The 252,900-nt window shown below is 41.0% G+C and overlaps 14 protein-coding genes and 1 non-coding gene across 20 annotated transcripts; 9 read left to right on the top strand and 6 right to left on the bottom strand.

Annotated features, from left to right (window-relative positions):
- Window positions 1–18,370: 18,370 nt before the first annotated feature.
- vgll2a (vestigial-like family member 2a) lies at window positions 18,371–24,968 on the top strand. The gene is made up of 4 exons (XM_041064626.1): window positions 18,371–18,549; window positions 20,470–20,716; window positions 23,060–23,554; window positions 24,201–24,968. Exons 1-4 carry the CDS (start codon window positions 18,472–18,474, stop codon window positions 24,242–24,244), a joined length of 864 nt encoding a protein of 287 aa, XP_040920560.1. The 5' UTR covers window positions 18,371–18,471; the 3' UTR covers window positions 24,245–24,968.
- Window positions 24,969–42,903: 17,935 nt separating this feature from the next.
- On the top strand, window positions 42,904–54,065 carry plg (plasminogen). Of its 2 annotated transcripts, XM_041064378.1 has the most exons (19): window positions 42,904–43,031; window positions 45,603–45,738; window positions 45,854–45,960; window positions 46,322–46,436; window positions 46,527–46,666; window positions 47,041–47,161; window positions 47,267–47,385; window positions 47,745–47,907; window positions 48,070–48,191; window positions 48,547–48,706; window positions 49,744–49,916; window positions 50,027–50,175; window positions 50,331–50,424; window positions 51,192–51,306; window positions 51,753–51,827; window positions 51,922–52,062; window positions 52,372–52,478; window positions 53,289–53,434; window positions 53,629–54,065. In XM_041064378.1, exons 1-19 carry the CDS (start codon window positions 42,983–42,985, stop codon window positions 53,788–53,790), a joined length of 2,394 nt encoding a protein of 797 aa, XP_040920312.1. In that variant the 5' UTR covers window positions 42,904–42,982; the 3' UTR covers window positions 53,791–54,065. The 2 variants fall into 2 exon arrangements, with proteins under 2 accessions (XP_040920312.1, XP_040920313.1); XM_041064379.1 differs by lacking the exons at window positions 53,289–53,434; window positions 53,629–54,065 and adding an exon at window positions 52,532–52,866 and having other exon boundaries at window positions 52,372–52,500.
- Window positions 52,970–58,674, bottom strand: LOC121199568 (solute carrier family 22 member 2-like). 2 transcript variants are annotated; one of them, XM_041064381.1, is made up of 13 exons: window positions 58,106–58,674; window positions 57,775–57,822; window positions 57,467–57,570; window positions 57,093–57,247; window positions 56,256–56,424; window positions 56,014–56,128; window positions 55,798–55,904; window positions 55,498–55,712; window positions 55,193–55,301; window positions 55,002–55,114; window positions 54,815–54,914; window positions 54,172–54,279; window positions 52,970–53,327 (listed from the first exon to the last, which is right to left on the bottom strand). In XM_041064381.1, the coding sequence occupies exons 1-12, from the start codon at window positions 58,457–58,459 to the stop codon at window positions 54,192–54,194; spliced, it is 1,677 nt and encodes a 558-aa protein (XP_040920315.1). In that variant the 5' UTR covers window positions 58,460–58,674; the 3' UTR covers window positions 52,970–53,327; window positions 54,172–54,191. The 2 variants fall into 2 exon arrangements, with proteins under 2 accessions (XP_040920315.1, XP_040920314.1); XM_041064380.1 differs by having other exon boundaries at window positions 54,176–54,279; window positions 58,106–58,673.
- A 1,271-nt stretch (window positions 58,675–59,945) lies between these two features.
- Window positions 59,946–63,958, bottom strand: LOC121199569 (solute carrier family 22 member 2-like). The gene is made up of 11 exons (XM_041064382.1): window positions 63,557–63,958; window positions 63,007–63,110; window positions 62,720–62,874; window positions 62,419–62,587; window positions 62,126–62,240; window positions 61,845–61,945; window positions 61,540–61,754; window positions 61,294–61,402; window positions 61,008–61,120; window positions 60,347–60,446; window positions 59,946–60,211 (listed from the first exon to the last, which is right to left on the bottom strand). The coding sequence occupies exons 1-11, from the start codon at window positions 63,956–63,958 to the stop codon at window positions 60,118–60,120; spliced, it is 1,677 nt and encodes a 558-aa protein (XP_040920316.1). The 3' UTR covers window positions 59,946–60,117.
- A 761-nt stretch (window positions 63,959–64,719) lies between these two features.
- Window positions 64,720–95,232, bottom strand: igf2r (insulin-like growth factor 2 receptor). 2 transcript variants are annotated; one of them, XM_041064042.1, is made up of 51 exons: window positions 95,030–95,232; window positions 93,347–93,486; window positions 89,957–90,075; window positions 88,278–88,376; window positions 87,753–87,885; window positions 87,546–87,657; window positions 87,200–87,308; window positions 86,883–87,042; window positions 85,716–85,905; window positions 85,505–85,608; window positions 85,133–85,297; window positions 84,862–85,005; window positions 84,505–84,660; window positions 84,197–84,334; window positions 83,648–83,795; window positions 83,150–83,318; window positions 82,815–82,930; window positions 82,520–82,673; window positions 82,195–82,371; window positions 82,002–82,097; window positions 81,776–81,877; window positions 81,404–81,566; window positions 80,900–81,076; window positions 80,595–80,741; window positions 80,098–80,276; window positions 79,765–79,852; window positions 79,437–79,646; window positions 79,194–79,324; window positions 78,824–78,927; window positions 77,935–78,068; window positions 77,519–77,715; window positions 77,261–77,387; window positions 76,928–77,059; window positions 76,111–76,270; window positions 75,454–75,562; window positions 74,491–74,572; window positions 74,200–74,333; window positions 73,776–73,925; window positions 73,503–73,661; window positions 73,131–73,341; window positions 72,743–72,895; window positions 72,070–72,304; window positions 71,641–71,777; window positions 71,187–71,304; window positions 70,473–70,619; window positions 70,183–70,367; window positions 69,881–70,067; window positions 69,619–69,765; window positions 69,454–69,523; window positions 68,751–69,035; window positions 64,720–68,498 (listed from the first exon to the last, which is right to left on the bottom strand). In XM_041064042.1, the coding sequence occupies exons 1-51, from the start codon at window positions 95,167–95,169 to the stop codon at window positions 68,340–68,342; spliced, it is 7,488 nt and encodes a 2,495-aa protein (XP_040919976.1). In that variant the 5' UTR covers window positions 95,170–95,232; the 3' UTR covers window positions 64,720–68,339. The 2 variants fall into 2 exon arrangements, with proteins under 2 accessions (XP_040919976.1, XP_040919977.1); XM_041064043.1 differs by lacking the exon at window positions 72,743–72,895.
- A 1,321-nt stretch (window positions 95,233–96,553) lies between these two features.
- Window positions 96,554–99,611, top strand: LOC121199765 (high choriolytic enzyme 1-like). Its single transcript, XM_041064698.1, has 12 exons — window positions 96,554–96,669; window positions 96,748–96,798; window positions 96,879–96,935; window positions 97,047–97,097; window positions 97,177–97,236; window positions 97,337–97,383; window positions 97,630–97,699; window positions 97,794–97,908; window positions 98,126–98,298; window positions 98,964–99,045; window positions 99,231–99,352; window positions 99,553–99,611. Exons 1-12 carry the CDS (start codon window positions 96,636–96,638, stop codon window positions 99,573–99,575), a joined length of 885 nt encoding a protein of 294 aa, XP_040920632.1. The 5' UTR covers window positions 96,554–96,635; the 3' UTR covers window positions 99,576–99,611.
- Window positions 99,612–100,862: 1,251 nt separating this feature from the next.
- ttll2 (tubulin tyrosine ligase-like family, member 2) lies at window positions 100,863–103,187 on the top strand. Its single transcript, XM_041064629.1, has 4 exons — window positions 100,863–101,084; window positions 101,242–102,420; window positions 102,511–102,614; window positions 102,825–103,187. The coding sequence occupies exons 1-4, from the start codon at window positions 100,863–100,865 to the stop codon at window positions 103,156–103,158; spliced, it is 1,839 nt and encodes a 612-aa protein (XP_040920563.1). The 3' UTR covers window positions 103,159–103,187.
- Window positions 103,188–113,852: 10,665 nt separating this feature from the next.
- Window positions 113,853–117,756, top strand: LOC121199704 (12-(S)-hydroxy-5,8,10,14-eicosatetraenoic acid receptor-like). The gene is made up of 2 exons (XM_041064602.1): window positions 113,853–114,664; window positions 115,543–117,756. Exons 1-2 carry the CDS (start codon window positions 114,122–114,124, stop codon window positions 116,002–116,004), a joined length of 1,005 nt encoding a protein of 334 aa, XP_040920536.1. The 5' UTR covers window positions 113,853–114,121; the 3' UTR covers window positions 116,005–117,756.
- A 4,812-nt stretch (window positions 117,757–122,568) lies between these two features.
- On the top strand, window positions 122,569–126,638 carry LOC121199703 (12-(S)-hydroxy-5,8,10,14-eicosatetraenoic acid receptor-like). The gene is made up of 3 exons (XM_041064601.1): window positions 122,569–123,019; window positions 123,988–124,393; window positions 124,686–126,638. The coding sequence occupies exons 1-3, from the start codon at window positions 122,868–122,870 to the stop codon at window positions 125,151–125,153; spliced, it is 1,026 nt and encodes a 341-aa protein (XP_040920535.1). The 5' UTR covers window positions 122,569–122,867; the 3' UTR covers window positions 125,154–126,638.
- Window positions 126,639–131,807: 5,169 nt separating this feature from the next.
- Window positions 131,808–159,032, bottom strand: msra (methionine sulfoxide reductase A). The gene is made up of 6 exons (XM_041063673.1): window positions 158,819–159,032; window positions 145,983–146,051; window positions 145,340–145,459; window positions 142,283–142,387; window positions 141,310–141,416; window positions 131,808–132,821 (listed from the first exon to the last, which is right to left on the bottom strand). The coding sequence occupies exons 1-6, from the start codon at window positions 158,952–158,954 to the stop codon at window positions 132,651–132,653; spliced, it is 708 nt and encodes a 235-aa protein (XP_040919607.1). The 5' UTR covers window positions 158,955–159,032; the 3' UTR covers window positions 131,808–132,650.
- A 9,039-nt stretch (window positions 159,033–168,071) lies between these two features.
- On the bottom strand, window positions 168,072–198,782 carry ift172 (intraflagellar transport 172). The gene is made up of 48 exons (XM_041064925.1): window positions 198,659–198,782; window positions 197,690–197,833; window positions 197,119–197,231; window positions 196,986–197,025; window positions 196,637–196,702; window positions 196,451–196,530; window positions 196,201–196,288; window positions 195,798–196,012; window positions 195,398–195,521; window positions 195,088–195,183; window positions 194,123–194,284; window positions 193,697–193,750; window positions 193,348–193,451; window positions 192,597–192,682; window positions 191,799–191,911; window positions 188,691–188,858; window positions 187,681–187,817; window positions 186,705–186,812; window positions 185,762–185,834; window positions 185,202–185,294; window positions 184,736–184,813; window positions 184,261–184,509; window positions 183,253–183,331; window positions 182,953–183,073; window positions 182,251–182,395; window positions 180,257–180,346; window positions 179,862–179,959; window positions 179,421–179,556; window positions 178,065–178,181; window positions 177,476–177,615; window positions 176,923–177,016; window positions 176,673–176,737; window positions 176,332–176,512; window positions 176,024–176,133; window positions 174,537–174,666; window positions 172,832–172,930; window positions 172,544–172,653; window positions 172,189–172,252; window positions 171,785–171,871; window positions 171,307–171,423; window positions 170,992–171,102; window positions 170,685–170,804; window positions 170,265–170,360; window positions 169,899–169,958; window positions 169,689–169,787; window positions 169,368–169,521; window positions 168,672–168,763; window positions 168,072–168,530 (listed from the first exon to the last, which is right to left on the bottom strand). Exons 1-48 carry the CDS (start codon window positions 198,695–198,697, stop codon window positions 168,441–168,443), a joined length of 5,235 nt encoding a protein of 1,744 aa, XP_040920859.1. The 5' UTR covers window positions 198,698–198,782; the 3' UTR covers window positions 168,072–168,440.
- A 456-nt stretch (window positions 198,783–199,238) lies between these two features.
- On the bottom strand, window positions 199,239–199,310 carry trnaa-ugc. Its single transcript has one exon. It is a non-coding gene; the product is annotated as a tRNA-Ala (tRNA).
- Window positions 199,311–200,054: 744 nt separating this feature from the next.
- On the top strand, window positions 200,055–217,460 carry cad (carbamoyl-phosphate synthetase 2, aspartate transcarbamylase, and dihydroorotase). 2 transcript variants are annotated; one of them, XM_041064344.1, is made up of 44 exons: window positions 200,055–200,437; window positions 201,201–201,340; window positions 201,503–201,632; window positions 201,946–202,088; window positions 202,273–202,414; window positions 202,735–202,906; window positions 203,705–203,890; window positions 204,012–204,121; window positions 204,439–204,581; window positions 204,760–204,891; window positions 205,030–205,263; window positions 205,366–205,587; window positions 205,834–206,022; window positions 206,186–206,310; window positions 206,505–206,638; window positions 206,936–207,048; window positions 207,288–207,452; window positions 207,539–207,624; window positions 207,863–208,109; window positions 208,425–208,523; window positions 208,698–208,922; window positions 209,055–209,237; window positions 209,369–209,587; window positions 209,846–210,013; window positions 210,126–210,308; window positions 210,599–210,703; window positions 210,815–211,060; window positions 211,209–211,290; window positions 211,795–211,961; window positions 212,081–212,245; window positions 212,438–212,569; window positions 212,743–212,944; window positions 213,045–213,235; window positions 213,362–213,502; window positions 213,751–213,840; window positions 213,977–214,118; window positions 214,386–214,579; window positions 214,695–214,769; window positions 214,937–215,149; window positions 215,267–215,392; window positions 215,526–215,681; window positions 215,839–215,940; window positions 216,072–216,166; window positions 216,520–217,460. In XM_041064344.1, exons 1-44 carry the CDS (start codon window positions 200,347–200,349, stop codon window positions 216,617–216,619), a joined length of 6,705 nt encoding a protein of 2,234 aa, XP_040920278.1. In that variant the 5' UTR covers window positions 200,055–200,346; the 3' UTR covers window positions 216,620–217,460. The 2 variants fall into 2 exon arrangements, with proteins under 2 accessions (XP_040920278.1, XP_040920277.1); XM_041064343.1 differs by having other exon boundaries at window positions 213,751–213,849.
- An 847-nt stretch (window positions 217,461–218,307) lies between these two features.
- dnajc5ga (DnaJ (Hsp40) homolog, subfamily C, member 5 gamma a) lies at window positions 218,308–233,489 on the top strand. Of its 2 annotated transcripts, none has more exons than XM_041064334.1 (7): window positions 218,308–218,489; window positions 225,330–225,457; window positions 226,058–226,271; window positions 226,753–226,909; window positions 227,893–228,077; window positions 228,912–228,951; window positions 229,240–233,489. In XM_041064334.1, exons 2-5 carry the CDS (start codon window positions 225,339–225,341, stop codon window positions 228,072–228,074), a joined length of 672 nt encoding a protein of 223 aa, XP_040920268.1. In that variant the 5' UTR covers window positions 218,308–218,489; window positions 225,330–225,338; the 3' UTR covers window positions 228,075–228,077; window positions 228,912–228,951; window positions 229,240–233,489. The 2 variants fall into 2 exon arrangements, with proteins under 2 accessions (XP_040920268.1, XP_040920269.1); XM_041064335.1 differs by having other exon boundaries at window positions 228,912–228,955.
- A 1,733-nt stretch (window positions 233,490–235,222) lies between these two features.
- Window positions 235,223–243,823, top strand: trim54 (tripartite motif containing 54). Its single transcript, XM_041065142.1, has 8 exons — window positions 235,223–235,705; window positions 235,851–236,029; window positions 238,207–238,381; window positions 240,235–240,330; window positions 240,831–241,064; window positions 241,609–241,631; window positions 242,685–242,809; window positions 243,348–243,823. Exons 1-8 carry the CDS (start codon window positions 235,514–235,516, stop codon window positions 243,395–243,397), a joined length of 1,074 nt encoding a protein of 357 aa, XP_040921076.1. The 5' UTR covers window positions 235,223–235,513; the 3' UTR covers window positions 243,398–243,823.
- Window positions 243,824–252,900: the final 9,077 nt, after the last annotated feature.

Here is a 252,900-nt window from a genome sequence, read left to right as displayed (position 1 = left end):
TTCACTTCAATAGCTGCTTCATCACATCAAAGTTGAATTTAATTTCCGAGTTTAAATTGTGGGAGCGCTCTGCTTTTCAGCGGCCGTCTCTGATTTCTCGGTTGTTTTGCAGCCTTGTAATTAATTTCTTTTTCTTTCTTTCTTTCTTTCTTTTTTTTTTTTTTTTTTTTTTTAACTTTTTACAAGCGTCTTTCCCATTCATTCTAAAGTGTCTATTTAGTGTATGAATGTTTTCTTTAACCTTTATGTTGTGTTCCGGTCACATTTTAGCGATTTAAGAGTTTTATCTCTGAAAAGTGTAGTTCATTTGATCAGACTGACTTAAGACTCCTTGACTTTGTCCACAAAGAGGATTTCAACACACAGAATAAATTGTATTTATTTGCATGCAGTTTTGTGTGTTTTATTCAACTTTTGTTCACTCTTGGTGTTTAGAAATGAATGGGGGAGACAATTAGTGTAAAAAACTGAGCTCAGGTACATCTTCTTTTGTCAGATGGACACGCATGCACGCACGCATGCACGCACGCGCACACACACACACACACACACACACACACACACACACACACACACACACACACAACACCCCTTGGTCTCCCTGGTAACCACTACAGGAACCTTTGGCCAATAGAGTCTCCCTCCTATGGGAGAGAGGCTCCTTCTCTCCCGGCAAAACAACGTGCCAAATTTGAAAATTGTGAATCGTCAGTTTCGAATGATTCTCTGTGGCGACCCACTGACGGGGAACAGCTGAAACAACATTCAAAATAATCTGGAAATTATGTTTTTAAGAGCTGGAATTCAAAATGTATAAGCTCAGATCAGTGAGCCTTACAGGCCATAAATAAGAAATACAAGTTCAAAACTTGTAATGTTCACATGAACTTAAGTTGATAAAAAATCTAACATAACAAGAAGTGATAATTTGTGTATTCTTACAGTTTATGATGAATCTTAATGGAACGGTCATTTTTGACCGGGAACACAAAATTGTTTAACAAGAAATGAACACAACATGAGGGTTACGGCATAAAGCAAAGCTGCTATTGATAAAACGCTCCACATACAATACTGAATTGAATAGAAGTGTTTTCCTTTGCATTTAGAAGTGGTCTTTTAACTTAAAACAGGTTAAACATCATGTCATGCAGACACACAGCTCAGAAAAGGAGAAGCAATATAATAATGCATCGGTCTGACCCTCACTTAATGCCATTTCTAACATGAATAGATGGCTTATTGCTTCATTCTCTCACATGGCACAGAAAGCACATGAATGCCACCTCGAGGTAAACAAGCCTGTCTGTGACAGTAAGAAATAAAAGTTACAGAAAGAGAGAAAAGAAACTATTCTTTAATCACAATATGCCATCAACACCCCGTGTATTCAGCCCTTAAAAAACATCCAAGGTAAAAGCCCTGGCTATTCTTTGTGGACTTAATTGCGTCTTTTATTCAGTGGTCTGAATGAAACCGGGAAGTCTTCGCTACTGTATATGTGCCATAATTTTGCTCTTTCAGTATAGTTGTTGGTCAGAAAGTGTCTTGGTGTCTCTGACTTCTATAAAATGTGATATGTAACAGACTCACTATCAACTGTACCATATATACTTCATAATTCAGGCCAATTATGCACTGTGACTCTGGCGTTACTTAGGGGTAAATGACAATCCTGCAGTAGATACTGGGAGCTATGGTTAGCAGAGTTCATCGGCACCACCACAGCACGAGATGGAGGTATAGTACACAATCAGGCCGTACTGTGCTTAAATCATATTCTCCTGAGTAAGTACAGCTTGTCCTTCACTTCATCATAAAAGCGATGGGAAAGTCCGCCTTGTTTCATTAATGAATAGGAAACCACTGCTGTGCATCGCCAGCAGCAATCGCAGCGAGCATGAGGTCTGCCGTGGAGATGACCTTGCTTAAGGTGTGGTACTGAAAAGGAGAAGAGTCTTCACCCTTAACAAGCTCCACTGCCGTTAGAAACATATAGGAGGAAGCACAAGCTGCACAAACGCTGCTCTTGCATTCTCCATGTTACTCTGGTCCTCGATGCGTAGTCGCATCTTTCTGCTTCGGTGCAAACTACAGCACAGTCGCTTTATGGCAATGACTGTGGATTACAACTGACCGTCCACAGCTTTAGGTCAAACCTGTGCTCAGTGTGTGAAACTGAGGACGTAGTTGAAAACTTAAACCATTTAGAAGCGAACAGTCTATCACCTTCACGTCATTATTTCAATGCAATAAATCGCAACATACTGTTTGGTATGTGTGGTGAGATCAGCATTGTTTTAGCCTCAAACGCAGCTTTTTTTAAGGCAGAATTCATGTTGACAGTTTAACCTCACAGCGGATTTTGTAGTAAAAATTGGCCCCAAACTGTTACACCTCACACGACGATCTGCCGCGACACGGATGCTGTTTTTGTTTCTTCATCTTGTTCTGAAAAACATACAGTGCTGTACAGTTTGTCCTCCCCATTTACCTGCAATAATGCTTCCTCTAACGAATCAAATGAGTGGAATTTTAAATCCGTCAAATCAAAAGAAAAACCATTCATGTTCTGTACATCTCAACCTTGATGTGTACATGAGGCATAAGCACTCACTAACCTTTTAACAGCCGTTTTTTTTACACCGTTCATACTTATCACAGAAACTTTCAAGTTCACACATTCATTTTTCTCTCTGAATTCTGCCTCTTCTAAAGTCTCTTCTCTGCTCGAGAAGATGTCTGTCCTTTTCATGAGCTTTTATACGCTGATGCCATTCATGCAGCTGGAGTCAGAGTGCTTTGGTCTTTCCTTAAATGGGATGAGCGATGGATTACACTTTACACACACACACACACGCACACACACGCACGCACATCACCGCTGCTTTCATACTTTTGAAATCAACACCTGAATGTGTGATGGTGTTTCTAAAGTTTTTGGTAATGAGCAGCAAAAAGGAGAACGTGACAGAAACTTGAATTCAGCACAAACATACACACACTCATTCACTCTGTATTAGTCGTGTGTTATCAATCACGAATAATTCACAGGTCAAAATAATTCCATTTGTTTTGATTAGTGAAACATGTCAACATTAGCAAAAGGAAACGGCAGCTTCTAACTTCACTTACATTTTTATCCCTGCCCATTTTTTTTTCACATGACTACTTCCTAAGCCTCTGATTGCTGGGGCACAAGAGCACAAGGGCAGAAAATGAAGAGAAACCGTGCTTCGCAAAAAATATAGAAGCATGATGCTGTGGAGGCAACAGGCATGTTGACAAGGCCAAGGTCTGAAAATTCTCCTTTAAACACAATCCATCAAGCCGCAAGTAACTGAAGGACTGATGTGACACTTCCCCTATAAAGTGCTATGATCATATGACTGCAAGAATGAAAAATGAAAGAGAATTCACTTACATGAATATTCAGTCCAAGGGCACAGAGAGTCCTGCTGTTGGCTGGACTTTCACACGGATGGCAGACAATCCTTTTGGTGAAACCTTCTCTCTTGAACCTTGAGCAAATTGTTTCCATGTCTTAATGCATCGGAAATACATTTCAGCCTGCCCTTCTCATGGACATTGAACTGGGAGACTGGTGATGGGAAAATTATAAAAATGTACACACATACTCACCAAGGGGGAATAGTGATGTATAATTCCTGTTATTTGTCCTTGAGTAAGCATCAGCCATGTTTTCCTCCAGTCTCTGAGGAGAGGACACTTGTTGCCAGCCACTTAAGAGGAAGAAGCCTCGTCTTTGAGTTGCACTCAATAAATATCTGAAAACCACCAACTACAGCTGAGGAGAGAAAAAATAATATTAGAAATTCATTCTGCTGATTTTAGTCACTATTTCATACCTTTTTGTAGAAAAAAGACATTATATTTACATATATATTATATATTTTAACACATAACAACATCCTAATTCCATAAGTATTCTAAAGTTTTCTTCCAAAAAAGCTCAAATTTCTTTGACCTCCATAATTGCATCCCTTCTTCCAAATTGTCCCTCTTGTCTGACGTCCTTGAGAAGTTTATTTCATTTATGAATTTCACCTTCTTTTGGAAAAATTCAAGGATCACCACAGCTGTGGGACTGCTTCACTCAAGGTGACTAATGACCCTCCTGATTGCTGTGAACAGAAGGGACAGCTTGATCTTAATTTTGATGAAACCCTCACGATCTTTGGCAGCACGAACCACATCGTTAGAGGAGAATGGTCAGACAGGTTGGAGCTGACAGAAGGGCCACGGTAACCAAACTAACCAGCAGAAGACCATGTCGGGTTCCTCATGGACCTCAGTGGCACATCTGCTGTACTACTGCAGCAGATGTGCCACTGAGGTCCATGAGGAACTCGGTGGCACATCTGCTGTACTACTGTGGGGAATGTTTTCATCTAACTTTAGGCACTTTGAAAACTTCGGGTGATAAAAGTTTAGAGAACGGATGGCACTGATGTTGCTCCTTCCTGGAGGATAAATTCAATGTTCGATACCTACAGGGGATTTGTTGATTAAAAATAAAAAGATAAATGATGGCTGACGTTATTTTAAGTACAAAACCTGTAAAGCAAATTAATAAATTCCAGGTTGGATATTTTACTATTATAACAGATACTGTGAACTTAACTCACGCAGAATGAAGAGTCTTATTTATGTTGCAGACCTGCCCGAACCATGACCATGTTTTTGGTACTTGTAATTACGACGTGACAGAATCGTGTTGTATATTGTTAATTGCTTATGTTTTTCTTGCATCACTGAAAGTTGTGTTTTATGTTTTGAATCTAACACCATCCTCAGATCATCACTGTCAGTTTCAGTCCGGTAAGATGATTGTTTCAGGACAGGAAAAACTCAGCTCTACTCTGAGATGCTTGGTTTAATGCCAGGCCAGGTCTAAAAGTCCACTTGGTGTGTGTGTGTTTGTGTTTGTTATGCATGCCTGTGAGTCTGCCTGCCTACCTGTCTGTCTGAGGTTGAATAAAGGAGTATTCTGTATTTCCGTATTGTCGTCTCCCTCCTCTCCTTCTTCCCTGACCTTCTATTGTGAGTTGCTTGGAGACTGACAGAAAAGAAGCGCTGTCCAACCCTTTATGTGTTTCCCTCTCTCCCCTCCGTCCATCCGTCCCCATGTTTTCCTCCGTTTCTCAGCCCCTTTACCCCCTCATGTCTGTTTGTCTTTGTTTCTGTCTTTCCCTTCAGATATCAAACATGCTCTCACTGTCCTCTAGTATTCACAGCACTGAGTGATCCTCCCATACAATGCTGGATGTGTCTGAGTAATAGGGTGTGCACACAAACACACTCACAGACACACACACACCCTTTATTCACAGCTTTTCATTGCCCCCACTCTCCAATTCACACAGTGCGAGACATTGGCCTTGGGATGGATGTGTGTTATACCCTCCTTGCCCTGTAAAACATTTGATTTCTATCGGCCTGCCTCTGTGTGTGTGTGTGTGTGTGTGTGTGTGTGTGTGTGTGTCTGTGTGTGTGTGTGTGTGTGTGCGAGTGTCCACATGTGTTTATGAACATGCAACAATCGCTCAAATTGAGTCTATACAACTAAAAATTGAATTGATCAACCCCCGAGCTGAGTGGCCGTCACTATTTGTATACCAATACGAGCACCAGCTATAGCGCAATTTGATTGATTCCCATTTGTCTGTTGTGTGTTTTGCACCTGTGTTGCTGGGAATGAATGGGAGGAATATGTCACAGAGTGATCTTTCTCCTCTTAACAAGCCAATTTATCAGGTGGCTCCTAGGTTCTGGGTGAACGTGGGTCTTTTCATTACCCAGCCTCACCCTCTTTTCCTCTCCCTCTTTATCTGCCAATTCAAAGAAAACATTCAACAGGGGGGAAAAAAAAAAAACTCCCTTATCATAAAGAAAAACGGAGTAAATGACAAGAAAGGCAACGCTCCTTTTCTTCGCAGCTGGACAATGAAAAGAGGGTGAAGATGATTCTTCTTAATTAAGGAGCGGGGGAGATATAGCTAACAAGACGGTTCTAATTAAGAGCATCCTGCAAGGTGAGGAGGTGATGCTGAGAGGCGAGACACGGGAGTTACACAAAACAAAAACGCTTTCAGTTTCGCATCCAACACCGCAGAAAGGAGCAAAACTGAAATGTGAGAAATGTCCATCAAATGCTTTGCTTTTGGTTTGCATAATTACCGGTTTTATGCTGTTTGAATGGTCTGGATGACTTCTTAGCGACAGCTTCCAAAGCTGGACTCCGGGGTGATGGAATATATTTCCCCACCAAGTGTTGAGCCCGTTTCTTCTCCCGCCGAGCCCCAGAGCCTGACACCTGGTAACAAGAATGTGGCTGCCGCTCCTTCCGCCTTTATGCTCGAGACCCATTCGGCTAATCAACGGCAGGTTACATGGAGCGGTATGAAAGCCAGAAAAGACAGGGGCGGGCTGAGGGGATGTAGAGCAGGACGGATAATTAAAATTAAATGTGCTGTAATCAGACATCCACAAAACGAGCATCCTAATTAGCCTGTTTGGTTCCGGTATTCACAATGGACTTATCTCGTTTTCCCTCGTTACAGTTTACACAGCAATTTTAACAAAGTTATCAAGTGTTTCACACGATATCAACAAAGTCAGATACAAGGATCCTAACACAAAGACATGGAAACAAAACATAAAAACTCACTCAGGTAAAGTGAAGTGCTAAGCTTTAGATCACTGCCAGCAAGTTAGTTTTCAAACATTAAATTTGACTTCTTAGTGAATGAGAACAGCTGACTGAGTCGGCCGTTGAGCTCCTCTCTGTTTCCCCGTGAACCCTCACATGACCTCGGGCCTCTCTCACACACAACACACACAACACACACAAACACACACGAATACACAAAACAAGTCTCCTCCATCTTCCACTTCCTTGGTTCTCCCATGTTCCTCTGCTGCCCTACTAAGGTTTCAGTCCTGCATCTAACTTAGGTCACTCTCTCTCTCTCTCTCTCTCTGTCACACACACACACACACACACACACACACACACACACACACACATGCACACTGCCAGGTTTCAGGGCCATTTCTAACTTTAACTCTTACATGAGATGAGGGGAACCACATGACTCGTGATTCATGAGGACGCTCATAGAGCTGTCACACTGGAGGCAGGTGTCTCTCTCTCTCTGTCACACACACACACACACACACACACACACACACACACACACACACACACACACACACACACACACACACACACACGTACAAATAGAGAAAACGGGGGTCTGACCTCATCCCTAAACATTGCAAGATGGTGGCTGGATGGCAGGCAGAAGAGTCTTGTTGCCAGTCACAGGACCTGAGCTGACACACACACACACACACACACACACACACACACACACACACACACACACACACACACAGTGCTGCATCTTATCATCACACCTTTCACTGCCACAGAAACACTGTGGTCCAGGAAGACTCTCTTTGACAGTCAGCTAATTGATGAAACAGAAGCGATGTGACCTCCATTACACACATGAAAACCTGTACATTTGCTGTTCTTGACACCTGGAAAAAGAACTCGAGCAGCAACTGTTTGCAAAACTTAACAAGCAATGTTGTAGCTTGTAGACAAAATTTATGGAAAAGTGAAAGTGCACCAGGCAAAACAAATAAAACAAAATAATAAAGAGAAATGAACAAACAAAAGATTAAAAAACGTTCACTGTAAATGTTGTGCTCTAATTTTGCAAGTAGTTTGCAGCCAGAGCTTCAGAGGGATCATGTCTCTGTGTTTAGTTAAAGGGATTATGTGGTTGAGGAGATTATTTATAAACTGTTGGTCTTGATGAGCTGGAGGTGGGGTTACATAAACGAACGAGGCTGTTGGTAATAATAGAAGGAGCGGTGGAGATCCTGTAGCCCTGAGTCCCCCCAGCAAAAAGAAAGTCCCTGAAAGACATTTCATGTTTGTAGTTTATTTCATTCTACTTTCATAGATTTTGATTGGTTCTTCATTATGTTTTTGGTCATTTGTACACTTGGTCTATGGGTGGGCATAGTAAAGATCAGAGACACCAGCATATTAGGTTTCTTATTGTGAGCATGTTAATGTGTTGGCACGAGAATTTAACAGTTAATCTTACACATTTAAAAAAATCGGTTTAATATAAGAATGATTTCATTTGTTAAAGAGGCTGAAACTTCACAACTAGAGTCAGTGAATGTGACAGGGCAGCAAAAGAAAAAGAAAGAAAAAAGGATAGAGCAAAAACAAATAAGCATAAAAGAGAAAATGAAATATCACGATCAAATAAAATAAGATGTAACTGTGAGGTTTTAGAAATCTTTTCAGCAGTTAGATTTCATGCATGTTATATGTCGGTATGTGTGGGAACTTTTGGACATGGATGGATGAATGAGGGGGGATATTTCCACAGTCGAACTGATCTGGAACAAGTAAGCACAGAGGATTCAGCGTCTCATATTCTCATGCACAAATGAACTTTGACAAGCCGTGAATTCCTCCCCGAGCTACGAGACCAGGATTCCTCGTTTACAGACAGCGCTGTTCACTTTTTATTGAGACACCAACGGAGGATTTGTGTCAGGAATCCGTGTCATGCGGGACACAATCCGACGAATGTGGCACAATTTTAACACCGGTAACCTCATACAGGAGCTGCTGCTAAGGTTTCTGGGCTGAACGTCCAGCCGTCTCCACGCTCGTCTACATTCTGTTACACACAGTTTACACCAACTGCTGTTAAGTCAATGTTAAGCTGTTATCATGTTATATGAACATGATAAATGTAACTGTGAGAGGTCTGAGGGAGAAGCAGCAAACATGAACAAGTACAGTCCTCAGCTTTGTTAGTTACTTGGATGCATGGCACTTCAACAATTATCACAAAACAATGTTTTCAATTAACACAAATGAAAGGAAATAATTTTATTTATTTATTTCAAGTTACTGCTGCAACAATCAATCGTGTCACTGCTTCTTAATCAAAGAGTTCTGCCTCTCACTTACTGTAAACCTTCCTGAATCTGCTCCAGTCTCATCTCGCCTACTGCTTGATCTGTGTATTTTATTTATTTTATTTTTAAAATTAAAATGCAAACAACAACAACAACATGCAAAACAACTCGTACATATTTTGGGTCAGTTTGAAATATTGTCTCGAGTTGTCTGACAAAGCCAGAAATGTTTCTGTTGCAGCCAACATTAGCTGATAATTCACCTTATATGAATTTGTCACGGAAACATTCTTTCCAATTTTCTAGCTTACCAGCGTGTTTTGATGTTTCTGAAGCTGATGGAAAGAGAAATGCAGCTCATATTTTTCTGATTTTTTTTTTAACATTTTACTTAAATTGCTGTCGGATAGAAACACAGCTCTCTAACCCTGTGATCAGTCTGATAACAGTGAAAGCTGCGAGAGCTCGCCGGCGTAAGCACGAAGATTCTCGAGATTCCCTGCAGCATAGCAGCCATGCTTCGAGGTGCTTCTGCAGCTTGTTAAGAGGGGATGCCAGGCATCAGCCCGTGTATATTTTCATTTAGTCTGAATGCTTGGCACACTGGGGTGGTAAACGGAGAGGCAAGGTGGGCATAGATGGCATAGTTACTTTGCACTTGTATGTGATGAAAGAAAACATTCATTAACAGATCTAATTTACATTGCTCAAAGAGGCAGCGAGGGGAGAGCGTGGCTGGGGCCAAGGATCTGTGATTAACACCAACACACACACACACACAATCACACAAGCAGGTACCACAGCCTTTCTTGTACTGCAGTTTAAACTGTACAGTTGGTAAATAGTAGCTTCAGTTATTGTTTATGTCTGTATAAGTCTGAAAAATGGTTAGTGCCATATCTCTGCTTTTATGTTTATTACAGCGACAGAAAATGTATCGTTCAACTTGTCGACTGCTGCTAACTATTGCAAGAAACATGTACAAACACAAAAAATACAGAATTTTATTTAATATTTAATCTGTGTGAACTACAAAGATCAGCTTTGCCATGCGCACGTTGTGTACCCCCCCCCCCCCCCCCCCCCATTCCATGTGTTTGTACACTTGTGTGTGCGTTTGTTCACTGAGCACCTCTTTTCCAAGTATGGTCACTATGAAGCAGAGCTGTCGCTTAGGGGCCTTTGGAGGAAATTAATGAGCGACAGCCAAGGGCAAAAAAGAGGAGACAGCTGGGCCTGTCAGCACCCAGAACAGGAGCAGCAGCACCCAGGGCCCCGCCAAGGAGGCAAGGGAGCAGAGTGTGAGGAGAGAGGACCCTCAGCATGAGGAGATAATGGGTGGGGAGTTGTACTGATGAGGTACATGGGCGAAAGGTCATTTTAACATGAAGTGAGCTGTGCTGATGCGTGGAATAAAAAAATGTACTAATTTTAAATCGTAGAGTACACCAGAAAATACACCATGAAGACAGAAAAATTCAAGTTTAGGGTATTAATGTAAACACTTTAAAAACAAAAACATTAATTCAACATGATGGAACAAAATTAAAGGGAAAATATTGAACAAACCAATCAGTCTGTGACAATGAGTCTTTGAACTGAATTGAACAAAACAATTGGACTCAGCTCAGTGATTTGTAATCATGAGGCCGGGGATCAACCCTTAAAGGGGCAGTGTGTAAAAACTGGCCAGCTGTTGAATTCATATTCCAAAGAAATCGGGGGCAGCATCTTACCTCAAAGTTGGGGCGTCCACCCCTGTCGTCAGCAGAAAGGAAAGGTGCTCTTTGGTCCACTGCAGCAACTCACTATCGCCTCTAGAGGTACGAAGTGGTATTACAAGACGGAACGGGATGGGGCTAACTGGTTAGCGTGCTAACTGCAACACGATATCTGCAACACAAAACATGAACATCTTTTACACAACGTCAGAACTGTTCTTTCTTCATATACCGTTGAGTAATTACAGTTAATCAATGAAACTAAAATACTTAATTATTGCCCCTTTCACCGCCTAAGCCAAATGAGCCAAACCTTTGCAGCTACATAGCAGATCTGTGATTATCTCAGCACTGTAAACACACTGAGCGTTGTTTGTGTTCTCCAGATGATATGGGCTGCTGTTTTTAGCTGCTTTCAGTCTATTTTCTCTTGGTATGGCACAATGTACATGATATAATCATCACCAAGCATTTTGTTGAACTGGTATTGTACGTTTCATATTGAGGTTATGACAACAGACCAAGTCCAAGCAGAATAACTTCATAACTCTTTACAGTTTTTTTTTTTTTTTTTTACACTGACATTGATGTACTCATTAGTGAATACATAATTTTCTCCATTAGTAGTTGGTAGTTAAAGCCATAATGCATCCTATACCTGGATTGGCCTTTTATGCAATGCGTGTGCAATCATCTAAAACTCCTGTCTTTTCATGTGAATGTCATCATAGCCTTGTGTCAGAGAGTCCTTTTTCATGGGCTGGTAATGGTTTCTATGAAGGCATTCACAATGAAAAGCTGTTTTCCTCTTTATGACACAGTAAGTGTTTTTAAAGTTTTGTTTAACGTTAACTGCACTGAGTTTTAAAGACATAAAGAGGAGAGCAAGGCACGAATGTTAATGCTAAAAGGACAAGGAGAAACAAAGAAAAGAAAGGAAGGGAAGAATCAGGCAGAGAAAGAAAGACACTCTTCAGTTATGATCCATTTAGTCATGTCTATCTGGTTCTGTGTTACCGCTAATGGCTTTGCACAGAGAGGGCGTTGAAATAAGCAGCAAGTGACGAGAGTGGTTGTGAGAGCAAGGACATCCATGGTCTACCTGGGTCACAAGTTTTAAAAGAATTTTCAAGAATTTAGTCTCAAGATTGATGGAAACTTTTTCACTTATTTGCTCCAGCGTATTATTATTCATATTTTCATATTTTGGGGTGGTGGGCTCTGGTGCTTTTAAAAGAAGAGTAAGCGATTCTAAAGAAAGAACTTTACTCCAAAAAGACATGTAAACAGACTTTGATGTGTAAAACTGGTGGAGCTCCCATTAAGAATACTTTAAACTAATATTTTGTGCATTTGGAACCAAAACACTGACACTAAAACACTGATTGCTCCCCAAAATTTGCAGATAGCGAGTGATTTTTAAAAAAATTAACTAATCATATTTTATTAACTTGATCAGTAAAAGCAAAAGCCTGATGTGTTTGAAGTTTTACGTAGAAGGGGGATCTCTATGTTCCAGGTCCCTGGGATGCTAAAATACCATTCACTGAACTTGCCTTAAATATATATTCACCCAGTGGATTTCTATCCCCCTGACAAACTCTCACAAAAAGTCTGATCCCGTCAACAAGCAGTCCCTGAACCTTCAAGGTTTCCTGTTAGAAGGTCATTGTATAAGTTATTCTTTCAAAACCACCATATAATGAATAAAGAAAAAATAAAATAAATGGATATTCAGACACTCTTTCAAAACATTGCCCTTGCTATACCTGGTGTAATAATAAATTTTAATGAATTCAAAATTAAATGCTTATAAATTGTGAAAAGGTGAAAAAAGATGTTACCCATTGATTCTGTCCAGCCTTTTGTGTGTTCCCGAAATGAAAAATAGACTCTTTGTAAGATTTTTGTCAGTGTTTTATTTTGTTTAATTTTAATCAACGTAAAATTTAAATCCATTTTGACTAAATGGATTTAAACTAAATATGCACATCTGGGGAGCTGATTAAAAGGTTTTTTGGATGTTTGTGTCTTTCTTTGATATGAAGTGAAATGACATTTTCTGACATGAAATGCCAAATGTGAAAAAGGAAAAAGAGAAAGGGGAGAGGAGGAGAGGAGAACATTTTTACTCAAGCTCATGTTCTGCTCTTTCTCTTCCTCCTCCTCTCCTCTTGATTTATCCATACATTCGCTTTTTCATTCTTATATTCCTCCCTTCAAAATGCGATCAAAATGTTGTACAGTGAACACTTTAAGATGGAGGGTTCCACTGAGACGGAATTAGTGAAGGACATCAATAAGTCTGTTTCGTGTGCTTTTCTTTCATTTATCATCATGGCGATAACCTCTGCCAATTCAGGGTCAACTGCTGTATTGTCTTCTTTCAGCCTAACTCACTGACTGAATTAGAATGATTTCTACTTATAATGTAAAGATATGCAGAGAGGGAGACGTTTAAAAGCAGTTTTATGCCATTTTGAAGTGGAAAAAAAGCGATTTGGTGTCTTAGGATTGCTGCGTTATAGGAGAAGTATTGAAACAGAGTTGCACCGGAGACACAGCCAGTACAAACTGTAAACTCATGTTGGTTGTTATTTTCCAATAAATCCTGTGCTCTGGATGTCAGGCGTGTCCAAAGAGCTGACAGGTTGGATGAATGGAGTGGTGTAACTAGAGGAACTAGGGGTGCATACACACACACCTTCATTGTTTGGTGATGTAAGTGACAGGTGTTAATTGTGCGAGTGCTGGACGGTTCAGACTCAGATGTTAAATTATGGCAGACGGATGAAAATTGTGGCACATTTACATTAAAAAGATAAAGATAATCATGTCATATAATGAGCACAGCCTCACTGTGACAGTTAATTTAATTGTTTGATCAATACAGACCATTTAGGAAATCCTTTATGGAGAAATTACAATCGGATTCAAAAAGAGGTCTGAATATAGTAATATTAGGATAAAAAATAAAAATAGAGTATATTGTCCTCAAAATATTGGTTGTCTGAAGCCTTAAAGGAAAAAAAAATGAGTTACTGGGTTTTAAAAAGATGTTGGCCTTCAAAAACTGCAAAGATAAGATGAACAGATAAACAGGATATTGAATTAGTATTTTTTATTTTTTTATATATCTCACATATTCTGTAAACTTGTCCTCACAATGAGTAGGCTTCTAACCCTGGGAGTTATTCTGTGAGCTGCGGTAGGTTGACAGAATCTCCTTTGAACCTAAACTTTATGCTCATATTAAGACTTTTTTTCTTGCCCTAAGTTGCCCTAATAAAAACATTTTGACTAACAGAATGTTTTTTGTTGGCTTGTGGTATCGCACACAGGTTTCTCTGCTCACTCTTTGTAGTTGATAGAACAATAAAACATTGACGTGTGCTGCTTTTTTAACTTAACTTAAAAGTTGAATTCTGACTTGAATGATTGCTACTCATGGGTTTTTGCTTTCAGAATTTAAAAATGAATGTCTGTGTTACTACGTTAGCATTTTCCCACTGACTGAAAATATGTGTGTATTTTAGAGTGTGCATGTGTGTGACTAATAATTAATAATTAACATTTAAAAAACTACATACTGTAACACCAACACAGAGCATCATGCACTCACACATATATACAAATAATACATATTGTGAGTGCATACAAACACATGACAACAGGTACGACACACACGCGAGTGCTGTCCTTGGTGAGACACTGGCAGACTAGTGGTAAATGGAGGGTCATGGTCGGGTCTTCCTCATCATGCGGCCGAACAAAACCAGCACACTCCTCCACCATTAAGGAAACGCAAGCGTGGAAGGATGAATGAGGTTGAGCCGCGACACACTTGTAACAACCGCACACACCTGCTCAGCCTCTGCGACATGTGTACCTACAGTATCCACGGTGGATTTATGTACAAACAATTCAAGCTCAATGAACCAATTTAAGTTTATCCTCAACACTGATATGAGCATTTTTAGATATTAGATATTATACTGTAAAGAGCTGAATATAGTATAAGAGAGTATAAGAGCTGAAACAGTCAGCTGAGAAAATTAACTGGAAACGACTTCAACAAAGTAAATTATTAAGCTAAAAAATAATAGTAAAAAATATATAATAAATAAATAAAAGTTCTTTCATTCAAGATTCTCCAAAATAAACAGCTGCTGCTTTTCTCTTTGTGAAATAATAAAATACACCATGAAGGCTGTTACTGGTGTAGTTTCTTAAGGTGGAACTAGTTTTAATTACTTATACACTATATATGTTTCTGTAGTGTAGCGCAGTGGTTCCCAAACTAGGGGTGGGGGCCCCTCCTAAGTTTTATCTTTGTATTTTCTCCATCTAATACAGAGAGAGGGGTCCAGGTCAAACCCATGGGGGGTGGGGTGGGGTTCGGGGAGTTGGGGAGCGATGAGAAATTTTAATGATAAAATTCAAAACAAAAGTCAAATTCACAGAAGCTCTTCCTTTCTAGTGTTGAGGGAAATGAAACAGTCTTCCTTTGGGTAGACACAACACGAGGATCAGCCACAAGCATGTGGCTCTGGGTGTGTGTGTGTGCGTGAACATCCATCTTTGTGAGGACCAGTTTGAGTTATAGACCTAATGGAGTGAGGACATTGCGGCCGGTCCTCACTTTCTCACCTTCAAAGGACTGTTTGAGGGTTAAGACTTGGTTTTAGGGTCCAGGTTGGAATCAGGTTTGGGTTAGGGTTAGGGTTAGGCATTTGGTTGTGGTGGTTGAGTTTAGGGTGAGGGGCTAGGGGATGCATTATGTCAAGGAGAGTCCTCACAAAGACAGACATGTATGTGTGTATGTGTGCATGCGTGTGTGTGTTTGCACATTTGTTATAGCTTCCAATCCCAGGCACAGCAGAGTCAGTTTTCAACTCAAACTTGAGCTGCTAATTGTGCGCTAAAGAGCATTAATGTTTGAGTGTGTGAGCGTGTGTGTGTGTGTCTTTCAAAGCTTAAACTTGTCCATGGCAGGCAGGGCATGCTTGCAATCATGTATGGTATGTCCACAGCCACTGAGGTTAATTTGAGTGTAAGAAGTGTTTCTAATTTGAACCATAAAAACACTATACTTAGGAGTTAAATGATTTTGGTTTGTTCTGTCGTGGCCTCACTCGCAGCTTACATCTGTTCCACTACCACCTGCAAGAGTGTTTTTTTTTTCTTTCATCAGTCTTTCTGGAAAGCAGAAACATGTTGCTGGGGGTTTCTGTCCAAACTGAACTGTAAATCTGTATCTACCACTGCACCAGAAACTAAAAACTCAGCCACAATTCATATCTGAAACTGTGCTTAAATTTTTCGCCTCACTTGGTATTTTGTTTGGCTTCAAATTAAAGTCATGTGTCAAGCTCTGACCTGATAAAATCCTGGAAGAATATGAAATTCGTGAGATGGAGAGCAACAACAACAACAACAAAATAAATAAATAAAGCTTTAAAAGGAAAATGAAAGAAAATGTTCCAATTCCTTGTAATCGTACTGGTCAGCATTCAGACCTGAAGGACTTACAATGTGCTTTGAAGTCTTGTTACTTGACTTGGACTGTCCTCCTAAAGCAGCTCTCAATTGAAACTTTCTGAAACCTTCTCTTCTAGGGTTTTTTTTTTTTTTCGTGCTGTTGGGAAATAATTTCATATGAAGAGCATCGAACATGCGATTCTTCCCGTAACCTTCTCTCAAAATCCATCAAACCCGTGAGTGACAGCAGAGAGGATGCCAAACATTTCTGAGTGAAAATTCCTCATTGAACGTTAGGGGGGGCCCGACTGATGGTTGAAAACTGCCTGAGAGATGATCTGAGCCGCTCTACAATGGGAGATATTTTGGGGTTTTAATAGCTTCTCTGCGCCACTTGTGGTGGGAACAGGTGTACTGGTTTGTTGGAGGGGACGGGTGGGGGTCAGCCAGAAGGACACAGAAGTACCAGAATTACAAATATAAGTACAACAGGTTTTTAGTATGAGGATAAAAAAATCCATGGTGATAACATAATTGTTATATTAATAAGCAAACACCCCTTTTACTTGACAGAGCATGTGTTGCTCTCCTACTGCAGTTTCGCGCAGTTACTCAACATTTTACTCATTAAAAGTTAACGTGGTCGCTCATGTTGCTCAGTGCAGGCAAACATCATATCTGAGTTAATTAAAATAACATGTATGAGCTCAAAAGCCTGGAAATGATAGACGGCCGTAATAAATGGATCACTGCGGCATCGTGAACTTTAATGTTTTCTCTTCTGCTTCTCACAAACTAACACATCGCGGGGGTATTTTGATGCCATTAAAAATGTGACAGATTATTAAAAGGATCATTTTGCATGAGAAATAAGCAAATTTTGCTCAGTCGCAGTCGGAGTTCATAACGATCTGTCAGCTGGGGACTTCATTTTAAGAGATCAAAGGTTCGTGTAAACAACTCAGCCTAAATAAATTGGTGCAACTTACTAGAAACTTCCCAGTGGTGTTTTTTTTTTTTCCGTTCGAGTTGGGAAACCCAGGTGCGGCACTGCTGCTATGGACCAGTGCATCACAAGGTGAAAAAGTTTGGCAGCCGAATGGCAAACACATTTGTTGCCTTAATCTTTAAAAACCTCGGGATAGAAAACACAAATTGAGCTGGCAAAATAAAATGCAATTAAACCAGGAAGATGGGTTAATATATACTGTAAATCAGTTTATAGTCTTAGCACATTATTGTATAATTTGGACAAAGTCACTGGTTATAATTTAGTGTATTTGAGATCATTACTTATCTTAGTTGAGGTTAGAATAAAGCTTGGAAACAACACGCACGTGTGAAAGAAAAGAAATAAAATGCATTTAAAACTTTACTTAACTCGTTCTTCTACTGTAGCTTACAAACTGTTGGTTGAGTCGCTGGTGACCCCTGACCTCTCGCCACAGCACCAAACTGGAAGCAAACTATTCAACCTTTGACCTCCAGAGTTTGGGAGGCCACTGAGGGATTGTGAGAATTCATAGCATCACATTCCACTCATTGGTCGGTTTGATTTGTTTGCTCGTTCAATTAGCAGCAAGTGGCAGCAGTTACATTCTGCGCTGTGGGTTTAAACACTGAGGAAAATTCAGCCGTGCACGTTCTGATTTACAGCCACAGTAAACAATACACAATACAGTGATGATCACGAACTACACACACACTAACTGTAAGGTACTAAATTTCAAATCACTTGTTAAATTTCTGCATAACTCTGTGTCTCTTTACAGAGGACTGTTAGCTACGCTCACTGATGACGTTATGATTTTCTTCTTAATGATCTTGTATCTGTGGGTATTGGGTTGATCTGTAAATATTAAAAATATGAGCTTTTGTTTAATCAGAATATTAAAAAAAAAAAAAAAAAAGTCAAATGTGTGTGAAGATACTAAATCTACCACTGATCCAGAATCTGGCTTCTGAGCTTCTGTCATTTTAATGTTTCCAGTGATTTATAAGTACATTAAGGCAGAGGTGGAGCTCGGACTTTGATTGGTGAGAGGGAGGCGTCAGGCCTGGTGTGCGGTGGGGGCGGGGGCGGGGGTGAAGGGAGGAGGAGGCAGGAGGTTGGAGGGGGTTCCCTCCACTGCGCCCGGACGCAGTCCAGTGCGTAAAGAGCGCAGAGCAGCGCAGCAGAGGGACTCTCCAACAGTGTGTCCTCCGCGGCCGGGATTACTGTTTCCTCTCCGTCTGAACAGACCTGCTCTCTCAATGAAGCTTGGTTCTTCTCCGTGATTTCTTCGCCATGAGCTGCTTGGATGTGATGTACCAAGTGTTTGGTCCTCAGCCTTATTTCAGCTCCTACAGCCCCTATCACCACCAGGTATGGATCATACGTGCTTCATAAGCTGTTTTTAACCAGACCACACATTACGTATCTCTGCACTACATACTATATTTATATAGTATATATATATATTAAACAGTTTCAATGTACAAAAAACTTTAATATTTAGGCTTTAAAGTCCTTAGAATCGAACAAAACTTTCCAGTGCAGGAGATTAAACAGCTACTATAGTCCATACAGCTAATAGATATGTATAATATATGTAATTATTTAACTAAAGCTCTTAACACTACTTTGTATCCGGTATATTACCTAAAAATATGTTAAACAATCAGCTGATCAACTTGAAGCCCTCAGAAACGCGCGGCTTGGACAGTGCGTGCGCGCTACGCTGATCCAGTGCGTAAAGATTTTCACATAAAGCGAGTGTCCAACTTTCTTTTGGTCGCCAGTTCACTTTGTTTGCACTTGTATCGATGATAATATAACTTAATTTCTTCAGGTTAAATAAGAGTCTTCGACTTTAGAAGGTCGTAAACAGATCGTTTGTCCACTGCCTTAAGTTTAATTTTAGAAAAGGACATATTTATTATTGCTTTCAGGAAACATATCGCATTCAGTTTTATCCAAGTGGAAACTGATGGATTTCATGTATCATCTAGTTCAACTGGCCTAATTTGTTTTGTAGACTTAATGTGAAGCTGATTTATGTTTTCTGTATATTTAGAGTCAGACTCCTGGTTTATGTTTATGACTAGTCGAACAAAATCAATGATCAATTCACCTAAAGTTTAATTTCCTTCTTTATTTTTTTACAATGTCGAACTAAGAATATAGCTTTTTATTATAGTTTTACATTTTAACTGTTTCTCATACTGTTATATTGTTATATTTTTTCCAGTATAATAATCCCATTAATTGCAAACATTAAACAGTCATAGACCTTTTAATTTCACGTTTTAATGTCACTTCTGTGTGCGTGTTGGCGGATTTCATGCGTGTGAGTGTGAGCAGCTGGAGAGCAGCAGGTATATGTGAGGCCTTTGCAGACCTGTTAAAGGGCTTTTTTCACTCTCTTAAAACCTCTCAGTCAACATCCAGGCATATTTCACATAGTGCCAAAACTCACTTAACAGCCTGAGGATCAGCCAGAGTCTACTCATGTTATACACAATAATATAATAATATGTATTTTCAGTGTTAACTAGCAAGATTTTTTAAAATTAATTATTTTGTATGGCTTATTAAATACATTTGTAATATTATAATAAGTTTTTTAAGTTCTACACCTTAATGTGCCTTAAATCCATTTTATATATATAAAGTATTAGCATAACACTCTGGACTTTTGACTGACTGCTACATATTTATGGTTAAAAATTGACCACGGTTCTCTACATGTTCTCTACATGTATCTGTGTAATGCAATTTATGTAGTGACATTTAAAAGGAACATAAACTATAACATGTAGTTGTTTATCATTAATATTCTATTATTAAACAAAGCATTATTTTTTAGTATTATACTGTTGTCCATAATGTTGGAATAATTTTGCTTTCAGACACATTCCTCTTTTTAGTCCTATTTCTACACATCAGTAATCACATTGGAAGAGATTGATCAATAAAGTTTTGAGAAGAAATACACTTTATCAAGAATAAATCACATTGTCACAATCATTTCATGAGAAGAGGTCAGATATATTTTATTCCAACTTTATGGGCAGTGTGATTTGTCTGTCTCCCGTTAAGACACCTGTTGTGTCCTGAAAAGAAAAATGCAGTCTAATTTTTATCAGCGTTAGAGGTCAGAGGTCACACACAGAAATCCAAGCAAACGCCTAAAGTGAACGCATCTATGAAAAATAACTGTTTCACAACAGCCAACTAGATCCTCCTTTTTCCAGTTTCCTATGTTGTGCACGCACAGTGTAAATCTGTATATCCTCCCTATAGAAACTGGCCTTGTATTCCAAAATGCAAGATCCCCAGGACAGCGGCAGCCGGCTTGGCCCCCCGGGGCCCCCGGCGATAAAAGAAGAGGACAAGGAGCTGCCGCCGGGCGCCGAGTACCTGAGCTCCCGCTGCGTCCTCTTCACTTACTTCCAGGGCGACATCAGCGCCGTGGTGGACGAACACTTCAGCCGAGCGCTCAGCCAGACGACTGCATACCCTGCCTCGAGCAGCCACAAGGCCGTAAGAGGTGTGTGTGTCTTTATGTGTGTGTGTCTGTCAGTGTGGTAATGCCTCACTGACAGGCATCATAAGATGCTTCATTTCTCCAGTGAAACCCAGGGAATGTGTGAAACGTACCTTAAATTTGGTTCCTGTCGTTGTGTGTTTTGTGTCTTTTTCCGGTTTTTGATGTTGGTGGACTGAGGCTGTCCGTGGCCACCATCACTGCCCAGGATTCAGCGACTTTGTCTCGGTCTCTCAAAAGATTTATGCCCGGTGACAAATATTTTCATGGAAAAAGGAGAAGTTTGTTAGTTTCAACAACTGGCGACGGTTGTGTTTTCTAACTTAAGTCAAAAGGAGGAACCTGAAAATTAACCTTGGAATACTGGTAAAAAAAAAATGTGGAAATTTAACAAAAATTTATCAGAATATAGCGTCAAGTGTTTCCCATAGAGAACAACTCTGCAAATAGGTGAACGATAAACTTGTTTTCTTAATACGTCGACTATATTGGCAGAAGCATAACTGTCTGTTAATGCTTGTATGTCAGCTGAAACATTTCTGGTCTCTGTTCCTCTGTCACGGCTGGAGAATAGTGTTTTATGACTTTTAGCTCTTCTTTATTTTTGTGCTTTATTTTTTAGCAGCCACGTCAACAGAAAAAAGAGTGGACGTGTGTTTTGTTTCACTCTCAGCTGGCAGCTTCCCTGCTGACCTTGTGTTTTGTTTTGTTTTTTTGATGGAAATATAAAATCAAAAACTAAATCGTGAGTTGGTTCAAATAAATCACATCAAAAATGTGACGGCGCTCAGAAAGCAACATGTCGCTGTGAGGACGTTTGAAAGTACAGTAGGATAAAGATATTTCACACAATTAAAGATTAAAGAGGTGTTAACTATTTTTTCATACATAATTTTTGGGTTAATTTTATGCAGCCATCGTTTAGTGTCCCGCATATTTTTAGCAGCGCGGGTGAAAAATTGAAATTCAAAGCACAGTTAACAGTATTTCCCAGGATTTTTTTTTTCTTATTTCTTTTAGTGACTGCATCTCTCACAAACATCTCACGCGGTTCATGTGGATTTCGGTTTAGAGTCACATTAACTGGTTAATCTTTATTATTGATCTGTGAGCTGTAGAAATAACACTGATCAAAACAATGCTGACATTAAGCTGTATCCCCATCGATGTTCAAACTTAGTTAAAAAAAAAAAATCATTGGAGGATTTTTGTAATGTCCTTTTTTTTTCTCCAGTCTTTCAGTAAATTAAATGTTAATCACTAATCATTAGTTAACAGTCGGGTCTGCTTTTTATTTTATCTCCTTTCATGGTCATTTCTAAACTCCACCACCTTTGAGTAATCTGACAACTGTTGAATCCAGCCAGAATTAAAAAAAAAAAAATCATTTTTTTTTTTACTGCTTCATTAAAAATGACCACACATTTTTTGCAGTGCTTTACAGAACTATAGGTCAATAACTGCTTTATTAGGATTTAAAGTGGAGTTTAAAAACCAAATTTTGGAATAAAAAGCTCTTTCCTTAAGCCAATCAAGCATTACTCGGCACAGCATGTACAGCATGCAGCCTAGATGCGTCTAAAACATGACTTTATATATATGAAAATGATTTTACTAGCTATTAATCTGCTGATTATTTATTCAGTTAGTCAAGTACTTGTTTTGTCAGAAAATTGTATGAAACGCTCGTCTCGGTTTTCCAGATCATCAAGGTGATGTCTTCAAATTGTTTGTTTTTTTTTCATTTCAAGTCAAAACTGCAAATATTTGCTTTGTAAAGGGATTACGTAATTACATAATAATTGCATATTCGTTCTAATTAGTTCTGTAAAATTACACATAAATAAGACACATTTAAAGGACCCGTGTGTAGGATTCAGTGACATCTAGTGGTGAGGCTGGAGAATGCAACCAACTGAACACCCCTCCCCTCACCCCTCCCTTTCCAAGCTTGTAGGAGAACCTACGGTGGCCTTCAGCTAACATAAAAAAGGCAAAAAGCCCGCGGTGTAGATGTGACAGGCTCATTCCAAGCCAAAGAAAACGCAACGATTCTTAGTTTCAGGTGATTATACACTGATGAAAACATAATTATGAACATTAAATTCAATATCTGCCTTAAATCCCACACAATGGTCTTTAAACAGTTAAAAAAAAAAGCTTGAAAGCCTAGGTTGACCTTGACGAGAATTTCTTTTTAAAGTCAAGAATGAAACTTCAACTCAAGTTTTAAACTCGAACGTGCAATGATCAGTTACTTAAGATTATTTTAATAACTAGTTAGTATATAGGGAAAATAAACAAACTTCTTTCATGAAACAAACCTGTGGATGTCTCTCTTCTCAGATGGATCATTCCCCATGAGCCAGCGAAGTTTCCCTCCTTCTTTCTGGAACAGCTCCTACCAGCCGTCGGTCTCCTCCACCCTGGGCAGCGCTCTGTCAGCTCCCCACACAGAGCTCTCCTTCCCTGGGGACCCATACTCCTCCGCCTCCCTGCACAGTCACCTCCACCAGCCCAGCCCTGAGGCCTGGCACCCATCCCACCACCACCACCATCACCACCACCCTTACTCACTAGGGGGCGCCATAAGCACCCAGGGCTCAGCATACCCGCGTCCGGGGGTTCACGAGATGTACGGCACAGCTTTTGACCCGCGCTACGGCTCATTGTTGGTGCCGTCAGTGAGGCCTCACCATCGGCTGACGTCCAGCAGCTCGGTACCGGGACCCAGCGCCTCACCCTGTGACCTCAGGGGGAAGGGGGAGTCGGGGACGGGGTCGACCTGGAGCGGCGCCTTCACTGGAGCTGGAGCAGAAATTGGACTCAACATGGACACAGGTGGAGTAGATTTTATTTCTAAAGCCTAAAATCACAAAGTGTATAAATGTGGGAGGGGACTGTGTTGGAAAATAAATGTGGCTCCCTCTACCTTAGACTACGAATTTATCAATCACTCCTCGTATGCCCCGTTTGATAGTAACTTTGCAAAACACCTGAGACTTTCCTGCTTGTTTGGCCTGACGTTGAACGCAGGCACCACCTGTCAAAACGCTCAGTCATTCAAAGAGCGAATAGATAAATGAGCTGTTGCTGTATTTGGCTGGAATGAAAAAGTTCTTTCTCTGTAACTCAGAGCGTCTAATTTAAATGAAAATCACCATTATTCATTCAGCATGGCCGCGTGACAAAGCAACAGCTTCAGTCTGAGAAGCAGAACTGAATAATGGATCTATTTCCCTGCCTCAGATCAGCTTACCACAAGTGGTTTGAACCAACAAACTGACTGTCAATCAGCACCTTAACACCAGCTGTCAACTTCCTTTTCTCTTGCAGTCTTGCTTTCATCCCCTCTCTGCCTCGGGCGATTCTTCTGCTTTTATCAACAAGACATTTGTGCTTTTTTTTCTAATCTTTCTATTCTTGCCTCTTCCTCCACTGCCTTTTCTTTTCTTTTCTTTTCCTCCTATCTGTCCTCCTCTCTCAGGTCTACAGGCACAGGATAAGAGCAAGGATTTGTATTGGTTTTAGAGACTCCTGAAACTCTCCCCCACTTCTCTCCTACTTCAGCTGTAGCCTCTTTTCCTCCGGTCCTGCTCTGCTATGTTGCTCTGCTGCTGTTGTGGGATGACTGACAGAGACACTGACGGCAGTTTTGTGCTGTAACGGCTTCTGGTCTACTTGCAGCTCTGTGTTATGGTGGACTGTGCAGCAGCAGCAGCGCAGCCCTGCTGAGCTGAACGCCGACAGTGTGGATACAAAGCGAGCGCGGAAACAAAAGTGGACTCGCAGAGAGGAGCGAGAGAATTTGATCTTGACGGATGTGGACAAAGACGAGACTCTTTGTGCTACTGTAACAGGCAGGGACAACATTCCTAAACTGGAAAAAGTCTGGGGACAGACGGACAGAGACACATGTGTTGTCAAACTCCAAAGACAAGCGCTTGAAGGACTTGGCAGGACTTGCCTCGCTGGGACAACTGGGCTGCAGACACTGGGAGTGTGTTATGGCTGGAGGAAAGGCCATGTTGGTGTTGAGGAGGCCACAGAGCAAAAATTTGGCAGACGGCGAAGGCAGGAGTCGCCCAAACACTTTGGTTTACATGGAGCATTGGTTCAGTGTCATCCCAGATTTGTCATTATGTTATGGCACAGTGAAAATTAAACAGATGTGCGTGGTTATCAAATGACGTCAAAAGATATTCACGTCACAGTTTCACAAAGTGTTTCAAACAGCAGCTACAAACAAATCTGGCTGTGTCCCAACTCTATATGATACAAACTCTAAGTTTTCAGCATTTTAAAATAAAAAAAAAATCTGACTCAGAAAAGTCCACATGCATACTAAATCCAACTGATTCATGACTGTGCAGTTGCCCCACAATGCAACGCACAAATGAAGCAGAGGAGTTGCTGACAGCTGCAAAAAAAATAAATTTAAAAAATGAAAATACACTGATGAGACAGCTCCAGGAAGATGTTAGAAAACACAAAATACTGTTCAGTCTTTGCTTCACTGCGCTGCACCACGACCAAGCCACAGCTTGACCAACGTCCACCGAAGCACACACTGCTTCAGTTCCTGTTCAGGTAAATTCACAGTGCACTACCATACCCTGTACTATTAATATGTACTGGGACACAGTTGTTGCCTCAGTAAGTTGCTACACTGAACATACAACACACATACAATATAACTGGTGTTTCGATTAAAGGATTAATCCACTGTGTTGGAGATCTTAGCTGTGAGCTGTGAGTGCTGGGCAGAAAATGAACAGACGATTCTGATAATCTAGTTTCTAATATTTTTTTAGTTAGCTAATTTGTTTAGTTAGCTCCAAAACAAATTAATTAATGTGGAGGCTTCTGTGACTCAGACTTCCTGAGCAGCCTGGCAGCAGTGCAGAGAGATTCCCTTCTACGGTTTCTGAGCAAGCCTCGCCCTCCTAACCAATCAGAGAAAGCCAAAGGCAGGGGCGGGAACTCACTGCTGTCAATCAATAAGCAAACACACCTCTGGTTTACTAATCCTCTCACACTGAGGCTTCAACATCGCATTAGCTCCTGGAAAACACTGGTTAGCAAGCAGCTCTGGGCAGAGTTACAAAAAACAAACAAACAAACAAACCAAAAAAGTTTACTGCGAAACACTGACACCTGTTTTTGTCGCACTCCTCAGTCATATTACACAAAGATAACTGGTGTCACAGGTGGTGGAGAGATGAGGACAGACGTAAGCGTCAGTGTCAGTCAGTGTAAAACTGCTCAGTGAGCCAAACTGGGTGAGCGGAGCCTTAAACCTGCCGCTGATACGAGGACGCTTCACCCACCTCCTCAGCACCATGATGCTAACTGGATCAACCATCACTATATTTAACCTGCAGAGTGAACCGGACTGTGCTAATCCTCTTTGTTCTGGACATTTATGAAACATTTTATGGTGAAAGCAGCAAAAAGAAAAAAAAAAAGACTCCATGACTCTGCCAATGGCTGCAGAGAAAAAGAGAAGGGGGGGGGGGGTGTCCCTCTGATGAATGAGGAGAACGACGGCTATTTGAAGCCACTTGACTCTTTCTCGCCTGCTCCCCTGCAGCTGTCATCGACAACTGCTCTTCAGCTCACACACACACTCACACACTCCCCCTGTGCAGTGTTTGAGCCAGGCCTATGAACTTAATAAAAGGGAGCATTTAGTGTGAGCTGGATCCTGCCCTGCTGGGACAACTGGTGTGATATAAGTGAAGGAAGCAGAGGACACACACGCTCACGCACACACACACACACACCTGTCAAATAGTAATTTGTTAGTATGTATGTATGCACAGGCATGTGTCTATTTCTATACTTACAAGGACCAAATTTTCCTGTCAACAGGAAGAAAATTCAGCGCTCAACTTCACTAAGTGGATACTGCATTTGAGGATTTGGAAAAGTGCTGGGATCACATCTAGATCAGTATTAAAACTTAACATTCGTCTTAAATGATAATGCTGGCATTATCTTATATTAAAAGTTATCTTCTGTCTCTATGTGTTCGACCTCCACTGTCACATGATAATGAACATGGTCTGCTTCGTTTATTCTGAAAACAACTAAGTTTTCTAACAGTGGAGAGCCACTCTGTTATGGAGTCCTCCAAAACATGAGGTTCAGTCAGAGACATCTGCGTCAATAAACTGAACATTTAAGGCAAATGGTTAAACATGGCAGGAATGGAGAGGAGTACGACACATGCAGTACGGTGGAGGAAGCTGCTGCAAAAAATAATATAATTTATATAATACTGTTATAACACTATGGATCTTTTGTGTGTTTGCAATATTTTCTGGATGAGTTAAATACATAGAGACAATTTCATTTTTTAAAAAAATGAATACTAATATAATAATAATAAATTAAGAAGTTAGGGTTTAAACAGTAGGAAACCAGTATAGCCAGTGATGGTCCTTTTAAGTATAGTAAATAATCCTTCGAGTGTGTGTGTTTGTGTGTGTGAACCAGCTCCCTACGTGACTGATGCTGCAGCCGATAATGTAAAACTGTGATTTCAACTATTCTGTCATCTGTTTTCATTTCTTCCAGGTACATACTGTAAATCAGCAGCCACAGCATGCAGCAGTGTTGTATGTGAATATATTAATATATTGCCTAAAGTCTTGTCTCTGTTGATCTCGCTCCGGTGTAAAGTCTTTGTATGTATTTGCTGTATGCCTGTAAGTAAAAAGTAACAGCACTGTCGGGCTCAGAGGTGACTTGGCTCATTTTCTGGAAGCAGCTGTTGAAAAAAGGGGAAATCTGAATCCATGAAGTGCAAGAAAAAAGGTCACGACGTGACGTTACTACTGAGTAAATAAAGTACTGTTTGGTGGTGGCTATGCTACGCTCCCATTACACTCACAATTTGATTTCTGTTGGGACGTCATTCTTCCAACTTCTGTGTTCTCATGTGCTTTAAAGTAGGACTATGGAAACAACACAGAGAAGACAAAGAAGATGTGTTGTATTTTACTGCCCAGAGCGTTTAAACAGCATGTTAGCTGTTTCCAGCACTTGCGTGACAATGAAGAGCAAAGGAAACCGATCAGGTGAGCCAGGACGTGATTAGCTGAAAGGTCAAATTAGGGTTACTACAAAAAAATCTATGTGCAGGACGTTAATTTGCACCATCAATCGAAACGTTCTTACCATTAATCAAATATTTACGTTTATGTTTCTTCGCGTATGAAGTTGACAACTCAACGAGTCATGTACCAAAATGAACTTTCTGAGTTGTTGCAACTTGAGGGCCCATTCACGTGAATTTACTTTTTGTAGTGTTTTGCAACACCACATGACTTCACAAGTCCTCCAACCTACGCCACCGTACAGGTCACATGCGATCCATAGGAGCCGACCAGTTCCACGGTGCAAATGCAAAACTACACATTAAATAAACTGCAGCATATGACAACAACTGAGGATAATTCAACACAGTGGGAGGCCCAAGGAAATCAAAATAACAACACAAACACATGTCAGAGGTGATAAAATGAAAGGAAATATTCAAGCTCTGTTGTCACTATATCAACAAATCTTTCACGCGCTGAAACAAGAGACCCGACCTGCAGTCACACCGTGTGGGAAATGTCACAGTTGAATCTGTTCAAATTAACATCAGGTGTTGTGAGAAACTAAAACACCTGCTGAAAGGGAAACGGTTTCCTGATCTGATGGGTTTTCACTGGTTTTAAATGTATTTTGTAATTATAACATTTGGGCTCTCATTAGGTGTAGTTGTTTTTTTTTAGAAATCTCTTGTTACCATGTTTTTGTCGTTTTTGTGTCTGATTTGACACAGACCCTGTTTCAGGGAGCACACAGCACACGCTACAGTGGACGGATGGGGACAAAAAAGGAATTTTATACTAAAAAGACTTGTTGGCACCTGACTATTGTTTTAAGACAGTTGAAAAATTGTGACCCTGTCCTTTGGCATTAATAGATACAAAGAATGGGGAGACACAAGCTCCACAGGGAGATGGAAGAAAACCACAAAGTCAAACAAAAGATGGGCAATTTCAGCCATATGTCCCGTTTCTCGGAGGCTCCATGGCGTGTGTGTGAATTTGTTTCAGCTGAGAGAGAGAAAACTGTAGATTAATATCAGCTTCTGACTGGAGGGACGACACAAAAGAAGGGTGGAGAGGTGCTGTGTCTCTCTGTTGCTGTCAGCACTCAAAAATACACCCTGTCCTGTATTTTCCTGTATTTTATTTATTTATTCTATTTTCTATCTTTCTGCTCTCTGGAGTGATTTTCAAAAAAACAAACAAAAAAAAAAGATAAACAAAATGAAACGACAAATGCCTCTTTTCACAAAGAGTTAATTCAGCTCTCTGGCAGAATGGGAAGGTATGAAGCTGTGCTAATTGTGTGAAACACAGGGCTAAGGTTAAGGACAAGAGCCGCTCTTTAATCAAAGCACAGAGGGGAAAGGAATTGTATTGATTCATCACTTTATTTCACTAAATTGTTAACACAGCTATACCAGGATCGCACAGTTGAAGCACTGGTCTTTGTTTAGAGGGTTTTCTAGGAATGATTTGATTTTCAGTCTGTGACCAAACCAATAGAGCTGATGTATTAGTGGGTCCAAAGGGATGGAGATCAGAATTTAATATTTTTCTTCTTGATTTTTTTGTTTTAGTTTTATTTTTTATTTGAGAACTAAAATAAATTGCTAAACATTTGTATCCCATGCATTTTCACACACAAAAGAAATATACCCCGATTTTTTTCGCTCAGTCCTTTTTTTTGTAATTTTGATCAACAAATGACTGAACTTTCCCACATTAATAAAAAGTTCTTGCTTTAAACCAAAAGCTGAATATTTGAGTTTCTTCTCTTATTAATTTTATTTTACATTAAAACTAATCAACCTTTTTTTTTTTTACTGAAAGAGCTGCTCAAAGAAAATGAAACGCACTGATTTCCTCAAGTCATTTTGTGTGTTTTCATTACACATTTGTTGCTTCAGTTCACATCACACCATTTCTCTACAGACTAACCAAAACTTTGTTATATTACATGTGAAAAGTTTAAGTTGCGTAGACATGCCGTGAAATGTCCCTAAAAGTGGCCTGTAGTTTAAACACAATCCCAAGATAACACGTTCATGTGAGCTGCCTGAGGCACGCAGCTCCCACTAACCTTTACCAAGGAAATGGATATTAGTCAAAGAGCAGATTATAAACGAATTTCCAAGAAATAACTGCATTTTTACCTTTATGAAAGAGTTAACACACCGTGATCTTTGCTATGCTGAAGTGTATAAAAACATTATCTCAGGTTAAAAGGAAAATGGTCTTTTTTAGTTATATTTTCCTTGTCTTTTTCATATCTCGAGTACACGGTACCACAAGAGAGCGAAGAGAGAAGTGCTGCTTATTAAACAACTTCTAGGCTTGTTGCTTTTATTTAACTCTCATTTGCCCCATTGTTCTTTTTGATTTCATATCTATTTGACGACCTGCTATTTGCTGTTGAAGTGACGCAGCTCCTGCACAGGGTCAACAGATTCATTTCATCTCCTCACAATCCCACTCATCTCTCTGGACCCGTCTGCCCCTCTAAAGTCTTCGTAGCCCGCTGAGGAATGTGAAGCCTGTTAATTCCTCTGAGCTCCAGTGCAACTTGCTACCGCATTTACTGCACATTAACGACACACTCATTCCCAACAAGTCAAATAAACTGAGTGGCTGGCAGCCACACACACTCACACACACACACACACACACACGAGCCACATGCGTTTTTCAGAAGAGGATCATTTCACTTTATTGTTCTGCTTTATATTGCTTGGTTTGCAGGCTGATTTGCCATTGTATGTAACATGTAACACGTTTTCAGTCTAAAAGCTCAAATAGAAATTTTGATTTATTTATTTATTTTTCAAACCTCAAAATCTTCGTCACCAAACCTGTTTTTGTCAGTCTCGTACGTTTTGTTCTCCCAGTTTTAATCGCGCTCTCTGCTCACACCATCGGTGCTCACCCTCAGCGTAAACACGAAACTCCCATTGATTTCATCCGCTAAAAATTCCAGAAACGTTTATTCAAGATGACGGCATCCTCAACAACGATGGCATCGAGAGAAAGACAGTTTTACTTGGTCCAAATCTCGGACGAACGGAAACAAGGGAGAAAAAAAGAATGTGGCCTTGCAGATAGCTGAAGTGATGCAGATGAGTCATCAAGTATGTTTCAGTCATCCATAAAAACTGACAGGTTTACGACTCTGACCTTTGACCTAACCCCTTCATGATAGTAGGCCTATTATAATTGTTTGAAAATCGAATGAATGAGTTGTTGCTTGTGCGTTTATACACGAAAAGTACTGAATGAATGAATGAATAAAAGGGTTGTACTTTGACAAAAGCTTTAATATATAAAATCTTGCCCCGACACAGTGCACTCTCTCTAAAAACCACTGAAACAGTGTTGGCTCAAGATGCTTACAAGGTACGAGAAGGAGTAAGGAAAAAAAAGTGGGAAAAAAATATTCCCAGGAATAAAAAATTGGAAAGGCCCCCCTGATCTGCAAGAGCCAAGATAAGTCTGATTTCCACATCATGGAGCTGTAAAAAGACCAACCCTGCAGTTCTTTTTTTTTTTTTAGCTCATTGTTTTGGTTTTACGCCACATTTACTGTATGTATGTGTCTCACCAGTCTCATCAGCCGTGTTTTCAGCAGCAGCTCGCAGATGTTTTCAGCCCAAACTCTTCTCTTCTCGTCCTAAAACCAGCGGCTCGATGCAACAAGTTGGGGCGTGTCTGTGGAGCGCACAGGGAGGGAAAGTCAACACAAACATCGAATCACAACACTCATCACAAAATTCTTCTGGTGTTCATGCATCATCACAGGCTGCTCATACATGTGCAGTATGTATTAGAGGATTGAAGGGTTTGTTAATTTGTTTGTTTGCAGGTTAAAATCAACCAATGAGCATAAAAAAACACCAATGAAAAGTCACGTACAGGCAGAGGAAAAAACTAAAAGGCTCGTTCAGTGCCTCCAAACAAGCTTAAACAATATTCTGAGTGTGAATGTGTGAGAGAGAGACGTTAAACAAGTTATTTTTTAATGATTTAAAAAAAAGGCTGGAGTCCACTGACATTTCTTCATCTCACTAAAACCAAAACCAGTTTTCAAAGTGACTGTTAATGGAAATTTTTGGTGTTACTCCCACTGCACTTTAATTTCTTTCGCTACTATTTCTACAAATTTTTAATTATTAAAAAAAAAAAAATGAAGAATGAATCTTGCAGTTTATATTGCCAACTCAATGCAGCCACTTTATCTCACAGCAAGTCTGGAATGTGCCCGACATTAATTTTTATCTCAGCGTAACAACATAAAATGTTTAACATTTCTTCAAGGTACAAGAAAAACATCCATTTCTACTTTTCACTCTCAGTGTATATACCTCTGTCCCTCTTGCCCTCCATCCTTCAGCCTATGATCTCTGTAGCTAGAGCAGATCAGAGCTAAGTGAGGCTATCAGGTTTCTCCTCCCCTGACAACTGTTTACAGGAGAGATGGAGCGGAACAGCCCTTTAACAATGCAGAGTGAATCCTCCTGCTCTGTTCTGCAGCATTCCCCGCATTTCTACCACGGTTTGCTACAGTTCCTGTGGCAAGAAGAAAGACACAAGGGAAAGAGGGAAAGAATGACCAACATTTTGCTGCAGACAGCTCACGGGAAGAGGGAGGAAGAGAGGATGACACACTGAGGGAGAAAATAAGAAGCATTTACATCATGAAACCTTTGGCAATCTCAAGAAATAACTTCACACTTGCCTTGAAATTCCAGGTTAAAAGAAATATTAGTAAATATTAGTTTTTTATTAGGTGAAACTGCGGTTGCAGCTTATGTGTCATGTTGCAGTTGTAAAGCTGGACAGACACTATCATTTTTTTGTAATATTGTATGTTGCTTTAACTTGTACTACGGACACTTTAATCAGCAGCTGTCTGCACACATACTTGAGTATTTCCATTTTCTACTACTTTGTGCTTCAGTTTTTTTCTACTTTTTACCCCAATACATTTATTGAATGAATTTAGTCACTAGTTACTTTGCGGATTCAGATTAATGATACAAAATATAATCAGCAAATAAATTATGATGCAGTATTATAGGTTAAGATGAGGCTTTGCACACAAAACAGTTCGAGCATTTTAGGTAAAACACTCACCCAGTTTCCACAAAGAAATTTCAAAACGACTATGAGCAGCTTTAATCCAGAAATATTGGTATCAGCCTCAAAAATACTGTATCACTCCATCACCGGCATTCATATGTTTTGATTGTGTGCATGTTGGAATGCCATTATGGAGAAAAACGAAACCAAATGTCAGTGACATTCACTTCTGTCTGTCCGTCTTTCTTTAGTCTCAGAATGTAAGATGACAGCACAGACGCTTTGGGCCAAACCTTGCATCAACAAACCCAGTGACAGGCTGCATTAAAAAATCATTAAAATAGTTGATCTGCTTGTCAGAACCCGCAGAGAACCATCCAAATGTTTGCTGCGTTTAAGTGGAGGTACAGAGTCGGGTGGAAACACAGCTGTGGTTCTTGTTATCCAGGCCTTCACTGCCAGAGCTGTCAGCTGTGGGGTAAAACAAATCCTGGGTCTGAACGCACACTGACTGACTTTTATTGAGCTTTGTTTACCTCCCACATACTTTATTTCCACTGATTTCAACTGGAGGCGAAGTGGAAACTGTAACAGTGTGTACAGATTTCACAAATGGTAAAAGTTCCTTATGTGCCACGCTAGTTTGATTTCACACGGTTTTTAAATGTACTGACTTACATGGCAGAGGTTGAGGCAGAGGTACTGTGGTGGTTGTTTTCTATTATTGTGGCATGAAAATTTTCAAAAATGCTCCTTTTCTATGACTCTTGACATCACACAGCAGACTGACCTGAGATGAGGGGGAGAAAGGAGTGAAGAGGACGAGTGTGAATGCATGAAGAGACCTGATTCTGCTGGGTCTTCACAGTCAGTCACAGGTCGTCCTCCTGAATCTGTAGATGAAAGAAAAATTCACCACTTCTGTTCCCAAAAATAAGTCAACAAGTGACTTACTAAATTCTCAAAAGTGTCACTTCAGCTGCACCCTAAACCCTCAGAGCACTTCACCTGTCACTGCTCCCCGTGCCACCGCTCAGTGCTGCAACAGGACAGGCCAGTTTCAGACGGCGTGCCATGAACGTTCCAGGATCTCGACCTCTGACTGTGAAAGACTCAAAATTAAATCCTACACAGTGTCGATCACTTGTTCTTGCTTTATATGAAACGTTTGTTTCTCAGACTTCATCAAGAAAAATGTATAGAGGCAAACGGCACTGCTACAACTGCAAAACGCACCAATCAGAAGGTGACGGCTGTACCTCCCAGCATCCATATCAATTAATGTCGCTCACCTCTAGCTAGCGTAAACAAAACCCCACATGTATGTCAACAAGGTCCAAGATGGCACTTTGTTTTTTTTACCTATGGTGTCTTTATTCATAATCTCCAAAACAAGCCAAATACAGAAGCCCGTCAGTTTTGGTGCAACAATGAAGTTTACCAAATAGATAAATAAAGGTTAAGAAGGTTACTCCTTAATAAATGCTGGGCAGTAGCAAAACAGACCAGCACTGAAAGTATTTTCCAAGTTCATCTCAAAATAAAAGCAGCCAGCCTGTTGTCTCCCAGCTCAGCTGTCTGTGTATTTCTCAGAGGCAGTGAAAGCTCGGCCTCTGCTGCGCCTGAACCGCTGCCAACATTACATTGACAAGTCTTATCTGGGACGATAGATGGATCCCATCAATTGCTATGATTTTATTTTTAAGAAGACAGACGCCTGCCAGGTTATTTTCTGAGAGGAGAGGATATAACACAAACACGGATACAAGCCAAACTGTTGAGTCCACTGCTGCTCTAAGGAATGTGTGTGTGTGCATGTGTGTGTATGTGTGAGTGCGTGTGTGTGAGGAGGATCTACAGAGTCTTCTACAATACTCGGATTAAGTATCACCTCTTTCAAATGTCAACAGCAGCTCACACACACACACACACACACACACACACACACACACACTTGAACAGAGAGCTCTCCATGTCTCGGCCTGGACCTCCGGACTACTGGGAGGTAACACTAAACAAACACAGACTTACCTGGACAGGTAACCTGAGAGGAGATCCACCTTGACCCCCCCCCCCCCCCTCCCTCCATAACCCTCCACCCTCACCACCACCCCATTTCCTGCCTGAGTCCCACAAGCATTAGCAAGCACCACTGGGCCTCAGGGTGTGTGTATGTGTTGTTAATGGAGCTGAGGACCAAACAGGTAGGGAATAGGAGGAGAGGGAAAGGAGGGAAAGAAGAGGGGATGAAGAGTGATTGGTGAGGTGTGAAGACGAGCAAATCTGGTTGGACAGGTGATCTATGGCCACAGTGAAAAGAAAAGAAAAAAACAGGTTAGTAAAAGAAGGAGTTTGAAAGGATTTTTAACTCAGATGGGGGCAGCAGTAGCCTAAAGGTTAGAGATCAGAGGATCAACGGTTCAAATCCTGCAAATCCCACAAACTGCAAAGAATGTTTGAGGTAGGAATTAAAGAAAACTTTAATCTTTAAAGAAATTACAGCTGTGGAAGTTCTAGCTTTTTAAAGAGCATTAGTTTAGGTTTCAATGTAAAAATCTATAGTAAATAACGTAGTAAATAATAAAACTAATGAAAGACCTTAAATCTCAACTAGTAGGAAAGTAGAAAAATCCCAGGTGAAACAATAAAACGAATGAAGGCTGAATTCCATTTAGCTGCTTCAGGTTCAGGGTCCCGTCGTGCTTTGAGGAGACGTTCCTAAACCAGCTCAGCCCAGTTCTGGTTACCTGCTACAAATCACCAACCTTGTGTCTTCAGTTATATATAACTGAGAAGGTCAAATTCAGCACAGTCCAGTTAACAGTCCATCAACTCCTACATACAGATTTTAAGCTGAGATGACAGCAAAACACACCTCAGTGTGTAAACTCAGTGTTGCGTATGGGATCTTTTTTAGTTAGTAAAAACTTTGTGTGGCTCCTCTTTGCATATTTCTCGAATTTTATTTTGTGTATATTCTATCAGTCCCACCCAGGTCTGCAACAGAGACACAATCACATGCATCTATTTTGCATTTAATTGAAAAATTCAGCAGAGATTCCAGGATTTTTGGTGATCCGTTAGAGAAGAACATTACATGGTGTTCTTTACATTTCCCCTCATCATTTACTTTGCTAATACACTCAAAACAAAAATTGGTCTCTTTAATATTAGGTAGGAGCTCTTTTAAGCCACAAAGGTTCTCCTTGGCATGTGGGGTGAAAGGACAGCGGCACAGTAAGAGCAACATGACAGAATTTACATTCACCAAAAACAGTGAAGCTGGGGATAATGCCAGATGGCCACCACCATTTCACCATTTCACACACATCACTGGAGTGGTCAGCATTATTTCCAGGAACAACAGGCAGCTGTTTTCAACTGAAAAAGCTCAAAAAAAAAAAAAAAAAAAAAAAAAAAAGAAATCCACTGTACTCTCTACCTGCTCTGCACCAAACAGCAGACACACACAGTCAGAGACCAGCTGGTGAACACAGTGGAGCCTTTAGCAGCTAAAGAGTCAGGAGTTCCATCAGGAGTCGGTGAAGACTAAAACAAAGCTACAAACAGAGTGAATGTTGAATTTACATTCACCAGAAACATGACGTAACTTCTGGCTATTCAAATAAGCAACTGTCGACTTAAAAAGTTATGTCAATATTGTGTTCACAGCTTGTTTTTGCTGCCCTCGAGTGGTCACAAAACACTTATAATTCACAAGTCCCCAAATTAAACAGCCAGATGTGTTGTTTAATCCCTCTAGAACAACACATGGAAGCATTTCCTGATCTGACGTCCCTGTTTTATAATGTCACAGCACCATTGTTAAGGTTTGGTTTGGCTTAGGCACGAAAAACAACAAAAACATGTGACCTTTGTCACCATGGTTACAACAATAAACACACGGTTAAGGTTTGGGAATGATCATGGTCATGTCAAAACAACACTGACTGCTACTTTGAAACAGGAAACAAGGAAACATGTCAGTCTGTATTTGGAAAAGAAAGATTTTAAATCTCATCCTGAATGTAAAATAGTGATTATTTAAATTTAAGTAACCAGTAGCTACAGCTGTCAGAGAGAGATATGATAATAATACAGTTTTTCTCTAAAAATGTAGTGGATGAGTTGAATAGAATATTATAAATGTAAAAGTCTGACAAATTGGAAATAAAGTAGTGAGTAAACCAGTTGTACTAAACACTAATGTGTTTAATTACCAGGTCTACAGAGAATCACAGGATCTTAAATAACTATATAAATACATACAAATCTGAAAGTGCACAGCTGATGCTTTTATCATTTGAGACCTTATGACAGTTATTTGCCACGTGAGTGTGAACACAGCACGCCAAGCTCACTCTGCCTCCATCAACCCAAACCTGAAGCCTGGAGTCGCGCGTTGAGCTCCGGCCTCTGAGCCTCTGCATGTGGACTGTGGGAGAACAGGTGGACATAGTTTCTGTCAAACACAGAGAGATTGATGGAGTGGGTTAGAGCACTGGCCGGGGGTATTCTCTTACAGTAATGGCAGAGACAGAGACAGCTGGCCTCGGTACATTGGACTCTGTGTGTGCATGTGTGCATATTTGTGCGGCTCGGTATATGTGCTCGTCTATATGGAGATGCGTTGTGTTCGTCCTGAAACAACAGAATATCTGAAACCATGAGGAGAGGGTGAGGCAGCTGAGTGAACTGAGGAATTACTGAACGTTTGTTTATCCTTTTCAACATTTCAGTACATATTAGGGACAGTCAGGAAAAAAGAACAAACAAAGTATTTCACTTTCTGTATGTTCAGCCAACAGCAGTGTCACACTGTTAGATTTCAGAGATTGAATCAATGCCTCAGACAGTTTTTCTTGGGGAGGGGTTTGACTGTGGGGGGGTGTTTTCTTCCTGCACTCTCAAAGAATGTGAACTTTGAGTTTGGCGACCTCTTGAGCCCCTTGGTGGTAACATTTTACATTAGCTGTCAGTCAAATAAATGACTACATAAAACAATAAATCAATAAATACACGAGGAAACCGAACAACTCAATATATTAAAATAAAAAAGCTGCATTGGATACATTGGACTCACAGTTGTTTAGTGAGGTAGTCCAGGATCCATCCCTGTGGGTTGATAGGTGAACTATAGCAGGTCCATTGTTGGGCTCACGAAGGGGCAGAGACGAACGGGGATCGGCCTCCTCAGGGTCTTCATCAGGTGTGGTGTCAGTGCCACCAGCCTCTGGCTGTTGAGGCCCTCGGGGTGTGGAGACTTTGGCGCTGGGACCAGGATGTTTTCCTCTTCCCGGCTTCAGACTCAGGGGTGAACCTGTGGGTCCACAAAATTTTAGAAGATTTTAGAATAGACTTATTTTGTGATTTAATTTGGAGTCCTCACATTTCTTTGAATCTTATCCTCTCCAAACAGTGCAGACATTTCTGTTTTACGCACTGACATGGAAATGGTGCCAATTTCCCAAATCTCAGGGGAAGATTGAGCAAAAAAAGCATCATGTGATGTGTTTGTTGCTGTTTTCTTGTCTGAATTTGACTCTTTTCATAAAGTCTTTTTGAAGTGCAGCAGTATAAAACCTTGGTGAACATTGATTTAAACTGATTTCGTCCCTTTTGAAAATCCAGGCATTTTAAAGTGAAAACTGAAAATCATAAGCTTTGGCTGTAATTTTGTCAGATGTCTGTTTTCTCCCTTTGCAACAGTTTCTTAAACCTTCTAAGGCAGCGAAACAGAAAGAGTCTTGTTTCTCTGGCACGGCAGTCAACACTGACAACCTCCAACCTGGACAAGGAGGTTTCTGTAACAAGTACTCATCCAAAGAGGAAATATTTTCATTTTCAGTCAAGAGGACTAAGGGGTGCCCCTCTTATCTGATAATAACAAGGGTTTGACACAATGATGCTAACTTGTTTAGCATTTTTATCCATTCATTTCACTTTTTAAACCAGCAGACAAAGCAGTGAAACCATGAACCAGATGTGGGACGAGCAGGGTCGAAAGCACAGGGATTTTTTTTTTTTCACGTCCATGTGCAACAGTAGTAAAATCCATGGGGAGCCTACACAAAGCATAAAATACCTGTACGGTGTGTAGTTTGAGAGGAGTATGTTTAATCACACATCCTCCAAAACCACAGTGCTGCACAATGGTCCAGTCAAGGGCAAGTCACTTAAGCAATGCTTTAATCAAAGGAAAAATGCACTCAATTTTAGGAACAATGTTTTTTTTTTTTTTTTTTTAAAGAAGAAAAAAAGTGTTGCACAGTTTCTCACAGTCACCTCTAATATACCGTCTTTCTGTGTCCATCTGCTGGGACCTTCTGTCCAACGTGGCTGTAATTGAAAACACACAAAGGAATGGCATTTTGAAGGAGCAATAAATGAGGCTTTTCTTGTCCATAATACAAAATGACCATGATATGTTTCTGGGGCTTGATCGGGTGGTTAGTCAGGAGAAAAGCTCAGACTCCTTACACAGCCGGGTGGCTCAGGTGGGCAAGCCGACAATAAATAAAAACAAAATATTATCATTATTATTATTTCATTGGACTTGTTTAAGCTCATTTCTAAGAATATTAGAAAGCTGCAAGCAAATCAAACAAGAAGCAGATTAAGAAGCACATTTGTCAGTTTGATATGCAGCATCAACTGCTCTTTATTGTTGATTATTGTGCTGTCTTCTGTAAGCACATTTCTTTATACCACAAATGTGTCCGCAAATTTCCCCCTTTTGTTTTCCTGTATTTTTAAGCTGTGGTGAAGGCAGAGACTTGAAACCTGATTTTCCTGGAGTTTCCTTTTCTTATTTTTTCAGTTACAGTTAAGACTTATTGTTATCTCAAAGGGCATTTGGTGGCCTTGATGTCAAGTTGTTTTTTTTGTTTTTTTTTTTAATAATTTCAAGGTCTTTTTTTCACATCACCCTTTCCCTCCGTTTAGTTTTTAACTATTATTTACCTGCTTTCCACTGTGTTTTAGCAACATGTCCTGTCAATAAAACATTTTGAAAAAAAAAATTGGTGTCAAGTAATCTGTCTTTTCTGTGTCTGCCAACGAGCAGGACAGAGGAGGAAAAAATCAGAGCAAAGGCAAAACGGTTCTCAAGCTTCTGATGAATAATACAGTTTTTATAATGAGGTCACCAGTTAATCTTTTCCATCTGCAGTCTGTATTACTACAACCAATAATACACTGAGAGGACATTGAGTTTTTGCTTGACCTCTCTTTAAAAAGGACTGTGTGTGTGTGTGTGTGTGTGTGTGTGTGTGTGTAAAGTCCAAACCTGCACACAAGCCAACACAGAAGCAGCAGTCCCAGAAGATAAGAGCAAAGAAAAAGGAAGAGAAACACAAAAGACGTTTAAACACATTAGAAAAGCATCCGGCTGTAACATACTGTGTGCGACAGGAATTATTATCATTATTATTTTTTTTTTGGTCACACAAAGAAAAATGACACGAAACCCTGAGTGATGCAGCTGCAGAAAGCAGCCATTCTTCCCTTTTTAAGCAGAATGGGACATTTCTGAATTGAGGTCTGTCAGTGGGATATTGATTGAGCAGCAAACCTTGGACGCCACAGAGCCTACACCTCTCACTCGCCATCTCTGTGTGAAGTATTGTTGTGCTCCCACTTTACGGAGGCGACTGACCTTCAACTTGCAAGAACACAAAACAAAACCAATTCACTTAGTCTCTCAGTGAAACAATAAGATGTGTTATTATAGCTGGAAATCCATCTGCTGTTCACAAGGAAACGGTAAAACTATTTCTTTAAAAACATATTTTAAGCTGAAGAGTCCATAAAAAGTCCATTTGAATGACTTTATGTTTAAAATGGTTGAATCTGAGTTTAAAGACCATTTTGAAATAAATCTATATCTGTAGGCCATGAGACAGATTCCACACAGTCAATAGGGTCAGTTTTCTGTCATATTTTGCTTTAGTCACATTGAAGCCACTCCACTGCTTTTATCAAAACAGTGGATCAAATGACTGTGTGTGTGTGTGCATAATGTAACAGGTATCACTTGTTGAAAATGATCACCTGATGCTGCAGCTCCCCTCAGCTCTACAGAACTTTTATGGACTTTCAGCTCGTTGTTTTAAAGTGATTTCAAACACAAAACAAACACAATCATGCAAACAGTTTGTATTTCTTAACACAATGCATGTGCATCCTTGAGGTCTGACAAACATATCAAGTGCATTTCCTTCCTCCTTGTAAGCCACAAAACCACGACGTCGCAGGATAAAAGTGATCACTCAGAACAGCTTTATATTGATTTGCAGTGACCCGTCCCTCAGAGCCCCCGGATCCCCTCACTGTAGGGGTCAAGCATTCAGGCCTGATGGCCTGTCATCACTGTGGCCCCCTGAACAGTTTATAGTAATTGTGGATATCACCATCAAAAGCTCTGCTATGCTTCCCATCTTTGACAATACCTTACCGACTTCACCAGTGCGTCCACTGTCTTCTTCCCAGCGTTAACTCAGGTGAAGATGGAGAGGTGATGGAAGATTTTTCCTGAAGGTTGGTGATCAACAGCGCCCTCTGCAAACCATTATTAGGGATTACACAGGCTCTCATTTGTTCAGTTTTATTCAGTGGAACTAAACTGTGACAGCACCCTGGTTAATGTACTGTTGAAAAAAAGACAAAACATAAGGTGATTAACCATAAACATATGTGAAAGAACATACATACAGTGTAAAAGCAGAAATACTGTGGTCTAAAAATACTCCATTACAAGAAAAAGTCATGAATTCAAAATGGTACTTAAATACAGAAGTCAGCAAAAGTAAACTTTAGACTTTATGTACTACTGGGTGGCTTAGATTATTAACTATAAATATCAAATACATGGAGTAAAAGTATAATATTTCCCTCTGAAATGTAATCATGTAGAAATATCATACAATGCCAATATATGGAAGTAAGTCAAAACTGCACTTTGCACTTGAGTAAATAAACTTACTGCACTACGTCTGCAACTAATAATTATTTTTCATTATCGATGAATCTGTTGATTATTTCCCAACTAAACCGATTATCAGAGGTGGTGTCTTCAGATGTCTTGTGTTGTCTGAACAACAGTCAAAGACTGGGATTAAGGACAATGAAAGGAGGTAAATCCTCACATCTGAGAAGCTGGAACGAAGTAATGTTTGGCATTTCTGCTTGAATGATTAATCAATTATCCAAATAGTGATGAATGTGGTGATTAATTTAGAGGAGAGGGCAGTGCAAGGTGGGGGATAATAGTCCCAGTTTAAGTCCCCTGTGTGGAGGGGATCTTTAAATTCTTACACTGGTCTCTAAATGTATTTTACTTTTTTTAAGTGGAGCACTCTGTAATTTTCATACAGTAGAAAGCCCAGAGCACAACAAGTGTCTAGATTGTCTTCATTCATTAACAGTTGTACATGATTACAACTCTGTGAACAAATAACATGTTTCACAACAGTCTAAAGTAGGATATTTTGTAATCATGTGTTTGCAGTTGAGGACATGGGTACCTTTTAGCTGAAGATTAACCATATATATTGATCTCATTTGATCTAGATCACATAGTGTTTTCCAGTAGAATGAAAATCGGGTCTGTAATGAATTACACACTACGACCATTAAGGATGCTCCTCTTTGACTTCTGCTATAATTAACAGGAGTATGGACGTACAAAGATTCAGCATGTCGATAAGAAAACACAAAAGGTCACATGATATCCAAAAAGGGCCCTCGCTCATGAGCAGTCAATCTACAGTAGCTGCAGAAAACCAACAGACCAGCTAAAGAAGTCTGTGGGTCAGTACATGTACAGAAGAATATAAATGAGATATTCAACACATAAGAGAAAGGATGACATGCACTGATACTACGATGCAACACTTTGTGTCCCACAATCTCCCATAAACAAGGATTTTGACCTGTTGCTCTTCTGCTGTCCTTGTCCAGCCAATGATTGACTAATGAGTGAGCTGTCCTATTTGTCCTCCCAACACACCCAAAGGAGCCCAATAATATAACAGAAGGTACCTCCGTGACTTTGCTGACTATGAGCTGTTAGTATAGGAGCCTCACCATGGACCTGTACAAAGCAGCTTTCCTCCTGGGAGCCCTGATCTGCACTGGTAAGACATAATGTCATCTTTGAATGAAAATTATGAACAGGTCTGTAATTATATCATTTCCACATAAGAAATTATGATGAGACAGTGATTTACTTCACTGTGAAAACAAGAGACAAGTCTGCATGCACCTAAAAACATTAACATGCATTGTATGTCACATCTGAATGGTCTTAAATTGCTTTTCCTCAAATTGGCACTTTGATGAATATGAGCTTGGAGGAATGTAATATCATACAATGTAATGTTGAAACAAAAAGGGATAACATAACTACATAGTTTCACTGAACCTCCCGCGTGGCTGAGAGTGTGTGTATGTGTTGGGGTTAAAATCTTACCTCTGAAACCTAACTTGCTTAGTCAGAATAAAATTTCACAGTTTAACATCATCTCTGAATATGTCAGTTGTGGTGTTCCACAGGGTTCAATCTTGGATCCTGCAGTATTTTTTGTGTGTGTTGCATATATGCCTTCACTTGACAACAACAACAACAATAGCATTTGACCCTTGAGGTACCCAGGACTTGATTGTAGCAAATAAAGACAAATAGTTGTTAATGGACACAAAAAATCTTATTTTTCTGCAACACTGAATTTGATCCAACTCAGTTGGAGCAGCACCCGATACCTCACCCATTTCCTCAGTGTTTCTAATAAAATGCCATGATCGATCACATCAAAGGCAACACTCAAATAAAGCAGTACAAGAATGGAACAGGTGGCAGTGTCAAAGGTCATTCATGGCTTTGGGACAGGCCGTTTCTCTGATGTGATGGTGACTGAAACCAGACCAAGGTTTGAAAAAGGCTGTTTTCTTACACAGCAGCACAGAGTTGTTTAGCCATGATCTTTAAGAACCATCTGGGATGCAGGCCAGGGAGAGGGAGCAGTCAAAGAGCAACCAGGGCCCAACTGTTTCAGTTACCACCAAGTAAAAGACTGGCAAGGGTATTGGATGGGTCCTCAGTGTGTATGAGGTGAACTCACTACAGAGAACAATCTTATCATAACCAGGCTGATGAGAAGTTATAGTACCCTGATAAAAAGCCACAATTTGATTTCGAGGGAAAGTAAAACAGAAGTACAAAGACAAGTTATGAACTGAGCTTAAAAATCAGCATCTCAAAAGGAGAATACACACTAAGCTGCCCCCACACCCACTACTCCTAAAATAATAATAACAGAGGAGAAGAAACAGCTCAGTGAGCCGACTGCTGTCACTGGGATGTAACCAAGACTCCAGGTTTGCCGATAAAATTAAGCCATTTAAAATAACATTTACACAGGAGAGAGGCCTCATGTTACACAGTGCCATTCTTAGTCTGAGCTGCTGAGTGTCCGAATCTTTACCAGATTATTCATGTTTTTATGTGCATCCGCGTTCAGTTCAACAGATCTATGAGAAATAATCACAGAACTGTTAATATCATCATTACTTGATACACAATTTTCTCTAGTTATGAAGCTGAATGGAAGTGGCCTGTCATGTCTCAGTCTCTGTGCTGGATGAAGTCTAATATTGTTCAGTTGGTCTGACATCAAATCTTAAGGGAATGGTTAAACATTTCTGAAATGTACTGAAGACCTGGAGTAAGATTCTAGAGTCAGAAGACTGATATCACTCTAGGAGATGGTTAGCTTAGCTTAGCATGAGGACTGGAAAGCAAGGAGAACCAGCTAGCCTGCTGTCCTTCAGGTTTTATATCACTTAAACAAATGAGATGCGCCATCTGAATTAGAACATTAGAGGTGCTGGAAGCAAGTATGTGTTTTTCCCAAAATGTCGTTTCATCCAAGTCAGCTCCAACAACATAACCTCCGATTTCTCCTTCAGCTCATCACAAACTTCTTCCAACTTCCGTGCCGGTTTGAACAGGCGTAAGGTGAAATACTCTAACACAATCCAAAGTCCACGACCCACAGACTGATGAACCTCAGAGCACAGACACTGTAACAGTTCAGGGCTGAAATCCCCGGCTTCCTGGCACACTATCGCTTCACTTAGATTAGGTGACACACTTCTGTCACGCGAAATTCAGTATTTAAAGAAACAGTTTCTGATTCTAGCGCCTCTGTCCAACTGTGATTTTAAATATCGTAAAGACTATAAAACTAATTCATTTTAATCAGTAGCTATTAAACTTTAAATTACAGAAGGAAAATCAACAGTTAATATCAACATGTTATTTTCTCTCTTCTATATGTGCTTCCTGGAAATATAATAGTTTTTGTTCTCTATTATGTTGAGACTTTCCACTCAGAACTGTGTAACCTTCCATTACTAGACCGAAATACTTTCTTTTACACATTTTTATCCTGTGTTAATGATTCTGATGTATGTTGAGGGGAGGATTTTCATTTAAACAATTCAATGTTTATTTTACAATTTTATAAGAAAGAACTGAGTTCTTGTTTTTTGTAAACATTTATTTTGTTGTGCTTCTCACATAAAAACCATCAAGCCTGAAATCAGGTTTGAGCTTGGATAACATTCCTTCATGCTGTGAACGATAATTTATTTTTGATTTCATTTGAATTTTGGTGATGAAATGATTTTTATGACTCTGATTCCAGTGAGTGGTAAGGACGTGGACGGCTACGTCAGAACTCAAGGGGTGTGGCTCCTCCCGCGGAACAGGCGAACTTATTCGGTACAAACTGTGGATGAGTGCGCCACCAAATGTAACACTGAAACAATGTTCTTATGCAGGCAAGTTCACACTTTTAAAATACATATTTCTGTTTTACATTTACACTTACATCACAATTTAACTTTTACACTGAAGGCTCAGCATCCCAAACTGACACTGGCTGTGTTTCCACAGGTCATTTATGTACACTGAAAAGGATCAAGAGTGTTGGACTGCAGCAGCCAACTCTAAAACAGAGACGATCCTGCGCAGAATCAGCACAGTTTTATATGAAAAACAAGGCAAGTCCCTTTGACTTGCCTTCAATTGTGACTCCTATTGAAAGGTCTACATACTGCTCCAGTTTACAATTTTACTTTTTTCATTACACTGTAGTTAATGTTTAGCCTATGTTGCATGATCAGTGGTGTTTGGACTGAGTCTGCAAACACAGTAGAGAGGGACGGCAAGTTAAACACTACTGCTCAGATTTTGGGGTTGAATCAACACTTCAGTGGAATCAGAGAATTGTCTGGTAAATCTGATAACCATACACAATCAACAAGCAGTCCACTTAATTAGCAGGCAGAGTTAACTGAGTGATCAAACATGCAATATTGACAGTGTCCTATATTGCATACTGGATTTTTCTGTCTTGTATAGAATACCTCCTGGAGTGTGTAAATGGAATAGGAACCGATTACAGAGGAACAAAGTCCACAACAAAATCAGGAAAGACATGTCAGAGATGGGATGCAAATTTCCCACACAGACCAAAGTACGTATTCACAAGTTATCTTATTTTACATCACACTGTATGCCTTTATATCTTTTCATATGATTTTCATCAATCTGTCTGTCGGGACAGTATCAGACCGCAGACCCACCCCCAAGCAGACCTGGAGTTCAACTTTTGCAGAAACCCTGATGGAGACTCAGGGGGAGTCTGGTGTTACACCACAGATGCCAACACCCGCTGGGAGCACTGCAATGTGTCCTCCTGCTCTGGTAAGATTCATGTTTTCTGTGTGTGTCTGTTAGTAATAATGCTAAGACTCATACATACGAAAAATCTCAGGATGATGAGGAGAATCACTTTTTGATTTTCGAGATTTCTTTTATCTTTTTGCCCTAAGCCCTGAGGTTTTTGGGGGAGTTTTGGGAGGAACCTGCTGCTGAGGGCCTATAAATACATCTAAATACGTAAATACGTAGGTGGACAAAATTGCAAGAGCACCAGACAATATAATGAAATCCAATCCTGCAATAATTCAAACTCCATAGTAACGTTTGTAAGATGGTGTTATGTTAGAGGCTCTATTTTCTTGTGTTGTTGTAAATGTGGGTACATAAATAAATGTCTGTCGCTTGTTCCCTTGCAGATGAGTGTATACACTGCAGTGGTGAGGACTACAGAGGAAAAACATCCATTACTGAGAATGGTTTCACCTGCCAACGCTGGGACTCCCAGAAACCTCACAACCACGGCTACAACCCCAGCGCGTAAGACCACATTTATAAATGAACCATACAAAGGATTTCACAGGATTCAATACATTAAACAGATTTTCTAGAAGTTGAAAGAATTCTATTTAATGCTTCCTCTAGCCTTCCAGAGAAGTACCTCGAAGAAAACTACTGCAGAAACCCTGATGGAGACCCCCGACCTTGGTGCTTTACCACTAACCCATCCAAACGATGGGACTTCTGCTCCATTCCCCGCTGCAGTAAGTCCTTTACTTAGTCTGTTTCATTGCTGTGAAATCAGCAACAGCACACCAGACTTGACTCAATCAACTGATCAACTTGACTTAATCAACTGATCTCAGTCTTCAGACAGTTGATTGGTCAAACTGTGTGCTCTTGATTGGTTGCAACAAACACTTGCAGCCAAACGGCCCTTTGTGGAACAGTTTGGACACCTCTGTATTAATCGATTAGTCAAAACAACAGTGTGTGGAATTATTAATGATGAAAATAATCACAAAACTACAAGAAACTTTGTTCAGAAAAAAATAACCGACATACTGTTGACATGTTCTCATTGTGAATTCTACAACTGAGCCATCTCATCCTCTGTCCTCAGCATCTGAGCCTCCCACCATCATCCCAGAGCTGACCTGCGCCACTGGTGAAGGCGGAGCGTACCGAGGCACGGTTGCCGTGACAGAGTCTGGCAAAACCTGCCAGAGCTGGTCGTCTCAGACGCCTCACAAACACAACCGCACCCCAGAGAACTACCCCTGCAAGTAAGAGCTCCTGTACCAGGGACAAACAGGTGGTCCAAACAAAGCAAATAAACAAAGAAGTGCAAATGAAAAAAATAACTCTTACAGGGAACCAGACACATAAACCCAAGCAAACACGGTATGTTCTATCTTTGTTTGTGTTACTGCGTATTTATCTGTCAGAGGCCTCGATAACAACTACTGTCGTAACCCCGACAACGAGAGGATGCCCTGGTGTTACACCACTGAATCTGAAACTCGCTGGGAGTACTGCAAGGTGCCAAGATGTGGGGATTCCAATGATGGTGACGTACACTTTAAAAAAAACATACACTAAATTGAGACAATTTAGAAAAACTGAGCAAAACGTATTACAGATGTAAGCTAAGATGATTTATGTATTTGGTGTTTCCTTCGAAAAGTACTGGACAAAACAGTGATTAATGGAAGTAAATGAGTTGAGGAAAATACAGTTTCTTACATGTTATAATAATGTTAATGACAATAATGATGGAGATTACACTGAAAGACAGGAAAATACATCGCTGAGAGACCTAATTTTGAAAAAAATGACTTACTGAACTCTAAATCTATCTCTTATTCCTGCTTCATGTGGAAATGCATCAGTGAATTAGCTTATGTTATTGTCTCTTGTAGCAGATGATGCAGTGATCCCCCCAGAGGAGGAGGACTGTTTTGAGGGGGATGGGACCAGTTACCGTGGCATAACATCAGAGACCATCAGCGGGAAGAAATGTCAATTCTGGAGTTCAATGAGTCCACACAGACATTCAAAAACACCAGAGAACTTCCCCACAGCGTGAGCATCAACTACTGTCCACAGTTACAGTCCATATTTAAAAATGCAGATTTAATTTTTCAAATTCAAGCTGACAGAACATCTGATAATAGCACAACCGCCATATTGGCTAACGACTGCATGTATATCTGTGCAGACGAAGGCAATGGTATTTGCAGTATTGTTCATAACAAACAAACTTCAAATCCCGGGGTTGCTGGACCCCTCGATTTCATCCTAGCCACACAAGGCTAACTCAAACACTCCACGGAATTTGACACAGGCAATATGGCGGCCTAGAATATGGCGGTTCTTACTCACCTCATCGTTGTGACGACACGCAGCTATCATGTAGCTCTCATCCGACTGTGTGGCGATGTTAACTCTTCCAAAAGGCCTTCTCCGAGAGATAACATAATAATAATAGTGCATGTCGGCGACACCAGTGGTTGTCCAGGCGGTGTTTCCGTGCGGGTGAATCAGCAGGCAGGGCTAGCAGAACAGCGCGTCAGCTACTTCGCAACCTGCTAGCCACGTTTTCCGCTCGTACCAGCTCGGTGAAAATCCGCGGCTGTAGGTTTTCCCCGCCTTTGCAGACACCTGCTTGATATTTAAATTTGGCCTGGGTGGTCCTAATTCTTTGACAGCCCATTTATCTTGATTGCTCCGACAACAGAGTTGTAATTCCCGCAATGACACGACGGAGTTGCTCCGTTGAATTGCAATGTTAGCCATGTCGATCTTGAACGTGAACGCGACGCGTATGCGCACGTGACTTCATCAGTGCGTATGACGAAAGCACGTTGGCGCACGTTGGTCTACAGTTTGAAAAAAAAAAATTAACGTGTAAGTCTATGAGAGCGCCTGGGGCGATCTGATTGGACAATGATATTCAGGCTGCTGATTGGACAATGATACTCAGACTTGGAATGGCAAAGTAAACTCTTGTGTTTTTCGTGTGGGTCAAGGAGGGCGGAGCCCTACCGCCCACTGTTAGCCAGCCGGCCCCGGTCATGCGTAGCTGCCGTCCTGACGTCCCAGATCTTCTCTTTCAACAGGGACCTCAGGAGGAATCTGTGCAGGAACCCTGACGGAGACCGAGCTCCCTGGTGTTACACTACAGACCCCACCGTCCGCTGGGAGTACTGCAACCTGGAAAAATGCCGCACCAGCACTTCAGATTCAGGAGGATCACCTACCCAACAGCCTGTACCCCAGACCCCAGTAGAGGGTGGGAAATCAGCTTTTTAAATGTGTGTTTGTCATATTACCAGATTGCTTGTTGTTGTTTTTTTTAATCCTTTATTCACCTCCTCGTTTCTCGTTGTGTTGGTGTGCTAGACTGTAAGGTTGGAAATGGACAAACTTACCGGGGCCCAACCTCCATCACCGCTCTGGGTGTGACCTGCCAGGCCTGGAGTGCTCAGAGTCCTCACACACACAGCAGCTTCACCCCACAAACTCACCCCACCAGCGGCCTGGAGGGCAATGTAAGTGTGTTCCTTTGGGATCTATTTTGACTTGTAGACTTTCAGAGTGTGGACATTTTGATCTTGATGTAATAAAAGAAATAAATGTTAAAAGCTGGCGGAGTTGTCATTTTATTCTCCAGTTCACTGATTCTCTCGTTGTATGTCACTGTCAGAACTGCAGAAACCCAGATAACGATGTGAACGGACCATGGTGCTACACTACCGACAAGAGCAAGAAATGGGACTACTGTCAGATCCCTGACTGTGGTATGTGAACACTGTGTGTGCACTGCTCATTACAATTCATTCTTTAACTTTTTAACCACTCTTACTGCATCTCAAATCTGTCCAATGTGAAATGTCTTAGTCACAGCACACAGAGATTTAATTACAGCTAGGCCTTATGGCTGTCCTAGCTACTAACAGGCCATCGCATACCCTAAATGCCTTGGTTGCCAAGCAACAAGAAAAAGATGTTGGTCTTACCTGAGCCCCAGTGAACTCACAAAAGCTTCAGCACTCGTTCTGCTCATTTCACGTCCGGCTCAACTGTGTGGTCGGGCCGGCCCCGCTCAGGTCCACTGCTCCTGCCAACAACCTCAGACTGAACTCTGTTGGTTTCAGTTTGTTTAGGTTAATAAACACATGCAGACAGAAATTAAACTAAGACACTGACCAACTCACTATTTACTGACATTTTTAACACAAAATAATAACCATATTTGGGATGAGGATCATTATTCATTGTCCATCACAGTCTGAACAAAAAAGTTGGTCTCTGCATTAACCTGCAGACTGCAAATCTCTCATGTGTCTTATTTTGTAAAACCTGCCTTCTTGAAGCTTGGCAACCAATCAGAAATGAAAGCCTGTGATCATGACATTTCACTGATAGTCAATAGAATCTCACTGGGTTTTGGGTCATATATATCGGGCATACACTTGTTAACTAATTCAATTTCAAACAAATTCAGTGTTTTTTTTTTTTCCTCTCACTTCACTTGTGAGAATTCATGACCGAACTTTCTTTGTAGCTGGACTGAACTGTGGGACGCCAGTTATCAAACCAAAGCGTTGTTTTGGTCGCATTGTTGGAGGCTGCGTGTCTAAAGCTCACTCGTGGCCCTGGCAAGTCAGTCTCCGGACTAAGTGAGTGCAGCAACACTAAACTAAATGATGTGAAGGTTAAAGTGATATTTGGGTTCAAAAACATTTACCACTGTTCTGACAGTATTTTCAAAATCCTCATCTGGATGAAATATAATCTCTGAACTACATGATTAAAAAAAGAACATTATCATTATCATTAACATTATTATTATATTCAGAACATTTTGAAACTTTGCAGATTAATTATCTTTTAAAGAAACTGATGGTTATTCCTCTGTAACCTGGATGTAAGCTAATCAGTGAGAGGCCGAAGCTGGGGCTAAAAATATCCAGTATTTTGGTTATGGTGTGGTATTCAGAAAGGGTTTATCTGTGAATTCTTACTTTTGAAATGAATATCTGACGCTAAAAAAGGTCATATTATCTCAGCTGGAGGGTTTATTCTGCACTGCTTATTTACATTTCTGTCTGTCTCTTTCTAACAGTACAGGAGTCCATTTCTGTGGAGCAACTCTGATTAACCCTCAGTGGGTCCTCACTGCTGCACACTGCCTGGAGAGGTCAGACAGGCTATCAAAAACAAGACCAAATCCTGCAATTACACAGCCACCAGATATCTAGTGTGTATGTTCATAAATGTTGTGTGCTGTACAGATCCAGGCGGCCCTCAGCCTACAAAGTTCTCCTGGGGATCCACACAGAGAGAGCCAACGAGCTGTCGAAACAGGAGAGGGATCTGGATAAACTGGTGCTGGGACCCAACGGAGCCGACATCGCTCTGCTCAAACTGCAGAGGTGAGAACTGGACTGACCGTCCAACCACCACTACTAATACAAGTTCAAATACTAAAACAGTGGTTCTCTAAGTACAACTATCACTCCTGTATTGCTTCTGCAGATACAGCACTAATGCTGACATTCACATCATAGCTTAGCAACTGTAATTAGGCAGTTTTAGGACATCAGTTTGAGATTTGTATTTGTCATTATGTTTGATGTTTTAAAGCTTAAAGTATTAATCAGTATATAAAATAATCAGTATTAGTAGAAGCCCTTCCACTGCCAACTAATATTCCTATGTGTGTATAATTTGTGTGTTTTCAGACCTGCAATAATAAATGACAAAGTCCTGCCAGTTTGTCTGCCAGAGAAGGACTATATTGTTCCCAGTGGAACAGAGTGTTATGTTACAGGATGGGGAGAAACTCAAGGTAAAGTACGTCATGTGTATGTATGTGTATGTGTTTGCGTTTACTCTTGTGCGGCGATCTTTGTGGGGACCAGTGTGAGTTTAAACTGTGGCGGGGAGGTCATTTTAGGAAAGTGAGAACATTTAGAATGATCCTCACTCAGAAAATGAAAAGCTTTATGTTAGTGAGGTCCTTACTTTGCGTAAAAATTAATCTGCCATGTTTAGAATATAATGAATTTTATTGCTAAAAGTCTGAAAGAAAACTTATTTGTTCCGCTGCTATGATAGAACAACAAAACCAAAATCAAGTTTAAAACATCAAATTAATCTTTAAATCGTTCAACAGATTTTTTGAGGCAAAAACTGGTATCAACGTAGTGGACTATGAAGTTCCAAAGGTCAGGAAAACCAGAAATTATTGATTCTTTCATCCTAATAATCAGTAGTGAGCCCATATTTAAGATAAAATTTACATAATTCATCACATTTTTTTATTTTTAAATTAAAGAGTTAAATAAAAGAACAGCAACCTAAAAATCAGGGAGTGCACATTTAAACGAGATCTTTAGAAGTTAAATATCCCTCAGTGTAACAGAATATTTAATACACACTAACAGACTGGATCTAATACAGTGAATGTGTAGAGTTGGTAAAAACATCTTTATTCCAGTAAAATAACACAACTGAATAGTTCTCTGAATTGTCCAAACTGTGATACAACGCCTCTCACGGTTTCCCAGTTGAGGGGAATCCTGTAATGACAATGACGTGTGAATGATGATGATGAGGAGGATGGATGGGTGGATAACTGCAGGAAGGTGTGTTGCAGGTACGGGAGGTGATGGCACCCTGAAGGAAGCTGGTTTCCCTGTGATCGAGAACAAGATCTGTAATCGTCCGTCCTATCTGAACGGCAGAGTCAGAGACCACGAGATGTGTGCTGGAAACATTGAGGGAGGAACAGACAGCTGCCAGGTACTGACACTCAAAATCTATGGAAACTGGAGGAAATTTTTTATAAAACTACAGCGTTGTGCATTCAGTAATAGAAGTAAAAACGTTCTTTAATGGTGCTTTGGCAGCAGTTGAACTGAAAACCACCTAATGCACTGAATGTGTGAGTTGTAAGTTGTAAAATACATTCTGCTGCTGTACATGTCTCCCTGCAGGGTGACAGCGGTGGTCCTCTGGTGTGCTATTCTCAGAATGGGTATGTCCTGCAAGGTGTGACGTCCTGGGGCTTAGGCTGCGCCCAGGCCATGAAACCCGGCGTCTACGCTCGTGTCTCTAAGTTTATCGACTGGATCGAGAGAACCATTGCAACCGGTTAAAAACTCCCCACACTGAACTAACAGCTTCAAATGTGACAAGTCGCACAGAAAGTTGTTCATTTTGCTTTTGGAAGATACTTTAACATGTATATACTGTTTTGCTCCATTGTGATTACTTAAATTTGTCGTCTGGAAATTTCTGATGTTAACATTATGTGTCTCTGTCCCTGAGGTACAGTTAGGCACATTAGAACACAATGAGCAGAGCATAGTCCTGGTTTTAGGATGCAAAGGTGTGTTTCCTGTGAGAGCTGAAAAATAAAACTTTATACAAAGGGCATGTGGAAGTCACTCTCTATAAAATGCATTTTTTTTAAAAACCTACTTCCTTGTTGTAAAGAAAAGAGTCAACATATTGTGTCATAAGTAAAATCTACCTACTCACACATGCATGCTCACAATCACACGCTCGTTGTTTCCTTGTTGCTTGTCAGGTCTGATTTTAAAAGCTTCTTCGTTTGTTGGTTCTCCAGTGGATTCTCCTTTTTCCTGGAGGCAGAAACAAATATATGGTGTTAATAGCAAACAGAAAACACGTCCTGCATTAATTCCTGTAGATAACATTTTGATTTAAATCTTGAGATATATGTAGATGACATGTAATGTGTACTGTTACTCCAGAACTTAGCATCAGTTATTTACCTATAATTTATTGCTAGAATATGTTTTGCCAAATAGTATTATCACCTTATTTAATGTGTTGCTATAAAATATAAGTAAATAAAATTATTTTCACCTTGACTAAACCATAATATAATGGTTGTCTACATGTTAACACATCATTAATAATAATCCAATAATATAATACACATAATAATCTATCTCTCTGAAAGAGGCCAGTCTGCTTTAAAAGTATTTTGCTGATAAAAAAAAATAGACTTTTACTTTTTTTTTGTATTGTGGCTTCACTGTAAATAAAAATAAATGAAACATCTGAAAACTTTGTCCACCACTGATGAGTAACAATGAGAATAAATAATACTGTGTGATGAATTTCATTCAGCTTTTTGGAGGAATATCTCACCTGTTAGGAAATTCGATCTCATCAATAGTCTCAGGGAGAGGAACTCCTCTGGTTTCAGGCAGCAACAGCACCAAACCTCCAGCTATGAGAGCAACCGCCCCTGAATGAAACACAATGTGAGGATTTAAAACACTGAATCCGTTATAGATACATCTCAGTGCTACTACAAAATAAAAGCTTCACTCGCCGAAGATGATGAGCGGCAGCTCCTGCCAGATGACGGCCAGCCTGTAGAGCAGGAACGGAGATACGATGCCGCCAACATCGCACAGAGTCGAACAAACTGACACTCCCAGGTTCCTGTATTCAGTTAAAAACTGTGAATAGCATTTACAAACACTCTGTGTATTTCAGTAGAGATGTTCAAGCTGACCGCACCTGACAAACGTTGGGTAGAGCTCAGTGTTAACAAACACCACCATCTCAAAGGCCATGGTGATCCCCAGCCGACCGATGCAGGCCACCACCGTCTTAAACCAGAACATACCTGAGGCCCAGAGATAAAGGCACATTAACAGGACAGTGTGCATATTTAGAAAATCTACAGTCTAGATTCTCTATTCATGAAACAGAGCATTTGGGCCTAAATGTAGACATACATTTCGTCAGAGGGACATAATTAGTTACAATCATTTGCTGAACTTTGTTAGTGGGATTTTCTCAGAATAACGAGTTCTTCTCACTGTCAGGAATGAAGGCCGTGATTAAGCAGGAGGCTCCAGCTATGATGTTGGCGGTGGCGAAGGGAAGACGTCGGCCAATGCGTTCGATGGTGAAGAGGATGAGGAAGGCAGCGGGGAACTCCACCAGGCCGGAGATGAAGAAGTCGATGTAGACGTTTCCTCCTGCGATCCCCACCCGCATGATGAGGCCCTGATACACCACAGCACTGGTGAACCTGCAGAGGTATAGGAGGACTCAGTATCTACGACACTTGGACTTCAGTTTGGCCCACGCATCAGTTGATCTTTAGTGAGTTTCACCAGTTGAACATGAGTATCAAAGTGTGTTTCCTCATATTTGGAGTTCTGATCAGGTCCAGCAAAGAGGCGGAGGGGGAGTCGCCCCCATCATCATCAGCAGTCAGTGTCTGAAAGCAGAAACCATGACCCAGTTGGGGATTGTGACGGTAACTTAGAGACTGATTTCAACACGTTTCCTTTCAGCAGGCGATGATGTCAACTGTTGAATCAATCTACCTCAAAGTTCGTGGTGAGTTTCATCTTGTTCTCCTTGGCCATAGCCTGAGTGATCTCCAGAGCTTTGGCGGAATTTTTCTGGGAGATGAGCCATCTCGGAGATTCTGGGATGAACCTGGCAAACAAAACCACACAGACATTTTTCTTTTTACAAACACAAAAATCTCATTGGCCAGCTGCTATTCACCAACACATCTGCTGGTATCTGAGGTGTTTCTTGGTGCAAAGCATCACCATCTCACCAGTAGTAGGACAGGAAGAGGACGTAGGGTACGGTGAAGGTGACCTGCAGCCAGCGCCAGTCGGTGATGAAGTAGGCGAGCAGAGGGAGGATGAGGACACCGACACTGAAGATCATCTGGTACAGTATGCCCACTGTTCGTCTGTACTCCACTCCAACAATCTCTGTCACTGAGAGGAAAATATTTTAACCAAGTGTGATTCACTAGAACAAAATGAACCTGCAAGAAGGACATTAAAAAAAAAATCTATATTACCTTAACTGAACTCTATCAATGGCTAGCAGGAATTCCACCAACACAAGTCAAACATTAATTTCACACTTTCTCAACTGCATCTCATACAAATCGTGCAGCTCTTTTGCGTGACCAGTTTTGTTACTGTATATGTGATATTTGTACCATTCTGTGAAATGTTCACTGCCAACGTTTTTCAGTTGCTTATTCAGGCATTATCCGTGCACATGCACAAACTGGAGTTTGGTTAATAAATGGCTAAGGTTGGGCAGTTAAGTGGTGAGACCACAGTAATGTGTTGGAAATGTTACAGATCTGATTGTTACTTGGTCAGCCATGTTTTTAGGAAACAGCAAACAATAAAGCTGCAATTCACACGAAAATGGCAAATCAGTCCTGTGTAAAACAGTCAAGGACTGGACAGCTTTGTGCAACAGATGAATTTCAATGACTCTGAAATCTAATTAGTTCATGTTGAAGTCAGTCTTTGTGTAACGGACCTTTGGAGTGTTTGCACCAAAGCAGAGCACAAAGTTTTACGCTCCGTAGATCCTGAATATTTAATTAGTAAGACACAGAAGAAGAAAATCAAGTCATCATTACTCAGCACATAGCAGGCCATCCAGCCTCCTTTGACTCCAAAGCCCAAGAGGGTCCTGAACACCAGGATGGTGATGTAGTTTGGAGCCACAGCCACCACAATCCCTGAGATCACATTCAGGATGTTGGACATCAGGAAACTCATCTTCCTGCCAAACCTGCAGACACAAAGAAAACATGCATCAAGACGGGAGACAAGAGGTCTGAGGCAAACTGACCGTCGATGACCAAAGTTCTCTCTCTGTAAAATACAGATACCACTGATGAAGGTGTAACTGGCTAAGGGTCGGGTTATTGTCAGATACAACAAGTCTGCATGATGACAACCGTGGCAGAAATCAAGATGAGGCTGGTTATAAACGAGTGTAAGACCCCACCTGTCAGCGAGGTAGCCAAAAGCGAAGCTGCCAGCGAGGAAGCCCACGTTGAGAGTGGACTGGAACATGTCCACCAACCATCCATCTGAACACACCAGGTCAAACTTAGAGCAAAGGGAAAAAAGGTCACATGTCTACATACAGAATAACTTCATGTTTGTACAGTGAAATATTCCTGTACTTAATGTTACTGTGGTTCCAGTTCAGAAGATGTGGGACAGTGATTTGACAGCTGAGCAGCACTGAGAACATTTCGTGGATTATGTTGTTGCAGTGAGTGAACAAATGCATCAAATTTCTCTTCTCACCTCTGTGACAAAGGACTTCCTCCCTTCATACTCATACTCCCAGGCATCCTTAAAGACCAGAACAAGCACTGCATTTAATACAGATGGTAACAGCACAAATCTGCTCATCAAAACACATCAGACTTAAGAAGGATTCCTCCTAACGACACCTAAAGCTCCTTCGCTGACAGACACACGTCCATATCTACAGAGCATACACTCACAATGTTGTCTCTGTCTCTACATCTACCCAGTGTTTGAATTTTGTGGCTTTAGAAGCTGTCAGCTAGATTTCTGTGAATTCAGCTCCAAAACCAAATGATCCAACAACAAACAGTGTCAGAGGTCTCACCTTGCATGTGGAGACTGGGACTCCACTGAGGTCCAGGTCCTGTGTGTCACAGGTGAGTCCTGTTCTGTTCCAGTCCACGTCGTACTGCTCACAGCTGCTCTGCTGCAGGACTCCAGAGCTGTTGACCAGAGGCACCGTCAGCCTGCGACTGTCTGCCAGGCTCCAGCCGCACGCCTGCCTCCTCTCCACCACCGCAGAGTCCCGGCACCAGTGATCCGGGGTGAAACCCTGGAAGACGATGCCGACGTACACACCTGAAAAAAGCACTGACAGCAGACAGAGCAGGGCGAAGATACGCTTCTGACAGCGGCCAAAAGTCCCAGCCTCCTCCAGGAGGTCATCAAAGGTCGTCATTACCGCTGTGATCCAAGACTCAAATCTCTGTGTCTGAGGTTTTACACTTTGGATGAAGTTTTGTTTTCAGTACATCATAGTCCGGAGGAAAAGGCCAGTGGTCTGCTGTAGAGATTCTGACAGACTTCACTAACCGGGGTGATCTTTGAGCTGAAGTCCAAAAAAACCCGTTAAAAACAGTGGAAACAACATGTTACTGTTTAATGAAGTTAAACAGAGACGGCATAAGAATTGTGCAATCACTGAATGAACCTGACCTGAGCAAAACAAATTCTCTAAGCATGCTTAAAGGGGGCTACCAAGGTTACATAACATAATTTATAAATAATCACAGTGTCTAAGGTCAAAGATGTCTTTGAATGTCACTCGGTGAACTGCTCTCTGGGTAAACTTCTCAGAGAATCTCTGCCCTTTATGCCACCCAGTGGCTGTGTCGCAAACAGCACCACGGTTAAACAGCAAATCACCAGGATTGTCTCTCTTTTTTCCCACAAACATAAACAGAAATCAGAATAACATGCAATAAATGTTAGAGTCACACAGGAGGGTTAAATGAATTTAAAGTTGTTAAGGACAAGTTAACTATACATTAAACAGTGGATAGCTAACAGTTGTAGTCACGCAGTAAACACAGGCCATCTTCCCAGGGTTTTTACAGTTCTCCTATTATATATCTGTGTTTGTTTGTTTGTTTGTTTGTTTGTTTGTTTGTTTGTTTGTTTGTTTGTTTGTTTGTTTGTTTGTTTGTTTGTTTGTTTGTTTGCACAAATTACAACAAAAATTAATGTGCAGGGAGAGATGTAGATCCTTGACCCTCAGGTGGATGGGGAAAAAAAAGATTATCAAACAGAGATTTTAAGAGGAAGAGTTCTGTGAGTTAGGACTTCATCTGACTGAAAAGTGACCTCTGCTTCCAGGATGTTCATGCTCTGTGACTGAAACTGTGAATTAGTTTTAAAATAAGACCTGAAATGATCTGGCAGATTTTCCACCTTGTTCTGTATCAAGCACACATGTGGGAAACGTGAATGTATTCATAATAGAATAAAAGAAGTTCAGTTTCCTGAAACAAAGGAACCGATGGGGTGAAGGGATGTGAGCTGATGGGAGGGTGAAGATCGTCTTCATTTTAAAATGCTCTGGTTGAAATTACAATCCTTAAAATGTGAATGAAATCATCAGGACAGTGGGTGCAGGCCTCAAACCAGCTCCTTTTACAATGACTCGTCTTGTGTGCAGGATGAAAGTATTTTTGACGAGCGGTTACAAAATTAAAACAGCGTCAGTTTTCTTGGTTGCACTGTAAATACAGCAGCTTGACAAGTAGCCACACATGCTGTTACCACAGTAACCAGGCCTGTTCGGGGAAACACCTTTTAAATGTCTGTTTCTTTATGAAAACACTTTGAGTCTCTTTAGGTTGTGTTAAAGGAAAACTCTTTAATAATTTAATAATGTAGTTCTATAATATTTCTTACAATAATATAATTCTAACTCCTGGTGGCACATCGGCTCCATTTATGGTTTTAATAAAAATACACACATTTTAAAATCTCCCCCAACATCAACATCACTAAGGCTTAACAAAGAAACATCACTGCAGATTCTTTCACTGTTAAACAACATAAATAAATACTTTAAATACTCTGAGAGAGAGGTTACACAGTTGCTGTGTCTTTGTTGGTCGATACGTCCTTGTTGGGCAACAAGTTGTCCAACTGCTGATTCTTCAGTGCAGCTTTCTCCTTCACTCTGAACACAAGAAACAACAACATTTTGAACAGAAAGTACAAACTTATACCTAAACATTATGGTAATTGCATCCAGAGTCTGTATGGAGCCTTTTAAAAGTCTTTGCTGAGTGGACTGTGCTCAGTGGAGTCTCACCTGTCGGGAAACTCGATGTCATCGATGGTGTCGGGCAGCGGCACACCTCTGGTCTCAGGGAGCAGCAGCACCAAACCACCAGCCAGGAAAGCCAGAGACCCTGCACAGCACACAGTACGACACCTAACTAAACACTGCTGCAGCCCAGACGCACCCCTTTGTGCAAATCGTATTACCTGATGGCAATGGCCTGTCTCGGCAGGATAATGTGCCCTGTCTGTTCAGGATTGGTTTGAGGAACATGACAAAACTTAAAGGACCTGCTGCTAACTCCTCAGTGCCTGATAACACAGAGCAGAGCCCTGAGGTCTTGTAGAGTCAATGCCCAAATCAAAAATAAATAAATAGTGTATGTGTGTGTGGTAGTGGCAGCTGATAGAAGAGGCCAAACTGCATGAAGTCCAAACGGGATCGATCAGCAGCTCAAAAACTGCCTCATACTTTGACACAGTTCCTTATATCAGAAAAATTTTCGAAGTTATGAGCTAGTCAAGGACATTCATTACAAAGAACCAGTGAGTAAAAGAGAGTAAAAGTATCTGTATCTGATCTTACACATTAGGGACGAACATCTTTCTTTTCCCAGAATAAACGCGTAGCATCTTGTGACTGTTTATTTCCGACATGTGTTCTCGCTCCATAATAATAATATAAAACCCACCGAAGATGATGAGCGGCAGCTCCAGCCAGATGACAGCCAGTCTGTAGAGCAGGAACGGAGCCACGATGCCTCCAACATCACACAAGGTTGAACAAACCGAAACTCCCAGGTTCCTACAGACACAAGAACAAAAGGCTGAGTTTCTATCTCAAGGCGATAACATACAGGATGCACATACAGTGACACTCATTTTTCATTGTGAACAAACTGAAATAACAATAAATAGATGATTTATGGATAAAATGACACCAGCGCCCGTACTGATGGTCCTCAGATCAGATTTTACCTGACAAACGTTGGGTAGAGCTCAGTGTTAACAAACACCACCATCTCAAAGGCCATGGTGATCCCCAGCCGACCGATGCAGGCCACCACTGTCTTAAACCAGAACATACCTGCAAGAAGAGAAAGAGAAACGTCATTTTAAAATTAAAACGACTTTCAGTTTACTAGGACGCTGCAATCTGATGATATCTGACTGGGTTTCCTCATCACTTTCTATGTGTTTGTCATAATCTCCCCTCGTACTCACTGTCAGGAATGAAGGCCGTGATGAAGCAGGAGGCTCCGGCGACGATGTTGGCGGAGGCGAAGGGAAGACGTCGGCCGATACGTTCAATCGTGAAGAGGATGAGGAAAGCGGCGGGGAACTCCACCAGGCCGGAGATGAGGAAGTCGATGTAGACGTTTCCTCCCAGAATTCCCAGCCTCATGATCAAACCCTGGTAGACCACAGCACTGGTGAACCTGGAGGAGGCAGCGGTGGTTTTATTTCGTTTGTTAGAGCTTGGAAATTGTTTCTGTATCAAAAAACTGTTTTTCTATCTGAAAACTCACCAGTTGTAGCTGAGGATGAAAGTGTGCTTTCTCATTTTCGGAGTTCTGATCAGGTCCAAGAAGGAGGCCGTACAGGAGTCAGCGTTCTCATCTGTCAGAGTCTGCAGGATCAAATATACATTTTTGAGTGATACCTCTAATTAAAACTTGTTTCAGCGTATTTTCACATAGACAGATCAGAAGATTAGAAGATTTTACAAACAACTGCTTCAGCCGATTCAATGTTATGGTAGGATGTGTAATTATATAAGAACAGAGTAAATCACTTCAACAGGAGCTACCTCGATGTTTTTGGACAGAGTCTTCTTGTTTTCTTTGGCCATGTCCTCAGTGACCTTTACAGCTTTGGACTTTTTGTTCTGAGAGAGAAGCCATCGTGGAGATTCAGGAATGAACCTGCGAGTACAAAACATTCATGAGGAAACAACAACAAACTTGATCTTGCACAGGCAAATAAATGCACAACTTTTTTTTTCTTGTGTGTCATTAAAGGTGACCGGGGCCGCTCCCCCTCAGCTGCAGAGCTCACTGCCTGAGGAGCTAAGAGAAGCAAACTCAGAATGGCATGTCTCACCAGTAGTAGGACAGGAAGAGGATGTAGGGGACGGTGATGACGACCTGCAGCCAGCGCCAGTCTGTGATGAAGTAGGCGAGCAGAGGGAGGAGGAGGATCCCGACACTGAAGAACATCTGGTAAATGACTCCCACCGTACGCCTGTACTCCACTCCCACGATCTCTGTGACTGAGAAGGAAGAAGAAGAAGAAAGGTTTCACATTTTAAATGATGTTCCAGATGTTTTTGTTGGAGTGACAGCTGTGACAGATGTAAGTGAGACGGCGAGATGAAAGCTGTGAGGTTAAATGTCGCTCTTACTCAGCACGTATCCAGCCACCCAGCCTCCTTTTACTCCAAACCCGTAAAGCGTTCTGAAAACCAGTAAAGACACATAGTTTGGAGCCACGGCCACCAGGATCCCTGCGATCCCATTCAACAGGTTGGACATCAAGAAGCTCATTTTCCTGCCAAACCTGGAGGAAGACACACAAACAAAGACGACCAGTGACAACAACAGTCATTCGTCTGTATCCTGTCAAAATTAAACCTGGAAGAAAATTCAGTGCCTTCGAATTAAACAGTTCCCTCCTCAATCACAGACTCACCTGTCGGCCAGGTAACCAATAGCGATGCTCCCAACCAGGAATCCCACGTTGAGAGTGGCCTGGTACATGTCCACCAGCCACCCATCTGAACACACCAGGTCAAACTGGGACGACGCACACAAACACACAAGGTCAGTGACAACAAGCATTCGCTGCTGGTGTTTTTAGGAAATACTTCTCCCAGTTTGATGGGAAGAGTGACACCATTCTCATGCCTGTGCATGAAGTACAAAGTGTGGGTTGATTAGTTTAGCTTAGCATAAAGCCTGGAAGCAGGGAGAAACAACTGGCCTGAGTATGTCCAAAGATTTAAAATAAAAAAAAATGCCTGCACATTTAAAAAAAAAAAACAAAAAAAACAAAAGTTCCTTTAAAGTAACAGATTACATTTGTGGTATGTAGGATTGCATTGTCTTTTTCTTTTATTTTTTGCTACAGTCATATAAATCCTGTACAAAGTGGCTTTAAAATTTAAATTGTCCTTCAGTGTGGATCATTTTATACACAGAGATAGATGTGAATTTGTCAAAAACACCCTGTTGCTTCTTACCTCAGTGACAAAGGACCGTCTTCCCTCGTAGTCATACTCCCAGCCCTCTTTGCAGGTGGTTGTGGGAGTTTTGCTGAGGTCCAGGTCCTGTGTGTCACAGGTGAGTCCTGTGCTGTTCCAGTCCACGTCGTACTGCTCACAGCTGCTCTGCTGCAGGACTCCAGAGCTGTTGACCAGAGGCACCGTCAGCCTGCGGCTGTCTGCCGGGCTCCAGCCGCACGCCTGCCTCCTCTCCACCACCGCAGAGTCCCGGCACCAGTGATCCGGGGTGAAACCCTGGAAGACGATGCCGACGTACACACCGGCCCAGGGCATGGACACCATGCACAGCAGGGCGAAGATACGCTTCTGACAGCGGCCGAACTTCCCAGCTTCTTCCAAGATGTCGTCAAAAGTGGTCATGGTTGCAGAGGTGTTGATTTCTTTTCACTAAACTGCAAAAAAAAATAACCCTGACTAATTTCTATCGCAGTGCCAAAGCGTGTGAGTGACCACTGAAGTGAAGTCCTTTGGGTTTTTAACAGGACGATCAGGAGCAAAGGTCCAGAGAAAGACGTCGTCGCTGTACCTGCAGTGCAGCGGAGCATTAAAACATGTTTGCCATCACTTTTTCAGACGTCACACTGGGTGTCATTTGAACCTGACATGGTCTACCAGGGGTTCATTAACATAACACACACACTAACACATGGACCTGCTTATGCAGACTGTCTCTGCATCTCATGCACATGTGAACATGGTCAGCAATGCTGTCAATCAGTTAACATTCTGTTAGACTTGTTTCTGCCGTGGAGCTACGAGTGAAGCCCTCAAACAGTGGGGGGACTTTACTGGAAGGAGAGCCACCATCACTGGTTTATTAAGTTACTGCCATTGTGGAGTTGGCTGGGGCTACAGAGGGGGATCAAAAATGATCCGGTGCTCATGCTCCACCTTCTCTTTGAAAGTCCTTGCCTTGTCGGAGGAATCAGCCAGTGTGAGTCAACCAGCTGGATACATGCACAAGTCAAGTTTAGATTCATTTGCTGTTGCACAAATTTTTTTGCTTTTAAGTCTCATGTCGAAGTCAAATCTCAATTCTTCCTTTCTTCCATTTTCTTTCATTTTTTTAAAATTTCTGTCTTACCAGTAACAGAATATGTGATTAAACCACAACAGTAATAAACAGCGTATCTCTTATTTATTCAAATAATGCAATATTTTTTACATCAATGTTTTCTTTAAATAGGAAAACAGGCAAAGAGCTGAAAAACATATCAGACAACGTACACTAAGTAAAACAGAATAATGATCTCCCATAGTACCGAATCATAACAGAAAAATTCTTGTGCTTTTTTTAAGTCACTGAATTCTCCCAGCTTGTTTGTCGGCTTCTGAAGTTAATCTCACACCCAAAACGCTTCTCTGCTCGAGTGACGATTAAAAAAAAAAAAAGCACAAGAACGTCCATTCATTTCTTCATGGGAAAGAGAAGCTTCAGTACAGTAACATGCAGATGAGCCACACAAACTTTGGTGCTAAATACAGCAGAAACAGACTCAATGCAACGATGGGAAAGGACTTCACATACTGAACGGTACCATCTGCTTCTCTGTAGTGAGGAGTGCTACTACTTCTCCTCAGGAGAGATGAGTCACAAAGTGCCAAACACAGGTAGATGCTTTTATTCCAGTTCAAACCTCCAATCAGGTCAAGACTGTGAAGTAAAGAGATTTACCGACCACCACACGACGACCACAGCTGAGGTTCTTTTTCAAAACTCCACCTGCTGAATAAACGAAAATCGGTCAAGTCTGCAAGCGCCAGTGATGGACCGCTGACATTTCACCGCAGCTCATCTGTGACTGCAGTTATTTTACTCTGTGCTATCGCCTCCTTCTCTGTGCTCTCAAATCAACTTTCACTTTGGGTAAAACACGTCACAGTATCAGATCAGTAGCTCCATCACACGGTTTCTCTACTAAGATCTTCAGTCATTCACAGGTAACATGATGAATGAGATTTTAGAAGAAGAAGAAAACAAAGCTAAAATCCTTGCTGACGTTCGATTTGTGATCTCAGAGACGATGAAAAACAAGTCACTGAATACCTGAAGCAGAGGGACCAGAATATGATGATGTTTCGTATTTGATTTCACTTTTATGGCACAACCCAACCAATCCGTATAAAATACTGATGTTTACATTGCAAATCCCAGTTGAAGAATTTTTTTTTTTGTCGTTTTGTCTGTGTTTTGGACAAGTGGCATCTTACAAAAACCTGTTTTAACAAATTTGTGTACAAAGCTTTAGAAATACCCTGAATGGTGAACCTTCTCTGTTGATTGGTAACGAGATTTTAGCAATGACCTCACGTCTGTTAATAACTTTAGTTTCTGTGGACTGAATACTGAGGAAACGCAGGAGTGAACTGACCCTCACTACCCTTCGTACCGTAGACCATGTGATCACCATGTAATAAACACACAGAGTCTGTGTAAGTGCGTCATTTTTTGTGATAGTAAATGTCAGTCTGTGGATTGACGGGTGCTCTCCCCAGGTTGTACATTCATCATAATTATATTTAAGCGGTTTTACCAGTCTCTGGATTGTTTACTTCCTTTTGTTTGACATCTAAAATGAGATATTTCATCAGAAGTGCAGCTTCATCAGAGAACAAATGAACCAAATCGCCTAAAAATAAGAACAAGTGTTTACTGACAGTAAAAGACGAATGACACCTCGGCCACTTTTTTAATTAACTGATGGACGATTTAGGCTAGAAAACGTCAGTAAATAGTGAAAAATGCCAAACACAGTCTCCCAGAGATCAGCGTGATGTTTTCTAATTGTTGGTTTTGATCCAAAGTCTGAACATGTTTAATTTACAATGATATTTAACACAGAAAAGCACCAAATCCTCCCATTTAAGAATCTGAAAACACAGAACTTTGGCATTTTTGCTGCTAAATTACCATTAATTATCAAAATGAGTCAGCTCCTTTTCTCTGGATTTTTCTGATCGATGTTGATAGAAAACAGTTGAAAATGTTACCTTGAACTACGGCCACTTTTCCACTATTACTACATTTTGTAGTCTAAACAGATAATTGAGTCACTGAAAAAAATAATCAATAATCAAATGAAACACCACAATTTAGAACAACTGCTTTGGTGCAGATAAATGCAAACAAGCTGCAAGTGGGACAGCACCTTAATACTCTGTGTAGGTTTACTCATCGCTCTCACGTGGGAACACTGCAGTCAGTCTGATTTCATCTTAGAAAGAAATGAAATCACTAACTTTACCTGAACAGCTGCGCCGTGGCTCTTCTGCCACTACTCACATCCTTTTTGACACTAATATGTTAAATGCAAGTCGACTGCCTGGACTCCTGATATATTTATAATTCATTTCTTTCTTTTGTCTTATCGTCACATGCATTTGGCTAAAAAGGGCTTTTTTTTTCAGCTCTACAAAAACTTGGCTTTACTGAGTTACTTTTGACACAGCAGCTTCCACCATCACAGACCCGAAGTCTTTACTGTACAAGAGCGTGCAAGCGGAAGAAAATTCCCAAACTTCTATACATTAGTGCCGACGGTGGCTGAAGAAATATGGCTTTAGCGGGAGGGGGGACTTCAAAACCAGCACAAGCTAAACTAACATCTCGGGTTTCACTTTCAACCTCTGCCGTCGCAGACCGTCCATTCACACTTAAGGCCATCTCTATTTCCACACAGAACAGAGATACGTACAGATAATCAGCTCAGACAACCATTTAAATAATCATAAAAACAAATGTGTGAGCAATTCACCGGTGAAGACAACAAACAAACAAACAAACAAACAAAATGTCCATATTATAGAACATTATCATCTATGTACAATGTCTCTGATCAAAACAAGACAAAAATCAGTCTGTCTCTGGACATGATTCATTGATGAATATGCTAGGTAAAATTCATCATCAGGAAGGCATCGTGCTTTCTTTTCGAGGGGAAAGAAAGAGCAAAGATCTGCTTTCATAACAACTGTAAACAGCAAGAAAAGGTGGGCGTCATCATTCCCTTTAGAAACAACACAAGCCGACACCATCACCGCCCACGTCCCGGGAACTGAACCAGTATCCTCTTATTTCCTTTGATAGCTATTGATTTTGGCCAAAAACCTGCTTAACTGTTTCGCTGTTGAGCTATTTCACTGTACATTTCACCACAGTTTTCTAATAGAGTCCTAATGGGCCAATGGACGTTAAAAACCAAAGCATGAATCAACCCCAAAACTAGTTTCAAATGCACGTTCGCTCAGTCTGCAATGAAATGCATCAATTTCAGTTAATCAATGCTACAATAAAGTGCTAAAGCAATGGCACAGCATCATTTCAAAACACTACATGAAAAGATCGATTTCATTTAGCTGAGTCAGAGAATACACTGAGAGAGAAGGATGTTGCTCCGTGTCCCCGGGGTTCATTTCTAAAGTCTCAACTGGCCTGTTATTATTTCAATTCAGAATTATAAAAGAAAACATGAGAGAAGACTTTAAATAATCATTAATCAATAAATAAGATACCGTGTGCTAACATCGACAGTGTGTAGACAGTGGACTGGATAGAGTCTGAGGCCAAGTAAAGGTGCAGTTCAACCAAAAAAAAAAAAAAAAAAAAAATCCCCAAAAAAAGGTTTCTGCCGTCAGTATGTTGGTGGTATTTCACTGGTGTTGTTGCTATTATGGAGACATTCACTGAGAGAGAAGAGTTCAGATTGGATGGAGGAGGGGGAGTGGGAGGGAGGAAGTGACATCACACCCTGAGGAGGTCCTCGTCACTGTCATCCTCGTCCAGTTTCCTATTGGCTGCCGTGTTATTACCGTGGTTAAGGCCTGAAGAGCGAGGTTTGCTGCTCTTCCTCTTCCGGTCTGACTCGTCTAGGAGGCCGACCAGGTCCTCGTCGCTCTCCTCCTGAAACGAAAAACTTCTGTGAGGTTTCTGAGCAAAGATGTCTCGAGCTGATCCTGAAGATCTTTCATTCACATCCTATCAGTAATTTAAGTTCATCAACTGTTGTTACTTAACAGTTCTGACTCAGGACCTTAAGGGTTTGGATCAAGTAGCTTGTGAAAAACAAGGTGAGTCAAATTAACAAGGCTGCAAGAGTATTTTTAAATGAGTAAGACGCAGTAACACCTGGACTGATGTGGAGGCAACACTCACCTGTAGGAAGGCACTGCGATGAGCCGCAGAGTGTCTCGACAGTCCGGACGATTTCACCACCTGCACCCCCGGGACGCTCAGCACCTCGTCCTCGCTGTCGTCTTCCTGGTCGTCCAGCGTGAACGAGCGCAGACCGTCTGTATTGACAGGCTTGGTCGTGATGTGACCGTTGCCATGGTTACTCCTGCCCCGGTGGGACGACAAGGAAGAGGATGTGGGAGGGGCTTCGAGCTCCTCCATCAGCCACTCCATCTCCTCCTCGCCCCCTTCTTCGTCCATGTTGACCTGAACATTTAAAGGCGAGTTAGTGCAAAGTTTTGTTCTTTAAAAATTATTCGGTTATCCTCATCAAAGAGCTGTGTACAGTCAGGCCGCCATAATTCAGATTTTGGATCCGGAGATGGAGACGATCTTTGAGCCACCTGTAATTATGTGACTGTAGCAGCTTGTGGCTGTACCTTAGATATTTTTTAAGAAAGCATGAAAACCAAACACCTGGGTTTCAGTCTGTAAATTGTGTGAATGAAGTGACAAAAAAGTAAGAGAAGAGGGATCTAAATACCCCACTGAATCAGATGCAGCATCCTTTAAAAGCACAATTTCAAATTGAAGTGCCCAGCTGGAAATGCTTACCTCAAACACACTGGAATCTGAAGCAGCTTTCATTCATTGGAGGATTCAGTCATTCATTCGATCAACCTACCTTGGAATATTTATAGGAGACCTGGTTTCCTCTCCTGCAGCAGCCAGCAACCTTCTGGATCACAAGTTCCCTGGAAAGAGACAAAAACAAGGAAAACAATAATGTCAGGTGAAAAAAACAAACAAAAACAAAACACATCCAGCCAAACGATGCCTGTGGCCTCACCTTCTCTCTCTCTTGTGGAGCAAAAATCCCAGCAGACAGACAGACAGACCCACCAACAGGAGGCTGAGCACCACTCCCGCCGCCTGGCTCCGCCTGGAAAGAGCTGAAGCGTCGCTGCTGTCGTCGTATGACTGTGTATCAACAGTTCTGCAGGACAATTTAGAAAGAAGCCTTACACAGATTTGCCAAGATTTCTGTCTGGAGTAAAAAGTAAATTATAGTTTTATGTCTTGTACAATTAAGTGCAAAGGTGTTTACTCACGTCAGACCACACACAGCGTTTGTGTGCCACACAAACAGATACTGGCATCCGTCCGTCTCCAGCACGAACTCTGGGATGCCGACACCTGCCGAGGGGTTACAGTGGAACGTGATGGTGGAAGACACGGTTTTGGTTTTCTCTCGGCCACACTCTGACTCAGAGGGCACCGACACTTCCAGGTTTCCTCCTGATGGAAAAGCAGAGAGGATGTTGACATGGCCTTAGTGATCATTTTCAGCTGTGACTGAATGACTCTGTTCACAAATAAAGACAACGGAAACGGGGGCCAGCAAATGAATTACCTCTGATGTAGTACGTGGCTTTGCTGGAGAAACCAATCTTGCGTCTGTAGGATCCGTTGAGCTTCACCTGGCAGATGTTGGCACCGAGGCAGCTGGGCAGGGAGTTGTTGGTGATGCCCGACAGCTGGATGTGATAGATGTAGCGGTCACCGTTGGGCCGGATGTCTCCAGATGCCTGATGGTGGCTAAGTGAATGAATGTGGGCAAAAAGAAGAAAATTGAAATTCATCTGATTGAAGTAAATATAATTTCTGATTCTGATCACAGTCCAGAATTTCCCCCCTCCTTACCTGAAGTAGAGCACTCCCAGGCTGAGGCTGACTCCAGTGTCAGGAACCTGTATCGTCCCGTTCACCAGCTCCACCTCGCGCTGCTTCACCACACACGCCAACCGAGTCTCCCAGCCAATCACAAACTCGCATGATGCCTCATCAACACTGCTCACACAGACACATCCACAGATAGAGAGGAGATACTGTTAGGAGAGCTGCTCAATGCACATTTAAGAAAGCCATTTGTAAGATTTTAATTTAACTAACATATTTAAAACCAAAAAACATGTTTACTTCCCTCTAAAGTAAACATTTAGTGGGAAGTTAAAGCAAATGATATTGTGGTAGTGAAGTACATAAACTTAAAAATATAAATTTTCTAGAAACTAACAAGGAAAGCTGGAAAAAAGACAATTTAACACTTCGGTATAAAGCATTTATATTCAAAGCAGACAAGCTCATGGCTGTGAACACGTTTAAGTCAGCTGAGAAAAAAGAAATGTTCTGCAAAGCACCTCAAACAAAAGAGAAAGTTTAACTTTAAAGACAAACACAGAGTTCTGTCATTAACTGGCAGCTGGAAATGCTGAACCAAAGAGTAAATGAATGTTACTGCAGAATGTGGTTTATTGTCTATTACAGCATCATGTGTCGTAAAGATACAAAAACCACAGATGAAAATCTTTAAATCTGTGAAAAAATTCACTTCACTGGTGTGTGTGTGTGTGTTACCTGATGAGCGCTGGGCGTCCAACAGTGGAGCCACAGCTCAGCTGAATCACAGTCTTCGCCTTCACTCCATTACCACAGACAGCATCTCCTTCCGAATACCTGACAGAGATCTTTCCATCTGCAGAGACATGAAAAAAGTTTGAGACATGATGATCAATTTTTCTAATGCACAAAAAAAAACACACTATCCAATATTCATCTATTATTGATTTTTTATTTGATTCTGTCCCTCAAAGCTTCCACTGCTTTCAGTCAATTTTAGGTGGTAAGTTAAAATATCCAGTGAAAGATCCAATTCCGAAAAAAAATGTTTTATCAATATCTGCTGTTAAATTCTTGTAAGAATGAACGTGAACTTAAGTACCAAACATTGACCTTGAGATATCACTACTGGCCCTTAAACAGTTCTACTGAGCATCAGTCGTACTGAAGTGTATTTGACTTGACTACCCACCAGTGTAGCTCATTTTCTGAGTGTAAACTTGTCCCAGGGTCTGAGTCTGTCCTGCTGCTGAGCGTCGACACACAGTTGCTCCTTCTGGACAACCTGGCAATCCACCGTGGATACCCTGACACAGGTTGATGAAATACCTGAAGACAGATAAACAGGAAAGGGGGTCATTTATGAACAAACTGAGCCAGGAAATCAAAGCTCAAGGGCTTTAGATGAAAACACTGTGAATTAAGAGTATTTCTAATTCGCAGTGCTTCGCTGATAAACTTCATTTATTACATTTCTAGCTCGATTTTTCTCTTTTTGGACTAAGGATAAAAGAAAAAGAAAAAGAAAAAACATGTATCGATGAATATGAAAATAAATCTATGATTAGAAGAAGGAGTTACACTGTAAATGGTACCTAACCATAACTAAACCCAGACTTACGAATCTCCTTTGTGGCTAAACTTCCACGGCTCAGTGAGGGAGGACAGGGTTCGAAGGTCGAAGGTCTTATGCTGGCTGACCAGCTTACACTCCATCTTCCTTGGGGGACAAACAGCACTGGTCTTCCACTGGAAAGTGGCTGAACAATCTGCCGTCTCTGAGAGCAGCTGTGGAGAACCATGGCCTGCAGACTGGTTGCAGGTAAACATTATGGAGGACTGACGTTTACCAGTGGCTGGAGAGGAGAGAGCAAAGCCAGAGTGAAGTGACGGGTGAGGTAATAAACAAAGCATTTTGAACATCAAGAAGAAATCAAGGAACCGCAATCATACAAATGAAATAACAAATCACCATTTACTTAATTTCTCCCTTTTTTGTGATTAAGCAGGATAAGTGTGTCACTGCATTTTTCCATAAGTCCCTGAATGCACCATCAACATTTTAATCTAACCAGCTTAACACCCTAAAGGTCAAATCATTTTTTGGTTCCCGCGCTCACAGCTCATAGACGTACTGTACGGGACGGGAACCAGTGAACTGGTGAAGATCCAGGAGGGTTGGAAGGTTTAAACAAAGTTTTGGTGGCATAATTGCACACTGGTGCTTTGAAATAGTGACATGAATGACCATTTTTCCCTGTCTTCAACTTTCCTGCTTAAAAAAAACCTGTCACCTGCACTGCAGAAGCCCCACTTCCTGTCCGTGTCATAGTTGGCGGTGGTGGCACACCACTTTCTGCCGTCTGTCCTTTCGTCTGTGGTGCACTCTGTGTACGACCTCTTCATGAGAATGAAGGGGAACACACATACCTCACCCTCGCCTGTCACTAGAACACACAAACACATAAACTACTCGTTCAGTTGCTTTCCAGTTGCTTGTTTTGATGTTTAATTTTGGAACTCAGGGTTTTACTGTTTAGTTTTATGTCGTATGTCTTTTGTTTTGTCTTTTAACATTGTGGGACCCTGTTGGAAATAAGTGTTTTCACTTTAAAATCTCATCCCTTGGAGATTGTAAGCCTTTTGAGGGGGTGGTAAATAAGGTAAGTACAGCAGACTTACCTGGCGGGCAGGGATCTCCCCCACCGTACTGCATCAGTACGGCCTGCTCTTCATGTCTGAAGTCCATTGTCATGGCGCTCCTGATGCCAAACGATGCAGCGAACTTGTCTGAAGCCGAACCAGACACCCGGCAAACTGTACTGTTCTTACAGGCCGGCTCTGCCACTGAGCCGCAGACATTGATGTGGTAGGTGCCGGAGGGTCCTGGCACCTAACATACAAAGACGTAACTTTACCACAATTCTTAACTGGTAGCCAGAGCTGCAGTCTAATACCTGGATTTGCTATGTTCTCTGACGACGGGAATATCCAGGTGTACCTCTAATCAAAGAGAGTTCAAAATCACTGGGATGCAATCTTGGTGGAGCTCACCTGGACTTCACCAGTAAGGGCCGAAAGGTCAAAGGTAAACTGGAGCTGGGAGTCAGTGAGCCGGCAGCCGCTGGTGTTGGTGGCATCTGAACAGACCACAGGTGTCGCCCACTCAAACAAATACACACATCCCTGCAGCCCCAGCATTTGTGGAGAGCCCTGGATACAGACACACAGGTTACCCGTTTGTTCAAAAATAAATCCTCAAAGATGCACAGTACCAGCGCATGTGCAAATATTGTCATCATCAAGGACATAGATGTGTGGACTGACCAGCTCCAGGCCTCTCTGACAGGTAAAGATAATCGTTGAACTGTAGTTCTGTGCAGGGTCAGCGACGCACTTGGTGGAGCTGGAATAGGTGATGAACACCTTCCCTGTTGCACTGTTGATCTCAGGACCATTGGTAGTGTGTCCAATGTCCTTTAAGAGACAGAAGAGAGTTAAAGAGAGAGGGTGTTAGAGACAGGATCAAAAAAACAAGCTCATCACCAGGAAAGAAAAAAGGAACAGACTATTTCAACAGTATTTTCAACCCCGCTTCTTCTTCCTCCATGATTTGCCTCCAGTTTTTAACTACACCTCTGGTTTTCTTTACAAGGCATCAAACTACACGGAACTGAGGTAAAAATAAATGGTCCTTTATCTACCCTGTCTGAAAACAGTGCAAAGGACAGCATTGGTCAGTGTATCTCACCACTGGTGGTCCATTATCAGGGTCCAAACAGACGGCAGCTCCAGGGGGACAGGTGACCCCGGGGATAGGGTTCAGAGGCAGACAGACGTTAATGTAGAAGTCTGGAGACCCATCACTTTGGTCCACTGCCTCATCTGCAAGGACGATATTGGGGAAGAGAAACAGAAACATATGCATGTTGTACAACACTTGCTCTGTGTTATTTTGAGAATGCATTTAGAGTTCCATCACTGCGAGCAAAAATTATCCGACGTATGAATTCTGCGTGTCGGTGGTCAGATGTTCACTCACCTGTTGCTGTGTAGTATCCACTGACATGAATCAGAGGAGTCAGGTCTATGGTAGCAGAGCCATTCCGGACTGAACATTTTACCTGAAAGATTAAAGGAAACAGGAATTAAAGAAGCAGGCTGTGGGTCAGAACACAAGGAAAAAGAATAAATTTTAGGCTTCAGAAAGCCAAACCCAAAGCAAAAGAACACAACCATTCTGAACTGCAGTGTTATTACTCTTTTATTGGCTATACAACGGCTGTCCAAAGTTTCCTTCCAATATTTGGTTTTCTAAATGCACCTGAGTTTAAAGAATTATTTTGGATATTGCAGGATGACCACCACTTCGCCCGACCAGTTCTCTGCTAAGGTGCCGGAATTGTTTTGGAACAAGTGTGTCAGAGACCATCCCACGCCTCTGCTGCAACACAAGTGTAATACTGCATTCCTGTCTCCTTTGATCATCCTTGAGAAATCTCTCAAAGTTGATTATAGTCCACCTGCAAACTACACTCAGCTGAAATTCAATTTGCTCTGTGAAATGGCTTATTAAGTGCTAATTTGTGAAGGAATGCAGCACATTTTCCACCTGAATATGTGGAAATAACTTCTTAATATAAAAACTGACCCTCTTTACAGTATCCTATTATTTCTGCAAAAAGCCAATATATCCACAACTAAGGGGCTGATAATAGTGTGTATGACAGTGTTTAGATGTTATGGTATGGTTTGTGATGTTGACCAGTTAGTTGAACTGCTATACAATATATCACGGCACACACAGGTTTTGTGTAATTCATAACAAACCATACACTTAATTTAATTTACTCATGACAACACATTCCTTTTCAGTTATTTTTTAACTATGTTGGATGGGTAAACCCTCTCTAGCCAAGATTCTTCAAAATACTTTATGAAGCAGACATTCTGAGAGTCACTGTACTCTGACTTATCGCACTGACAAACACACAAACACACTTACAGGCTGCTCACAGACCAGGGGTGTGTGGAAAGAGAAGAAGTGTGTGCAGGTTTCAGCATCTGAGTCAATGAGGACTGGCTCTGGGGGGGCGGAGCCCATGTTAGGCGGCCTACAGAAACACAAGGTAAATAATAATAATATTTCAGTCTCTCCCATAACAAATACATTACAGGACACAAACAGGCTGACAGCTCAAACACCTGCCAACAGATTTACGTTTTCCTCTTAAAAAAGTAAACATACTGAAGCTCAAAGAAAAAGTTTTTGGCTGATTTCTCCCAATTGCCTTGAAAACTTCTGCCAAAATACACTTGGTTTCCAGTTTATTAGGTACACCAAGCTAAAACTAATGCAGTCAAATATATATCTATCTATGCACTGTTTCAGTGACTTGGATTATTCTGTTATTCTGCTATATAAGTTTTCAGTCATCTCCACCTGAACGGTGTGGTTGTGGTTCACTACACTGCACTGTCATAGGCCATTAAGTATAAGGGCTTGGATTTTTTAAGATATTAAAGAGAAATACAAATACTTCATCTTAAAAAAGGTAACATAAGTTTATAAGTAGCTGCAGAAGAAAACAGAAATAAAAACCGTGATGACAAAATGACCAAAGCTAACTAGAAACGAGGGCAGAGGCTGAGGGGGAAGCACCTGCAGATAAAGTGGATGATGGTGCTGTGTTTGAGGTCGGGGTTTGCCGGGCAGGGACTTCCTCCTTCATACGTCAGCTCCACAACATGATCCTTGTATGCAAGTTTCCTGCTCACCTGACCACCGCTCACCGCTGTGCTGGCGTCCTTAATACACACAGCTAAAACACAACACGCATGTTAGAGAATGCCAAACTTTATGGTACATTTCTGATCTGCTGCTACGTTTTAACATTTTAATTAACTGTACGGCACATGCATCCCATAGCTGTCTGTTACTATGTACTCTGATGCAATTCCAGATGTGGATAAAACATTTATATACATTTATATACAAATTCAGACCTATTGTACAACTTTGGCTGAGATATGTGCTCTCTCAGTACTTTGCAGTTTATTGTGTAATATCTACTACACCCTGGTAAAACAGCAGTCAGTAATTTGAGAAGTATGGTATTTCAGGTCTGTCATTATGTTCCCTTTGGTGCTGTGTGTTGCGGTTGACAAACAGCGGTGACGCATGTCCTCAGTGTTACATAAACCACCCAAACGTATGAGCAAGATGAAACAGTAACCAGAAGAGAACTGAAGGAATTCTTAGTCAATCCATCCTCGTGTTAGAAAGTCTGATCTGTTCCAAAATAAATCACAGCCTTTGGTTTCTGCAAAGATTCTCTCGTAAGGAAAGAGACTCTGAATATAACTTCACCTAGTTCTGTTTAAAGAAAAGAATGCAGGTAATGTAGGTGTTAATGTGGTGTATATCCTAAAAAAATAAAGACCTGAAAGACGCTCTGTCACCGGGTGGATGCACATACCGCTTTCAGGGTTGCAACCAGTGTTGGCCACGCTTCCACAGATGTTTATGCGGAACATCTTCCTGTGCTCCTGATGATCGTAGACAGTGTAACCACCTTCCTTTGACAGGGTGTTCAAATCAAACAAATGACCTGAGGGAGAAAAGTTCAACATGAGACACCTTCGGAGGTCCCATTTTGTAGAAATATTAAAACTCCAGTACATCCTTAACCACTAACTCAAATACTGAAGAGATTTTTCCAGTTTTTACTGTCACCTGTCAACAAAACATATTAGTATGCAGGTATAACAGGTATGTGTATATTCATTGTGTATAGAACAGGCTGTCTGACCTGTAGCTGGGTTGGTGACCATGCAGTTGTCGTGTTGAGTGCTGTTCAGAGGGCAGGCAGCAGCTGTTAACCACAGGAAGGTGTAGACACAATCCTCAAGGGCAGAGATCAGAGTAGGCCGGGAGTCCTGGATGGGCGACAGGAACATGCTTGTGATTGATCGTCTGACAGACATCAGGCTCAAATTCAGACTACAAGAGTATGTATGTATCTGTCCAACCCCAACATATTCTGTGTAGTGCACAGTGTATTCCTCACCACTCTGTCTTTGTCACACTTGAAGCGGATGATGCTGCTCTTGTTGCGTTTTCCATCGGGACAGCCGTGGCCGCTGGTGTACTGCAGCTTCAGGATATTTCCATCCAGCGTAGGACCAGACTCCACCTGACCCAGACTCGCATATTCATCTCCGGACTTCAGACAGGACGCCGCACTGGAGGGACACTTCCACGAACCTATTACAAGAGGAGCAGCGGATTCATTTTCACGAATGTCATTTTCATTGTAATTTCTATAGAAGTGACGGGCAGTGAAAGGGACTAAATCAGGATGACCAAAATAAATAAAGATAAAGCAGACTAACCAGGGCCCACGGAAAAATCCTATTAGATCCCACAGTATTACTGTGTGCTTTACTGAATAAAGAACACAAGAGAATAATTCTGCACACTGACCTTGCTGCTGAACCAGCGACCTGCAGACATTAATGTAGAATCGTTTCTGGGTGTCCACAGTAGAAGGCTCCACCTCCCAGTTCCAAGAGTCCAGAGCCAGAGGGGAGAGGTCGTACGAGTGGCCCTGATCGTCACTGAGGACAGAACAGATGAGCACAGGGTGAAAATTCTGTTTTTTTCTGAACAGCTATTAACTGTTCCTGTTTTAATGTTGGTCATTACATTGTCGTTGCTGTCTGATCAGATACAGATATTTTCAGTTTCATTTTAATGCAACCGTGTGTTGAATTTCCAGCAGTGGATCATACTGTAACTGTGAAGCTTAATGCCGACAAAGCAAACTAAAAAATACTGATTTATAAGTACCTGTCCTGATTGTGTCTGCAATGACTCAAGGAGATGAGAAGGAATTCAAATCAATTCTAGGAAACATTTATTTCCTCAGATTATTTTTGACAGATCAAACTTTCTTTGTTCCTGTTTTTCTTTCTCTAGCAGATGGATCCTTGAAAACTTCCTTATTAAATATTGACTGACACTCAGGAGAATCTGTGGCTTCCACTTATAACAGCTATTTTCAGAAATACATTAAAAGTAGGATAAAATACTGGCAAATGGTGCAGGTCTGCTGCATGTAAAAAGAAACCTATTATAGCGTAAAAAGCGTAATTCACTCGTAATTAACCAATAAATCGGTCACATAGAAAATGAAGTTTAATTACACCAAAGACAGATTTTTACCCCATTATTGCCACAAGTGTTTATAATAAATGAATTACTGTTACGAAAAGAAGAAAAAGGAGAGAACGAGAAAAAGGAGAAAGAAAGGAAGAATACACAAGATGGAGCAAGAGGAAGGAGCAGGAGGAGGATGGAGGAGGATTGTTACTTGTAGGAGCAGCTGGTGGTTTTGACTGGGATGCAGGCCAGAGCGGTGGGCCAGTTGAACATGTAGGTGCAGTCTGGAGTCTCCTTGATAAACTGTGGTGCTCCCTTAACAAATGAAGCGACAAAACACACACAACAAGTCAACATCACTAAAAAGCTGTTGACCGCCTGTTACCTGACCCGGGTCACATTCTGTCTTAGTGGAAACAAACAACAAAATGATGCCTTTTCCAGCACATTACGCCGCATACAAATTTCTTATGAGGTCTCAGTCATAGACCAAGCTTCCTCAAAAATTTATAGCAGAGTCATTTATATCAGTAGCAGTGGGATCAGCTGATTTTCTGTCTTTGTGTGTGTGTAAAACTTACAGGATGCCTGTCAGGGTCGCAGGAGAAGTAAATCTCTGTTGACCTGTTGTATACTTTATGACAGGTCTCTCCGTTGGTGTAGTTCAGGATGATCTGGTCTCCCACATAGCTAAGAAACTGGTTTGCCATTCCTGAATGCATTCACACATGTGAAAACACACACATACACACAAAAGGGATAAACACAAGAACAATGGCACAAATACTGAATAAAAAAATCTGAATATGCATCGATTTCCGTACCTGCGATCTTGTGGTTGTTTCCGTCCACCTGGCAGGATGAGACCAGCCCGAGGCCTGTGTCTTTGTGGGTGCAGACGTCTCTCTGGAGCCCCCCGCAGACCGACAGGTGGTAGATGTACTTACCAACCCTGCTCGGGTAATCTCTTCCCTTCAGAGAGCTCAGGTTGAACTCGTAGCCACTCTTGGGGTCATGAACCCGACAGTCATCACCTGGGAGGACAAGTTTGGACAGTGACCAACCAGGCACCATATTGCCAGTACTGTCCTTAACTGCTCACAGATTTATTGTACAAATGATCCAGTGGCTGCTGTTTTAACATGTTTTTACCTTGAGACTTCCTGACTGGGCAGGCCTCCGATGTCCTCCAGATGAAGACATACTCACAACCATCTTTACGGTCAAACATGGGCGAGCCCTAGAAATTCAGACACAGAAGTCTGAGCTCATCATCTCAGCAAATGTGCAAGTAATTCTATGTCTCTTCTAATATGTCTGTGTGATTTTGGGTGATTTTCAGTGTTGCCTCATGATGCACAGCGTATTTGGTGCATGGATTTGATGGTAGAATGATTTCGCTGAGGCACATGGACTTAATTTATTCCTGATAACACTGGGTAATAGCTGGGAGAGGCTGGTCACAGTGGGAGCTCTGTCACTCACTGGGCTGTCGTCACACTGTAAGATGATGCGTGTTGAATAGCGGGATGTGGAATCACACTGGTCTCCGTTCTGATACATGATGCTGATGGAGCCGCCCTCCGCCACCTGCGGCGCGGACTGGACGTATCCCAGGTTGTAACTCTTCCCATCAATCACACCACAGGCACCCAAAGGACCCACTGTAGAGAAGAACATAACATGAATGAGTACAGGCAGTGACAGGGAAGATGTAATGTTTCTGACAATTTACTTTGTACTACTATGATTTAACACATTAATTTTAACTAAGAAATATTAAAGTTAGGTCTGGGGTTTATGAATGTATCTGAAATCACACAAAATCAAACTGCTGATCAGTGCAGCAGTAAACTGTTCCACTTTTCTGCTTTACATTAGCTTAAACTCAAGAGCTGCAGTCAAAAGGGGCTGCAACTAACAGATACTTTCACCATCTCTTAATTTCCTGAGTGCAGAGAAACATGGATGAGCATACTGACCTGGACAGTTGGGCACAGGGGGGAGGGGTTCGCAGATATTGATGTAAAACTTGTGAGATTTGTCTGTATTCGTATCTATGGCAATCCAGGGGCTGTCATCGCCGTTCCGGATGAGGTGACTCAGGTCATACTTATTTCCATGGGTGTCTAGAGGAATAGAAAGAGACATTTACACACTCGAGAAAAAGCAGAGGTGCATAAGGGGCCTTGTGATAGGCGTTTGTGTGTTGTGCTTGCTGATGATCTGCAGACACTACAATACTTCAACATACATCTGAGCTTTGTGTGTGAGTGTGTGTCCATACCACTAAACTTGCAGTCAACTGGAGCAGGGATGCAGGCCAGAGCAGTGGAGAACTCAAAGAGGACATCATGGACCACATGGCTGGGCAGAGAGCTCAACTCCTCTCGCAGCAGTTTTAATGAGCCAGGGTGAGAGTTTGGATCACACACGAAATTAATGGTAAAGGTGTCCCGAGTCGCTGCCGAAGAGGAAAATTTAAATGAAAAGATGGAATTGCATGTAAATGTACACAAAATCAAAGTTCACCTGGAGAGTTTGATCTTACTGTGTGTATTTGGTCTCTTCAACAAAAACAAGAAATTTAACTTCTGTTTATTTTTCTGCAGTGAAAAAATTGCACTCAATGTTACATCAATCTTACATATGTATGATTCTTCAAAACAAATCTTTGTAGCACTGAGCATGTTTCAGAGATCTTTAACTCCTGCTCCTACATGATTTGACTGCACTTATTTTAAATCCCTTTGGATGAAATGGTCTCCCAAATGAATCTCATGTAAAATACCTGTGGGATCATCCAAAGGTCCCTTATATATCAGTTTGAGCAGGCCATCAGAGGAGTACTGGAGGGTCTTCTCCACCCCCACTGGACTGATGGGGCGCCCTCCTTCCAGCTCACAGCCAGCCATGCCATCTCCACATTGTGCCACCTCTGAGCAGATATTCACCTGCAGGGTGGTAAATAGTCATTTAAAAACTTTGGACAGACGCAACAAAAAGCTAAAAAAAAAAAAGCAAGCTTTTCCAGACTGTAACTGCCTGCAGAGCATTGCTGCTAAACTGTAGTGTTCAGTGTTTTGTAAGTTCAAGCTCTAAATTTATAGCTGCATTTTGAGGACATGATTTACAGCTGGCAGAGTACTGTCACGTGTCTTACCAGGAAGTCCTTCCCATTCCCATTTGTCCTGTATCCAGTCTTGGAAGCCAAAAGCTGAAGGTTCAACTCAAAGCCAGTGTTGGGGTCCACAACAGAGCAGCTCTGAGACACAAGGATATCATGACAGAAAAAAAAATATTTTCAATGCTTTAAATTATTCCAGCCATTTTGAAATAAATTAAATGTCAGAGGAGATAGGAGTACGTTGTCATGTTGGTTAACTCACATTGTTCTTGGTGGTTCTGATGGCACAGGCTGCCTTGGTCTCCCACATGAAGTTGGCAGTACAGTTCTGGTACATGAGGAACCGTGGGCCCGCAGACTGCACAGAGGGGGCACACGAAAAACACCCATCAGACACCTGTAAAATGTGTGAACAAGCTGCACTCCACTTTACTGTCTGAGCTCTGTTCACTTACCAAGGCTCTTCTGGAGCAGACCAGGTGGATGCGCGTTGTATATGTGAGCTTCTGGCCGTCGGACATGCAGACAGAGCCGTCTGTGAACTCCAGCAGCAGCCGGTCCCGTTCCTCAATGATGGGCCCTCGCTTGGAAATACCCATGTTACTGACTGATACAACTTCCTTCGGAGAGCCCTGAGGACAGAGGGCAGGAAATACACATTAAATTTCACATCAGAGACCACTACTACTCTGAATTTACTGGCAGAGGGCTGTCACTAAAATGTTTTATAAAAAGCACTGGGTAAAGTAGACAAAAGGAGGAGGTCCAGTTGTTACAGACCTGCTCAGATATGTACGTCATCTGGCAGACAGACGCGTGACGGTCGCAGTGTGGCACAGGGCTGATAGGCCGACATATGTTGATGTAGTACTTCTTCTTGTTCATGCTGTCAGACAAATCCATAACCTCCCAGTTTCTACTGGAGCGAGACAGGCTGGAAACAAAATGATGAAGAGTGGATGAGGAGGAGAGCAGGGTGGATACAATAACTTCCTGTCTTCTTGTTTTGGCTTTCTCCTTCTCTCAGTTTTGTGAATATTTAGACAAGCGTGTGGCACATGTAGCCATGCATTACCTGGATAAGTCGTACTGCTCGAGAGTGTTGGGATCTGTCACCAAACACTCATGGGGCCTTTCGGGACATGCGTAGGATGTATACCAGCGAAAGTTATACGTATACTTGTCTTCAACCTGGATTGATATAATTAAGACAAGATTTAAATTTACACATCAGCCATGAATGCGTTCATTTACAGCTCGCAGACACTGAGGCTTATAAAGACCATGTAAAACCTTCAAAAGTGCAGATGTGTGTTGTAAAAATGGGAATAAATTCACTATACAGTATCCAGAACATGCAGAGACGCAGTTTAAACAATGGAAGTAGGAAAGAGGAAGGGAGGGGTTTACTTGGAATTCTGGTTTTCCAGCTCCAGCTTCTGGGTCACAAAGGAAGGAGATGAGCGTGGATCTGTGGGTGTGTTCTTTGTTGTTGTACTGGGAGCCGTTACTGTAGGTCAGCTGGATCAGACCGTCGTAGTAAGACAGACGAGAGTTTGCTTCCCCAAGACTCCAAGAACTAAAGAGGAAACACAGATGAAAAAAATATATAATAAGGCTGAAGTTTTTACTGTATTTTCTACAGTATACATCAGATTTGAGGTGCTGCTCTCGGTTCAGCTTTCCAATCTTCTGAGATGCTTGGAACAACCTACCTGACAAAATTGTGTTCAAGTGTACCAAGGAGAACATGTTCTGTTTTAATAGGGAACTTATAATAAACTTATAATAAAAAATATGCATATACATATACATATATATATATATATGTGGTAGTGCTTAATTGCAGAAATTTGTGAGATTTGAGAAGTTTGTGTGTCCCCTTGCATGCCCATGGCTCCTTCTTACTTCTTTTCGACCTGGCACGCTCCGGGCTTTTCAGGACAGTATGTGGTTTCGACAGGACCACAAACATTGATGTAGTAGTCATAGCTTCCACTGGTCAGGTTGTAGAAGCCTCCGTCTTTGTAGAGAGGCGACAGGTCGAAAGAGAATCCTGTAGAACAAAACGGAACAAGTAGCCTCTTTAAGGTGATATAAAGGTGACAACCCACAGAGGCTGAAAATGTGTGGAACTCCCCACCAGGGGGAAGAGTTGAGGAGGTCTCTTGGATGAGTGTGCTCAGTTGACTTAAGTTTCTAAAAGGGTAATACATTTTTTTAAAACAGGAATTATAGATTTGATCACACAGTACGGTTTCCTTGAAAACTGAACATTCTGTAAGTTTTTATCCACCACATGTAAACTCTGCCTGAGAGCAGAGCACAAGGAGTTGGATTTGACCTTGAACCTACTTGAATCTTTCTCATCTCTCCTTCTCTACTGTGTTTTTCTTTAAAATACAATTAGAAACCATGTTGATCACACTTGTGAATCTGTGTGTGTGTGTGTCGTACCAGCCTGAGAGTCCTGCACCTTGCAGTCGTCTCCCTGTGTTTTCGAGAGGACGCAGGCGGCAGCAGTGTACCACTCCAGCTCATACACACATCCATCAGACAAAATGCTGCGAAGGACGGGAGCGCTCTCAAGATCTCCTGCACATAAAGGACGAGAAGGAAAGAGCGGCAGGACACAGTGATTCAAATGTCTAAACATCACAACCGAACAGAAACTAGGGAGGAAAATACAAAGTGGGACAGAATAAAATAATAAAATATTAAAGAGAAATGTATTTGATGACTATTTGTCTCTGTGTTCAACCCACCTGGTTTGCACTTGAGGGTCACGATAGTTTGGATCCTTGTTTTTTTATTCATGCAGAAACTTCCCTCAGTATACACCAGTTTGATGTCATTTCCAACTTTTGCCTTCTGGGGAGATGAGAGGAAGCTGCCCAGGCTGATGACCCCACGATCCTTATCTGAAGCAGAACAGACAGACAATATGAATAAACTACACTGCTCAGGTTCACTGAAATAAAGAATCATCTCATCCATTGCAAAGCTGTGGCTCTTTAATATGTTTTTAATAGCTGATAAATGTGATTGAGGGCCAGAGGGCCGAAACTACGCCCAAAAATGTTTTTCCAAACTCTTCCAGACATCCTTCTGAAGATTCTTACCCACAGCACAGATGGAGGCATTCACCGGGCAGCCAGCGGCGCCTCCTCTCTGGATGACTTTGTGACAGACATTCAGGTAGAAACGTGAGTCCGGCTTTGGAGAGTTGGCATCCACCACCTCCCAGTTCCCACTGACATCTGCCCCTGAAGCGACACAGAGGAAGGTGATTTTTCAGCAACAAATGTTTGGTACAGACGGACAATGCAGACAAAGAGTGAGAGAACTCCTCAGACAGCATTCAGCTCCATATCCAGATACATTTAAACTCACCAGGGTATCTCGTCAGGGGTGAAAGGTCATAGTGTTTGTTGCCATCTCTGACCCGACACAGCAGATCCTCCTTCTCCTTGACGCAGGCGAAGGCTGTCTCCCAATCAAAGTAATAAGTGCAGTCCGTCTCTCCCGCGAAAACTGGATTCCCTCGGCCCCCGTTGGCTGCAGAAAACAAGGCAAACAACAGGAAGATGATTAAGGTTGAAGTTATGACACGATTCAACTACTAATGGTGAAAAACACAAGATGTTGCACATTATAACACTGCCTGAAGAGTTTAACTCTATCTCCCTTCTCCTTGCACCTTGGAAGTAATTATAATGTTATGTTGTTATAACTTAATATTGACTGTGTGGTGATGAATCTCACATGCATTCTTGTTGCACTCAAAGTTGATGATAGTCATTCTCTGGAAGCCGGTGGAGCATCTGTCGCCATCTGGGTAGATCAGAGTCAGATCTCCATCTGAATAACTGCAGGGGAGAAAAACACGAGGTGAGAAGGTGACAGATTTAAGAAACCTTCATTTATTTCATCGGTGGCTCAAAGTTAAAGATGTTGCGAACAATGCAATCGTTACCGTAAAGTCTGGTTCTGACTTCTTCCAGCCACTTTCTTCACGTCGCTGTTCTTCTTCACTTGGCAGGACGATATAAACGGGTAGTCGCCACATTCATTGTTGAGGATCTGCCCGCACACGCTCAGGTAGTAGACGTAGCTTTCAGCCCCGTCGCTGGACTCAGAATGTGCATAGTACGGATGGTCTGAAGCTGCACACAATAACACAACATAGCACTGGAGGGTTAATATATTCTGGTCTTTTCATTCAGAGTGAGCGAACAGTGCTAATTTAAAGGGTTAATTTAACATTTTGGGTGGTCTGTGACTTATGATGCTACAGCTACAGTACATCTAGTTAGGCTGTAACCTGTGGCATACACCATTCCATGCACGTGCTGTGCAGACTTTTCTATTATTAACAATAAGCTGACAAAATCAGGAAGGTCAGTATAGTTTACTCATGAAGTTACTTCCTCTAACGGGGATAAAAAATAGCAGCACCATGAGCGAATCATTTTTGGAGGTTAAATATGTAACTGTGGATAATACCATGGAAGATTTGAGTTTTATTGAAATAAATAAATAAAAAAAAACACTTTTAATCTCAGTCTCTGTAGGTTAATGTACCAGTACTTGGCCAGTTGTGTTTTGTGCCAACAGAAAGAAGAAACACCTTTCAAGTTCTCCTGTAAGAGCCAGTTTGAGGAATGAGGACGTGTTTACAAAGTGACAGCAGGCTGACTGCTGCTCATTTCCTCATTGGATTTTATTAAGCTATAAAAACATGAGCTTACAGCACAGATCTCACATTCAAATCCTTCCCCCTCCTCTCCCTCTGCACTGCTCTTGACTGTATTCTTTGAGAACAGCAGGTTTCTGCCTACGATGAGAAATGTCACCAGGGCAACAGTCACATTAAACTCTATGAAAACTTAATAAATAAATCAGACATTCACCTCTCTTGAAACTGTCTTGTGCTGCAGTTCAACCTTTCTGCTGAATGTTTTGATCGTCAGGGGCACTTACAGTAACAGCAGCAGTAACAGCATGCTGCCATTTTTTGCCTGCTAAAAAAAGGGGATACTGGGATACTAGGTTGGGAGGGGGTCTCATGAAACTGTCTCATAGCTTGGACCTGGCTCATGGAGGGGCAGAGATCCCAGTTTTACAGGAAAAAGAAACTTACAGCTCAAGGCGAGAGGTGTCAGGTCTATGGAGATGTCATGCTGTTCACTGGTCAGTTTGCAGGTATGACTCTCCAGATAGTCTCTGTGACACGCGTACTCCGTCACCCACTCCACCTCGTAACGACAGTTCGACTCTGCTGTCATCTTAGGAGGACTGCCCTGTGAAACCAAAAATCACTTTTAGTCAAAGGAGGAATGAGACACATTTTTGCAAGTGCAGCAGTTTAGCATGAAGACTAGGTTAAAATAAAACAAGTAGATGTAACAAAGCTTTCTGTGTATATGCAGACTGTATACATGAGGGTGTGTAACCTACCGAATGTCTGCTCGATGGACAGGTCAAAGTGATGGTGACGGCAGGATTGTGTCCCTTACAGATTTCTGGAGGAGATGAACCGGCGCTCAGTTCATAGTGTAACCTCAGACTTGAGAGGAGAGAAGACAAGAAGAAAAGTGAAAACCACTGAAATAAGTAAAAGATTTCTTCTTCTAAAACATAGTATTTCAAACATGTCACCAAATGGGATCTGTGGACATTTTGACAAACATTCATGAATTTCTTAAATCAAAGCACCCGATGCCTCACAGATCTGTGGCGGCCGTTTGCAGACAGCAGTTTCACACACACTGAACAGGAGACTCAGCACACATTTACAAGGTACCTGTCGCTGTCCACCAGCTCCAGCGGGCTGGTAGGAGAGCCCATGTTATAGGAGCCATGACTGGTGACCAGACAAGCTGCAGAGCCCTCCGGACAGGATTTGTCTGGATGGTCTGAAAGAGGACGAGATATGACGTGACACAATTGTTCAGCAGTTATTCACTTATTCATCTATCCATTCATCTCTCTCCCTGCCTCAGGTACTCACTGAGACTACGGCAGATGTTGATGTAGAAGTCGATGCTGTCGTCGCCGTCGTCCACCAGATAGCCATTGTTCACTTTGATCAGCGGGTTGAGGTCGTGCTTCTTACCGTCTGAGTCAAACACGTAGCAGGGCACCTGGACACACAGCAGCTAGGTTCATACTGAAGTACTGACATCTTACTCTAACAATATGTCAGTATTGTAATATGTCACAAAAAATGGAGAATGAATCACACATTCATTCATTTCACACATTATTTTAATTAATTCCATATTAAGCTCACAATAACTGGAACATCATGACAGCACATGTCCCCTACACATTAATAAATACATGTCTTAAACTCTATATTCCTACAAGAGCGGGAGGAAAACTTCTTATTTCCACTTAAACACCTACCTGGCTTAATCATCTCTCATATTTCACACCATCACCTTCACAGATACCACAACAGTTTCACTCTTTCTTAGACACAAACCCCTCTGGTCGGTGACTCAGACTCCAAATCAGATGTTCCACCACATACCTCTTTGTGTGGCTTGAATTTATCTTTCTTGCAAGCGGTGTAGGTCCTCCACTCAAAGTAATGCACACACTGAGACACAGCGACAAACTCCGGAGTCCCCTGGAGCGTGCACACAGACACACACAGACACACACGCACACACACACGCACACGCACACACACACACAGGAACATGAGTAAGACCGGTAGTTTCATGTTGATAAGCTTCACCAACACTTCATCGCACTGTGAAATAAGCAGCTCTGGTTTGGAGAGAAACGAGACTGAAGAACAAAGACACAAAAAAAAAAGCTGCAGGGCAAAAACCATTTGACAAACAGAAAACTAAAGTGCCAGTGTTTCAGTTATAGAGTGTAGAGTTCACTGTTTTTATCCAAAGAGAGTAAACCTTTAACACACTGTATCTATTACATGTGAACGCTCAGGGGAATTCTGAGTCAGCTTCTCTATAAATGTTTGACTTTCCAGTTATTCTGCACATTCACAGCTGAGTGCTGCCCAGCACAACCACAGCCTGCTGCCGCCGGAGACGCTAAGGGTTCAGTGCTTGATCGAGGGCTTCGCCTGCTGAGAAAGGGCTGAGTGTTTTTCATTCGCGCTTTTCGTCCGAATCAGCAAGTTTTTACGGTCACAGGCCAACTTCTTTTACTTTGAGTGTTTTTTTTTTGTGATTTTTACAAGCAAACTTCTGCTACACTGATTTACACTAGGAATAACTATTTACCAGTGACACAGTTCTGCTGAGTTTAACTTCATTTGAGCCTCCTCACTTCTTCTCCTCCTCAACATCATTCAGATTCAGATTCAAGATTCAGAGAAGTTTACTGTCATTTACTTTTACGTCCAGGTATGTGTAAGGAACGAGATTTCGTTGCACCAGCTCGGAAAGATCACAGTAGTTTAGCGGTATGGAAAGAAAAACACAATAAGGTACAGAAAAAAAAATCATACGTTTTGGAAAAGTTTCATAAAAGCAACTTTCAGTTCTCCACATCAGACTTTGTCAAATGAAAATCTAGCGCGGATCAACTTTTGCTGAAACAGGAAATGACATGTTAATGTCAACCCACCGCTCAGCTAACTCAGAAACCACAGTCACATGAACTCAAAGGAGAAGGAATATACATATAGCAGGTGACTGTCATTGTCCTACATTATTTCCACTGACATGTTCACTTCCTTTCACTGCTGCTGAGAACAGACAGGATCCAGCAGACAAACATCATTTTAAGTTTGCTTCAGTGAAACAGAATTGCTAATTGTGACTTTCATTTATTAAAATTTGAGTCAAATGAAAGCTCAAAAATGCTGGGACGGGTTTAATCTCTGTTTCAGTGCCAAAACATCAGCTAGGTCTATTTAATTTCTTTGAGTCAGAACATGCTGAACACAAAAACAATACAAAGACTAAAAACAGGAAAGCACAGTGATGTTTCCTCAATATTACACAACAGTTGAAGTGCACAGTCATGGTGGAACTTTATGTTTGAGTAAAGTTTATCGTTTTGCACCTGTCCAGCATGTTCACAGTGTCAGTTACGATGTGCAGTAAACGGCATATAGAGCACAGCTCTAAGCATCCGGAGTTCCATTGATGAAACCTGATTGCTAGGCCATGTTCACCACAGACCACCAGGTTTCTGAAAAACAACATTTCATGAGCTGCTTGTGAGTCTCACCATGGTTTTCCCACACTGAAAGCTGATGCTGGTCTGTATGTTGCTGTCGCTTCCTGGACATTTTTCTGTGCTGTTGTAATCCAGCACTGTCTCGGAGAGCCTCTGCAGGGACAGCTCACCTGCACGTTCACACACACACACACACACACACACACACACACACACACACACACACACACACACACACACACACACACACACACACACAGAAACTCAGAGTCAATTAAACACAATTAACACTTTTTCAAGGCCTTTTGAAATACTGAATTAAATAAAGATATTTTACAATTATCACATACAATAAAAGGGTGAAAAGACAGAGAAGTGACATTTGAATTGCCAGGTGCTTTACCACTCATGGATAATCATACACATATTATATAGAGCCCCAGAAACAAACACACCCAGGCTCTCATTCTCAGACTTCTTACTGTATTACTGTATGTTACTGTAGCAGACAGTCTGGCAGAATAATAACTTAACGTCTCCTGACCCACTGCCCCGTAAACTCACAAACACACAAGATAAACCTCTGTACCATAATAACCTGACCCTGCTGTCAGTACAGAGAACTCATTCATCATTAGACACGGACAGCAGTGGGAAACGTCTTGCATGAAGACTCTGACTTGATTTAAGTCTCAGGGAGTTAAATAAACTCACAGTAGGTCGGCCAGATGAAACGCTGTGAGAGTAACTGGCTTCTGTAAGTGTACAAAAAGTAAAACTGTGAAGGGCTAACATAATAAGCAAGTTAAAGTAAATAAGTAAGTAAAAGCACATAAAGTGTCCTTGTGTTTTTGTTTTCGTTTTGTTTGCATTTTAGTTTCTCAGTTCAATTTAAAATATTACACGGAAGCATATAATTTTCCATTTCCTTTGTGAATCTTTTACTTTGATTCTTCTATAAAAGGCAGTTTAAGAGAAACGTGCATGAGTGCTGGGTGTGTGACTATGAGTGTGTGTGCTCTCTGCTCCCTCTGATATGGCAGGACTCCTATCACGACGGGACCATAAAGGAATGTTAGTGAACAACACTGTGACCTACTAACACCAAAAACACAACTGCTGTTGGCAGCGCTGTCTGTATCTTAACACTGTTCTTATGAAGCACTGTTCATGTCCCAGCTAGCCTCTAACACTGTTTGTCCGGCAGGTAGTGTCACAGGGTACAAACCTTTCACGGTCCCTTTTCAGTTCTATAGTGAGTGTTTTTTATCCAAAGAGTTTGATCTGAGGAAGCACAAGAGACATGAACATCAAAGTGTGAGGTTTCTCAGCAGAGCCAAGCAGAGAGCGTGGATAAAGCATTGAGCAGGAGAGGAGGGTGAGCAGAGCATGAGATTTGTGTCTATTTGTGTTTGTGACTTTTCTGCTTGATGATGTGTTCCTGGGTCATGTGATAAGTCAGCAAGTATGATTAAACTCTGACTCGTCTGGTCACGCCGCTTGTTGTTTGTCATCGTTTGCTTCTTTCACTTTCTATATGTGATCTTCCTCTGGAGAAGTAACTGAAATCTAAAGACGAAATCCTCAGAAAAAAAAGAAAAAAAAAGAAAAACAAGCTGGACATATTCCCCACCTCCAACATGAGTCTGCAATACTCGGTCCAGAACCTTTAGTGAGACACAGCTCTTTGTCACAGTCAGAAATCTGAGTCAGATGACACCCTCTGGCTGAGAGCTACCAAACACCAAACTGTCACCGGGGGAAGGTCACGGCCTCAGACCGTGGGACAAGTTGCTGTTGTGGGACTTGGAAATAACTCTGACAGGCGGCCTGTCTTCTTCAGAGAGGTCATGGACAAAATCAAAGACAGTGGCGTAACGTTCATCAATCTTAAAATTCCTCCTAATTAAAATGTTCTACATACAGCACAACAATAGTATATTGTTTTGTCTGCAGAGCTGCATTTTGGTTGATGTTTCCTGGTGTAAACGGCTGAATTACAGTAAAAAGGAATCAGAGGGACAATGAATAGAGAAGCTGAGACACATCAGGCCTTCTAGGACAGAGATGTGGATCTTGCTGACACACAGCACCAGCAGGAGATTCAGCCTCATCAGCACAGAGATCAGATCTGCTAATGTACCAATAAAGTGCTGAAAGACTGATCTATGCAGCAGAACTTCTCTTGGATTTTCAGAAAACCTCTCAGTGAACACATCGGCCACTGGACTTCTGGAGTTGTGCATGTTCGATGCTGCTTTTCAATCACGATTCCAAAGTAATGAGACTTTTCATCCTAAGACATACGGAAGGGATGTGGCTACAGTAACTCTCCTCTCAGCAGCTCATGTGAACTGTTTAAATCATGTGCAGCACAAAACGGAAAATTAATCCATTCATTTATGACTTTCTGTAAAAATAAATAACATTGTCTGATGAAAAAAGTTGTAAGAAAATTAAACATTAAAGTACTGTACATAACAAAAAGCACTAAAAACAAATAAAATAGAAAGAGGGGGATATATTTTATTTGAGCAGGAAGGAAAAAATTATGATCACATGTCAAACTACAGCATTTATCAATTTAAAATGCTCATGAGCACAGTCCTGCTCCCAACATTAAGCCCGTTAATTCACAGCTAATTTCATGCTTCACACAGAAACAGACTGGGTGGAGAATGCAAAGCCAAAGCAACCTCTGTGTGTACCAACGCTGTATAAACACAATCGCCTTGGGATGTAAATTATTTCCAGCAGTGTCACTAAAGAGCCATTAAATGTTCTATTGTGTGGTTGTCATAAGACACAAGGGGACACATTGGACTCAAAGAGCACCAACAATGCATCAGGATCACATGCACCTTGCTTCTCTGTGGGCTGGGTGCCACAGATGTCCAAAGGACATGTGGACCTGCTCTGAACACCCTGCTCCCCAGCAAAGAAAAATCCTTTATCCTGTACAATACTTCTGGATACAAGGCTACAACAGACATTATTTTATCTCCTGGTGGGGACAAAGGTGACTCTTTCAAAACCGCATTTTAATCTGAAATCTGCAACTTCACACAGGCTGTCGTGTGGAGCGACAAGTGGCAACAAATATGTCCAAAGTACTGTGAGTTATCTTTTCCTGGCAAACAGGCTGCTGAGGGCCTCAGCCAACGCCTGAACAACAGAACAGGTAACAGCGCTGGTAGCTATGAGCTAGCCTCTCGTTAAGACTCCCACACAGAGACTAATGATTACTACACACACTACTCACATGTTTTAGTCTGCATTCCTGCAAAGCCAGAACCTGAACCAGAACTTTTATTCTCACACTGTGCAGGTCATGAACATAAGCATCAAACTGTCTGACCATGACACCTGGCTGATAAAAGTGCATGATACAACTGCAAAACCTTTACTGTGTCCCAGTGTGCAGCGGTGGACTGTACTCACCGACAGACTGTCTGGTGGCGGTGGTGAGGTTCTGAGCGCAGACGGCGGTGCTGGGGCCACAGCTGGTTGATGGTGATGACTCGCAGAGCTTCAATGTGTAGCTCACTTTGTTATCCTGATCTATAGCTTCCCATTTATAACTGCAACACAAGGAAAAAAGAAGCGAAGGAATAAGATGGAGTATGTGGCCAGTTCACAAAAAGGTAACAATGCATTAACATTTGAGACTCGTTTTTTAATGTCGGTTTGCTGCAGGGGTTGCACTTAATACTCTTCACCTCAAGTAAGTGATGTGAATATTACTTCACTGCCTATATGCCATTTACAGTTACACCTGCCAAAAGTTTGAAATAGTTCTGTTTATAGACAATCTCCTTACATGAACAAGGAAATAACACGGTTACTTACAGGCTTACACAACAGGCCGAGTTACCTTCTATCATTTTTGCCTTATTACTGTGTCAATATTTGAACAGCAGCTGCCTAAACAGAGCTTGGTAAAGGAGGACAACTCTGTATTTAACCAGCAGCTTGTAATGAAATGTTACCTGTGATCTGGGACGTAAGAAGTACTCACATCCAGGAAAAGTACTAATATCACACTGTAAAAGTCCTGCGTTAAACATGTTACTTAACTAAATGTGAATATAGTCAGAAACACTTACTTTAAATATTAACAGGGAAAGCACTCAATGCTGAAAAGTGATCCCCGTGACTGATTAGTATTGAGATCTAATAAAACCAAATAGTGTAACAGTCACAGAGGGCTACTAAATAAAAATGAGTACTTATGCAATAATGCACATCTTCTTCACAGCATCATTTTACTGATGTAGTTGTTTAAAGTTAATCTATAATAACGCATTGTGATTTACAAGCTCTTCATACTGTGCGTTTTATATAAAAAAGTCTTGATTTGTACCGTAACTAGTGACTAAAGCTGTCAAGTAAAAGCTCAAGATTTCCTTCTGAAATGTTGAAGTAAGTATCACAAAACGGAAATGCTCAGGTAAAGTACATGTACCTCAAATTTGTGCTTAAGCAGAGAACAGGAGTGAGCGTATTTAGCTACCTCCCACACACTCGTACGACTTATGTCAAGACTGCAATACCAGGATCCCTTTCAAAAACATGTGATTTAACGTAGCTAACAGTTAGCGTTAGCTGTTACATGACAAGTAACGTTTCCAAATAACGTTAGCCGTTAGCTAGGCTACACTTTAGCTTGATAAAATCAGAATTAACCGTTAACTCGTTTGGTTTGAGACCATTTGAATGAGTTTTGGAGCTCATGCATACATTGACTGCGGCTGATTAAAACTTATCAAGCATCGCAAGCAGCGTTTTTTTAAAGACGAGCAACGTGTTTTTAATCATCGATATGCTAGCTTGATAACACCGTTGATAACGGTAGTTTCACGAACAGTAAACCAAATCTAAAAGTTGATATTGTAACTGAAACAAAGAGCCGAATGATTGCTTATGAGCCTAATTTAAAAGGAGCCCCTCATATAATGTCAAGGGTTGTTTTATACCAGGTGTCTGGCAACAAGCAATAAATAATCCACTGATTTTCCTCTAAAATCAAGTTCAATTTAGCTGATAAAATGCATGATATGCTGTGATCTCTAACGTCTGTTGTGTTCGTAGCGGCAGTGTTTGTATCGGAGGTGTGTTTGTTACCTGCAGAGGTCCTGGTACCAGAGCCTGCTGCTGCTGTCCTCCTGCGCTCCGGATCGGACCGGCAAACATCCCAGACACGCCACGAACCAAAGGACCAGCTTCAGAGGGGCACAACGGCTAGATTTATACCGGAACAACATGTTTGCTGCGGCGGGTACTGTCTGCGGAGCCAAACTAAGACGACATGATACAGCAGAGTGTCTGCTCCGGACCAAATCAATAGGAAGTGACTGAACCACATGACAGGACATCACATGACGGTGACTGACGCTGCGTTCATGGCCCGTGGGGAAAATTTACTTTAACCGCTGAGACATGAGACATAGGGAACTTTATTTGTCACTGTAGGTATTCGACGAAATCTAATACCACCTAGATTCTGTCGGTCACAAACTAAAAGAATAGTTATGCTGCGTTTCTAGCTACATTTTATGTATTACTGCGTGTTCAGTGGTACCTGAACGCAGCATTCTTTATGACACATACGGTCTATGAACACATCACTGAGCACTGTGAGTTTGAGCCCCGAGTTTTGTCTTACAGAGCGATCCTGTTCTAATTCTGCCTCATTTACCGGTAACCCTTCAGCTCATGTGTCTCTAACCTTAACCATCTAAAACATTCACTGGTACAGACTTTGCTGAGATGTAGTCTGACAGACAGCTGCAGCTGTGCCTGAAAGTTTAATCTCAGGACACAAACTCACTGATCTTCGATTGAGAGCCTTCAATTGTTTTGGTGTACCCTCTAGTGGCCATGTCGGGAGCCACAAAACCCCCCATTCATCACTTAGTGAATGAAAAGCAGACTGCTCATTCATTGAGGACCAGCTGCCCAAACAATGCTCACTTTTCAGGTATTTTCCCCGATTTTATTCTCAGCTGCTGAAAATGTTTTTATCTTCTATTTATTCAGGAACCTGAACCGATTTTCTTCTATAACGTCCTTGTTTTCATTCACCTCCAAAATTCACACTCAAAAAGCTCAAGAGTTTTAACCAGACAAGGGAGGAAATGAGTGTGATGGGGTGATAACGCTGTCAGTGTTATCACCACAGGCCACCAGAACGACCCCGGCCAGAGCAGTTCTTCAGCATGGGGAAAACGTATGGCTCTCGCTGTATGTCACACCATTCTGTAAATGTCTGTATCTCAATACAACAACAGCAAAGTATTAAACTGTCAGAATGTGTGAGACGCTTCTAAGGATCAAAAACCAGGCTGGGCTCAAAATGTTTTCAAGAGTTTTAAACTATTAAATAGGCTCCATTGCACAGTTGCTCACATAAAAACAGAGAGAAAAATATAACTCTCCTGTTATAGAATTTAACCTAATGGCTGCAAACAACAATTCACTATGAATGGATATTTTATACACGCATTATCTTTTAAAAGTCTTCAGACTCCATAGCATAACCCATAGCTGAGAAATCTTCTGTTGTGCCCTCTACAGGTCAGACTGAAGCTGAAAGGTCATAATTAGTGTGAAGTGATCACACCTGTTGAGATGCCTGATGGTAATCGGCTCATCTGATCTCTGTCAGAAAGCCAACAGAGGTTTAGGTTCACAGCTCCTCTCATTCTTAGAAACTGTGCCGTATTGCACTATGTGGCTTCTGGTCTTCATCTGCGTTTCGACAGGTACAGACTGAAGCATTTACACAACCGGTATTCACCTAAATACATGATGATGATAATTTACTCACTGTTTTCATGTAGCCGGTGCTGTCCCCATAAAGCCATCCCAGGATGCTACTACTCCTGCCACAGGTTAGTGCTCTTTGGGGGTTTTTTAATTATCTGCTACAACATAAAGAATAATTTATGATGGTTTCCCTTAATTTCCACAGGTAACGTTACAGTTATTTCTGATGTGCTGCAGTCAGCCTCTACAGAATCTCTAAAAGGTGGATGTTTAGTATATTTTATAAATGCTCAATAAGCATTTTAATAAATGTAAAATCAGAGTTATTATTCAAACTTGAGTGACTGTTATTGGATATCTTTCTCTCTCACAGCTGGTGACATTCCTTTAAATGACACCCACAATGTGACCAGTCCTGCTCCAGGTTGGTGCTCATTGGTTTTTAAGACTTCTTGATTTTTTTTTGTTTGAAATTATATAATTAAAAGTTTATATTTCTGTAGGTGTGACTGTCTCCATCATGCTTGATCCACCACAGAGAGTCAGTGCAGAAACCTTAGAAGGTAAAATTCAATTTCACACGCATACATATACAAAACTAATGGTTTTCATAAATACAGTGTACAGTGACTTTGTTTTTATCCCACACTTTGACTATTATAGAGCTTCAAGAAGACATGATTGTCCAGGAGGGAGATATTTTGGTTACGGTAAGATGGAGAACTTCTTGTCCACAAGATTCAGTTTCACCTGGGAATTTTAAGATTGAAAGACACAAGAAATATCTTCAACAAAAGGGGAAGCACACTTAACATACACTGTATAATTTTATGTGACCTCAGTTGTGACAGAAAGACTAAAATGACAGGAAGTTTAAATTGCTAATACAGTTTTAGTCTGGAATAGTTCAGATCATGATAATGATCCTTAAATGTTCGGCTGCCTAAAACTTCCAGGAGGACAGGAATGCTGTGGAGACCCTGTGGCCAGATGCCATCGTACCTTATACCATCAGTGCTGAATTAGGTGGGTGGTTGTGGTTTTAACAATCTCTAATAATGTACAACCACTGAATTACGCTGTAGATGGTAAAACGGTTTCTATGTTTTCGCTCTAACAGCTGATCGAGTATCAAACATCTACACTGCCTTCAGAATGATTTCAGATGTCACATGTATTCGCTTCCAACAACACACCACAGAGCTGAACTACCTGAAGTTCCAGAACGGCAAAGGGTGAGAAATGTGTTATGTGGAATATAATGGGGACATTGTTTAGGGAAAGGTGTCGAAGTTGAAAATCCAATCTCCATTTATTTGGGGAGGAGGCAGAAATCTCAGACGTCTCAAAACCTGGGCGAATAAACTAAAACTGACTGCATGGTTTAACATCAGGCAGGAGAAAAAACCAACTGGATTTTTACTTTTATTTTTATTTTTTGGGGCTTTCTAGATGTGCGTCCTTTGTTGGTTGTCGAGGAGGAGCCCAAACCTTGTACTATGCTCGGTCATGTAGTGTGGGGAACCTTTGCCATGAGATCATCCACGCACTGGGATTACATCATGAACACACCCGCAAGGACCGGGATCAATACATCACTGTGCAGTGGCAGAACATTATGCCAGGTAAACACGACAGCTGACATCTTTCTCTGAGAGGGGCACAGAAGTACTCAGCACACTCAGTCACACATTATGTTGTTCGGTTAAAGGCATCTGCTTAAAGCTAAAAACAAAAAAAGGTACTTTATAGAGATTAGCGCAATCTCTCTTGCTTTGCCCTCTACAGATCTTTATTCTGTTGGTGTCACATATGTTAAAGATCAAACATTAAACTAAAAGGACCAAAGGACAAAGGATGAAGCACTACAATGAAAAAGGACGACCTTTATTCAGATAACAGAATAGCATGTGATCTGGGTGAACAAACAGAGTATACAAAGCTGAAGTGAGACAGGAACTTCCAGGCTCTGTTCCAGAAGGAAGAAAACCTCAATTCAAAATCCCACTGACATTTATAACAATTCTAATAACTAAAAAGCAGCAGAGATTACAACTACGTGTCTACTAACAACATAAATGTTGTTTAACTTTTTTAAAATCGCAAAGTGCTGTAGGGGATGCTGATTTTCTTAGAATATAGAGTGCACATCAGAAAGACGCTTCCTCCTCCCCCAGAAAGACAGATGAAATAAATGCAGTGTTGTATGTCGTATGGCACATTTGGACACAGCTACTGTATATTGAATTTGCCTGTATAATTAAATAATCTAGAACATTTCTGATCACAGGGAGACAAAAGAACTTCAACAAGAAACGTGGGAACACTCTGAACCTGCCATATGACCTGAACTCTATAATGCACTATGGGCAGTAAGTCCTATCCCATCCTCATTTCTTCAGACTTACAGATTATCATTGCTTAGTTTAAAAGTTCTGTCCATTCATTATTTATATTAGAGTCAAATTATTTTGTCCTTCGTGACTTATCCTGGGTAGATTGATTTATAACTGCTTAATTTATTAATTATGAGAGTATTACATTTTTTTGGTTGCAGGTATTTTTTCAGTCAGGATGGAAGTCCGACTGTGCTGTCCAAGCAGGGCAAAGTGCAGATGGGTCAGAGGACACATCTCAGTCAGCTGGACATACAGAGACTGAACAGACTCTACCACTGTGGTAACAACCTCTTAACAAGACTGTTGGTTATCTGCAGGTTTCATTTAACTCCAGTTTAAATAATAATAATAATAATAATAATTTTAAAAAAGCAGATAACTATATAATTCATCTTAAATGCTCTAAATATGCATGAACTGTAGAGTCAGTTCAAGCAGACAAAGCATTTCAACCATACCAAGATATTTTTCTTCTTTCAGATGAGCGGGCGAAAACGCTGTGAGCGGGTTTGCTGCTGGTTTTCCTGCATTTACCATGGAGTTCAATAAATTAAAAAAAATCAATCTTTATTCTTTTTTTTTTTTTTTTTAAAGTCTACCTGCCTACGTACACCAAATGAAACCCTATAGCTGAAAGGTCTGCAAGAGTTTAAATGTACTGCTGAGCAGGGATTGGAGCAATGGGGCTGTAGGATTGTTAATCCCCACACATCCGTCACCCATGTTGTTGCATCAGGAGGAAGACGAGGATAAAATGAATGAGATCTCACCCACATTTCTTTGGAAAATGTAAACAAAGGCTGTTCCAGCTGAAATCCAAACACACGTCTTACTTAACCGTCCCTCATACACACATCCTAAAGTGTGTCCAGTCTACAAGGAGCTGGATTTCTGCATGTTGTCAACAACATAAATGCTCAGTGGTCACTTAATGAAAACAATCGAATGAAAACCAACACCACTGTAAATTAAAAAGTGGCCACTGAGTTTATCTTAACCCAAGCAGATAATATCCAAAGTTAAATATAAAGACCTTTTTGTGCATTACATTTCTCAGTGTATTAAATGACTGGGGTAGTTTATTATCTCTATGATAACAGCAGGCAACAACAAAACTATTCTAACAATAGGTATTAATCTAACAACCATTGTCTGGTACAAAAACCTGTCCCACGGAGTAACTACACTATGTCCCTGTTTGTGTGGGAGTCTGGTTTTGTCTGTAGGAGGAGCCAAGAGAACAGACTGTCAACACTACACTGTATGCAAGGTGAGCTGAAAGGAGAGACACCCACTGTGCCATGTACCCTTCATTTACCTGACAGAAGAAAATAAGACAATTAGATTATGTGCATTCAGCATTTAAAGGTAAGAAATTACTTTTCTTCCAACATTTGTGTAGCTATTATTCTCATTCATTAGATAAATATGAAATGTGAAGGCTTACATTTTATGGGATTGTATATATCCCATTTCAGTGGAAAAGCCTCTGAAATAACATTTAAACCATCTAATATATTTTTTCTATTCATTGTGAAAGAACATTTTAATATACATTATTTCTTGCATTACCTGCATTTGGACATTATATTATAAATTTCTCATGGAGATGTCTGTGTTTGCATCTTTACTTTCTGTGCCACTGTTTTAAAGTGACCAAATATGATGATTATCTAGAAAGTTTGGCTTTGTCCTGCTGAATGTTCTTGTATATTAGAGACAACTTATTCAAATATTTCACTCCCCACCTCCACCTGTAATGTTAATCGCATTCACATGGACAATGCAGCATGACTGCATCCCTGGTATTCAGACTACATGACAGAGGTCCAGAGCTGGTGAGGGAGGTTCTTCTGGAGCGAGGATGGGAGGAATATGACGAAGAAGAACGGGAGGAGGAGGACTGGAACCTCTACTGGCGCGGCTCTGCATTTCGCAACTCCGAATATCACAACCTGTTGCCATGGCAGCGCCTCAACCACCATCCCAAAACTGTTGGCATCACGCGCAAGGTGATGGTCTGATTTGTTATGATTTGTTATTGAGTTAATCTAAATCAATGTACTGGAATAATCCTGGTTTGGGAACTTAATCTGAAGTTTCCAAACAGAAACCAGCTAGAGTTAAGATGTTCACGCTCTAAAAGAATGATCTGCATTTCTTTGGAAGGACTGCTTGGCCCGCAACCTGAGGAGAATGAGAGCCACATGTGGTTCGTCTCTCTACGACTTCAGTCCCACCGCTTTCATACTCCCCAATGACTACACCCGCTTTCTGGCTGAATACAACAAACTGCGTCTGACCAGAGGACCGTCGGTCTACTGGATATGTAAGCCTGTGGATCTCTCCAGAGGCAGGGGGATCTTCATCTTCACGGATATTAAGCATTTGGTCTACGACTGTTCTGTTATCGTGCAGAGGTACATCAGCAACCCTCTGCTGATCTCTGGCTACAAGTTTGACCTGAGGATCTACGTGTGCGTTAAGAGCTTTCACCCACTGACCGTTTACATTCATCAGGAAGGACTGGTGCGTTTCGCCACTGAGAAGTACAACCTGTCATCTCTGCAGAACCTGTACGCTCACCTCACCAACACCAGCATCAATAAGTTCGGTCCTTTCTACAAAACCGAAAAAGAGAGAGTGGGCCAAGGATGCAAGTGGACCATGAGCAAGTTCAGGCATTTTCTCCACAGCCAAGATATCAACGAGCTTCTGTTGTGGCAGAGAATCAACAATATCGTCACTCTGACCCTGCTCACCATCGCTCCCTCGGTCCCCTCCTGTCCAAACTGTGTGGAACTGTTTGGTTTCGATATCCTTATTGACTTCAGGTTTAAACCCTGGCTGCTGGAGGTGAACTACAGCCCAGCGTTGACTCTGGACTGCCAGGCTGATATTACTGTGAAGAAAGGACTAATCGGTGATCTGATTGATTTGATGAACTACTCATCGATTGACAGTTTCAGAGAGAGAGCTTATCAGAAACATAAGCACAAGCGGCCTTGTTTCCATGGTAACCAGCCCTCACCTGTGCTCACGAAGTTTAAAGAAACCAAATTTCAGAAGGAAACAAGTGGCACCCAGCCCTCACAATCTCAGGCGCTCCCTCTGCTAAAAACTCTTCGCCAGCCTAAAAAGATGAACCAAAGACGATCCAGACAACAAGCGCCTGTCGCTGACAAACGAAGACACCTTCCCCCTGTTGACCTAAGCAGGATATATGCAACCAGGGGCAGAATAATTAACACCACAGCTACTAAAACCCACACCGACGAGACCCTAAACCTGATACTCGGCCCACATTCAAGGACAAATGTGTCAGTGGTAAACAGACAGACTTGTCCAGCTTTTGCACCGTGGCTGATGGACAACAAGAGTCTTCACGTGTCTGAGGTTACAAACCATGACGACACTGAAACAGAAGCTGAGATGGAGCTCTCAGGAGAGACAGACGTTTCCTCTAAGACACCTGATATCCGACAGAAGGGGCTGGGATTCAGACGTTCTGCTGTGTCCTGGAGGCTCCCTGACATTCACAGGTATACATTTATTATCACATCACTCTTGCTTTCAGAGGCAGCTTTTAATTTCTCTTGACCTAAATATTGTTTTCGGAAGTTTGAACAAAGACAAAGTTTTGGGTTTTATACAAAAATAAAATAAATAAATAGTGGTTTTAGATTTTAGCACTGCTTTCAAAAGCTCCAACCATTCACATCGTTCACACAGATATTGTGTCTGATTCACAGTGGGAGTCGCCGGACAGTAAAGGCTCCTTTGGAGGGAACCACCGCACTGAACGGACAACATATCCCCCCACTCAGAGTTGGAGACTTCATTCGCACATTCCCATTTAACAAAGCCACGCTGAATGCCTCACAGAACGAACTGGATGTGAAGAGCGTCACACAGGAGCTTCACAGGCTGACTGGTCGGCTGGCTGCAGCCCAGTCAGACAAGACAAACCGGAGGACAGTAGAAGAAGAGTTGAAGATGGATACAGAGGGCGAGGAAGATTTTGATTCACTGTTCTGGGGACCAAAGGATCCTCCACTGCTTAGTCAATGCTTCAAGCCAACATAGAGCATTATAGAATACGACATTTTTATTAAAATGAGACATTTTGAGACATTTAATTCACTTTAGTTCGTTTTTCATTTGAGGCTCAACAGTGCTGCTCTGAGTCCATCAGATAACTCATTAAGATGAAGGAAAAGTGCTGACACATTATCTTGATTGAGAGAAATATTGGTGTGAGACAAACAGTGTACTTGATTGTTGATCTGTGATTATGTTGGTGGATTTCCAGATTACTATTTAAAACATTACTGAAAAGTTTCCTCCTATCACTACATCCCTAAACACACACACACACACACACACACACACACACACACACACACACACACACACACACACACACACACACACACACACACACACACACACACACACACACACACTCACTCACTCATTTAGACTGTGCGACAGTGACTCTGTTCTTTTCCCTGATGTGTACTCTGCCTGATGCATACTTGGTTTCCTGTCGTCCGCTGGGGTAGATGGTCTTAACTGTCCCATCAGGATACTCTCTCCTCTTATACTGGGAAGTGTGGATTTCTCTTTGACCGTTGGGGAAATCTACCACCTTCTCACCGGACCTGGAAGAGACGAGGATCCAGTGCAAAAGGCCAATCAAAAAATGAACCAACAGATCATTACCTTAATCAGCACTTTTCAGTAATTTATTACCTAACTCCATGAATCTGTTCAGGAATCTCAGATCTTAGGTCAGTGTCTGTCCTCTAACTGGTGTACTAATATAGCTTATTTATGAGGATACCTGTTAGCTGCCACATTAATGACAGCTAGTCTTCCTATGTCCTGCCGGCTTTCTGACCCTGAAGCTAACCCTGAAATGAAGTAGCGGCTTCGGTCTTACGGTGAAAGGTGAACGATGGTGCCGTCGTTGAAGATTGTCCTCTCGCTGCCATCAGGCTCCAAATACTTGATGGTCTGGTCTGGAAATAAGATCTCTCTCGTCCCCCCTGGGTGTCGCTTCTCTGTTTACAGAAGGAGACATATTATGAAAGAAATATTATACCGTGAGCTGTAGTCATCTACTGTTCTGTATACAGGTCTGTGCATATTTTCCATTTTCTGTGAGAGATGTGAGCCAGCAGCTACTCGCTCTTTATCTGCTACATGTTCTACTGTGTTTGGTGCTGAGCAGGTGGTGTACTGTGGGTTTTAGGGGTTTTCCAGTTAAAGATTTGCCTGCTGCAGCTGAAAACGATGCTGTAAGAGCAGTGAGAGTGAATCAAAACAATGAAGATGTGGCTCAGACCGATAAACAATGAGATGAAACTCACTGTAAAGCTCCGTGAAGCTGAGGGAAGCTGCAGATTCAGCTGATAGTTCTATGTTTATCACTACGAGCAACACCTTTCACAATGTCACACCATTTTCATGTAAAAAAAACAAAACAAAAAAACATTGATAACAGATGCTTTCAAGATGAGCAACATGTTGTATAAAATATAAAACTAAAACCATAACAGCCCCCTGACAGATGTAGCTTTGTCATCCAGGCATCTCTTACCAATCTGGTTGTTGGGGAAGTGAAAGATCTCCAGACCACTCGGGTAGGTGGTATGTGTCGTCTGTGAACTGGCATAATAATACACCTGTAACACACACACACACACAAACATTACACACGTGATTGTGGTGAACCATGAACACAAAGCATGAACACTGATGGAAACAAAAAAGGTGTGATTTATTATTAAAGCCCAACGACTACACTTTAAAAAGTATATAAAGGTAACGGCAGCCTCAGAACTCACCACTTTCCCATCTTCCAGAATATGTTTGACGTCTCCATTGAAGAATGTGACTGTTTTTGTCTGATCAGTAGAAATTACTCTCCTTGTCCTGTTAGTGAAAGTTACCAGGTTGCACCTCTTCGACCGATGTCGCTCCATCTGGGCAGAAAAAGAAATCTTCATCATTTTTTTTGAAGTTTTGTAAACCTGCACTATTCTTTTCCTACTGCTATAGAGATCTATTTATTTTGTATTTCTTTGGTTGGTTTTATAGAGCTGCTACAACACGTTTTTTTTGTTTGACATAATTAAAGTACATAACTATATATTTATTTACCTAAAGCTTTTGGTGATTTAGACTCATTTCTAGAAGCCACTTTAGGCAGCTGTGCTGCAGTTGCTGTGTTTTTCTGAATTATTTTAAGGACACAATCACATCTTTGATTACAGTTGAAACGGCTTATATACTTGAATTTTAGTTTAAGTTTAATTTGTTTTTACCTGTTGTATTGATGAGTGGCTGTTTAAATTGGGATGGTAAAATCAGGTTTGTGACAGAACTGGCACAAGGAGCATATCGACTTGCACTGCATAAACATGTAATGAGGTCAGTCAGTGCTTTGACACCATCCTTTGTCCGTCTTCATAAATTATTGCCGAGGTGCTTAAAGACCACTTAACAGTGTATTATATACTTGAATAATTTGATACCAACAAGATTTAAACTGCAGACACAAAGGTGAACTCTAGAACTTCTGTACAATAGAAACAAGCATTACGTGTTGTAAAGTGGAAAAAACATTAACAGTGTAAACTGTAACGTGATATACATTTAGAATCAATCGGTATAAGAGCAGCTTATTTTAGTGTTTCATCTGTGTTTTTAGTGCAGGTTATCAGAGAGGATCTAACAGCAACAACACAATTAATGCTTATTGTTGCTGATGTAACTTCTCATCCTTCACTGGCTGCGGAACTGAAGGCCAGTGGAGGGCAGCGTTGCTTCGTTTATTTCTGCCACGTACAGCAGGTCAAACCAGTTGTACTACTCAAGTGCTTAAAAACAGTCAGTCGATACCACAAAGACCATAAAGAGTGAACTGTGTGACTGTGCACATCCACACACGACTTCTCCATATGATGCAAAAAAAAAAACACAGCTTGCCATTATCTTTGTTTCCAAATTTCAGACCGGCAAACATTAAAAATTATTTAGCCTTAATATGAGTAAAGAAAAAAGTAAGAGAAGGATAAGAATATAAAAAGGTTCTTGCATGAGGTCTAATGTGTCAGTGTGCTCACACACAGGCATTAACTCTACTTTCATTAAACTATATTGAAAGGGAGAACAATTCAGGGTAAAATAAAACAAAAACATCGCTGACAAATTATCAGCGAAACATGGGAGATGAGGATCTGTTTACAGGATTCGTTTGATTTGTGACTGGAAAAGAAAGGCATACTGTATATCATACCTCTGTCTGTCCCTCCTCGGACACAGAGCGTGTTGGTGTGGTGCATCGGCCCAGCAGCAGGCAGCACTGTGGTGTAACTGTGAGCTTCCTCCTCAGCTCAGAGTTTTCTCGCATCAGTGCCTCGAGCTGGCGTCGAACTACAGACCAATCACTCTCTTTCTGTTTAAGCAGCTGCTGAAGGTCCTCCATCTGCTGCCTGAGGGCCTGCACGCACACACACACACACACACACACACACACACACACACACACACACACACACACACACACACACACACACACACACACACACACATAACACACATAACACACATGTAAGCCTGTTCAAAAACACCTAACTCTGTATGTGACTCATCTGGTGAACTGAAGGAGTGGGAGTATATTTGTAAATGTTTGCACAGATTTACGCCATTATGTGTTTAACCACTCAGTGTCACACCTGATGACATGAGTCCACGTCAGAAAAACAGGAAATGGTTTCAGGCTAATTTCAGTCAAAACAAAAGCAACGGCTATGGTGTGTTATCCGCAAATTATCCAGGCTCTGATAACTATTTATTTAAACAATTTTTATTATGAAGAAATCAAGATTAAAGCCTGACTCCACCTTTTCACACAAACCTGTAATATCACAACATTAGCAGTCTACTGACAGCAGCTGTTGCTTTTTAAAACTGTCATACCTAGACAGACAGTAAAGGTGCTATGGTTGTATAGCAAATATACTTCAGATATGGTGAAACCTTTTCTCATTTTGCTGGGGGCTGCTTGGAAACTCTGCGAGCACCCTGCAACTGCATAGAGTCCTTTGAAAATCACTGACACCCACAGATTCATGTTCACTACAGAAACACTGTCAAGTGCTGCGCTGGTATGTTAAGCCTGTGTCTTTCAAATAAGAGCTGCTTTACCACGCCTCCCGTCATTAAATTTCAAAGCAGCAATGCTAATCGTTTCCAGTATGACAAGTCGATGAATGAAGCAGAGAAAAACAAGCAGAAACTTGTCCTGGTCTGTTCAAGAAAACACAAAGTCATTAACAGGTATCTCGTAGAACAACTGCCAGAATGTGAATCATCAAAATTCAATTTTCAGAAAATTCCCAGAAAATTTGAGCAGTTATTCAAAGTTCATTCAAACAATGTTTTTATGATCCAGGTAAAATCAGCTTTAGTTGGATAATCACAGGTCATTTCACAGCAGCACTCTGCTTCACATTCATGAAACCCTATAAAACAACTACACAATCTGTTGTCATCCCGTGGAGGTAGGTGCACAGTCACGTTTCACATTTGCCTCAGACTCTTAAAAAGTCTGTAGTGGTCTCTGAAAGCATTGCTGAAGGACTGGTACTAAAAAGCTTGTTATCTGCTGAATTCCAGTGGCAACACAACACTGGTGGTACCAGTTCTGCAGCATACACACTGCAGGAGTGGGAGGTATTCATGGCTCAAGGGAAAACTGAAAGGAGCTTTTCAGAAATGCAGGATAGTAAATTATTATTCAGGCATGGCTCTAACACAGACAAGTGTTACACAGCAGTTCACCACCACGGTGTCTGTGAGGAGCTATCAAATGTGCGTAAACAGCTTGGTCGGGGAGGTGGTGTTGTGAAACAGGCCCATGATGTCATGAGAAACACTGAAGCAGTTTGTTCAGCAATATATTGCTTCATAACAGCTGCCAAACAAAGATTTTTGCAGCTTAAAGGTTATACGGGTATTGTTTTATCTTTTTCGTATTGTCAACAAATGCCTTGGAAACAGGATTTTAACCTGCTAACAAGTACTGTGTGTGATGCCACAGCCTGATATGGCTCATAGCTCTGTGCCAACAAACGCTGTTGCTTTGGCTTCCTTCACTGTGATTTGATAACAGGGGCGGCCCACACTGAATGGACCTGACTCTGTTTTAACTGAAGTTGGTATCAAGTCCAGACATTGTTCTACTTGTAATGCGTCGGCTCGGACACAAATCCACATCTACCTGGACTTTCCTGGATTCCACTTTGTGCAAACCACGTTGACTCCACGTGGTCCGGCCCTCGTCTCTGTCACAGAGGAAGTTCCCTCCTTTGTAGCCTCTCTCCACTCTTTCCCTGCATACAAACAAAAAAATAAATTTAAAAAAATACAGCAAATATTAGAAATAATAAAAACAAGGCTGAGAGTCTACAGCCAAGCTAAAAGCTCTGTCAGGCTGCACTCACAGCAGCGCTTTGAGTTAAATGCTAATGCTAGCATGGTAACATGCTCACAATCACAAACAGCTGATTTTTAGCACATATAATGTTTCCCGGGTTCACCATTGTGGTTTAGTGTGTTACCATGCCAACATTTGCTTATCTGCACTACACACAATGCGCTTGGCTGATACTACGGCACTTCAGGGGTAAAAAAGATAAGAATCCTTGACTAGCGTTACGCTAAGTTGATAACATTACACCACCTACTTCCTTGCAAATGCAGTGCTGCTAACATTTAGCACAAGATATGCTGAAAAAAAACAATTTTGCATGCTATCAGAACACCACAAGGTTGTTTACCTGTGAAATCCCCACGATGTTTGTGATGTTTTTGTTTTATCTGAACCATCACGTTCGATTTCTGGTTTCAGGAAGTTTCTCTTTGACTTTTTCTGACTCCCTGAACATGAAAAAATCAAAAAGGAGACTTTTAAGAAGCAGCCACATGGTGCATCACACAGCTTCACTGATCCCAAACCTTGTGTTAAGACCTGACCAGCTGCTGCATAAAGTGGGAGTTACAATCAGATCGTCAATTTCAGGAACTTCAAAACACATAATTTTGGACACAGCCCGTCATCAGACAAAAAACTCTGCAAAACCCTGAAATATTAACATAATAATGAACTGTGCTTTTCAAAGCAAAGTTACAAATTGTCGTGCTGTGTCGTAAAATAGTACATAAAATGTTGTGTTCAGCCTTCAAAATCAATGTCAGTCAAACTCTAGTGCCCTTGTGTATTGTGCAGTCTTGGTACGTGTTTTATGTATTTTTAACAATTTCTGCAAGAGTCTGCAGGTTTTCATTGTACACAAACACTACATCTGCTGATTTCACTGATTAAAACAAAAAAAAAAATAGAAATAAGGAAATCAGTGAAATCAGTTCTGCGTGTTTTGGAAAACAGGATGGCTCAGCGTGCAGCATGGTTTCCCGTCCTGGCCTGCTTCACCTCTCTCACATTTCTGCCTCCCGCTTTGCTTATTACCTCTGTCAGATGTCCTTCTGGGCTCTGAGCAGTTCAGATGTTCCTCGTCCCTCCTTGCTTACATGTTAAAAACACCATTAGACTTACCATGAGTCCTACTATCGATGTACAGCCTGGAGGAAGAGGATTGTTGCTGAGGCACTGGCCCAGATCCATGTCTCTGGTCTTGCTTCAGTTTCAGTTTCCCCGAGAACATCCATCCGTCCTCAGCCTCACTGGGATCGTCGCTGGCATAATCATCCTCTGACAGGTTTAAATGGGATTCCTGAGGGCTGAGGCAGGGAGGAAGGGATGGGAGTTTGGGAAACTGGTGACACAGGGAGTGTGGGTTATCTTCATCCTCGCTGCTACTACCTCTGCTGCTTCTTGTAGTGGAATGCATGGGAAATGTACTGTGTTTCAGAGCTGCTGAAGCGTGACTTGTGTTATTTAGTGAACTAAGACAAAATGTTGTTGTTCCTGAAGCTTGTTTTTGACCTTTGACCCAGTGCAAGGCTGCGCTGCTTCCTGGTCTTGACTCTCTGCACTGGCAGAGCTGAAAATGTGTTTTTGTTTCATCACAGACTGTGGATAGAGTTTCTGTGTTTGGGCTTGAGACTCTCTCTATGTGGTCGTTCTCTGTCTTAAAACTAACAATAACTTCCTGGTTTCTCCAGGCCCGAGGGGAAACGCTGTTCTCTCTCACAGGGGGGCAAATGTTGAAATGTTGCACTAAATTTGATTCATCCACAGCGTTAGGATGTTTGGCCGTCCAGACATGTGTGTCACTCTGCTGCAAGGATGGTTCCCATCGATCCTCTGAGGTGGAACCACATGAGCTCACTGGCATTTTTCTGTGAGGTGCTGTGAGTTCAGTCGGACCTTTCACCTTGTCCTCATCAACAGCTTTTCCTACAGTTTCACCTCTGTTTTCCATTTCTTGGTGCTTCACCCTTTTCTCACTGAATGACTTGCTAACAGAGGCTGTCAGCTCGGAGAGTGATTGATTAATTCTGCACTCTGTCTCTCTTGAATGAGGGTTATCACTGTTCTCTTTTTCTTCCAAATGGGATTTCTCTCTGGACTCGTTGGCTCTGTATTCATTCTCTTGTGACTGAAATTTTAAGTTTCCATTTCCTTCTGCGGGCATATGCTTTTCAGTGATCTCTTTTATTTGGAGTTGTGAGAAAGGCAGAGTGTCAGATTGGGTCAGGAGAGTTTGTTCTTGGCCGTGGACCTTGGAAAAGTCCTCGGCCTGAGCCCGGCTCTCTGCTCGAGTCTTTCTCTGGGATGTCTGAGGATTATATAAACCAGAGCAAAAGTCTTGTATAGTCCCAAACTTTTGGCTGTGCTTAGATCGAAAGGTCAGAGACTGGAAGGTTTCAAGCTGCGTTGCTTCATCTTTAAAGACCATAGATGGGGCAGACGAGCACCTCTGAATGCTAGAGGTCAGCTTACTGCTGGGCTGCTGCTGGCTGAGGGAAGCCCCGCTCTGGAGCTCCTGCTGCTCAGTGACCTTCAAATTATTTCTGTTCATCCTGGAAATACCGTCACTCTCCCGCAAGAAGTAACGTCTTTCCTTTGACCTCACTGACCCAGAATTGTTCTGAGGGTTTGAGCAACAACAATACATGTTAACTTTAACAGAATGACATTTTAGTCTATATGTTATGAACAACAAGAGAAAAGATTAACTTATTCAGGAAAAAGTCTAGATTTCTTTTCTGCCTCACAGGTTCTATCACATTCAGCAGACTAAAAGAATCTAGTACGTGCCTAATAGGCCAATTGTCCAACAGTGTTTACGTGTACATATCTATACATATCATATCTATATATATCCACACATATACCTTCAGCTGCTTCGGCTCAGAGATTTCATACGCTTTCAGCTGCTCTTCCACAAGCTCTCCGAAAGTCTCGCTCGTCATCGTAGCAGATCTGGTCCGCCTTGGTGCCAGACAGAACATAAGAAGAAAATCAATTATATTTACAAACCAAATAACCAAATAATATCAAAGTAGATGAGTTACAAGTTATAAAATAAGCAATAAGCAAAGCATTGGCCATGCAGTTCCACCATAGAATAATCTCAGAGGTACATGTAGGCTGGCTGTCTGAGTACCTGTCCTCGGGGTTAGCTGGCAGGATGTTCCTCACTTCAGAGGGACTTACTGGGTCCTGGTCTCCATCTCTATGTACAGTCTGGTCAGTTTCTGTGACGGTAGTAAAGTGTCTCTGCTTTGCTGCATCGGTTTTGAATCCTGATGGTAACAGTTTACAAAACAGTGCAGAACAACATGAGGAAAAACAAGTGAGGAACAAATCAGGAACAACCTGATAATTAATGAATATCAGGTTAACTGATCAGAATAACAACCACTTTTTTCATGACTCCTTCCTGATTAATTCTGACTTGTATGCCCCTGACTTAAAGTGGCACATCACGCTGTGACGAATGAATGAATGAACCAACGGTTAGTACTTTAAGCTGCTCATCAGCTGGTTTAGAGTTAATCAAGAATGACTCATTCAAAAAGGGGATGTTATTCTGATTCAGATATTTGTGAATGAATCATTAACTAATGATTCATTAATTCGGTGTGAACCAGTCTGTGCTCTACAAACTCATCGACAGGGTTCAGCAAGTTCACACAGAACGGCCTTTAATACCATTTTCTCTGTAAAGTATGAAATATATCAGTGGGATGGTAAGACATAAGACAAACCAGCAGATGTCTATTATGTCTAAAATATGTAGATTCAGATGTATTGAGGATTTAACAACAATATACAGTACATAACGCAGACAGGAGGTGAAGGGAAGCTTCACTGTGAGCTGCAACCTGGAGGCCAAAGCATGTGACTGAATGACGGCCAAACATCTCAGCCTCCTGTGAGATATGTATAGATGAAAGAGAGAAAACTCTACACCACTGTGAGCTATAGCAGGAGGAACAGCTTTACAGTAAGTGTTACCGGAGTCACAGGTTGGCTTGACCGTCTGAGAACAGTAGTTTGATTGTTAATCTGTCTGACAGGCTGCAAATGTCACTTTTGCTCTGAACTCTTGCAATAAACAATCCATGTTCCATCAAGTTTGTAATCATAGCTATCGTGCTTTTGCATAAATCATGTGCTTCTGACTCATTTGGTGTGGTGTGTTGTTTGTTTACACTTTGTCATAAGTCATATTTATGATCCAGGTAACTGAAGTTATGATTTGCAGTAGGTATGGACGACCAGCAGTGAAGACTGCTTTTTAATCCACTGCTAATTTTACTGAGTAACCCAACATACAATCAAACCATTGTCTGAGGAGGGAGCAGAGGACAGCAAAGGGAGGTCAAAGGTCAGTTTAATAAAGTGAGGAGGGGTGACAAACAAGTCTTCTTGCGTAAAGCTGACTTTTAACTTAACCATGAAGCGTTTCTGGAAAGAGGTCATGAAAGGTCTCTCCCTGTCTCTGAAACGTGTCCCAGGAAAAACTCTGAATTTTGAAGAGTTGTCTGGGCTTGTCGCTGGAGAAAGACTTCGAGGCATGCAGAGTTCGAGGCATGCAGAGGTGGAGTGTGAGGCCTCGGGGCTAACCCCCTCTCCTCCTTTCGTAGAGAAATCCTGCTCCCTTAGGACTCAGCATTCCACACAACTTATTTTACTTTTCCTTACATAGTAGAAAACATCGACACAACACTGTGTCCATCTCCTCGTCCCCGCATATAAATCTATCACCAATTCCCAGGGATCCACATCTGTGTACTCTAAGGAGAGTTTATATCTGAATTTCCCTTTGCAGCATTTTTAGCTAAGTGACTCTGAGCCAGGGAGCTGGGAGCTGAGACACTCGCAGGCTGTCATTCATGAGAAACTGTAAGCCACGCAGTAACTTCTGGGATTTACTGAACCCTCACGATAGTAAAACAGCTCACTCTCACTCACTCTGTCACAAGTCACATCAGTTTGTGCTATCAGTACAGTTTGTGCTACCTAAAGATTTTCTAGTTTTATCATCAAAAATAATCTCTGAGCCTCAGTAGTTATTTAAAGGTTGAAATAAAGTAAACCAGTCTTAGTTTTCTTCACAAACTTGATTATTTGTATTTTAAATGCTGCAGGCTGGTCTCGATCCCTTCTAAGCTCCAGTAGTCTCACTGTGAAAAAGCAGCTGGTGACTCACCTCCTCAGGCAATAAGGAGGAGCTATGAGTGCAAGGCTGGACAGCCTCTTGCCTTTGCTTTGCACACTGGGAGAATTACTTCCAGACCTGGTGCTGACTCTCACACAACAGGACATGAAACTCCAATGACTCAGAAATCACATCCACGAGGACTGAATGAAGAAATCACAAACTTAAAAGTGGATTAAAACTCCTGAGACGCTGAGGAAAACTTGTTTGGAGGGTTTTTTGTTTGTTTGTTTGTTTTTGCAGAGTGAGACTTTATGTGTGAAGTGAATTCCTTTCAAGAACACTTCGTTCCATGCATATAGGGCTTCTTCCACTTTCCCTGTCAACTGTATTCGACTGTTAAAATGGCAAACACCAGTGCATCTGTTTACCAACTCATTGAAGACTGTGAAGCCACGCACAAGGGACTGTATAAATTCTATGCAGCTGTCATGATCGTGATTTTCATCTTGGCTTTGCCTCTGAATGCATCTGTCCTCCACCTCTTTATATTCAAGCTGAAGTTCTGGAAATCAAACACCAATAATGTTTTTCTTTTCAACCTGGTGTTGGCTGACATTCTCCTGCTCTTCTGTTTGCCCATAAAGGCACATAACTTCATCCAGGGAGAGAGGAGGAGTGGGAACGACACAGTCTGCAAAGCTATGCTCTTCATGTTGTTTTTAAACCGAGGAGCCAGCATCGCCTTCCTAACAGTGACTTCTATCGATCGATACTTTAACGTAGTGCACCCTGGTCGAAAGAATCTTCTGAGAGCTCTTAAGAAATCTCCTCACATCTCGATCCTCATCTGGCTGCTTCTTCTGCCTCTCACCATTCCCACCATGCTCAAGAACTTTGACTGCTGCAACAGCCACAAAAGCGAGAAAGACGATACCCTGATAAAGGTAAGGTCTAAATACTGAACGTTCACACTGTGTCAGCCGTTGTTATAAACGTGTCTTTCAAATGTCGTTTATTAGTCTTAGATTTTCAGCATCAGTCCCAAAACACTGGCACTGTGCAGGAGATGAGAGAAACAGGAAGAAAAGACAAAGTGCCTGATGATGCCTAATGCTTCCTTTGGATTTTATTGCGTAATGGCCTGTTCATGACAGTTGTTTTTTAACTTAAAACTTTTTCGTAACTTAAACTCCTGCGTGAGCAAGTTCCTCTGCCACCGATTAAGTAATAAACTGGATTATTCTCATTTACGCAACGCACAGTTCACACAAAATACACAGAATCATTTATACGTGATGGAGGGAACGAGAGAGGCCTAATCAGAAACAAAGAATGTGGATCCATGGTGTTCTCCCAGAGAGAACAGAGTACAGGGGGTTATCTCATCCACTTAGCCTGCTTCCAGAACTATTTTTGTACTGACAGAACACAACATTGCTTAAGTTGCGACATGTTAAATCTGGATCTAGAAGCTACTGGACTAAACTACCAAACAACAGAACAATACTAATCTAATAATATCTCATATTAATGAGTCTGTCACAGGAACATTTTTCAGGTTGATTCTTTAAATATATTTGGTTGCTAACACTTCTGTACTTTAACTCAAGTAAGAGTTTGAATGCAGGACTTTTCTTTGTAATGGAGAGTTTTTTTCATTGTGTATTGATATTTAAAGGATCAGGTCTCTTCCACCATGGCCTCATGCTGTCATTTTGTATAGTGGTTATACTGTTGACCATGACTATCTCCATATACAATTTTTACAAGCCTTTGTTTTTGATGTTTATGGAAATTAAGCTGATACATTTTCTGATTTAAGGATGTGGTTGACAGTTTGAGAGAGGCGGTCTTCTTTAGTCAGATCGTCATCCCCTTTGTCATCCTGGTCTACTGCACGGTGCGCATCGTCAACCGGCTCAGGAAAAAAACTATCGGGGATAAGACCAAGCTGAGGAGAGCGGTTGTTCTGGTGACCACCGTCATGGTGGTCTTCTCCCTCTGCTTCCTCCCCTGCACCATAGCCAGGATGGTTCTGCTGATCGTCCGGATCCAGGAGCTGGGAGAAATACACCAGGATAAAGCTGCTGTGGCCTTTGACGGCCTCATGGTCCTCTCCTACATGGACTGTCTACTGGATCCCCTGGTCTACTGCTTCTGTAGCACCAAGTTTAAAGCAATTTATCTCTCCAATTATTTCCCGTTCTTAGTGAAAGAAACTCCAGTGCCGGTGGACAGCTCAACAGGAAACGCAACGCACCCAACACGCAATACAGTCATTTGAAGTTCATGGAAAGCAGAGGACGGATGGCTGCTGGACAGGGTCTTGTTTTTCAGTGTGGTGACACAGAAACCCAAAAGGACCTGAGACTGACAGTGTGTCCCCACAATGTACAATGCACAGTGTATGAACTCTGAAGGTAAAGTGCGCCATGAAGACAAGACAAGACATACAGTAACTATTTAAATTTCTATTTTCTTATGATTCTTAAATAAACACAAAAGTACAAAATAGGAGGGACTGTTATGGTTCCACCAAAGAATGTCTTGTAGATATGTATGTAATACTGACTCAACAGGCGAAAGAATCTCATTATTGTCTAGAATATATTAATATTGGTGGATTTTATTTAGAGAAACAAGTTTTTTTTTGTTTTTTGTTTTTTTTTAAGAGGTATGCCTCACAGTGAAAGTATTCACATCTGTTTTTCTGTTTGGCTTGGACAGTGGAATAAGTAGTTATGACCATGAAAAATTCCTTTCAAGCATCAAGAATCTTATCTGTCAACTTGTACCAATCTCACACAGCCTTTATCTGAGCTTCCACAGTCAAACAAGCATTATAGGTTCAACGGCTTCAATTAAGGGTCAGAACATATAACCCCAACACCCAAAAATGTGTTTAAATCTTGTCACATAAATTTACTCTGATGCTGTGGTGAGAAACACTGAACCAAGATGCCTGAAAGGAAAAAAAGCTTTTCTAGAAATCATAAATAGTTTTCACAAGCATGAATTCTCCTCCTTGGTGAGGAGAATCAAATGTGTGCATGCAACTGACCTCAAAATAGATGCATATGAGGCCACTGGCATTACATAAGGGTTCATTCTAAAGGCCCATACACGAAGCTGGTCATTAATGTTGATTTAATACTGAATTGTAGAACTGTTTATACTGTATATACAGAGAGATGGGTATTTTCATTCTGTACATTTTTCCTGAGTGTTTCTGGGATAATTTCTTGTAAATTCATTTAAAATAAAATTAACTTTTCCTCATTATGTTGAGAAGCCCCTTCACACACCACTGATGAAGATTTAAAGATCTGTATTACTGTGGCAGCATAATTAAAAACAAGACCAATGCCGACCTTTGACCTCAGATCACACACATACAAACAGAATTGTACACAAGCAGCCAACATGTGACAATGTGATAAACAATATTTGGCTCCGCAAATGTCACATCTGCACAACTGACAATGTGCTAGTGTACGAAAACACTGCAAATATTTACCAAGTAAAGACACGGGCACAGACCCTGAGTCAGATAAACTGTGATCTTCAATAAGTCAGTGTCAGACTTTACAAGCAAACACGACTGTAACACCCTGCAATGGTTTGTGTCACTTTGTTTACTCTGTAGATTTAGATTTATCTATAAATGCATCAATCTGCCCAATTACAAGGAAGACAGGGTCTGTTTTCACAGGCTCCAATGTCTCATTTATTGTTACAGACTGTAAACGTGCATTAACACAGGAAGCAAACGTAGAAGCATTTCCACCATCTACAAAGTGAGTGTCAGTATATTCAGTAATTAGTCATTTGGGATTAAGGTGTTTTGTTGGCTCAAACACATCCACACTCATGAGTTAAGACAAGTCGTCCTGGCATGAACGCAGCAGTGTTGCAGCTGTGTCAGCCAAATGTTGTCATCTGTTTAGTTGAAAATTGATTGTCTTTTTTTTTTAATGTGTTTTTACTACTGCTGAAATGTGTGAATGTATAAATATGTGGTTCTCGCTGAGTACACTTCTGCTGACTGATCCTTGCTTGTAATTCATTTGAGGAAGTTATACTGAATCCTGAGTGATTCATTTAACGGCCTGAACTCTGATTAATACATTTCAGGATTGGCATCTAACAGCCTCTGCTGAGCAGAAGGGTGACACAAACATTCCCATGGACTTCATGAGTCAACATCCATTTACACAATACAGTAGCATGTGTCCTGAGACCTAACGATGGTACATTTCAACCTGCTTGCTCAAAAAATGCCACATAAGCTAATGATTAAGCTTATGATTAAACTTAAGCTAATGATTAAGCTTATGTTGCATTTTACATATTACAAAAGATATAAATGAATAATCTGGTGTAATGATTTCAGTTGAAAAACGTCAGCTGTGGTTGATGCAGTGATGCAGAGTCATATAACTGTATTTATTTACCAGCAGAGTTTCTTAGTGAATTTAAAGCAGCATGCAAATGCAAAAACCTTTCGAACAGGGTCAATGTAAAACCACTGCTGGTCGTTACAAATCAGAATTTACATTTATTATGAAACTGTCACTATTTTAAAGCACCAATGTAGAGAGTTTTTATGTGATTATAATTTACAAATAACCTTTCTACACAACAGGGCTCGACATGTCAGTACGAAATCTGGCTCGGATAAGATCAGTTGTTCTGCCTGCGTATGTGGAGGAGTACTGTTGATATGGAGTTTGGAGGCTGGTTCTTACCCAGGCAGGGACATGTGGGAGCAGGATGATCCTCAGGCCTCCTGTGATCTGATGGAGGAGATGGCACGAGGAAAACTGGGAGCTGTGGGGCCGAAGAAGATGGAAAGACGAGACAAGGATGAGAAAGAGACGAAGCATATGAGGGGAAAAAGAAGATATAATAAGGGAATGCAGCAAGGGTTCAAGGAGAAAGTAGAGTGAGGCAGTTTTACTGTTTTGAATCTGTTAACAGGTCATGTTTTGCCATCACTGCAACATACAGTTCTCAACCTTTTTTGGATGTGGGGACCATTTAACAAAGACTGGTCTCGCGGACTGGGTGGGGGATGATCCTTAGAAGACAAGCTTTAGGTCATAAAAAGTTATCTGTGTAGAATAATACTTTCTGAAGTGTTTCCAAACAACTTGGTTTGTTCTGTAAGATCAGATATAACTTTACTGATCCGCCCCAAGGGGAAATTTAATTTGACAGGGCAGCACACGGGAATGTAGACCTCAACATCAGTGAGACAAATGTCCATAAATATACATCGAAAATAAGTAAAAAATAAAATAAAATAAAATAGGCATAACATACAATGAAACTGATCTGTGTGTACATACCTGTGCAATGTTCCTTTGTACATATGTCTGCAATGTTCTTATGTACATACATGTGCAATGCTCTTGTGTACATACATGTGCAATGTCTGTGTGTTGTGCAACATCTGTGGTGGTGACCGTTTAACTGTGCGTGGCGTGTGGTTGTCAGTCCCAGTCAGTGGAGGTGTCTGATGGCTGAAGGAACAAACAGCCGCCGCAGAGCTCTGAGGCCCGTGGCTGGATGAGCCTGTTAAACATGCCCCATCCACAGAGAGGGTGAGAGGGGTCGCCAGCACACCACTGTCCTCTACAGACTGTCTGCTATGTCCTTTCCTGTTGACAGCCTCAGTGTTGTCTCACAGTCCAGTTTACCATTGAGTTGCACCCCTTGAAACTTCCACCATCTCCACTCGCCCCCCCCGCCCTCTTATAATGAAAAGGGGGGTTCTCAACTAGGTCTCTGAGTTCAGATCAAATACTCAAAGGAGGCACTTTACGTACTTTCTCAGAGCTCATCTCTGTCAGGGTCGGCGACAGGCCAGCACACAGAAAGGACACACAGGAAGGAAACATCAAACCTTCAAGAGAGATGGAGATAAAGAGGAGAGAGACAAGATTAGATTTTCAAATGAGATGTTCAGTTTCTAAAAACTAGTGTGACTGAGAGGAGGCAAAACCACGGCCCAAAACCAATTTCTTGGTATTTCCACACATGCTGACTACAAAAAATTTCAAAGACACGCCTCCCTCAGTACCTTACTCTATGTGCGGACAAAGCAAACAACTGACTGTGTATTATTGTATAAAAAGGTACTTGAGAATAAGCAAGACGTCTGCGCTGTAACACAGTTTCTTACTACTAAGATTTGAGCCATGAAAAAAAGTTGTGCAGGAAATCCCAAACGCATGTGAGCACAGCTCAACCACTGACCACTGCGTGTTATGCTGCTAGATAATGCAAGATAATGCAAGACATGCAAGACACACATATGTATAACATATTCTCTCTCTTAAATACCAACCTGCTCTCAACCACTGAGTCCACTCATTTCTCTAGTGGGTCTAGACACGCTTTGCTCAGAGTAGAGTGTAATATTGTGAAAACCACTGAAAGCATTTTCCATCCTGCTGCTGCTGATAATAGGATATTTTCTGACTTCACCACACGTCACAATATCGCAAATATATGCAAACATCACATGAAGATTGACTGATTAAACAGATCCTGTCAGTTTTCTTTTTATAGCTCGACATGATAAATTCAGAATTTTTCTCAAAGGGCTTAATAATCTGTACAGCTAACGACACCCTCTGTCCATACTGAGAATAATACAAGGCTACGTCACTCTGCTATTTTCCATTTCTGAAATACAGGTGAAAACAGTTTCTTACAGAGGACAGACACATACAATATAATACTATATAATACAACAGCCTTGTTATAAATTTAAGGAGAAATACACATGAAGGACACTGATTAAACGTTTAAGGCCATGGTTTGTGAGCTGCAGTATGGGACTGTATTATGTTTTAAGATTAAAACTTAAACTGACATGCCCATCTTTGTCTTTCCGTACGTCTTTTCATTTCTCACAGATCGCTGCTTTTTTTGACACACGGTTTTAAGCAGTACTGAAAGCTGTTAGTGTTTTTCTAAAGCAAATGGACCCACCAAAGAAAACATGTCTTCTTAGTCTTCTCACAGCAAGGCGTTGCTATTTTTACTTTCTGCATGGCAAGTGGTTTGCCCTCAACCTCAATGTGCTGTTTTTTTTTTCTTCCAGGTTACTTATCTATTCTGTGCATCTGTTTTTATACTTCCTTTTACCAACATCGGTGTTGATGAATAGAATATATAGAGATAACTTAATGATTTAGAAAATTGAAGAGTATTGTTTTTGTTGTTTTTTTTTTTTAAATAGGGTTTCAGGATGACATGACAAGCGTTTGGAATCATACTTACATTTTAAAGAGGAACTATACTGCAGAAAAGCAATGCTGTGACGGTGGTGATGCATTCAAAGACGTCCATGTCAGTAAACACACTACACTTACCATGTTTAGACATGTTTTGTTGCAGAAGTAACGTGGGATCTCTCTCTTGTGCAACATTACATCACGTCTGGGACAGAGCATGACAAAGCCGTAACATTTGTCAGCCGAACAGTCAACTCTCCTGTAAGTGCATGGCCCTTACAGGAATTTGATGCCAAAGCTCATTAGTGTGTGGCTTGTTACTGTTTGTCAGTGAAAACTGCTGCAGAGACCAGGAGGAAGAAGAGTCTGGGCTACTTTAACCTTTTTCACGCGCTGTCCATCCTGTGGGACACTTTAGCCTTGGTCGAGCCGCTTTAGGTGTGTTTTGGTCTGTATCTGACTCAGTCTTCACACAAACTTGACAAATTCTACATTGTTTGAAAGCTCTAAGTCTCTTGATTCTATCTGTGCAAAGCATTTTGGGATCTCCATATCACTGACACAGAATAGGTTCAGACTTGTGGCTTTCACTCATGTCCTAACACTCATTTCTACCATGTCTGTGACTCTGTAACTTTGGTTTGGTATCTCTTTTACTCATTCTCCCAACTTCCTGGCTGTAAAATTGATGGTTACCTTTCAAAAGAGGCCAAGGTTGTGAGTGTATTGTACCACTTCGGGTTACAAGCAAATATTTTAAAACAAGCCCTTTGTAATGCCAGAGCCTCAGATTATCTAACTATCCAACTATAAATGGAGGAATCTCTGTTTGTATTTTGATTTTCTCAGCAACTGCTCAGCCTATAAACCTATTCAAACTTCATGGAAGTGACACTGAGGACCCCCCCCAAAAAAAGGGCAGTGCAGCACCCGGCCGATTTACAGCACGCACACGCGTGGAAGTCCTGTCCACCATGTTTGAAAGAGGATGTAACTGAGAAAAATGTCTTCAGTTATAACATCATTCTACCATTATTACAACTGCTGGGTGTGGAAAAACAATACTATTCCCCAGAACAACCAAAGAAATGCTTCAGGCAAGTTTAACCAAATCTCATGTGGCATGGATAGAGTCACATATTCCCTGCTGACCAATGTTTGGGGTTAAATGTATCATTTGATGAATCACAATCAAAGACTTGATATTCAAATTTCTTTAGAAGTCACATTTTCCAGTCCTCTGGTTCATCATAACCAACCGTAACGCTAGACATGTGCAGGCATGATGGTTTCCTATAGACAGCCACCTGAGGAATTTCACAACCATTACCCCATTCTGCAGGAAAACACCTTGAAAAGCCAGTTTCTAGTTACCACTCTGTGTGTAATACAGAGAGAAGGCACATCATCTTCCCTTATATCAGGATCATTATCTGTGGTTTCAAATTCCCATGAAACTTGTTGCATTAGAAAGAAAAACTAAAATGCACATTTCCCCGACTGTGCTGTGCAGTCAGATAATCCCCTCTCTTTAAACCACACCTCCAGCTGACTATAAATTCCTCCTCTCTGAAAGATCAGTTGAAGCCTCACACCAAAAACAGACAGCGAGACAGGATGTTCTCTACTTTTATATTCTATGGTTTGTTTTTTTCAGCGTATGCAATGTGTTTACAGTGCATGTTTCCTCACTATGTTTTGGCAAGACAGAGCATGAGTTTTGACAGCGCCTGTGAGAGCTCCTGATCACAGTCAGAAGGGGAACCGGTGCCTGAGGGGAGGAGATTCTGGGCAAGACACAGCTACAAACACCTTCAAGACTAAGGATTTAACTTTTTGATACCTGCCTGCCTGGGACATCTCCTACTGCAGTGGAAGTAGCACAGTTTATTCTGCAGTTATGTCCAGCATAAACCCAGTGCCTCAAAATTTAAGCGACCACTGCAAAGTACCCAATAATCTGACATATAATGTGCTCTCCTGGGTGATGGTCGCAGAGTTTGTGCTGGGTCTGCCTCTCAACCTGTCGGTCCTCTACATCTTCATCTTCAGGTATGAGAAAACATAATCTCTGTATCGCTGCCTATATCGCTTTCCTATGTTCAGAATGTACATGTAAAATGGCATGATCAGCAAGAAGTCAGCAGATGCTGTTTGCATGACTCATCACCTGGGTGGTATTTCCCAGCGTTTAGCCTGATTCGAACCTGAATGTCACAAAAAAGTCTACGAGTCACTTTTGCAATGGCACAGAAAAGTCCAGCTACTGCTGCTACTGTTTTCTATAACCCGGTTCCACACATCTTCAGTCAGCAAACGAAAAACGACGACGAAAAACTATGCAGAGAATTTCATTTAAATTCTACCACAGTAGTTTTTCTGAGGGAAGAAATCCAAGTAGATGCATGTTCACTCCAGTGAGCAGAAAAAGAGGTCGGCTGTGTGAACATCCTGTTTGGATTCTCGTCTCTTAGTAGCAAAGTTGAAAAATCTGTTTATTAACAGTACATGTCTGCAGTGACTGGTTTTATATTGCTAATGTGAAACACAGCGCTGAAGTCATCTTTAAAAACTTGTAAGTGCGCCATTTAAACTTTTGATTTGTAATCCTGTGGCAATGCTGAATATTCCATGCAAATTTAGGATGCTACACCAACAAATGTGGAGCGTACTGTGCTGTGGGTAAAGAGTATCTCAGCAGGCACACACCAGTCAGCGAGCAGAGCCAGCGTTTTCTTTGGCATATACAGTGTAGAAAGAAAAGCGGTCGTATTTACGAAATCCTTAAACATCTAAATGTCATATTACCACACGAACACATGCATCAGTTTGTTGACAGAGAGCTGGGTCATCCTGACTCAAACATGAGGCAGAGTGCATCAGTTTGATGAATTTCCTCAGTACAGGTGTGGAGAGATTCTGCAGATGTTTAGTTAAAATGCAAAGATAGGATCAGTATCATAGAATAAACTTTGTAGCAGTGAAACAAATAACTGTTCTGTGAATTACTTCCTCTTCAGATTCAAGTTCTGGAAGAACAAATGTATCTTCCTCTTCAATATTGTGGTTGCTGATTTCTTGCTGGTGGCCTGTCTTCCTGCCAAAGCTTACCACTACCAGCACGGCCTGAGGCGCAGCACGGACCGTGTGACGTGTAAGACATTGCTCTTCATGTTGTTTCTCAACCGAGGAGCTAGTATTGCCTTCCTCATCACCCTGTCCCTCGATCGCTACTTCAACGTCGTCCATCTTGGAAGGAGAAATTTTGTCAAAGTGCTGAAGAAATCTCCCCAGATTTCCATCATCATCTGGCTCCTCCTGCTGCCCCTCACCATCCCCACTATGGTCCAGACCTTCGAGTGCTGCAACAGCCACGGCCGAATGAATGAGACGTATTTTCACGATGTGACAGACACCTTCAGAGAGGTATTTGTTTTCCTTTAGTTTGAAGTTTGCATTACAATAGCTGTAAAAAAAACTGAATCGTTTTCAACAGGTAATAAGAACTAGATTTATTTACACAAGGCTGACAGTCATTACCTCCCTGTGGTTAATCTGACTTCCCTAGTTTCCTAACTAACAGTTTCCAAGGCAGCATAAACAAATTAACCAGGGGGGTGTAGATCGGGGTATAGATTGTAAACTCTATCGACACATGAAGGCAACTGTAGGGTATGGGTCACTGATCATACTTATAATGACTTTTTCTTTCTTTTAGATCGTCTTCTTCAGCCAGATCATCATCCCCTTCTTCATCCTTGTCTATTGCTCGGTACGCATCATCAACCGGCTGAGGAAGAAAACGGTCGGGGAAAAGACCAAACTGAGGAGAGCTGTGTGGGTGGTCATGTCTGTTGTTGTTGTCTTCTCCGTGTGCTTCCTACCCTGCACGATAGCCCGAGCGGTGCTGCTGGGGGTCAGGCTGATAGAGTGGCAGAAGGCCGAGGACATAGTGGTTCAGGTCTACGACAGCCTCATGGTTTTGTCGTACATTGACTGCCTGCTGGACCCGCTGGTATACTGCTTCTGTACCTCAGGGTTTAAAGATGCTTACGTATCCACCTTCTGTCCCACATTTCTTCAGAAGAGACTTTTAAGTCCTGACTTTGGCATGAGAACCGGACCAACAATCACAACTACAACTTCTGGAGTGAGAAACATTTCTTTGCCGTTGGCAGAGAAATGATTTGTTTCTCTTGAACTGTAATTAAAACGATCTACAAAGGAACATCAGAATTCCACCTCAGCCTCCACCCACACAGATGTTTTCCGCTTCTGTGGCAGGTTAGACTGGAAGAGTTTGGCAGAGCAATGCTCATCATTCATGGTCATCGAATACCCTTTACTGGAAGGCTGAAAGCACACCAGATGCAGTGAGGGTGCCCAACATCACAGGCTTAGTTGTCTGTCTGTCATCAGTCAAAATGCAGCACACGCCTATAAGAAGGTTTCTTAAAAGGGTTTTTACATAGTATACTAGTACTGCTCTTGACAATATTCGTCATTGTAATCCTCCATTATAGGACAGATCAAAGTTTTTAGTAACCTTCTATTGGAGCTTTTCAAGAGACTTTACTTTCTGCACTTATTTTTTTCTTTCTGAAATTCAATAAGAAATACAGTTGTTCTCTCCCTTCTGCCACCAGGAGGCAGAAAAACAGAAAACAACAAGTAGTCAGGTAAGAAGTCAGAGAGATGTCATTCAAGCTTTGTCTGTACATGTACATACAGTCCTGTGAAGAGGGTTGATAAACCAAAATAACAGCAAACACAAGTGTAGGTGTGCAGGGAATTAAGGTGAAGTAACGGGCTCATGTACTGGATTGAGATCCTGTCTGACTGGTTTCACACTCATATGGCTTCAGATTATGTGAATTAAAATCATTTACAAGAATATAAGACAATGTGTTAGATGTAAATGTACTGTTTAAATGGCACAATTAAAATAGCACAATTTAAATATATATTTTTATATTATTATTTACTTGAATGTATTGAGGTATTTTAACTTATTAGGATTTATTCCAAAGCAGGTGTAAAGGAGCTGAGAGGTTATGGCATTTACTTTGGGACTGCATATTACTGCATATGATACAAAGTACTCCAGCAGAGCACGGAAAAGTCCAACATACTGTTTGGAAAGTTGTTAAAGGCTGCTGTACTGTACATGTACCCTGGCAGTGTTTGCAGAGCTCTCATTCATCCCTCAGGAAACTCAGTTTCTCTGTATGTTAAGCATCATGTTCATGTTCATCAGTACCTCACAGTCTGATATGTCCCCAGTGCTTGTTTACCTTCTGGGCAACATATTTCAAGCTCCACCAAATTTTCTGGCATTACTCAACTTTGTGTATTTACAGCTCAGTGTATCCCAAAATGTCTTTATGCTGTTGCATTTTCACTGCCAGTCTGCGCGTCTTGTAATCTCCTTTATAATCAAAGTAAAATATGTTAAAATTATGTTAAAACAAATACTATAAAAATGTCAAAGCCGAGAAAATGACAGAAACTTTGAAGGCATTTTAAACTGTGTAAATGTTTTTTGTGATGTTGATTATCGAAACTGAATTATCTGTATAACATCGAGTTGTCGGCTGAAGATCTTTGTGTACTGCTGCTGTAAACACACAGAATACAGGTGACAGAGTTAATACAACTGCACTGAACTACACTGCATGTCCTCGAGAGTGTTGTCTTTTCTCAGCAAAACATTATCACAAGATGGAGACACCTTTTATATACACACTGAGAGAAACCACCTTCCTCTTTTTCTGATGGTGTAGCATTACCTCAAACAAGTACAAACAGCAATGCCTCCATATCCCTGCTGTATCCTCTTACATCATGACTACATCTAAACATTGACATTGCCGATCTGCCTCTCCGGGCTCCGTTTTCCACCCCTTTGCAGGAAGGTGATACAGTTTGCTCAGGTTGTGAATGTGCACTCTGTTACTGGCAACGGCTCCAGTCACACTTAGAACAGGTCAAGTACAACTGAAGCAGCACGTTCCCATTAATTTTAACACTGATCATTTGAGCGTATGAAGCCTTTGCTCTTTGCAGATGTTGGCAGGGTGTCACAGCAGCAGAGCTGACGGTGGCTGTCAAGTTGAGGCTGGTAACCTCAGATATGACAACAACCACAACCACAACAGATAAAAGAATTATGAAAACAAAGAAAAACAAGCACTGAACGCCAGTGTTGCTGCTGTCTTTGCAGATTGGCCGTTGGGTGATAACGGCTTCATGTCTCAGCTTCAGACTGAACACAGTCTTATGGAATTTAGCTCATCAAGATAAATGACAAGTGAATTTGACTCTTGACAAATTCCCTGGAAGGAGAGAGCCCTCCTGGTTTGTCAACATTTTTACTTTCACTATAGGCACCTACCAAACTGAATCTGCTCTGTACTCTTAAAAAGGCTTAATTCCAGAGGGACTTCTGAACTGGATGTAATAACAGGAGACTGACCTGGTCCCAGGAGTGTCAGCAGTCTGCTCTGCTCCTGTAAAACTTTGTGGATCTGCTCAATCTGCTGTTGAACCAGGTCACATGGCTGATCTGGATCCTGCAGAGAAACAGACAGACTTGAGAAATCTGACCCTCAGAAGAAAACAGAACACGTTCCAAAGACTGTCAGGCACTTAAAGATGCTTCACACGAGATGCTGTAATCTGATGTTCTACTGCCCTCTAGTGGCAGGAACAAGAACTAAAGTCAAAGTTAATGACAGATTACATGGAATAGTATTGTACAAAGTAAATCCTTGCATTATTTTGGCATAAAGTTCTCTGTCACATTATTAAGCAAAGATAAAATTCCACCGTGCGATCCTGAGATCCTCTGCTGGTATTTTGTATACCCCATAAAAAATAAATTACAGAAAAATAATACTTACGTGTTGCATGATTTGATTTATGGTCCGAGAGGAATCAGCATCCATGTTGGCGGCAGCTTGTTTGGACTGTCCAACGGGGACAGCATCATCAGGGCTCGGGAGAGAGGACATGTGAGAGTGAGTCTTGTCCAACACTGGCTCTCCCTGAAAGGTCAGCAGGCCCAGTTTGTCCCCCTGGTCGTGGGTGGGTGAGACAGATGCTGGAGTGAAATTATAAAACAAAATGATCAGTTGTGCGGAACAATGAAGGTTTTTTTAATCAGTTTTGCAAGTTGCCAGGTTTCTTAAACGAAACTAAGAGGACCATTGTCTTCTTCCTGCTCCTCACTGCCATTGAAAGCAACGTCCTCAGATGTCTTAATTTGAGAGACCAACAATCCAAAACCCAAATATATTCAGTTTCCTAATATGTAAAACAAAGAAAGGCATCAGGGCATCAAGCCTCACATTTCTGAAGCTTGGCATTTTTCCTTCTAAAATGCCTAAAAGGGCTGTTCTAGTATCCAAATAGTTGTCATTAATTTTTTTGTAAACTGAGTAATTAATTAATCAACTAACGTGATTATTGACCAGTGATTTGAATATAGCCTATAGGTTGCAAAAATGCAAAAGTCACACATGAAAAACTCATGATACTTATTTCAAAACTCCCACTTCCACCTCAAGCTCAACGGCCACCAAACTACATTAAAAAATCTGGAAATTTAGTGTACAACCTGCATCAGAAGGGTTGAAACTGAAATTATGAGCCCTACTTAAAACTAAAAACTGAAAACTAAAACTTAAACTGTTTCAGACGAATAACGAACACACCTGTAGTTTCTTCCCCCGGGAGAGTTGAAATCTCCGGAGACTTTTTAATCAGTATATTACTAAAACTGAGGTTAGTTACCTTGGTTCAAGCTGAGCTGAGTTACAGTTGAGGGAAGTTTACTGTTGCTACAGTTACACATCGTCTCCGTAACAACATCTGTTTTCCGTCTCAATTAATCAACTAAACGCAGAAAAGTCTCCGTAAAAACAAAGATTCCACATATATTTAAGTGAAAGTCGATGTGGGACTGAAACAAACATTAGAACAAACATTACCTGCGACTCAGGACAGGTGTAACGTGGTGAGAATACTTCCGGCGAGACCCTTCAAAATAAATTGTCAGCAAAGCTTTCTAATTTGGAAAAAAAGTTTTTTTGTTTTTTTGTTCCACCAGGAAAAATTGAAACATTATAATAAAATTAATACAATATATAAAAAAAACTATGAATCGGTTGATATCTTTTAATAGTTTATAATGTATAATTTTTAAAATAAACAATTGAAATAAATGAGCAACAGGGCAGATGTACAAAAGTCTGCCTTTTGTCTTCACAGCCTGACTCAGCCACAGAGAAACATGATTAAATTATTATTACTCAGATTTCACTTTGAGGTTGTAGCTGCAGTTTTTGATTTTAATTTCCAAACTTTTTTTTTTTTTTTTTCAATTATGGCTCTGTAGTCCAAAGGTCACATGTCTGCATTTTGTTGAGGGTGGTGACTTTAGGTCTTGATGGATTAATGTAATAATTTCATGGCAACGCAGTATTGTGTGCAGTATTGTCACCAGTGGTGTATTAGTCTGTGTTACTGGGACATGCCACAGGATGGCAGCATAATCAAGCTGTTTAACCTGATACAGCACAGATGGAGGAACAGGCCTGAACCTTGTGTTATATGAAGGTGAATATTAAAGAACTGATGGTGTTTGTATAAAACTAAATACAGTAATGATGTGACCTCTGCCAGTCCTGTATGTGCAGTATGAGATTAGAACACAGCAGATTTTAATAAAGACTTTTTTTCCAAAAAGTGTTTCCTCATCATAAACGACTCCTCCCTGTACAGTCCCGTTAACCAGTAACACATTCTGATGAAACGTTTTTGTCTCATTGGATTAACCTTCAGAATATTCAGAATCACTCGCTGGCCAAACATTTGCCAGATTCTTCGGTAGCATTAAAGACTCGTGGCAGGATTTGTCCCCTCGACAGGCTGAATTCTGGGAGCAGCTTCATTTCTCGCCCACACCTCATCACAAAAAGTTTCCATTGTAGACCAGGACTGGGTATGGTTTAAAATTTTCCATTTCAGCGTCAGTACAATACCCGAGTGTTGGTAACTGATTCCAAAACAACACTTTGATACCTCACTTTGACGAATGCAAACACATTTTTATTCAAAACCCTTCTTATCTTTTAATGAAAGAAGTTCAACCTCTGCAATGTTAAATGTCTTAGCATAAGAAATTTCCCTGAATAAAACGATCTGAAATTGGAGCTATCACATAAAAGAAAAAGTAAACAAGATTAAAATTGAACAAACTACACATAATGCCAGGTTTCAGAATCTGACACAATATACACATTTTGACTGGTACCAAAAAAACACTGATGTTCAGTAGTGATTGTTCTGTTCTGTTAGTGGAAATAGTTTATGTGAAAGCTGCTTCATTGGCTGAAAAAATAAATATTAAGCAGGGCCCAAAAAAATGTCTCATCCTTGAGGAAGCTTTGACCTCACAGTATTTCAAATCAAGACTGAAATTGGTTAAATGTTAAACCCTGAATGAAATGAATCTTGACAGGCACACATCATCAGTGTTATTTCCCAGATTTATTATCACTTCTCATATTTCTACAGATCATTATCTGAATATTCTTCATTAAATAAAAAGTACTGAGTCGTATCTCAGAGTTAAGACAAGTATCATCAGTTTCAGATTCTGAGAAGTGATTGCTGTCTATGGAAAGATGTAGATGTTAACTGATTATATGTTAGACATTCTGATCAGGAGCAACACAAAAATGAAAGAAACACGTATGAAATTCTTTCCCGGTTGTGTTTTCGTGCTTCACCGTCTAAATTCTGAGGCTTTTTCTCCAAAACAAGAATTTAAAGGTGCAAACATGAACAGATATTTTTGAGGATTTTACATCAAATGAAAACTGACAAATTTAAATGTATTAAATATTTGCAAAAAATCAGCCATCATCAGCTCCATTTAAAAACAAAGTGGCCAGATTTGGCTTCCGAAACCCCGGTTGAGCCGTGGTCCTGCAGCCTGCATCATGGAGGTGATCCAACACAGCAGAGATCCAAAGTGGCGCTCTGCCATTTCCAAAGAGACTGATCTCCTTCTCTTGCTTTTTCTCTGCTCTATGATGGCGATGCCAAGCTTTGGAGGACCTGGCACCAAGCACGGTCTCCTCCCGCTGGTGTGTGTGTTTGCATGCTGTACCATCAAAACACACATATACTGTACAAACACACACGCATGCAGATTAGCAGAGATGACAGATGAGTCACGGAGTGGAACATCGCTTCAGGCAAAGACCAGAGGAACGAGGTCATCCAAAATCCTGTCCTGAAACACAACACACCATAACAAAAGAGCAAACACAAACATGAAGATGTTTTTTTTTCATCATAAAATCTCCAGTTCACCCGGTCCGTCACAAACTCAGAGAGAGAAAATAATAAAGATAATACAAAATTTAAATCATGCGCTCACTTCTTCATACCCCTGCATTTATATGGACCTTTGCAGACCTGCTGTTCTCCACCTGCCCACCAGATGGCCTCATGTTTCCCCACCTTCCCCAGTCACCTGACTCCTCCACACCCACCCGTCTCATTTCCTATTCCCTTATCAACCCACAGTGTCTTTAACAGCCTTTTTCCAGGTCTTCATGCTTCGTGGGCTCGTGTTTAACATCCAACCGGTTTATCTTCCTGATTCTCGTTCCCCATGTTTTTCCTCCTGCTGTCTGAACCTGCCTGTGCTCTGTGCACACACACCACCTTCTCCATCTCTCACAGGGGTTTTACACTGTATGAAATGAACAGTCACTGTACTGTAAGTTAGGAATCAGGAATCAGAGAAGACACTGTTTACTTCTGATTTCACCAACTTTTAATATGTTTCATTCCTCAACGGATTTTGAAAAAGCAAACAGCATCAGTTTCAGAGCAACCCTTTCTTAAATAATCATGATTTATGAAGCCACCTGAGCTAAAACACTTTATTTTCATCTGCAGCTGAAAGCCAGCGAAATAAGGACTACAACACACTGTCTGTCAGAACTAAATTTAATGCTTTCTTAAATAAATCTTGTGCTGAGACTGTGTGGGAGCTGACTATTTTTTTTTTCACTAGATTTCATTCTCTTCATTTTATGCATCTGTCTCACAGGAGTGCATTAGCTTATACAGAGTTTCATGTATCTAACATATGAAACTGTACCACATCTGCCCAGGCTGTGAAGTGCTGCATCACTGTTACAATACAGTCTATATACATACATGTTCAGGCACTGGTATGATTACCAGTTGCAGAGAGATGAGAGGACTGACAGCTTGTATCAGCCTCTAAACTGCAGTTTATGTTGTGTTTCACTGGGTCACATCAGGCTGGAGGAGTGTGTCCTTACTGCAGCACAGTCATCACATTTCTGAACAAAAATCAGTGTGTCCTGACCAAAAGTAGTTATTTTCAGGAAGATTCAGCAGGAAAACGTGGTCCTAAGACTGAGGAATATTAGCATTATCAAGTCCACAGGTGTGAGGCAGTTTACATATTACACTCATGCACCTTAATACATCATTAAAGGTACAAAAACCTGATATGATCATATTTAAAAACCAAAGCTTTTTGCATCCGTAAGCATTTTAAATCTTAAAAATCTCTCCACCATAACATCCTCACTCAACAGATTAGACGTGGTTCTTGGTTGTTGTTGGCCATCTAAGACTTCGGCTTGATTCCTATTGGGCAGGAGACTCCTGTCCCGCCCAGGCCGCAGTATCCGTCAGGGTTCTTGCTCAGGTACTGCTGGTGGTAATCCTCAGCGTAATAGAACGGCTTGGCTTCTGTTATTTCTGTTGTTATTGGACCAAAACCTTCCTCCGTTAGAACCTGGAAGAAGCAGCGACAAAGATGCAGATAATTTATGGATTTACGTGGATATAAACAAAATCAGAGTGTATGATGGGAAGTGAAGTTCTGTTTGGTCTCTACAGTGCTGAGGTGTTGCTCTCTGAGTTGCCCTTTAGTTTTGGATTGTAGGTGAAAATAAATGCAGATATCCTGGTTTTGTTTCGATAGCTTTATTTTCTTAAATGCATTTGTTTGCTGCATCAAATCAACTTCACCACAAGAATCGTTTGACATTCAGCTGAACTGCTAATTAGCATCTTAGAAAAAAGAAGAAATAGGTTTAATGTGTTTATGCAAAGCATGTGTGTAGCTCCCGGCAGGACGGTAACTCCAAAAACAGACAATACACACACACACACGCACACACACACACACACACACACACACACATACACACACACACACATTCACAGCAGAATCAGTTGGTGATGGCACCTTCTCCTCCTTGTGATAAAAATTACTCTACCAGATGGCGTGTGGGTAAAATTAAAAGACAAAGAGAAATGGCGAGCGCTCGCTTATGAAACTTTCATTCCTGATGGAAGAGTGTTGCTGTGATTTTCAGCTTGTGTGTGCATGCATGTGTACAGCAAAGCATCTTATTTGATCATGTCATGGAGGGTGGAGGTTTGACATTTACATGCTTTGCCTTTTATCTGCAAAGCTGCTGTTCTTCCTCCTCACACGACAGCTACAAATACTCCTTCTGCACTGAAAGGGATCCAAACCCAAAGCCTCTGAAGTGACTACACCACAGTGTTTGGTGATTATACTTTTAGTCAATTTTAGAAGTCGTATATATGTTAAAAGTATTTTCAGGTATTCAAATATCATGATGAATGCAATTTTTAAAATAGTTTAGGGGTTCATAAACACTAACAGATACACATTGAGTCAAACTAAATAATAAATGAAATAATATTTGGTGTCAAATCCTTCACAGCCAATGACTGCCTGAAGTCTGTGACCCACATTCATCACCACACGCTTTGCTTGTTGTGGAGTCTCTCTGCCTTAAGTCTGGTCCTCAGCAGGTGGACTGCAGCTCAGTCGGGCTGAGATCAGGTGACTGACTTGCCCAGTCGAGGATATTTCACCTCTTCATCCCTGAAAAGCTCTCTGGATTCTTTGGTTGTATTTTTTGGGATTGTTGTCCTGCTGAACCGTGAAACGTTGTTTGGTGAGTTTTGGTGCATTTGGCTGAATCTGAGCACAGACTTCTCCTGTAGATAGACCTCCTTTGCTTTTTTCTCTAGACTTTTTTCTTTTCTGTTTTGACAGAAGTAGATTTTTGTTTCATCAGTTCATGCAACTTTTTTTCCAGAACTCTGCCGGTTTCTTTTTGTATGTTAGTGTGAACTTTGGTTTTTGAGGATTAACAGGGGTTTGAATCTCCTGCTGAAGCCTCTTGAGGTTCTTGTCATGAAGTCTTCTCCTGATCGTTGGCAAGGAAACATGTCCGCCTACATCCTGGAGAGGCTTCTTGACCTGCAGTGAAGTCAAAGCGGTTTCTCACAATGCAAATGATTTTCCGCTCATCGACAACACTTGTGCTCCTCAGTCCAACCAGGTCTTCTGCCATTTTCTAGTTTTCCTCTGAGCACCAGCTTTTTTTATGTGATGTACCAAACTGCTGATTCTGGATTCAAACCAACAACTTTTGACATCTCTCTGGCAGATTCTTGCTTTTTTTTAAAGCCTCGTTATCTTTTTCACCTGCATGGCCACCTCTTTAACTCCGCTCTTCAGTCAGCTCTGAGCCACCTGTGATCTCTTGTGTGCATGAACTGACATTACAACAACACACAGCTGCCCCCAAGAAACATTTTGCAGACAACTGTCTCGTTACTTTTGAGCCCTTTCAGTTTGGGCGCTGTGTGTTTAAAGGGCTTTATTCTTCACACAGTCGACGTAAACCTACTCGAACTAAACAGACTTGGCACTTTAACATAGCATCTATTATTTTATTTTAAATTGAATATTGCTATTGCAACTGTCCAAGAACCTAGTCTGGACTGAGTCAGACATCATCAGTGTTTCTTAATGGCCCACGTTATCTGATACTGTGGCTGCTGTTTTTGATCCGGCCGTAATGATGATACTGTCGATACCGTTCCACATTTATTTGATTAAAAATTTAATGCGTATGCTTCATTGACTGGCTGAGTATTCAGGTTAAGCATTTAATAACTGGGTGCTTCATTTAAGTTTGAGTACTCAACTGCAAAAAAATCACGTACTATAATTCACAGCTTAATTATATGTTCCATATCCTGTGATTATGCGGCTTATGGGGCTGTTTCGACGTGATAATTCACAGAAATGTTTTATACACAGATCTAATAAGAATGCACATGAACGCCTGAGTGGCCTCATCGCTGTCGAAATTCTTTACGATGATGAATAAAACCGTTTCAGATTAATCAAAAACAGTGAAGCAACATTATCTTGATAATAATAATATATGTATAATATATAATAATATTTAAATAGTGTCAGTTATTATAATTTTTTTACCAATTATTATTTTTATATTATAGTGAAATATAGTGACACGTCCGGCATAGATCTGATCAGGTGATTCTAAATACATAATCAATCAAACTGCATCATATCCATCATATCACAGGGTGAATGACAGCGACTGGACCCCATACATCATCTAACCACAGGTGTCACCAGTGTTTACTTCTCTGGACACATCCATCATCCCTCCCTCCACCTGTTCATTAGCCAGAGAGCCAGAGGTCGTGCAGGCCTCAGGGAGCCGGCCTGGACCTGAGGCCCCAGCGGGGAGCCCCTCCTCTGGGATGAAGGGGGACTCTACAGGCCGCACAGCCTTAACAAAATGTGATTTTCAAAGCTGGTAAAAGCTTTGCTTAGATGTTTGGATTGAAGCTCCAACATTCGGAGCTGATTTCATGATCGTTCTGGCTTTCTAAAAATTCCATCTGTTGGTATTTAACTCTCCTTACTTTTACTCTTCTGTTGGATTAAATTCTGTGTTGTTCTTCATATGGAGACATAATGTTCATACTTAACTTTACAAGTAAAGTTGAACACTGTATGATAGTTGACAACTATACAAATCTATACATTTGGCACAAAAAAAGGCAGGGACAGTAAAGCACAACAGCGTAAAGGTAGATGTAAGTATGGGAAAAAGTGTGATGGCATCATTGTGCAGAGACGTTTAATGTGAAATGGAACAAACTGGAACGAATTCCTGGGGGAAATACTCACAAGATCTCGGTTTCTTTTTAATACAAACACAATCAGACCTAAAAAGCTCTGCTGCTGGGTAATTTCACACATTGCTTCCTCTAATAGTTAGTGAGAGGTAATTGTTAGAAAACCATTTTAACTTCATTTACGTCAGCACAGTGAAGTTGTTAAAGAAGATGTCAGCAGACAAACCCAGAGGATCTGTGATGCTTTTACAGCAGAAAATACCAAAGAGACGAGAGAGACAAAAGATCTAACGCTGGCGAGTTCAGCTTCTAATGGACAGAGTGTTTGCTCCCTGCTGTTTGATTCATCAGTTCCTGTGAAGATTTCCCACCATGACTGTACTGACACCACAATTTAATTTGAGTACGTAGTGTGGAGGTTCAGCACAGCAGTTAGTCAGAATGGGATTTTCTTTTCTGTTGCAGTTGCACTTTGGATTTTTACATACAGATGACAGGTTTATTTATGCGGCAACTTTCAAAGACAAAGAAATGAAGAAAGAGAGAAAAACAGAAAAAAGAGAAGATAAAATGACTTAAAATAGAACTAAATCAAATAAAGCAAAAATAGTACAAGGCAAAGACATAAAGCGATACTAAAGTACAGAAATAAACAGCCGATAAAAACCAAGGTTTTTAGCTTTTAAAACAGTTTAGAGTCTGAGAAGACCTCAGCTGTTCTGGAAGTTTAGTCCACACACGTGGACTGTAGGAATTTAAGGCTGGTTCACTGTATATTAACCTTCTGAGCAGACATTACACTTTAAACCATTAAACCATTGTAAATCATTTAACACTTTAGAAAACAAGGGAGAATATATTAAAATTAACACATAAGTTGCCCATGCTGTGATATGAGGACTTGACTAAGTTGCTTTCTTACCCTATGTGCAGATATTTGCAGCCAAAGATGCATTAAAAAAAGGAGTTTTGTGAAACTGTGAGTCACACAGGCTCATAGAGAAACTGAAACTCATGTCCAACAGCAAGCTGACTGCTTGATCCAACTTTTATCAGGAGACTTGTTCGTACCAGAGAAAAATAAACACGTAACCATAGAAAGAAACATCCACACGAAAGTCTCCGTGTGACTTAATCTGACTAATCTTGTTAAGTATGTCCAAGCCTTAAAACTAGTGTTCTGACAGAGCTGCAGCTGTCTAATCACATCTTTTGGGAGACTATGGTGGCAGACTACGAAACTCTTGTTTGCAGTGTAAATTCTAAAGGAATATTCCACAGAATTTAAAAAAAAATCCCCAAAAATGTCTCAAACTTCTGTTGCAGCACAATCTATTTATCAACGTCTTTGCCACCTATTACCTACACAACTCTGAACGCAGGTATAATATACTTAATAGTGATTAATTAGCACAATGATGATAGTTTGATACGTTTTATTGTAGATTACACTTGAGGAGTGGTTTGACAAAATTTCTAGAGATGTTTTGATGTGTTATTTCTCTGGGTCGCCACTGACAACCACTGTAACGGCTGTGAATCAGCTATAAGTTAGAAATATGAGCACTGGCTTCAATCCAACTCTACCTGTCATACCCAAAATGGCTGCATTCTCCATTACACTGGTCTGATGGCATCCCCAAACGCCCGCCCTGCCTTTTCACTGTTTCAGTGCGTTTGTTTGGGCTGGTCCTTCTGCTGTGTTAGCAACCCGCTATAAATGCATAATTCACGTCCATTAATTTGCATGTCAGAGAAGTAGATTGCTCATTTGGAATGCAAATACCTTGACTGCTCTGGTAAAGCAGGGAAACGTGAACAACACTGATAAGCACCCACGAGACAGAGAGAGAGAGAGGGAGGAAAAAATGGAATGGAAAAAAAGGTGAAGCTGGCACGTGAAAAGCGCTAGAGAGGGATTTCATAGACTAAGAGGAACGGGAAAGAAAAGAAAAAAGGAAAGGAAAGCAGCTGTTTGGTGTTTAGGAGTAGATATATGAGTGTTCATGAAAAGAAAATGCAGCCAGAGAGGTGCATCGAGAGAAAGCGATGCCAGAACAATGAGCACACACTGCTTTAGCACCCATGCTTGCACCCACTGAGCAAGCACACATTATTACATAAAGCAAGCATACAAGCACACACACAAGCACAGACACAGACACACACACACACACACACACACACACACACACTATTACCACTTCCACCTGCCATTTTAGACGCAGTGCACACCCTAATGATGGGTAGGAGGCAAGAGAAGAAAAGGGAGGCTCCTTTCATGCTGCAGACAACTGCCAGCCGCCTGCAAGGTAATTATCTGCAGTGCTGTTGTACCTTGCACACACACACACACACACACACACACACACACACACACACACACACACACACACACACATACACACCAAATTCCCCAATCACTCTCTGTGTGAACAATACAATCAAGCCAGGCGGCGAAGCGAACATAGTCAATACCCTGACACCAAATTAACCACAGTATTCTCTCTTCTTCACCTTCCCATCGCTTTATATCGCCTCTCCTCACCTTAACTTCCTCTCTCTCCTCTTCCGTCTGAATTTCTCTTCTTCCTCTCTTACATTTACATTTTTTATGTTTGGTGTATGAAACGTGGCTGGAAAGGGGAGAGAAGACTCTGAGGATCAGAGTGGATATTAATAAGAATTCAGGAAGTGTCTGGTCGGCATGTCTTGGGAAAATCCTCTGTGCTGTGATGCATTTTACATTTTCAGCTTGTTTGGAAAGAACAGGAGGAAGTGGGCAGTTAGCATGAGCGGCTATAGCCACTGTGGATGCAGAGACAAAGGAATGAAAGCCACCTACGAAAGCTTCATCAACGAGAGAGACTCCACCCAAGATTTTTGGGAGCATAAAATCATTAATATTTCAAAGATGGGACAGTACAAATACAAGTAAAGTCTATGAAGTGAATGCAGGGAAGTGAAGCGTCTACTCTCAACATGGAAAGAAAAAAAAACACTGAATTATTGAAATTTTCTCGTCGTCTCTGGCACGGAAACGCTCTTATTTGTGTAAAACTTAAGATACAGAGGACCTCAGACCAAATATAAAGTTAAAAACATTTTTAAAAAAGTGAGTCAAAACATAATGTGAACAAACCCCAACAGTCAGTGTATGTATATGAGTGTGTGTGTGTTTGTTGGAGTGTGTGTGTTAGTTTTGCAACTAAAGCGATTTTTGTGGAGGACAGATTTAAGGCCCAGATGGTTTGGCATGGACTGTGTTTGCTATAGGCCAACTGCTCACACACACACACACACACACACACACACACACACACACACACACACACACACACACACACACACAGATGGGAGAGGGTGGGGGAGGCAATCTGGTGAGAAAAAAAAAAAAACGAGAGAGGAAACAAAACCTAGAGAGATTTTGATGAAGAGATGTGGTGGTTCGATGTTCGATGAGGAGAACTGATCCATCTACTCGTCTGTCTGTGGGATAACAACCACAATTTAAAGACAGATAGAGATTGTGAGCATCTGTCCATCTATGACTGTTATGGATAAAAGCTTCTGGCCATAACTAATTAAACACACACACACACACACACACACACATACAGAGATGTGTCTCTGTGTGCATGTGAAGTGTAAAGTTATACACACAGAAAACAATGAAACATGGGGGTCGTTCCCAAACCTCCAGCCTGCGCTTCCTGAGCTAGCTCATGGTGGATTCTGAGGTCTGCTTTGGATCAGTGTAGTACAAACCAGTCTCACTGTCTTGTCTGACTGCAGGACATTTGCATCCAGAATTAGCTGATATTCAGTGGAATCCATTCGTCCCACTGTCTGTGCAACGTGTCCTGTGTCAAACCCAGAGCAGAATATTTCCAGCTCCATGTTTAAGGTGCTGCTTCCATCAACTGCTGCTCCTCCTTCTCTCCAAACACACCTTTGATGATTGTGGTCAAAGAGCTGCAATTTAGCTTCATCTGTCCGCAGCAGTTGTTTTCCAAAACAACCCGGGCTGATCCAGATGTTGCTTTACAGACTTCGGACACTGACTTGACCCCGCTGTGGAACAGTGCACCACCGCTCCTGTGTCGTGTTTGCAGTCATAAGGTTTGGCTTCACCTTTCTGCCCAGTTTTATCTGAAAGTTTTCTTCCTGATCTTGTTTTAACTTCCACAAATCCCATTAACTGCCATCTCTTAACGACATCTCGGACAGTGGAAATTTCAAGCTCGAAGCGCTCTGATATCTTTTTATTGCCTCCCCTGCTTTGTAGGCAACAATTAGCTGAGTGTTACTACAAAGTTTGAAGAGTCAGAAAGTTTATCAGCTCTGGAAACGTCCTCAGCTGACAACTCCTAATGACAAATCCTAACAAGTCAATGAAGGTCGAACGAGTTCATAAAGTTAATAAAGAGAGTTTATAAGCACACGTATCCAAATGTCTTAAGCCAATGAAACCAAATTTAACAGTGCATTAACATGAAGGGCAGCTCATATTCAAAGCTGTCCCCACCTTCATTCTCCACCTCTCAGTTTGTCTGCTACACCTTACACATAAAAAGCCAGGGCATAACTAAAACCATTAGGCCGATCCTGTGCTCTACAGTTGCACATCCACTAAAGTGCTTGAACCAAGGAACCAGGATTTTACTCAACAGACTCTAAGAGACAAATCCTGCTGAGAGAAACAAGGTCTTACAAAGAAAAGGAGGGATGAACCAGGGGAAGAAATGGAGAGAAAGGGGACTAATGAAGTCCAGACTACACTAGAACAGAATAGAAAAGAAAAGAAAAGAATAGAATAGAGTAACCTCTTCCTCGTCAGTTTCCATGGCAACAAGCCCTGTTGGTGGGATGGTGGTGCAGAAGTCTCAGCAGGAGAGACTTCGAGAGAGGGAGTGTGTGGACATCTTTTGTGAGAGTGTGTTCACTTTAGAAAAGCATATGGGTCTATACGGCAAACGACACACACACACACACACACACACACACACACACACACACACACACACACACACACACACACACACACACAGATCCATTATGTTTGAGTTTTCATCTGCTGCCGCCAAAAGACTGTCTGAGAGAGACTGAAAGAAATAAAGATGTGCAGCAGAGGGGGATGCTGGGAAATGGGGCCAGAGAGAGAAGAAAGGACGGTGAAGGAAAGAAGAGACCAACTAAAGGAGACATGGAGAGAGAGGTGGATGGACGATGAAAGAGTGATGATGAAAAGCTGAGGGACTGATGGACATGTGTACCTTCTGATATTGATCTCTGGACGCCAAAGCTTCCTCAAGCTGCTGCTTTGTGTAGGCGTAGATGGCAGAGCGGTATGTGGTCCCAACATCGTTCCCCTGACGCATCCCTGAACACACACACACACACACACACACACACACACACAAATAAAAAGTGAATATCAAGATTTGAGGATTTGAGCTGACATGAGGTGCCTTCATCCTGGCAGAGAGAACACCACATCATCTGAAAACAACAGCTGCCAGCATTTCCAAAAATATGACTCGTCTGTCTTGGCAGAGCCGAACGTCGTCTTTTTTTTTTTTACTGCGATCTGATCATTTCATCACGTATCTTTTCATCATTTCTGTGTCAGCTCGTCAGCCCGTCAACCACAACATTTTTGTTGGCTCAAAGGTTTTAGCCACGCTGGTGTGTGTGGCTCTGGGGACGGCTGTGTGCGTCGGTCGATCTGTCAATCTGTCAATCACACGCTTTGGTCAGAAGTAAAATATTTTCGGTACAGATATTTATGATCCCCAGAGGACAAATACTAATGACTTTGTGATTTTTTTTTTTTTTACCTGTCTGGATTTAGAAAAGTGCAGGTGATGAACTTTTATTGACCCTGGCTTTTATATTAAAACATGCATCTGTGCTACATTAGCTAAAAACTTTTTCTGGTGCCACCATTAGGCTGAGCTTTACATGTTGTGCCCACTAGTGATAAAGAACAACCACATGTTCTCTTCACTTTTTCTGATCCAACAAGTTTGTTTCCAGGTGTGTGGTGAGCATTGCAGCCTCACTGCCTGCACAACAACAGAACATTTATTTAGAGATTTCCCTCTCGGGTGTTGTAAGGAAACATACTGTGTGAGATGAGGTGAAACACTGATGATTCATTATGCTGCAGCAAAATTTTGAAAAAAAATCTAAATTAAAAAACAAACGTTCCTGTAGTTCTGAGTGTGGCTGTGGGTGAGTCGGTACCTTGAGTCGGGTTGTGGCTTTCCCAGAAAACTTTGAGCAGGTTGGGGAAGCTGATCTGGTCCGGATAGAAGACAACTCTCACCACCTCAGTGTGGCCTGTCCTACCTGCAAAATACACCTGTGAGTTCATGTGTCAGAATCACAGAGAAAGACCACAGCGTCAGTCTTACCAACGTCACTTGTATCACTAATGTTTGAGGTCCTTCCCCTTCACAGCTTGTAAACATTTTACTGTTAGAAATATTTTTATTTAACCTTTAAGTAAAGATACAATATGTGAGATTTTCACTGCCCCATTTCTGCAGGCTGAATTCATGGCCATGTCTTTGAAAATAGACTCAGCTCAAGGTCCACATACTTGCTTCGTTCAGACCATTGACCAAAGACACAGTCTCGTTTGTTAAGCTGTTGTGGACTTAGATGTTCAAACTTCCTGTCCAACAGCTCCAATGGTTGAACGCTGCAGAAGAAGTAAGTGAACCTTGAGTTCACATGTGAACTGCCAAGCTCAAAATACTTGGAAGTATTTTGGAATATTTTGGAATCAGTCAAAATGAAAACAGCAAAAAAACCCAGCCCTGTCCTTAAAAAGCCCGTATCATTCCAAGGCTAATTTTAATGTTCGACGATAACAAACGATGACTCCTGCAGACAGACAGACAGATAGCAGCTGGTGTTGGTAATGAGTATGACCCATTACGCTGCACCTCATCTTCCTCCCGTCTCTCCTTCTACTTCCACTCCTCTCTCTCTCTCTCTCTCTCTCTCTCTCACACTCTCTGTCTTATTACTTTTTTAATATCAGGAGTTATGGATTCCTATGGTAGATATTGGCGAACAAAGACAAAGCAGAGGTCGATATTAAATTAATGCCTCACCAGGCGGATCTCACAGGAATAAATTCATCTTGGACAGGATGACAACTTAAGTCGTGGTTGAAACCAGGATAGAAAATAAAGCTGCAGAGAGCTTCTGTTCACTTAATGTACATTTAACCCCCAAATTACCTTACATTCTCATTATGTCACTATTTTAACATGAACAGCTGAGTGTGACACACTGAGAGCAAAGACTGACTTCAAAACGAGCTGTAAGCTCAACATAAACCGTTTATCACTGCATAAAGTTGTTATGGCATTTCATGGATTGTGTTGTGTTGCACAGCCGGAAGATGTATGTAAATGTCAGCAAGAATTACAATGACCTTATTTACCATCGTTAATTTAATCCTGTCCAACACTAAAGACTGATATTTTCTTTGTAAAGTTTCCTTTTTCCTTATTTTTGATGATCCAGTCATCCATGGTTAGTTGCCACTAATAAATTGTTGGAAGAGTTTTGTTGGATGTTTGAATGTGCGCCCTACACCAGATGTTCTGTGAGCCAACACAAGCACCAGTGTTGTAGTTTTTTCAGCTATTAACGGTAAAAACAAACAGATATTCCTGTGAGTGGAAGAAGACGGCTTTGAAAAGACATAATGATGAACACAGTGAGTGAGAGGAACACTGAAGATGAGGAAAATAATGAATACTGTTGTTTTTAAACCCAGTAATACAGGTTAAGTTTCTTTTTATTTTTCAAAAATAAAACACATGCAAATTTTATGCCCACATTTTGAACCCGCATTGAACCGAGTGTAAATATTTAACCAACGATGAATATTCAGATCAGTCTCTTGTTTCTGTCTCTCCTGAAGATGTGAAGGTGTGAGGAGCACTTAATTTAGCCAAGCGCCCTCTTTCAATAATCTGCCAAGATACCGTGCTAATTAAAAAAAACACACATCCATGAGTTCAAACCGGGTTCAGATCTGGTTCCTGTTACAAATGTTTGTTTTAGAAACAGTGAGAGCAGAGAAGTTAGTGAAAGTTAGTTAAAGACACCTTCTTTTCATCAGACTGGGGACAAAGTCTCACCGGTAAACACAAACAAAAGTGAAAAAGTGAAATGACGGGCAAACGTGTGTTAAAACAATTCCCATTCACAGGACATTCAGAATGCATACGTGTTAGACAGTATACATATTACAAAGCGTATGCAGGTATGCAAATGTGACAGGGGGCTGTAAAGTGTGATGTGTGTCCACGGCTGAGCAGAGAAGTGATGAGAAACTGTCCTGGATTTCTGCAGCGCGTAGGAATAAGAGTCCAGGACTGTTTGCGTAACGTACTCCACCATGACTCCAAACACCAGCTGACAAATTGACCTGTGAGTTCTGTGAACTGTTCCTCCTCTGCTGCATAACACAAAAATCACGCACTCAGCCTGTGTTCTCCAGCATTTCAAACGTATTTATGAGCTATTTTACAGAGATTCACCAAAACAGAGAGAGTGGAAGAGAAATGCAAGAGAACTGGCTCAATGCACGCTCCATGGATGAAGATACAGCAAGAGTGAGTTTTTTTAATCAATATCTATCCATCTAGAATATTTTTCAACTAATCAGTTAATCATTTAGCCTATAAATGAGTTTATACATGAAAATCACAAGAGTTAGAATAAACTCCATAAACAGCTTCAGTAGTAGATCCATATTTTCCTCTAATAAAACTCTGAAAACCCTCCTGCTGTCTTCAGCACTTGTGTTTGAGTGTATGTATGCCTTCACTGTGTGTGCACCTGCACACACAGTGAAGGCAGCAGATACCTGAAAAAACAATTAATCAAGTAAACTTTTCATAATGTCTGACAGATATTTGTTTTCACTGTGTTCGGAGGAATAGAACTAAGTTAGAAAGTGAGAGAGACAGGTGGTGATGCAGGTCTAATGATGGATTCATTACCAGCTGGCTGGAGGAATCACTGGGAGGTCTGGACACGCATCACACGGAAATACACAAAAACACACACACACAGACACACACATAAATACATTCTGCTCAGAGTGGTCAGGCATGAATAGCAGCCTAATCCATGCCCCGGTATAATAAGGCCTGAGGGAAAATGATTCACTCTTCTGTTTATGTGTCTTGTTTTTCACATCTATTGACTTTCTGCTGACAACACACTGCCAGGTACACTATGTGTGAGTGTGTATCAGTATGCAGAGGCTACCTGTGCAAACCTCGTGGTAGGTGGGGTTAGGTGTATATCCTCCAGAGTAGCCCACCTGGGTGGAATAAACCCCCTTTTGTCTCCAGAACTTCCTCTCTGCTCCCCAGAAACAGCCCATGCCTGTGATGAACAACAGAACATCAGCCTGTAACACCCAAAACATTTTAACAGACAACAAGACAGAAAAGATCAGAACCTCTTTACTTCAGATTAAGATAACCTACACATTCATCTGTATATAAGAGTTCATATTACAGGCTGTGTCCATTTAAATCTACCAAACCCTCACACCCTCTCTGACCCTGAACTAACGTTCCTTTAAAGCGTCTTTGACTCCTCCCGTTGCCCATCGAACAGAGCAGATACTCGGCTGCTTAGCCAGGCCTTCTGTCCATTATAAATGTTTGCTTTTGAGAATGCAATCTGGTACAAGCTGCCCTTTTGATTAACTCAAAAACAAAATGCAGGCATTGTTGCCTGAGTCACTCGTTAGTCACTGTCCTCCTAGGACACAGTTGCACAGACATTAAGACATCTTACCCGTTCAAGCAATTTGAAAATGAACAACTGAATAAAAATGTTGTTAGCATAATCTCTATGCAATGTCAAATGTGTTACATACACTAAATTACAAGACACTTACCAAACATGACCATCTCTGTCCCCTCTGGAAAAGGTGGAACAGTCCTGTTCCCGTTCACATCGTGTTTGGCTGCAGGAGAACGTGAGAAAGAAAAAGAGATTTTGAACATTAAGATTCAGAATCAAACGGAGTCTGTAGAAGCTTCTTCCACCTCTCAAAGATATCAGCTTCGCTTTTACTGATTACTACACACAAATCTCTTTTCTGCTGCTGCTATAAGGTGATAGCAAGCTAAGACTAAGAACGGGTCATTGTCTTTTCAAATAACTGTTTAAATTGTATAAAAGATCAGTTTTCCTCCAGAATCACAGACCTGTCAGAGTATGAAAGCCTCTGAAACATCATTATGAACATTCAGGAAGTAAATTCTCTCTCCGTACTCCACTCTATTGAAACCCACACTGATTAATATAGGTAACAGCTCCATCATGATGGTAAAGCGAGTTTCACAGAGGTAAAATTCTGCCACAGCGCAAAGGAACAATGTCCAAACAGCTGATAAACCACCATCATCTGGGAGAACAGTATTTTTAAACAAACACTGGATTTTTATTGATCCTGCACCACCAACAAAAACCCAAACTTCAGCACTGAATTCACATTTGAGGTATACACACACACACACACACACACACACACACACACACACACACACACACACACACACACAGTGACCCACTTAAACAGTAGTGAGCAGCTCTGCATAATTTCATAGCAGCTGCATTCACTCCAATCAGCACAGAGCCAGAGGTGCATGAGGACCATTTGAGGCCACCCAGCCACCTGGCTGAGCTAACACGCATCAGCGTTAGCATGCTGGAAGCTTTGTGTATGAATGCGTGTGTGTGTGTGTGCGTGCGTGTCTGTGTGTGCGAGCGCGTGTGTGTGTGTGTGTGTGTGTGCAGATGGCTTGCTGTACAATGCTGTGGGGGAGGGAGATGGATTAAAATAAATGGAATGGGGTAGAGGAGAACAAGGATGAACCCAACATCTGGATCTTCCCTCTTCACATCCTCCCCCATCTTTACACACACACACACACACACACACACACACACACACACACACACACACACACACACACAGACAATCTTCATGCATGGTAGCATAACTGTCATGAGGGCAAGCATGCCTATAGACAATAGCAGCCAGATGGATAGAGCCAACCAATCAGCAGCACTCCAAACCCACAAACACACACAAGCATCAAAAATGTATTAGTTATCATCCGTTTGAATTTTACATTTTCTACTCAAGATGATTTCAACTTGGAAAACAAACATAAAATACGCACACATCATTTGAACCTCTGCGAGTCCTTCCTGTTTGTCTGATCACATGAGCAGCCTTACACCCCGCAGCGAGTGTCAGGTCGACTCTCTGACAGACTTCAGAGACACATCCTCATCTTCCTCTGTATTCTGAGGGAGGAAGGTTTGATTGGGTGCTGGGGAGGAAATGACTGCAGCTCCTCACCTTCAGTCCCTTTACAGTCCCGTTAATTTACCCTCCATCATACAGCATCGCTATTGTTGGCACTGTCAGACTGTGCACAGTACTAGCTGTGGGTCCAGCTCACTGCACTGAAAAAGGAAGACACATCCCATCGGTTTGGATAAAAAGAAATATTATAAATATCAGCATTCTCTTTGTATCATGGTTTGTGATGAATGTGTGAGGAAGGCTGTCTAAATCTGATTGATTGACCATGACGTCAACATGATGTCGTTAATTTCAACTCATTTATACGACACCTTGTGCTTTTTCATGTCATGTAGACAACCTGGAATTCACGGGTGAATTTAAATCTGCTGAAAATCAGCACAAACTAAGGTTTGCTCCAAAAAGCATCAGCCTTCAACGACCTGTATATCTCCATGTTTTTAAAATGAAAATTTAAGATCGACCATCGTAACACCGGTACAAATACTCTGCCGCCTCCTCCTCCCCCCCCTCCTCTCACATTATATTCTGTGTGTGTTAGTAATGTCTGCCTTCAGGGATAAGTGAAGGCATGTTCATTACTGGCTACACACATACAGACACACACACACACACACAGTCAGAGAGATAAACAATTTAAATGTAAATGTCAGTGGGGAAAGACAATAAGTCCAGACAGAATACTAATGAGTGTAACAGCTCTGTGTGTGTGTGTGTGAGAGAGAGAGTGTGTGTGTGTGTGTGAGAGAGAGAGTGTGTGTGCGTGTACATGGAGAACAAGATAAAAAATAAAAGGTGGCAGCAGAAGATGCAAATCAGCTGCCTGTCGTCTGTTTCCCACTGAAACATACACACTTTTCTTAGATAATGACGGTTGATATCACTGTAAAGGCCCCACTGTAAGAATCGCTACCAGGCCTTTTTCCTCCTGCATCCTTTGTCCATACATTTTCTGCTAATTTTGTGTTACGTTGGTCAGACCAGCAACTTCAAAATGAAATAAATAAAGTATAAAATGAAAAATGGTAAAATACAACATGAGGCTAAAACAAGGGATAAATCATTTCAACACATGAAAGCGAGAAATAGAAAATGAATACCTCAACGGCATTCATTAATATTCTGCAGTTATCTTTATCACACACACACCACAAACACGCACACAAACACACATTCTGTATATACAGCGGCATTTTTCTGGAGAGTAATTATTTCAAGCGGCGCTCCTTTGAAATGCCTGTTCTCTAGTCGCCTTTATCTCACTGGGAACGATAACAACGCTTCTTGTTGATTAACTGAATTCATATTCTTGTGTGGGGTCGAATGCAACTCTGTGTGTGGGTGTGTGTGTGTGTGTGTGAAACTCAAGACTATGGGTTTATTGTAGCTTCACAGCATTGTTTAACCTTGCATTAGTTCTCTAAGCAGAATAAAGTCACAGAAACGCTCAGGGAGTGCAGCTGAAAGTAAAAAGTATCAGGCTGCACAACAGGAACTTCTACTGAAACACTACATGTTACCGACACTCAGACTTCAGGAGGACGGTTTCATCAGACCCCCACACGGTAAATGCGGTTGCTTAAATAGAGGAAGATTTTTTTTTTCTTTCCATAAGCAAAACGATGTTTATCTCAACTGCAAAAGCTAATGCCTGACTGTTTATGATGAAAACTAATTTTCTTTTATTTGGCAGTAAAGAGCAGTGAAAAAGGTTAGAAAGCACTTCAGGACACTTCACATCAAACAGCGAGCCACTTCATTTTAGGTACACTGTGTAGTGTGTGTGTGTGTGTGTGTGTGTGTGTGTGTGTGTGTGTGTGTGTGTGTGTGTGTGTGTGTGTGTGTGTGTGTGTGTGTGTGTGTGACTAACCAGCCTGCCTCCCAGTCTCTTCCCCAGCTCCCTAAATCCTGTCACAATAATAAGCCTGATCACAGAACAGGCCTTTATCCATGGCGACATCTGTGGCGCATGCACGCACACTAACACACACGCACACTAACACACACACACACACACACACTAACACACACACTCCATTAGTGCTGCTCTATTTCAGCTCAGGCCTACATGTGTGTGAAGGCAGGCAGAACTGCTGCAGAATCAGCCAATCAGCACTCGGCGTGCTCTCTGTTTTATCTTCATGTCCTTTCATCACATCCTCCACCACTTTTTAATTTTCTGTAGCGAGACCACAGAAACAACACAGAAAGTGAGAAAACACACTCGATGAAGACAGAACAAACGGGTCAGCACCACTGCTGTGAAATGACATTACGCTGCGTCATTACACCGATTCTGATTCTGTGCGTCCTAAAGATTTATATCAGCCTAAAGGAAGAGGTGAGAGGTTCACCGCGTTTCTGCTTATCCACGATAAAGCAGAAAGCAGCTTTACGTCACCCTGCACACACAGCTCACTGTGAACAAAGTGCTGAGTCAGGCTCCTGCGTCACAGCTTTAAGGCCTGGAGCTGTTTCATCTATTTTTACTTAAACTATCATGTTTACAACAAGAACAAAGTCCAAGAAGAAGAAACTGAAGATGAAGAAATTAAAAAGGAGAAACTAAATAATATTTACAAAAAACATACACAGTCATGTATATACACAGATATATGTATAAATATTAGAGCCAGAATGGCGACAAAATATTTCCTGTTTGTCTGTTTGCTTCTTAAATATGAGGGTGTGATGCTTTGGTCTGAGGGAAATTATGTGGGGGATCGTTTTATAAACGAAACGACTAATTAGCAGATTAATCAATAAATATTATCAGTGATATATAAAAGAAATCCGGCTAAGAATCTATTTTTACCATCTGTGTCAACAATATTTGTGATTTTCTAAGTCTGTTCTTCTTACTGAATATTAGAGGCCAGCAGACCAGACCAGGGCCTCACAGCGCTGCCCAGGCCAGGAGAGGTGCTACAACCTGGGCCGAATGTACAGGGCTCCCCCTTCTCTTCCCCCTGGAGCTCCAGACCTGACAGTGATAAATGAACACTGCAGCTAATGTCTGGCTAGGGGAAGATTGGAGAGTCTACACACACACACACACACACACACACACACACACACACACACACACACACACACACACACACACACACACACACACACACACACACACAGAAAAGATTGCCTCAACTGCACTGCAATTAAATCTACAAAGTAACCTCCCCCCACCCTCGCCTCCTCCTCCTCCTCTGTCTCTCTCTCTGATTGCCTGGTTTCTTCATCTTCCTCTTGCTCCCCCTTTCTTATCAGCCTCCCTTTACATCTCCCTCCTCCACCCATGTCTCTCTTTCCATTTATTTCTCCCTGCTACAGTATCTCTCTCTCCCTCGATCTGAGCCTCTCAATCAGCTGCTCTGATTGCCATCGTCATTTTTATTACTGCCCATCATTACAACCATCAGCGTTATCCTTATTGTTCTGCTGCCGACAGCCTCGTGTGCTGGTCTCACAACACGCAGGACGTCTCAAGGAAGCCGTGTACTTGCTGCAGAATCACAAATGTGCAGGATATCATAAAAAAACACAGGCTTCACATGTCACAGATAAGGCTGTTGTGGAAGAGGTGCTTAGGTGCGATAGACAAAAATTTAGAAACAACAAACTACAGCCTAAAAGATGATGACGAGCAGACATGAAAATATAAGATCAGCTTGTCAGCATGTAGTGATCAAACTCAATGATTCACGTGAAAACTTCTGAACTTCAAACCACTGAAGCTCTGATTGTGACTGACAGAGCAACGTGCCAAAAACGATAGAAACTGAAAAGGTTTTCTGTTTCCTGACTTTGTAACGTTCTTCTTTAATGCAGAGTTGCATCCACTGTAGGTTTGACAGCTGTTAATTCCTGTTCTTTCCTCAATGTTCCTCGGCACAGAAACACAGGAGTCTCTCAGATAATGTGACAATACAATAGGTTCATGCTACAGTTTCCAACTTTAATTATTTCAACTTAGAACTCATGTTTTGTTTTCTAAACATATATTTTCGAGTCCAATTGTTTGTCTTTTTTACTGATGATTCAAACCGAATTTCGTGTCCATCTGAGTCTCTGAGTGCTGCAGGTATGAGTCACCTAAACTCGTCTATGCAGAAGATGAACAGAACTTTTACTTCAATGACCCTTGACACCACAGAGAACTCCTCCTTTGCAACTCGAGAGCAAAACAGACATAAAACACAGTCACTGTTATGTCTCAATCCTGACATGTCTCATCTCACCATCAGTGCTGTGTGAAATAGCAGATCTGGTCTTTTTTTACTGAGATTAATGTTTTATTTCAGAAAAATATAATTTTTTTATGTCAGTGGAGGCAGTCTTTATTTCGGGCAAGGGGATGGTGAGAAATCCTGATTTGGGGTTTCTATTTTTCTGGTCAACAAAGTGCATTTTGCCACATACTGTATAATGATACTGAATTATATGTTTCCTGCTTTGTTCTCCTTCTCTTCATCTTCTCTGAACCTTTAAAACTCTTGATTGACAGCTATGTGTGTGGTTAGAGTGGTTGTGGGGGTTAATAAGTGACCACAGTGTGTGTGTGTGTGTGGGGGGGGTTCCCTGAGGGTCTGACTCGATCAGTCACTCAGAGCCATTAGTAGTGAGACAGCGTGTGGTCTGGAGGGAGGGGGGCAGGAAATAGTACTTAATGCACTTTGCACTTAAAAAGATGGTGGACTGATTGGACCCTTTCAAACATGGAATCTGTAAAATTGCTGCGTACATCTGTATGTTAAAGTAATGGCTCTCTGGCTTTCACACATACTGTATGTCTTTATGGAAAACGCTGACAGTTGAGTAGAGCTGTAATGCTTCTGAGATATCTGGCATCTGGAACACGAGATTAGGCTGTAAATCATGTTTAATATACAAGGCCAGAGACTGTTTACGGCAACGTGTGCACAGGCTTTTATTAACATCAATACATTTATGATATGTTGAGCAGAGAGCTCTTCATCATACTGTGAAACATTATTATCTCTTCCCTTGTAAAAAAACAAATGGCTCCTGTATTTAATACTTAAAACTGTGGCTACATTTTGTGGAGTAAAAGCTTCTAGTCTGCGCTTTAGCATGGATGTGTTTAGTCGTGAAAGGCCACGTAATTTACATGGAAGTAAACCTGGTTCAGAACAGCAGAATCAATTCAGCAAAGAGGAAACGGAGAGGGAGAGAAACCAAAAGACAAATTTAAAAGAAAACTTAAAGTGAGACAGCAAATTGGCCACAAACTGTAATTAATAATCAGAACTTGGCTGGTGACTGTCATCTACCTCTTATTTAAAAAAAAAAAGACTGCAGAAAACCCATTTTGAATCCGGATACAAATAATTTTGGACTAAAATGGCCAAGTAAATGTCACTATGTGCAGATTTTAACGTGTTTCCAAAGCTGCACGAATCTCATTAATCTTCTTTCCCCTCATTAATCATGAAAATGTGAAAATTAATCAGAAAATGTGTGTTAGCAAACAGCCATTTACAACCAGCAGAAACAGAGACATGAACGTTTACTCAGAGCTGTTCATCTGTCCATGTGATGAATTTACAGAGGTGACTTCGGACTTAGGTATCAGTCAAATCTCTATCTGCTGTACAGCACCTCCTCACTACACAGTTAGCCTCTTCTGTTTCAGTTTCCCTCCATCTTTTCACCTCTGTCCTCGTCTGTCACATTCACTCCGTCACTTTGCCGTCAAGGTCATCAGACCACTGTGTAAACAACAAAGAGCCCCGCTGATGGAATCGCACGCATTCATTCATTCATTCACTGGCATCCCTCCGTGTTGTCGTGGTAACAGCTATGACAAAGGCTGATGGATAGAGGAGTGCCAGTTTGAACCTGATAACCTTGCACAGTTATTTCACTTGTACAGGAGACGGACGGACAGACGCGACCGTACAACGTCAGCCTCACCTGGATTCACCTGATCTGTGAATCCAGGACACTACATAGCCAAAAATATGTGGACGCAAGAATATTATAACATTATGCAACTGACTGATCTAAAAAAGTGATCTAATGTTTTTCCTCTAGTGTTTACAAGAGTAAAACAAAAGACCTTTTTATGAAAAATAGGATTGATATTACTCAACATCAATAGGCCACTTTTGTACATGTTAGGTGCAACTTCTTTGTTACAGGCATTGTCAATGTTTTACCCAAATGGTTTGTATCTGTTTAAATGAGAAAGAGAAAAGTTTCTGGTGTACTAGACAAGGCTGCAGCTGTTATTATCTCCGTATTACTTTATGAATGTACTGATTATCTAATCAATCAATCCATTAATCCTTTAGCTGTCACAAACAATGCAATCCCTGCAATAAGCGACGTCTTTAGATTGCTTATTTTGTCAGAGCAGTCAAAACACACAGATGTTCAATTTGAAGATGCAATAATGATAGAGAAAAAGCAGAACATCATCACATCACATCACCAGAAGCTGTAGGAAGCAAATGTTTGATTTTTGAAAAGCTCATGTTTTTTTTTCCACCGCTAGATCAGTTATCTCTCACTGTAACGCGCTCCCACTTTCTCTCTGCTTCTGAGAAGCAAAAACAAGAACAACAAACAAGCAAAAACGAGAAATTAGCATGTCTATGTAAAATCATCACCACTGTTACTTTTTTACCAGCTAAAGCTAAGTTGAGATTTTAACTTGGACTGCAGCTGGAGCTGCCGCGGGCTGGCCAAAGGTTCTTGGCTTCAGCTGAGAGGCTGCCTCCAGCTCACAGCGCGTGGTGCCAAGAAACAACTTTTTGTTTTTTAAATAAATTTTATGCCTTGAAATCGGATCCTTATTAGCATATCATCTCTCTGGATATTTATGTCAACCTCGAAGCTTCTCTAAAAAATATTTTCTGTCAAAATTGCATGTTCTCCAAACGGCAAGCTGCAATAATAATGATTTACACCTACAAGTACACCTGCTAATTAAAAGACTTGCACACACCAGCTGCTGGATGTCTGAACACATCTGCATTAAGCTGCGATGAGGATGACATTAACTTCTTCATTAGTTCTTTGTTTTCATCTTTTTCCATCTGTGAGCAGGAGGGAAGGGTGGACGTTTAGAGGGTGGAGTGAGATATTGGGACAGCTGCAAGTAGAAATGTCCAGGTAACATCAGAGGACAAGTAAAAATCATAATCATGTTGCAAACTAATGTTACTGAGGATGAGTAAAGAGAGACCAAGCATTACTCTTGTTACTGTTACTGTTGTTGCATCTTGATAGATCACCAATCAGCCCAACTTACAATATAAATTCTGTTTTGTGTTTCATTGCTGAATTATATTAAAAAAAAAAAAAAAAAAAAAAATCTTTGCAGGCCATTAATGTTCAGACAGACAGGTTCAGACAGTCTGGGAATGTGAAGGTGAAGGAACAAAATAGTGGTTGAAAAAAGATCAGCTGACTATTAAGTTGGAAGAAAATTAATTGGAAACTATTTTTGATAACAGATTCGTCGTTTCCAATGTTTTTCAAATGAAAATGCCAAACAAGGCTGCAGCTTTACCAATGTATCTGACTTTTTTCTCTGTCATACTGTGACAGTTACCTGAATATCGTCTGACTTTTGAATGTTTGTTGGACAAAACAAGCTATTTGAAGAACTCTGACTCTGGCGACTTGAGAAAAGCATCAGCTAACTGAACCAGTAACTGCACTAATGACCGAAAGCTTTTTTTTCTTATGATTCATTTTCAAAAAATGCCTGTGCATGACTTATTTCACTACTCGTGTGTCCAATATCCAGATTGCTGACAAAGTTACATGACATCTTAAAGGTGTGCGTTTCTTGCTTGGAGCGGGTGGCGGTGGTGATAACCGTCGCTTGCCAAGAGCTTCAGCCATCGTTGCGTTTACACGACGTGAGGTTAGAAGTTAGAATACGCCCTCTGGGCAGCACTACTTCTTCATCCTCTCATGTCGGACTGAGGGCAGACCGGACGATACAGTGACTCACTGTCGCAAAGTGGTATTACGACGCAGGACAGGCAGGCCGGAGCTAGCTGGTTAGCATGCTAATTTCAGTTGAAGAAAAGAAGCAATAGAGAAGAGCAGAAGCAAAACAAGAGCTCGGATCAGCACTGCTTTCCACATCTCTTGGTGAGTAAAGGAATGAAGTTTGATGCTGAGCTCCAGATCTTTCTTTTAGACGGTTGTATGTATATATCTGTGAGAATGGACTTAATGTTCTTTAAAGTAGCAAGTTAATCAAAATCATATTTGAGTTATGTATCTGTCTCTTTGGACATCATATGGGCTGGAACCTTGAACTCATTATTTATGATCCTACTATCTATGATTTACAATCGAAAGCTCCACAACAGTTACTAAATCACTGTGGTGAGATTATTTAGATGAACTGCTTTTTCCAAGGCCATAAATAAACTGAAATCCTAAACTTTTGAGCAAACAAAGACAAGAAGCTCTTTAACTGCTCACAAAAACTGAAATTCAAACATCTACAGTTCCACAACAGCAGGGCAAACTCCATCTACTGATGAAGATGATGTGATAGGGTTAAAAGCTCCAGAACTAAATGGACCTTTGAGGTGAGACTGTTTTGTTATTGTCTAACCTTAACCCAAGTTCTGTCTCCACAGTCAAGAATTCACTTTTGAGTCCTGTCTATCAAAGGTCACAGTTCAAAAGCAACCAAGTCAACTGCATAAAGATATTACAGAAGTCAGAAAATGTGAAAAGCCACACTTTCTGTCTTTTGTTTAGGCGTCTGGCCCGGCTTGGCCTGCTCTGAATCCTGTAGACCAATTTCCAGGAACACCAAATCCTCAGATTAACGAGAAACATACCCGACTTCTCTTTTCGTTTCATCTTGTATGAGAACATTTCGCACTTAAATTGATATTTTGCCAAGACACTTAAACACAAATGTTCTGTATGTTTCAAAGCCCAAGAAGCATTCATACACAGACCTCTTGCTTGGTGCATGGTTGGCCTTCCTCTGGCTACTGGTGGACTCACTGAAGTCAAACATCCCTCCTCGTCCAGTTCAGAGATGTTGTTCAGCTCTCCAAAAATGACAAATACCCCACTCTCTTCTCTGTTATCATTAAAATTGCAGGTCAGCCTATGAGATTGTGGTCACTTTACAATTAGTCTCCGAAATCTGGTCGGGTCCAAACGCTCCGATGCGGAATTTCATTTAAAATCGCTCGTTTTGTTTTTTTGATTCCCATTTCCCTTACAAAAGCAGAGTTTTCAGTCCGTTGGAAGTACTTTTCTCTCTCGTATTTTCGGAGGCGAGGCAGAGCCCGTCCCCATCCACCACCACCACCATGCCTGGACATTTCTTGATTTCCTCTGGCGCTGCAGCCCTGAGCCAGACAGACAAAGGAGGGGAAGCCCTGCCAAGTCTCTCCACTCCAGGCATGGCTGTTCCCTCTCCTCTCTGCTCCCTCGCTCTTTCTTCGTCTCTCTCGATTGTGGTAGCGTTCCCGAGAAGCTTTGGCGATCCTCCAGCATGTCTGCCACTCTGTCTGAACCCTTGCATCCATCCCGATCGTCCTTTTCGCAGTGGACCCCCGCCCTCCTAACCCCTCCACTCCCACATCCTCCTTCCCCCAGTCCAACCCACTCCACTCCAGCTAAAATATTAAAAATATTTAGGGTAAATCAATCAAACTAAATCTAAAAGGGTCGTTTAAAAATCACTCAAGCATTTTATTCTGTAAACTCTGCTAACTACAATTTCTCTCTGTCTCTTTAACACTCAAATACCACTGAGTCAGTATCCCCAACACTGTCTTCACCACACAACCTTTACACTTTCTACTCATTTTAGTCACCTTTCTCTTTAAAATGTTAAAGGGCAGTGAGTGCGTGTGTGTGTGCCTGAGTGTTTCAGTGTTGGGTCTTTTGCTCAGTGCCAGTGCAGATCTATTCATCATGTGCCAAGACTCAGCGCCCTCACTTGTTGTGAAGAGGGTCCAGGTTGGTGCCAACTGCCCTGACTGCCAACTTAGGGCTGCTTTCAGTCTGTTTATGCACACAGAAAACTCTCACATACATATACACTCTGTTATCTCAGTCACTTGCATGTTTAGAGCGACAATTATCTTTCACAATAAATAAACAAATCAACAGATGCATGGATTATTAAAAGTCAATACTGATATTTATGAATTAAAGTATCAAATCCTGTGATCTATGAGACCAGATTAAAGAGAAAAGGACTCAAGATTTTATCAGACTTGTCCCATCCAGCAAACTGCCTTTTTAACTCTTTGTCCTCTCACAAAAGACTGAGGAGCAATAGGACTAAAACAACCAGATACCAGACCAGCACATATCCCAGTGCTGTCCACCTTCTTAACACCTTAGAACTTGTACTTTAGACCAGTTTATTTTGATTTTATTATTTTTATAATTTATTATTTTGTTGTGGACTGGTATTAGTATTTTAGTATCCTAGTTATCTAATAATGCTTTGAATTTGCACTTCTTTTATTAGGTTTTATAGATTGTTGTGGACTGGTACTATTATTTTAGTATCGTAGTTATCTTATAATACTTTTGAGCTTGCACTTGTTTTATTAGGTTTTATAGATATGTTCTTCTGTCATTGTTACTTATGCTGCTACTAATGTCAGTGACTGTGTGAGTGTTTATTGTTTATGACTGCAAGAATGTTTTCTAATTGCACTGACCTCACTGAACTTTGTTTTTCTCAGTTTGCAGTGACCCTCTTCACTGTGACACATGTTACACAAATTAGCCCTAGCTGTGCAAAAAAAAAAACGTACTATAGGGCATACTGGGATATTTATACAACAGATATTACTTTTGAAAAACTGTATGAATGTAACTGGTTCACCACAGCAATACCAATACAAATCTGAAACACGTTTTCTATAAATAATTTGAACCCTGCAATATGTTTCCCCTCAGATCTGTGCTGAGAGATGCCTCATTGTGTCTTTACGGCTAAGTGTGATGTTTATCTGATTATGAAATTCACTTTTTACTTTGCAGACTTTTCATTTGTGGTGAATTTGGGGGGTGGTAGTATGGAATCAGCAGATGCTTAAGTTGAGGTAAAAGTTTGTTCTCGCTCTTGTACCAGCAACAGGCTGATATAGTTTGTTGTTTTTGAATTTATGTCTGTATTTTTTCAGGTTTGAGGAAGCACACTGACATGATCCTAACAGCAGGTGCAAACGGCTAAATGAACATTTATTTTGTACTTAATAACTGAGGCTTTTCCTGCCGTGTGAGGAAGGAAACGCCGCAAACGTTAAGCACAGATGACCAGCAGACTGCGTTTCGAGTCACTCTCTGTTGTCATAAAGTTATAAGTTGCTATAGACGCTAGCATGCTAAAGCTAACCGGGCTCAGTGAGTCTTACCGGACACTTTGATGCTGTCAGTCCGCCCAGGCAACGCTGTCTCCGGAGTCGGCATCTGGGCTTTAGAAGCCATGTCTCCCATCCTACTGTTTACAAAATGACGCCAAATCAGACGAAGTCTGGAGGAGGAGACCATTGAACCCACAGAGGCACCAACACACTCCCACAGCACACTGAGGGCTAGCTAGGCTAGCTTAGCTACATAAGAGCGACATTACCTAACGTAAACATCGGGCTTGTGTAATGTCAGGGTACGCACGTTACACAACAGTGACGATACATAAAACGAAATGCCTTAATATATACTATTTACTCTTTAAACATAAAATGAGGCGTTTATCTGCAGAGAACACGTCTGAATTTCTGCACAAATGATGACTCTTGGTTCTAATTCGTTAGAGAAATTCCAGACGTCTGTTTTATTCGTTCTTCCACTATTTAATTGACATCAGGTGTTCGCCGAATTTACCAGATTACCTCTTTAATTCTCCACAATGATGATGTGTACACTTTGAAAATATTGGCTGTCACCAATAAGCAAAATAATACCACACTGTTAAAGTTTTCAATGGAGTTCGGCATTGTTGTAGCAATGGTGCTGCAGGAAATACTGCAGCACTATGCAAAAGTTTTAAGAACCAGAGTGGTTTGCATTGTCATTTCATTTAAAAAACAAAGTCTGAACACATCCAGTAATTTGGTAAATAGTTGACGCATCAAAACACTCAAAATATTGAATATGGCAGACAGATTGACAAATAAAGTGGTGTGGACTGAATACACACAGCAAAATGACGGAAATGGATGGGAAAAACCCAAACTTGTGAGCAGTCATGTCCTAACTCATGAATTTGTCAACATGTTTGAAGCAATCACCAGCTTCTTCCCATTTCTCTTTTTCATGGTAAAGTTTGCTTTTAGGGCCTTTTAGATGTCTACACACAGATATTATGATATACAGATATATACTGTGATTACCAGTCTCCACCTCTGAGATAGTGATAAAGCTTGTGTGCGGTTGGCTGAAACAAACGAGGCTCTATAAGATGGAAGCCACTGATTATTTCATGGTCTGTGCAGTGAAATGAGTCCATTAGTCTACTGGTTCCCAGTATGCTGGATGGGGGGTGAGGGTACAGCGAGACAGATGACAAGCCATATGGAAGCACCCAGGAGGAACGCTGCTCATGTTGGAAAAATATTCATTTTTCTGTCTGATTGTTGCTGTACGAAGGTGAGAATCATCGATTATTTAGCAGGCGTGCACAATTTTACATTCCACCACAGAAGAAGAGTGTTATGGGTGTAGTCACATTTGAAATGCTTTTGGATAGTACCTTTATTTTATGGTTTTCTCAGGGAGTGAAATGCACCCAGTGATGTAAACACAAAGGAGACTCACCTTTACCCCTCATCACAAAACCCAACCACAGAGACAAGAGACAATCTAAAACCAGTTAAATAGCAATCAGCTGGCCATTAAGAAAACCTCACTGAGATTTTTGCCAACCTAAAATGTTTAAACAGGGTTTTGGTGGGTTTTTAATCTCCGCTGCAGCACTCCCTTCAGACCTAGACCACAAAATGGAGTAATGTCTAAAATGCTGATTGGATAATGTGTTTACTTACAACAAGAAACCAAAGGTGTGAGACACTGTTTTCCACAATATGAATTTCAAATGTGTTTTGACGTGAAAACTGGGGGATAAATCGCTCCAGAATGTGTTTAGCCTAGCATAGCAAGAAGACACAAACAGTGGGGCACAGTTAGCCTCCACCAAAGAGAAAAACATCCAGCAGATCCAAAATCCAAGAACCAGCTAGTTTAGCCTAATTTAAAGACTAACTATTTATATTTAGAGCAAAGTGAGGGGAGTGTTTAGGAGAGGTGGGTATGAATCACAATTCTAGCATAAGAAAGCAGCTGAAAGCTAAAAGGAAGGGGTTTCCTGCATTGCTAGCGGCATGCCAACACAGGGCCGACCAAGAAACAGGCCGCCATGCTGCCCGCTCGGGGCCTAATCTGAGCCGTAACGTTGGCCCATAGCTAATCCTATTATCAATACCGGAGTCACACAGCAGTGGGTGTCAGATATGGACTGTAAACTCTATCTGACCCCTTCTGGACCTGTATCAAGAAACCAAGAGTTTCAATGGTTTTAGTTTCGTTAGCGTTTCAAAAGCTAATGAACAGCAGAGAGCATGAGGTGAGTCAGCTGCTGTTTCCAAGCTCAAAAGCATCACTACAAATCAAACAGCTTCATTATCCGTGTGCTGACATTGCCCACATTTCCAAATAATCACACTGGCCAGTGTAGATATGAAATTATATTAAATGGCCAAAAGTATGTGGACCCCTTTGTGGTACTTTTGGTCTGAGGTTTCTTCATGGTTTGGGTTTGGCCTCTTGGTTCCAATGATACAACAACATACAATGTGCTTCCAACTGTGCCTCTGTGCACAAAGCCAAGTCCATAAAGAAATGGTTTCCCCAGTTTGGTGTGGATGACTGGTCTGCACAGAGCCCTGACTTCAGCCCCAAACAACATCTTTGTGATGAACCGGAACCCTCCAGGCCTTATCAACCAGCATCAGTGTTGGGTCTCACTCACACTCTTGTGGCCGAATGGGAGCAAATCCCTGCAGCCAGGGTCAAAAATCTGGTGGAAAGCCTGAAACCAGAAGAGTGGAAGCTGGTAAAGCAGCAGACATTGGACCATGTAGTGTTTCTGTTTTTTTTTTTGTTTTTTTTGTTTTTTTTGTAAGAAAATACTGTTAAACCACCACATTAATGTCAGTTTAGAGTCAGATTGACTGGGCCCTGTTTTGGTGAGGCAGATGCTCTCACTCTTTTTTCCCCCCTCCCTCCACCCTCAGAGGAGGACAGAGGGATGAAAAGCAGAGGGAGGACAGAGCTGGAAGCTGAGGATGTAAAAACCTGGCTTCATCTGACTCCCTCTCTTTCAGAGGACCACCCCCTCCCCTCTCCTCTCTCCTCTCTCCATCTGACTGCGCCCAACTTCTCTCCCTCCATCCTGTCATACAGCTACTGTATCCACCTCCTGACTGCACCCAGCACAAACAAAACCTGATATTTGTGGGTTTGGGATACTGCATGGCTCCGCTGCTCATCTGGGTTTGGACTATTTGTGCTCTAAGAGATTCTCTGGAGGAAAAAAAGAACAGTCAGTTTTCAGTTCAGCTACAGAAGAGGGGCGCTCCGACCGCCGCATTTCCCGCAACATCCCTCCGCTTCCTCCGCATCCTCAGCATCCCTGCATGGACCTCCAGAGGAGGGCACCGCGGACCGGGCGGTGCACGCCAGTCAAGTCGGTTTAAAGCGCTCTGTCACCGGACAGACTAAAGCCTCCTGCATCGATGTGCTTTCTGGAGGTCTCAGCTGCTTTTCTGGGGCATCAAGCCTAAAGTAGGTTCCCGATGATGGTAAAAAAAAAAAAAAAAAGAAAAGAAAGAAACCTGCGCCATTTATCCTGCACCCTGCCGCTGAAAGGTATTGTTCGGTTTTACGCACATCTGTACAGCGTTTATTCGTTTTAATCCAGTGATTTTAAAGGCCTTGTGTTATTTAAACCTCCATCAGCTCCTTTACCCTTTCATCTGCGCTAAATCTGCCCCTGCAGAAGCCGCAGTGTGCTGTCGTGCTCTGCGGAACTTCTGATTTCTGTCTCTTTTTCTGAAACATGAGCGAAAGGCTGCACACACAGAGAGAGGAAACACACCCAAATCCCATTACTGTGAAATATTTCACTGTAAGAGCCCGTGGTGTATTATATGGTGTAATTATGAAAACACTACACTCTTTATTATAATATTTACTGTAACGCCATATGTGGGCCTGCAAAGCTTATTGATTCTGTTGTAATTTGAGTCATTTGTTCAGATGTCTGGAATCGACTATTGTACATTTTTTTAAATATAGGTTCTAACACACACACACACACACACACACGCCCGACCCCCACAAAGGCAGCCACCTCCTCCCTCCCCTCTGCATTTTAGCCTACATGAGCTATGTGGGTCATTAGCATTTCAGCGGTTAATGAGGCTGCAGATGGGTCCAGCTCCTCTCCTCTGCCGGAGAGCCGCTGAGCAGCACAGATGCTGCTGCTGCTGCTGCTGCTGCTGCACAAATGAGAAGAAGACAGAATAATACCACATGTCATGATCTTTTTTTGTGTGTGTATTCATGTGGGATGAGGAGTAAAATCGCAGCAGCAGCAGCAGCTTCCTCCCCTGCAGCTGTGTCATTAATGCAGTGGTGTATAAGAACGTGCATTATGACTGCCCCTGCTGCTGCTGGATAATGGAGGATAATGCTTTAATGGTCCGCAGTGCTGCTTAAAGGACCATACCGCTGCTTTTTTTTTTTTTGCATAATTAAAATCTACATTTTTACATTTTCCCCGTGCATGCTGCATTATTTCAGATTTTATTTATTTATTTATTTAAAAAAAAAAAAATTCCTGTCTTCCTGGAGGCCGTTATTGGTTTCCAGTCATCTGTGGTATGAAAATGAATTTGCAGACTTTACACTTGCTTCAGTCAGACAATCAGTCAGACAATCAATCTCAGTGAACATCACGTCTGCGTTTAATGTAGTTGAAGCTGCATTATCGTTTTATGATGATGTAGTTAGAGATGTTGGGGGGTGCTGTCTTAAGCAAGCATTACTGGTTACTTTGCTTGAGCCGCTCACAAATCACGTCCACTCTCACCTTTGTTTGAAGGGATCAAAACTACTTCTTCAAGTCTCTGCAAATGTATTTTCATCCCAGAGTGAGAAATGAATGGAAACCAGTGGCTGTGTGGTGCAAAAACACAGTCACGGCTGGTATTTCCACTCAGTGTAATCAGTATTCACAGTGGAACATTCAGTCGTTGTTATTCATCTTTAAATAGGCAACAGATATACTGTGTAGAGTCATATTGTCAATTCTGTCATTGGCTTGAAATTGAAGGTCAGCGGGACATATCCTTGACAGTCTATCACACATAGACACAACATACACACTCAAACCATATGGACCACTATAGCATCTCTAAACCCTCCTGAGCTGCTTGTCTGTCTGTGGACTGCAGGAGGAGAGAGAGCACTGCAGAAAAAATAAGAATAAAAAACCAAAAACATAAAGAGGTCCAGAGCTGAGAATAAACCTTGCTGCTGTTATTGTACATAATGTAGTTACTGAGTAACTGTATTCAGTATAATCAGCCTCAGTGTCATCACAGATTCATTGGTACAGTCTGTCTACAAACACTCATCTGAATACTAGGTGTCTGTGTGCATTTTATCAGCTTATTTAGTGTAGACAGTACAGTCAATATTCATACATCAGTAGTCAGTATATTTGGCATTAGCAGCAAGAATATAATGTGTATATAATTGTTAGCAAGACTAATCAGCATAAGGAAACAGTAAAATGCAGAAAATGCAGGCTGCATGACTCCAAGTGGGAGCTGCTTCATCTGCAGACAGAGTCAGGAGAGATTTCCAAGTGAAATGTGTTAATTGTGTCCTTGTATAAAATGCATGAAATAGAAAGAAACAAAATGCCGTACTGAAGGTCCCATGACAGCAACTTGATTTCCGGAGTCATGTGAAGGTCGAGAAATCTGTTGGGAAGGATAAAGAGTGAAAGTGGCTGAGACAAAGCCCAGTGAAGCAGGACACAGAAAGCTCTGGAGGGTTGAAGTAGGATAGACTGGTGCTGGAGAAAGTGGGAAAATGGGATTGAGTGGAATGGGACAAATCTGAAAAGGAGACAAGCTGAAGCTGAGCCGAATAAAAGCTGAACAGAATAATGTATGGAAACTGAAGCAGGGCAGAGAAATGTGGGTTGTCTCTCCTCGTGTTCACAGCGGACCTTGATTTAAATGTCCATACAATTAAGGCACGCGGTGAATGCCAAGAGAGTGACCGGATGTCAGCACTGAACTCAAACACAGAGCGTTCAGCACGTTTCTAAATCACCAACATGGCTGCCTTTATTAAACATGACAGATTCCTCAGCTGTTGGTATCTGGGAACCACCATGGTTTAATGAGGACAAGCCTGTAGATGCAGTACCACTAAAGACCACTAGATGGTCCCTCCTGACTAACCTCTGTAATAAAAAAATGAAAAATGTGTTTTAACAGTAAATTTAACCTTATTTAATGTGCGTCTCAGAGATTTGGAGATTTATAGCACAGTCACAAAAATGTTAAAACCTGACAAGATGTTTCGGTTGGAGCGTTTGCTTGACTGACAGACATCTCAGCTAATCGGAGTCCCACCATGTGTCATCCCTTTTTATAACCACCCTGTCAAAATGTCACTTTAAAAACATTTGGCATCACTGAAACTCATGGACCAATCAACAGAGAGTCAGATAGAGAAACACAGAGTGATCCCTACAGTGCAGTTTTAATTAATTAAAAATGCAGTATAATTATCATTTAGAAAAAAACATTAAAAAAAACATAGACTCTCTCTGCTTTAATCTTCCAAGGAAAAAAACTGAATAAAGATGGGTAAAAGAGCAGAAACATGGGACGATACTTTTGGAAAAACACTGGAGTAAGAATCACAAAATGCATGCATGTCTCATGTTCTAGCAGAAAACGTTGCTTCATCCATGCTACTTTCATCACCATTGTTGTTTGTGTTTCTGCTCTGTTGCGTCTCACTTACATCACCCTCCTCTGATCGGCCTCCTAAATCAAAAGAAATCCTCAGTAATTTGGTGGGATTTGCTGGACTGTCTGAAACACGGGTCCATTTAATGTCCTCGCTGACTCGTCTGATCAACTGAGCTTTGATACAAGGTTTACAAGTTATATTAGACATGGTAAATGAATCAAAATTATAAATAAAATTAAAAATATGAACCAAAAAATGTTGTACGTAGTAAGTGAAGACACTCTGGGTAACACTGAAGTGAATATTCAGGATGAAATCTGTGCTGACGGGTTTACAGGAGGCCTGAATGTGTGCAGTCCTGATCAGACGTGTAGAATGACACATGCATCAGATTCAGGTTTCACTTCACATGTATGCAAATAAAAAAGCAGGATATGAGAATTAAGTGAGGATGAATTCTTGAAAAAAAGAACCTGAACTTTTTTGGCATTTAAAATAGAAATTGTTCCCCTGGCTGGGAACCATCAGAGTGGCTGACTGGCCCCCGTGGTGCGCCCCACGCCCCTACCAGAGTCAGAGGATGATGGGTAGTTGGCCTATTATTGGACTATTGAACAGGCCCGAACAATCAAACAACCACAAAGTGACTACCAAAGACTACAAAGAGACGCAAAGTGACCAAACACTTACAATTTGAGCCTTGTGCCCGCCCCTCTCCCCAGCGCTTCCTGAGTGCTTCCTATTTATCCTATTTATCACATGTGCAGCAGTAAAATATCTGTTTTCCATTCACATGTTCTCCACGTTGGCAGGTGTCTGAACATGCTTTTCATTGTCCACGTGTGACTTCACATGCTGAATGCTGAATTCTGCAAACCGCCTGTTCCAGGCTGAACAGTGGAGGTGAGTGTGTTCGCTTTCAGGAGACGTGGAGCCGGAAATCTCCTGAGTTATCGCTTACTAATGTATTTTCCCAAACACACAGGCTTTGATGTTGGTTGCGGATGTACAGCACCTCTGCTGGGTGAGGAGGCGGTGTATGCTGTACACCGAGTACTGCACACTGTGTACTGTGTACAGGAGTGTGTGTATTGTAGATACAGTGGAAATGCATGCATGTTCAGCATCACTGACAGATTAGTCTGCAGTTAAACTGCTGTCATTTTGTTTTTCTGATTGTTTGAATACCCAGAACTTAGTTTGTGGATTTTTATAAATAAGTTAATCTTGTATTTTCATGTGTGGCTCAGATGGAAGGAAGGCAACATGAAACAGACACACATAGTAAAGCTCTGTTTTATGCACCTGCTGCAGAGCTGCCATAAGTTTTTTCATTGTATTTGAGATTAATTTTAATGTGTGGCTTTTTTTTTCTTACTGCAGCTTGTTGTTGTTGTTGTTTTTCCCTGTTACTTCATGTATAACAGTCTTATAAGAAATAAACAAATCTGTGAAATTTTTAACTGTTGTCTTGTTTTACATATTCTTTTATTTATTTACAACCATGAATAATTCTACTCAGGTTTGAATTAAGGGGAAAATCACGGTGATTATTAAATATTGATGAAAGGCCGAATGTGAACCCCATGACCTTCCTGGGTTTTAAAGGAACCTTTTATTCCTATTCCTATTTTATTCCTTATTAACCTTCTATTTTTATTAATATTCATATTTCTGTGGACACTTATTTTTTAAGAATCATAAAAATAAAAAAGCTGAATTTAGTTATGTTACTTGTTGTGTCCTGCACATGGACTTTAAGGACACAAGAAATAACAGAATAGTATAAACACACATTTTGAAATTACAGGTAAGATCAATGCTTTGATTCTAATCTCCGAATACAAGAGCTTGATCTGAAGCAGGACCCACACAAACCTGTACAAGCACAAACTCCATTTCCTCACATGGTTTAGGTTTATTCAGTACTGATCCCAGAGAGATCCCAGAGCCTAATGAGTCTGGCCTGTGTTACCAGGGAAACTGATCCGGACTAACCTGGTCTCAGTCAGGTTAGTCTCCAGGATCAGCTGCTCCTAACGCAACACATGTTCGTCTCAGTCTCAACCAGTGTTTCCAGTGTCAGACTGAAAACCAGTGTTTTCTCTACAGTTCTGCCCAGGTTTTTCAGTTTGTGTGTGTTTCCTGCTTTGTTTAAAGCTGTGAGTTTGTTAGTTTCTGCTATGATGGTTTACACGTGTTACTATATAAATGAATGGCAGCGTCACACGATAACAACATTAAAGCAGAGCTTGGAAAAAAAGCTTGAAAACTATCTTTTATTTGAACTTTATTAAACAAAATACATTCCATATCAAACACACAATAAAGGCATTGTCAGAGAGACCGACTTCTGAACCACACGTACAGAGAGAGAAGAGCACAGTTCAGACTGTGCACGTTAAATAGTCCCTTTAACTGTCAGTACAGTACCTGTCAATCTTATTAAGTATTATATATATTCTGGAATAGCTAAAATCTAACAGTAACCTTTGGCTTTTTATTCAGCGATGCCATCCTGAGAGAAAAGAGGAGAGGAAAAGATTGAAAGACGATGCAGCAGAGGAATGTGTTTTACTGTCAACAAATCCCATAAAAGAACAAAAATAAAAAGTATTTTCTGCGTCTCTAAAGCCTGATACGTCACATGCTCCTTCGAACATTCTGGTAGATTTAGTTTTTTTTTCCGTATCTGGACAAGCAGTGAAGGCTTTAAAGGCTTTAAAATCATCATGAGAGGAAATAAAATGGACAGAAAATATTAATGAAAAGTTGAATAAATAAATAAACTGTCGGTAGTTTTTCCGGCCTTGTCAGAATATTTCTTCACAAAGAGCCTCTGCTGGTCACAAGAACTCGAATGAATGAAGTGACAGAGAAAAGAGGAGGAAGAGGAGGATGGACGAAGAACTGCAACTGTCAAATCTTACAGCAAAGATGGAAGAGAGTCATGAAATAAGATGAAGTAGCCGGGCTGTGTCAGTGGAAGGAGAATCCAGATCCTGGCAGACTGCCACACCACTGGCTGATGAACTTGAGGACGTCCTGACACTCCGGACTGTGGGTGGTCTGCAGGGAAAACACACAAAAAACCCCAACCAATCAGAAAGCAGATTAAACATATTACATCTGAAGTGATTAGTCAAAGGCAGAAAAATTATTTTGACACCTATTTTCAAGCAAAAATACTTTACAAATATCTGGTCTCACCTTTGTGGCCATGAGGAATTTGTTCCAGTCCTCCTTGTTCGCTGCTCTGCCCACAGACGAGAACTCGATCTTATTTCTGAGCACGGGGTAGCCTGGAGTCAGGAAGTCCGCAGAGCCAGGGGTTTACAATATGTTAAAGCACCTTCACGTCAAGTGAAGGTATAGTTTATATCCCAATCAAATAGCTAATTCAAATTCAAGGATAAATCCCTTGAGATGAACTATTTTATTTCAGGGGGGTTCTTTAAACGTTAAACTGTTTTAAAATTACAGTACAAACGCACACACTCAGGCCTCATCCTACAACTCGATAGATTTTTACATTGAAACAGTCACATTTACCTTCTCTTTACATCTTAGCACGAACATTGGATCATGGTTGTGAACACACTGTTCAAGCATGAAGCTTGTTAAGTATCAGTGCAGTGGATGCAAAAGGTAAGGCCTGTAAATAAAGGACATGTATTTTTGTACTTTCTTTAATATTTTTTTCACCAAAAATGATTGAAATGATATTTTTCTTTTTTTTTTGTCTCTGTTTCTCCTTTGGCATCAAACCAGTTTCCCCACAAAGAGCTTTCTGGTTTCCCTCTGATCTCTTTTCAGTTGTCTAATTTACCAACTTGGGTGAAGTCCTCAACAAGTAAGTGTGTGTGTGTTGTTGTGTGTGTTGCTGTGTTTTTGTGTGTGTATTACCGGTGAGGACACAGGGCAGCGAGCGCAGGCCGGTGTCTGTGGCCACCAGCGAGGCTTCATACGAGTTCCTCTCGTCCAGTGGCAGAACCTGCTCCAACCGATGGTCCATGGACACCATCAGCACCCAGTCACGGATCTGCTCCCGCTGTGCATCCTGTAACACACAGACACACAGATTCTGGGTTTCTTGTTATTTCACACAGGGTCATGGATGAATGTGACACTAACTGGGCCAATACTGTCTCCGTCCATCAGTCTGACCACAGTGTGTCCTGTGGGACGTTTAGATGTGTCCTGTGGGGACGGGAGATGATGTCTTACCGTGACACAAAGTTTGGTGGGAACTGGAACTTCAAAGGGGATGTCGGTGTGAATGAAGTCAGTGTGGTCCAGAGCGTCCAGGTTCCCCTCGTCAATGGCCTGGAGACAGGAATCAGCCAATCAGAAATCAAAACACAATTCTTTCTGTAAACGGTCATACTCAAGTGCTTTTTTCTTCATCTCGTACTGCAGGTGAGCTGCGATACTCACATCACACAGATCCAGGAAATGGTTGAGGAAGATGAAGGCCATGTTCTCCCAGCCAACAGCCTGCCAGGGTAAGAAAATATATATCAGGCTGCAGATGTCCACAAATCCACGTCAATAAAAAGTGGAATTAAAGGTTTGTATGTGTTTGTGAAGCATCAAGCAGCGAGGACATTTTACCATCTAGGAGAAAAGAAGAATTAAAAGAGAAAACTGTACTTTTCACCTGAGATTCTGCTCTAAACTGGAAAAAATGTATGAGAAACCAGGAAGGAAGAACATTTTAGGTCTAGTTGAGATGAGAACAAATGTATAAACACTGAACAAATTTAAGTTGAAGAACTCCTCCTCTCTGATCGGTGGACTCACCCTGCAGGCAAGACCAGCCTCGTAGAAAGCTTTATCAGCAGGAACGAGCTCGGTGTGACGCAGCAGAGACACCGACAGCTTGGCTGCTACACTGATCTGAAAATACACAGAAGACATAAGGAAGGACTGGTTTTAAAATTCATATGAAAACAAGAAAGCAGTTAACCTGTCACCACCGGATGTGGAGCAAAGAGTAGAGAGCTGAGCTCTGATATTAAAAAGTTTGTTCAGGAACAATGAAAACAGGTTAAGTTTCCGTGGAAACGTGTATTTTTCAGGTCAAATTTAATCATGCACACGTGAACTGAGCCTCATTTTCGTTAAAACTTAACTGAAATATTGTCGTTCTGAGCAGGTAAAACTGCAGGTAGAAGGTGTAAATGAAACTTTCTTTCATAGTGTGTCTGTGTTTTCATGTACCAGCTGCTCCACTCCTTTAGCCGCGGATCGCGTGGCGTAGTAGTGAGCGATCAGCAGCATCTGTTCAAAGTCTTCATGAGCTGGAGAGTTGGCCTCGGCTGACTTGGACATGTTCTCACACTGAAATAAAAAAAACGTTTTACTCCTGATGAGGAAAGTCTGTGAATCTGATCAATTCTCTGGGAAATTCAGAGTTTCAAGGAATTTCTCGGATCAGTACATTTTAAGGAACGAATCCATTTTGTTTTAGATCAAAATGGTTATTTCTGATTTAGATAAAAGTTTTCTGTATTTTGCTGTGATTCACCAGCTGCAGCAGGAAGTTGCGGAGGTCGGCCCACATGCGGTAAGACTCTGCTCCGTCAGTGTCAGGGAGGTTAATCAGGTCCAGGAACAGGCGCTTGTAGATGTTAAAGTTCTGAGAGTAAAAAAGTTGAAATACTTTTATCAGTTGCACCTGATGTTCTGTGATTATATCACGAAATACAAAACACTGGCATTTAGGAAGGTAGGCTGATTTGTACACAGGCATTTATGTGTGAGGAACCCTGAGTTTATATCATTTCTATAATAAATGAATGGAAGCAGTTTTCCATGAGCTGAAAGTCAGAAGTGTGTGTACCTGTGGGTTAGGTGGTGCTCCGTGCTGTATGTAGAGCTGCAGAGCCTTCGGAGCGTTCCCCTCCTTGATGAGGTGTGTGGCGTAGAGCGCAACATACTTATGGAGGATCTTAAAGTTCTGGACACAACACAACACAGAGGTGATGAAGAGCGTGACACGACGGCGAGCATCTGCTACTGACTGAACCCACGACTGCATGAATGAAAGCATGTCAAGGACTAATAAGTCACCCTGAGAAGAAATTCTGTAATTTCACTGACTAAAGTCTTGGAATTACACAACACGATTAACAGCTTTTAATGGAGGTGATTAGTGGTTTGGTCAAAGGACACTTTAACAGCAGCAGCTGATGAAAGAGGGAGTGACTTTCCCTAAACTTATTTCCAAAACTAAATTTTTTACATTTTAAATACCTCGTCTGTAATCTAAATTCCACATGAAATAATACTGATGTTGAGGTTCACTGTGCATTTAGTACCTGTTTGGACGCCGTGTCCAGACATTTCTCCCACTGGCCTCTTTCTGCGTACATGTCCAGAGCTGCCATCACGTCCACACCCACCAGCTGGACACATGCACAGAGTTTCAGTTTTATAGAATATAACACGGATTTTATGTATTTATTTATTTTTTCCCTTTTGATTTGATCGTTCAGAGTATTTAGGTGAATTTGGTTCAGGAGATGGGAGGAAATGTGAACTTCACTGACAGAAAACCTGATGTGCTATGATCTCACATGAAACAAGCCCAAAGGGATGAAATGGATAAAAAGATAAAACACTTTTCTAAAAATGTGGAAATGTCAGCAGCTGAACACTTAAGACAAACCTATTAGACCAATAATACAAACAGAATACAAACAGAGTGTGTAACTGTGCTTACAGAGTCCACTTTGCCTTGATTCTTAAGATGCTCCTTGTACTTCTGGTCCACGTAGTCCTCGTACCTGTCCAGGATCAGAGGCAGGAGACATAGTGAAATGGCATTTAAAAGATAAATGACTGATTATTCTGGAAACAATTCCCTGTGTTTCTGTGAGGTTATGTGTATGTATAAATAAGATGGTATCACATTGAATCTACCGAATGTCCCCTCTCTTCTAACTCACGTACTTGAGAATAAAAGTGAAAAATCACAGCAGAAGTGAATTTTTAAGATGATAAATTTAGTGTCTCAGGTTTGTGTTTCTGATATTTACTCTGACTCTGGATTCAGCGTATGTGAGTGTGTTTTTAACCTCGGCTCCAGCTCCTTGGCGACTCTCTTGGCTTTGTTCCACTCTTCACCCTCAATAAAGACATCGATCGCCTCTTTGATCAGGTCCATGTTTAAGTAAAGCTCGGCAGCCTGGAACATAAAGCCAGAAAAATTAGGCAAATTAAAAACTTACATGTTAACTACAAAAATCTGAAGCTACATGTAGAGTGTTAATACATTTAATTCTTTTTTTGTGAGCAGGTTAAAACAAGAGGCGTGTGTGTGTGTGTGTGTGTGTGTGTGTGTGTGTGTGTGTGTTTTCACCCACAGCGTTGTACTTCCTCAGGTGTGTGAGTCGTGGTCCGACCACCTGGATCACCTCCACCGCTCGGTCTCTACTCAGGAACTTGATGGACAACTCTGCTGCCTGGAAACACACAGACAAACATATTTGGATATGGATATAATAAAATGTTTTGTAATAAGATGGGAACTAATGATCATTTCCATCATCAGTTAATCACTGAATTATTTATTCTGATTGATCTGATAATTGTTTGGTCCTTAATATGATAAAAAAATAAATAAAAAATCCGTCACAAGTTCTGAAACCAGAATGTAACATCGTCAGATGTCTTGTTTTATCTGATCAACCGTCCAAAACCCAAATATGTAAAATCTAAAATACTATAATACAGAAAAAAGGCCACAAACACGCAAATCTGAGAAGCTCGAACCAGAAAATGTTTGTAATATTTTGTTTGATTAAACTATTATTATTATTATTAACTATTATTATCGCTATGATTTGGAGAACCAGCATATGACTCGGGCACAGCTGCTGTAGTTTCCAGGTGTTGTAGCAGAAGTGAAGTGATTGCCTCTGTCCATCAACACGCTGTTTCTCTGAAAACATGTAATTGGAATAAAATCTAATGTGCGTACTCAGGCTCTCTGCAGGAAGAAACCTATTGATTTTCTTGACCCCGTGACCTTTCCTCGAACATCATCAGGAGACCAAACGTTCAAATGCCCAGAGAGGGGAAAAAAACCCCATTGATCTCTGAGACCCTTTGACCTTTCCCTTGGCAACACTATCAGACCAACCATTCAAATTTCAGATGAGCTGATCTACATTGCACTGAAGTCAATAACACACAATATTTGCTGTGCAACTTCATGCTCCCGGCAGAAGAAAATCTATTGACACCGGTGACACGATGACCTTTGACCTTTCCTCCACCATCAGGGGAAATCTTGCCTACCATTCAGTCATCCACCCACTGCACTGCCTAACGTGAAAAGCAGCTAATTAGTGAAACTTGATCGTTTTTATGCTTCTGTTGTTTGCTGTGGCACATGGACACATAAAGCAGCTCACATTTAATTTAATGATATCACTGGCTGGGCCGTTGTGTCAGTGCCTCGTTTTGTATTTGCTTTACTGTCTTCCATTAGTTTTTTACAGTGTTAAATGTGGCATTAAAAGGCCACTTTGAAACATGTAGTCAAATTTCTTGTTTACTCTTTTCAATGGACTTGCTATGGATCTGTCTGGTTCAGCACCAGGTAGATGTGTAGATCAATTTCAATTCAAATTATTAAGTGTCAAAAAATGTCCAAAAAATCACAATTTCCATCAGTACATTTTCAGATTTAATTCTTTTGTCTGGTCAATTGACCAAAACCCAGTAATACGTGGTTAATACTGAATATGGAGAAAAGCAGGAAATCCTCGCAGTGGAGAAGGTGGATTCAGGGAATTATTGGTAATTGTGCTTGATAAATAAGTTGAAGTAAAAATAGTTTTACTCCTGACCGATCATCACCGGCTGCATATGTCAGTGGGTAATGAGCTGGAAGATTAGAGCATTGTCTGGAAAAATAAATATATATATACTGCTTTCTTATCCAGTAAATTGTCCTTTCAGATTTATCCCGACCCCCAGGTTAAGAATCACTGTCTTACATCAATAATCAAAATAGCTACTGGTTAATTTTCAGCTGACATGTTAGACAGTTTTAGCTTTTACCTTCATCCAGCACTTCTCCGTCAGGGCCGTGTTAGAGTCGTCCTTCACCTTCAGGTAACACTCCACGGCCCGGGAGTACTCGCCCGACTGTTCCCACTCTCTGGCCTGTTCCAGCAGGCCCTCCACACTCCTGAGACCACAAACACACACACACAGAGTCACATAAGGACAAACAAACAAATTCAATTCATATGAGGTTCATTAAAAAGCTTCTTTTAAACAAAGAACGTTGTAAACTCTGAATGACAGACTCCTTGATATCTGGGCCAATTAGCAACAACATCCTGCTTTGATTTAAAATCCATAATAGTAAGAATAATTCAGTTCAGTTCAATTCAGCCTCATTATTGTGCCGTACTGTACAGTGAAACAGGCTTGTCATTTTTTGCAACTTGCAAAACAGAATTAAAAAAGATGATAAATAAAAAGTTCTAATGTGCAAAATTGTTTTCAGAGGCATAAACATACAGAGACAAAGCCACTGCATCATTAATATTTGTCTTTTTTTCATAACTTTTCATACAAAAGCATTCTTACCCACTGGTCTGATAACACTGTCTTTCAAAAGAGGTTAACACGGGTTATTTTCACCACAGTGGGGCTCAGCTGAACATGGGAGACATACATTTAAATCCTTGGCTGTTCTGTCTGGATTACACCTCAGATTTCGGGATTTTCCCTGCACAGGAATCATGTCCACAGCTCATCCTCTTCAGCCACTGAGAATAATTACTCCTCCACCTCTTTCTTGCTCTTGATTTCTGTCTTTGTCATTAGCTTACATTTCAGTGAGATTAAAGTCACGTGCATCCTTGAGCTGAAAAATTACTATCTATTAACGAGCTAAAATTTGATCACGGCTTGTGAGCGCCTACGAGAAATGGGAAGCCTTTCACTTATCTGGAGGCCTGAGCTGTAAACTCTGCAGGAATAATTCAGCATTTTCTTGCTTTAACCCTCTTCATCGCTCGTTTCCATTGGTAACTTTTGATGTTTTCTCCCACAGGTCATTAAAGAGGGAGAGGCGATGGGAGGAGGATAAGAGCTGCATGCTGCTGGTTTGCTGGCTAACGAGCTATTCCTTGTTGGGAGTTTCAGTTTGGAATAACACATGAGCTGTGTTTAATAAAGCATCAAACTGATTCTTTGTGCACAGAGTCTGCTGGTGGGTGAGTGAGTAAAATGTTCATAGTGGGTTTTGTGGTTTCCCTCTGGCTTTTAAGGGGCTTCTTAATAACATAACACATGAGGTAAACAAAATCTAAAACACTCTTAAAATTATATCAAAATACCAAAAGTCTGATCTGTGATTGTGACTCAAGGTGACAAACCATAACAAGATAACAGCATCAGTGACTGTGTTCTCCTTTAAGTAGGATGGCATCACAGAGGAATGAAATCACAATTTTCCAGATCTCTGGACTAAAATAACGAGACACATTGATCTCTTTTCTTTTTTTTTTTTCTTTTTTATATCTTAATCTCACCGGACTCCCTTCTTGGAGGTCTCCTTCTCGTACTCCTCTTGGAGCATGGAGAGCTTGTTGGGGAGATACTCCTTACAGATGCGCATGGCATCACTCCACATGTCTGCATCCTAAGAAACACAAATAAACAAAAGAACAACTGACCATCAGGCAGAACATGATTTAAATATAAAACCAGGGGAAGTGACGTCATCAGTTCAATGTTTATTCAGCAATTTTAGACAAATCTCTCAAGTTTCGGTGAAATAAAGCTTAGAACATTTCGCGACTCTTTTCCTGCTGTTTGCTAGTTTGGCTCTGACAGTTACCTTGTAATATTTAACAGCCAGTTCAGGTCTCTGGGCTCGGAGCAGGAAAGCTTCAGCCTTCTGGAAATCTTTCTGTTCAAAGCAGAACTTGGCTTGGCCGGCCAGAACCTCAGAAACACACTCTGGATCGTGTCCCTCAGCCACCCGCTGTGCACTGGCCCAGTCCTTGTTGTGAACATACCTGGAAGAGTTCACACACACGCCCAAAAAATAAAACCTAGATATTAACTTTTTCACTTCTTTCAACTTGTAGCTCTCTTTAAAGCTTTGTGTTAAAGCCCAACTCATAAACAGCAAAACTGAATGAGCTGAGGGTCACAGCCTTCATCTTCGGTACTCACATGAGCACAGCTTCTTTGGGTTTTCCCGCTTTGATGAACTCAACCTCAGCCTCAGGAAACTTCCCCTGGAAACCGTGACAGAATTTGGGAGGACATGAAAGAGCAGAAAGTGAGAGCATGAGCAGAAATTAAATGTACAATGACTTGTGAGGTGATTATTTCCCATGAGAAGGTATGTGGAGTTAAAATAACCACTATGGTGAGGACAGGCAATAGGGGACTGTCTGTAACAGGACGGTGATGGTTTTACCCCATCCTCCAGGTATATGGCGTATTTGAGGTGGATCTCAGGAATCTTCTCCTTACAGGAAAGACGGGCCAAATCAAAGGCAAAGTCAAATGAGCTGGAGACAAGAGGAAGAGTGTGAAATGAGTTTGAGTTTACAGTGACTAACTTTATGTACATTTAGACGGATGGACAGCCTAAGAACATAACTTGGTAACAAACGTATTAAAGCTAACTTATTAAATTACATATTCTTCTGTCGTCAGCTACTTTTACTTTCCTCCTGAAATTTCACAACAATTCAACTTTCTTCATGGGATTCATTGATTATCAGGACTGTGTGACCTCAACAAATTTTAAGATGCAAACAATTCATGGGAAGTTTAATGTGAAGAACTCCCTCCAGACAGTGCAATTAGCAAAACCTCCTGGATGAGAGTGGTCATCATCAATACGAAGCAGCTCCAAAAGCTCTCAGCAATGTTTAACATTTTCTGTATCATATTAGACTCAGGGTGCAATTAAATGAAAATTAATCACGGTGTATGTTGGGTCTATGTCTTGTAATGCAGCTCACAAGTTGCTTGAAGCAAACTCAATGGCGTATTCCAGGAGGCCAAACTTGTTCAGCAGCTTGACGGCCGCCTCTCCTCCCAGGCTCCTGGCCCACAGGTATGCCACCTGCTTCTGGGCAACAGCACCTCCACTCTTTGCCACCTGTCACACACACACACAAACACATATAAGTGTATTTACATACATACATACATACATACACACACACACACACACACACACACACACACACACACACACACACACACACACACACACACACACACACACACACACACACACACACATATGTAATGAAAATTTTATAGACGTGTTTTAACACATCAAATTGGGGCTTTAAGCCACTATAAGAAGATTTTTAAGTGTTTGTGTGTGTTTTATATTGTTACAACTGTGTTTTACAAGTTGTCATTATTTACTTGTTCATACACCAGCTTCCACTTATGAGCATCCCCAGGAGGAGTTACAGATGTTCACAGATCCATTAATAAACACTTACATCTAATCATATATATATATATATGAGTAAATAAATCTGGAAATGGGATGAACAGCTAGCAAGCCAATAAAACAAATGTGACTGTGTGTACCCTGTATGCATCCTCCCACATATCATTGACTCTGTACATCTGGACAGCAGCTTTCCACTCTTCAGCCTCCATGAAGTGATACTCAGCCGCTGAGAACCTGGATTCAGTCACCAACTCCTACAACAAACATTTATACCATACATTTCAAAATAATATGACTATCACATACACATAAAGTATATTAATGTAAGTACTTCCTGGAGTTACAATATGATAATGCTTTTTTTTCAGCACTGTTTTTCTCGGTTTGTGACACAGCAAAAAGGAAAACTGTTGACAAAAGAAAAAGCTCCTAATGATGAAACTCTATTGAATTTCTTATGAATCATCTTTGCTGCCACTGTCTGATGCTCAGAGACTTCAAGTCTGAGAGCGACACAACTAAAAAGTTTGTAAAATTTGATATGTATGTGGTCTAATTGTGTGCGCATCAAAGAAATTAGTTTTAACTCATGGTCTTCAAAGCTTCAGAATTCAGAGCGGCAGTTTAAAGCACTGCGGGGCAATTCTCACAAGATAATTGGACAATCACAAAACTGTGAACGCACTCATTTGTCTCCGGTTACATAAGAAACAGAACGGTCTTGGATGTGGCCCTCATAACAAAAATCCTGATGAAGAGCTTTTCAGATGAGAAACCTCATTCATGGCTGCCTGAATATCGCTGATGAAGATGCTGAGCCATGACAACAGTCCCGCCACTTTCACACTGATCTCAGACGCGCTACAACAATTTGAAGACGGATTTGTTCTTTGTTTCATCTACAAGTAATTAAATAGGCAAACTAAACTGTATGATGTAATTTAAATATGCAGATGACTTTATGAACAGGGCTTTTGAATTTCGGGTTTTCTGAGTAATTCTTAGCCTTGTTCCAGACCTTTAAATCACTGCCCACGTCTCTCTGGTATTCAGCGACTCAGGTCATCTTCCGTCACATGCTCAGAGTCAGGATGTCCACTCACAGAAATAACATCTCTTAAATCCGTTGAAATGCTGCGATCATTCCTTCTGCTCATGCTCTTTTCATCAACAGATCCCTTGCGGACATATTTCCAGTATAATATAACCATAGTCCTCCTTCTGTGGGGAACTTATGTATCTGAAGGTTCATCTGAAGTGAATTAAAGGGGGGCCCTCCAAAGCTATAGTCTTTCTATTACAAACAGATTCCCCCACTGCAGCTCAGCAAGGAAACACGAAACTCCTTAAGTGTGTCTCCCATCACTTACACTGGAAGCACATTAAGAAGGGATCTCCAAATGACTTTTACAAAAGCTTCAATTGTTGCTGTGAGCATTGGTGTTGAAACTCGAGCCAGTTCCTGCTGCAGAGCTGATCACAGTGTGCTGTACCTTGGCCAGGCAGATGTGGGTCTCAGTCAGCAGGTCGGGGAGATGTTTGGCCACCAGCCGAATAACGTCATCAAACATCCGGTTCTTCTTGTACATGGCGATGGCGAGGTCAGGATGCTTCACTGTGGCAAACAGCCTGTATGCACACACACACACACACAGGTTTTTTATGACCTTTGAGTGTTAAAGGCATAAAAGAGGTCTTTTAAAAGACGTGAGGTGTGAGGAACCAGTCTAGAAATAATGGAAAGTCAGACAGCCAAGTCAAAACAGAGGCTGAAATTACCACCTGCCAACAGTCAGACACAGTTTTTATTATTTCTCTTGCTGTAACTGAGGTCAGACATGACTTCAGCCATGTTGCTTTGCCTCACTCCATTTTCATGCTTCCAGCAGCTAATGATGAAACAAATTACTATAAATATAGCGATCTGCATTTACCTCTCAGCCTCTTTGAACTTCCCGTCTCTCTCCAGCTCCTGAGCTCTGCTGATGTACAGGGCCGTAACTTCCTCCTCTGTCATACACTCCACTGCCAACTGCAGACAAAACACGTCAAACAACAACAACAGCCTTATTCACTTCTCTGTATTACAATTAGACTGATATCTTGTTAAACATAATCCAAAAAACACGTCCACTTCTAATGTAAATATTATTCCATCTGACTGGTTTTAGATGAAACATACATTAATGTGCTTTTAACAAATACATTTTTATTATGCTTAACAAAAGCAGGAAAAACAATGAGCATTTTGGGCCTTGGATTTTGAGTTCAAAATCAATTAGTTTTTTTTACATACTGGTGTTTTTGTGCAGTTTGTGTCCACACTGACCTTGTGAGCCTCCTCCCAGCGTCCTGCTGTGGTGTACATGTCTATGGCATCTTTAATGTGACCTCCTTTCACAAACAGTTGTTCTGCCACCTACAGGCCAGAAACACACAAAAAAAACCAAACACGCGCTGAGAAAATGTTAAATAATATATGAAAATCACAAACTCGTTTCCAAAATAGCTCATAATTAATAATATTTGGCAATCTTGTGAAATCACTGGTGAAAATAAAAACCTTGTTAACTTCATGACATATATCCAAAGAATATTATTATATTGAAAAGGCATTTCTGCAGGATAAACACACAAAAACACTTACTGCTAATACTAATAACAACACAGAGAATAACGTGACATGTTGCCATAGCGTGAAGCTGATGAGAGAAGGAGAAACGCTTGTCCTTTAAATGTGAACAGATTTCTGCTACATAAAGGCAGAAGATATATTCACCTCAAACTGTAATAACATTGGCATCAATGAAACAAATGCATGCGCAGGTGGTTTCGTCCGTTCTGATTAAAAATCGTTTAGTCATTGTTTTTCGCTGGATACGTTTTCTATTGAAAACACAGGTATGAGCTTCCTTCATTGTTTTAGTTTGCACTGAATTTCACTTTCCTGCATCTTCCACAAGTTGGAGAGCAAAGAGCTTGTTATCTTAATTACTTTCTGTGAATATGCCCATAGAGCAAACAGACTGAAATAGCCTGCTATTTTCAGAGGCTGGCAGTCTGTGGAGGCTGTTTGGCTCAGCTGAGCTAATCAGAATAAGCAGAGCACACTGTGCTTCACCACTATCATCTCTCCTCCTTTTCCCTTCTCTTTGTATTTAGACCAGATTTGTCTTTTTCTCTTTCTCATTTCAACAGTCCTGTATTTTTGGTATTTAGGCAACTATTAAAACTATTGTTGCAACCGTCCACTTTGTCATTCGTGCCAAAACCACTGCTCCACAGAGATTGCACTAAAGTTGCATGTGTGTGTCATGGGTGACTGTATATATCCCTGAGAGAAATTTATCGACAGTGGTGACAGCAAAATGTCACTGCCGACTTTATCCCTCTGGCTGTCTCCACCGCTCTGCCAGCCTAACCACAAAACCAAATGTACCAGCATTTAGGCTAAAGTAAGTCAAAGTGAACATCAGAGAAACAATTCAGAAAAGTCCAAATAAGGTTGCCACTAACATGTGAACATGTTAACAACCAGCTGCTTCCATCCAGCAGACAAAGAGCAACATTATCCTTAAATTGGAGTTTGCTTCTGGCCACTTGACAAGCATAAGTCCTACTTTCACTTTCCTTTTAGCTGTATTTTTGGTCTCCACCTACACTTGAAAGAAATATCTGGCTCTTTAGCGGCTGAATGCTCTGCTGTGTTGCCCAGATGCTCTCTAACTGTGTCTGCTGTTTGGAGGTGGGCAGGCGGCGTACAGTTGATTTATCGGAGCTTGTTCTTTGAAAACCACTGCCTGCTGCTGCTGGGTGTACGGCTGACGGGTGGTGAGAGTGAACCAAAACAGAAACATCGTGGGCCAGACAACTAAACAATGAGCTGAAAGATGCTAAAATCCTCTGTGGAGCGGAGGGAAACTGCAGAGTCGGGTGATAATGATAATAATTCTCTATGGCCTTATCTTTAAGAGTACGCCTTTCACATTACATGTAGTCACTTAATGGAAGGTTGACATTAAAACAGATTTGTGCAGCTTTACCAGTTAAGGTTTCGGTTTATATACACTCAGCGAGTCTTCCTCCGCAACCTAACAAAAATAACTCCACACACTGTTTAAATAAGAATCAGGCAAAAAAAAACTGTTACCAACACTTACATCAGCTGATCTCTTAAACTACCACAGGTATGAGACCAGAAACATCTGGTGCCTCCCAGGTTATAATCCAATAATGTAATATATATGGAAATGGGCCATTCTGTATAATGTGCACTTTTGTACTTTTACTTCCTCCCTGCACACCTCCTTCCTCCTCTCTCACCTCATAGTCCTGCATGGAGGCGTAGTACTGAGCTATCTTCACATAGTATTTTCCTGCTGATGAATCCTCCTGTAGCTCCAGGATGTGGACGGCTTTCTTCCACTGACGAGCTGCGATGGCTGCCTCGATGGCTTTAAGGGAGCAGCTAAGAAGAAAACAATATATACGTTTTTCTTTGTGTGCAAGTGGTGTGTGTACGAAAAGAAAAAATCACGATATATTTCTGAAATGTAGATCATATGTGGTCAATGCTAACTGTCTTCCTCCGCCAAATGTGAGTGACAACCAGACAAAATGGACACACAGCAACTTTGTTTAAAGGTTAAAGTTAATAATTTGTTTAAGGTTTAAATAAAGATTAAAACGTTACTGGCAGCAGAAATTATCAGCTCAAGTATTTTTAATTTGTTTCTATGGAGAGTTTTAGAATCCCACAGTCAAAATTCAGTTTCAGAGGATTTACTTTGGAAAGAATAGAAATCTGGCTGCTGATTACCTGTCTTTTTTGGTATTTTTTGGGCATAACTGTGGCCATATTTAAATATGTCTCTTCTCATCTCTCTATCATGGTGCTGGTGATGATTTAAAGAATTGTTGGCCATCTCTGTTGGATTGTTTTTTTTTATGAGTCATCTTTCCTCCTCTCCATCTGCCCATACCTTTGTCTCTTCAGTCCACTCGCTCTCCGTCTACACTACATACCCTGCTTCAATGAAGTGGTTGATGGCGGCGTCCATCTGTTTCTGCTGGACGAGGTAGTCTCCCCAGGCCTCCTCCAGTTTCACCACCTCGGCAGGGAAGGCAAGACGAGCCAGCTCCACCGCTACAGGAAGCAGGAAGGAGAGATTTTACATCCAAATACACATACTGTATACCACCCACACTCAACTCAGCCACATACATCCAGCTGTTGTTCAGCATCTTTTCACATAACTGAGATGCTTTGTGCCTTTTTATCTGAGATGCACATCAGATCTTTAAACAATAAAACTCCTGATTTACCTTTCCTGAAGGCACCTCCTTTGCAGTAGTACTCCAAAGCTCTCTGGTTGTTCCTGATCTTCTCGTACAGATCTCCTGCCTGGTCAGAAGAGACGGAGACAAATCCATTTACGATGACTAATTCAAATATTAGAGACATTAAATGTAGCTAAATCAGGGTCAGTCACAGTGATATGGTGGAAAGTCCTCCAAACAACTTCTAACACAATTTTTTAGTGCCGAATTTCTTAAACACTCTTTGCTGAGAGTGGAATCGATTGTTGGGAATGTATATGATGAAAAAAGTATGTGGACACACACACACATATATATTTGGTCTGTTCTTCACGGTTTGGGTAAAATCGCTTAGTTTCAATTAAGACAAATCTTGCTAAAAAGTCAGTATTTTAGACAATAGTGTTTTTCCAACTTTGAGGCAACAGTTTAGGAAAGGCCCTTTCCTGTTTCAACGTTCCATTCCTTTTTCTAACCTGTCAAGAACAAAATGCAAGGGAGAATGTGGGAACCTTGCAAGATACAAAAAATACACTGAGTGTCAGCAGGACATTTTAACTGCTGCAAGTTAAAATCACACATTTCCAGCATCCATATCAACCTTCAAACACCTAAAGTGATGAAACCCTCCACCAACAGGATACAGCAACAAATTTTTACTCTGAAGTTTCGTTCTCTCCTTCCAAGCCTGGTTCTCACCTGTTACATAAACACAGATGGCTATAAAAAAGAGCTGAGTTCTCAGACAAACAGCTACAGAAAAAGACACAGAGAAATAACAGACAGATGGAGGGAGACAGAGTGTAAAACTGAAAAAACTAAGTAAACTGTTGTTGATCTATTGATACCTCAACTCCCCTGGCATCTGTTAGGAGAGGAGAGGAAGACGAGGCAAGGTGGGAAGTACAGAAAAGTAAGAACAGAGGAGGAGGAATAATAGATTTCACCAGTTTAACTTATATAAATCCCTTTATTAAAGATGGAGAGAGAGAGAGAGAGAGAGAGTCCACTCACCCTCTCATAAAACTCGCCCTTGATCAGACTGGCAGCGATGCGACTGACAATGTCGCTATTGTTGGTGATCTCCGGCCGGCTGATGGCCAGGCGGGCAGCTTTGGCCGGGAGCCCAGCCTTCAGGTAGAGATTGATGGCACCCTGGAAGTCTCCCTCGCTCTCCTTCACCTCGCCGGCCTTTTCATCCTGACCCGTCTGCGCCAACCACTGGTGATAGTCTTCACGCAGGCTGTCCAGCCCCGGGTAACTCTGCAGTCATTTTGGATTGAGTGTGCGGTTGTTAGTTAGTTAAACGTAGGTTTAAATCTAGTGCTCGAAACACACTTGGTGATTAATCAGTCAGTCAACACAGAATTAATCAGTTAAACAGTTTTGATAATTAGTTGATAATTAGTGTCAAAGTAGACCCAGAGAACACCGAAAAAGCTGCAGCGTCAAATGTTGAAAAGTTTAAGTATAGTCGGTTCATTATCACCTTGGCTTCAGCCATGGCAATGCAGTCGTCCCACATGTGCAGAGTCTGGTACATCTCTATGGCTTCATTGATGGAATTCTACAGTAAAACAGAAAAACGCTTATTAATCGCAGTTACAGCTTTGTCCTCTTTAAGTAATAAAACTTGTACAGAGTGATACTGCTCTGTTGTGTTAGAGTGCCTGATCTGGTGGATTAAATCATGAGCTTCCAATCCTCTAACCTTCTGCTAGGATGAAACAGTGTACAGTAAACATCTCAAAATCAAGTTGGTTAACAACTCAGATAAACAGATAAACAAACTGGAGGGTAACTGTATTTTAATTTTGAATAAAACACCTGAGTTGTAAAATCCGAACTGAAACACACTCATAGTGAATTCCATGTGTGAAAAGCCTGATTTTAAATACCGCACTGTGTGTACACAAGGTTTGGTTGTATGAGGCAAAATGAGGCGAATCACTGACATGCTCCAAGAAGTGCATCTCAGCAAGTTTAAAGTTCTTTTCCAGCATGGCAATATGGGCTTGGACTTGGTAGGATGTCGTCCCATCTTCACCCTGGTCAGAAGAGACACGCAGGTTAAAACACACACACACACACGAGTGAGCGCTTATTTTGTACTGTGGAGCAACAAAATGTAGTTCATCTGAAAAAGTATAAAAGTTCCGAAGAAGTACGTGTGTGTAAAATGTGGCGTTGGAGTTTTTACACAAAGATGAATCAAAGTGACTAATTTCTTTCTGTAAACTGGAAAGCACTAACTGATATTCAACCAAGATGAATGTCATTAATATGGATTCCAGTGGAAATAGTTTTCCATTTCCGCCGTGAGAAGCATAAACCTTTGAAACAAATATTGAATTATTCAGAATTTGTTGTGTGAAAGTTGTCAGCTTTAAAGCCACTGAATATCAGTGTAGAATATTATTAATCAGCATCACCCTCCGAACTCTCGTGTCTTTTGAGCAGCAGATTTGGTCAGTGTGGAGATGTGGGGATGTGTCTGTGCTGATGTGAAACACACCGTTTCAGACACTTTATCGGCAATTTGGTGAAGGAAACGAACTGTTGAGACATCACCCAACGCAGCAAAACACCTTCAAAATAAGAGAGAAAGAAAAACAGCGAGAGATTTAGCAATTAGGCAAGAGAGAAAGAGTCAGAGTGAACGATGCAACAGTGACAGAAACATTCATTGCAGTGAAGACTGAAGGTAACACTGGCTGGTCAGAGCTCTGAAAAACTGTTCGCTCAGTGAACTGAGAAAAATTAGAGCTTTTGTCTAATTAGTCTTTAGATACGCTGCAGTCTGAGGGGCTGAGAAATGCAAAGGCGCGTCTTAGCATTCGGCCACTTTATTACCAACTCTCTCTGAACAGTTGCATCAGATTAATGAACAAGTCATGAAAGAAAAAAGTAAAAAAAAAGAAAAAAAAGAAAACTCTCTGTCTGACTCCTTCTCGCTTCCCGCCCTCATTAACATCACTTCCCTCCCTCATTAACATTACCCACTCCAGACAAAACCATTTCTTTCCCCGATTTCATGATTTATGCAAATCAAGCTGATGCCTAATGAACAGAATATGCATTATTAACGACACAGAATTCAAATTTGAAAAGTTTCTCAAAACAGAGCGAAATAAAGATGGAGGGAGAGAGAGAGAGAGGGAGAGAGAGAGAGAATGCTTATGATAGAAATTTTTAAAAATCTGTCTTTGATGATTAATGAAGTTAGAGAAGGAGGTCAGGCAGGGACACAGCCATCTGCTGTGTGTGAGTGTTCAAGAGTTGTTTGTCTTTTTTTCATTGCAGGTGACGAAGGTGCCCTTGTTGTCTCCATTCTCTCCAGTTGCAAAGATAAGTCTCAGTTACAATGAAGACTGATAAAGAATGTAATTAGTTCAGAGGCACAAACATTGCTTTGAAAGGGCTTTGTGTGTGTGTGTGTGTGTGTTTGTGTTGCTGACCTTTCTGCGATGTGCAGCTGGCGTGCCTCTAGAGCCAGCTTGCTGAGTGTCTTCCACATGGCTTCAGTCTCTGGTGACATCTCCAGAGTCTCAAGGAATGCTGTGGCTCTGTAAAAACACACACACACACACAGAAACACAAACAAGCAGTGGAGCTGAGTTAGATGGCAGGACAGGTCATAGCGCATGATAGGACAGAACAGACGAGTCCTCCACAAATATCGAAGCAGCAGAGCAGAAGCAGCGAGTTGTGTATTGATTGGACAGACCTGGGTCAGCACACATCTGCTCTGCTTCAGTGCCTTTGGGCAAAACACGAGGCTTCAGATATTCAAAAGTCAGAAGCAGGGTTGACGTGGTGTTCAGCAAGTCAGAGGGGGGTGCAGCAGTTCAGACAGCTGACCACAGCTGGATTGTAGATGGAACCCTTTGAAGGATTCCTCAACTTGACACACAAATCTGCCTATGAGGAGGCAGCGGTTTTAAGATTTTTGAAAGCCTGCAGATGCCCTGTCCCATCTGTGGTTGTTCTTTTACCAGAAAGAATGGAATAACAGGTACAAGCAACCAACATCCTCTTAAAAAGGTGGCAGGCCTCACTTGATGTCTGACAGATTTCACCAGTGAAGAGTTCAGCTGCTGCTCCTTCAAAAATGAGAGGTCAGTTATACGAGTTTAGGCATCTGATGAGGAGGTTCCACAAGAGCATCACTTTGGAGATGTTCAAATCACGACACACTGAAGGGACAGATTATGTCTCCCAGCTGGCCGCAGAGTGCGGAGGAAACCCTCAAGAGGAGCTGGAGGAAGCTGCTGGATAAAAAGGACATCTGGCCTGTTCTGCTCACCCTGCTGTCACTGAAACTCTGACCCAGAAAAGCAGCGAGTACATAGAAGGATGGGCGGACGTTCAAACGGTATCAGTTTAATCATATTAGACGTTTTTTTTTTAAAATGAATATGGCTCAGAGCTCACCTGCCGTAGTCTCCATCATCAACAGCAGTACCAAACTCGATGAGGCCTTCATCCAGCGTGTATGTCACCATGTTGACGCCCTCCGTCACGATCACGTCCGTCTTTCCATCGACTCTTTCTAGATCCACAATGTCTCCCTGACAGAGAGAGGTGGAACTAATACTAATCAAATCATGTAAAATAATATAACACAGAGGCCAAATTTCTGCATAAACATTTTTCTTATGTCACTTACATACTTCTACCTTATTAGAATATATATATTCCTCCACCCCTATAATAGCTAACCCATATTAGTTAGCTATTAGCTCTGAGTAATATTTTCACTAAACACAAAGAAGTTATTGCACAAACCAACACATTAAAAATATATATACGTGAGCCACTACAGAAATCACGTGACCATTAGTTTTCCGTTATTCGTCTGCAAAATAAAATGTCTGGCACAACAATTATTGATGAACTTTCCAAACGTTGTTTTTGTCCAACTGCACCCATGCAAGAGCTTGCTCTGCCTGGTTTTTATTATTAATGAGAACACCAATGAGTGTTCCGCAAGCAAGTTTCCAAAACTTGTGCCTGCCCAGGGCAACTAACCGCTCCAGGACAGCAGCACAAAAACACTTGCTCAGTCGGCTTTACATGGAGCACAGAGACCCAAAGCTTGAGGAAAGTAAAACGTGGTTTGGGCATAAAAACCAGAGAAAATTAAAAAATAATTAAAATTAAAAAATATATAATATCAACTCCAAACTATGTAAAACAACCAGCAAGGCCGGTGCAGAGATTGAAACCCTCACCGTCAGGATGCTGTTTTCTTTAAGATACAAGATAATTACATAAACACAAAATACACATAATATCACTATTAAGCTGGGGGTTTGGAGTGGATGAAAAAGATTAAAAGATGAAAAAAGCTGATATGAGCCCCATTCAATTGTGTTATGTACTCAAACCCTTTCAGTAGTGTAAATGTGTAACCCTTTCACACAAGGAGGACAAGTCCTCACCTTGATTGGGAACATGGTGATGCTCTCTGGACTGTCGATACTGTACCAAATGCAGAGGTTTCCTCTGTTTTGGGCGACCACCACATCACTGCCGGGCACCCACTGGACATAGGAGCAGAAACTCAGCAATGTGGCCTTTATGGCGGTCACGATGTCGTACAGGTGGAGCTGAGGAGGAAGGAGCAAGAGGGAGATACAGAAATTCTTAATTTCGTCATCCCCAATGGCCTGACCTTATCAAAGGTAACCTACAGTATATACAGCATTAAAGGGATAGTTCAACATTTTGGAAAATACAGAGTCAGAGGACACTTAGCTGTTTAGCATAAGAACTGAAAACAGCCTGGCTTTATCTGCTGGTAACAAATTCCACTTACTTGCACATCTAAAGCTCAGTGATTATCATGCTGTACAAAAAAAATGGATGTTGACAGACACAGTCAGACTAGCTGCCATATTTAATCCCCCTTTTCCAGTTTCAAGGTTTCTACAGGTTCACTGAGTTGAATTTATGACCTTTTAAGACCTTTGTAATACCACACAGAATGCAGTTTAATACCTTTCACTGAAAGTGTGATGGAAAATCAGCAGGGATGATCTGGCCTAGAATTAAATATTATTATTTCATTTTTTTCTGTACTCTCCAGCAGCAGTAATTACTAATGATGTACTTAATTCCATTGATGCGACTTGGTCTCAGATAAGGCACAGAATAGATACATGGATTAAACAATTAAAAAAGATTAATTTAATTCAAGATCTGCTAAAATTGACACTTACCCATTATGAAAGAGTTGTTTTACTTTCTGTGGCTACCAGAAGTGACAGCAGTGTTTGCTACAGGTCTGATGGTGCTGACTTTTACAAAAAGAAAAAGGCTTGAACAGCCTCCTGCAGCACAGTACACTATAGAAACAATCACACTTTGAGTTTTTAATTTTATAATTATTATTACTGCCTACAAAAAGAGTCTTAAGTTTAAGTCTTAAATTTAAGACTTTTTAATACCTTTTCAGGATTTTGGTTTGAGGAAAGTGACCTTCTTCATGTGAAGCTAAACCAACCAGCTGCTTCCCAAAATGTTTGACTCCTTTAACCATTGCAATATGTCTGTTAGGTATTAAAAAGCCTTTGGAGGTCACTGGCGGGTTTTTGGCTGTAATAAGATGTTTAGAACAGATATTCCACTATAAATCTGCATGTGACATATTAATCTGGCCAACATTCCTCAGTGTTACGTTAGATACTGTTTTACTCTGGACAACATACCACCTTTATACTGTAATATGTAACATGAAGGTTACTCCACGTTAATAAGCATCTCTGACAACAGGACGTGTGCTATGCTGGGATGGAACCACTTGCTTTTGGTGACGCTGTAAGCAAAGTTAACACAGTGATCGTCCTTATTTTCCAATTCTCTGTCCCAGAACATTAAAGTTTACATCAGCATCGTTAAACTCCTTTGGCCTGAATGAAGCTGATTAATCTTCACCAGCGCCATGTGAATACTCTTGATGAGTTGAGATTATGTAGATTCTATAAGCTACAGTGGCTCCAGCAGCACTTAATATGTATGTGTGTGAATGAGAGACTGCCCGCTGGTGTAATCAGCTACCTTAATATACCCCCCCCCCCCCCCAACTATTTTTAAGAATACTCTGTCTATATTTTTCCCCTGGAGCTCAACTGGCCAACTTTTAATGCAGTGAGGAAGAGCAGCCTGTTGATAAGTTCACTTGAAAGCAAGTTTAAATTAAAGAACCATTTGTTATACAACTTAACTTGTTATCATCTGTTACTGGTGGAATGTGGAGGAAAAAAAAGAAATAGCCTAAATTTCCTCAGCCTGCCATTGATTGACTGACATTAAACCATATTTTCACCCAGCTGAGACACAACTATGATGTTGGGCCTCCAATTCATGCACCATCAGCACTGCAGTAAAGGCACGAGGTACTTTAAAGCGATTCCTTAGCAGTGACATGATTAGAATGTAAACTTATTACTAAGAATAAAGGTTTTGAATAAACCTGAAGAAAAAGAGCATGTTAAAAAAATTAGAAGTGTTTAGATGAAAAGTCTGAACAGACACGTAGTGAGGATCTCAATCTTAAGTACCACAAAACTTTACAGTGTCTGAAAACTGAAAGAGTGATTACGGAGACTTTTTCTGGTTCTAAATAGCATCAGAGTTTCTTCTTCCTTCTCCTTCTTCTTTTTAAAGTACATAAATATTTCACTAACCATCCAACTAAAGATCTTTTTGTTCATACTAAAAACAATCTACATCTGTACCTGAAAAAATATAAATTTTGAAATACAAAAATCTTTAAATGTCGCTATGTGCCATACAAGTGCAGCAAAAAGTTAGACACCAGATTTCCAATTACCAGAGTTGTCCAAGTCTTTGCCCCAAGGCTCAAACATCAAACTGTTCCATTACCCTGGGGCCACAACTGACAACAGCTCCCTGTGTACGTTAACTGGCACAACATTTAGACTTTTTCTAATTTTTTGTTCTGTTCATTACTATAAGAGATAATGTTATTTCTAATTTCATCTCTGCATTTGATCATTTTAAAGAACAAAAATATAAACAGGTGCTTTGCATGTTTTTGCAATTCAATCATGTGCTTAACACACACATGTAATAACAGGCTAAAAAGACAAATGAAGGTCTTATGAGGGGTCGCATGGAAAATTAACAGGATAAGAAAGAAGGGAAAAGGAAGAAAAAGAAAAGAAAAAATGTATTTGTTTTTCATTTGCTCCTCTAATAATTTTACATAAATAAATAACATTTAAATACAATTTCATACCTTTCATGGTTAATTTACAGTGTGGCAAAGTGCTATCACATCTATTCTGACTCACCATCTTACTGCCTGGATGACAAAGATGGTTCCACACAGAAAGCTACGAGGCCTGTTTTGGGTGACGGACGTGCCTATAGGTTTAGACACGCCCCAACCAAGGATCAGTTTTTCTATTTTACTTATTACCTTACTAATCACCATCTTGTCATTTGCCCTCTCTGCCTTTAGGCCCCTCTGCCATTGTCTCCACTCTTTCAATCCCCTCAGGGTGCTGAGGTTTCATTCTCACCCGCAGCTTCTTGTCCCTGAACAGCAGTTTGCGTCCGGTTTCATTGAGCTCCAGCCAGTCAATCTTGGAGTCGTGGCTGATGGTTCCCAGATTGTAGCCTCCGGCCAAATCCACTGGGGGGGAGGGACATGACAGGTTAACTGAGCAGCGGTCAGGCTGTCAGTCTAACAAAGTATCAGGCTTAAATTGGCTTTTTATTGCAGATGAGATATCAGCCAGTCATTCTATAATTATCCATGATTCTATTAGGCAGAGTGAGCAGTTTCTCTACTTTCAAAACTTACCTGCACTGTCAATCAATGTGATATTATTCTGCTGATATGTGGGGCCAATACTGTCTTTTTAATTAAAATGGAATACGGTCCACTCAGTGAGGCCCACTTGGATGGAAATGATACAGTTTAATTGATTATACACTCCGATTAGTGTAGCTGTGGCAGTTTAGGGGTTTAATATTATGGTTAACAATCACAGCCAAAGGCTTGATCTTTGTGAAAACTACCTCTCTGGCTCAACTTCTGCCTAAAAAAAGAAAAACATAATAATGGCAGCATCATCAGCATCTAACAATGCTCAGAAGTCCTATCTCGACTAACAAAAACTGCAGACTGAAACTGTTCTCCAATCACAGACGTTTCACAGCCGCACAGCGCAAAATGAGCACGTTAAATCTGAAAAAGTTGACAGTGTTGTTGGTCAGAACTTTTCTCAGTCAGGTACTGAAAATACTTCAGTACCTGACTCAGATCAAGTGAGCAGTGACTGCTGTGTGCAGTTACTTTTCCACTGAATACCCACCAACAGCAATGGTCTTTATGTCAATCAGATAAGCGAGCTTCTTGTTGTCTTCGACTCCTCTCTGCTTCCTCTCATTCAGTCGCACACTAGACGCACAGAAACACACACATACACACTTTTAGTAAATCATTAAAAACCACTGGTTCGGGAGTTCAACACTGATTAAATACCTTTGTATTAAATCCAGCATCAGCTCAGCATAATTGGCTTCAGCTGTTCATCATATGCGGTACACCAGGGTACACCTGGTCATGATGTTGTCATGTTGCAGTGGCAGCCAGAGGCGAGGAGCAGTCAGAGCATCCTGAAACCTGCTCGCCTCAACAGCAGTTGACCATTAGTCAGTTACCAAGGGACCGTCAGTGCTGACACTTCTGACAGGTCTGAATACATTAACATGGATGTGCGTCTCACTGACTCCTCTACAGCTTTGCTGTAATGATACCTGGGATTTCTGCACAGCTCAATACAGCCATCTAGTGGACGGAACTGGAAACACATACTGTGCTTGATAATTAATTAATAATTAAAATCAATTTAAACAATATTCATCTTACTTTTCATTTATGTATTAAATTTTTTCCTACATCTAACACAGTTTCCTTCCAGTCATCTTAAAGCTGAAAATGGAAATTTGCCTTGGACTACTGTCAGGAAGATAATAATAGGTAGAGCCTGCTTGAACAACTCCAAATGAATATCTACATATACATGTTTTTACAATGTCAAAATAATGTGTAACTGGACCTACCTAATGAGATGAGGGTTCATGAATTCAGTCCTGACTGAGCCCAGGATCTCATTGTTACTATACTCCACCAGACTCAGCTCCCCAGCATTAAAAATCATGCACACCTGAAAACAAAATGTATTAAAATAAACCACAGTGGTATACAGCTGAACAGGGGCAGTGGTACGGGACCCATTACCCAGAAGGTCTGAGACTTTGAAAGGGCCTGAAGCGTTTACCTCTTTGGGTGAGGTCGCCAGGTTCAGTTAAAATACAGGCCTTTTTGTACACATTGGCAAATATTGTCTTGTTGTAAATTTCATTGAAAAACAGACTCACAGCAGCTTTTTACAAATCTGTGTGTACTTACTGTTTCATTCTCAAAGAAGAACTTTTCATTTCCCCCAGAGCCGGGCCACGGCACCTGAAAGAGAGGAGGCAGAATTTTGTTTCAAATGTTACAGCAACACTCACTGCAAAAGACACAACACAACACATGATATAACAGGACAGATGGTGCCATTCAAAGTAATAAAGAATGACTGTTTTCAGCGGAATACCCACAAAAAAACAGTGAAATCTGTGTATTATTCTGAGAACGTGGCTTTTTACAAATGTAATTTTCAAATGCTTTGGGCACCACATTTGAAATTGCATCCGTCTCCACTGAATCAGGTTGGAGGCAGAAATCTTGGAGGTGATATTTCAAACCCTGAAACCATCTACCTGGCCAGCTACCACTAGAGTTAGTTATAAATTACGTGTTTTTTTGGGGGGAATTCGGGTGAAGTCCTACCTCACTCAGTTTATTTGTCAGCAGGTCTCCCAGCAGAAGAGTGTCGGAGGTGTGAGCGACCAGGTAGCGATCTTTTCCCATGATCTTAACTTCTTCTATCTCATAACCATAGTAGGACTTCAGGACCACCCGTGTTCCTGTAGAGAGGTTCCTCACTATCACCTAGAAGAGACAGGGCATAGTATATAAACCATATTCTTAATACCTAATTTACACATTGCAGATACACACATGGATTCTCCTGTCCCTTTTAACACCTGTATGTTAACTCAGTCTGGTAGAAAATCAGCTATAACATCCAACAGATTCAATCAAGACAGCAAAACTTTAAGAAAGAAAACATTGCTTATGAACTCTTGACTGGGAAATGTAATTATGCTTTTCCTACTGTCTCTTTAATTGCTTAAATTAATTTCTCTGCCACAATCTCATCAATTTTAATTTATATCTTTTTTTTCTACGCAGTGACATTATCTCATATTTTAATTAAACTTAATTGAGGTTTTTTTTTTTTTTTGCTAATCAGAAAATCCAACGTTGCGTTTTGAATGAAAAATAGTCCTCCTGACCACATTTATGCATCAGTTCTATTTCCATATTTACCTAACTGTCTTACATAGAATCCAAAACAGAATATGAAACAATTTCATTGTAATTGTTTGGTCAGTCCTTTAATTTGAACCCTTCTCTGATCCATGGAATCCATCAATTAATTAAAAAAATCAGAAGATACTGCAGCTAAACAAAAAGCTGGATGATTGTTTCCAGAAGCTTAATTTCTTCTGTCCCTTTCTTAATTATGAAATTCAGATACTGGTCTGTTTTTGCACTTGAATTAATTAAATCCAAATTATTGGTGTTGCACAATCAACTGGGTTATTTTCAACTTCATATCATCTGTTAATTGGCAAGAGGCTGAAATATCTTATTTGGTCTTTTGTTCTCTCTTGGCTGACTGTTTTCACCTGGCTCAGGCCAACATAGGTCATCTCAAACTTGTTCTTGTAGATGGCCCTTCGAAGGCAGCAATCAAATAGTTCCACTCCTCCACACAGCGTTCCCTGTTAACACACACACACACACACACACACACACACACACACACACACACACACACACACACACACACACACACACACACACACAGGATTTTGATGCCATAGTAAGCTGTTATATAAGAGTAACATCTAAAACCAGAGTAAAAGGCATACTAGCAGGAGGTTGGAGTTAAGGTTACACTATGGATTAACATGATGTGACAGAGAAAATATTTACAGCACAGAGGCGTGATCCGTCTTTCTTCCAGGCCAAGCTGGTGATGGTGTAGAGGTTGGGAATCTCTTTAGGTTTGGCCTCATCCCACACACCTCTCCTTGGAGCCCAGTTAAAAACCCGCAACCTGTGAAACATTAGGCAAAACTGAGTGCTGAAGAATAAAAGCTTTAACTATTGGCCTTACTCATGTTAAGATAGCATCCTTCAGACAACAGATATTTGTCAACATTGGCATTTTGTTCCAGTTTTTATAACATTTAGTGTATATTGGTTAATTCTGCAATAAATATGGAACTGCATCATTTCATATTTCATATCTGAGGTGGAAAACCCACAATGCAAATATGAGTCTCATATACTGTAACTGTGATAGAGGTTAGAGTATAAATCACACACTGACCGATCATAGCTGCCGAACACGACAGACTGACCGCTGGGGCTGGTGGCAGCCACAGTGAACTCCTTCTCTGTCCGGTCGAGGGTGTAGTCGAAGGTCTGCAGGATGCGGCCCTCTCTGCTGTAGGCCACCACCTTCTTGTCACAGCCGCCCACCATGACGCTGTTTGCACCCCATGCCAGGGCATAGGGTGGGCACGGGTGCATCAACAGCTTACCCTTTGTTAGGGTGTGTTAGTGTGTCAGTGTGTGTGTGTTTTATGGCACAGAGGAGAAAAAAAACACATCAAAAATGTTGCAGCAACATTTTCCACATTGATTAATGCAAAATGTGTCTACATGAGGAATATTTGATAAGATCTAATTAATTATGTTTTCATTAATGATTTAAACTGGAAGATAGGTACCTGAGACTCCCCTGAGCCTTCATCGTCAAAGAAGTAACGCACAACTGTCCCATCAGCATGGCCTGACAGGATGCCTTTACCGGAAACACTGACGTAGAACAGAGGTTTTACAAATTACATTCAATGGCTGTACCACAAAAGAAAAAAGTAACTATTATATAGAATAATTAGTTGAATGAGCAACTGGCTTGGCATTTTGAGAACAGAACAGCCAGCTGGTCGTGGTTATGAATATGTATTATGTATTTACTTGGATGCCAGTGAAACAACATAGGACTCGGTGCCGTAGATGGTTGAGGACTTGTTTGTCTGAGTGTTGGCAAGACGAACCTATAAAAAGAGTCAGAAAATGAAAAATGTTATGTAACATGTAACGTGTAAATTACCGTGATGTTTTCTGTTTCTGAAAAGTAGTGAAGCTGTGTTACTGACTTACCTTGCCATCAACTAATCCATAAACAATTGCATGTTCTGCAGGCCAGAGCAGGCAAGTCACAGCACTCTGCAATGCAGGGAATAAAATAACATGATCAGGGCACTGACCACAGATAGATTTTCTAAGAAATAAAAAACTTTAACGTCAAAATTGTAAGCAAATAACTCAACAAAAAATGTTAGAGCCCCACGATTTCCAAAGCATAATGTTACAACACTAAATGGCCAACCCTAAACTATAAAATGACAAACTCTCAACTGTGATTTTCTTTTTTCTACTTTGATAAGTTACAGCCTCTTTAAGCATGTTCTTCACCGGCTAAACAAAATGTCTATGCATGTTTACTTACTGTCTGAACAAATTTGTTGCAAATGGATTTCTTGTCCCCCCTAGGAGAGAAGACAATGAAGGTGAAAGTTTGTTTGTTTGCATGCACTGACATACATTTAAAAAATCATGTTTAATAAACCAAAGGAAATTACCATTCTTCTCCGATTCTGTAGACAAAGATGATGTTGTCAGACTGGCCGATTGCGATTTTGGTGGAGTCCGGTGAAAACGCCATGTCCTTGACAACATAGCTTTGTTTTCCGTACTGACAAAAGATTACATGTGAATATTATTATTACACAAACAGAACTGACCCTAACCCACAGAAAACTGGTGAAGGAGTCATAATAAAGTTATTTCAGGGCAGAAAAGCCTTGATCAATTTAGTTGATTTAAATGAGTTCAGATTAAGCACACTACCTCAATGATCAGTGTTGTATTTATCAGTGCTTGCATTTTTGTTGTAAATTAAGCCACAAGAGGCTTTCCATAACTGTGGGGCTTTTATGGAAAATGCCTCAATAGAAATATATGAGCATATCTGTGTGGACAACCTAAATAAAATTTAAAAATTCAGAATAAACATATCAATCACATCAGAGGCGTACAGATCCTATTTTACTCAAAGGTTGATTTCCACAATACATATCACTCTAACACCATATCACTTTATGATTCACATGTAATTCTACAGGTGTTTCAGTGGCTGTCCTAATGTCTCACCTTGGAGTCCACGGGCTTGGTGGAGAACTTGTCTCTCCTCTCTCCCTGCTCATCATAGAGCAGCACCACCCTGTCAACAGTGCATACAGCGAACCTGGTGTTGTTCGGTGCCCAGGCCATGCATGCCACTTTGGCAGCACCCTCCTATGAAGGCAGAGAAGACAGTCAGAAGTGCCAACTGACCCATGACAATTATGGATTACTAAACAGCGGCACAAGGGGTCAGGGGCATCCAGGGCCAGAGCCTCTCTTTCTAGTAAAACAAAATGACTACAAACAGACAACAAAACCACAAAGAAACACAGAACAACGACAAAGACGCGCAAAACGACCACAAAGAACCACCTTGAAAATAACGAGACTCCAAATGACCACAAAAAGATGCACAATGACTACAAAGAAACACAAGTCTACCACAAAGATACATAACATAACTAATAACAAAAGGATAAGTGAATCAATTTGTGCCCAGGGGCCCATTGGTTCATAATCTCTCCGTGGCCGACGCAGATCCCACATGTCAGTTATGACAGTGGCTCACGTCAAACGCCATGGAAGATTTAACGGTTTTAACTGTTACGGTTGATGAAATTCGTCGTGATACAACGACTGCCGAACATAAGTTTTGCCCATGTCCAAATTATCAAAACGGTGCATTTAGTAAGACTATTATTTAGTCTTAGTTTGAAATGTAGTATTTAGTTAGCTAATTTGGTACTTTTTTAAACCGAGTAGTGCCCCACAGTTGCTAGCGAGCAAAGTGAGGTAACTGTAGAAATCTGCATTGATTACCATTTAAACGTGGATCAGTAAAATCACTTAAATGCCGAACTGACAAGAGTAAATTTGTATTTCGTTTCAGCTTTCGACTCATGTTATTTAAGATCATTAACGTTAGACAGTCACACTTTTTAACTGACGTTGCTCTCAAGCATCAGCTAGCGTTAGCTAACTTGTCACTGGACTTACCTGGGCGGTTAACAGTGTCTTTAGATGCTTCAGTTGCATTTTCGGAAGTCTTCAGGAAGCTCGTACGAGGAAGAATGTTATTTTGGCTGCGGAGCTCTTACATTTTGGTCATTTTGAGGACCAGTTCCAAGCTAGCAACTAGCAGGGAGGACATCTTTGTAGTAAACATAACTGTGATCTCCTTAGTTACCGCTTGAGACTTGAGATATGGTGTGTTTAAAACCGTGGGAAATATCAGGTTCCCTCACCATACTGTCTATTGCTTTGTTTTGTTTCACATATTTTAGCCAGACAAGTTGTAATACGGCCGTCATAGACAAAGCGTTAATATATGTGTATATATATCCAAGATCTGCGTATGAGCAAAATCTGCAGATACAGTCTTTATAAGGTTCCGTGTCTCCAAACCTATGATGTGTCTCAGGCTTAGCGACATGTAGGCTATAAAAACAATCACCAAACTACAGTGTTACACCTTTTTTTTTAAATCTATTTACATTCTACGGTCAGAAAACGGAAGGCACATTGTGTACCCATTAGCATAACCATTCGCTTTTTATTCCTGGCAAGAAGAAAAGAGTGGAGATGCCGGGGATTGAACCCGGGGCCTCATACATGCAAAGCATGCGCTCTACCACTGAGCTACATCCCCAGCCATACATGTGCATCACAACATAGACCTTTTATCGCTTACACCCCTACATGTGTTTGTGATTCAATCAGATGTTGTAAGATAAGATTTTGGCATTTCTGTGCACAAGTTTCTTTGCGGCATCGAACTGAAAGATGGGTGAAGATGAACATCAACATCACCCATCTCGGTGTGGTATCGACCAAATTTTGCCCCTGGACATTTCAGTTTGCGGTTTGATAATCTGTCCAGTAGCTGCAAGGGGAAGTCCAGCTGTTGAGAGGCTGCTGCAGGTACGTCTACCATCACCTCTCCGGCGTGATGACTTCACGGTGACGCAAAAATGCAGTAAGTTAAGGGATTGTACCGGAAATCGCAGACTCTAACTTCAAAATAAAGGCCAACACGTTGGCCAATGTACAAGGCATCTCGTAATTTTGTGTCTCATTGTAGTAATTCTGTGTCTCTTGGGAATTTTTTGTGTCTTTGTACTTGTTTAGTGCCTCTCTGTGATCATTGTATATGTTTCTTTAGTCTAGTGTCTTTTTGTTGTTTTGCTTCTCTCTTTTGTCATCCTGTGCATGTTTGTGTCCCTGACTCTTTGGGCACTTTCATCCTTGGGCACATCCAATCATTTACTGGTTCAATTGCCCCTCGTGTGTGCACAGTGTGGCTTTTATTATGAAGTATCTCAAAGGAAACGCGCCGTGTCACTGCGTCAAATTTACCGGCCCAGCTCGCAGGCCGTCTTCCACACTGCTGGCGGCGTGTGGAACACTTTGCCCCCGTCTTCTCGTTCGTCTTTCCCGCAAAGTATTTCACCAAAATCGCTTTTTCGTTTTATTGTTGCCTAGTTTACACCGGAGTCGTCAAGTCGCTGGCAGACCGCGCTCGGCGTCAAATCTGTGTTCGCCGGTAGTTTTATTTTTCGTCTCATCTGCATCTTTTGCCCTCGCGGCGTGAGTTTCACGTGGAAGACCGGAGCTCATCATCGATCGAAAACATTCCTCAGCTCTCCGGTAAACGTCGTTAGCATTAGCTGTCTGTGGAAAAAAAAATGGCAAACATGGCAACCTTGATACTGGAAGACGGGGCGACGTTCAGGGGTCGCCTCTTTGGTGCAAATGTGTCAGTGTCGGGAGAAGTTGGTAAGTACTTTAAAGTTTTCGCAGATTTATCACTGCGCTTTATTTCAGCTCAAACAAATCCACGTGTAAGCAGTTAACTTTAGATCAGAGTTGTTGTTTTATGTATTTGTTTTGGCCGTTTGAATGTCCGTTACCTTAATATGCCACGATGCTCAGGGATCTGAATTGTAAAGCGCCAAACCCCGATAACCTGCCCTTCCCCTCTCCACATAGGTACGTGTCACCAAACTGTATTCAAACTCCTGTCAGTTAAAGATTGCGTTAGCTAACGTTGTCATTTGGTATGCGTCTATACGCCACATGGCATTTGACATCCTCTTCTAAACCCCGTGTGCACATGAAACATCACGCAACATGTAATCTTAGTATCATTACAACTCTGCTTGCGACCTCATCACCTGTGGTTTGTTTTGGCAAAGGAATGTGTGTAAGAGGGTATGGCAAGGGAACAACTTTTTTTAAAGTTGAACTGTTGCAATAAATGCCGCGTGGTGGAGGAATGCCGACTCAAAGATTAGGCAATACTGGTTTTGTTCACTGCCAAACATTCCTCTATGTTGCGTGCACTTGTGCCGATGAGTAAAATTGTATTAAAGTGACGGGATTTTCAGCGTAGTTTGGTGGAACAAACGAAACGCAAAATACTCTGGTGTTTAAATGTATGTTTCATGCAGAGTAGTACTCCAAAAGCTTTGTGGCCAGGCATGAATGTGGCGGACATGTATGTGTGGATCATGCACTGATGAATATTTTGTGTGCCCAGTGTTTCAGACAGGTATGGTGGGCTACCCCGAGGCTCTCACTGACCCATCCTACCGCTGCCAGCTGCTGACCCTCACTTATCCCTTGGTTGGCAACTATGGGGTGCCAAAGGATGAGGAGGGGGAGTTTGGACTGAGCAAGGTGAGCAGCTATTTTAGGTTTTAGTCAAATTCAGTTAAATCTCAAGGTCACAGGTGATTCGCAGACTTGTGTTGGGGATGTTGATGAGCAGTAGAGGGCTAAATAAAAGAAATGGAAAAAGGCTCTCACCAACATGTGTTTACTTGTTGTCATCTTGCTCAGTGGTTTGAGTCGTCCAAGGTCCACGCTGCTGCTCTGATTATTGGAGAGCTGTCAGAAAGTCCCAGCCACTGGAGTTCAGTCAAATCACTGGATCAGTGGCTCAAAGAGCAAGGCGTTCCTGGATTACAAGGTCAGAAAATGTACATTTAAAGAGGTAATAAAGTTTGTTTAAAAACTATATATAGATAAGATAGATGAGGAAGTGGTGTGGAAACGTAGGTGTGACAACTTTCCCAACAGAAAAAATACATACTTTACAGACTATTTAATATCAAAAATAAATGTGGATAAGTGTTTGGTTTATAACTCCACTGGCATCTGATTTATGAAGTGATGTACAAAACACTCAGATACCTGTACAAAAGCTTTGAGTTTAAACAGTTATGTGTTACTCCAACAACAACTTTTGGTTTTTGTTGGGGCATATTTTCCATGCACTCCAGGCGTTGACACCCGCCGTCTGACCAAAAAGATCAGAGAGAAGGGTACCATGCTGGGGAAGCTGGTGGTGGATGGGACTCCTGAGGACAGTATTCCTTTTGATAACCCTGACCAGAGGAACTTGGTCCAGGAGGTCTCCATGAAGGTAACCCAACCACATTACAATATAGTTACTGACTCACAACAGGAAACAAAGTCTCTACTAATAGAGAAGGTGGATGAAACCCTTTCAAATTAAAAACCCAGAACTTGTGACAAGCCCTGCACAATTTTTTTAATTCTTTGCCATTTCTCTGTCTTCTGTTTCCATTTCCTTTGACTGTGTTCAGGAGCCCAGAGTGTTCAACCCCAGTGGTAGTCTGCGAATCACAGCGGTGGACTGCGGCATCAAGTACAACCAGATCCGCTGCCTTGCTGAGAGGGGAGCCTGTGTAACTGTCGTACCCTGGGACCATCCATTGGACAGTACAGGTCAGTAACACTCTGCTATTGTTACTCATGTATTAGATTTTGATGTGTTATATCCAGTGTTAGACATGAACCACTAAGTCTGTTCATTGAGGAGCTAAACATATTCTAGCACTTGCACATACCAATATTAGCAGTTAATGGCTGACCCACTCTTATCATCTGAGCTACAGCCACCCCATCAGCTGGGTGGAGGGAATTTCTCTTTCTGAAAGTTCAGCGTGGCAAACACTTACGGATCAGAGAATTTTGGCACATGTCGACAGCCTTTTATCAGTGGGAGCAGAGGCATTACTCGTATTGTTTTTTTTTTCCTTGTCTAGATTTTGATGGTTTGTTCATCAGTAACGGCCCCGGGGATCCTCAGCTCTGTCAGGCCACCATCAACAACGTGAAGAAGGTGGTCTGCGTGGATCGCCCAAAGCCAGTTTTCGGTATCTGCCTTGGACACCAGTTGCTCTCTTTGGTCATTGGAGCAAAGACCTACAAGATGAAGTCAGTAACTCCATTAACATTAAAACACTTGCATACACCAAAAGATCATTTAAATTCACAAGGATTAGAAACACTCTTAAGGCTCTGAATTTTTTTCTGAAATCACAGTTTTTTATCACAGTCTGCTGCAACTGTGCACTTTCCTCAGTTTGTAATCAGTGTGATTAGTCAATAAACCTTTAAACAAGCATTGGATTTAAATTGGAGCATTTTAGCAGCCTGTACTCATGTCTGGAAGATCTTTTGGAACAGTACAAAGACCGAAATGTTCCCCCAGTGACCTGAGCCAGGGAACCTCTTCAAAACTCTCTTGCAGTCTCTAGAAACACAGGCATTCACCCCCACACACTTTCTTTGGGAGAGTTGTGATGTGAAATGCAGATTTTTGCTGTTCTCAGCAGTCTGGGCTCCTCTGTATGAGCACCGGAGTGTTGGACTGACCAGCCGTGTTATGACAAAGACTAGACAAACAATCCAACACACAAGACAGGGCGGTCAGCTCCTCACTGTGAAACTCCTCGGGGGTTAGAGAGTTTTTGTTCCCCTGAGACTCCACTGATGGTTTATCAGGCTCTGTTTGAAGGTCAGGATGGGCAGGGAATGTTCCCATTAGCCTGCTGGAATTTTGTGACACTTGGACAGACAACACGGTTGTGGGAGTGAAATTCAAATTAAAGATAGTTCACAGGGCTTCCCTTTAGGGCTGTAGGATAAGTGCAAATTAATGTTCTAGATGACACTGAATGCTTTTCACCAAAGAGATCCAATCATTTTTTTTGCTTTTACTTTGTTATTCAGGTACGGTAACCGTGGCCACAACCAGCCGTGCATCCACAAGGGAACAGATCGCTGCTTCATCACCAGTCAAAACCACGGGTTTGCTGTCGACCCCAGGACCCTGCCAAAAGACTGGGACGTTCTCTTTACCAATGCCAATGATCACACCAACGAGGGCATCGTACACAACACACAACCTGTGTTCAGGTAATGTGCTTAGAAACACTGGGTGATGGGATGATACACACCAGAGATGCCAGACTTTAGTTGGTCAGATGGCTCGTTGGTGAATGAGAGGTGATTAAATCCTTGTGATGGCTTTTTCCAGTGTTCAGTTCCACCCGGAGCACATGGCCGGCCCCACAGATCTGGTCAGCTTGTTTGATGTCTTCCTTGAAACCGTGAGAGACCATAAGGAGGGCAGCGCTACAAAATCAGGTAAAAACAATTTCAGTGTTTTTTAAGTGCATTTTTTATTCCCGTATTTCAGCTTCATATGTAAAACAGATTATTTCTCAGACACGTTCTTTCTATCTGTAGGTTAAAGTATGCCTTGATTGTGTTTGGGCTTCCTTAGAGAAGACAGTGTTATGTATACCTGGCTTGTTATCTTGTTAAAATCAATGCATTTGTTGTTGTGTAGTTTTTGTGTTCAGTATTGTTTTGTACTTTACTTGTACAAAAGACATGTGTTACAGTAATTCTATGAACAGGGAACACAACAAAGTGAAAACATTAAAATGTGATTTTTCCAGTGAAGCAGCGTCTCATGGATCACCTCACCTTCCCGGGTTCCCTGAAGCCTGAAGAGGTATGCCGACCCAGGAAGGTCCTCATCCTGGGCTCTGGAGGACTGTCCATCGGCCAAGCTGGAGAGTTTGACTACTCCGGCTCCCAGGTCTGTAGTTAAGCTGTTCTGATAGTGCTAGAGTTATAGAGATAAAATCTATAAAATGGATAGAAAAGTCCAAAAATTTGCATTCTACTGTTTCTGTCCTAAATGTAATGAACATTTTGAAGACTTGAAGCCCACTTGGTTAGTATTCCAACTGATACTATTTTGTTTTGTTTTCCAGGCTATTAAGGCTCTGAAGGAAGAGAACATCCAGACTGTGCTGATCAACCCTAACATCGCCACTGTCCAGACTTCCAAAGGCCTGGCTGACAAAGTCTACTTCCTGCCCATCACTCCGGATTATGTCACTCAGGTACGAATTATCAGCAGTAGAAAATGTGACCTCAGATTTCATCTTACAAAATGCCAGATTTTTGGTTTGGGGTTGTTTAGGCAATATCTGCATGTGGTATGAAAGCAACATGTCTTTCTCTTCATTTCATTGCCACAGGTAATAAAAAATGAACGTCCGGACGGTGTTCTGCTGACCTTCGGTGGTCAGACCGCTCTGAACTGTGGCGTGGAGCTGACGAAGCTTGGTGTCCTGGAGAAGTATAAAGTAAAGGTTCTGGGAACACCGGTGGCCTCCATCGAGATGACTGAGGACAGGAAGATCTTTGTGGAGAAAATGGAAGAGATCAATGAGCATGTTGCTCCTAGTGAAGCAGCACTGTCTGTGGAGCAGGTGAGGAGACATGACAACATGAAACAAGCAACCCAGATTCTTTATCCCAATTCCACCAAAACATGGCTTCCGTTTTGTTTTTTGTTTTTTTGCCTTTCTTAGGCAGTGGCTGCTGCAGAACGTTTAGGCTACCCCGTCCTGGTTCGTTCAGCATTCGCTCTCGGTGGTCTGGGATCCGGATTTGCCAACAACAAAGAGGAGTTAACCGCTCTGGTGACGTCAGCCTTTGCACACACCTCCCAGGTACTGGTGGACAAATCCCTGAAAGGCTGGAAGGAGATCGAGTACGAGGTGGTCCGCGACGCCTATGATAACTGTGTCACTGTGAGTAAAGAAGACATACGTGTTATTAAGTGTAATGAAACATTCACAGGTGATGTCTGCATGGAGGTCGATTTCTAAATCAGAATTATGAGTAAGCTGAACAAGTTCCAGATTTAGAGTCATGAAATTTTATCATATCTAACAGTGAAAAGTATCACCAGGTCATTGTTCCTTGTATGTGGATAGTATGATTACCACTTGGTCTTAGCCTAGATTGTTATATAATAGTAGTTTCGTCTTGTTTAGGTGTGTAATATGGAGAATATTGACCCTCTGGGCATCCATACTGGGGAGTCCATCGTGGTGGCGCCCAGTCAGACGCTGAATGATCGCGAGTACAACATGCTAAGGAACACAGCCATCAAAGTCATCAGGCACCTTGGCATCGTGGGAGAGTGTAACATCCAGTACGCTCTCAACCCCGAATCTGAACAGGTACACACGTGAAGATATGCACACAATAGTTTGAAAACACAAAGAAATTGGTCTTTGTGGTCCATAAACACATACACACAGGCAAGTTCCCACAAGGACAGAAGCAAACACACACACACACACGCAGAGTTTTCTACAACCTGTGTATGTGATGTTTGTGCAGTACTACATCATCGAGGTGAATGCCCGTCTGTCGCGGAGTTCGGCCCTGGCCAGTAAGGCGACAGGTTATCCTCTGGCCTACGTAGCAGCTAAACTTGGCCTGGGGATCCCGCTGCCACAACTCAAGTACGTCATCATAGATCGTCAGTGTCTTTAGCTGCGAGTGTTGAAGTTTAGTGTTGGTTTGGAATTATTTTGTTGAATAAAAATGTTGTTACTGAAAGACCAATTAAGCTAAAGTTTGTTTTTGTCTGTGGTGTTTTCTTTTTAACACTCACTCATCTGGGGATTCAGTAGTGAAAATTCTGTATTTTCTGCAGGAACTCTGTTACCAACTCGACAACAGCAAACTTTGAGCCCAGTTTGGACTACTGTGTGGTGAAGGTGCCTCGCTGGGATCTCAGCAAGTTCCTCAGGGTTTCCACCAAGATCGGCAGCTCGATGAAGAGTGTTGGTAAGAGCTGGTTCTTTAATCGTGTGCTTTTAGAAATGAGTTTTTGACAAGATCTTGCCTGATATTATAAGACTGCAGTAACGATGGCAACTAGAAGGTCTTCACCAACACATGGGAATGAGTGAGTCTGTCAGTGAGTCACAAGCTAGTTCACAATCTGTGTCTTACATATCGAAAGGACAGCTCACAGAAACAACACAGAGGCTGGGCAGTGAATACACAGTGCCTCAGCTCTATCAGCTGTGTTATGTAATGTATCTGATATTATGTTCAGTGCTTGAATACTTTCCTCGACAGGTGAGGTGATGGCTATTGGCCGAAGCTTTGAGGAGGCCTTCCAAAAAGCTCTGAGGATGGTGGATGAGAACTGTGTTGGCTTTGACCACACTATCAAACCCGTCTCTGAACAGGTAAACAAAAAATAAATAAATAAAAATAATCACTTTGTATTTCTCCTCAGTTTTCTGTTTTGGTTGTTTGTACTGTCAGGCTGATAATAGCTGGTAATGATACAGTTTATGATGGACTGAGATATAGATATGAATGTCGTCATAAAAAATATATTTGCTGTTACTATCTAGTTCTGAAAGTTATTTATCTCACTCAGAGCGCTAAATCATTCCTTGCTCTTGCCCTTTCTGCTCACCAGGAGTTGCAGACTCCCACAGACAAGCGTATCTTTGTGTTGGCGGCGGCGCTCAGAGCCGGCTACACGGTGGACCAGCTGTACGAGCTCACAAAGATCGACCGCTGGTTCCTGCACAAGATGAAGAACATCGCTGACCACGAGCGAGTGCTGGAAACCTACAACCAGGTGAGACCAATAAAAGGTAAACACCTTGGAAAAGAAGCAGTTTTCTTCTCTGTGACATTTTGCATCAACCTCGCCCTTTCTACCAGGATGAGAGCACCATGCCTCCAGAGGTGATGCGAAAGGCCAAGCAGCTGGGCTTCTCAGACAAGCAGATAGCACTGGCTGTACAGAGGTGGGTTGGAAAGTCAATACAGACTTTGGCACACATGATAAAATCAAATTTAAGCCAGAAGTAGCAGTCGTTTGGTATCAGAAACTGTGAAGTCTTCTCCTGTAAAGGAGTAATGTCTCCTGATCAGGCAGCTGAAACGCTGATTTTTTTCCTGAACTTTATTTCATCCTGGTTTTTTTTTTTTCTGGACTGTTATAATTTTGCCATCAATCAGCAAATCTTTTTTTTTCTTTCACAGCACTGAGCTGGCAGTGAGAAAGCTGCGTCACGATTGGTCCATCCTACCTGTAGTGAAGCAGATCGACACGGTGGCGGCTGAATGGCCCGCCCACACAAACTACCTGTACCTGACCTACCACGGTACAGAAAACGACCTGAGCTTCAGCGATCAGCACGTCATGGTGATCGGCTCCGGTGTGTACCGCATCGGCAGCAGCGTGGAGTTTGACTGGTGCGCAGTGGGGTGCATCACAGAGCTCAGGAAGGTAAGTCCAACATGATCTCATTCTTTAGTGGAACTGTGAACATTAGTGACTGAAATAACACTGAGGGGTAGTAACTGTTGTTTCCTGAAGTTATATGTGTATCAGCTGCAGAGAGAATGTTTTATCACACTGGTTGGTTTGTGATCAGTTTTTAATAAAGAAAAATGAAAATATCATTTGATTTACTTATCATGACCAGTTCGGTTTGTAAGTTTCTATGTGATTGATTATGTGATTTTTTTTTTTTTTTTCACTTTGAAGCCAAACCAAATACTCCAAAATTAATATTTAAACATGTTGCCCCGTTTATTGCAGATGGGTTATAAGACCATCATGGTGAACTACAACCCTGAGACGGTCAGCACAGACTACGACATGTGTGACCGCCTCTACTTTGATGAAATCTCCTTTGAGGTAAACCTCTTCCACTTTACTGCTCCGTGTCTTCTTTTAAACGTTCAGGTTTATACTTGAGAAACAGGATGTCAGATAGATTGTGTCAGATAAGAAATAACTTTTCAGGTGTTTGTGATTTTGTCTTACCCCCATGTAGTTTGTGGATGTATAAGTGTCTTGTACATATTCCAGGTGGTGATGGACATCTATGAGAGGGAAAACCCAGAGGGAGTGATCCTGTCTATGGGAGGTCAGCTGCCCAACAACATCGCCATGTCGCTGCACCGTCAGCAATGTCGCATCTTGGGAACGTCACCAGAGTTTATTGACTGTGCTGAGAACCGGTTCAAGTTTTCCCGAATGCTGGACACCATTAGCATCAGCCAGCCACAGTGGAAGGAGCTCTCTGACACTGAGGTACAGCGGACTGGGTTTATATCAGAATAGACATGACAAAATATCTCAAATCCCAAGACAAGGGGACAAGTCTGTGCTTTGAAAAGATGTTTCCCAGTTTTCACATCTTTCCCATTTCCTCTTTTTCTCCAGTCTGCTGTGAAGTTTTGTGAGACAGTGGGATACCCCTGCCTCGTTCGTCCCTCCTACGTTCTCAGCGGAGCAGCCATGAACGTGGCCTACAGTGACAGCGACCTCGAGAAATACCTGAGTAATGCTGTAGCTGTGTCCAAGGAACATCCTGTTGTCATCTCCAAATTCATACAGGAGGCCAAGGTTTGAGAATAAAAAAGACCCATAGTGGTTGAATATGAGCTCTAAGATCAGATCAGAATCATTTATTGTGGTTAAAAGCTTTAACAGCAGAAGAAGTTAAATATGTCTGGTACTGTTTTTGCATTTTCCAGGAGATAGACGTGGACGCCGTGGCTTGTGACGGGGTCGTGATGGCCATTGCGGTGTCTGAACACGTGGAGAACGCTGGCGTTCACTCCGGCGATGCCACACTGGTGACGCCACCTCAGGATCTCAATCAGAAGACCATCGAAAGGATCAAGATGATCGTCCACGCCATCGGCCAGGAGCTGCAGGTCACTGGACCCTTCAACCTGCAGCTGATCGCCAAGGTGAGAGACATTCTGCAGTGTGAATGTTGATATAACTCACCCCCTGAGTTTTAGAAACTGGTTGTTGGTGTGAAAAATGTTTTGAGTTATATGTGAATCACTGAATAAACACTGGTAGTAGGTATATTTTCCTTATCATTAATTGTTTTCATTAAACTGGTCTGTTTGCAGCTGAGTTAAAAAAAAAAACAATCAAACAATGGAGCATAAAGATCAGACTGTTACCTGCATCACAATAACATACTGTTTCTGTAACAGGATGACCAACTGAAGGTGATCGAGTGCAACGTCCGAGTGTCTCGCTCCTTCCCCTTCATATCCAAGACCCTTGGTGTAGACCTTGTTGCCCTGGCAACGCAGGCCATTATGGGGGAGGACGTAGAGCCTGTGGGCCTAATGAGAGGAAAGGGGATTGTAGGGGTGAAGGTAACTAAGCCGACTTTAATCATGACTCGTTTTCGCAAGAATACAAGATCGAATCATTACAGCCCGCTCTGTGTCATGGCCTCCTCCTAACCCTGTGTCGCATGTACTAAAGGTTCCTCAGTTTTCATTCTCTCGGCTGGCTGGAGCTGACGTGGTGCTCGGGGTGGAGATGACCAGTACTGGAGAGGTCGCCTGTTTTGGGGAGAACAGATATGAGGCTTATCTCAAAGCCATGCTCTCTACAGGCTTCAAGATCCCCAAGAAGAACATCCTGCTCTCCATTGGCAGCTATAAGGTAAATGTATGATGTGACATTACACACCTGCTGAGATGTCTGCTATAAAAATACGGATACACTGATGAATTTCTCAAAGCTGAAAGCTTGTAATTTGGCAGATGTGAAGATTGTGATCCAGTTGGAAGCTGACAGGATGATTTTTTTACTTTGTGTCAGCGGCATATTGACATATATAGTAGCTCTACATATAACTTTATTTGCAGGTGTTACCAGAAAATATGACTTTATTCAGATAAAGTCAAATGCACTAGCTGTAATAAACTTAATATGATTTTTTTTCTTTGTAGAACAAGAGTGAGCTGCTGCCCACCGTGCAGGCTCTGGAGTCTCTGGGTTATGACCTGTACGCCAGTTTGGGTACTGCTGATTTCTACACCGAACACGGAGTCAAGGTAATGGAAAATATGCTTCTCACTCACCAGCTGAAACATAATGATCTCAAAGCATCAAAAAGTGCCTTTTCTTGTGTCTCTGACCCCTGTTGTCTAACTCCTCCTCTCCAGGTGACAGCAGTCGATTGGCCATTTGAGGAGGAGGACAGCGAATGTCCCACTAAGGAGAAACAACGCAGCATCATGAACTACCTGGAAGAAAACCACTTTGACCTGGTCATCAACCTCTCCATGAGGAACAGTGGAGGTCGTAGGCTCTCCTCCTTTGTCACCAAAGGCTACAGGACAAGACGCATGGCCATCGACTACTCTGTCCCGCTCATCATTGATATCAAGTGCACTAAGCTCTTTGTTCAGGTAAGTTGTCTTGTTTTTTTTTTAATGATCTTAAAATGGACAACTTCGATTAAACAAATCCCTTAAAAATGTGATTTTTGTTCTGCAAAACTCACAGTAGCGTATTTCAAAAACTTCAGTATAAGTAAAATACCCTGATGTGTTTCAGGCTCTGCGTCAGATCGGTAGGACTCCACCAGTGAAAACTCACATTGACAGCATGACATCCCAGACACTGGTCCGTCTCCCTGGTGAGTCACTGCAACAAGCAGGAGAAACTTTTTGTTGGTTGATGTGTGATAAAAGCTCTGATCATTTGTCTGCAGCTGCAAAATGTTAACAGACTATTTATTTTTTCTTTTGGTATTGTCTTCTAAAACGTCAGGTCATGTGTCACAGGGTAACTAATTAGACAGCACTGCAAAAATAGATGAAACGATGTTGTTAAAAAGATGTTGCCATTGACCCCAACAACTGGTGCAGCTTGTCACCTTTGAGGATTGTTTTTGAGACATTTAGTTCTTCTGTCTTTCAAAATAAAGCTGTGCCTGATTGGGACCATTTGAAGGGCAATAGTCAAATTCTCATCACTGCCAGACTAAACTATTGTGGGGAAAAAAAGTTACACTGGTGTGAAACAAAACAGTTACTGCAAAAAGCTATGGCATCTGCAGAATTTTTGTGTGAAAAAAAAAAGAACTTACTCTCTGGTGAAACATAATCAGTAAAATATTTGTTTGGGGATTGATTTTCAGGCCTGATCGACGTCCATGTTCATCTACGGGAGCCCGGTGCCACACATAAGGAGGACTTCTCCTCTGGTACAGCAGCTGCTCTGGCAGGAGGGGTGACCATGGTGTGTGCGATGCCCAACACCTCCCCGGCCATCACAGATCCCAGTACTCTGGCTCTGGTGCAGAAGGTGCTCCCAGAATTTAAATGTGTTGTTACATCTGAAGAATGTTAATGTGATACCTGAATATACCTTGTTTTGAATTTGTCTCCAACAATAGTACATTTTATGTTGTGTTGTATCATCAGCTGGCCAAAGCAGGCTGTAGGTGTGACTACGCCCTGTATGTGGGCGCCGCTTCGGACAATGCCGCCGTCCTCCCGTCCATCGCTAGCCAAGCTGCCGGCCTGAAGATGTACCTGAACGACACCTACTCCACCCTCAAGATGGACAATGTCTCTCTGTGGATGGAAGTAGGATGAGTCACTGAACCGACTTTATCATAACACACACACATATATATATATATATATAAAAAGTATATGTTAGTGGCCAGTATAGGAGCTTCCTAAGACACTTTACCTGCTTCTACATTAAGAACAGCTGGAAGTTTGTCTTAGTTTCCCACCCTGTGGACTAACCCAACTGTATGGTTCTGCTTAAAGCACTTTGAGAATTGGCCCAAGCAGATGCCCATTGTAGCTCACGCCGAGAAGCAGACGGTAGCCGCAATCCTGATGGTGGCTCAGCTCTACCAGCGACCAGTACACATCTGCCACGTGGCCAAGAAGGAGGAGGTAAACGACTGTTTTCTGTTGTGTTTTGGTTTTAGTTTTGCGTTTGTTTCTTGAACTCCATTTAAGTTTATGGTCTGAAAATTCTTATTTATTTAAAACGTGTTCCTTTCTGCTGCTCTGCTGATCTAGTTTCTCCACGAGGATCATTGTATTTTTTAATCTGTTCCTTTCAGATCCTGATCATCCGTGCTGCCAAGCAGAAGGGCATCCAGGTCACATGCGAGGTGGCACCTCATCACCTCTTCCTGTGTGAGGAAAATGTGTCTGAGATCGGCGATGGACGAGCACAGGTCCGACCAATGCTGGGAACCCGTGAGGACATGGAGGCGCTCTGGGAAAACCTGGACATTATCGACTGCTTTGCCACAGACCACGGTGAGTAGTCGCTCATTCTGTTTCAGTCACTATCCACAGAAACCAGTCTGGATCTGGTATTTATGCATTTGATAATGTTATGTTTATTATTCTTTGTTAGCTCCTCACTCTGTCGAGGAGAAGAACAGTGAGCGTCCTCCTCCTGGTTACCCCGGCCTGGAAACGATGCTGCCCCTGCTGCTGACCTCCGTCAGTGATGGACGTCTGACTCTGGATGATATTGTCAGACGTCTTTATGACAACCCACGCAAGATCTTCAACCTGCCTGTCCAGGAAAACACCTACGTCGAGGTACACACAGCCATTACTTTGTCTTGGTTTTGTGTTCTTCTGCCGTGTGTGTTCTTCATACAGAGGCAGACAAACAATGCTCAGACTTGGATTCTGGTCACTTGAGAAGCTGCTCTTTGCTTACAGGTGGACTTGGAGCAGGAGTGGGTTATTCCTCAGGCCATGCAGTTCACTAAGTCCAAGTGGACACCTTTCCAAGGACTGAAGGTGAAGGGTAAAGTCCGCCGTGTGGTTCTACGAGGAGAGGTGGCCTACATCGATGGGCAGGTCAGTAGTCGTGCACACACACAGTTTCATTTGTTGTAGTCTCTCTTTGTGGGGCTCCATCTATCAGGGATTTAACTTTTATCATACTTTTATTACTGGAATTTCTCTCTTAATTTCTTCATTTACTACTACGGTCGTCTAAACACACAAGTTTAACACTGATGCACATTTTTAAGTTTTCTGTAAACTGTTGGTGGAAAAACTGTTGTCTTACAAAAGCTCTCTCTCTCCCTCTCTCACGCTCTCAGGTGTTGGTACCTCCAGGTTATGGTGAAGATGTGAAGACATGGCCCACTGCTTCCATTCACCCTCCTGAGCCTCTTAAAGAAAGTCCTATGGTATTAAAAGTGAATACAATAATATTACAACAGATATCCTACATTAGTCTTAAGGCCCAGACTGTACTTGAAACCACTGGATGTTTTTAATGCGATGTCCTAAGACATTGCATTAACTCTATTTCCTGTGGTTCAGACCCCGGAGCACACTCGCCCCACTCCTCCTCGTGAAGGCCTGGTTCGAACCCGAGCACCAAGCCCTCGGCGCTCCGCAGGAGAGGGACGCTATCTGCTGCCACCCCGCATCCACCGCGCCTCTGATCCTGGACTACCACCAGGTACTGCAACTCCCATAATGCTGTGGGACATCCACTACACAATCATGCCATTGGGTATACATGTAGTGAGTAAACAACAGTTGTGATTGGACTTTGTTTGTCTTATGTATAACAGTCACAAATGAAAACGTTTTCTAAAATCAGTGTATCATTAGAGACTTGACATATTTATTGCGGAATGATTTTTGCTATGAAGTGCTTACGCTAAGTTTTTTGTATTTAACTGATAGAAGTAATTTGTGCACTGTGTCATTCTGCCTACCGTAGAGATGGTCATGCTCCCACCAGCCGGGGCTGGTGACGGTTATAGCCACCCTCCTCCTCTGTCCAGGCTGCTGTCCCCTCAGTCAGGACCGGGTCAGACTTCTGCTGGACAGGTGTCCCACTTCCAGACATCTCCCTTTCTGCACCCACTGATTGGCCAGCACATCCTGTCCGTCAGGCAGTTCAGCAAAGAACAGGTGCCCACAGATCAGATGACACAAAAGTCCCTGAGTTGTTTTCATTTACAAGATAAGAAAATATTGTCTGATTTGTGAGATGTTTTTCAGTTTGTGTGTTTTCTCTTTGTTTCAGATCTCACATCTTTTCAATGTTGCCCACACTTTGCGTTTGATGGTTCAGAAGGAGCGAAGCCTGGAAATCCTGAAGGTAGGAACAGAACTGCAGACTAACCCCCGCATGTCAAGATACCAAACCATGAATCGAAGCAACAACATCTTTGTTTATTGAGAAGGAAGTGAGTTTACTCCTGTGACCATGTGTTGGACTTCTGCACACACAACTCAATAGGTAGCTTTTTATTTCTTACTGTCCAGGGTAAGGTGATGGCATCTATGTTCTACGAGGTCAGCACTCGCACCAGCAGCTCCTTCGCCGCGGCCATGCAGCGTCTGGGCGGCTCAGTCGTCCACTTCAGTGAATCCACCTCGTCCACACAGAAAGGAGAATCGCTGGCCGACTCTGTTCAGACCATGAGCTGCTACGCTGATGTTCTTGTGCTCCGACACCCAACGCCTGGAGCTGTGGAGGTGGGTATCGTGACTTTAAGCTAGCTTAGCTTCAGGGACATTCTCTTGTTCACAGCAGTCATGAGGATTTTCAGTGTTGTTGTCTCCATGTGACTCATCTCACTCTGTGGCATTCAGAGTGCATCTCGTCATTGCCGTAAGCCTGTGATCAACGCCGGAGACGGTGTGGGGGAGCATCCAACCCAGGCCCTGCTGGACGTGTTCACCATCAGGGAGGAACTGGGGACGGTCAACGGCATGACGGTGAGGGACAAAAAGGACGAGTGTGGACCAACAAACTTTCCTGTCGATTCAAATCCTCATCTTTTAGTCCCTAGAAAACTGGAACAGAGCTGTGTGTGTGTTATAACTCGTGTTTTCTTGTGTTGTCTGTCAGATAACCATGGTTGGAGATCTCAAACATGGCCGCACAGTTCATTCCCTCGCCAAACTGCTGACGCAGTACCGCATCACCCTGCGCTATGTGGCTCCCAAAAACCTGCACATGCCAGCAGAGATCATCAGCTATGTGGCCTCAAAGGGCATCAAACAGGTGGAGGCTCAGTACAATCAGACACGTTTGTGTTTCACTGAAGGTTTAAACATCTTCACATGCAAACATTCTAATGTGTTCCTGGAAGATGATATGAGTTTGACAAATATATCGTCATCCCAGATTAAAAGGATTATGTATTTTTACCTGTTTGCAGGAGGAGTTTGAGAGTATCGAAGAAGCTCTGCCCGAGACCGACGTCCTCTACATGACGAGGATCCAGAAGGAGAGGTTTGCCTCTGAGGAGGAGTACAAAGCTGTAAGTGAACTCATTTTCATCTCATCAACTGCCAACTGCCTTTATTTTGTGTTTCTGGATTAGGGTAGGCACCGCGATGCTTTTATGAATCTTTTATCCAATTGGCTGTGTCACTGCTGTTTTTCTCTCAGTGTTTTGGTCAGTTCATCCTCACTCCTCACATCATGACTGTGGCCAAAAAGAAGATGGTAGTGATGCATCCGCTGCCCAGAGTCAATGAAATCAGGTAAGGACCTACTCAGAATCAGATGATTCAAAACAATATTCGACTTAACCCCTGAATTTTCCAGTTCAGATCTTATTTGTCAGTTTGGGGTTTATCGTTACATTCGGAGGGTGTTTTGGGAGCTATAAGACAATTTCATGTAAATATAGTGATATTTGATCTGGTTACATTTTTGCAAGCAACTGTTCCAGTGCAAATTTCAGGTGTCGTCCGTTTGAAAAATACTTTTATAATTGTCTGAATTACTTCACTGTTGATTTAGATAGTATATTATTTTAGACTTGTTAATTTCTCACATGAAGAGCTGAAAGACTTTGTCACATCCCTTTGTGCTTTCCTCTCTTTTCTCGTAGCGTGGAGGTGGACACAGACCCAAGAGCAGCATATTTCCGTCAGGCGGAGAACGGCATGTACATCCGAATGGCCCTGCTGGCCACCGTACTGGGCAGATAAATCCATGTGCTGCCTGTTTTGTAGCAAAAATGGTTAAAGTGTTAGAGTAACAATAAGTGTTAGACACGGTACCTTCATGTTCTTTCCTCACATAACACATTCTTCAGTCAAACACAGCCTAGTCCTTAAAGGGGTGTTAGTCGACTTTAATATAAAACACAACATAACTGAATCTGTTGTAACATGATGAAGCTTTTCACTAATTACACACATCACTCTTTGTTTGTTCATCCACATATCCACTGCAAAATTACTGTAATTCATAACAACCAGCAGGTGTTTTAATGTCTACAAACACATTTCCATAAAACTTCTTCTTGACCAGTTGTTTTTGGGACCAGCGAGAATCTTTTGTTTGTTTGTTCGTGATGGTAAACAGACCATCTGTATCTGTGCATCAGTTAACCAACTAGAGGAGCAGGGGGAGGCTGCATGGAGGTGAAATGGAGGTGGGCATTGAAACCTTAATATGTGATATTAGTGAAATAAATATGTTGGTAGCTGGGTAAAAGACTTAACTGTAGGTAACTTTAAAAGGGACCAGTTAGGAAGTTAAAAGGGAGAAATTAGAAAACAGCCAGTAGCTTGGTTTATAGAGGTTACTCTGTTGGGACCAATAATGGTGATGATGAAAAGTCTGTTGTCTTCTGTAATGTTCCTGTTCTTGAATGTGTAGCATTAACTGAAAGTGGAAACGCACAAATGTTCTCCAGCCACTGCCGGGGGGCAGGGATGACCTGTCATAGATTTGTTATACTGTAAATCAAATTGGGAATTGATGTCAGCAACTTGTTGGTGAATGACTTTGTATTATGTGGAGCAATAAATAATAAAAGAACAATTTTCCCATTTGTAGTTTGTTGTTAATATCCGTCAGGTGAGGCAACATGCCACCTAATGCTGTCATAAATGGTAAGATGGTATAACATGACTTAGAGGTAAGTAGTTCATGCCTGATGAGGTCGACATGAAATGTTCATTTATAATCATGGGAAGTATTTGTCTGTTATGCGCTGTAATAGAAATATTGTCAGTACATTGTGAGCAACAACGTTTAAATGCAAATATGAGGAAGCAAAAATAATCAAAGCACGTGATTAAAAAAAGTGTTACCGTAAATGCTGCCTTCGAGAACTGTCCGAAAAATGTAAATTACATCTAACTCACAACTGTGAGTGAATGACTCAGCAAAGCTATAAATATTTAGGGGAAAGTGTGATGAGACCGTAATACCGTATAACTATATCATAAACTTAGGGTCCTTTGTGATATTGCAGCTGCTGAGACGTTTAAGGACCAGTTAAAACTATCATGGATAAACTATCATGGCTCTAAAATCTTTGTATTTTCATGTTATTGTCCAACATCCTATGGAGATCACGTGTGTTTCTGTTTTAAGTCATGGACTGTACATATTTGCAAATACATGGACTAATTTCCTCATAAAAGTGCTGATATTTACAGCTTTTGGTGAATAACTTACTTAAAACAGTAACCGTATTATACCGGATGCGCTTTTATTCCTCTATGCTCCTCAGAGGCAGCACATCCGTTAATTATATTGTCAATTTGTGAAATAAATATCATGATTTTGTTTCAGAATTAGCCATTTGCCCTGAAAAGGGCATTTTTCACGAAACCTTGAAAGCAACATCCCGCCCGTCTTCGTTTCCTGGAAGGAGGAAACAGCCAATGTCCTCTGGCAGACTCGACGAGGCGACCGGCGATCGCGGAAGGCTACCACTTCTCTGCAGTCGGGCTAACATTACCGTGTTTCGGACCCTTTAACTGGGAGTTAAGACATTAAACCGGATGCCTCTATGATCCAACTAACCTCACAACGAGCTATACAGTGTTCAGTTTGCACAAGGTAAGGTGTTCGGGCAGTTCCAAATTAGCTAGCATAAGGTTAGCTAACTGGGTAGCTGTCACGGTGGCATTCGCCAAACTCCATTCAAAAATTTGTTAGTTTAAGGTTGACTTGCTTCTCAACAGTAGCATTATTTCGCATTTGTAAAATTAGTCTAAATACCACGTTAAACGTTAGTATGAACTTTCAGTTCCGACACAAGTCAAAACACCATATCAAACGTTTTTCTTTGACGTTAACGTAAATTTCGAGGGCGGTGGCAGCGAGCGTTCGCCAACGACTGTTAGTGAGCATTTGTACTTCTTTTGAAATAAATGTTACATTGATTATGCATTAGGCTACGCCGAACTGAAGACTTTGCTCGTACTGATGTCTTGAAAAGGTCAGGACAAATTTTGCCATGTATATCCGTGGGATAGATTATCATTTATTAAATTGCCAAAATTGTTAATGCTATCTGGCTTATCTTTGTCTTCACGCTACAGTGGCTATTTCTGGCTAGCTGGTTAGGTTATTGTAATGGGGCACAAGTATTTCCTGACATTTTTATACATTTCATTATGTAGTCTTAGCTTGACTGAAATACTTTCGGTGGCGAGATGTCGCGTGTTTAAGTTAGGTTAGCTAACAGCTAGCTACCTGTCAACACCTGGGCTAGAAATACTTTCTTTGATTAAGAAAACGAGAGAAATAACAGGTGAGATTGTTCAGATATTCCCAGTAACATTTATTTATGAATGACGGCATGTAAAATAGAAAGTAACTTGTTCTCATGTGCAGAGAGATTAGCAAAGGATTAGTGCTCCACAAGGACACACAGACGACAATCACGCGGTTTTCCTCCTTCACCGGACCGGACAGTTATCCCAAAACATCAGCCTCTTTCTCTCACAGCAGCGTGTAGTGTGATCTTACATTTATCAACTCGACCGTGTGTTAAGTTAAGTTTTTGTTTAGTTAATACGGAGACAAAGGTTCAGAGGTAAAACGCGAGGAAAACAGTAGAATAGTAGTTAGACAGTGACTGTTTTAACAAATATCGCACGTGTCAAAATAAGGTTCCAATGGGAGGTTGTATGTGTTCATTCACCCCTGATTCAATGACCTGATTATTAAAATCGAGGCTTTGTGCTCTGAAATAAGTCTCCTAGCATGTGCTTTCCCCATTCAGACGTGGTCAGTAAGATATTTCACGTTATGGAAGGTTACATTTAACCTGCTACAAGCCAGAGCAAACCTTGGATTTCATACTTCTTACAAGGAAAAATAAAATAAACTGGCTTTGTAAGTCAGAGTTCCTTTTTAGCAGTGGTGGAGGAAGCAATCAGATTCTTAAGTGAAAGTAGTAACACCCATGGATTGACTGTTGAGTGAGGCCCATCACCAGAAAAAGATGTAAAACATCTACGAAGAGATGTAAAACATCTATAAAGAGATGCAAAACAACCCCCCCCCCCCCCCCCCCCCCCCCCAAAAAAGAGATTCAAAGCGGCCGCAAAGAGACGCAGAGCTTCAGCCACACTACCTGCCACTGCTTTATCATCAGCTTATGGACTTTCATCGTCATACTTGCTTATCTCATTTGCCCTGCATTCCATTTACAGACTTCCCTGCCTTTGTAATTGCAGGCACCCTGACTTGCAGCCTTTGTTATCATGCATGTAATTTAATTTTTTATTTTATATATCTGATACAGTGCTCAGCATGAACAGATGACTCTTTGAAAGACATGTACAGTGTGTATATAGAGTATGGGAAGTAGAGCTGAAATGATCAGTTAGTCGATTGACAGAAAAATGATTTGGAACTGTTTTGATAATCAGTTAATCCTCAGTTAATCAGTGATAGATTTACTGCTTATTTCCTTTTTTGTGCTGGTGTCTGCGTTGACTTCCACTTGACTTTCTCACAGTCTAATGTTGAGGGTCCCCGAATTAATGCTCATAATTCCTGTCATATTGGACAGTTTGTACAATGTGTTAAACTGTGCGTGTTTTTTATGGATCCTTTGGGTGCTCTGCCTAGCTGTTGCAATTACAAAGTTAACATGTCACACACCCTATTGTTATTTTTAACAATAAAGAGCTATTTTAAGACTAATGGTACTGCAGATTATCTTAACACTTCCTATTCTCTCTTGAAGAGAATATTTATGTGAGTAGTTGCCCTCAGTTCACAAATGATTCTCTTCATTTGTGGTTTTTGACAGGGACCCTTGTCTCAGGCAATAAAAAAAAGCTTTGTCAAGCTGGCACAAGACAAGATTTAGATGATCTTAAGAGTTTACTTTTATGTTTTTTACTAATAATAGTTCTTTTTTAGAAATACTTCTAAATGTGGACATGAGAAGTAAAAAGTCTTTTTGAGTCTGTGGCTGAAATTGGTTTGGAGTTGTTCTATAAGGATCTATATTAATTGACAGTCATAGTATTGTCTTTAATAGTAATTTTGATTATTCTGCTCAACCCTTCTTTTCCAGACAGTCATTTTAGGTGGGTGGTTTAGAGACTAGACCGACGCCGGACAAATATCTTGTCTTTTAGTCATTGTGTGTTGTGACTCATGTTTCTTTTGGTAATGTGGTTTTTCTGTTTGACACATCACTGGGATTTGAGACTTCTCCCATTGCCACATTTGGGTCATGTGTTATCAAACAAGCTGTCATGTCATAAAAGTATGACATGCTTTTATATTTCATTATATAAAACCACAAAGGGTGTATATATAGCAATGATGACATATTACAAGTCAATTTATTTTATGAAGAATGTGCGAGACATACCAAGGTCAACACGTCTCAGTTTTTCAGTCTGAGCCAGAATACACATTCAGGTATTTTGCCTGTCTTGTTCTCTGCTTTTGTCTCTCAGCTGACAGCCATTCAACTGAAAAACATGATGAATAGTGGCTAAAATTAGATAAAAATCTGCACAAAATGTTTACAAAGGACTTCCAGTCATATGTGTGGAAACGAAAACAAAAGACTCCTCTCTGTCAATTTTTTATCGGTCTCCAGTTTTAGGGGCCCGTAAAGGTACTGGTGTTGAGTTATAAGTTCATTTTCATACCATCGCTCTTGTTTGTGTGATAAATAAGTACCATGTTCATATACACAGGACAGTTTTTAAAGTCCACATCACAATGACTGCAGTTTGCTAATTAACCTAATAGCCCTGGCTCAGTGATACTCGATCGATTGCTTCAGTATGAGCTGCAGGGTGGCTTTTTGATCACTGCAGACCTCTACTGGCAGGAGCCCAGTGCTCTCTGAGGTTTACAGTTGTACTAATGCAAATGTCTGAGGCCTCTCTTCACGTCCTGTGGAACTGCTTCCTCCTGCTTTGTGCAGCATGCTTGTTGTATGTGTGAAGTATTTACATCAGCTTCCTTGGCCCCAGCAGGAACGCCATCTGGGCCTGCAGCGTTTCCATCGTTGAGAAAAATAACGGTCTTTTTGGTTTTTTTCTTTGCAGGGTTTATTCCTGTCAAGAGCGTGACCGGATTTTTGTCTTGTCTTGTGCACTAAATGCAATAATTTAGCGCTGGATGCGCTCCAGAGCACACAGATACTTTCAAAGGATAGTTGATTGAAGTCACACTGCCACAGCTGCTAATGATTATTACCATTATCAGTCAATCTGCAGAAGATTTCCTCTTTTAATAAATTAATCGTTTGGTCTTTAAAACTTCAGAAAATTGTGAAAATATGATACAGATGATGTAAGGCAAGGAAAAGCAGCTCATTCTTAGATTTGAGAAGCAGCCAGTTTCCCAAACTAGGTGAGAAAAAAGCGAGTGTTTTCAAAATGTTTTCCCTTTGGGAAAAACTCTGAAGTGACCTGAATCTATTATGAATTTGGTAAAAGAAGAAAATATATATGTATAGTGTCATTCTACAGTACCATCTGTTACAATTACCAATGCATGTAAGCAGTGTGAAGCTTAATTTTTATTTTCACAACAGGAGGCCTTTAGCTAATCGGATGATAGACAATAGAAGCAAAGCTGCTTTCTCTTCCACTGGTGCACCGCTCGGGGGGCAGAATTTGATTCAGGGGGATTTTCTTGTTAAAAGCCAAATTGACCTTAAAGCACAAAAGTGAGTGAGCAGCGGTGGCTGTCAGCTATCTGGCCAGCATTCACTTCATGTGGAAAAGATTCTCCTGAAAGACACCCTCAGGATGGGGGAGCTAATTTTAGCAAATTAAAAAGTTTGAATGTGAACAGAGCGAAGTACTGTTTGTGTCTGACTGGAAAGAACACAGCAGACATTGTCAGTGGTTGTTTTGCTCACTCTGAAACACTTTGCTGTCATCTGTACCACCATGGAATGATTGCTATGATCTTTCCTTCATTTAGACCTTTGGACCCCTGGTAGCTCTATTAAAGCTCAAACCCTGTAACTGTTGTGATTGGTTTCATATAACTGATGATTGTTTGATGATTGAACTGAAGATGAGTAATCTTATAGATTTACTTATAAGTAGATCAGTGTTTTTACTGTAAACAGTTGAAATAGATAGCCATCACAAGCCATCCTCTTCCAATCCAACTACAACCAACGACAAAAAAAGCTCCTAAATATTCTTATATTTCTTCTCTTTTAATAACTCGAATATCTGAGTTTACGTTTTGATAAAGAGAAGAGATGACTCTATAATTCTTAGCTGAAATAACAAAGCCCTGATTCATGCAGCTTTAGTATTAGCTGGGGTCCCTGTGTTATTTGTAATAACTGAAAAAGAAAAGAGTTTTTAATCCTCTGCAAATCTGCCTTGTGTGTTAAGTAAAAAATAAATAAATAAATGAAATCCAAAGAAAATTACCTTCCATATGCCAGCGAACATGTCAGTATGACAGTATTAGACCTGTGTGAATCAGCATCTCAGTCGTTTGGAGTTGAATTCTATTTATTATTATATTTATTCATTTATTTACTTTCAAGTATTCCTCAGATTTTCTGTGATTTTTTACATATGCAGCAGCGGAAATGCTTAATGAGAGCTTTTTGCCCTGGGTTAGGGGCAGTTGCTGCTGTACAGTATGTTGACAGCCTTTACAGTATAATTCCCTCTGTGTTTGCTCTCTGTCCAGCCCGTACTGCACCTACTGTTTTTCGCACAGCGGTACAGATACGCGGACACTTGTTCAGCTTGTTGTGGTTTTTTGTGCGGGTGTGTGCAGGGCTGTCCAGCCAGACTCTGACCAGGACGCTGGCCCTCTCTGACATGGACTTGGACGGGTAATCTGTGAGATCAGCAAAATGTAATCTTCTTTAGTCAACGACCCGGACAGCATTATTTGTCTGGCTGAATAAGTCGGTTTGTGTGTGTTTGTACAGTAGCCATAGTTTAATAGAAATCCCTTTGTATATTGTGAACGTGAGCCACTCTTTCCAGGCTGTTGAATATTACTGTGAGGCCTTTGTCTTTGACCTGGGACCATAAGGGCTGAGGTGATGAAGATGGAGATGACAGAAATACCTGCACTGGGCACATGTTGTGAAAGAGGGATTGTCCAACAAAAACCTGACACCTGATGTTTGCAGATGATCGAAGACATGAGCATAAACAAATGAGAACAGATTTTCTAATTAACGTGGCTCACAGTGGTGAACCGACTGTCCGGCCCACAACTTTGTTTTGCCTGCTCAGCAGCAAACAGCAGACACAGTTTGTGACTAGCTGGTGAACACAGTGGTGCGTTTGGCAGCTACAGAGCCAGATATTTCCTGCAGGAGAGGGTGCAGATAAAAAATCGAGAATATAATCTGCAGATTAATTGTCTGGTCAACTGCACAAGACGCAGCGGAGATGAACTGCAGTCAAGTCTGCTGCTGACAGCTTTGTCTCAGATTAAAGATTTAAAAAATTAAGGCACCAGCTTATCAAGGAGCTACAGCATCAATGTCAGATTCACTGGCAGAACCTGCAGGGAAGCCTGAAAATATTCCTGTGAAACGTGGTTAGGCTGCTTCCTCTGCCATGAACTAGATGTTTTATTTTTCAGTTGCAGAATAGACTTTCCCTCTTTTCTGTTTTTGGCAAAAAGCTCACTTGTGAGGGTTAGTTGCATTTGACAACACCATGGAGAAGAACGTTTTGTGCTGATTAAGACCTTGCTATTGATGCTGTTCAGTCAGTACTATAGGCTCATTTGGATCCCCCCACCCCCACCCTTTCTACCAGTGCAGCGCAATTGGTTTATATGGGAATTAACATCGTAATCCTAGTCTTTGTTAACAGGAGGAGGGATAGTGACAATAGAGATGTTCCTGTGTCTTTGCTAGAGTAACAATTCTTTCATTCATTCATTTGAATTACCAAATAAAAAAAAACCTGAGATGTGGGCAGTAATTCAGGAGCCAGGCTTGGTGTTTGCCTCTTGTTGTGGCTGTTTCTGATGCTCCTCATCCCTGGAAACAAACCACACATTTGTTAGCTGAATATTTTGGAACTGAAATGAAAATATAATTGACTGTATTGCCTTATGTAATGGTCTTATTTTGTAGTGCTTTGTAAGTAGCAGTTATTTTCACTTTTTTTTTTTTTTTTTTTTTTTTTTTTTTTTTTACTTAAACTATTTCTAGATACGGTCTTTGAGTTATGGCTGCATGACTCAGTCTGTAAAAGCTACTCTAGGCTGCTCCTTTGGTAAACAGCAGTGGTGGGAAGTTACAATCACACTCTTGGTCTCTTAGCAGAGTATTTAGACTGGGCTGAATCTTGCAGCATGATGCAACATATGATCTCTGACGTCTCAGCAACATTTCATAATATGCGTCTTAATCTCTTAATAATATCTAATTAGGTAATTTTTTTATTTTTCCCTCATTAACAGAGGTGAGCCATGGCTGAACCGAACTCCTCCCGCCCCCAAAGGAAGATGTCCACCGCTGGGGAGAGTGTGTATAAGGTGCTAGGGCTGGAGAAAGGAGCCTCAGCTGAGGACATCAAGAAAGCATACAGGTGAGCATATAGCAATGTGAACTATTGCTCAGCTTTTTAAGATGGCTCAACTGGCAGGATTGGTCTCTGCAGAGTAGGCAGGGTAATCGCTCTGTAATTATTACTCCAGGTATTTCCTAAATCCTTAGTTTAGATAATCCTGTTCTTGATTGTGTTGGCAAATGTCCAGTTATAAGTGGCAGATTTCTCAAGTGCTGATCAGAGACATTCAAGAGCAAATGTCTCCCTGTGCAAGTGCTGACAAGCTGACATCAAACCATGTGCTAATAAGCAACTAAGGATTATATTTTCTTTATTATCCCTCTCAAATAATCTATCAAAGAGGAAATTCTTTCAGTTCATTGAAGAAATCCAAAACCCAATGGTTTTCCAATGATATGGAACAGATAAAAGCATGAAACATTTATATTTCAAAAACTGGAACCAGAAAACATTTGCCATATTTGACATTAATTATGAGCTGTTCATTAACAAAGTAAAGATAAATAATCAGAGTTTGACCCTTCAACCTGATCATGTTTCCTGATTTGCTTCCTTTCCTCCGTCCTTCACCTGATCATTTTCCTTTTTTCTGTGTGCTTCTGTCTCATCTCCTGTCAGAAAACTAGCACTGAAGTACCACCCAGACAAGAACCCAGACAACCCGGAGGCAGCGGAAAAGTTTAAGGAGATTAACAACGCCAACTCTATTTTAAATGATGAAACCAAGAGGAAGATTTATGATGAGTATGGCTCCATGGGCCTTTATGTATCCGAGCAGTTTGGAGAGGAAAGCGTCAAATACTACTTCCTCATGTCCAAATGGTGGTTTAAGGTATGTGTTTTTGTTTGCGTACAGATAACTCTTTTTTTTTTGTTTTTTTGAATGAAATGAAGATTTAATATTGAATGTTTATAAAGTAAAAACTGTTGTTTTACTGTATTATCAAAGTTATAATACTTAAATTTTGGAAGGAAACTTCCACATTGATTTTATAAAATTATAAAGAGAAAAATTGGACTCATGGACTCTGCTGTGTCAGAATCTGTGTCCTAGGTTTATTGTCATATACCTCTCACACGTTCATGAGTCCTGAATATGTCAGGGCCAATTTACTGTACAAAACTGGATTTCTAATCTTTTAAGCCCCTTAAGGCAAGTTTGTGATGCTGAGCTGTATAAATAAAATCTGACTTGACTAATCTGTTATGCAAGATTAAAGAAAATCTTCACTGTTCATAATTTAAATTTTCCCAACGTCAGTGGCTGAGAAGAGTTTTTAAAAAGTCTTCTTTTTGCATGTTGATTCCTGCAGGGTCTGGTCCTGTGCTGCACACTGTTTACCTGCTGTTGCTGTTGCTGCTGCTGCTGTTTCTGCTGCGGGAAGTGTAAACCACCTGACGACGATGAAAACTACCAGTATGTCGACCCTGAAGACCTGGAGGCCCAAATCAAAGCAGAGCAGGACGGAGGTGAGAGGTTGCTCTGGACGAGGGGGGAGTTTGATGTCCTCTTTGTACAGGTTGTGTGTTAATGCTGTACATATTGTGCCTTCCTGATACACTGACATAGATGCATACTCTACTGCATCAGTTTTTCTTTGTGATTGACTGTTGAGTGAGTTGTAATCTGTATCCTCACCACTAGATGTCGCTAAGTCCTACACTTAAAAGATTTCTACAGCTCAGACAGGAACAAAACATTAGTATTACACTTAGTACAAAGCACAGACGCATTAAAGCTCTGCTCTGAAGTTACTTTAATGTTGCCCTTTCAGAACTTGACTTTTTGCCCCGCACTAATGGAGTGTATTAGTTTAATTAAGTTGTTGGAGTCGCAGAGAGTTTTAGCCCGGCCTATTCTTGTTGGCCTTGTTCTTCCACTCTTGTGTTTGTACTGGAGAGGTTTGTGTTTGTAGCAAGACACAAGTACACAATTTCACATGACATAAAAAAAATCCTTGGGACTAAAAACATGAGCAGTATCAGGATGTTAAAAGTCTAGGAGGATAGCAGGATCTACGCACATGGGTCACAGTGAAGCAGGTCAGACCAGGTGTTTTTTTTTGTGTGTGTTTTAAATTAATATTAGTCTTTATTTCATCATTAGTCATATACGACCCCGGAGGCTACAAAACTCAGCGGATGAGGCAGTTTTACTGCATTCCACTCAAGAGCAGAAAAGCCAGAGCCACAGAAGTATAAACATAGCTAGTAAAGGTGGATTTTATGGCTTATGTTACAAAGCCTCGCTTTGAATCCTGTAACACCACAGTAGCTTAACTAACTTAACATCTATTCATGTTGAAAATGCTTCCAGAGTAAAAATAAATAAATAAATAAAAATGGTGTTGGAAGAAAAACTAAAGTCATCCCATGTCATTCGGCTACTGCACCAGTGGATTTAACATGTTCTCACACTGCAGGATTCTTGTTTTCATGCTCCAACCCAACAGGTAACACAGTAATCATAGGCCAGCCCACATCTAATATGGGTCCAGAAAGCCCAGAAGGCCAGAGTCAGCCCATCCCCCTGCCCATGCCCATGCCTATGCCTCCACCTGAGCCCCAGTCGCCGACCTCAGCCAATCCAGCAGGGGAAGAAAACCCCGGAGAGACCTTACCAGAGTCAAAATGACTCGTAAGAGCCGTGTCGTCTAATCTATGTGTCGCATTGTCGTTCATCCGTTCAGCCGTCTTCATCCACGGCGTTGCTTGTCGCTCATGTTCTGCTTCTTCACTCATCCGTAACAAAACGCAGACGCTGTCCAATCACCACTGTCACGCATATTTGCTGCAGCATTCATTGTGTCGCTCAGGTCGTCTTGTACCTGCATGTCTGTTCATACTGACCGTATGCATGTTGTCACCCTGAAATGAAGCCACTGCACTGACACAGACGGAGCATGGGGCTGAAATAATTATTGTCGCTTCTTTAATTTTGCCCTGTTTTCATATTATAGGGCATCGTTTTGTATGTGCTGTGTTTGATACTCACATGGTCTGACACATGGGAATTTTTTGGCATTTCTCCTGTGAAGAGGGGAAATTAACATATACTAATATATGAAAATGAAAATAAAGGTGTTTTATCGGCAGATATTCACTGAAATTAAAATGCTAAAATGAACAGTACTCGTGGAGCTGAGTATTCCTTTGTCTGCTTTATTAACTTAATGCCTTTTTTCTAACTAATGTGCTTGTTGTTGTTTTGTCTGCTTTTTGTTGACACATTTTACCTGTGTTTATTAAAAGTAGTCAGATTTTTCCTGTTTTTATTTTGGTTAAAGTACAGTACTCCTCTTTTATCCATTCTTTAATTGGCTGTCTGAAACCTGCAGATACCCATGGTTTGTCTGTTTAAAGATACCTGAGGAGATCAGGTGTGACCGTGCTACTTATGCTCTGTTGTTTTGCTTTTCTTCTGTTTTGTATGAAATGGGGATAACACGGTTGTTTTCCTCTCCTCCCACAGGAAAGTAACGACGTGGATGAGCCTGAATTAGCAGAAGCAGGTAGGTAAGATACTCAGCGTGTATTAGTTTTTTTTATTTGTCCACGTACAGAGTCAAGCACCTGAAAATAGGTGAATTTACTGTGATACTGCTTTTAGGAGAGGAAAGATTTTTATGACATTGCAGTAGGTTTAATTCATATGAAAATTTGAATGCTTTCATAAAACACCTTTGGTCATATTTAACACTTGTTTAATACTTTTCTGGGTGTCATGTGATTACGTGATACAGTTTCTGTTGAGTCTGCTTCTTAATTTCACTTTGATCTCTTTCTCTGTTCCTCTTTAGCCTTTCTAGCCCTTATTATGACCCAGCCACATTCAACTGCTGCCAGAGACCCAGAGATCAACCAGCCCAAAACCACCAGCCAGCCCAGGCCCACACCTAAATCCTCAACCCTCAGCCGACATGATCTTCCCACTGGACAACACCTGCAAGGTGGGCACTTAAAGGCTCTTGGCCCCCTCCATGGAAGTCAAATTATGGAGGAATATTCGTGTAAATTAAACCACTAGCAGGGCTCTGGCAGTGCTGAGACCCTCATTAACAATTTCATGTCAACTAATAAATACAAGGCAACTAGCCGCTCTCCAGTGAGTCGCCTCTCTCCTTCCAGCTTGCCGTAGTCCAGTCTGGGCTGGATGCGACCTTGGTAGCAGTCCAGTTATCCAGGTCTAGACTTGGCAACATACCTGAGCTCTTTACTAGTCTGTTCTGGTCATCCCATTCCAACCAGTAAGGATGTGACACTGAGCAGGAAGATGGCAAAAACGGGGGAATATGAGGGCAAAAAACACAACAGAAAGGTGATTCTCATTATTTATCCACTATCCAGACCAGGACTGGAATTATCTTTCTCATCTCTCCCCGTCTCCCTCTGTTTTGGACTCTGTTGGTGACCAGCAGGAGTGCTTTTGTTTTTGTTTTTTTGTTTTTTTTTACATTTCTTCCCCTCAAACTTGTTTTGGAGTCGCGCTCCAAAAAGAAAGCCACGATGATCGTTGGTAAATTAACTCCTTTATGGAATTGGATGCCACTTGTGATTTGTACAAATCATCAGAAGCCAGCAGCAAAACAGAAACCACGCTTTAAGACAGATGATGAGGATGTGGAAAACCCTTTTTTCCCTCTTCTTCTTCCGCCTGTCTTTGTTCAAGGAACAGTCGCCTTCAGTTTCGTGTTGCATCACTGCCCTCTGACGTTCATTCTTTCATCATGACTCTTTGACGCCAAGTGGAGGCGGGAAGTTTTGAATCGGGTCACTGCTACGCCTTTCATGAACGCACAATCTGAGGGGTGGGGGAGGGGCAAGTGCACGGAAAAAAAGATGCGACACAGCAGAAGGGACTGCAGGAATGACATCCACAGATTATGTCTTGTTCAATGTCTGAGCCAAATCGAAAGAAAAGATTTAAAGCATCGATCAGGAGTAGAGTCGGAGCTTACTTCCCCAACGTGCATGCATTTTAGTCCAGACGCATGCACCTAACTGTACAGCACTGGAATACAAACCCCAAACCGCAAAACATGGAGTTTGACTTTACAGACATGCAAACTCTGGATACACACATCTTGTATACAAACACACACTTGTACCAGCCCATATGTCATTGTGTGCCAGCCTTGGCTTAAAAAGAAAAATATATAACCCCCGGTATAATCTCTATCTAATAAAATGGACGCCATACAGATGCCATACCATGGAAAACAAACTAAGCGTTGACGTTATAACTGGAAAACACTTTTAAACACATTTTGTCAGATCTACATTTCTGCGCTCCTTCTTTTGTTGCAGAGTTGTGTCGTAGACCAAAGCTAACAGTTAGCCAGCCAACCCGTGATGAGTCAGGTCGAGGCTGATCGTCTCTGGAAATGCCATTTGCTCTGTAAGCCACAGTTCTGTTTGTCAAAGTTGTTTCTATAATATGCATTATTGAGGTCTATGCACCTTGTGAAGCGAGTCTGTTGCCACATCATATCATTATCTTTTTTTTTTCTTTAGTCTCAGTTCAGGTTGTAAAATCAACTTTTAAGTTACTTGATCATCGATAACCTCAGGTCCAGATTCACTTAGACTGCAGTGCATTAAGGGCAATCCACTCATTTGATTTGCATTTTTATTGCGTTGAGGTTTTTGAGTTTCTCATTTAATTCGCAGAATGTTTTGTAAATTTATTTGTGACGCTGAGCAACCAGTCGACCATCTTTATTGTGAATTTTCACTCACATTTCAGGACTAATCCACGAAGTCCTGCATCTTTCCACCGTAAATCTCCTTTTCATTCATCTGTCTTCAGTTTCCGTGATAGAAACCCTCTCCTTTGCTCCCTGACTCGATGGTGGCAGTGCTGTGCCTTGAACACTAATTGCAGCAGTGAGAGAACAGACAAACTCTTGATGCAACATGTTTGATCTCACCTGTGCGAGAGTATTTTGTAGCTGCTGGTGTCTTGCTTTGCATGGCATCGCCCATAAATCAGAGAACGTACAGGCACATGACCATGACGGGTAAAGAGAGGCGTGATTAGTATGGTTCCCTCATTTGCTGATTTGGCCAGTTATTATTGCTCTTCACTGTGCAAACCTGTAGTGAATCTGGATCAGTGTTGGTGTTTTAGCTCCTTGAGCTGCACTTTGATCACAGCCACCAGAGATCTCTCTGAGTTAGAGTGTTATAGATCCTGGCCTCTGACAAACACACACTTTATCTTTTTGAATTGCATTTTCTTGTCACTGGTCGTGTTCACTGAAGGTTAAAGTTGGCTTTATTATGCTGCAGCTGATGATTATTTTCCTTACGGCTTTGTCTGCAAAATGTCTGTGAAAAATTGTCTATCACGTCTTCCCAGAGCCCACGGTGACATCTTCAGACATCTTGATTTGTCCAATCAATCAGTCAGTCAATTATTCAACAGCTTGTTTCAGGTCTAGTGAACTTTACAGGTCTCCTGTCAGCTGTTGTCAGGACTGAAGTTGGTGCAGCATAGTGCTGATTTTTGAGGTGCTGATCTGTATATAGGGCTGTTAAGAGAAGTGACAGAGTGTTAAGAGTCTCCTTCACGCAAAGCCACGTTCCTCAGTTTTAATTAAGTCTGATTAGTTTGCTGCTCCAGTTTATCTTGGCTGTGTTCCATTGAAAACACAGAAGTCAGCTTTGAGCGATTCAACTCAAAGGCAAAAAGGAGGGAAAAGGAATAAAATCTGGATTTTGTGTCTCCCCACTGAGTAAAAAAAAAAAAACAGTTTGCTGCCATGCATCATTAGGTCTCTGTTCATTCCTTCAAACCTTTAACATCGCTTTGTTTAAGTCATGTGGGAGTCAGTAAGTTGATGTGCTTTGGAGAGTTATTGTCCAGTGTGGAGTTCTGTTTGCTAGTAGGTAAATTTATGTGATTTTTAAAATGAAATATTTTCCCTTTCTAATGCTGGGGTGAAATTTAAAGGTTAATCCTTCATTTTTCTCCCATGATGAATAAAGGCTATTGTGTGTCAGTCTATTAAATGTACTGTTACTACAGTTAAACTCATCTTACAGCTGCTGAAACGCTTCAGACATTGCCTGGTGAACTGCAATAAGCTAATGTAGACCTCCATTATTTATTTTTTTAAACTAAAATTGCTCATACACCAGCTTCGACGAACATCTCCATTACTTTGTTTTGACTCTGTCTTTGATGGATTACATTATCAGCTTGTATTTCTCAGTTGAACTGTCTTGCAAACTTAATTCATCTCAAGTTTTTTTTTTTTTTTTTTTTTTTAAACCATCAACAGCCAAACTCTACATTTAAGCTATTTCATTTTTGTCAAACTTCAGATCCTCTCGAATCAAACTTCAGTGTGAAAACAACGATGCCATGGAGCACTGAGACATGTTGTTTATTATTTTTTTAATCGTTGTAAATAGCTCATAAAACAACAAAGTAACTGACAAAATTCCTTATTGTTAATGGACATGTTTTATGAATTATTGTCTGTTTTAACAGTGTACATGCATTTTTATTTTTTTTTATTTATATCACATAGAAATCCCATAACTTAAATGTAATGTTACTAAAAGTGATGGTGGTGGGAGGTCGATTAGTTGATCAACATGGATTTTAAATGATGAGCTCAAACTTTGAAGTCGTGTCTGTGTGTGTGTGTGTGTGTGTGTGTGTGTCTGCTTTAAATCTGGCTTAAATACTCCATGCTAACATTTTAGCATACGCCATGCTAATGGATGCTAAAAACAGTTATCGTGGAGCTAACGTTCTTCCAGGGATCGATGGATGACTTTCTTGCTTTTCGGGGGAAAAGTTGTCCAGTGGTACAATCTACCAAAATTGCTGTTTTTCCTTAATGAGTGTCAGGAAAGATTAAATTGAACATAAGAGTAGAACAATATGAGGAAACTATCATTGTAGATCAGGTTTATATTTTATTTTTATTTTTATTTTTATTTTGGGCGTGTCACTCACTGTTGTAGTTCCCAGTGGATGATCTGTAAATGAGTTATTATGAAATTCAACTAAATAAAAAAAACGGGGATTTTATAACTTCTTGTCTGTTATTTTGTCTTTAATTTGCTTGTGAAATGATCAGAATCTGTGATGCTTCCAAACATTTTAACTGCATTTTTCTTTCAAGGTTAAAAGGTGATGTTCTATATTTTTATTATGTTTTTTAATCTTTATTTTTGTTCATTTTTAATGCTTCCTGACTTACCTACAGAGCCTCAACAGCTCATTAAAACAGCGTGCTGTAGTTTTTTTTTTTTTTTTTTTTTTAATCTATAAAGAAAAAATTGTGCACTTGTCAGGGACTATTTTCAGCGGTGGATTTGTACACATTCGGTGCTTTAGTGTGTATTTATGGATGGTGTGTGACAGGTTGAGTTAATTTGTGATGATGGAACATGTCACCCAGTGCAGCAGTGTGGGTCACTGATCAGGTAATGCTGCTCACTAAGATCAATTCATTGTTGGTTTTGGTCTTTTGATGGAATTTGTTGACAATAAGGGAAAAAAAATCCTTTAAGCTAAACACACACACACAGCAGCTGCTGTTCAGGTCCTGGTGTCACTGATGCACAGTGATGACCTGAAGTCATAAGAGGCTGGTAGTAGAGAGGCGGGTTTAGCTTACCCTGCAGCAGCCCTCTGCTCCTGAGCCTATAAATAGTCTAGTAATCCCATTAGTAGCTTAGTCTACTTAGCCAACTCCATTCTGTTGATTAGCAAATACCTCGTGTGTTTGGTCGCTACAAACTGACCCCACCGCTGCCCACTCTGCTTATCAGGAAGCTGACAAAGGTCAAAGGGCAGGGACAGTAGGAGAAAGTGACTCTGGTTCACACGGTGGATCAGGCCAGTGTTTACAACAGAACCGTTATGGACCCAGATGCAGATCAAAGTGTTCTGTGATTAAATAAATTAGAGGGGTGTGTAGTCTTGGCACAGGTGTGTGCGCTCTTTGTGAGAGTTTATTAGTTAATAATTTATTAATCTGTGATGTCTTGTAGTTGTTATTACACACAGGCCGACTGATTGTTACTGCACATCTGTTGATCTATGATACTGAAACATAGATTAAAATGTTCTCCTCATCCCACCAACAAACAACAATTAACAACAAAATAAATGCTGGATGGCACAAAACAAAGTACTCAGTTCATGTAAATCTGTTCTGTGTATGATGCTGAATTGTAGTTTAATTTTATCCTGTGAGCTGTGTCAGTTTCCACCAACCACCAGCGTTCATTTTCATTCAGCTTTATAATAAGATCGAGTTACTGACAGTTTCTCAGTTTTATTTTCAAACTTCCTCTTCTGGCTCAATGACTCCATCACACACACTCCTCCTTAAATTTAATGTGTCTCATACATATCTAATTAAAATGTTGTTCTTTTGTCAAACAAAACACACTTTATTAAATCTAGTATCAGTGGGATTATTTGCCAGAGAGTCAGGCCGCTGGCTAAACAGGAGTTGAGAAATCGGACCAGCCTGTTTATGCCGAAGTGCTAATGACCCCAGACATGGCCGCCAGAGGTTGCATTATGTTAGCAGGATGCCCTCTGATGTATCAGAGCTCACAAAAACATTATCATCTGAACCCTGGTTCTCGTCACTGTAGTGATCCTCTGCCACGCCCGGACTTTCCAATGTTCTGGCTGTGGAACGCAGTTTAGACAGTAACCCAAGCCAGAACAAACTCAGGAGCTAAAAATACCAACAGTCAACAGTCCGGCTGCTGTGGGACAGAGACAGGGGGCATGGGAGGGTCTTTACATGGGGTTAGGCAGGCTGGCAGAGGGGCAAATGGATGGACAGCTGGGGACAGAGACAGAGTAACAGCAAGGGCAAAAAAACAGAGAAAAGACGAGTGAAAAGACTCAAATCTAACTATTGTTTGAGGGAAGAATGGTTGGAAAAGTGAAGAGTGATGAAGACAGAGTTGTATGAAAACTGAATTCAAGAAGAAAGAACTAGAATTTCCTCCACCTTGTGTTTCTGGAAGCCTCTGCTTGTTCTCCTCTTCTGTCTTTACTCTTTACTTCACTCACCACCCCTGGAGGTGATGAACTTTGCTCTTGGCTTCAAGCTCCCATCAGCAGGCAGTTCTGGGCCCGGTGCCGGCAGCGGAGCCACCATGGAGAACCTGGAGAAGCAGCTGATCTGCCCCGTCTGCCTGGAGATGTTCTCCAAGCCTGTGGTCATCCTGCCCTGCCAACACAACCTGTGCCGCAAGTGTGCCAACGACATCTTCCAGGTGAGATTGAGAGTTTTCCAACAGATTTAGTAGTTTTAAACTTTCAAGGTATCACTTTGAGTTTGTGACCCCTAAATTTGAATCATAAAGAAGGACAAGTTAGTCTCTTTCTCCTTCATACTACTTCCCTCTTTTCTTTACCCAGTCAGCTAACCCCCTGTGGCACTCCCGCGGCTCCTCCAGCATTGCTGCCAGCGGCGGCCGTTTCCGGTGTCCGTCGTGTCGCCATGAGGTGGTGCTGGACCGGCATGGGGTCTACGGTCTGCAGAGGAACCTGCTGGTGGAGAACATCATAGACATCTACAGACAGCAGGAGTCCTCCAGGTGAGTCTGTGCAGGAGGGAGGGAGGTTATACAGGGTTTCTGCAGGTCCTGAAAAGTTGAATCTTACGTGGCACAGTATTAAAAAAGTCTTGAAAAGTGTTTTTAAAACATTTGGTGAATGTGGCATAAACTCTGAAGGTAAAAACTCTTTATGAGATTATCAACAATCACGCATCGAGGTTTAGAAAGAAAAGCTCATAGTATGGAATCTGAATGAGACTCTGTGTGTTACTGTAATAATGAGTGACTGCCAACAGAGAGCAGTATTGTATTAAATCACTGCCTCTCTACAGGTCTCTGACCACAGTCTGCCCCTGTCAGTACTTCAGAGCTGATGCATCTGTATTATAAGTTTCCTCTTCCTGTTTTTTTGGTGCAAACGATTATTTAACATTTTAAAGCTGATACACAGTAAATTCAGGAAATAAAGTTAAACTGATGCTTGGTTAAATTATGACGTAGTTGTCTTTAAAATGATCACAGGCCGAGGTCAGTTGTAAATCCTTTTTATTTACTGATTTTCTTGTTTTATCACAGAACAAATGAACACATGACACTGAAACGAGTGAGTTTAGTGTCAGGTATCCAGTCACCAGCAGAGATGGACACTAATTTAATTTAACATAATTTAACGTCCCTCTCTTATCTAAGACATTACGTCAAAACTTCTAAATTATAACGTAGATTTATCACCTGTGTCTGTAGGTGGGAGCTCACCTTTGCTGACCTTTTTGGTGTTTTGCTGAGTTGTGCTTGCAGAGATTCAAGAGGGTTCACTTTAATAATTTAGCTAAAAAAAAAAAAGCTTACATATAATTTGGTCATAAATGTTTTAACTTGGCCAATGAACTCACTTTAAAACAGGCTTTAGAGAACATTTTGTTGTCTGAGGTCTGTTACACATTAAAATGAGTTTGCATCATAAATAACATGTTTCCTCTTCAGTACATCTGTCTCTGTTTTGTAAGTGTACACACTTACTACAGCTCTGCGCTGATATTTAAGTCATCGTAAGTGTAAACTTGTCACTGTGACTCAAAAATAGAAGCTAAGTGAGTCACTGGTAAAGCAGAGAGATGTTGGCATTCATCAGAGACAGAAGGGCAGGAGTCCCCTCATTATCCGTGTGGGCTAAAATAGATGTGATTGTTCGCAGCGAGGTTTGAAAATGTTTTGTAACTTGTAGTTTCTCATATTTTTTTCATGGGTGGAAAAATTTCTCATTACTTAATCATCATTTCTGTCAGAAACACCTACGTCAGAGGACAAAGGAACTTTTGGTGCATAAAATTTGGATTCCACTAAACAGCCTTTGCTTTTTAGGAGGCTACATGATACCAGTGCCACACCTGTCCCTACTACACACATGTCCCCGGGTGACTTCTGTCTCAGGTCCTAAAGACCTGACTCTGAAGTCTTTGGGCAGTCTTGGGGAGTGGTGTTTGTATTTTTGGCTGTACGTTACACGCTGGCAGTGACAAATCTGGAGGAAAGTGGAGCAAAAATACACAAAATTTTGATTTATTATAGATTTGTTAGGTCCTTTGGAGGAAACCTATAGGAAGCAGACTGAGCTATAAGTGAGTAGTGACACACTTTCAGTTCCCAGGTGGCAAAGAAACAACAGGCATCTCAGCCAAACTCTTCGCGTAGCTCCTCCATCATCCACTGACGTCAAAAATACGTCAGTGATAACAGAAGTAAACTAAGCTGCTTCAACAATACAGACAATGTTGCCAAGTCTTGTGGACTCTATGCCACTTGTGCATGAAAACGAGATAAAAAATTGGCCAAGTTTTCCTTTATCTTCCTTTAAGCACATTACAAGTGCATTAAAATGATGGAAAACAGAAAAAACACTGAGTGAAATCCTTGTGTTTTTTGTTTTTTCTTTGGGAAAGAATAAAACCCCACCTACGAGAACTAAATGTGCTCCTGGATTAATCATAGTGTTTTGTCTGGGGGTGTAAACATGAGCTTCTCTTCTTCATAATTTTCACCAGACTAGATGCTGCATGTGTATCTGTCTTTTCTTTTTTTTTCTAAACAGTCTCAGGAGACTTTGCTCAGGAGAGGATCCTCAGTGAAAACACAGGTTATTTAACAATTTAAACAAAGAGCAAAGAAGCCTGTGAATTAATCTCTGATGATCCATTTAGACTTTTTGTCTCTTCCAGGCTTGTAAACATAAAGCCAGAGCAGCAGCAGCTGATGTGTGAAGAACACGAAGAGGAGAAGATCAACATCTACTGTCTGTCGTGTCAGACGCCGACGTGCTCCATGTGCAAAGTGTTTGGTCGGCACAAAGACTGTGGCGTGGCTCCGCTCAGCAGCGTCTACATGAGACAGAAGGTAAAGAATCGGTGTTGGCAGCTGTCACTTCTCTTATTATTCATAACCTTGTGCTTTACTCCGGTTCACAAGCACAACAACCAAAAACAACAGACCGAGCCAGAGACGATGCTGGAGATGTGCGTTAGAAATAAGCCGGCAGGGTTTTTGAGGAGCCGAGCTCACAGCTGAAGCTGAAGCTTGTCTAAAGGTCAAAGGACAATCACTGAATGTAAACAACTGTCCAAACTCTAACGTTTCTCCAGAAAGTGCATGTGCGCATGGGTGGGTGACTTCTTATAACGGACGGTGGCCTTTACCTGCCTCCATCTACTTATTTCTTTAGTTTCTATTTTTAGATCTTCTATTCATCCGGATCTCGGTAACACACAAACCAAAAATACACACTGAGCCACAACCAAGTGCAAATGCACAAATAAATACTGTATGTAATCATTGAAATCAGGACAGACCTACACACACAGCTGGGTAACCAGCCATCTAAAGGTCAGTTATAATGACACCAGACATTGTTTTAAGGCGAAATCGAACCTATTTTTCCACTGCGCGGACGCACAATGTCACACAAAGACAAAGTGCAGCAGTATTGTCATGCAGATGGAAGCAGCAGCAGTGTCCGGCATGTTATCGAGCAGTTGGCTTTGTTGACATTTCAGCGCCGGCCTCTCCATCTCTCACTCTGTCTCTGAATCACTCATCTGAAATTTAGATGAGGGTGAGGGAAGTTGTTGATCCTCCATTTTAATGCAGAGGTTAATTTCAAAAACAAAAGTCAGTGACTGGATATGGTATATATGAGATGATACGTAGAACTGACAGCAACACTTTAAAAGTCTGCAATAACCTATAAAAATGTGCGTGACGCCACGTGATACTCTAAACAGAAGGACTGGTGACTCATGTTGTGCCTCAGGTGGTGACAGGCTTACTAATTAGAAAGTACTCAGAGTGCATTCCTCCACCAACACTGCACAGTCCTCTGAATTTATCTTTTTGTCATGTCATGATCTCCTCCCACAGGTGGTGAGCCCGTGGAAGGTGGTGCCGTCCGGAGTGGGGTTCAAACCCGCGACCCCGAGAGACTCGTGCTCACAACTGAGCTAACCGGGCGGCTAATTTGTCTTTTTAATGAGAGTAAAGGTTTAGAAACTTTGAATCAACATCTGGATCCGTATGGAAATAAACATACTCACAGTCAGTCATGCTGATTGGTTGACTACCAACGTGCTGGAAAGTTATTCAGACACGTCCACAAACTTATGGCCATTTAAAGTCATGTTGCCATCTGTAGGTGAGATGAGTCATAAACTTTGTTGCACTTGCGTGATGCGTTTTAGAGATACAGTAAATGTCAAATGCGCCAAATTTGCTGTAACTGTAATTACTGTACACATTACGCCTTCGTTTGCACGGAATCTGTATGAAACACTGATTTTACTTCTTACCTGCTGTTGTTTCATGGGGAACATTTGTGAGTTTAACAGCAGAGTCGAGAGTCTGAAGTGAAGTTTGGTGGTTTTACTGTCCTGCTGTGTTTGCTAGTTTAAAGAAGACTAATCGGAGAATAGCTGTAGACACCACCCATCACAAGTCCACGGTTACAACTGAATTAACTTTATGGGAGTGATGAACCAACTTGTTTCTAAATTCCAACTGGAGTAAAATCTCTTTTGGCAAAGAGGACCAGTGACATGAGTCATAAAGAGAACAGAAAAGATGATTCACATGTCTTTCTGGGCTCATGCTGTTGGCCCATTTATCGATACTCAAAAGAAACTGGCACTTGAAGCCACTAGTTTATTCTCGGAGAACTGTCAGCGATGAAATCAACGTGATGTTCTGAATGTTTGCAGACAGAGCTGAGCGACGGCATCGGCATCTTGGTCGCCAGTAACGACCACATCCAGGCAGTCGTCTCTCAGATGGAGGAAATGTGCCGCACCATAGAGGTTAGAGGCACGCACACACACACACACACACACGCACACGCACAGAGTTAATTTATAAGTTTATTTTAAATATTAAAAACCTTTTAATGTTTTTTCAATGAAAAAAAACTCAAAACTGATGAGCCTTAAGTTTAATTCCCTTACTCCTCTAAATCAGGGGTCACTTCACGAAGGGCTACCAGTTTGATACAAATAACAAAGCTGTGCGGTTTTACCTTTAATCACATATTAATATTAATGATTAATGATATTTATCTATCAGTTCAAAAATATTAAAATATTTAGTTTTATAGATACTTATATTAAATGTTTAGACTGAACTCATTGGTGGTCCTGTGTTCTCTGCCGGCGGCCTGGTGCCCGCGGGTACCGTGTTGGTGACCCCTGCTCTAAATCATATGGCTAACTACTTATTTGGTAATCCATAAATCCTTTACATATACTTTAATTATATTTCACGCAACTTTGTTGAGGTTAAGAGTGTTTTTTCTTTCCTTCAGGAGAACGGTCGGCGACAGAGGGAGCAGCTGGCCGACCATTTTGACGGTCTGGTGGCCATCCTGGAGGAGCGGAAGCAGGAGCTGGTGGGTCAGATCTCCAAACAGCAGGACGATAAACTGAAACACGTTCGATCCCTCATTCGTCAGCACAGCGACGACCTGGAGGCCGCGGTCACGCTGGTCGAGTCGGCCATACAGTCCATGGAGGAGCCGCACATGCCTCTGTTTATACAGGTAGGTAACACTCAGGTGTGTTACTGTGCTGCCAGGAGTTACAGGTATTAGACTGATGCTTGGTATCTGAATACAGGGCCGCAGAGCAGAACCTGAATGAAGTTGAAACGTTATTAAAACTCGACAGCTCTCAGGTGGACGGTCCAACCTCCGTTCACTCCCATTCGTCTTTGAAGAGACAAGCAGGTTGTTACTAAATGCAGCATCTTTACTGCTGATGCAATATGTCTGCATCACTCGCTCTCCACTGAGGAAGGTGTGTTTGTCCTGAGCCTCAGGTGTCGCTGTTTTATATTCAGCCACACGCTCTGCCAAAGCAGGTGTTAAAGCAGATAGAGTTCGTGGCAGCAGGTAGTAAACACCATGAGGCCATTCTGGCAGCTGGCAGTATTTCTTAAAATCATGTTTTTATTTTACACGGCGACGTGTTTGACAAATACTTCTGACAGATGTTGTTGGCACAGGGAACTGAACTGAAACACAATGTGATGAAGTTTGTCTCCTCCCTCCTTTATGTCTGTCCTCTCCACTCTCTCACTCACAGAACGCCAAAGTCATACTGGAGAAGTAAGTCCAGTGTTTTTTGTGGTGAACCTTTGATTCTGCATGAAATAAATGTGACCAGACTTTAACTTATTCCACTGAACATTTACTCAGGTTCAGTTCTCCTCCCCAGCTGAACAAAGCCTTGGTCAGCCCCTGCTTTCACGACAGAACTTCCTTGTGTAACTTTGAGAACAATTGTTTGAACATGGCCCATTTGGATTCCATGTCCCCGGCCTCCCCTGGGATGGATGAGAAGGTCTTCTGGAGGTGGGAGTTGAAGGGGCCTTAGTGCTGTCCAACGATTAAAATTTTTACACGTCGACAGGACGTACGTTGTCTGCAACCTTTGCAGCACTAAGCTAAAGTACTGTGGCAATACTAGCAACATGAGGGCTCCGGGTTCGAACCCCGGTCTGGGTTCCTCTGTGCGGAGTTTGCATGTTCTTCCTGTATCTGCGTGGGTTTTCTCTGGATACTCCGGCTTCCTCCCACAATCCCAAAAAAATGCACATTAGGTTAGCTGGCTACTTTACACTGTCACTAAGTGTGTGTGTGCGTGATTATCTGTCTTTGTGTGTCGGCCCTGCGATTGACTGGCGACCGGTCCAGGCTGAACCCTGCCTCTCACCCGTAGTCAGCTGGGATAGGCTCCAGCTCCGCCGCGACCCTGACAGATCAAGCGGTTTAGAAAACAGATGGATGGATGGATGGATGAGGGCTCACATGTCGCGCTTCCATCCAGAGGAGGCTGCGTAGGATAAAGAGAACCATCCGAAGCCTCACTCCACCAAAACATACTCGTTTAGCTCCTGTAAAATGCATAATTTTGAATTTGCATGTGTTGAAACTGAATGTTTTGATTCATACCTTCGATTATCAGCTTGAATAAAGAGCAGCAATCAGATTCAACTCACAGCATTTACCAAAGCATCTCTTCTCTTTGTATGAGATTTATGTTTTTTTGGTCTCTGACAAATAAATGTAATAAAATAAAAGTATGAAAACATCTGCATCTTTAAGGTTGGAGTCTTATTTTGACCTGTTGTGACCTGTACCTGTTCTGTGTGTTGACAGAATGGCAGCGACAGCGAGGGCCTCGCATGTGGAGCGTCCAGAGCTCGGTTACGACAGTATGAGCCACTTCGTCATCGAGAGCGACGACATCGCCGACATGTTGAGGAACATCGACTTCTGCTCGGGTCTGTGCAACAATACAACACAAAAGCAAAGTGTTAGCATGTCGGTTACACTGTGAGGCAGAGGAGGGAGCAGAACATGGACAAAATTTACAATAACAGATGTAAGACTTTGGATGGAATAACTCGAGATGTCCTCAAGAGATGCTTGAGAACATCTCATTAACATCATTACTATTATCATTTTAATTAGTTAATTAATTGATTAGTTAAGAGTGTGAATGATGGACTGGTTGATCATAGGTCTGATTATAATTAGCAGCCATACTTTCCTTCTCTATCCTGATGAAGTGGAGTAACAGATTCATACTGAGTTTCCCCCTATTTTTTCTTGTATTTCTCTTTTTTTAATGCTTATTGAATTAATTCTTTTATGTTTTCTTCTATAGATTAAAAGTTTAAAACGTACCACACATGATATTTAATAAATAAAACATTTCACTCTGAATGAGCTTCTCAGTAAATGTTCCCCACACTGTAAACTGTTCAGTTTAATGTTTAGCGGTTATAGTTAAACAAGCGTGTGTGTTTGTGTTTTCAGGTGTGGGAGATGATGGAGAAGAGGATTCTGAAGAAGTGGGAGAAGAGTGAGAATTTGACTTTAGCTGCAGATATTAAAGCGAAACAGAGGTAGCTGTTCAGTTCTGAATGACCTCAGAGCAGAGTCAGACCATCTGAAGGTTAAAAATCAGACGAAAATGATTTGAGATGTTCTGAGAGAGAATAGAAAGGGGATACAAGGGGCTTGTTTCTGTTCTGGATCACCCCGTTGACCTTTATTGATGAACTGATCTGGGTTTTGTTTGGCCAAGGCTTCGTGGTGTGTTTGATTTTGGTTTAGAAAGCATCAGACTCCTCACATTAGTTATTCAGCTTCCAGGGCTCAGTCATCAGCTGCAGAGGAGATGAGATGTTACAGGAATAAAGCAAATCAAATCTTAAAATCTCACTGTCCACTTTCTGCTGGTTTCAAGTGCATCTCACAGTCTTCATCCATAAATAAAACTATTCATCACATTACTTTTGAAAGCATCCTCACTTTACTTTAAGTGCCTCAAACTTTCACACAGCCCTGTATATAAACACTGGGCATGGTCCAGTATATTTATGCCTTTAATGTCTTATAAGTAGAGCTGCAACAATTTGTCCATTAATCATATTAATCAATTGACCAAAAATTGCTCACCAGCTGTTTCGTTCATCATTTCTAAGCATTCTCAGATTTCAGCTCCTCCACTGTGAGGATTTGATGCTTTTCTCTATTTTATGTCAAAAACTGAATATGAGCTGAATATCTTTGGGTTCTAGACTGTTGGTCAGATAAAATAAGATGTCTCAAGACATCATCTTGGACTCCGGGAAACTGTGATTACACTACTTTTTCATATTTTATCGACAAAGCAATTGATTGATAAGTCACATGCTGTATAATGGACGGTGGAAATAACAGTCAGTTGCAGCCCTACTTAAAAACATCCACATGACACATTCAAAGTGCTTCAGTGAAGATCACGCCGACACACAGTTTCTAAAAGTGCAGAAGGAAAAAAAAAGCAGTGTACTGACGGCTTTCTAACTGAAGTAGTGAAAATGTGTCATGGCCTGTTTATAGATGTTCTTGTCGGTCTGCTGATGAATTGTAATGTTTGGAAATGTGCACAGCCTGAACTCAGCAGCAGCTCACTGTGTATCGTACAGAGGGGATGTGTGAAATCGTCTCTAACAAGACCACTTACGTAAAGCGAGCTGCAGAGAGCGAAGGATTCCCCTCATCCCCTCAGGAAGGGGACGGCATCAGTGTATTCATGCTGACTCAGTCAAAGGCAACAACAACAACAACAACAACAACAGCATCCTCCTCCTCCGTGCTGCATTTGTGTGGAGTGCAGGGACATTAGGCCGAGCAGTTGGAGAATCACTGGTGATTGTTTATATGTGGGATGATGACACTGATCTCATGATATTAAGGGCCCGAGCACGAAATTCGTGCAAAGCCCTATTGTAACTGAAGGGATTATTATTATTCTCCTCTTTTATTTTTCTTCCACTGCTTTGTCGGCTAATTTTATCCCCTGAACATGCTCAAAAAGTCACCAAACTTTGCTCAAAATTGTTTGACACTGTCCATGTGACCGGGCGCGGCCAAACAGCTCTGCAGCGCACCCTAGAGTGTGAAAATATTCACCGTAAGACCTACGGACTTGAAAATCTGTACACAGGTGCACCACGTCGAGACAAGAAAAAAAACCTCTTGGAGTAAAATTCCAGGCATGATGAGCATGTGATTCTGAACAGATTGATATGCTAATATGACGATATTGTCACAGAACCAACTAATGGCAGTGGTTCATTTTTTTTCATTAATTAACTCCTAGGGAAATCATCAGATGGAGCTGAAATCTTGTCATGACACTATTGTCCAAAAGTGATCCAAAGCTTTTCTCTATGTTACATGATGTGGGCGCAGCAAACTGACCCTCCGATTTGTGAAAATGAGGATTTTGGGTTTTTCCCACTTATCATCCATTCTGGCTAAAATTCCGATACCTATAATCCCCTAAGTCTTGTCACAGGGCACTGTTTTAACACAGGTGTGGTCACTCAGCTAAGCAGCACTCCCTGGAATGTGAACTCAGCCCCTGTGAGGCCTACAGACATGAAATTGAGGTCTTACATGAGGTCTTACTAAAATATGACTTTCAAATATGAATATGAAATTTTTTTTGACTTTTTTTGCCCAATTTTGACACCTTACTATACTATGACATTTTTTATGACTTTTTGAGGTGAAAAATTTTTTTGACTTTTTTTGCCCGATTTTGACGCCTTACTATACTATGACGTTTTTTATGACATTTTGAGGTGAAAAAAAATTTGACTTTTTTTGCCAGATTTTGACGCCTTACTATACTATGACGTTTTTTTATGACATTTTGAGGTGAAAATTTTTTTTGACTTTTTCTGCCCGATTTTGACACCTTACTATACTATGACCATTTTTATGACGTTTTGAGGTGAAAATGTTTTTTGACTTTTTTCGGCCGATTTTGACGCCTTACTATACAATGACGTTTTTTATGACTTTTTGAGGTGAAAAAAAAATTGACTTTTTTTGGCCGATTTTGACGCCTTACTATACTATGACGTTTTTTATGACATTTTGAGGTCAAAAAAAATTTTGACTTTTTTTGTCCGAAAAAAACGCCTTACTATACTATGACGTTTTTAATGACATTTTGAGGTCGAAAAAAATGTTGACTTTTTTTCACCAATTTTGACGCCTTACTATACTATGACGTTTTTTATGACATTTTGAGGTCGAAAAAAATTTTGACTTTTTTTGTCCGAAAAAAAAGCCTTACTATACTATGACGTTTTTTATGACATTTTGAGGTCGAAAAAAATTTTGACTTTTTTTGTCCGAAAAAAACGCCTTACTATACTATGATGTTTTTTATGACATTTTGAGGTCAAAAAAAATTTTGACTTTTTTTGTCTGAAAAAAACGCCTTACTATACTATGACGTTTTTTATGACATTTTGAGGTCGAAAAAAATTTTGACTTTTTTTGTCTGAAAAAAACGCCTTACTATACTATGACGTTTTTTATGACATTTTGAGGTCGAAAAAAATGTTGACTTTTTTTCACCAATTTTGACGCGTTACTATACTATGACGTTTTTTATGACATTTTGAGGTCGAAAAAAATTTTGACTTTTTTTCACCAATTTTGACGCGTTACTATACTATGACGTTTTTTATGACATTTTGAGGTCGAAAAAAATTTTGACTTTTTTCACCAATTTTGACGCCTTACTATACTATGACGTTTTTTATGACATTTTGAGGTCGAAAAAAATTTTGACTTTTTTTCACCAATTTTGATGCCTTACTATACTATGACGTTTTTTATGACATTTTGAGATCGAAAAAAATTTTGACTTTTTTTGTCCGAAAAAAACGCCTTACTATACTATGACGTTTTTTATGACATTTTGAGGTCGAAAAAAATTTTGACTTTTTTTGTCCGAAAAAAACGCCTTACTATACTATGACGTTTTTTATGACATTTTGAGGTCGAAAAAAATGTTGACTTTTTTTGTCCGAAAAAAACGCCTTACTATACTATGACGTTTTTTATGACATTTTGAGGTTGAAAAAAATTTTGACTTTTTTTGTCCGAAAAAAACGCCTTACTATACTATGACGTTTTTTATGACATTTTGAGGTCGAAAAAAAGTTTGACTTTTTTTCACTAATTTTGACGCCTTACTATACTATGATGTTTTTTATGACATTTTGAGGTCGAAAAAAATTTTGACTTTTTTTGTCCGAAAAAAACGCCTTACTATACTATGACGTTTTTTATGACATTTTGAGGTCGAAAAAATTTTTGACTTTTTTTGTCCGAAAAAAACGCCATACTATACTATGACGTTTTTTTATGACATTTTGAGGTCGAAAAAATTTTTGACTTTTTTTGTCCGAAAAAAACGCCTTACTATACTATGACGTTTTTTATGAAATTTTGAGGTCGAAAAAAATTTTGACTTTTTTTGGCCGAAAAAAAACGCCTTACTATACTATGACGTTTTTTATGACATTTTGTGGTCGAAAAAAATTTTGACTTTTTTTGGCCGAAAAAAACGCCTTACTATACTATGACGTTTTTTATGACATTTTGAGGTCGAAAAAAATTTTGACTTTTTTTGGCCGAAAAAAACGCCTTACTATACTATGATGTTTTTTATGACATTTTGAGGTCGAAAAAATTTTTGACTTTTTTTGTCCGAAAAAAACGCCTTACTATACTATGACGTTTTTTATGACATTTTGAGGTCGAAAAAAATTTTGACTTTTTTTGGCCGAAAAAAAAAACGCCTTACTATACTATGACGTTTTTTATGACATTTTGAGGTCGAAAAAAATTTTGACTTTTTTTGTCCGAAAAAAACGCCTTACTATACTATGACGTTTTTTATGACATTTTGAGGTCGAAAAAATTTTTGACTTTTTTTGTCCGAAAAAAACGCCTTACTATACTATGACGTTTTTTATGACATTTTGAGGTCGAAAAAAATGTTGACTTTTTTTGGCCGAAAAAAACGCCATACTATAGTATGATGTTTTTTATGACATTTTGAGGTCAAAAAAATTTTTGACTTTTTTTGTCCGAAAAAAACGCCATACTATACTATGACGTTTTTTATGACATTTTGAGGTCAAAAATTTTTTTGACTTTTTTTGTCCGAAAAAAACGCCATACTATACTATGACGTTTTTTATGACATTTTGAGGTTGAAAAAAATTTTGACTTTTTTTCACCAATTTTGACGCCTTACTATACTATGACGTTTTTTATGACATTTTGAGGTCGAAAAAAATGTTGACTTTTTTTGTCCGAAAAAAACGCCTTACTATACTATGACGTTTTTTATGACATTTTGAGGTCGAAAAAATTTTTGACTTTTTTTTGTCCGAAAAAAACGCCTTACTATACTATGACGTTTTTTATGACATTTTGAGGTTGAAAAAAATTTGGACTTTTTTTGTCCGAAAAAAACGCCTTACTATACTATGACGTTTTTTATGACATTTTGAGGTCGAAAAAAATTTTGACTTTTTTTGTCCGAAAAAAACGCCTTACTATACTATGACGTTTTTTATGACATTTTGAGGTCGAAAAAAATGTTGACTTTTTTTGTCCGAAAAAAACGCCTTACTATACTATGACGTTTTTTATGACATTTTGAGGTCGAAAAAAATTTTGACTTTTTTTGTCCGAAAAAAATGCCTTACTATACTATGACGTTTTTTATGACATTTTGAGGTCGAAAAAAATGTTGACTTTTTTTGGCCGAAAAAAACGCCATACTATAGTATGATGTTTTTTATGACATTTTGAGGTCAAAAAAATTTTTGACTTTTTTTGGCCGAAAAAAACGCCTTACTATACTATGACGTTTTTTATGACATTTTGAGGTTGAAAAAAATTTTGACTTTTTTTCACCAAGTTTGACGCCTTACTATACTATGACGTTTTTTATGACATTTTGAGGTCGAAAAAAATTTTGACTTTTTTTGTCCGAAAAAAACGCCTTACTATACTATGACGTTTTTTATGACATTTTGAGGTCGAAAAATTTTTTGACTTTTTTTGTCCGAAAAAAACGCCTTACTATACTATGACGTTTTTTATGACATTTTGAGGTCGAAAAAAATTTTGACTTTTTTTGGCCGAAAAAAAACGCCTTACTATACTATGACGTTTTTTATGACATTTTGAGGTTGAAAAAAATTTTGACTTTTTTTCACTAATTTTGACGCCTTACTATACTATGACGTTTTTTATGACATTTTGAGGTCAAAAAATTTTTTGACTTTTTTTGTCCGAAAAAAACGCCATACTATACTATGACGTTTTTTATGACATTTTGAGGTCGAAAAAATTTTGACTTTTTTTGTCCGAAAAAAACGCCTTACTATACTATGATGTTTTTTATGACATTTTGAGGTCGAAAAAAATTTTGACTTTTTTTGTCCGAAAAAAACGCCTTTCTATACTATGACGTTTTTTATGACATTTTGAGGTCGAAAAAAATTTTGACTTTTTTTGTCCGAAAAAAACGCCATACTATACTATGACGTTTTTTATGACATTTTGAGGTCGAAAAAAATTTTGACTTTTTTTGTCCGAAAAAAACGCCTTACTATACTATGACGTTTTTTATGACATTTTGAGGTCGAAAAAAATGTTGACTTTTTTTGTCCGAAAAAAACGCCTTACTATACTATGACGTTTTTTATGACATTTTGAGGTCGAAAAAAATGTTGACTTTTTTTGGCCGAAAAAAACGCCATACTATAGTATGATGTTTTTTATGACATTTTGAGGTCCAAAAAATTTTTGACTTTTTTTGTCCGAAAAAAACGCCATACTATACTATGACGTTTTTTATGACATTTTGAGGTCAAAATTTTTTTTGACTTTTTTTGGCCGAAAAAAACGCCATACTATACTATGACGTTTTTTATGACATTTTGAGGTCGAAAAAAATTTTGACTTTTTTTCACCAATTTTGACGCCTTACTATACTATGATGTTTTTTATGACATTTTGAGGTCGAAAAAAATTTTGACTTTTTTGTCCGAAAAAAACGCCTTACTATACTATGACGTTTTTTATGACATTTTGAGGTCGAAAAAAATTTTGACTTTTTTTGTCCGAAAAAAACGCCTTCCTATACTATGACGTTTTTTATGACATTTTGAGGTCGAAAAAAATGTTGACTTTTTTTGTCCGAAAAAAACGCCTTACTATACTATGACGTTTTTTATGATATTTTGAGGTTGAAAAAAATTTTGACTTTTTTTCACCAATTTTGACGCCTTACTATACTATGACGTTTTTTATGACATTTTGAGGTCGAAAAAAATGTTGACTTTTTTTGTCCGAAAAAAACGCCTTACTATACTATGACGTTTTTTATGATATTTTGAGGTCGAAAAAAATGTTGACTTTTTTTGTCCGAAAAAAACGCCTTACTATACTATGACGTTTTTTATGACATTTTGAGGTCGAAAAAAATGTTGACTTTTTTTGTCCGAAAAAAACGCCTTACTATACTATGACGTTTTTTATGACATTTTGAGGTCGAAAAAAATTTTGACTTTTTTTCACTAATTTTGACGCCTTACTATACTATGACGTTTTTTATGACATTTTGAGGTCGAAAAAAATGTTGACTTTTTTTGTCCGAAAAAAACGCCTTACTATACTATGACGTTTTTTATGACATTTTGAGGTCGAAAAAAATTTTGACTTTTTTTCACTAATTTTGACGCCTTACTATACTATGACGTTTTTTATGACATTTTGAGGTCGAAAAAAATGTTGACTTTTTTTGTCCGAAAAAAACGCCATACTATACTATGACGTTTTTTATGACATTTTGAGGTCAAAAATTTTTTTGACTTTTTTTGGCCGAAAAAAACGCCATACTATACTATGACGTTTTTTATGACATTTTGAGGTTGAAAAAAATTTTGACTTTTTTTCACCAATTTTGACGCCTTACTATACTATGACGTTTTTTATGACATTTTGAGGTCGAAAAAAATTTTGACTTTTTTTCACCAATTTTGACGCCTTACTATACTATGATGTTTTTTATGACATTTTGAGGTCGAAAAAAATTTTGACTTTTTTTCACCAATTTTGACGCCTTACTATACTATGATGTTTTTTATGACATTTTGAGGTCGAAAAAAATTTTGACTTTTTTGTCCGAAAAAAACGCCTTACTATACTATGACGTTTTTTATGACATTTTGAGGTCGAAAAAAATGTTGACTTTTTTTGTCCGAAAAAAACGCCTTCCTATACTATGATGTTTTTTATGACATTTTGAGGTCGAAAAAAATGTTGACTTTTTTTGTCCGAAAAAAACGCCTTACTATACTATGACGTTTTTTATGACATTTTGAGGTTGAAAAAAATTTTGACTTTTTTTGTCCGAAAAAAACGCCTTACTATACTATGACGTTTTTTATGACATTTTGAGGTCGAAAAAAATTTTGACTTTTTTTGGCCGAAAAAAACGCCATACTATAGTATGACGTTTTTTATGACATTTTGAGGTCAAAAAATTTTTTGACTTTTTTTGTCCGAAAAAAACGCCATACTATACTATGACATTTTTTATGACATTTTGAGGTCAAAAAATTTTTTGACTTTTTTTGGCCGAAAAAAACGCCTTACTATACTATGACGTTTTTTATGACATTTTGAGGTCGAAAAAAATGTTGACTTTTTTTGTCCGAAAAAAACGCCTTACTATACTATGACGTTTTTTATGACATTTTGAGGTCGAAAAAATTTTGACTTTTTTTGTCCGAAAAAAACGCCTTACTATACTATGATGTTTTTTATGACATTTTGAGGTCGAAAAAAATTTTGACTTTTTTTGTCCGAAAAAAACGCCTTTCTATACTATGACGTTTTTTATGACATTTTGAGGTCGAAAAAAATTTTGACTTTTTTTGTCCGAAAAAAACGCCATACTATACTATGACGTTTTTTATGACATTTTGAGGTCGAAAAAAATTTTGACTTTTTTTGTCCGAAAAAAACGCCTTACTATACTATGACGTTTTTTATGACATTTTGAGGTCGAAAAAAATGTTGACTTTTTTTGTCCGAAAAAAACGCCTTACTATACTATGACGTTTTTTATGACATTTTGAGGTCGAAAAAAATGTTGACTTTTTTTGGCCGAAAAAAACGCCATACTATAGTATGATGTTTTTTATGACATTTTGAGGTCCAAAAAATTTTTGACTTTTTTTGTCCGAAAAAAACGCCATACTATACTATGACGTTTTTTATGACATTTTGAGGTCAAAAATTTTTTTGACTTTTTTTGGCCGAAAAAAACGCCATACTATACTATGACGTTTTTTATGACATTTTGAGGTCGAAAAAAATTTTGACTTTTTTTCACCAATTTTGACGCCTTACTATACTATGATGTTTTTTATGACATTTTGAGGTCGAAAAAAATTTTGACTTTTTTGTCCGAAAAAAACGCCTTACTATACTATGACGTTTTTTATGACATTTTGAGGTCGAAAAAAATTTTGACTTTTTTTGTCCGAAAAAAACGCCTTCCTATACTATGACGTTTTTTATGACATTTTGAGGTCGAAAAAAATGTTGACTTTTTTTGTCCGAAAAAAACGCCTTACTATACTATGACGTTTTTTATGATATTTTGAGGTTGAAAAAAATTTTGACTTTTTTTCACCAATTTTGACGCCTTACTATACTATGACGTTTTTTATGACATTTTGAGGTCGAAAAAAATTTTGACTTTTTTTCACCAATTTTGACGCCTTACTATACTATGATGTTTTTTATGACATTTTGAGGTCGAAAAAAATTTTGACTTTTTTGTCCGAAAAAAACGCCTTACTATACTATGACGTTTTTTATGACATTTTGAGGTCGAAAAAAATGTTGACTTTTTTTGTCCGAAAAAAACGCCTTCCTATACTATGATGTTTTTTATGACATTTTGAGGTCGAAAAAAATG

This window comes from Toxotes jaculatrix, chromosome 19, assembly GCF_017976425.1.
Source record: "Toxotes jaculatrix isolate fToxJac2 chromosome 19, fToxJac2.pri, whole genome shotgun sequence".
NCBI lineage: Eukaryota > Metazoa > Chordata > Actinopteri > Toxotidae > Toxotes > Toxotes jaculatrix.
Note: the sequence above shows the minus strand (reverse complement) of the source record. Positions and strands in the feature narration are given on the sequence as shown.

Bases quoted from the DNA above. Each gene is read 5' to 3' on its own strand.
- dnajc5ga (XM_041064334.1), top strand. From the start codon at position 225,339: ATGGCTGAACCGAACTCCTCCCGCCCCCAAAGGAAGATGTCCACCGCT. The intron at 226,272-226,752 runs GTATGTGTTTTT...TGATTCCTGCAG, and splicing joins TGTCCAAATGGTGGTTTAAG to GGTCTGGTCCTGTGCTGCAC. The intron at 226,910-227,892 runs GTGAGAGGTTGC...CCAACCCAACAG, and splicing joins CAAAGCAGAGCAGGACGGAG to GTAACACAGTAATCATAGGC.
- igf2r (XM_041064042.1), bottom strand. From the start codon at position 95,169: ATGTTGTTCCGGTATAAATCTAGCCGTTGTGCCCCTCTGAAGCTGGTC. The intron at 80,742-80,899 runs GTATGGACACAC...CTATTCCTCTAG, and splicing joins AGTTGACTGCAAGTTTAGTG to ACACCCATGGAAATAAGTAT. The intron at 80,277-80,594 runs GTCAGTATGCTC...TCTTCTCTACAG, and splicing joins CCCTGTGCCCAACTGTCCAG to TGGGTCCTTTGGGTGCCTGT.
- LOC121199703 (XM_041064601.1), top strand. From the start codon at position 122,868: ATGTCCAGCATAAACCCAGTGCCTCAAAATTTAAGCGACCACTGCAAA. The intron at 123,020-123,987 runs GTATGAGAAAAC...CTTCCTCTTCAG, and splicing joins CTCTACATCTTCATCTTCAG to ATTCAAGTTCTGGAAGAACA. The intron at 124,394-124,685 runs GTATTTGTTTTC...TCTTTCTTTTAG, and splicing joins TGACAGACACCTTCAGAGAG to ATCGTCTTCTTCAGCCAGAT.
- LOC121199569 (XM_041064382.1), bottom strand. From the start codon at position 63,958: ATGACCACTTTTGACGACATCTTGGAAGAAGCTGGGAAGTTCGGCCGC. The intron at 63,111-63,556 runs GTAAGAAGCAAC...GCGTCGTCCCAG, and splicing joins GACGGTCCTTTGTCACTGAG to TTTGACCTGGTGTGTTCAGA. The intron at 60,212-60,346 runs GTGAGACTCCAC...TCTTGTGTTCAG, and splicing joins GACATCGAGTTTCCCGACAG to AGTGAAGGAGAAAGCTGCAC.
- LOC121199765 (XM_041064698.1), top strand. From the start codon at position 96,636: ATGTGGCTTCTGGTCTTCATCTGCGTTTCGACAG. The intron at 97,237-97,336 runs GTAAAATTCAAT...TGACTATTATAG, and splicing joins CAGTGCAGAAACCTTAGAAG to AGCTTCAAGAAGACATGATT. The intron at 99,046-99,230 runs GTAAGTCCTATC...TTTTGGTTGCAG, and splicing joins TCTATAATGCACTATGGGCA to GTATTTTTTCAGTCAGGATG.
- LOC121199704 (XM_041064602.1), top strand. From the start codon at position 114,122: ATGGCAAACACCAGTGCATCTGTTTACCAACTCATTGAAGACTGTGAA. The intron at 114,665-115,542 runs GTAAGGTCTAAA...TTCTGATTTAAG, and splicing joins AAGACGATACCCTGATAAAG to GATGTGGTTGACAGTTTGAG.
- trim54 (XM_041065142.1), top strand. From the start codon at position 235,514: ATGAACTTTGCTCTTGGCTTCAAGCTCCCATCAGCAGGCAGTTCTGGG. The intron at 240,331-240,830 runs GTTAGAGGCACG...TCTTTCCTTCAG, and splicing joins AAATGTGCCGCACCATAGAG to GAGAACGGTCGGCGACAGAG. The intron at 241,065-241,608 runs GTAGGTAACACT...TCTCACTCACAG, and splicing joins ACATGCCTCTGTTTATACAG to AACGCCAAAGTCATACTGGA.
- plg (XM_041064378.1), top strand. From the start codon at position 42,983: ATGGACCTGTACAAAGCAGCTTTCCTCCTGGGAGCCCTGATCTGCACT. The intron at 43,032-45,602 runs GTAAGACATAAT...CTCTGATTCCAG, and splicing joins GGGAGCCCTGATCTGCACTG to TGAGTGGTAAGGACGTGGAC. The intron at 45,961-46,321 runs GCAAGTCCCTTT...TGTCTTGTATAG, and splicing joins AGTTTTATATGAAAAACAAG to AATACCTCCTGGAGTGTGTA.
- vgll2a (XM_041064626.1), top strand. From the start codon at position 18,472: ATGAGCTGCTTGGATGTGATGTACCAAGTGTTTGGTCCTCAGCCTTAT. The intron at 20,717-23,059 runs GTGTGTGTGTCT...CTCTCTTCTCAG, and splicing joins CAGCCACAAGGCCGTAAGAG to ATGGATCATTCCCCATGAGC. The intron at 23,555-24,200 runs GTGGAGTAGATT...CTCCTCTCTCAG, and splicing joins TGGACTCAACATGGACACAG to GTCTACAGGCACAGGATAAG.
- msra (XM_041063673.1), bottom strand. From the start codon at position 158,954: ATGGTCTCCTCCTCCAGACTTCGTCTGATTTGGCGTCATTTTGTAAAC. The intron at 146,052-158,818 runs GTAAGACTCACT...GTTCTCCTGCAG, and splicing joins TGACAGCATCAAAGTGTCCG to CCAAACACGATGTGAACGGG. The intron at 141,417-142,282 runs GTACCGACTCAC...GTGTGTGTTCAG, and splicing joins AAGCCACAACCCGACTCAAG to GGATGCGTCAGGGGAACGAT.
- ttll2 (XM_041064629.1), top strand. From the start codon at position 100,863: ATGACTGCATCCCTGGTATTCAGACTACATGACAGAGGTCCAGAGCTG. The intron at 101,085-101,241 runs GTGATGGTCTGA...TTTCTTTGGAAG, and splicing joins CTGTTGGCATCACGCGCAAG to GACTGCTTGGCCCGCAACCT. The intron at 102,421-102,510 runs GCTTTTGCACCG...GCTGAGATGGAG, and splicing joins TAAACAGACAGACTTGTCCA to CTCTCAGGAGAGACAGACGT.
- LOC121199568 (XM_041064381.1), bottom strand. From the start codon at position 58,459: ATGACGACCTTTGATGACCTCCTGGAGGAGGCTGGGACTTTTGGCCGC. The intron at 57,571-57,774 runs GTGAGAAGAGAA...CTTTGCTCTAAG, and splicing joins GGAAGTCCTTTGTCACAGAG to TTTGACCTGGTGTGTTCAGA. The intron at 55,905-56,013 runs GTAGATTGATTC...TTCTGCTTTCAG, and splicing joins AACTCACCACGAACTTTGAG to ACACTGACTGCTGATGATGA.
- cad (XM_041064343.1), top strand. From the start codon at position 200,347: ATGGCAAACATGGCAACCTTGATACTGGAAGACGGGGCGACGTTCAGG. The intron at 212,945-213,044 runs GTGAGTAGTCGC...ATTCTTTGTTAG, and splicing joins CTGCTTTGCCACAGACCACG to CTCCTCACTCTGTCGAGGAG. The intron at 216,167-216,519 runs GTAAGGACCTAC...CTTTTCTCGTAG, and splicing joins CCCAGAGTCAATGAAATCAG to CGTGGAGGTGGACACAGACC.
- ift172 (XM_041064925.1), bottom strand. From the start codon at position 198,697: ATGCAACTGAAGCATCTAAAGACACTGTTAACCGCCCAG. The intron at 197,834-198,658 runs GTAAGTCCAGTG...CTGCCTTCATAG, and splicing joins AGACACTGTTAACCGCCCAG to GAGGGTGCTGCCAAAGTGGC. The intron at 196,013-196,200 runs GTACCTATCTTC...ACCCTAACAAAG, and splicing joins AAGGCTCAGGGGAGTCTCAG to GGTAAGCTGTTGATGCACCC.